This window comes from Aythya ferina (assembly GCF_964211825.1).
Source record: "Aythya ferina genome assembly, chromosome: 19".
In the NCBI taxonomy this organism is placed as follows: Eukaryota; Metazoa; Chordata; class Aves; order Anseriformes; family Anatidae; genus Aythya; species Aythya ferina.
Window position 1 is genome coordinate 9,663,363 of NC_140309.1, and position 235,935 is coordinate 9,899,297.

Below are 235,935 nucleotides of genomic sequence, written 5' to 3' on the forward strand. Positions count from 1 at the left end.
CACTCACGTAACAAAATCTATCTACTCAATTAAATGAGGCAGCGGGCAGTCATCAGGTTTTTTTGTTTAAGTCACTCTTTATCCCCCCTGGAATACAGAGCTGATTATAAAATGGGGAGGGAGGCCAAACCATTCAGATTAAGAAAAAAGCTTAAGGTGTTTCAATACAAAGCTCCTCTGAGGCTTTATAAAAAGGGCTGGGGGCTTTCGGGCAGGGTGATCTACACAGGTTTTGCCGGTGCTGGTGCTGCAGGAAGGACCAATGTCCCCCAGCAGCTCCCAGGCACCTCCCAGCAACGGGACCCCGGGGCCTTTCGACGGCCCCCAGTGGCCCCACCAGGCCCCGCGGAGCATGTACACGTCAGTGGCCGTGCTGATGGGTGTCGTGGTGGTCTGCGCGTCAGTTGTGAACGGGCTGGTCATCGTGGTTTCCATCCGGTACAAGAAGCTCCGGTCCCCCCTGAACTACATCCTGGTGAACCTGGCCCTGGCCAACCTGCTGGTGACGCTCTGCGGCAGCTCCGTCAGCCTCTCCAACAACATCAACGGCTTCTTCGTGTTCGGCAGGCGGATGTGTGAGCTGGAGGGCTTCATGGTCTCCCTCACAGGTAAGGGCACATGCCTCGGCCTTGGGCTGGGGACACGGCATTGAGCAAAGCTGCGTCCTGCAGAGCCCCGGGGATGGCAGCAGCTCGCTGGGTCTCCTAAAGGCAACACCTCACATCCTCTCAGCCGCCCTTTCCGTGAGGAAAAAAATCAGGCACAATCCTTCCTCCTGCCCGTAGGCATCGTGGGGCTGTGGTCGCTGGCCATCCTGGCGCTGGAGCGCTACGTTGTGGTCTGCAGGCCCCTGGGAGACTTTCGGTTCCAGCACCGGCACGCCGTGAGCGGCTGCGCCTTCACCTGGAGCTGGTCGCTGCTCTGGACCACCCCACCGCTGCTGGGCTGGAGCAGCTACGTGCCCGAAGGTAGGGGAGGAGGGCTTCGGGGGGTACCCAGTACCTCGTCGTCACCTCCGTGTTCAGCGTTTGCAAGCGTGGGGTGGCTGGAGAGTTCAGGGAGCTTATCTTGAAACCTGAGAGGTGCTTGGGAGAAAAAGAAGGCTCACTCAGGGGAAAGAGAGCTTTTGGAGTCTGTTACCAAAAGGCTTTCCACGTTGTTTGTTCTCGGTTTGTTTCAAACCTCATTTGTTCCAGGGCTGAGGACCTCGTGTGGGCCCAACTGGTACACGGGCGGCAGCAACAACAACAGCTACATCTTGGCCCTGTTCGTCGCCTGCTTCGTGCTGCCCCTCGGCCTCATCCTCTTCTCCTACACCAACCTGCTCGTGACCCTGCGAGCGGTGAGTGCTGCGGGGCCTCTGCACAGCCAGCCAGGGTCCCATGTTCAAGTACTGGGCATGCGGTTCTGTGGGGTTTTGTAGGTTCAGCAGAGGCAATTTGTCACTGACAGGTGAGTTAACGTGTTCCATCCCATCAGGATGAAGAACCCATGGCAGGTTTTATGACCAGGTGCACACCCTTATTTTAAACAAGCACTGAACATGGGGACGGTGCTGCCACCAAACCTCGCTCCAGCTCCTTGGCGTCAGGAGTACAAAACCTTAGTTAAAGCCCTGTTGTCCCCTGATTTCAGTGCTCCCGGGGCTGGATGTGCTGCTGGGAGCAGGCAACAGGCTGGTTCTTCCCAACTCCCCACAGGCTGCGGCCCAGCAGAAGGAAGCCAACACCACGCAGCAGGCGGAGAGGGAGGTGACACGAATGGTGGTCGTGATGGTGATGGCCTTCCTCATCTGCTGGCTGCCCTACACCACGTTTGCCCTGGTGGTGGCAACCAACAAGGACATCACCATCCAGCCGGCTCTCGCCTCCTTGCCCTCCTACTTCTCCAAGACAGCCACCGTATACAACCCCATCATCTATGTCTTCATGAACAAGCAGGTGAGAAGGCCATAAACTAATGAAAACAGCTTCACTGGAGCTTCTGGGTAACAACTTAGTGGCCCTATAAAATGGGGAGGGACCATCCATCCTACCTGGAAGCCTTGGCCCACCTGGCCCAGGAGGTGCTGTACAAGCAGGAAAGGCATTAGAATAAAATGGGAAGGGAGGGAGCAGCCTCCTAGCCCGAACACAAGCTCATTTTCTGCTTCCATAATTTTATGGAGCAAAGCAACTTGGTTTTAGATTGCAAACTGCTCATTCGCATACAGGGCACGCGGAATGCAACTTCTGTAGTCAATAAACTGCCAGCCTCTGCCACGAGTTGGGCTGGCAATAAATCCCGATCTCACCCAAACCACAACGGGCTGCAGGGTGCCCTCCCCATCGCCTCTGCCTGACGCCCCGAGATGGACACCAGCTTCCATCCCCACACGTAACCTTCCTTTTTCCCCTGCCCAGTTTCAGAGCTGCCTGCTGAAAATGCTGTGCTGTGGTTACTGCCCCCGGGGGACGGGAAGAACCACACCAGAGACACCCGGGCCCCACGCAGGCATCGCCATGAACAAGGTGTCGCCGTCGCACCCCGTGTGACCGCTGCCTGCTGCTGCCTGCACAAACGTCAGCGCAGCCTCATCAACACGGGCATCCAGAAAGGCCGGGGAGCAGCAGTTCAAGGGGACCCAGCAGTCCTCACCCTGCTCCCCAGAGCAACCCGCACTGCCTTCTGTTGGATAAGTTCAAGCCTTTACTTCACCCGTCCCTCCCAGACCCTCACCTCGGAGGATATGGAGTTTTTTAAGGACAAAATACGGCAGCAACTCTTCTTTCGTGCAGAAAATCACAAGTTACTCTTCAGCCCTGGAGTTCAGCTGAAGGCTCCCTGGTTTTATCTGGCACCTGCAGAGTGTGCCAGAGGCAGGAGCCGTCTGTTGGCTGTCCCTGCATAGACCGAGTCCTGCCTGCATGACCTGAGCTTGCTGTGAAGTGTTATGTCATGTTGGAAAAATCATGCAGGTATGTTTAGGTGCAGACTGAATTAATAAATGTTGGCAAATGTTTACAACATCAGCTTTGTCTGTTTTACTGGCTGGTAGAGAGTCCCACAGCACAAGACACCATTTGCTGCTCTCCTCCTTCCACCATTTCACACAGCTTCTGCTGTTGCAGCAAAGCCACAAATGGAGCTAGAGGGGAGCAATGTTGACGGCTGCTCACCTCAACAAATTCATTCCCTCACTAGCATGCAGTCCACATCTTGATCAGCAGAAAGACAATTTGGATCCGCACACATTATGATGGTAAAACCTTGGGGACTAAGGTTTTTCCTCACTGAGTCCCAGCCACAAAAATAATTAAAAAAACAAATTCAACAAAACAAATCCAGTGTGATGACAGATACAGGGGATTGGAGGATTTGGCTGCTGCTTAGCAAATGAGCATTTTCTTTTTTCCTTGCATACCTTCACTTGATGTCCTTACTGCATGCAGGGTTCTGTGAGGGTCTTCAAAGAAACAAAATATCTGCAGGCCAGACCAGGGTGGTAGGGGGCCAGGACAGCCATTCTCACCCCATCTCCATCCCTGTTTCTCGCCTTTCCTCTCTCCCCTCACTTTTCTGCATGTGAAACTGCTCACAGGCTAGCGCCTTAGAGAGGAATTAGAACAGCTCAGTATCACTGTTTTAATTTAATTAATTGGCCTCTCATTCTTGGGGAGGCTGAAAGGCAGCATTAGATTGGCCCCCTCTGATCGTTTCTGCTGTCTTTCACTGGTCCTTGTTTAATTCTTCCTGTTAATTACAGCTTTTGTGTCTATGCTTTATGTTATTAGGGTGATTTACATTCACTCTAACCGTAATTCTGGAAAAGTACAAGCAGCTGAACAACTGAGATCTCCAACTGCTGTGTTCTGGCCTCGATAAGGAGAGCAGACAAGCTATGGGCTATGAGAAAGGCTCTCTACCAACAGAAATATTAACTTTCCACATTAAGATTAAAAAGATAGGAAAATGGTTCACAGTCTGCTCACCATTTGGTTTGATAGATAAAATACAGAAAGAAATCCAAGAAGCTAAGATTTCACATGTTGCAAGCCAAAGTGATTTTTAATTATGTGTATGTAAAAATTCACGTGCTTGCTCCACTCCACCACACTGCTGCAGACCAGCACGGTCTAATGACTTTTTTTCTTTAATTCATCAAGGTTCTGACATGGAACAAACCACACAGCCATTGCTTGAAGCGATCACACACAAAACCTGTGGCTTAACTTTTACATGTATGTGTCATTACCATGCGTTCTTTGCAACAAGCTGCGACACAACACTAGTTTTTCCTTAGTCCTTTGCCTATGTAAAACAGGATCTTGTTCCAGCAGCACGTATGAAGAGTATGATGTTCCTCTGCCTGTGGGGAGGATGCAGAACTCACACACATGCAGGAGCCCAGATTAGAAAATCTGGAATTTCTGCCTGGAATTGTGTAATGTGCGAAAGTAAGCCCTTTTTGCCACGCACTGACACAGCTCTTAACCCACGTAATCTCCTTGCTGCTGGTGATTCAGCTCTATACTACCCTGACATAACTAAATGGATGAAAGACTTCTTTATTTTTTCATGATCTCTTCTGAAGAAAGCTCTGAATTGTGCCAGTTTGCAGCATCTGCCCTGGAGCAGTTGTACATCAGTATCTTGTTGTATACCTAACTTGATGATCAGAAGTAACAAATAAAAAACAGAAGAACCAAATGACAGCGCATTAAGCTTAGAAACTTTTATTAGTGTCATTAAACCCAATTAATTAACAGTTACAGATAGGCAGAACAAGGATGGAAAAGCAACACGTGGTACACCCAAGTACATGAAGGCAGCTAAAATTCCGCTGTCTGCTCAACAGGGATAAGGACAACCGTTACACATCCTGCACCTGAACAGTATTAAAAAGTTGCTGTGCCCATCAAAAGCCTGATCCAAAACTCAATTACAGGGATTTTTTTTTTTTTTTTGGATGAGGCCTACCAAAACTGTAGTTTAATTAAACAACATGTAATGCTAACCAGAAATAGCTTTGCATATTCTTGTCTAATACTGACAGGGAACGTATTGGTGCAGTTGCAACCTCTGAAAGAACACTATCTTTTTCTCATTAACTTTCTGCACAGCAATTAATCCCCTTAATCAGTCAAATCAGTTCAACTCTAGATCACAAAAGCACTAAGAGAAAACAAGAAATTACCCTTGTTAAATTTAATGAGCAAGGAAAAACATACACCACATGGGCTGTAGCACAGCACTCTACACTTCAGCATGGAAAAATTAAATGAGAGCCTGAGCAGTGAAAACAGCCCACAGAATCACAATCATTTTGTCTGTAACACTGAAAACTGCATAATACAACAAATTCTTTTGCTTAGGAAAGCATGCATATACAGAGAAAGAGAAGGAAACACATAGCCAGCTTACTAAGTGGTGTTATACTCCAAAAACAGATCAGTTCTGCAGCATTACTGATATAATCTTCATATAAAAACAGTATCAGCTGCATTACAAAGTAGAGCATTAAGATTTTTTTTCAGTACTTGCTGCTGCAGCTAAAGGAAGAGTGAGCATTCAGTCTTTTTGGCCAGAAAGGGTTGCAGTTCATGTGCTGTATATTGTACCAGCTGCAGTAAACATTTGAAATATTGCATTTTTTTCCACTGTCCATTCTAATCATGTAGGACAGCTGCTCTGATCCAAAACAATTATCCTGTAAGGAAAAAAAAAAAAGAGGTAAAAAATAGTTTAAAAGAGTTACACAGTTGTTTGTTTCTTATATCAAGCTGTACAAGTTGAAGAGAATGGAATTTTATATTGCAGCTCTTGCCTCCTGGGCATGGAAGACAAGAAATGTATCTCATGCAGAGAGAGAATACATAAATTTCTGCAAAAAGCCCAATGTAATTCATGGAGATGCTCACCTAAATGGAGAAGGTGAAGACAGCCGTTTCCGTAAGTGGAATTTCTGATCTTCAGGGTGTGTATCTAAACAAAAACAAACAACAAACAAAACAAAAAAGCATTCAGCTCAAAACCAAAAGCATACACAGTCACAACACTTCAAAGAGAATGCTCTGGTTTTGTCAGCATGCTGAATTGAGCGCTACAGATCCCTTTGGCTAGATCCATCAAGTTGCACTTGAAACCAGCCTGAACTCTGTTGCTCTGCTGGGTCTATTACACAGGAACCTCTTTGCGATGAGAAAACATTGTTTTCAAAGCCTGAAGCATGCTCCTACCATCCTAGTAATTTTGGGACGGAAAATAGGGTCATATATGCTAATGCTGTGCAAATAACATTACCACATTACCTCTAGAACTCTGAGTTTAAAAATCACCATCAATATTTCCTAAACTAACAATCTAGGACATTTCAAACTTTGGGTGCCTAACTAGCAAGTGAAATACTGATGATGAAGAACTGATTGCTGTAGATGCCGTAGAAGTGTTAAATGCTCACAACATTGAAGGTTAGTTTCCTTTAAATCATTTTGTGCTACACATTGAAAAAATCACTTCTCTCTGAAAAATCAAAGTCTACTGCCTTTTTCTTCCCAAAAGAAAGGGCAGTTCTTTCACATTTTCTGCAAACCAGTAAGTGCACATTAATGTAAATATGACATCCTCTTCCTTTAACAAGAAACATCTTTAATTGATAAATGCTGAACAATGGTAACGGTAACCTCTTACTTTAGCTGCAGAATACTAGTCAGCTTTCACAGTCCCTAATGAAGATCTGGAGTTAAGTACAAGGAATGCAGGCTTTTTTTTTCTTTTTTTTTTTAAATCAAGTGAAACACAAAAATGTTTTTCTGTTATGTTATTTCTTTTATGTAGTTCTTTGTATTCTAACCAGGAGTCAGCTTACCTTGTTAACCAAAAATTATCTTACATACAAAATGGAAACTTTGGTCCAAAATAGGAGATATTTCTACTCCTTAATGTGATGATGAAAACATAAGCGAACAACTCCTTCACTTCTTGAATTTTAGGCACTAACTCCCTTCCCCTATGTCCTGACCGAAACATTAATATAAAAACACAGCTGTGTCACAGGCAACACAGCTGTGTCACAGGCACCGTAGCAGCATGTTATAGAAGAACTACTTACACGGATCTAAAAAGCTAAGTTCCTTAAACCTGCTTGCAGAAAAACACCTTGGCTGCCAACCTGTGTAAAATCGCTTCATCACTCCAATAGTCCTAGAATAGAGGAAGTGCTTTCATTCCAGTTTGTGCCTTCCTCTCTGCTTCCAGTTTCTACTGGAGGAAAGCCAGGAGAGACTAGACAGACAGATGTTTAAGGGATTTGATGGCATTAGCATACGCATCACAGGTACACACCAAACCATAGTGATAACAACTCCAAGTCCTTACAACAGCGTGAAGCCGTTAGGTGCCTAAGCCAGAGAGGCTGAAGACTAAATGGGACACAGAGGCAACAATACCAGCTTTGGAGAGGTCAGTAAACTGCACTCTCACTACGAGACATACCCTCTGCAACTCCAACAAATAGTCCAGAATGCTGTCAGTCTAAAGCAATAAAAACCCCAAGGGTCTCTGAAAAGTTTAAGAACGGCTTCCTCTCTTCTAAAATCACAGGGTAGAAACAGCATCCAGATCAGGGGAAAATGGAGAGATGCAGAACTCTACTCTGTGCAAGCTCGACAAATCCAGTGCTAAAAACATAATCAATGAGATACTGCCCATCCCAGCATCCAGCAGCTTTACAGATGAAGAGGACCTTCTGAACTCCCTGCACAGCCTTCTGGCTCGCTGCTTCCGGCCTCAGCTCCGCCTTCCTCTACTCCTTTCTTCCTTCCAAAATCTTCTGGATCTTTCAGGCTTGCAGCCCTTAAATGACAGAATTTTATCTTTTTTTTTTTTTTTTTTTTCTTTCAGAGAAGATGAATACAGAATAATAAAATAGAAGTCCCTGGAGATACTAGATGCCTTTTTATTTTCACTCTGACCTGTAATGGGCATATGCCCCACCAACCCCTAAACAATCACTCCCCACCAAGTCTACAGATGTGCTTTACCTTCACATCTATAAGCAGGCTCCAAGGATTCCTTGTGTGTGTTACAAAAAATTAGTTTGACTAGGAGTGTGAATGGGCTTTGGATTGAGCCACTTATGAACACAGCTATATATACACACTGCAGGAGTCAGACTGCCCTATCAGCAAAATCCTCCTGATTATCATGACAGTTTGCCTTCTATATTAAAAAATCCTGATGCTGAGCACAAGACTATCTTGTGTTCCTTAGTAAGATATATGTTAAGAATGACTTATGACTACTCATTGGCATTCACCATGGAGCTGTTCAGAGTTTAAAGCTCTTATCCTTGGTTCTAGGAGGGAAAAAAAAGTTATTTGGGCTACGCATTTTTTTCTTAAAATGATACAGATATGATGCCTGCCATTTTCTTCATTTCTTTCTATGTGGCCAAGCACATTGGCTTTCTCAAACTCTTCTTTACAGATTTATTTTTCTTAAAGATCTTTCACGATTTTATTCTCTTAATATACATTCTTCTCATTACCTCAGAACATCTACTGTTCTGGCAAATTATCTCAAATTTCTGTTAAAATGATGTACTTCCTTGCCTGTTTGAAACATTTACTTTTCAACTACAGGAAACTACCTGATATTCTTTGCCCTCCAATTTAATACCGAAAGTTCTGAATGATGCCTCCAATGCCTCCTCCCCAAAACATTACTGTCTGAAGAATGACCGTGCATTTCCTGAAGTCCCACATAGGTCTGGATACAGAAGATAAACAAGATAAACTTGTGAACAAAATATCAATTATCAGCTAACCCAAGGGCATGTCCCTGAGGTTGTTCTTGGATTTCCTCATCTGCAGGAACAGCATGGAGAATTCTTTCTAAAACGTCGTCAAGAGTGGAGTGAGCCCTGTTGAATAAAAGATTTTAAATGAATGCTGGCAAGTTTAATACTATCCATTCTGAAAGAAAATAGTAGAAATGATCACAGTTCTTAGGAGAGTTGACTTAATGTAAGCATTGAATATTCTAAACGTTTGTAATTCAAAGCTAAATATGCCATTATCATTGTCTTTTTCATACCTTTCTGTTTCCTCTGCTAAATTAAATGCCTCCTTAGTCAATACACTATGATCTCTCTTCTCATTTTGGTCAATTTCTTTTTTTGTGTCTCTGTCTTCCATTTTAATTTGACCAGCAACTATTCACATAAACAGAAAGAATTTAATAGCAAAGTTATGAACAGAAGATACTGAATAAATTGTGGTTTTATTTACTGCACTTGGGAAACTTTCAGTAGTCTACTTTTTAATTTTTCTTTCCTCAGTCATCTGATCTTCTACCAATTAAGTTCGCATTATCTACAGTCATAGGCAGCCAATAGCAAGACCTAGATAAATATTTTACTGTAACACATTTTTAGATTCAGAAGAGTGAACATTTTGCTTCATACTAAAATGAAAAATGCATGTAGAAATTAATCTTTAATCTCTCGCCTTACAATCCAAGATATTGAAGAAAAATCAAAAGAAAACCTGTGGATGTTAGCTTTGTTACCCTACTTAGCAAAATCCAATGATATTCCCCCCCACCCCAAGACTTATCTCACTAAGTTCTCTTCTCTCCAGCATGTGAATATATTCAGCCACCTTCTGCTAAGCTATGATAAGCAGGAAGCAGTAGGCTGTCATAAAAATGGAGTCTGAAATAGCTGTACTTTATGCAAATACAACAAAACCACAGTGATTGAACAGCAAGCAATACAGGCTGCTGCATTCCTTGCCACCTAAAAACAAGATACTCCTATGAATAAAGTCACAGTAGCTTCTATCCTTTGGGTAACAATTTTAAATGGGAAAAGATCTAACAAAGCTGTAGGATAACACAAACAAGTGCCAGTGTTATTCTCAAGTGACTATGCTATTTAGCTTTTTTACAGACTAACTCATATTTTGCCCTTTTAAAAAAAAAAATACAAAAAACTGCTCTTCACTTTCTGACTCATTGGAAACAAATGCAGAGTCTATAAAGATTTATGTTTTCTGCTCCTGACTTTACTTGCTGTACATCTAAAAATGATTCCCACTTACTACTATTTGCAGTTTCAGAAGCACAAAGATTTACCGCTGCTATCTTTGGTACCTTTATAACAGAACAGGAAACTTAACACTGATTACCCCAACAGATGCTATTTTCTGACACCACGAGATCAGAAGCACTATTTCATGATGGTGAATATGAAACATAAGCGGTTCGTGTGTACCGGCTACTTTCAACCGAACCGCCTTTCAGAGTGGAAACTTCAGCTCTATTTTACATCAGCTGCTCACCATCTATACTTCTGTGGGTTTCATCACTTATGACTGAACGCAGCATATGTTACAGTGGTATAATGAAAGTAGGAGATCAATTCTGATGGTTCAAATCTGCAAGCGTTCCATAACGGATCTCTGCAGACTTCAGAGAGGTGAATGCACAGAGAAAGACAGCAAACACTGCTGGAGGAGGTACTGTTTGTGAAAACACTGTGTATCATCTTATCGAGAAAGGGGGAGCCCTCTCAAATTTCTGCTGAATTTTCCAAGATAGCAACCACAAATACAAACAAAAAAAGCTGAAAATTAAGTTTTTCAAAGTATTAACTTTTCAAAGTATTCAAGTAATTTTGCAGAAAAGTTACTTTCCATTTGTAATCTCTATGTTAGGACTATTAACAACTAACCATTTATTTGCACTCCGCAGTCAAATAATCCCTTCTCTTCAAAGTCTTGAGTGATAGAATCTTGCTGCTTTAAGTACTCTGTTAAAAACAACGTATTTCCTTACATCTGTAAAATCTGAAGTACCACTTTCTTTACCCACCAAAAACTTGATGAAAACTCTTACATAATCTATAGTTAGTCTGTATGTTAATCTCACAAATTGTCTCTGGCCATTACTTAATCAGTTGGTGACAGTCCCCACAGCCCTGTTTTGGTGAATAAGGTAATAAAAAGATTAGAATTGCCTATGTGCTTCATTTCTAAAAGAGCACGGGACCTATATATGTTTAATTAAACTTCTGTCTGGTGTTTGTTTAGAAAGCTCACTGCTCAGTAACCCTGAGAAATTTTTCTATAACCCATACTAGTAAAAATAATGAAGGATTTTTACTCTGTGTTCTGGCTCAAGAAGAATGCGACTAAAAAAAATAAATGTGTATCATTGAAACTAAGCTCTACAAAAATACCTGACTAATGGAGCTAATCAGCTGGCATTGCTTTTAATGAAGAACATGCATAGCTCCATGACACCTTTGAAAACTTCAGTCTACACAAAGTTCATCTCAGAGTTAAATTACATCTATACTCAATAAGTTAACTGCTGTCGTCAGCAGTAACTAACCATTATATGAAAGGCAGAAACTTCAAGGACTAACTTAAATAACTGCCCGTTATTCAAGCTGTTGATGCCTAACTTCCTATTCATTGACCTGACTGCAACTAATTTGGAAGCTCTTGTGTATTTTAGTAGTGAATGATTTGGGAGAAATCCTGATTGTGTACTGAAGTACTGTACTGTCCTTGGCTTTAAAACACAGCTGGCAAGTCTCATACCATTTTGGATGAAGTGCCTCTTACCAATTTCATCCAGCAGCTCTTGGGCTGGTGGAGGGAGATCATCAATGAAGTGGTTAGGTGCCTGTGATGGTGCTGAGAGAGAGGAAAAAAAGTCTAGTTAATTAGCAATGATTAATTCTTAATAACTGTGATATAAGCTTAGAGTATGACCGCATCTTGCTGACGTATATCATCTATCAATCTCCATGAGCCTGGCTCATTCACTTTTTATGAAATATCCTTAAGTACCATTGGAATGGAAAAGTCATTTAGAGCTAGACTTGCACATATAGCTCTCAATTTTGCATTGCAAGTTTTAGGCCAGTAATATTTACACGGCAAACGGAGGTTAATTAGAGGTCAGAGATCTTAGCCTGCAAGTGCAAACACAGAATTTGCAACTTAACAATCACTACCAACACAAAATTGTATGCAAAGTTTGTTGTTTTTTTTAATCCCTACAAAGAGATGTCCAGAAAAAAAAAAAAAAAAAAAAAAAGTAAGACTGCAAAACTGCTTTTTAAATCTGTTTATCCATTTTTTATCACTCTAATTGGGCTGGGGAGTGGCTTAAGAGACTTACCAGATGCCTTCCTGGTGCTTCTCAAGGATGAAGCAACTGCTGACAATCCATCCTGTGTAAGAATATACAGAATGAAACACAAAAAAGTAAACTGAAGAACTGCTGTTCTCCAATCCTTGCCTTTAATATACTAAGTCCAAATTGAGGTAAAGTGTTAATTAAAAGTCTTACTTAAATTTTTAAATAAGCTCTTCAACGTACTCAGAATATGAAAGAGGTAGGATCCAGGTAAGCCAGATGTGTCAGAAATTTTGCCTAGGCTGTTTTTCACTCATCTTTTTGCTGGTCATTAAGATATTGTCAGCTACACACTCTTTATTCATTTCAACACTGTGTACAGACAATTGGACAGAAATTCTCTGAAAGGACAGTTCTGACATCTCTCGCTTTCCCACTCTGTTTTGAATCTTTCATTATTAAAGCCAGGCACATCTAGTTACCAGAAGAATCCCCCCAAAAATCAAGGATTTGTAATCAAAGGCAAGTCCTTCAAAAATGGAAATTGGTACTTCAGGTGCTTGATCCTAGAAGAAAGTTTTAGACAAGGAAGTGACACGTTCAGATCTCTCTACAGAGCCAGTCAAGGCAGCACTGTGCTGTTAATGGGTTTAATGAATTTTAACAGTCTGCTATGCAAGCCTAAAGACACAGCTGACCTGATGACACTGAATGCAGTTACTACTGTTCTGGTTGAACAAACTAATTTTATCTTTAAACGACAACCCCAACACTGAATAGGAAAAGCATAAAAGCAACTGTTCTATATGTAAGCTGCCTGGAAAAACAGCTAAGATAACGTTCTGTCTCCAGAACACCTTCAGTTCCAAAAAGATTACCAGAAATCACTGCAACAGCCTTGAAAAATGTCAGCTCCAAAGAAAGACAACAAAGTTGATAACATTATGCCATGTCTGCAGGCAATAAAAAGGACAAACAGCCTCAATAATACAAGGGCTTTCTGAACACTTACTTGCATCCAAACTACTTTTACCTTTTTTCCTCATGGAATTGCTTATTTACACTCATTTATATTCCCCCACTGACTGTGATAACCCTTCAGTTTCACAAGAAAACTTGAATACACACACACACAATTTGTTTTCATTCAAATCACCACTTCCACAAAGTTAAAAACCTAGAGTTCACCAGTTGAGTTGTGAATTCTGAACCATTCAGATAAGCCACCTGCTGTAGACACAGAAGATCAACTCACCAACAAAACTCTTCCAACAAAAACACACCTTTCCTACCCAATCATTTTGCTGATACTTACCACTTTGGTATTGTAAGATTACTGGATCCAGTGCTGAGAAGGCCAGGATAGCGCAGGCAAGGCCATCTTGGTGGTTCTTAACATTTGCACAGGGTTAGGTGCAATGGGAAGCCCAACATTTGTGTAATTTGTGTAATTTCCTTCACTTACAGGCTCATTCAATCCAGATGAGCGAACTTCTACAGGAGTAGAGGTATTTTCAGTGCTCCTTCCTTCTTCATAGGCCGTAGTGAATGTCCTGGACACTGCAGACACCTCTTGACAACTACAAGAGGAAGAATCCAAAGCTACTTCATGGCCATGTTGGTATTTCTTAAAGGCTACTGGATTTTCTTCCTCTAGAATTAAAAAGAAGAAGAGAGAGGGCGAGATAATAGCAAAGCTGGGAAATTATTATATTGGTCACATTTCAATGAAGTAGAAAAAGGTTTTTTGTATTTGAACAGGCACCTGAACTGGAATCTCCAAGATTATTGTCCACAAAATGATCTCTAAGCGGAAGTCCAAACTGTTCGCCCAGGAGCTTCAACTCAGACATTATTTATGCAAAACTTTACCAAATGAGACATTATGACTCCCATAGCAAACCAAATTAATGAAGTACAAAGCAAACAGAAGTGTTGTTTTAAGGGTAACAAACTAAAGCTCGACAAACTTTGAGATCATCTTAACAACAGTCTAAACAGTGTTTTTTATACTGTCTTCAAAATACAAAGTTCTACACATATTACTCCAAATAAAATGATTTCTGATTCACAAAGGCTAACATAAGCATTAACTACCAAGTGATTATTTTTCACAGGCCTTTCAGACAGTAGTTTTGTCAGTCTGTAAACTCTCCTCTAGTTCTAGTGTCTTAAGAGATTGCTTTTGACCAAACAGGCTTAACCGTAAAGTTTTAACTCTGCAGACAAAAACAATGAGATTTCAAACAACAGGTACGGCCTTTCTTATGATTACTTATTCCAAGCGTAACGTTTCTGTGCTGGCACTTAAATGAATGGAGTTTCCATGATTCGCACAAACAGCTTTTATGTTAGCAAGTGTTGGCAGAAAGGTCTGACTTCTGGCATCGAAAGTTTAAGTAATTCATTGGTCCTCCCTTTTTTGTCGCTGCAGTTACCTGAGCTGAGTGGAGTGCTGACACTTGTGGGTGCATGACTCACTCTGGGTGTTTTACAATTTATATTCTTGTAGTAGTTCTCCTCCTCACAGGGAATACTTGACAAATCCTGAATATCTGTCACTGATCTGAAGTATTGAAAGATGTTCTGACAGTTAGAATAGCCACTTATTACACTTGTGAATCACTAATTTCTGCTATTTTTAGGTTCTTCAAACTTTACTTTTGTTCAGTCTTATCTAGTTTTCCAGAGGGAAGCAAGACAATCACTTTGACAACTTATCAAAGAGTTCTTCAAAGGCTAAAGAACAACATCTTCAATGATCTTGCAGAGACAGAAAAGGTTAATTATTAACATTCCTCTGCTTTACAGAATTTCTTCATTTTAGTAACTTTTATAAAAGCAACCACAGGAAACTACCTCCAGAAAGGACAAGAACCTCAAATGTGAACCACTAGGAAGAAGACTGTATCCAAAGCCAAGGGAAAACCTTAAACATTTAACAAAAATTAAAGATCTCTTAAAAATAACATAAGGTCTTAGGAGCCTTTAAAAGAATTACACAAGTAAGCTGAAACTGCTACAGATCTGCACAAAAGTGATGTACGCTCAAGTAGCAAAAAAAATCTGTTGGACTGGAATTATATTAAGCAAAGTAACGCCATTTGCAGGAGATTATGTTATTCTCAGAAGACCATTAAATGATCATAAATTCACTGTTACCAAGTCAGTGATTTCTATGCAAAATTTCCATTATCTGTGAATAAAAGCTAACTTTAATAGTTAAGTCACATACCTCTTGTGCACATTTCTCCTGAGAATATCTATATAGTACTTTTGTAATAACTTATGTAGCTACATACTAACAGTTCACTCTTCAAATTAATTTTATTTCTTCTGTGTAATGCACATGGAAGAGACAAGGAATAGTTAGAATGTTTAATAATAATATTGTTATAAGAACGTTACAGTAACACTGTAAAATGAATAGGCACACCCAAATGACACTGCTTATTACTTACCAATACGTAAAAAATTCAACCTAAGCTAAGGGTAACTGCATGTGATAGCTCTTTTATACCCATCTCCCAGGTTATCACAATAAAAATATACTTTCAACAATCCAAATAGGTTTCCACCTCTCAGCTTTAGTCTGTGGTATCTTCCTGTTTTGTATCAACATAGACCTTTTACAATGGTAATGACCAACTTGCTGCAATTTCAGCATAGAACAGTCTGTGGCTCTTACATATCTTTTTCTTTGGAGTCTTCCTGCGGCTCTCTTGATATCAATTCTTGGGCTGCTTCACCACTAGAGTGAGGGAAAAGGTCATATTCATTGATCTTGTCAGAAAAATTATGAAAATAAATGTATTTTGTTTCTTCTCTCATAGTGTTTAAAGGATGACCTTCTCTCTCAGGTAGACAGCAGGGCATAGAAACTTTTTTGCTTAAAACCTTAGAAATTAGAGTGAGCTAGAAGAAAAGCACCATTTTAAGCACATTATGGGTTTGTATCACAGAATCACAAAGTCATCCAGTAAGAAGAAAACATCTAAACGACATCTCTTTGTACTACTAGAACACAGAATTTACAAAGATATCGGATAGGTAAACCAGGTTTTTGGTGGATGAGACCGCAAGTCCCCAAGCACATGCTAATGTTATCTGCAGGCAACATGCAGTGAGCACGCTTACATTAGATTCTTCTGAGGGAATGTGAAAAAGCATGATCTTCATGCCACTTGAGCTCCAAAACCAAAGCAGAACAAAATTAAACGAGATGACAAAAGCCATAATTTCAATTATCTTTGCTCTGTTATTATCTTTATCTTTAAAACTGATATTCTGTTCAGTGTAAAAGGAATTGCAATATTCATGACTTAGTTTTCATATTTTACTCCCTCATTAAGAAAACAAAAAAAAAATATACTGAACACGGTAAAAAACAAAGCCATGAAAGACCTTTAAGAATTTTTGGCAAGGAGCTATGACATGTAGATGATCATTAAAAAAGCACCACGAGCACCTTATTTGAATATTAGATATATATGCAGAATTAATAGAGAGAACACACTTTATAACCTAATTTATGCTTGAAGTAATGATGAAAATAAGTTTATCTACCTGGCTACAGGCATATGGCTAAGCTGATTCACTCCTAGTGTGTTATTGCCAGAGTTCTGTGCTGCTGTGCCGCAGAATAATATTTTTCCTCCTGAATACAAATAACAAATGTTCCCTGTTATTGGGTTTTGCAAGTACAAAGGAAAGTGACACAATTCATTGAACAGGAAATTGCAACTTTATTAAATTTTTTAGTTCTTTTGACCTTTGTTGTTGTCAAGAGACAAATGTGCTTTAAAGATGCATTTTCATAAACATACCACAGCTGCCAGACAGTCAACCACTAAAGCACCAGGGAATATCACAACATTTACACATTTGAGCTAAGACAGGCAACAGACTAAAGCAAGGATCAAGATTGTTTCTCTACACACACAACTCAGCTCTTACAGTTTAAGCTCAAGACACTTATAGCAATAAGAATATTAACGTGTAAATGCAACTCTAATTCAGTTTCCAGCACCATTGCAAGTCACATGAAAACAAACTTAGCCTTAGGGTATAATTGCTAACAAGTTTGTTTTGTTTTTATCAAATTGAAACAGAGCAAGAACATAATCATCGCATCAATGCTATTTCAGTGACTGCAATGTCCAAATCTCATCTGCTAAAATCCCAAATGTTCTAAGCTCTAACTGTATCAGTGAGAAAAGACCAAGCAAGCCTAAAGAACCTAGCTTCAGCCTTCTGACAGGAATGATGCTCACAAAAATTACATACAAAATTTTGTCTCCCTGACTCCAGAGGGTCTTCAGAAGAAAGAACACATTTACCTGAGACCTGAATACCTGATCCTGCATCTTCAGATTTCCTTCTCTGTAAAAGGCCATCACAATGGTCTTCTAATTTGTCCCCAACATTTGAGGTCTGGAGCAGAGGGGAAAAAGGAAGTAAATTCAAATTTCTCACAGGCAAGTTAAGAAGGGTAGGACAACTCACACAGGAAGATCCCAATCAAAACAGAGATGGTTTTTCAAGAGCTCATCAGCAAACAGTATAGATTGGATTCAACAGTCTGTACAAGTTTCAAATCTTCAAGAAATTAAGATTGTTTTAAGACTGAATACTTGTATTTGATAGAGCTGGGAAGAAAAGGTTAACATGATTGGCTGCCTCAAACTTTTCTCAGCCAAAACCAGAATAATTTTAAGGCTCCATAGATTATGTAATTTCCTAGTAAATAAATCAAGAAAACATGTCCCTCCTGTTTTAGAAGTTTGGGTGTTTTTGGTGTTGTTTTTTTTGTTTGTTTTGCTTTTTTTTTTTTTTTTTTTAAAGGAACGGGGTCAAAATTTTCTTCCATTTAGGTAAATCTTTCTGTAAATACTCAGAAGAAAAAAAAAAAAAACGTTCTCCCATTTTTCTACATTTCTTCAAATCAAATGGGAGCCTGATAAACTCACATGTGATTTAACTTACATCCAACATTCTTGAAACAGAGTTCATTCCTGTCTTGTCTGTGATTTTTACCTCTAGATCTGTATTTCCCTGAGCAGTAGGAGGAAGGAAATAATCTGGAGTCAAGAATTCTTCAGACATGTCAGCAGATGAAGTACGAGAACAAGGTAATTCTCTCGAATGCCCCTGTGAAAGATGTTATCATTTAAGATGCTTTCTTCGCTCTATTGAATATACATTTTAGTCAGTAATGTTAAACAATAATACATCAAACTGAAACAATATATAAATTGATTGTTCTATGTTTCGACCCAGCTCCCGCGCCTCACAATTTACAGAACCATTATACGTAATATGTCAGGAGGACTGCTAGTTGTATCACAGCTGAAACAATCAGCTGTTCTGGTAGTTCAGTGAGCAACATGGAGAGACCAGGCTAAAACGTTTCAGGGAAAACAAGCAGGAACTAGATTTCTTGGAATACTATACATACTCTAGAGAGAATCTCAGCTTGTTGAGGAATGACCGAACTCTTAGGAATAGTTATTCCAGTTCCTGCTTGTTCATATTGTGATGGTGACTGGCAACTTCTCCCTAGGATGTCACAATGAAACACAATCATTAGGCTAAAAGTAACATGAATTTAGTGCTCTGAACACTGATTTAGCATCAATGAGAATGGAGAGTAAAACTACACTGTCTGCCAAAAACATGGAGAAATGACAGGCAGAAGACAGCATTAATCTAAGCAGGTGAAGCTTTTCTTGTTCCTTTATCTGTAACTATTACAAAAACACTGTCTGTACTGTGCTGCTACAGAAAAAGCACCTTTCAACTCCAATTAAAAGAAATAAAGGTGTGAGAGTATAGCCATAGATTTAAAAGCTTTGGGTCTCCCATACTAATATATGTTAATGATGATGAAGGGTCTCCACGCTCACTGGACATTACATCCAGTTATTAAATAACAGAACTGAGTATTACGTTATGTTAGCCAATGCCTTAGCCATTGACCTGCTTTGGACAGGAGACTCTGAAAGAGAAAATGGCCAATTATTTTAACAAAATCACAGGAGATGAAATCTGCTGGGAGATGGAAAGAGACAAAAAGGGAGATGAAATAATCCTTTTTTCAGCCTTACCTCCAGAACTTATGAACATAGACTCCAAATCACTCTCCTCAGATGCAGATCTATCCTCACAACCCACATCCCAAGGCTCAACGTTGTCACCTGCATGCCATCTCTCTCTCTGTTGGTCTCGACTTTTTTGGACCCTAATGGCGACGTGTTGAAAGGCTTCCTCTATACTCTCCGTTTCACTTTCAGATGTACATTCACTGCTTAGATTTGTAGAAATCAGTTCCAGTTGTCCTGAGGCCACTCTTTTGGCCATTTGCTTTACTTCATCTACACAAAAGAACAAAATCTCCAGCTTGCACAACAGGATCTAAACCTTCAAACCCTTTCCCACGTTTCATTGTATCTGCATACTCGGAAATGCTGAAGTTATAAGCCTGTGTATTCCTTTATACAGAGAAGAACTAGATGCTTCCTTCTATTTAAATTTAAAACCTGCATAAATCAATACAGACAAGCCTTCACATGAATAATTTTTGTTAGTTTGCATTCTCTATTATTCGTTCTTTACTGCCACCCACTGGTCATTGCTATACTACCCTTTCTAAATTCATATGCCGTCCCTCCCTTACATCCTCTGAAACAGGGTCAGATATTCCTTGAGCTTTATAGTCAAACCATCTTAGTGTGATTGTGACCATTCCTGGCCTGAATGCACAAGATGCTGGATTCCACTCATTTGGTTTTCCACCAAGAACAGCCTAATAAAGCGATTAAGGCAGACAGACCTTTCTGAACTAATGAAATGTGTTAAGTTTTAATGCACTGCACTGCAGTAAGATTGCTAACGTTAACGCTGATTTACTTACTTCTCCACTCTGGTTGCCTCATCCTTCTCTCCTCACTTATTTTTGTACTGTAAATTTCAGAAGCTGATTTTGGATAGCACCTATGATAAATCATTACAAGACATGAGAAACTGTTAATGCACAAGCGTATTCTGTTAAGTATTCCCAGTCAATAAAACACTAGAAGTTGTCCCACAGCCCCTAACGGAGGGCCTAATCCTACTCCTACGAAACCTAGAGTGTTTCTACTGAGAACCGAATGAGGCTGTGTACAGAGAAAAGAGCCGCCTTACGCTTCACTACTAGATTGCTCTCCTTAGGCACTGGTAGTTTCAGACTACTGACCTCTATCAGAAAAGCATTCGCAATCTGTCTGAATACCACTCTTTAGAGGTAACTGCCCTGTTGCAGTAGTTACCCTGTCAGCTCTGCAGCTGACAATGAGTCACGGTAGGGTCCTAATTGGACAGATGGCTTCTGGCTTACTGTAAAAACATTCAATGCCACCTTTTATCCTGGATGTGTCTACTTTTGACAGTGGCTGTAGCAAGATGAATCTGCTAGAATTAATTCTTTTGTGAACGTGATCAAAACTTACCACCTCTCTTCTTCACTTCCACTTGCTGCAGAATGTGAATCACTCCCTCTCTGACACTGCAAGTTGAACTTATTTTTGCATCTTACAGATACACGTGGGAGTAAATGCTGAAACGAGTCCAACAAGCCATGATTCAGCACGTTGGGCACTCTGTTAATTATCAGTTGAGCTGTCTATGGGACATACTAAGAATCAGACCATGCAAATTTTACTTCCTACATTTTATTTCAGTATCAGTAGTACTTCTCAAGTGAAAGGATCACAACTCCAGGCCTTAACTTATTAAAAGCTCTGCCTGGATCTATAGCAGGTTTCATGTGTATGTAAGCAGACTGTCATGACACCTGTCTCCCGGAGGAAGGAGTAGATCTAATGACCCAAGATCAGTCCCACAGCAGATACAACACACGTTTCTCTCTTTTTCAGCTAAGCATGTCAGCTACTTATAGTTAATAAAGAATTCTAGATCATTAAGGGGCAGCTCAGACCTCCTTAACTAAGTATACTGCCCTACACTCCCAAAAAAAGTAGTAAAAAAATAATCTTTCTCTGCTTGCCATTTTCCCTAACAGTCCCACATCAATTTTAGCACAAGATTTTACTCCCTCCTCAGTTATTAGACGAGTATTTTTCTGAGGAAAAAATAAGATTACTACTGCAACACTGAGTTGACCATTTTGTTTTCTATATATAATGCATATAGCATGCACATGCATTTTAAAAGACGGATTATTCCTTTCTCTTAGATGCCATTCGTAACTTTCTCTTTACCATAAACCCGTTAAAGAACACAGTAGTAACAAACAACTGCTCCACACTTTACCTCACGGTCTAGGCCCTCTTGGTTATCCAGGCTTTTCACCCCACTGAAGCTGAGATCATGCTGGTTGTTTTCATTTTTACTCTTACTCATCTGATGAAAGCTCTTCCACTTTTCATTCTGAGCTGCCTGCATTTCCTTTGCTGCCTTTGAAAAAGCCTGGAAACCATTTCCACCCAAACCTCCTCGTGCCTCACGTGTTACCAGAGGTGGAATATAATCACTTGAGGGTGGACCTATGGCTTTCCATAAAAAAATATTAGCTCCAGAAAAATGGTTATTGCTGTTTTCGTAGATATCATCAGATCTGTTCCAGGGTCTGTCATTAAAAGTTTGCTTAGAAACCTGATACATTCCCATTTCCTGGAGCAGCTTCTTTTGTCTTTCATTGGCAATGAATTTGTCCAGTTTTAACTCTGTTCTGCACAGGGAATCTGCTGCCTGCTGCAACATGCTCTGAATGATCTTTAAGTTAAGGACACATTTACTGATGTGCTGCTCATCTGGGGACGGACCACTCATTCTTCTCCCAGTATCTCCTCTCACCTGTGCCAGCAGGCACAGGTCAGAGACCTCACTTGCTCCTTCCTCCTCTTCTGTAGTATCCTCTGTGACTGAGTCTGAAAAGCTACCTTCCTCAGAAGCTGGCTTTTCCTCACAGTACGCTCCAGGGGACACAAAGAGGTCTCTGAGGGCAGGCTTATCTTTTACCTTTTGCTGCTTTTCTTTATCCTTTAGAGTCTGACCTACTCCAGCTCCTTCTTCCAGGAAGTCTTCTTGAGATTCTGGGTAACTGGCAAAGATTTCATTCATTTCAAAGCTACAGAGGCTGTCATCCACATCACTGACACTGCAGGTTGCCTGGACTTCAGAATCTATGTCACGATTTTTTTCCTGTGCAACTGGCTGTAGATTGCTCGATGCCTCATAGTCTACTAAAGCATTATTCTCCTCAGGAATAAGAGAGTATCTTGGGGCAGGAGAGCTGTCTGCAAAAATTTGATATTAGGTGTTTAGCTACTCCTTCAGATGTCCATCAGACACACTGCTTTTGTACATTTAACAGTCAACACCTTTTAGATATTACATAAGCAGCATTTAACACCTCTGCTGAAAGCAGTGTGCCTGAACTTCAATTATTAACCTGACATACAGTCTTGAGTTTACATTAATAGTTAGGGTGGCAGGTAAAATACAAATCTAATTGCTTTCTGTTTTCAATCTATGTCATCAAATCTGTAAGTGCTCCCATTTCAGTTGTTTACAGTAGATCTTTGTGGACTGAGAAAAATCCTCAGCAAAGGATGCACAACACCTTGATAAAACAAACAAACAAACAAACTTACCAGCCTCTGTTACCTCTTTTTCATGCAGTCCCAGTGTTCTCTTCTGGTAGCTAAAAGTTGACGCCAAGCAGATGTTTATATCTGCGAAAACAGCAGGCCTTTGCACTTTTGACATTTCATCAGTGTGCCCAGTTTGAGACTTAGTCAAGTCCTACAACACAAGAAATACTTTTAAAGGCATCTTTAATTGACCAATCTAGTCTCCACCTTCTATTTTAAGGTGGTTTGTCTCCATGATCCGAGAAGGATACTCACTGTTCAGATTTCACACAAAAAACCTCCCACCTAGATTTAAGGTGAACAACTTGAATCCAAATGAACATAAAACGCTTCCATTTTTAAAACATGAATGGCTACTATCCTGGAAATCACCTTTAAATCATTTTTCAGTATATACTGAATATCCTGAAGGTTCATGGAGCGGTTCTTCTGTTTAGGTTCTAGCCCTGACTTTACTATACCATAATAAGGTATAGGAAGTCTGACATCCGCTTCTAAGTGCTGTCCTGACATTATGAGTTGTTTAATAACTGAGTCTTCAACACCTTTCCAGGGCAGGGTCTCTGCAACGCATAAATACAGATTTTATGTCACAACCTGTATATTAAGGGAGGGGCAGGGGGTACGGAAACGAGAGAGTGATCAAAGGCAAGGAAGCATTTTGTCTGCATGTTCTGTAAGTTGCAACTACTGTCAGAAACCAAACCAGTATTCAACCCAGAATCTAGCCTGGCATCTCCCTATCTCACATCAACAGTGGATGCTTTAAAGGGAGCTGACAGTAATCTCTAGGAGACAGTCACACAGTAACCTACAGTCCGTATCCTTCATTCCCAACCAGCTACCCTGCTAGGTTAAATTTTCAGAGTAATAATTTTTTACCCCATTTCTCTGTCAAAATAGTCCAAGTCAACAAATAATAAAAGTTTACCTGCAAATTTTCATATTCAGGAAAAGGATGAAAGGTGCACAAACTCGTTTTGTATATTGCAAAAAAAAAAAAAATTTAACTGAGTATTTCACTGTCCTTGCACGAAGGAGATTAACAGCAGCAATCCAACACACACAGAATTCTATCTTTGTGTTGCTTACCATTAATCTCATCCCTTAGTTAGGCGATTTCAAGCTTTTCAATTACACTTTACAAGTGTCCCTAACAGTCTTTGCCACTGTCATCAACATTTGTTTTTTGCCTGGTGGGTTCCTCCTCCAGGTTAATTCTGTATGTGCAGTAACAGCAAGGTTTTTATGCAGCCATGTAGGGAAAATAAACAGTCTGCACTGAAAATCTTCATTGGGCTACTCTAGTGACGAAAGAAGCCTAAGCTTATGCACATACCTGTCAAGGCCTCCTGCATCACTGTACAGAAACTGTAAATGTCTGATTTCACTGTGACAGCTTTTTCAAGGATTACTTCAGGTGAGCACCATTTAAACAGCTGGACTGGGACAGGAATACGAGTCAGATCACTGTGTTCTCCACCATCTTTGCTATACAAAAGGAGAAAAAAAAGTTATAAATTGGGATGCATTGCACATTCCTCTAAACAACTGTGTCTTTTGGAATTAAGCACCTGAGTTTGTTGTATCTTCTTCTGGCTTCAATACCTAAAAGATCCAAGCGGACCTGCAAAAAAATATGTTGTATTTTCACACCAACAAATCCTGTATTTTGGCATTGTAGAGCACACAATTTTTCTTGCAGAAGTAAGAACTCCTTTAAAAACTTTACATCAAGCAATAGTCAGAGTTGAAAAGTTCCCCATAGTATTTTTACAACCAATTTTTCAACATTCTGTGCCCACAGCAGACTGCAGACTAAATAGAAAAAGGTGTCTTCTAGACTGTCAATTATTTTGCAACGTCTACATACGTCTAAAAGCTAATTTTTTCCTCACACAAACTGTGATTTATGTGTTTTTTTATTACACAGCAGGCTGCAAGTACCTGTAAATAAAAGAAACAGCGAGGATTTAGTAAAAAATTGAGTTTGCAAGGACATTAGGAAGTATCTTTGCTCATTTCATGACATTTCCATTGTCAAATTTTTGTTTATTATCAATTTTACTCTCTCTCTCTTTACAGTGTAACCGATCTTTTATTCCCTTTCAAATCCAGCTGCACTGCAGGAAAGAGGTTTATACAAGTATATAGTAATTTACCAGATAAAAATGTATTGTGTCCCTTATAAAAGGGACAAAGATGTACTAAAGCTTCTTCTCATCACTGGTGGCACTTAATAACTACTCCCAGATCAATGTAGCGTGTGATCTTTGGACCTTTTAGGCAAGCCTCCATAAGTGCAAATTCAGAACAAGAAGGCGATTAAAGTATTTCCAGCCCAGCAACAGAATTAGTGACTCAAGGAGAAATTTCTTCTCTTCTGTAAAATTACATTCTGTCTCTGACAGTACCTCTAAACTCCAGTGAAGACCTTCTTCTCTGAATAGTTTCAGATACTCCTAACACAGAATCTAAGTCCACCTAAAACTTGCCACATAGCCTGTAGCAAATTTAATATACCTGAGCAGCGATAATTTAGTTCTTCTCTCTTGTAACTCTGCTGCCTAGCTCAGAGGCAGGGGAGTCACCTAGTCATCATGCAGGACACCTGCAAAACCACTTCAGCAGAATTTAGCACTAAATCTGGCTTTGTATTTGTTCCCTCCACAAACAGTGAGGCAATTCTTTACCTCTCTATCATGTATTCCATGTTGCATAGCTTTGCCTCTCCAGAAGAAACGATCTGAATAGCATGGGATGTAATCGAACGATGGATAAACCCCCGGGAGTGTAGAAAACGCAAAGCATCATTAATTTGAAGCAGTACATGCAAAATTGTCTCCATGCGCAGCACTGGAAATTCTGTACGCTGAAAAAAAACAGAAGTTCCCATTTTGTATTGCAGGTCTTTAAAGCCTGAAGTACTGAGAAATCATACACCAGGAGGCAAAGAAAGCAAAAATGAAATGTATTTCATGGTAGTAAAAATCATTTCTTATTTCCTTGTAGTAAAAGTCACAAATTACACTTTCTGAACAACATACACGTTTCTCAGTACCAAACAAACTACTAATACATTAAACAGAAATTAAGGAAAAAGACACTGATGATGCCAAAATTCACCCTGAACTAGAATCAACTCTTAGAATCTCCTGTCTTTATCTGCAACTTATCCATAATTTAGATGTTGTACTTGGACACTTAGAGAAAAAAAAAAAAAAAAAGATTCAATTAACTGTGAAAAAATAAGAGAAAAATATTGAGTGATAATAACAAGATACAAACTGGTTGATTAAAAAAAATGCAACCGATCTCACACCTTCATTGTTATACACAAGCAGCCTGCAGCAAATTGCATGCATATATTAAAGGACAAAAGCTGGTCTCACCACATTTGCGGTGCAATCACATGCAGAAGTTCAATGGAATTTAATAGCAGCCATTTTAAGATCAATAGTAAACAAGAAATCCAATGCAACTGCACCTAAACATCAACTGAAGTATTTGCCAATGGCAAACTTCACCAGCATATACAGAGTATCCAATACTGTGCAATGAAATAGAAACCTTAATACAGACCAGTGATTTTGTATTTTATATGAGTAAAGACTGCAAATATAGTTACTGAACTCCTTTCTCTCAAATAATTACTATTTATTATAGTATTTACAAGTATTCCAATTACCCTTTCATGAAGGATGCTGTACAAAGAGCCAAAGTTTACCCTTTCGTATACTAAACGGATCTTCTCCAAATCACTAGACAGACAAACAGACATCAACTGCAGCAAATGCGGATGACGGAGTTTACTGCAAAGGGAGAGGGGAAAACAGTTATAACAAATCTGAGATTAAAAGACAGAGTACTGGCCCTTTGGGTCTTTTTACAAATACAACATGAATGCTTCTAACTTATTGTTTAAATAGCCAACATTAGAAAAGAACAGTAGATTAGGAAGATTTATTTCTTAAATAATAGGGCTTGCTGTTGCTGCTAGGGCAATCTATAAGCAAGCCATCCAGGAAAATGCAATGAAGCATTCCCACAGACCTATCAGAAGAGAGTATCATCTTCTCCTGTATTATACATAGTGAAGAAAATGGAGTAGGAAGAGAGAGAAGACGACCTGCATTTCTCATTTGGAGAGAAAGCAGAGTCACAGTGCGATTCACCTCAGGAAGACTGTCAGGCCTTCTCCTAGCCTCAGACCCCTGCAGCACCTGTGCCCACTGCACATTCACTTGTTCTTACCTACTGTGCTCCTGCTCTGCAATGAGAAGATCAGCTAAGCGCAGCTTACTGCAGTTCTGATGTGGCTCAAAGCTGAGTTCCTTCACTGTAACTCTGCTGCTTCCCCACATTAAGCTACAAGGAGAAGAGGAGTATCTACAACACGCTTTTTGCAGGTTCATATCCCCACCCCCTTCACCCTCTGGTTACAAGACTACTTCCAAAGACTACTTCCAAAGAATTTTGTGATTCCAAAATGGAATAGTGGATGAATACACACCAGACAAGGAAAGCAACCCAGACTAAGCCCTGTACAGTTTGCTACTGAACAGCAACAGGTACACATGAAGAGGGGGTAAGATCCCTTTGATCTCACTCACTTTGTCATGATCATGCACGGTCCAACATGGTAAGAAAACGTCGGTTCATCATCTGCCTGAACCACTTCTCTTTCCCCAATAATAGGGAGAGATGCCAGGTACCCTAGATGCCTGCTGCCTGCAAGATAGAACTGAAACAGCACCCATACATAAACCGAAAGGAATGTGCAACAGTTCCCAAGACCTGCATTGTATCTGCCACAAACTCACTAAAAACTTTAACCCAATCACTGCAACGTGAACATTAGCCAAAGCATCACAATAAATCCTTAAGGTTATCTATACGAAAAGCTTAACTTTCTAGTGGAGTTGAATAAGGAACACACAAACAGTCACAGGAAATACTTTACTGTTGTGGTTTTTTGTTTGTTTGTTTGTTTTTCCAAACCAGCTTCCTCTGGTAAGGCCTAATGACAATGACTAAAGGTCTGAACATTTGGGGTCCCCACAGCTTTTTTCCACCATTTCAGTAGAAAGAAGAATATGCTAAGAATCAAAAATAATGAAGGCAAGGTAATTACTGCAAAGATCATCTGACCAAAAATCATGAAATCTATACTAATATCATTAGAAAACCATTATCCATAGCATCTTACCTTCCCAAAACCAAAGCTGTAAATGTTCCTGCCTGCATTAGCTCCACCTTTCAGAAATCTACCCAAAGGATTGTCAACATTTCTAAATATCAAAAACATAATAGGAGTAACTAATATGCCAAGGCAGAAGGAAAGTGCAGAAATAACACAACAGCCATGTATATTTCATGTCATAATTGTAATGCATATGCTGAAATTTCAAATTATTGTGCAAGTAAGTAATTGAAGCTTATAAAATACACCATTATGATGTTTCAAGCATGGTGGCCAAATACATATATATATGCACACAGGCACCATGCATCACCTTTGCTTCACAGGTGTGGATTTTTCCTAGCAAATATCTGACATAAAAGCTCATGAAATCATTGTAAACACACCACTGAAAGATTTAGTGACCTTGGAAAGTCAAGAAACAAACTACTTCATGTTACAGCCATTTTAACACTGCTAAATATAGTATTTCTTATCATTGATTTCAAGAGTAAATATTAAGAGACATCTGCAGCTACCAATTTCTATTTGGAACTCCCATAACAAAAATAAAAAGAATGATCACTCCTAATATGCTTTGGTTTCAAATCCAATAGCATCAAAAAGGAACAAAACCATGTTAAGTTCTTTAGATAATATGGAGGTAAGAGTCCAGGAGGGTCAATACATCAGCACATGAGAATATTTTCTTACCCTTGAACGAGACCACCAAACCTAGATGGACTACAAACCAGTGCTTTTGAGGAGCAAACCTTCCTGAGTTGATCACAGGGAAAATTCTGAATGGCAGCCTGCATGTGGAATGTACAGCGCTGTATAAATTCCAGCATCTGGGTGGAGAAGGAGAGGAAGAGAAAAGTGACCTCAGAACTGTTACTCCATTTTGAATTAGTAAATCCTGGCCAACAAAAAATACCCCATTATTTGAAATACTGCAAATAAGTAGGCACTTCAGGAAATTTATATGCAAAAGGTTTTGAAGAAAATTACATGAAAATGTTACAAAAAAATCTCAAACACTGGGTGACTAATTAGACATATCCATTTAAATGCACACATACCTGAGCACTGCTTTCTTTTTCAGCTGACATAGCCCAGCACTGTGGATTTTTTCCATCTTTATCGTGTACTCTCAGATCACCTCCTTCATCCAGTAACTTGCTAAGAATCCACTGATTTCCTGAGAATGCACCTGCATGGACCGGGGTGCTTCCATCATAACAGCGACTGAGGAACATGAAATCAAGATTTCAGCCAACCACTACCAAATTCAACCGCTGAGACTCTGAGAAAGTAAGCAGCGTAAATATAAAGCTTCCATATACCCAAACAGCAACAGATACAATGGAAAAAGCAAAATTAAGCACCTACTTGCATTTCAGGAGCTTTGGCTCAAAAGTGCTGTTAAGCACTTCTTCACAAGATACAGCGAATATTGTGTATTACACTGACCAAACCCACCACAAGATTAAATACCAGTTCCAGTTTAAAATTATAAACTTATTTTCATACTTAACTGATTAGGGTCAGAGCCATAATCCAACAGCACATCCACTATTTTACCAAGACCTAACAACGCAGCAGTGAAGAGAGACGTCTGGCCCATAGAATTCACAGCATCAACAAAGGTGCCTACAAGAAAACAAAAGATTATATAGGTGGGTGTTTTAATTTTTCTCCGCATATGAAAAAAAAAGCAGCGGGTTATTTATACTGAAATGGACGGCTGCATTCCCTCTGAGATCCTGAGAAAATGTAATGTGGTATTAACTGAACGATAATGAAAAATTAGTAGTCATTGCTTGTAACTCTATATGCTATGCCCCTGCTTCTGCACAGTGCTTTCATATATACAAAGGGAAAAAAAAACTATAAATGCAGATGAGTGTGGGTAACACCAGGGCACTCAACTATAAAATGAAGTCCCCTATAGGGTTAATAAGAAGGGTATTGTGGCACCTTGATGGGTTTGACCCAACAAATCCATTTACAATCAGAGTGCAGAGCAGCAGCCTGGCTTTTAGGAAAAACGGATCTGTAACACCCCGAGGCGTCACGCTACCGCTTCCACAACCAAAAATCTGTTTTTTACAAGCAAAATAGGACACAAACCACTCAGCCTGTGCTCTCTCCCTCCCAAGCCCCAGAAAGGAGTCGGGAACGGTCATCGATGGCGGGAGGCTCCTGCACTGCAGCAGCGCCGCCCGCCCGCCTCGCGCTCAGGAGACAGCACGCAGCTCCTCCTCGTGGCTTGTGACGCCGGACACTTTCGATCACACTCCTCTAGTTACCAACTACAGAAATGATCCCTGAAAGTATAGTCCTGGCCTGAAACTGTCGCCCCAGCGGGTCCCACGGCCGCCGACCGGCCCCTAGCTCACGGCAACCCCCCGGTCCCCATGCTAATCCCCTGTTTCCCCCGTTTCCCCGCGCCCCGCCGCGCCCCCGCCGCCGAGCGCGCCCCCGCTGCGGCCCCGCGCCCCCCGGGAGCGCCCCGCGAGTGGGTTCCATGGCCACGCCCCCTCATTTGCAAGTATCGCGCTGCCCGGCCAATCAGGCGCACCGCTCTAAGGTCCCGCCCCCGCGCTGCAGCCGTGTCCCAGCGCAGCGCACAGAGCAGGGCTCGCAGCAGCACCCCCAGCCCCTGGGGGGCCCTGCTCGAAGGGTCGCGGTGCTGCGGACGGAGCCCGAGGCACGCGGTCTCCCGGTGCCTCCTGCTGCTTCTCCCAGCCCCCTGCCGAGCTGTCCCTGTCCCCCAGGACCGCTCCCAACGCACACCACGCCATCTCCCCTCACACAACTCCAGGACACCATCACGTAGCCCCCGCACTGGGGTGCCAACAGACTTCTGAAGTGGTTCTTTCCACCACCCCCAGACCCTCGGGACACCGACACCCAAAGCAGAGCGGCCGCCCCCTCCCCACGCTGGGGCCCGGCCCCTGCTGTCCCTGCTACCGATGGGCACCGAGAGGCTGTGGGACACCAGGCACTGCCCTGGCAAAAAGCAGCTCAAGGACAGCGAGGTCCAGTGAGACACGAAAAGAGATCAGCAGCAATCGTTCCTTCGAACCGCTCATATTAGGTCTGTTTTTTACAAATGAAATAGGACACAAACCACTCAGCCTGTGCTCTCTCCCTCCCAAACCCCACAAAGGAGTCGGGAACGGTCATCGATGGCGGGAGGCTCCTGCACTGCAGCAGCGCCGCCCGCCCGCCTCGCGCTCAGGAGACAGCACGCAGCTCCTCCTCGTGGCTTGTGACGCCGGACACTTTCGATCACACTCCTCTAGTTACCAACTACAGAAATGATCCCTGAAAGTATAGTCCTGACCGAAAACTTTCTCCCCAACGGGTCCCACGGCCGCCGACCGGTCCCTAGCTCACGGCAACCCCCGGTTCCTGCATGGCCCTGCAGCCTTCCCCCTCTCCCCGTTCCCCGCCTCGCCCCCGCCGCCGGGCGCGCCCCCGCTGCGGCCCCGCGCCCCCCGGGAGCGCCCCGCGAGCGGGTTTAACGGGACACGCCCCCTCATTTGCAAGTATCGCGCTGCCCGGCCAATCAGGCGCACCGCTCTCAGGGCCCCGCCCCCGCGCTGCAGCCCCGGAGCGGAGTCGGGGCCGGTGGTCCCCGGGCAGCGCCGAGCCGCCGGCAGGGGCAGGGCAGCAGCAGGAGCCCCGCGCTGTGCGTTGTCACCCGGAGGGGACAGCCGGGTGTCAGGGCAACACGGAGCGGCTTCTCCTGGCCCCACACTGCCTCCGGATCCTGCCTCACGCCGTGTCCCGGCGCAGCGCGCAGAGCAGGGCACCAAGCAGCACCCCATAGCCCCCGGGAAGCCCTGCTCCAGGGGTCACGGTGCTGCGGACGGAGCCCGAGGCACGCGGCCTCCCGGTGCCTCCCGCAGCCCGGCACGCTTCTTCTCCCCAGCCCACTACCGAGCTGTCCCAGTCCCCCAGGACCGCTCCCAGCACCCTCCATGCCGTCTTCCCTCCTACAACAGCCGGCTCCAGAACACCACCACGTAGCCCCCGCACTGGGGTGCCAACAGAGTTCCGAAGCAGTTCTTTCCACCACCCCTAGATCCTCGGGACACCGACACCCAAAGCAGCGTGGCCGCACCCTCCCCACTCTTAGTCCGGCCGCTGCTGTCCCTGCTACCGATGGGCACCGAGTGGCCGGGGGGGCACCAGGAGCTGCGCTGGCAAGAAGCAGCTCAGGGCCGATGTGTGCCAGGGGAATATGAACACATGAGCAGATGAAGTATTTCCATGAAACCGCTCATATTAAGTCTGTTTTTTTACAAGCAAAATAGGACACAAACCACTCAGCCTGTGCTCTCTCCCTCCCAAACCCCACAAAGGAGTCGGGAACGGTCATCGATAGCGGGAGGCTCCTGCACTGCAGCAGCGCCGCCCGCCCGCCTCGCGCTCAGGAGACAGCACGCAGCTCCTCCTCGTGGCTTGTGACGCCGGACACTTTCGATCACACTCCTCTAGTTACCAACTACAGAAATGATCCCTGAAAGTATAGTCCTGACCCGAAATTGTCGCCCCAACGCGTCCCACGGCCGCGGACCGCACCCAAGCTCACGGCAACCCCCGGTTCCCGCACGGCCCCGCAGCCTTCCCCCTCTCCCCGTTCCCCGCCTCGCCCCCGCCGCCGGGCGCGCCCCCGTTGCGGCCCCGCGCCCCCCGGGAGCGCCCCGCGAGCGGGTTTAACGGGACACGCCCCCTCATTTGCATGTAGCGCGCTGCCCGGCCAATCAAGTTCGCCGCTCTCAGGGAGGGAGGAGGGTGGACACCGCTCCCGCTCCTCCACGCAGCGGGGCCGGGGGCGCCCCCTGGAGGCAGCGCAGCGACTGCGCGGGCACGGGGGCGCCGCGGAGTGAGCGCAGCAGCGGCGTTAGCAGCGGTGGCACCGGGAACAGCGGCCGCGTGGGGCCGTAACGGGGCCGCTCCGTGACCGTGCTGAGCGAGGAGCTCCGGTGCCCGTGAGCGACACCGCGGCCACACGGCGCGGCCTCCCGGGGGTGGCGTGCAGGGAGCAGGCGGAGCGAGTCGGCTCTGCCGGCCCCGAGTGCCTGTGGCCACCCAGGGACAGGGATAAGGGGACCTCGCTGCATCCCCGCAGCCTGCTCCAGCCCGGGCAACACTGGGGTGGAGACCCCTGAACGACCCCTGCGCAGACATGGAGCTACCGCAGGCACGGAGCTTTTGGCAGCACCGCAGTCTCTGTGCTAGGGGTTAAGAATTTGCTCTGCTTTTGACACCGTTAAAATAAGGACACAAACCACTCAGCCTGTGCTCTCTCCCTCCCAAACCCCACAAAGGAGTCGGGAACGGTCATCGATGGCGGGAGGCTCCTGCACTGCAGCAGCGCCGCCCGCCCGCCTCGCGCTCAGGAGACAGCACGCAGCTCCTCCTCGTGGCTTGTGACGCCGGACACTTTCGATCACACTCCTCTAGTTACCAACTACAGAAATGATCCCTGAAAGTATAGTCCTGACCCTACAACTCCGCCTCGTCGGGTCCCACGGCCGCCAACCGGCCCCTAGCTCACGGCAACCCCCCGGTCCCCACCCTAGTCCCCTGTTTCCCCCGTTTCCCCGCGCCCCGCCGCGCCCCCGCCGCCGAGCGCGCCCCCGCTGCGGCCCCGCGTTCCCCGGGAGCGCCCCGCGAGTGGGTTCCATGGCCACGCCCCCTCCTTTGCATGTAGCGCGCTGCCCGGCCAATCACACGCGCCCGCCGCCGGCCCCGCCCCGCAGCGCTCCAGGAGTGCCCGCAGGGCTGCAGCGGAGTCGCACCCCCAGGAGCTGCGCCTGCTGCTCACATCCCTAAAAACGGTTTGAAAAAGATGATATTTGATCCCAGAATAATACCCGTACAATCATATTTCTTGCCTCCAGGGACAGAGACCACGCCTCGAGCTCCCTGTTTTGTCCCTGCTGCCTCCTTCTTGCTTTTTGTCCCAGTGCTTCTGTGCTATCAGAGTTCTGCTCTTTGAATCTCCAAGTTGAAAACAAAGCTGCTTGTAATAATGGGGTAGAACTGCATAAATACTACATTTCATTTGCAGTGCTCTTTTCTCCCTGTCATTAAAAATGTGGGTGCTAAAAACGCCAGCATTTAAGCTGTACTTTAAGACCTTTGCAAGCAGAACTAAAATTTAAACCCTATGTACATATTCCTAAAGCAGACTTCCAGAACGTTAGTTTTACAGTATTCAATTACTTCCTTACGATTTTGGTACTGTAACCTTGCAACTAAAACCTTAAGTCTTTCCAGATTACTTCTCTTCATACTTTTTTTTACTTATTGGTGCCGTTTACCAGAAAAGACCCAATATGCTACCTTTTGTAAACACCGTTCAATGACAAAACTGAATTAACAGACGTTATGCTGATTCTACCCGTTTACCACAAACACAAGCATACAGGAGTAAGTAAACCTTTCCTGCAATGACTTCTCTAAACTGAAGCTTTACCTTTTTTCAGAAGCTTCTTCACCTTGACGCAGTTCCCCTGTCTGACACACTCATGCATCTGAGCCTCGGGGGAGTCCCCTCTTGTCGTCCCCAGCTGCACAGGGCAGGGAATTGGAAGCGGGAGCGCGTGCGCCATCCTCTTCCCTCAACACAAATTGGCAGATAGCTGCAAATCACCACAGCAGGACTTATTCCTCGCTTCCGACACACCAGCAAGTGACTCTGAGCAGTGGCCGCTCCTTCCTCGGGGACCCTGAGGAGAGAACGAAGGCGCTGAGCCCGGCGGCTCGCTGAGGAGAGCCTGCCCCAGGCCTTAACACCCCGATGAGGGCAGAGGGGCACAAGGAGGGGCGCCGAGAGCTGACAGCGGGTAAATATGAGCACACCTCTCACACCTGCGGGGCACAGAGGCCTCTCTGACGGGCTGAAGGGAAGACAGAGCCCACACACCCCCCAAGGACCCTCAGCGCCCCCTCAGCACCAACCGCCCTCAACCGCCCCCTAACGGCCGCGGTCACGTGCCGGCTCTCCTCGCGCCTCAGCGGGCGGCGCATGCGCAGTGCTCCACCCCCCTCTCCCCCGGTTGCCAGGCGGGGCCTAGCGCGGCCCGGTGCGGCCTAGCGCGGCCCTGGGGGGGGGACGGCGGCATCATGCAGCGGGCGGTGGGCAGCCTGCCGCTCGGCCCCGCGCTGAGGGCCAGGCTGGCGGCTGCCGGCTTCCAGACCGCGCAGGAGCTGCTGGACACCGGGCCCTGCGGGCTGAGCAGAGGTAGAGGCACGGGGAGGGCTCGGGTCGGCTCCGGGGGGAAGCGGGTGGGGGGCGCGGGGCTGGGCCCGGGGTTGGGGGGGGGTTGGGGGGGGCTCGGTGCTGCCTGAGGAGTCGCTCTGAGGGGACAGGGAAGGGGGGGGGGATGTTTAGGGAGTTCTACACCTCTCCAAGGAAGAAAATGGGCAAAAGTTCCCTCTCGTTTCCAAAATAATAATAATAATAATAAAAACAACACGAAATTCACAAAAAAGTTGAGTGATGAGTGCAAATAGGACGCTAAAAATTCAGAATATTCCCTTTTGCAAAAAAAAATTGAGTGATAAGCACAAATGGGACGCTAAAAATTCAGAATATGCCCTCTCGCTGACTTCCCCCCTTGCACGTTTGAAGCACAGTCAGCCACCGTAAGCAGTTAGGAAGCTGCTTTTGTTTTAAGCATAAGAAAGTAACATGTACAGTTAAGAAGCTTTTTTCCTTTCAAGAATCTACAATGCGATTTGTACAGCCCATGTAAGAAGCGCACCGCGATTTTTATTATTAGAAATTTTGCTATCTATGATGATCCGTTGTAGTGGTAGCCAGATCCTGGCCTCCCTGTGTATAAAGATGTACCCAAGCGTGCTTGTGCTGCCTCACTTCTGTTCCTAGGGCTGTGCTTCACATCTAAAAATAAGGTGTGAAGGTGCTCAGCCCCGGAATACCCTGAGTACTCACGGTACCAGCAGTAGGTGTCACTACCACTTACTAGTCTGCAGCCTGACTTTGTTTTTCAGGGCCTTATTTGCTTCAAATGGTATTAACTTAACAGTGCATTCAGTGTAGACGATGCACATTGCTCTCCCAGATCCTAACCGCATCTGCGAACAGTGCTCTGGGCTTTTTATTTACACAGTGCTTATTGCCACCAGTGCATCATTGGTCTGAGTTGCTTTGAAAATCATCTCTCTTGAAAATAAGGTCTTTAGTTCTGGAGATGTTGGCAAGCTCTGTGCACTATTACATTAAAAGAATTAATAATTTTGAGTTATGCATCAGAATTGGCACATTTTGTTAAAAAGTTGTACTGTCTGTATTTTAAATTGCTGTTTATAAAAATAAGGTAACGTTTCATGATTTTTGTCTCTCCTAGAAATTGGAATCTCCAAAGAAGAGGCACTGGAGGCATTGCAGGTTGTAAGGCAGGAATGTTCTGGCGATGCAGCAAGGACTGCTGGGGGAGCTGGCACCACCAGAAAGTGCACAGCACTGGAGCTTCTGGAAGAAGAGCAGGCACAGGGCTTCATCATCACCTTTTGTTCGGCCCTAGACAATATTCTGGGAGGTGGCGTGCAGCTGACAAAGATCACTGAGGTCTGTGGAGCGCCTGGTGTTGGGAAAACACAGCTATGGTATTTTATTTTTAGATTACTTTTGTGCAACTGAGAATCTTTTCTTTGTTGAATTTAACTACAATGAGAGTCCGGATCAATTCGCAGTTTGATGATGGCTAGGCACCTTCCTCTTCCATGTATTCCTCAGCAGAAATGTAGTGAGTGAGGAGGGAAGATGCTTGTAACAAACGTGTTTATGTTTTTGTCTTTGTTTCCCGTGACAGCATGCAGTTGGCGGTAGATGTACAGATTCCAGAATGCTTCGGGGGTGTCTGTGGAGAAGCGGTGTTCATTGACACCGAAGGAAGTTTTATGGTAGACAGAGTAGCGGATATTGCAGCCGCCTGTGTGCAGCACTGCCAGCTAATTGCTGAAGCTCATCAAGAAGAAGGTAATGATTCTGTGACACGTTTCTTTCTGTCTAGTAGGCTGGGAGCTGAGTGAAACTGGTGTGTCATAGGCTGCTATTTTGCAGTTTGAGAGTTTCAGCAGCAGTGCTGGCTTAAGCAGTTCTTGCTGCCAGCCTTTTACTTCCACCCCTACGTATGATACCGTGAACTGCGTCACTGTGACTGGAGCCATGCTGCAGGCTGAGCTGATCTAGTTTAAGAATAACTCTTTTTTCTGGGTGATGATTCGTTGGTAGTTTTTTGTTTGTTTTAGGGATCTTGGTTTATCTTTTTTAAACATGAATCACTTTAATGATTGAATTTACAGCAAAAGCAAACAGCTCTGCTGGGAAAACTGAAGGATAAGGTGCTGCAGTGCAGGGACAGGAAGAGCAGCTGAGGAAAAAGAGAAAAGGCAGAATTTCTTAAGGCAGCATGGCTGAACGGTGTTTGAACAAAGATAAAAGGACACTTTTAGCCCAAGATAAATGGGCTACTTCCTGTACATTAAACAATGAATGATTAATGCTCACTGTTGTCCTCTAGTGGTGTTCTGGCTTGAAAATGATTTACAGGAAAAGTTCTTTTTCAGAAATTAATTTTTCATTTTTGGCACACTCCCTTGGAGATTCAAGTGTACCCACGTGCAAGTGCTGAGATAGCATCTGCTCGCTACCTTCCTGACTTTCCAGCCAGATGGAAGACATGTTTTCCACACTCTTTACCTTCACTGTTTGTCTTAACAAAGTTTTTGGGGTGTTTGCTGCTGTTGTTGCTGTATGTGGAAGGCATAGTATGGTGGAATGACAATAGTAGCAATGCACTAGTATGGATTTCTGACTCAGTTATTCATCTATTTATTCTCAGATCATCAGAAGGCTTTGGAGACTTTTTCTCTTGAAAGTATCCTTTCTCACATATATTACTTCCGTTGCCGTGACTACATAGAGCTTCTAGCACAGGTCTATCTGCTCCCAGACTTTCTTTCAGAGCATTCAAAGGTAAGAGTTATTGCAGACTTACCTGAAGATAACATTCATTTTTCCACTAAAGATTTTCAGGGATACTCTCCGGTATAATAAGAGTAACATGCTGGTGCCTCATCAGCTTGGCTGGCAGTAATGTACTGTCTGATGCCAGAGTACAAATGTAAAGCTTGTTTGCTTTTCATTCCTGTCCCAATTACTCCTGAAAGTAATTAGCTTTTGCTACCAATGCTGTCACCATTCTGAATCTCGAATTTAAGGTGAGGGTACTGGATTTTTGTTGCCACAAAGGTTATATTTCTATGAGGACTGATTTAGGAATCATCACACAACTGCCTTGCAGGTGTCTGAGCTCAGTGCGTGTGTGATGACCGTTGTGCAGGGGGATCAGAAGGACCTAGTGCCAGTTTTTTCCCCCTGGAAGATCACTGAGGACCAGAAGCATCCTGCACATCTTGGCATCCAGAAAGTGACTGTAACTTCTTTCTAGTACATCTTCTGTTGCTACAAGCAACGAGAGCCTGCAGCTTAACTCTTGGGTGGACTACAGCCAAAAAGTTGCCTACCATCTAGTTCTTAGTGAAATGCTGTTGCAAGGCATATTTTCTCCACCTCCTTTCCAGATTTCTAGGTTCTACACAGCAGATCACTCCCGAGCAGGATTTGGGGAAGGAGATTTGTGCCTCATTGCAACAGAGCACAAATCAGTGTTGTTTGGTTAAATTGTTTTTTGCATATCATTTCCATTTTTGGAAGCTATGATCTTGAAAGCACAGATGGGAGTCTTACTTTTGCATAGTGTAGTCTGGTATTTCCCTTTCTCTGCCAGGTACTAACGGTGCCCTGTTGTGTTTGCTCTTGTGGAAAGAACACGGCTTCATTAGCACAGTTACATTGGGCTGCAGTTCTTTGGTACCATCTGTGCTGATTATTGCTGCTTGGCCTGGAGCCTGAAATACTGAAGGTTGCAGGAAAACCATAAGACCTTCTGGTGGTTCCTTGGACAGGCTATAAGTGGCTCGACAGATTGCTCATTGCAATCTAGCTCTCATTAAAATTAGTTTGATCCTTCTGTGCAGATCTGGAGCTGAGACTGGGGACTGCAGGAAAATCTCCAGGTTTTAGGTTTTGTTAGGAGAGATGCAAAGAAAGACGGGGTGATACAAGTTACTTTAAGATCCTAGTAGTAAGAGAAACAACAATAAAGTATAAAAGACTATCTTAGAAAATATCCTTGTCATAATAAACAATTCATTAAGGTCTTTCAGAGAAAAACTCTGATGTGAAGGGTATGTATTATTAAACTTTTTCAAAGCGAGGCTGTGTTATTTTATAACAAGTGCAGCGGGAAGAAAATAAACTAAATTACATCCTACCTGGGTTTTAATCTGATAGGCAAGTTACATAACTATGTATACATTCCCTTTTAACGTGAGTCATGTTTATACTGTTAAACTGATTGTTCTTACACTCAACAATTATACACAGCAAAGATGAACAGGCTCATAGAAATTAATTTGCAGGAAGGAGAAAAATGATAAGAGAAAAACATCTTATTTTGGTTCCAACTATTTGGTGTTCTTTTCAAATAAAGATTTTTTTTCTTCCAGTTGGAGCCACAGGGCCATTTCACTGTGTTTGCTGCAGGCTTATATGTTCCAGCCACAAAGCTACTTTCTACTAAATGAGTTAAATCAATATACAGAAAATGAGAATTTTCTTGTTTCCACTTTGTTGTCTTGTACGTTAATGCAGATAGCCAAGATTTTAGAGACAGCTTAACGTGAACACCGTAAGGCAATCCATCTCCCTTCTATATTTCAGGCAAATTTGGGTCAACAGAACAGCTACAACAAATTAAGTTAGTATAAATCAAAATCCCAGACTAATGTTTATGTAGTGTCTTGAGGGTGATGAGCCTGCAGCAGCATTGTGCTCAGCTAATGATTGCTACAAAAGCCATAATTCAGCAAAGCAAGCGTCTCCAGGCAGGATAGATACTCAGCTCCATTGCATAGCGTCTGGACTATCTTAAAGCATCTGTTAAAATGAATGCTTCCGAGATAGATGGGACCTTCAGAATGTGATGATATTAACAGTGACTGCAAACAGCATGTCTTCTGGTTTTGGTTTGGCTCTTATTTTTTGAGGGAGAAGGTGAAATAAAGTGTTCGCGGAGAGTTGACTGAAGTATAGTTCTGTGAATAATACAGTACTGCACTTAGCAAGCATTCTAGTGCGTTTGGAGCTTGAGGTTCTTTACCTCGCACTCTTGTGCAATGCTGATTGTCTGCAATAACAATAAGTTTTATTTGATACTCTCGTGGATGCCAGAATAGAAAATTATCACCTTATATAAAGCATCCCGAAGCTGTTACAAAGAGCTGCAAGATCTCTTTTGTTTTTTTCAGTTTGTAGGATAGTAATGACAGTTCTTCCTTTTCTTCTGTGTTGAGGTCCGACTGGTGGTGATTGATGGAATTGCATTTCCATTTCGCCATGACTTTGAGGACCTCTCACTTCGAACAAGGCTTTTGAACGGTCTGGCACAACAGCTGATCATCATAGCGAATGATCATAAATCAGCGGTAAGTCTGGGTAGGCTTAAATCACAAAAGATGCTACTTTGGAATAAATACATTACAAAGAATTAAACCAATGTGATTTGTAGTTGTCTGTAGACAGCAAATTAAAGCTGCAGGAATGTCCTTTCCTATTATGTTTGCCAGTTTGATTGGTAAGTATAGATGAATCACACAGGCAAAACTGTGTAGATGGAAAATTCTTGCACTTGCCAAAGTAAGTAAAATTTGAATAAAAAGCATCCTGTGAATCTTAATTAAATGGTAGTGTGTCTTTTTTTCCTATTGTTTCATATCATCTTCTTCCATGGTTTGGTTGGAAATAGAATGCTTCTTCAGTAACTTCTCCCTACAAAGCACACACGTTAAACGCCATCAGAATATTTAGCAGTTACAACTACCCTTTGTTTAAAAATAAACTACTGTCTCAGTGGAGGCTCTGTCCTTAAGGAGGAAAAACAATTTATCTGCTGCAGTTTGGTTTGCTGTTTTGGCACCCATGGAAACCCACAGCTTCCTTCCTGGGCATTGTTCCTCCATCATTTATGCCAGTATGGAGGCCTGCAAGTGTGCAGCCATGTAACCAGCAGATGGCACTCGGAAGCTGTATCTGTTCCAGAAGTTGTTTTGGCAAGTCTGTTATGGCACAAAAAAGCATTGTTCAGGAATTAGAGCTTACTGGGTCTCAAAATGGTGCTTGCCACTGTATCTGTTTCCAGGTGTCTTGCTTCCTTGTCACCCACAACTCTCTCTCGCAATTGGCTTTGTTCGGAACTGCTAAAAATGAGCCTTCCCTTCTGCTTCCTCTGATAGCTGCAGGAAGGGAAGGAGCACAGCTCTGTGTTCTGCCTGGGTTAGGTGATGGTGCTCGCTGCTGAAAGCGTGCCCCTTTTCCCCCATGACATGAATTATAAATGTTCCTCCTGTTGGTGTGAGCACCAGGGGACATGAGTGTTATGTGACTGTTTCGTTTGCACAGCCTCCAGTTAGAGTGCTTTCACTCATAAATTGGGTACCTGGTGACCTTGAGAGGGAGTGGTTGTCATTGTATCATGTTTTTTTTCGTCAAGGGAAATACACTTTTTTTTTCTATTGAAAAAGTGAGGAGTTCAGTACAAACCCTTGCTAAATAAACACATGATTAAAAAAGAATGATCAGTCACAGAGCCTCAGAAATGGTTTAACTCAGTGACCTTCTCGTTAGTTCTTGAGTTAGACTGTTTGCAAGCTACGTGGAAATAAATTCGGAAATTACTTGACTGGCAGCAGAGCTGGGCAATCTGAATGGTAGCAAGGTAATTCTCTTGAGTTTGTAAAGGTGAACTCAGTGGGTTGTGCTGGGATGTCCAGAGCAGCCCTTCCCCAGTAATGAGGTGGGAAGCCTTTGGGGTGCTGCTGTCATCCATTTGTGATGAGTTTTAGCGTGTGCCCCTTGTGCTCAGTGGAGTTGCTTGCTCTAGTGTGCTTTTCTACCTGTTCAAGTAAGAATCATACAGCATGTCAAACAATGAAAACCCGTAAGGTTTAAGATAGGTACGTTGGTTTTTTATTTTATTTTTCATTTTTAATGAACTTTGCAATTAATATTTCTGGCTCTTTTCTGTCTCACCCACCCCCATTTCTACCAGAGATCTAACCTAGACTGTCTGTGAACCTCCTACGAGTGATTTGTGCTGCGAAAACACTCCCCCGCTCTGTCTGTTCACTTTCATTCTGCTTTGTATTGTACCCTCTTGCGCATTTTTAGACTACAAGGTGCAGAAATTCTGTTAATCACTAGACTTATACACGCTTTGTGCAGCACCATCAAGTTCATTTATGCCACAGTGACTGAACTCTTGTCTCTGTATAGAGGGCTAGTACAAGTCATGTGCATCTAGATACTGATCCAAACAGTATTCAATACAAATGCTGTAGAAGATACAAGCTGTGCAGAATTTGTGTCCCTTGGGAAAGAAGAAATTTATTTATTTATTTATTTATAAGTCTTAAATGATAGATTTAAAGGCCTTTCACGCACACTGAAAATACATTTTGCAGGCTTGTCTTATTTTGTTTTGGCTGTTGAGAAAAGATGAGGCACCTTTATAGTTTCTTCTTGTTAACACACTGCTTCATTTCCGTTGGCAAGAGTTGTGCTTAAGGAATTATTTCATCAATAAAGCTTTTTACAAATCCGTGCCTTCCCTCCCACTAGTATGCTGCTTTTCTGGAAATTTTGTTTGTTTGCTTCTGTTTCCATTTATAGGTAGTTCTGACAAACCAAATGACAACAAGGATTGGACAAAGCCAGTCCACGTTGGTACCTGCTTTAGGTAGGTGTTTAGCTTGTGAGTTGAAACCTGAGTTAATATTTCCATGTATGACTTCTCTTTTGGCATTGTGAGCAAAGGAAATGAAGTTGCCTGCTGAATTTCTGCAGAGTAGCGGAATCCATGGTGAAATTGTTAGTCCCATCTGGAACCACCAGCACTGGGGAACTGCAGTAGGGCTTATATATGTCAGCATTGTAATTATAATTAGCAACTATTAAATTTTATTCTAAATGCAAACATGGCATGGAGGTTAGAGTTACGGTTAGGTATTTGAAAAGGGATTAAAAATGTCAAATGTCATGACATTTGAAAATTGCAGGAACTCAGATTGAGAACATTGGACTTTTTTTTTTATTTTTCAACAATTTTTAGTACTTAACTCTGTATTATTACACCTATCAGTATTCCTGAAGCAGACTGAATCACCCTTTAAGGGGAAGCACATGGTGCTGCTAAGAACAGCCTGAGTATCTAGATTGAGACCTGCATCTAGTGTGATGCAGCCTTCCCCTGAGGATCTTAGGCTGTGGAGGAACCTCTGTTCCAGCTGCAGCTGTGTCAGCTAAGGAGGCCACTACTACTGCTGGAGGTCACTGCCTCATCCTTTATGCTGGCTGAGCTGTTTATGTGACTGTCTCCCAATCCATTTCTGCCAAAAGTGGGCCAGGTAAGCTTCAGCTATTTAAGTAGTAAGTAAGCTGCTGGTAAATCAGGTAATTTAGGTTGAAACTGTCTGGTGAGTGATCATACAAAGAAGGTAGGGATGGAGGAGGGAGCATTAAACCTCTGGCACAAAGGTGGCGATGACCAGGTTAAAGCACCAACAAGAACACATGTCCAGTTTAGTGGTTGCACACCTCAAAATACACTGCAATTTCCTGAATTCCCTGAGAATCATTCACTGCCTCTCCAGATAAGTTTAAATTGTTTGTTTTGCCATTACACTTGAACATGTTTCTATTGCTTATTTGCAAAGGTGTTTCTTACTTGGTGCGTGGCTGGAACTGCCTACCCATTGCTCCCTGCAGCTAGGATGTAGAGGGGAGTTCTTTGTGGGATCCTCAATTACAGCCTGCCCGTAGTGTGTTTAAGTGTTCTTTTTACGGGCTTCCATTTCACCCTGTAATGAGCAGAATAACTCATATAGAGTTTTCTGCTGGTCTGGTCTCCCTAGCCATAGGGGAAAATAGAACAGCTCTTCTGAAGTAGAGGTTTTGACAAATTAAGAGTTAAATTCTGAGCTTTTTCTTCTTGTAGGTCATAACTACACATTATTTTGTGATGCAGTTAAAGGGCACAAATTCTCTGACCACAGCTTCAGTTTCTGTGAACTAAGTAATGAACCCCTTGTCCTGGAGGGGAAGGAGAGAAAGGGGACAGTACAAAGGCAAAGATGTTCTCAGTGTCTGTACAGGCATTGAACCATTAGGCACAGATGTAAGATAAGATGAACAAATACAGATCATCTCCTTGGAGAATGTGGAACTCTGAGCTGTGCATGCAGATAAAGCACCAGCTTTCAGTATCTGACCCTTTTTGTCATTTTTGCCTCTTGCTCTCTGATGTATTAGTTATTTTTGGCAGCCTTTCTGGCTATAGACTGAATTAAAGCTAATAGATTCTGTCCTTTTTAAATAGCCAGCAATGTTTGAGAGCTATTCTGTTTATTAAGTTGCAGGGACAATAAAGAATATGAAAGGATTCAGAGCAGGCTATAATTCATAGGCATCACGTATTGTCTTGCGCATATTTTTACTTTTTACAAACATTTAATTTGACATAACCTCCTATTGACCATAAACTGATTGTGACTCTCACCAGAGCGTGTGTAACCACATGGTGTTGTTGAACTAAATAGTATGTACCCTGCAAAATTGAGGGTTTGTAGCAGCTGGTAAAATATTCAAGCAAGGAGATGTTCTGTTCATTCTAAACAGCAATATCTCAAGTTGAGTATTTCAGAATGATACAAAGCTGTTTTCAATTTGATGTGAATTTATTCCATAGACTCAGTGCAAGTATTGAGCTGGTGGATTACGGTGTGGCTTTTTATGACCCTCTCTGAAAGGATGCTATTTCAACAGCCCCATTGTAAAGGCTAAAGAACCTCATACTCAGCTATGCTTGGTTGTAGCCAAATAAACTATTTAGGAATGGGTCAGGAGCAAAACCCCAAGTGAAGTGAATCCTATTGCCTCCCCTACATATTTTTTCCCCCATTGACTAGTAAGCCTTTGACATTTCTAAGATTGTACAAAGGCATTAATCTCTAAACTCTTACTCATCTTCCTAGCAGAAGGAAAGCTCTTAATTATGAGGAAAAAAAGCACAGATGCTGCAAGGTATTAAGTCAAGAGCTTTATGGAGGGGCAGCTCTCTTTCCCACCAGTGATAGCTAAGCTGGGTATTCCTAGACATTTCTACTTGATATATTTAGAAAGGAGGTCAAATATTAATCTGCAACCAGTTTAACTCAGAAATGTCTCATTTTACAGTAGCATACTTTTCTTATATTTGATAGAGTTGGAAAAATTCTGGTGTGGAATTTGTACCCATTGTAAAATGTGTTTTGATCTCTGACTCGGAACTGTGTCTGGTAGCCAAAATCTCAAATTAAATATCATGGAGCGGGGTCTGGCAAGATGCCTAGAGGGCCTAGGTCTTCAGCCAAATCATGTTTTTTTTCTTTACTATGCTACAATGAGTACCAGAGCCCATGGGGCATGTGGGCCTAGAGACGTGATGGAGATCCAATGAATAAGTGATCCAGAAGTTAGACCTGTGCGCAGGTGAATAGGAGAGGCTTGCAGCACTTAACCCAAATGACTCTTAAAATCTAATCCATCTTCAGACTACTGAACGGATGAACAGAGAAAAACACCAAATAAATCTGTCTGTAAATTGACTGAGCTTGGTAGGGGTGAAAAAACGGTGGGGCCATTTCCCATGAAATACAGTAACATTCCTAACTTGGTTCTCTTTTTATTTTTCTTTTCCCTTCACTTTTGGTTGTGTTCCTTTTGCATTCTTCTGTCAGAAGTGGAAGACTGCTTCAGGGGCCCTTAATACTTTAATAATCATTGACTTTTTCCCAAAGCATGTATCCCAAAGGGAGTGATGTTTGCTTATAATTACGCCTAAGAGACAGAATATCAGAATCTTAGAGTAGGATTTAGACATACCCACTAGACTTCTTAAGTAGTAATTAGAAAAATCTTTTCTTCCTACTGCCTCTGTTTTCAAGATTAGTCTAGTACCCATCCTTTATTAAGTATACATAAAAAATTTCTACAAATACAAAAAGTACTGCATCAAGCTTTCTATAAAATACAGTGGAGTCCATGGGTTATTCGTTGTCTCAGTATATTTGATCCTTGTATGTATGAAAAAGATGTGATTCGTTACTACAAGAAAAGTATATATGGTTTAATCGTGGTGGGTTTTTTGTTTGTTTGTTTGTTTGTTTGAAGACTGGTCTAATTTCACTTCAATTTACTGATGCTGCTGCTTTTATAGGAGATAAATAAAATGGCCTGTCATTTTATGTTACCCAGGAGAAAGCTGGGGACATGCTGCTACTGTGCGTTTAATCTTTCACTGGGACAAAAGTCAGAGGTAAGTGAAAGTGTAGGCCAGTAAGGTACATAGCAATACTGAGAAGTGTGACATTTCAGAGTCTTTTCAAACCAGCTCTAGTTGCCAAGTAGGGTTTTGAATTTGACTTTTGTGCTTGGTCTTCTATGACCCAGGCTATTGAGACTTAAGAACTATCTAGTTCAACCTAAGATGGTGTCACTGAACTGTTCTGCTTCTCCTTTTTACTATGGTCGGCTTGTTGCAGTGCTGTGCCATGTCTGATCAAAATAGCCTAATGGCAGTTCCTTAGGCTCAAGAGTTCAGGATCTGGCAGCTAGGTTTAAAAAAAAAAAAAAAAAAAAGTTACGGCTTGTCTCTGTCACAGACTTGCGAGCTTTCCTGCAAATTCATTCTCACTGTATGTACTTTGCAAGCAGGGAGTAGAATTTCTTTGCTTCCGTCTTTTAGGCCCCGGTCAGTATAAATCTGTTTGATGCCAAAGAAAGCGTTCCACCTGCATATTAAGTCTCACAAAGACAGAACAGAGGCCCCTTAGCCTCAGTGGCAGCTGTTGGACCTTTCCGGTTTTAAATGTGGTAGGATGGTTCTGAAATACTGGACAGCTATGCAAATACTTAGTTACAGTGAGCTGTAGAGGATTGGGAAGAGAGCTGCCTTACAGTACAGAGTGGACCTATGGAAGATCATTTTAGAAGCCCAAAGGAGTGAAGATGACCCTTCTAAAAACAGTATAAACTTCTGTCTGCTGCAGTGAGGTCTGCCTTGTTTCCTGGTTCTTTCTGTATTGCAAGCTCACTTCCATTTCCTGGACAGTTGAATTTGCCTTGCATGTAGTATCGCAGTGCTGCAACTTGAGACTTGAGGAGGCTTGGTTCAATTCCCTAATCGTCTGCAAACAACATACAAAAATGCTACTGGAGTGCTGTAGTGCATAGTTTTTCTTGTTAAACTTGAAAGAGAAATGCTGTGACATTTTCTTACGGAATTTTGTTTTTCAGATTCTGAGTTTGAAGGCAATGCAGAATGATTACAGCTGTCTGTTTAATTTTGAATTAAATTAACACTGATTAGTTAACAGCCTTTATAAGGGAGAAGTTGCATCAACATGACGATTGCGGAATGAACAAAAGTTAATTTTGTATATCAGAATTGAAGAGCTTTTTTTCCTTGTGCAACAGAGTGAGGAAATATGGAGGTATAGGTTCCAGAAAGAAAGCCAAAGAAAGGCGAACATGGTTTATTTACTGTGCTAAATATGCAGCTAACGTGGAGCAGGGCCTGCGGAAGCATAACAATTTAGATTTTAACTGCCTATCTGTAAAAAGCAGAAGTAGCTAGCTTTTGTTGCACGTGTACATAAGTTACCTGTAGCTGATGATCCATAGTGGTTTTGTCGTTCTTGGTTTTATATTAGGTTATTGAGGTGCAAAGATGACCATTAGAGAATCCATTTGCCTTTTTTATTATTATTATTTTACTGTGTTTTGACTAAATGTGATACCTGTCTCTTTCTTTCTCTCTACTACTGGAAATGTGTCAGAGCTTAATTACAAGGGCTCTCAGTACTGTGAGGAAAGATCCTGTTGAGTCAGAGGTATGCAGCAGAGCTCCAGCTGAGCGCTTGTAAAAGCATGGCTTCTACAGCTTCAGATTTAGGCTGTTTTGTAAAGTGTAACCCACCACTTACATGTTCTGAGGAATTCCCTGCGTAGCTAATATGAAGTGGCAGTGTTCCTCAGGCTGTAATTACGTGCTCTCTAATAGAATGGCACCTCAGGGAGGGGAAAAAAAAATAATTAACAAGATCCTTGGTAAGCTGTCCTGGAACAGAGAGAACACTTTCTGAATTGGCTTTGCATAAGTGTAGTTTTGGGCAGGTGGGCTTGGTGCAGACTAGCAGCCATGGAACTGGTTGAAAAATCTCTTGCTGTTGAGGTGTTTTGCAATCTTCAGTCTGTGTTATACAAGCACTTACTGGGCTAGGTGCTGCATAAGCAGAAATCAAGATACATTGCTTAGAATCTAAATGAACAAAATCGAAAAAGTGTTAAAGGAGAAATACAAGAGAAATGATTTACTCAAAGCTATGCTGTATGTCAGTGGCAAGGTCAGGCTTAGAAATAAAACATTTTGTTCTCATTCTTCATCTACTAGGTTATATTGACAGCCTTGTGAAGTACCTAGGAAAAAAACTCCCAGAAAGTTTTTGAATTCTTGAGAGTATCTCCCAACCCTGAGAGGTGAAGCAACAAATGATTGCTTAATGTAGTAGGAAAGAATTATGCTCAAAACCTTTTTTGTTTGCATTTTAAGAAAGTGGCATTTGAAATTAATTCAGAATTAATATTGTTCATAAAAAGTGATGAAATACTGTGATGAAGCAAGGCTAATTAGTCGTTCTTTGTTAGTAGGCCTGTATTGTATTTGAGCTGACAGGTCACACAGGGAGGGGATTTTGGCATCCACAATTTATACAACCTATATGAAAATACACACATAGGAATTGCACTGGTGATCTACTCCATGATTGTGGGAAAATTTGGGTCTGATCATTTGGTTACTTGGAATTTTGTATTATTGTATCGCTGATGATTATTATCTGTTTTTGTTTAACCAGGTTGGCAACGTTGTACAAATCACCGAGCCAGAAGGAGTCAACCATACCATATACCATTACAGTTAGTATTTCTTTTGGGATGGAGATACAGAAATGTTAGATGTAACTTTTCAGATACAGACAAATCTGAGAATGCAGTTTGCTTTCTTAGTGTTGCATTTCAGCTTACTTAGCCAGGAATACTGGGATGTCTCCAGGTTAACGAATATTTTGCTCCTTTTTATAAAAATGTTCCAGCATGTTACTGCTCTTAAGAGTTAAAAGAGTTTGATTTCAAGAACAAATTTACCGGCAACGTGCATCCATCTCTTCTTGTGCTATTGCTGCTTAGTTTATCTGCCCTTGATGTTAACTCTTGGCCTATGTGCGATTCCAGAAGACAGTCTTGCACTCTGAGCCTTCCTTTCGGGAGACCTCAGCAAGCCAGGCTGCTTTCTCTCTTGTCAGACTGTTTGTTTCCCCAGTGGCTCCTCTCTGCATCTGTTGCAGTTTGAATGTATTTTTTTTAGGACAAGAATGAGCATCACATATGGTATTCCAGAGGCCTTAGCAGTGCTTTATGCCATACATATTTCCACATCTCTGCTCTAAGTACTTTGCCTGATATAACACAGGTTGTACTTAGGTCTTTTGTAGCTTTTGTAGTGTCCTACCAGTGACCTTATGACCAGGCAGCACCTACAGATTTTCTTCTTCCATCACTATTAAATGATGAGCCTCCAGCTGGAGTCCTTATTCAGCCCTAGGTAAATTCTATGATTTTCTTTTGTGGAGTGCTTAGGTGCATATTAATGAGAATATATATTGTCTGAAGTGTTTATAGGTTAAAAAGTAAGCACTCAACTTTTATATCTTCAAATGTCAGATACATAGGTACATGCCATAGCTATTTGCTGTGTGTCCTCATGGAAACACGTTGCCATAGCATTTCCTGCAGATTTTAATGCTGCCATAAAATGAGGTCTTCAAACTATTGAGTAGAAATCTGATTCTTTTTCCTCACTTCTAAATATATTCACCTGGATAGATGAAATACCACTTTATATGTTGTTTTTTTTTTTTTTTTTTTTTAGATCTGTAAAGACTGGAAGGGTAAATGGGAACACATTCTAAGGTTGTTTAGATCATGTGGAGTGACTGTGTAGCCCTCTCTCTCCAGCTGCCAAACGCATGGATTTTTTCTTAGTTTAATTGCCTTTTCAGCTTTATACATATTATAAAACAGCTATGCTCTCCTCATCCATGTGAATGCACACTATCTTGAAATACAGTTGAGCATGCATCCTAATCAAAGATTAGTTAAAACTTCAGATTATCCCCGTGTTTTTTTTTCCCCCTTAATCCTGTTGAGCTGCTTCAGCAGACGGTTTCTGTAAGTAAAAAAAAAAAAATGTATTATCCCTGTTTCTTTCATGAAATTTGTGTCTAATTGTAACTGTTTGCTGTTATTATTTCTCATTCCCATCTCAGTGGTTAAACTGGAAGATGTAAATATGTGTTCAGTGCTTCCAAATAATCTAGCACATCTGTGTGTGCATACATCTATAACCAGCATACAAAAAATCATAAATTCAAGAAGCTCAGATCCTGCAAGATGCTTAGGCTTATACGTGCTGTTAATTTCAATGCAAATCAGATAGCCAGTTTGTCAAAAGTACCAAACTGTTCGGTGCCTGTATGCTGATGGAGAAGTATGTAACTTAGTGCCTGAGCTCTAGTTCTTTTCCAAGTGTTGGTCACCAGTCTGAGCAAGCGTGGAAGCTGTGAAACACCTACCAAATTAAATACTACTTTTCACAGGCTGATAAAGATTCATTCTTAAGTGCAGAATAAGAAATGCAAATGGATTTAAGCACAAGGGAGTAAACGGGTGAATCAGATGAGCTAAATGTCCCAGGTAGTATGACCTGATTATTTGATCATGAAAGGCAGAGACCCAGAACCTGTATCCTGGGTAGGAACTGTTGGTATTTCCCTGAAATTTGGAGAGTCTGCCAGACTAACAATGAGAATACCTTTACCTTTCAAGTAATAACACCATCTATCTTTGTCAGTCCTGATGCAGTCTGGACTCCAGGAGACACTGAAGACCAACCCAGAATGACAGTAACAAGTCCAAGCTACATAGGTCCAAGTGGCCCTTTTTAAACCATAGTTCTGTTAGCCATGTTCTCTCCATATAAAGATGATTATCAGGCTTTGGATACGCGTACAAAATTCTTATTTTCTTTTTCACTGGAGAGAGGCTGTGTCTAGTATATACATGCCTTTAACTGAATGCAAAACATCCATACTAAGCAGCCTACTCCATCATGTTCTGGCCTTTATAGCCATTGGAATGCTTTTACCGAGAGTCTAGCATGCTGGATTAAGTGGATTCTTGGCTTTGATCCACCTTTGTGCCTAAGGGAAATGGCAAAGATTAGATGCAAGCAGCAGTGAAACACTAAACTTGAAGATTCCCCATTATGCTATTTAGAATAACACTTGAGTTGCTTAAAATAGAGGGACTGCACAAGTTCTGCCCTTGTGGCGCTCTAGCTGTTTGTTCCCTTAAAAAAAAAATAGCAGACTGAGGCATTTAGAAATAGAAATAGAGAGATGAGAGACTTAAGCAAAACATTTTGTTTGGTTTTGTCTTGGGTTAATCTTGGTGTGGGACACGTTGGCATTTTATATAAAATAAAATGTCACATATTTGATAGTAATTCTAGCTGATTTTTCACACTGCACTAACCTGAAGTGCCAGCCTTCCTGAAATGCTCTCACCTCCCTCCCCTTGTCTCTACCTGGGTGTTTAGGATTCCCAAAACAATTTCTTTTTCTGTTTAACACCTTTTCCTGTCTTAAGTCTGTACTGCAGTGAGAGCCCTTCACCAAGCTGTCAGCAGGGCTCCCTACACAGCATTTGGAGATGGAAAGACAGTTGCAGGCTTCATATAACATCTCAATGTTATGTGATAATTGATGACATTTAACTAACCAAATTTTCCAGATCTTTCATATTTTAATATCTTTTAATATCATCAAACTGTGAGCTAATGCAACAGAAAATACCAGAGTTACTAAGCAAATTAGATCACCTTAAGCTCTCTACTGGGTAGCAGCATCTAGTTTTCAATTCGATGTGTAGTTTTTGGCAGTTAAAGGTTCTCAGCCCATTGTGTCCCATAAATCACTATGCTGGGACAGTCTCTGCAGTCTGGAAAGACTGATTCAGATACCCTGTTCTTAAAATGTCTCATCAGTGTTTTCAGTTCATTAAATAGATGCATGAAGCAAAAATACCCTAGGTCTTAGAGATTTTCAGTTTTGTTTCTGAAAATGGCTGAGGTGATTAATAATCCAGCAGTCATCTTGCTTCCGTGGGAGTTTGACTTGAATATGGGCTGAAGGATTTGACTTTTAATTTAAATAAATAGACAGCATAAGTTAATTTACAGAGAAGCACTGCTTTGCAGTCATAGGGGTTATTAATGGTAAAATGAAAATGCTAGCCTCACTGATGAAGAGAAAGTATCTTTAAAAAGTAAAACCAGGAGAGGCAGTTATTAGTCAGTATGTGTGCTGAGAACCTTTCAGTTCTGAGCTTAGCCTGGTCTATAAACATTCTGCAGCCACTCAGCTAAAATAAACGATAGCATCATGCCTTCCTTATTCTGATCTTCTGGGAACTAGTTACTCATGCTTTATATCCATAGAAGTGATATCACATGATTTTACTTACATATTACAGCCCCATGGCTTCCGAGATGTGCAGCCTCCAGCTGTCACCCAAAACATGGAAAGTACTGAAATGAACCCTCGCAAACGGCCTCGGAGAGAAGAGGAAAAATAACAGCGATTCAAAAGAGAATACAAAAAGGTGTGCTACTGGAGAACAGCTGCATAGAGAACAAGCAACCAGAGGTAGCCTGAGAGACTCTTTAACTTAAATTCCTGCTTCTGGACATTATTTTAATGTTAAAACTACACTATGAAAATTTATGTGGCAGAAAACTCCTTTGTGTATGGCATAATTTTATAATAAAATCTTTTTTATATAATAAAAGGCTTCTGCTTTTTTGAGATGGAGAATACAACTACTTTTACTCCGGGTAAAAAAAAAGAAAAGGCAATGCGAGCATCTAGTGCAGTATGTTTAATGACACAGTTCTTGATCACTCATCTGTTTTTGTGTGCTTCTGAATTTTAACAAGGTTTCATGCAGCAATCTGCTCGCCTGCCTCAAACCAGGGCAAAAAGCTGTGGAGCTGCTGATAGATGCTCTAAGATAAATACATGCTTAAATACTATGCCAGATTGGGACATTAGCCCTTACCTGCTGCAAAGTCCTTGATCAAGGGCAGTCAAAGCGCTGTTTTGAACTTCTCATTTATCTTGTAGTGGTAAGATAGAGACAAAAGACTAGATTTGAAGGACAAAAGCTTTAATCCATATGTTCCTATCTGGGTAAGTGAGAATGTTTACCATTGTTTGAGCCAAACTGCTGCCTAGCCCTTAGCTTCTCCTTTTACCAAAGCATTCAGAATGAAAATTCTGTATTTGGAGTCTGTTTTGTTTGTGGCTTTCATTTAACAAAGAGGAGACCAGGGCTTCTTAGACACCAGCAGTATATTAGCAGCTCCACACTCTAAACCAAATGAATGAGTGTCCACTAAAAATACAGCAGGGATTTGTCCTTTTTTATTAATAGAGAATAAATTGATGAGATTATTGGAGGAGAAGAAAGGTATTACAGTGCAAAATAGTAATTACTTCAATTGTGAGAAGTGTTTATTTGTACACATGCACACATATGACCCCTTTCTGGCACAGTTTGATAATGTTATAGCTGAGGAAACTCAGCCAGCAGACTAAATGGAAAATTCAAGTTGTGGGAGTCACTATCTTTAATTTTTAATTTAGCAACACTAAACTGCCTTTGCCTTAAAACAAAATTCAATGCTGAATCTGAGTCACAAAACCTCTCTATTTAAAAAGCTGCAAGGAAGTGGCAGTGATTTGTAGATCATTATAGTATTTAGATATAATTTACATAATAAAATATTAAAAGGAAAAGTAGTCAGTTGCCATACACCAAACTGGGCTCTATCAAAATTTAAAAACCATGAGTCAGGGAGAAGCTCTCCAGCAAGCATGACAGAGGAAGAAAGACGGCAGGATTTGTGACTCAGACAAACATTTCCATGCAGGAGACACAGGCAAACAAAAGGGTCCTACTGCATGTGATGTCAGCAAGCAAGCACTCCATTTGGGAATAATAGCTTCCTACGTGGCGCGGTGCGGGAGGGGGGAGCTAGCACAGTACACATGCTTACGTAGCCACAAGGAAAACCATCCATTAAGGATGTTGTGGCGATATTTTAAGAAGCACTGCTGGTTACGAGTGATAGCTGCCATCTAGCATGTTTGGTATTTATGGAAAAATCCATTCCTGTCAATGTATTGTCTTCTGATTTAATATCCTCAGCACGTCCTTCCATGTGCGTGGAGAGTAAGGATGTCTCCAATACACTATTAATTTCAGCTGGGTGTTCTGCTTTTTGTTTGTAGTAGTGTACTGTCCAGAAGCCCGAGCTGAGATGCTGATCCTGTATACCAAGATAGATCATTTTGTCTGAGTAAGCGTCAGATCTTCAGTATTCTAGATGTCATTATCAAAAACAAACAAACAAAAGAGTAGTTCCTGGTTAACAGTGGGAGTTACAAAACCTTTAAAAGAAATACTGGAAGCTGTCTATGCTGAGGTTTTATGTGTGTGTATATATATGTATAAAAAAATAAAAATCAGCTCTGCAGACCAGAACTAGAGAGAAGGATCTGTTGGCAGAGACAAAATTAGATTAAATGAGCCAGATTTTGTTCTCATCTGCTGGAGACAAGGAAGCCGTGCTAGGCTTGGAACTGCATATAAAGGAAGAATTGGACCACTGTTTCACCAATAAATTTTCCATGGCAAGTTGATATTTTCTTACATGTACCTAGACTTTTCTTGCATTTCAGAGCATCAGGGCACAACAGTGAGTGGCAGAAAACAATTTTATGACTGCACCAAGAGTACAGTTCTAACTAGCTGCTTCATAGCACTGAATCTGAAATAAAATAGGTTGTTTGGTTTGGTGCTCAAGTTCCACTTTTCTGAAAGGCAACGGCTTTCACCGTCACGCCGAGTTTAATATTATTCAGTTTTGTAGGGCAGACATTTACTTGTGATGTAGGAACCTCCTCTGTCACCACAACAAGAACACAGTATCCACCACAAGGCTTGGCAAGAAGAACACTCTGTGGTTAGGATGGGCTGCTTCTCAAGCCTAGAATCCTGCTTTGAAGCTCCTCAGTTTGGGAAGGGAAAATAATTTATTTCTTCCTGATTTTACGTGTTCTTTTCCATCTGACAAACCAACTAACTTCCAAGTAGAATAAGATTAAGAAAACCCAAGAGGAAATAGCTTAACCGAAGGAAGGAAGGTGTAGCCAAGGTTCAAGTTATGCGGTCAGTCTCATATTAAAGTCAATTACAAACTGGTTGACTAATGTGGAAGGAGGCTCAGCTGCTAACCTGGATGTCAAATGCAGTGGTCAGAAAAAATATTTAAAACATAACATCTATTTTTCTGTTGAATTTCAGTTACTTGGGGGAACAGGACTAAACTTAGATTTCCTCTAAGGCATTTCATGGGTTAATGACAAAGGTGAAATCCTTACTGCCTGCTTTTTTAACTCCATCCTTTTTCTGAACAAGAAGTGTACATGTATGTCAGTTGGAAGGACAAGTCACTACGTTACAGCTTCTCAGAAGTGATTGTCTCATGATCAGGATCATAATGATTTAGAAAGGCACATTAAGCTATATTACACTGTTTTAACATGTATTAATTTTATACTAAATACGTTTAAGTTACAAAATATGGTTTGATGCCTTCTTGTCCTATGACTGAGTACCATGAGGGAAATAAAATAAATAGAGCACATACGTTGCGGTATCACAGACGTTACAACAGAATACATAAGGGAAATAATACTTCTCCGTACAGAACGAGGAGTTAACCCGCGGCTGCCAACCATTCCAAGTGCAGCCACCCTGCTGTAGGGGAACGCGAGCCACCGGCTGCTGAATTTGGCAGTGTCATAGGGCTGCCAAGCAGCCTGCCCAGTCCTCCTCCGCACCAGTCCTCCCCGCGACTGGGAACCAGTGCCAGCTGCTACCTGCTCCTGGGCTTCCCCTCTCCCTGGCTCCCAAAGCTACTCAATGTCTTGTGGCTTCCAGCCATAGAGCGGTTTGGGATGATTAGGGTCAGGAAAGTTGGCTTCCCTTAGCTAGTGGAAGATTTCTGCATTGATGCTCTACACTGAAGAATGAAATCACCAGGAACTGGCCACCTTCCCAGTTCCGAATTTCACCCACAAATGCACCCACTGTTAAACTGTGAGCTGCCACCTCGCTTCCTACCAGCAAGCAGGATCTGTACAGTATGCCCCATCTATTTATTAGAGATACGAAGCTCTACACTGTTGTAACTAAACCTATAGAAATAATAAATGGTATTAAAAGCAATAGTTCAATCACTATATAAGCAGTAAAAAGATTACATGCTGAAAGGGTACATCAAAAAGTATGTATTTTTTACTGAAGTCATTCTTCAAGACTGATAGCTAATACTATTCATTTCTCACAAAAATTTCTTGCCACTGATTTAAATGGAACTAGAGAGGCATCGGGATATATACATATACATAAACAGACTTAATTTTCAAACAATGAAAAGAGAGAATGTTTAAAATATAAAATACCTAGTAATGTATATAGGAATATAAAAAAGAGACTCTATGGATCTTAATAACTGGTTCTAAGTAGATGTCAATGTTTTTTTTCACAGTTTCCAGGCACATTGTTTGAATATTTGCTCAGTTTGGTATCTCACATTACATTATTTTGGATTTCTAAATTTCCAACACATATCCTTCCAATACTCTAATTTATTTAGTGTGAACTACTGCACTTTTAGCAAACATAGTTACAACTACTCTTACTTAATGATTCTTTTTTATTATATAAGTAGATAAAAATGTTTTAGAGCATGAAAATCACCTTCACAAAGTAAGAGATTGTCAACATGAGATTTTAACATAATGTCACACCTTTTTTCACTACAGAGGCTTACTACACATTTGATTACAAGTGTTATTGAAGACATTACATAAATGTTTCTCTTTAAAGTAATTCATTCATTCATTTATTTTGTACAATTAACACAAATTTCTGTGGCTAAAGCACAGAAATTGAGACTGTTCAAAGGAAGTTAGCATCAGCTGCATACGCATTTTAGAGTCTGTGAATCCTACCATTCTATTTTATCTGTTTTATCTATTTTAAATATAATAACCAGTCTGGACACAACAGCAATTGGTTGCTGGTTCTCACGCAAGTGATTAATTTCCCCCTTCTTTATTTAACAGATACTTTTAAGGAGATGACTAAAATTCAAGGTCTTGTGACTGGAGCAGGATATCACAGGAATCTGATCTACGGTAAGATGTCAAACAAGTCATTAAAAGTAAATTGATGGAAGAACAGATATAATTTTTTTTATATATATCCCACTAGACACCTGCCTTAACAAGTCTCACTTAAACTTCGTTTTCACTTTAGGAGGAACTTCACAACCATCCTGAAAGGGCAAAATACACACACGTTAAATCCTTCGGAAAGAGTATAGATGTGATTTAAGCAGTGCACAATCTTTTTATTGCCTCTGCTGAACAAAAGTGAGCTTCAGGTTTAGGAATTCCAGTAGTGCTAGATTCACACAGTATGGTGCTGTTGGATTTCGGCCTCGGATGAAATGTGTTACAAAAATGGAAAGAACAGAGCAATGTCCTGGCACAGCAACACTTCCAGCAAACTCTGCTGCTTACTGATATCAGGTCTTTGCCCCTCAGCTCTGTTTAGCAGTAAAAGGAAAATGATAATGAAGAGTGACTGATAGCTGAAGTGGATCAACCTTAACGAGTTATTGGACTCTGGTGTGCTCCTGCCTGCAGGATGATCTCACGATTTGACAACTTCCAGACCACATTACTAAGTGTTATGTGGTCAGCTGTGTTTTGCTGAGGCAATCCCATGGGCACTAATCTACAGGAACACTTCAATCAGTCAGTCACAGATTTTATGACGTAACAAACTTCGCCTTTGTTAATGGGGAACAAGGCACATTGTGCTAGATCTGCTCTGAGAGTGTTCCAGACCTGTTAAGTCATTTTGAAGGGCTCAGCTTCTCGTTTGCTCTTTTTTTCCACATGCTTTTCTCCAACAGATTTCCAAATCTAACTAACTGGGCATGGACCAATATCCTGTTTCTCACAATTGCTATTCAGAGAAATCCCTTTCCTAAACAGGGGTCTGAATGGAACACTGAAAATGGAACTTTCCTCTGGAATGGGACTGGAAATTTCCGTGACAGCTGGAAGTGGGATTCAGGCCTGAAATCCTGTGTTTTGCAATGAGTGTGGATATTTCAGAATAATCTATAAATATTAAACTTAAAAAGCTGACTTGGCCTCAAAAAACATGAGAGAGAGGGAGGGAGGGAAAGAGACAGTGATTCTTAGGAACATCTTAACAGAGTAATTATTGTGGCAAAGAAGCCTGTGCAACTGTGATGCCAGAAGTTGCTCTGCTTTTTGAAAGTACAGTTGAATAAAGCCTGAACCTTAAGAAAATTAATTGGAACTTGATGCTGCTCGTAAACAAGAGCCATCGCACTTTATTCCTTTAAAATTCTCACTGTCCTTACCCATAACTAATTGAAATTGAGTGAAGTTGAACAATAATTGTATTATTGAGTTCTAAGAGTTATAAGAAGAACACAGACGTATATTCACATTCATAAGGTGACCAATATTGGTGGTATGAATACATACAATTTTAATATATTTCAACAGTACAAGAATCATGTAACATACTGCCCCGTATACAACATTGCATGAAATTCAACAGTAGAATTGCCTACAAAATGAGAACAGCCACAGGCTTGAAAATACATACTTTTCTGGTGGTTTCATCTGGTCAGGAAAACAGAATACAGCTTCAAAAATTACTTCTGCTTTACTGCAAAAGCCCTACATTTTAAAGAGACCGCCTCAGAAAGCATTTTTTTCCCATTAAGTTTTCCTGTTATACTCTTGTATAGTATCAGAACATATAACATAGGTGTATTATTGTCAAATGGTTTTTAGCGTCTCTACATGTCTTCTACTTGTCAGCATACAGGAATTACTTCCAAAGGTTACAAAAAATTAAAAAGCACTTCTTCTTGCACTCCATACTATTCAGGTCACCTCCCCACGGCCTGCTCAAATTCTGCTTATTTCTCATCAGCAAAATGAGAAAGAGGAAGACACATTTTCAAGGCTAAAAAAATCAGATTCCTTTTAACATAGGAGCGTAAAACCTTCCTAAAACAACAACATGATGAAGCCAAAAAGGATAGAAACACCTGCGTTTCCTTCTCAGGTGCAAGTCCTATCCTCCATTTGCCAGTATATTGTAAATCAATGATTTCAGGCTCAGAACTTTATGAATTGTGAACTTCTTCCATTCACCAAACCTCAGCACATAGGAACCATTCATACTGTTCCTACCCAGGAACGGAGAGCGCACTGAGGCAGTCTAAATTTAGCTTCCAGAGTTATCAAACACTAAAAACATTTTATAATAGTCCCAAACGCCCCTCTCATAGATTAGTGCTTACTTGATAATACCTCGCATTTCGAGCTTCCTTTTCTGGACAGCAGCAAGCAGCAGCGTGGCTACTTTCTGCGGTAATTGCCCACCCCGCTGTCTCCACACAGTGAAGCGATAGCAGGTTCCTGGCTGCCTAACTTAGCCATACCACCCACAGCCACCATATGTTCCACATTGCAGGTTAATAAGAATGGTTTTTCACCTTCCCTCCCAGAAACAAATGTCAACATGGCTTAGGGCCATAAGCTCTTTATTTAATATCGAAGCAAAACAATACTAACTTGACCACAGTGCCAAAACTTGACAAAGTATCCTGAGTGCAAAGTTCTACTCTATTTCATTTTAATTAGTGTCCTCTGCAATTAGACAAATGACAAAAAGCACATGGGGACTGCCAAGATGAATCAAGGACATCTGGTAACTTTAACATTTCGACATGAAGCAGAGTAGGTATTACTCTCAGATACTCTCATACACTGTTTGAAACAACTCAGAAATATACAATTAACAAAAAAAAAATTATCTAAATGCTTTTTAAATATTTTCTTGTGCAGCTTAATTGCTTTTTGTCAAACAAGATGAAGCTGATCATACATCTCGTTGAACTGGCTGTTACTTCTAGGAGATTTTGTAATCAGGATTGTTAGAATTGAGACCGTGCTGCACTACAATTATCTAGATTATAGTTTCTCAGGAACTCCAACTACCTGAGTTACTAATAAAAAACAACTAATGAACTTAAAACTGGTTTTTGGATACTTGTAGTGATAGGCATTCTCTCGAGGCTTGTGACTCACAGATGATGCAGTACAGACAAACCTAAAAAAATAATAATAAAAAAAAGCAATGATGTCATCAGCTGCAACTGCTGGCTACCTCTTCACACAGATCTTAAATCCTTTTTACCTCTCACTTTCACCTGGCATTCTGAAGTAAACAGATGCTAGGTTGAAAACCTATAGCTAGTATACTGAAAAAATACACTGGGAGATACTCTTTTTGGGGGAAGCTGTGTGGTTCTCTCTCGCTTTAATAGCTTTTGGCAGCGAAAGGCTAAAACCAACCCTGACAATCGCCGCTTTAACTCTTTTGGCCCTCACACATTCACAGGATCGCAACGCGATCGGGCAGCGCAGTTGCCAGAAATCCTCTAAAATTAGTGGAAATCCTCTAAAATTAGTGGGAATACTCTAAAATTAGTTTGGCTCCACACTAACCCTCCGGTGGGCAGCAGGCAGGTTTTCAGTCAGTAATTAGCCCAGCGAGGGGCACAACAGGTTGCAGAGCTGCTGTCCTTACTCCGGCCCCTTCAGACCCCAGCACTTTTTGCAGGTGAGGCTCGGCCGTTTGGCCAGGCCCGGCGGATATTAAGGACCCCAATTCCTTAATTAAATACGTGACGATTACCAGCAACGACCCTGCTCCTCGCCGGTGTTTTTCGATTTGGGAGCTGTGAAAGCGGCGTTAGCACCGCTTAACGCCTTCCACACGCGAAACGCGACGTATATATATAACGCAAGCCAAAATCCCTTTCCACAAACATCTCTTTATCGGCAGCAGGACGCCAGCTGCCTCCCTCACGTCACTTGCAGGCTGTGACCGTGAGGGGAGCGGGACACGGACACCCCCTGAGGCGGTGACCCCGCACCTCACGGAGGGAGCCCGCCCGCAGGATCCCGTCAGGAGCCCCCGCGTCTGCCCGCCCCCGCCCGCTCCCCTCAGCTCCGGGCGCGCTCCCGCCTCCCCCCCCCCCGCCTTCAACCACCTCAGCGGCGTGCGCGTCCCCGTGTCGGGAGCGCGCGCGCGCGGCGCGCAGGCGGGAGGGAGGGAGGGAGGGAGGCGGGCGGCGGGCAGGGAGCTCTCTGCGGGCGCAGTGCTGATCCGCCGCCGGGCGGCCGGGAATGCGAAGCGATGGCCGCGGGCGGCTCGGGCACTAACAGCGGCGGCGGAGGCGGCGCGGAGGAGAAGAGCTACCGCCGCTTCCTCGAGCTGTTCTTGGGAGAGTTCCGCGGGCCCTTCGGGGCAGAGCCGGCGGCGCCGGTGCCGTCTCCCCCCTCACCGCCTCCCGCTGCCGACGCCGCGGCCGCCGAGGAGCCCGGGGCCGAGGGAGAGGAGGAGGAGGCGGCGGCGGCGGCGGTGGCGGCGAGCGCCGAGGCCGAGGTGGAGGAGGGAGACGCCGGCGACCCTCAGGCGCCCGCCCCGCCGCTGCCGCCTCCCCCGCCGCTGCCCCCGCTGCCCCGGCCGCTCTCGGAGTACATCACGGAGGAGGAGGTGGAGGGCGAGTGCCTGGACCTCTGCCTGCAGCAGCTGTACAAGTAGTGAGTGTGCGAGGGCTGAGGGGGGGCGCGACCCCGTGAGGGGGTGAGGGGGGACAAGGGGGGACCCGGCTCTGTGAGGGGCTTGGCGGGATCCGGCTCCATGAGGGGCTGAGGGGGATAAGGGGGGGTCTGGCTCCGTGTGGGGCTGAGGGGGACCCGGTCCCCTGTGGGGATGAGGAGGGACAGAGGGGACCCGGCTCCGTGAGGGGATGAGGGAAATTCGGCCCCCTGTGGAGCCTGAGGGGTCCCGGGGGGCTCTGAGCCCGTGAGGGGCTGAGGGGGCTCCGGCCCCTGAGGGGGCTGAGGGGGAGGTTGTGTGGTGCTGAGGGGATCCCGGCTGTGTGTGGGGCCGTGGGGCTCCCCTCTTGCTGAGGGGGGGATGAGGGGGCTGCAGGAGCCCGTGCTGAGGGGGGAGCCAGGGCAGGTGCCCCCCGTTTGGGGTTCCCCTCACAGCGCCTCGCCCGGGATGGGGAGCGGGGTCTGGGGGCACCCGTGTGGAGAGCAGCTTGGCTTTTTGGGACACACACACACCACACACACACAGACACGTCTCACGGTGCCCAAGCAGGAGGAGGGTGCCCGTGGTTGATTGTTCCGAGGCTCGACATGGAAATGTGCCCTGCGTGAGGGTGTGTAAATGGGGAAGCCTCTGCCAAGAAAGAAGGAAGGGGAGAACAAGGGAAAGAGAGGCAGTCCCTCCCTTCCTCCCCCCCCAAAAAAAACCCACATCAAGAGAACCACGCCGTGCATTTACGGATCAGGAGAAAGGAGAAGAAAGCCATAGGAGAAAGGTGTCCACGATCCTGGGGCTGTTTCTGCCGTCAGCGGGGGAAAGCCAGCTCGCTCTGTTCTGTGCACAGGCAGTTTCCAGATCTGTGCTTTCTAAAGGCTGGTGCATAAAGAGGAAACAGATGGGAGCTATTCCCAGTGAGAAAAGTCTGTGGACTGAAACCTAAAGATGAGTTACCAGGGCTTTGTATTGTGCTCAGCGTTGGCTTTGAAGGCTGGAAATAGAAATGGTTGTTAGTGGCGTTTCTTTAGGAGCCTTTTTAAACTGATGCCACAGGAGGAGACGAATGAACCTGTGAAAATATGCACAGCACACCGGGGAGCTTTCTGCCATCGAGCTGATAATTGTAATGGGAGGTGTTACTCGGTCACAAGAAATAAATAGAGAAAGAATCGGGTTTTACAACTGCATGGTCTGCTTCTGTTCCATTCTGACCTGCCTCCTGCGTTTGTGGGCGATGGGGACAGCAGCACAATGATAGCTGCGGAGGACAAAGCTCTCCCATCCATCCACACACGCTCACCCCTCCACCTTTGCAAAGTCTTTCTCTTGAATACAGCAGGGAATACACAGGATGTGACAGAGAAAAGAGTGGCGCATCCCTTCCACATATTTAGAATGTGCTTTTTTAAATTTATTTAAACAGACTTCTGATAAAGTTTTAGGTATAGGACAGATTATTTTTGAAGTATTATTTAAGGTACATCTATTAAACGATTTTGAAATTGTGTGTCTGTCTGTGTGTGTGTTGTCCCTCTGTGTCCCCTTTCCCCAGGACATGCAGATTCAGGTTCCCCAGTTTCTGAGGTCCTTGTTCCTGGATGAAATTATTAAGCAAAGACCTTTTGAGAGGATTCCTTGTGTAGGAATAGCTCGTGCCAGTATTTATTTTCCTGCAGCCTTTGTATGAATCTTTTGATGGTTGCTGAATGAAGTATCTTGGCTTTGTTTAAAGTGAAGTCGATGCAGGCTTCCTCCTCTAGGCACCTACATTAGGAAGCAAAAGGCAGCATCAGCCTCAAAATAAAGAGACCAGGGGATCGTTTGGGAAAAGTTGTTTTCCAAAGGCTTAAATAACTTACTTGTTAATGTTTAGAAAATGCATTTCAATAGTAAACTAATGTATTTTAACTGAAGATTGGTAGACATTGATTTGTGTACAGCTGGCCAAGGTAACTGCAAAATGTAATTCTTCAGAGCATTTTAAATATTGCAAGCCACATCTAACGCAGGGAGCTAAGCTGAAGTAGCTGCTTCTTGTGTGGTGATGGAATCTGAGGTAAGTGCAAGCATGCAAAAGTGGTCTCCAGGTGAAGTATTGTATTCTAGTGTCCTCACCAGTTGCCAGTGAAACTTAAAACTGCCAAAAGGTTATTCCACTGGCAGAAGTAAATGACTTCCCTATTTACAGCGAGGGCTTTGAATAGATGATTACAGAGACAAGAAACTTCATGCATATGAGTAAAACTTCTGTGCCCGGTGGTTGTGACAGTGTTAAAAAAAAAAAAAAAAAAAAAAAAAGTGCACATAAACTCATGCAACAGGGAATGTTTTATTGGTGTGTCATTAGCAAGAAGGGCTATATTGTGAAGGCATGCTTTCTGTAACTGTAACTATACATTAGTCAAATGACTGGTTTGCATTATATGTAGAATGAGGATAAATCCTCATTCTGTGAAAAATCCAACAGCTGTTTCTCAGCTATTTTGAGCACTCTACTTTAGTTCTTTTTGAGGGAAGTAAGATCGTTTCAGAAATGGGAACATATTGCCAATCATGAAAAAAAAAGTAATAGTTTCATGCCTCTGTACAGATCAGTATAAGAAGAGTTTCTATTTATGAGATTTTCCCTGCTATTTTCCAAAAGACTCATATCCCCCTTAGAGATTTCCAGTTCCTGGTTTCTTTCTGGAGACAGCATATGCTTGGAAAATTAGATTAATGTAATCTTTGTATCTGTCTAAATGCCACAAAATGTGTGCCGTGTGCTTTCTTAGTGATCCTCAGCAGCAGGAAAATGATTAACAGGAGGTATGTTAGATGCAGAGAATAACCAAAAAGAGAGTAACTCCTGAGGAATTGCATTGGAACATTGCATGATGATAGCTTGAAAGTTTGTGATTTTCTTCTCTAACATCCTAATCAAGAGAAAGCTGTATAATTTAAACAGTTGCAGTGCAGCAGCAAATATAGTAAGCACTTAATCCTACATCTGTTAAATGAGACCCCATGGCTTGCTCCCACCGAGCCAGGAGCAGGCATCGTTTCTGACTTATATTAAAGGAAGAAGGTACTAACTTGAGTACATCATAATCTTTTCTATTCCTCTTCCTACTGATACTTTATTAAAAGTAATGTATTTAAAAGCTGGTTCTTGACAAGACATCTGAAAAAATAATCAATAAAGTTGTGGTTGCTAAGAGAGGACGGGGCTGGGCCGAGTTAAACAGTGCACCCTCAGAAGCTGTGTCACCAGGAGGAACAAAAGTATCTTGCTGTTAGATTTCTTCCTGAACAGATGACTTAATCTGAAAAATCCAGTGGTATATTTTCTGCATGTGTCTTGCTCTTTTTTTCCAGCCTTTTCATTCTCTCTCTCTCTCCCTCTCATTTTTCCTCCCCTACTTTTATCCCCAGGCTTTTCCAGCAATTAATAGAGTTTCTGTCATTTGTAGGTTCAGGTTTGCTTCCAGTGATTTTGGTGCTGCAGTATTTTGCTTTCAAACATTAATTCAAAACCATCTTTCATGAACTTAGAAAGCAGACCTGTTTCTCCAGTGTTCAAATTTGCAAAAGATTGTGTGTTAGAAAAAAAATGTTATTTCAACTTCATTGCTTAACTAAGGTGCTGAAAACCAAGTGCTTATTCTGAGGACTGTAAAAATCTTGCTCTGACTAGGGACAAGAAAAGAAAAACTTGCAAGCATTGATTGCCCTTTTAGAGTTCTTTGTAGAGTACTGCGCAACATGCCCAGAATATCATAGATCCCAGGACTAAAAACTGTAAGGCTTTAAGAGAGATTTTAAAAATTAATCCTCTCTATTTTATTTCAAAGAGAGGAAATGTTTTTAAGTATTCTGTACAGTCTTGCTATGAAAAGTCAAGAAAAGCAATGTAGACTCAGCCTTTTAACATTAGAATGACATAAAATATGGACAGTAAATGAGTGTTTTTCCCCCCTTTAATCTTGCAATTTTAAGTTAAAAAGGAAGATGTTCCATGGTAATTGTATGTGAGCAGAAATCTTTTTCTAAAGCTCTTCAGCTGAAAACACAAGTTCTGTCTGCTGCCTCCATCACTGGTGAGTGAAGAGACCCTATCTTCTCCCTTTAAAAAGCAGACATACGTGCTTTTAACTTGCTTTCTTCACCATGTTGTATGAAAGCTGGCATTGTTGTCGATATCTGTAAACTGAAATTCATATGTTATGCTAGATTGCTTTTTTAACTTCACATTAAATAGGCTGTGATGTTTTACTCTTTTATAATTTGCCTCTTATCACCTGTTCTATTGATTGCAATGTAAAAGCCATTATAGGAAATATAATCACACTACTTGCCGTCTCTAATGTTTATCACAGAGGCCAACAAAGCAGGAACGCCATCCTTTTTAAGATGGTACTTGTTTAATCTTCTTTTGCGCAGTTACAATGAAAATGAAGATGGTGATGTTGGCCGGTGTTCACAATAAATGACTTAAGCAGACTTTGGTTGAGCCTCTTTTGGGGAATTTCAAGGTGTTTGGTGAGGAGGTTTGGCAAAGAGAGACCCACGGATTTCCCACCCGTGGCTGTGCTGGCATTCTGCTTCCATGCCTGAGCTTGCTCCTGGGTGGCAGCAGGACAGCGTGGTGGCCTTGGGCTGGTGGCGTCTGCTGCAGCCCCGCTGAGATCAGGAATCTCCTCCTGAGTGCAGCTGTTGAACCAGGCACCCAGCGTGGAGTTGTGGGGTGGCAGCAGCAAGCTCCCAGCTCTGTCACAAGGGTCTGTGGAGGTGCCCAGCTGGTCCCATATCCCCAGACCAGAGGATGTTCGTCCTAGAGCTCCCCATGCTTCTGTGTGAGAGGTTCTACATAATCTAGTAGAAGTGCACGCAGAAAGTTAAGAGAAATTAGTGTTGTTGCCAATGTCTTAGGGCTCTCTAAAAGATGCTTCTATGAAATTTAATCCATGTGCTGAGTGATGGTGATGTCCTAACATTCAGAGGTGGGTATATTTTATGCACCTGAGACTGGAAATCATGATAATCTACAAGCAGGTGATACTTGGCGATAATCACTTTCAAAACCCAACTAATGGTCTAACCAGCAAGAGATTCTTTAAGTTGCTTTCCAGGCATCTTCAGTTCGTGCTCCCACGCGTTTGGAAATACTGAATCAAATCAGATATTTTGATGTTCCTTCTAAAAAAAGTGTACGAGCTAAAATGAGCTATTTAAATTGCAGATTTACATTTTGTAATGGTTAACATATATGGTGACATTTCAAAACTTCTTACTAATTTGTGATTAAAGGATGCTGAGTTTTACAAGTGCAATGGTGATTATGCTTGGAAGTTGCTTTATATAACCATTAAAAAAACTCATTCTTGGTGAGCAGATTACGGGACTGTATTCATTCCAGTGCTTTTATTTCAATGAAAGTTTCTAATAGTACAACAAACTAAGGGGAGTTAATTTTGCTAGGAGCTTATTCACACTGAGATTTTTATGACCCCAAAGCAATTTGCTTAGATCCTACTGCTCCTAGTGAAGCTGTTCACTTCTGCACAGGTATTGGCTGAGTAATTAGACCTGTGTTAACAAGCCCTTTTTTTTGGACCTTATGTAACCACAGTTGAAACTAGTCTGGCTTATCAAGAAGGAACGTGGGTAATAAATTCTATTTGCAGTATGTCATTTTTCATTTATAGGGTACTCAAAAACCTTTGACTAACTAAAATCTTTTGACCATCTTGTGAAACAACTTCTGCCTGACTTTTGGATGTGATGAGTGTGGTAGGCTTCGTTCCTTTTTGGGTTTGTTTAGTGATTCTGTACAAAGCATGCTGTACAAAGTAGTTTTGCCCTTAAAATTCCTCCCTGTAATTACCTATAGCAATGACAGAGCATTTATCCACCTATACTTTGAAGAAACGATGGTCTACTCAGCTGTGGCTCTTTCCACAGAACATTTAAAAAAAATTTTTCTTGATGTTGAAATTTTACTTGGCTTCCCCCTATGTTAATAGAAGTTTCAGCGTCTTGACTGCTCTGTCACTGGAATATGTGCTCATTCATTTTTAGTTGTCTTGCTAAATTGCTTACATGATCACATTAAGAGCAAAAGCAACAGGGCATGTAGTACACATAATGAGAGTTCTTTTTGTTCCTATATTTGATGTCACTGAAATAATCTCAGGCTGTTCTGCATCGTGTTCTTTCTTGGTGGTGTTTTTGTGCACCATTTTTTTTCTCATGAGCATTCTCACCAACCAGGAAGGATATGTGAGAAACGAGATGAGATGGAATTAACGCTTTAAAACATTAAATGTTCTTTGAACCATGCTGCAAGACTGTCTTATGCAACTCAATGCAACCACGATTACGTAACGCAAATGGTTATAAAAATAAATGAGTCCCGGACAACGTGTGTCCGTGACATGTCAGTAACCTGTGACATGCCACAAGACTGCAAATGGTCACTGCTGTGTGTCGGCAGGTAGTTCCTCGTCTTCGAGTCGGCTGAAATCAACTGCTAACCAAATATTTAAGATTTTTGTTGTTATAATGTATTTAGCGATTAGATGAAATGAATGCAGATTGTAGGCTTGTTTTACAGCAACATTTCTGCTGTGCCTTTGTGCTTCATTAGGGAGAAACAACATCACCCACGTCTAATAAGGCATTTTATAAAGAAGTAATCATGAGTCTCGTAAATTAGAACTGCAAGGGAAATAGATGCCCTTGGGTACTTCAATAATTAATACAGAAGTTAAACGAGTTAACTAGATTGCAGGATTACCTCAGTTTATGTTTATATCGGATGGAAAACAGCTAAAGGCAACTAGTGATTGAGTAACTGAACCAGCATTTTTAAGCTCTAGTACTGCTCACCAGGTCTGGATCCTGCACGCGATCAGTCGAGAAGTTTTATGTTCCTTGTGGTAGAGCAGGATTGGAAATTTGGCTGCTAAGCTTTGATCATGGCTTAAATGTACTTGGATGCAGGCAAGTCTGAATTGCGAAACATTTGCACTTCTTTGTTGCTGGAATTACAATAAAAGGAATATTGGATTAATTGGGTAAAATTGTGGGAAGCTACTTGAAGTTCATTTTCTCAGAGGTTATGATTTTTAAGTTATTTTTTGCTGATTTTTTTTATGATCCTGTAAGGTCTGTTAAGCTTTTTTTGTGAGGGTTTAGTTTCTTTTCTTCTTCGCTTACAATAAAGAATTTGAGTACTTTCTCTCATTTGAGAATATAATTTTTTTATATGCTCTGTACTTTCACCCTGGTGTAACTAAAAATAGAAGCAGTGTATAAAAATAGGACTTGGCATTTTAACTTCTTGGCAATGTTTCTAGGGCTGTTCCTTTCACCTCAGGCTATGACCTTCTTATGGAGGTTCAAAAATCTGAAACGAATGTGGTAAGTTATTTCTCATTAGTGTTACGAAAAAATCCACTCCGTGCATTATATTAATTAGCTTTTAGAATAATTCTTTTACTTTTAATCCTAACTTGAAGTTATAGCGGGCTCAAGCCCACACCCTGTAGTTGAGAATTTAACAAGTAGTTATGCTTTGCTTTTTCTGTTTCTCGACAGGGAATGTATTCTGTAACAAAAATTTCTTTTTCCATGTGTGCCGACTTCACATACAACAAACTTCTGCTCAATTAGCCGCTGCTTGTATTTTTTTATTGTTTTTAAATTTTAATTAGATGATAGTGCTGCTAAATCTCACAGTAGGAATTGTATTTTTAAGCAATGTATTTGGTTTATTAATTTATAATGGGTCACCTGAAAATTGGGGGAAACATTCAGTTCTTTTTGAACCTATGAGCCCAGCTGAGGCAATGTGGCCCAGGGACAAAGTATCTAAAATTAACCACCTGCATGAAAAATAGGATTCTGTACAAAACCAATCATACACACTTAAATATACAGCATGATATATATTTTAAACTAAACTTTACTTGTAGGGAGTGTCATTCTGTTTGTCGTCAAATGGTTGTGTTTGAGGCAAGCATGACTGAACCCAAGTGTTCATATATCAAGGTCCCTATCTCAAAAGATGTTATGCTCTCAGATGTCTTGTTCTTCTTAGCAGCTGTGCAACACCCTGTGTGTGGGTACCAAGCAGTCAAAAGCTGAATGTTGCTCAAGGTTTGGGGGAATTCGGTCATTGAGCGAGCAGATCGGTTTTCTGCTTGCCGAACACAGCTGCCTTGGGCTGTTCTTGGTTCTGCTTTCTCACTGCAGTGGGTATGCTCCACTGAGAATAAGGGCTGTATCGCTTATGAGATGAATTTAATCTCTCCTTTTGACATTCCCCAAAAGTTGACTCAGCTTTTCCAAGGAAACAACTTGATCCTCTCCTTAACATTCAAATGGGAATTGTTGGTGAAAGTGCCCCCAGTAGAAATGAGCACTGATGTAAATGCTGGAATGAACTAAGGTTAGTCCTTAACTTCAGAGAAACATATGTTATAACGGATAACTTAACAGAGATCTTGGATTTAAAAAATTTGACATGTAGAACTGATTACAAAGTGTTGCTTGTACATACAATTCCTCTGTGGTAGCAAATACTACTAATTATTATTAGTTCTGATGCGCCCCAAAAGGATGAGTTTTGAGATACATTCCTGCCTTAGAAAACTAAAGAGAAAGTGGGACATACCACCTATTCACAGCATCTTTCTCTCCTCTGGTCTCTCGGAACAGTCTTGTGCTCTCAGACCAAATACTGCACATTGTTGTTATTATTGTGAGCTCTTCTGGCCTTTAACTTTTTACTTCAGTGGTAGCAACCATGCAAAATTCATGAAAAGAATCACCTTCCAGCTAACCCGGGGGGTTAGACTTATCACCATGTAACACTTGCGCAATTCCCATTGCAGTCAGCAGAGAAGGGAAGATGTGGTTTCCAGGAGGGTTTGGCTGGGGCAGGAAACACAGGCTGCTTGGCTGGAGCGGGGAATTGAGCCTTCGTTAAGTAACGTGAGCATCTTCCCCAGTGCATTGCTCAGTTGAGAATGAATTTTAAGTGCTTTGAACTTTCCTCATTGGCGTTAACCTTTTTCAGTGTGACTGATTATGAATGACCCAAATGATTGGATAGAATACTTAAAATCTTCCTAATTACATTGTACGCTAATTTTAGAATAGCATTTTTGGGTATTAGGTGCCTTTAGTGTAGCATCTCACAAAATGGAGTTGGTGCAATTCACACTCACCTTGTCTTTTTAAGTGCTGCTGATGTTTGTGACATGGAGTCCTTCCTAAACATTTGAGTCAAGCCTCAAAGTTCTAAACCTAGCTCGGGGGACTAAAGAAAATACAGTTTATCCTTTGAAATTATAGAATATCCTAAAACATTTTCCTCCCAAATATTCCAAACTCTCCCTGTGTCTTGGGAGGTGAGAGAAGAAAGGTGCATCAACAGGGAGAAAGAACAGGCATTTTGAATTGTGTGAATAGGTGTATATAGCAGGATACAACAAATCTGAAAAACATTTCTTAATTTCATCCTAACTAATTGAGAATTTAATGCAGAAAGCAGTGGACTTTAAGTAACTTGATTAAATTTGTTTGTAAAAGGTGTTCTATTTGTATTAATTTTATATTACATTTTAAGAAATACAAAACATCATTTATGTATTAATGCAAAATGCGTTTTATTGAAAGCTATTCAGTTCAACTTACTGAAAACTGAAATAATGCAATTTCTGTTTCCATGTATCTTGACCTGTATCTTGACAAAAGAGTAATAAAGATGAAGGTGGTAACAGCCCAAGAAATGTTATGGTGAGGCACAGGTACGTGTGTATATATTTCTTTTCCTTGTTTATTTTTCTGTGCTCACCTAGATACCAAATTTTGATCACTCCATTGATGAACAAAAACTACCTCGCCAAACAAAAGTTTGGAATAAGAAGGGAGTGAAAAGCTGGCTCTTGGTCTTGTCCTCTTTATTATGGAGTGGAACAAAATATTAGATCTGGAAGTAACACCTTGGGGGGGTATTTTCTGTTTTTAATTCTGAGAAAATTGCCATCTGAATTAGAAATAACAAAAAACATCTGTTGAGGAAGTACAGAAAGAAAAAAGAAAGCACTTTGAGGAAGTCTGTTTTATATTTGTAAAGATATGAAAAGCAGCTAGTCGGGTAGGGTGAAATAATAAAACAGAAAGAGGAAGAAAGAATGAAGTAATATCACCACCTGAGCGACCCACCCCCGGGGCTTCCATTCATTTCTTAGAGACTCCTTGTCAAGTGAAATGGACCTGCAAAATAGAGAAACTCATCACAGGTCTATTTTTTCCCTGGTTTGTTGCGGCAGACTCCCTAAAAAGAAACCAAACTCTGAAAGCTGGTTTTGCACTGCTGTGTTTATGCTTGCTTTGACTTCATTGTGAGATATTAGGGCTATGCCACTACCTTAACTTCTAAGTTAGGGAAAGATCTGGTACTTCCTTATGCTCTCGTTCTCCTGCGGGTTTGCTATTAGCCGCCTGTTACCAGTGAAGAGATGCTTTGCAGGGAGCCGGTTCAGGCTTCACTCGAACTTTTTTTGGGCAGGACTGAAAAGGAATTCATCGGCCTCCTTTCGGTGCTGAAAATGGGCCATTCCGTTTTGCCTGTGGCCATCTAGCACATAGGAAAGAAAATGTTCAGAGGTGTTAAATCAGGGGGCGGGAAAAAAATGAAGGGCTGCTGCAGTGTGGGAGTAAAACCCAAAATTCCTGTGGGCTGAAAAAAAAAAATTAGGTTTGTTAAAAGTAACAAGGAAATAATAGCATAAGATCATAAACTATTTTAAATACTATGTGCCAGCAGAATGTTTTCCTCATTTTCCAATATGCTCACTACTGCGAAAAAAATTAAAAATACCATATCTTTATGTTATTCTGGTAGCCTTGTGGTGTGTTCTATAATGGGATCTTGTGGGATTCTGCAGTGATAGGCATCTGAAGGTTGTATCAGTACTTACAGGAGAATAAAGATTCAGAGCATTTGCTAGAAAAAAGGTTGCAGCAAAATAGATCTTGCAAGGGTAGTCAAGAAAACCGGCTAAATTAGCTATTTTTCTAGAAGGAGTACCATAGAATTGTATCTAGCTAAAGTGCCCATCTAGGCTCTTGAAAGACATTCACAATAAGTAAATACAAGAAGGATCTTGTATTTACTTTTCTTAGCTGCTCAGTTTTGGTGACCAAACAATGCTATCCATGGAGCAGTAGGGGCTGCACGTTGCAAGTCTCAGTTAGAGCAAGGTTAAGCGACACGACAAAAGCTGTTACGGTGAGACGTCTGAAATAGCTACCCTTGTAGTAAGTAACACTAGCGGCAGCAGTACACATGGAAAGTTTGAGGAAAGTGCCAAGCTAGACAATACGTATGGAGGTTAATTCTCATTTTCGGCATGTCAACAGCTTCCAAGTTATGCCAAAGGAAGTTTGGGCTAAATAAAAAGGCACAGGATATGACCCTCAAAAAATTGCTACGTTTTAATCCAAGAATAAACTAACACTTCCTGTAGTTCCATCGACTCTTATGTTTCGGAACTGCATCAATTAATTTACCACGTATTTCTTTGGAGAAAGATTTGTTTTACTTTTCCATTCTATGAATAAGGAAGGATAAATACATAAAACAGGACAGGAAGTTGGAAAAAAATATAGTTAAAAAAAGAGCAAATTGGTCTTCATTTTAAAGTAAATGTTTAAAAAAAAATCCTCCCCAAATCCTTTTCCTTCCGAATCTTCTCTCCATACCCTCAGCCCCCTCCAGAAAAGCTTCGTGTCTTTCTATAAACAAGATCTATAGAGAAGAAGCATGCCTCTAAGAGTTAGATTCTGCCATTTATTTGTAGGATAAATATAAACTCCAGTTACTGCCGTATACTAATGATGTGTGAGAAGCAGTGAAGAAATGGAAGAAGGTGGTAGAACGTGAGATTCTGCACAACTCAGAATTCAGGATGATTTCTCCAAAAGGTGAAAAGCGCAGTTTTTGAGTTTAACACCATGATCATTTTGGCTAATGGTTGAAAACCTGGTGATAAAACCTGTAACAGAGGAAATCTAAATGGGGTTGTTTTCCAAACACCCATAGAGGCTGCCAATTAACACTTTAAGAGTAAAGAGACAGATTGAGAGAATCTAATAGACGCTCTGTCAAATGGAAGTAATTAAAAGAGGAGTTGTGAGAGGGATGAGACCACCTGAAACATCAGATCAGCTAAAACACTATTAAAAGAAATTGCTAGCCTGCTCACTTCTTTAGTCAGTTACCTGCTAACTTCATACCTAATGGGCTGTGTTTAAACATCTGAGTAAAGTGTTGATTGAACCTAATAGCCTGATCAGTTCCATTTAAAGTCGGATAGCTGAAATCAATGAAAACTAAAGGACTGGTGTCCCTTTTCCCTCACCAAGGTGAGAAACTGTATATTCTTTTCAATTCCTTGGTGAAAACTGTATGTTCTTAGAGAACCATATGCACTTATTTATCCAATCATTGTCAGAAGTAGCTGTAGTACAACAGCTTTAACACTGTAATAATGGGTTTATAGGACTGTAATTTTTCTGAGGTTTCACAGTCTTTTTCTTTTTTTTTTTTTTTTTTTTTTTTTTTTTTAAATCAGTATTGAATATTTCCTTCATGATGAAGGAAGTCTGGCAAGGTAAATAGACAGTCCAAATGGTTTTGTTTAACTAATGTTTCTGTATTCAAATCAGATATAGATGTTTTTATCCTTCCAGGAACAGTTTGAAAAGATGAATCTATCATTCTCTAATGTTATTTTACTGTTCTGTAAATGGGAAATAAGAACTTATTATTGTCTAGAAGTCTCATAAAAAACAGAAGTACATTGACATAGCAAAGCTGCATAAAAAGCTGGTGTTAATGAACTCTGGTTGCTGCTTGTTAGCTATTGGGAGGTCAATGTACTTGGTTTCAGAAGTCAAAGGCTAACTGACCAACTAGTTCCTGCCACCCAAATACATATATTTGGTTGGAATTGGTAATTAGTAGATTTGTTCTTTCTCATATATAAGAGATCAGGTACTCTGCTAGCAGAATTTGTGTGGAGTGCTATGGTCACTTAGTACCAAAATAAGGAACATGCAGCTGTAATAAATATACTCATGACTCTCCAGGTTCCATGTTCCAGCCTATGTGCTTGGATAACTTGTGAAAGAAAGCTTTCTGCAAGTCAGTGCTCCACAGGTTCATTGTTTTCTCATCCTCCTGGATCCAAATAGAGTTTACACGTTAGTTGTAGGAGGATGAGGTCACTCTCTGTATTTGCTTGCAAAAGTTAATTATTCATTTGTAGTTAATTGTAATCAAAGAAAAACAATATGTGTAAGATAAAGCAATGCATTTCTAAAACAGCACTGGTAGTTAGATACAGGGTGATTGATTTTACTCTGACTTTACTGTTCCTTTCTGCATGTAGTTATAAAACCATTACAGTGCTATCCATGAAAACACCAGAGAGTACTAGTGCTAGTATCAGTAGAAAATATAGGCTGCTATTCTCACTTAGTGCAAGGGTAAGCGACACGATAAAGACATTTTACAGTGAGGTGTCTAAAATCGCTACCCTTATCATAACACTGGTGGGAACAACAAACTAGGAAAGTTTCTGAAAAATGGCACCGTAGACAGAGCCCTTTAGGAAGTGTTACCCTTGATATCATGCTTGAAAATATCTTGTAGATGTTTTTCTCTCTGCAAACTATTGGCCCAGTTGTGGAGTTCAATTAAAAACAAAATAAGAAAACACCAGACACAAATACACAGCCTAGATCCTGTGTAAGGCAGTCAAGATAGTAAACAAGCCTGTCCATGCTCACTGCTAAGATAAAATTAGATTCTTTGGTTAAAGATAACGCGCTTATAAGCAGACTGAAAAATACAGAATCAGTTAATTGATGTGTTAGTGTACAGAATTAGGCAAGCAGGCAAATTCTGATAAAGGACAAAACTTCCCTCTAGGTCACATTTCAGAGAATGCCATGTGAACATAAGTAAACTTCACATGCTCTTGGCTGATTTGTATCACTGGGTATAGAAGAGGGAGTGAAGAGCCAGAGGTGATTTCTCAGTCAGGAGTTAGACCTTAACACCCTCAGGGAATATGCTGCTCACAAGGAGGTCTAGGAGGCACTTTAATGGATGTCTGTTCATATATAAATGTAACTATACAGTGATAATATACAATGCAAAGCTGGTTTGACTACATGTGACTTGAAATCAGTTCCCAGATTTTTTCCCAGGTTTGACTGCGCTCTTAAACTTAGCCAGATTTGCTCCTTTGATAATGCACTGGGCTGCCACATCCCTCTCCCTAAAAAATATCCAAACTTGAAGGAACAAATCTGGATCGTATATAATCCTAAATAGCCACACAGAATACAAATGCTTCCTATCAGTTCTGTCTCTATTTGTATGAGTAAGTTTCATTCAAGCCCTATGGATCGCAATTAAGATTAGAAATTAGAAATTGACTTTCATTAGCTCAAGGCACTGCAGTAGGTGGTACTCGCGTTCTGTTGGCCAACTTGACAATCAGGTTCAGTTAGAATCCAGAAGTGCAGCAGCAGAACTGTATCCCAGTATCTTAATGTGACAGCTAGCAAGGGAATTACTTTTTGAAGCAGAAGAAGGGAAACTGGAAACACTGAGGGGGTGGATGCAGACAGATATGACAAGATTCTAAGAACCTGGGATTCCTGACGGCGTAGGCCTTCAGAGACCACCCACTGAGCTTTGGCAGGTAATAATCTAGGAAATTATAATGCATTTATTTTAAATGAATCTGTTGAGATGTTTGATCTGAGATCTTCATTACACATACAGTAATGCTTTTGCTGCTGGAGCTCTGTTCTTTTACCAAATGATGTTGAAGATAGGAAGAGATTTCAGAATGGATTTGTAATGATGTAGCAACCCGGTTACGTGAGTAAAAGTATGACCAAATTCTACAGAAGCGAGCATCATGATACTCCTATAAAAGAGTTCAGCCAACTCGATCTGCTGTTACTGAGTGGTACTGGCAGGTATCCTCGTGCTCTGCATGTGTGTGCCTACATGGATGATTATCATAAAAATCTGGCGCGCAGAAGAATCATTGGAACTAAAAGATCTAAGACTTAAACTGCCCCCCAACTGCAGTGTTTCTACGGAAACTGCTTTCAGAGGAGTAACTCCATGCAAATGATGGAAATTATTGTTTGTCTGTAAACTCTCAGTGTTTGCACTGTACTGTGCAGCCTCATTCCTTTGTCACAAAGCCACCAGATTTTTGTTTTGCAGCTAACTGGATTAACAATTCTGGCTAGGCCTCCTTGCTATTACAAAAGCATTCCATCTTCTCCCCCTCCCTGCCCCACCGTGCCTGACCTCTTCTTTTGGGTCAGGAATGTGAAGCAGCATGCATGTAGCTGGGGAAGGGCAAGGAATGGATTTGTTGGTGCAAGGGAGTTCAGCCTCTACTGGGGCACATGGCAATGTGCATAGTGAGGGTCAGAGCATAAGATTTAGTAGCCTTGCAAAGGAATTCATGTCAGACTGTAGCTCTGATAGGACTTATCAAAGAGTGCTTGCTACTTATCTGTCTTTGGCAGAGGACTCTAACTCCATTTAACTGTCAGTGCACCTATAATCCTTCCAAGTCTGGAATGGTTGATAGAGTGCCAACTGTCTCGGGTTATGTATTGTCAGAAAGGGTAAGATCTGTGATTGTAGTATCAAAGCAGGCAAATGTAGCTATTTAATCAAATAATGCCAAGCTTTTAATATAGCATAGCATAAGCCCACATTTATTTTATTTTATTTTTTCCATGAACGTGAGTCATTTCAGCACTGTATTGGAGATAAGATTGAGAGATAAAGACTTTTAGGATTACAGCTACCTCTCTACAGGTAGATATCACAGACACAAAATAGCAATTTTGTAGTTATTCTTGCATGATGGAAGCCTTAATATACACGCTACTGAAATGTTCTGGCCTTTTAGTACCTTTGTGGTATGAAAGTGCTATTAAAATACACTGGAGATGGGGCGATGTTACGGCATTTGGCAATGAAAAAGTAACATAAAATAGGACAAAACAACCTAGTGCTGAATGGTGTCATCTGTAAGTAGGCTATCTTAATTCTAACTCTCCATAAATCAACATCTGTCTGCTTGCTGTTTCATTTTTAAAAATATATACACACAGATATGGACCCTTGCTCTGTAAAGGAATACATTTCAATTTAGGGCTGATAGAGACTGTTCTTTCTCTCTTGAAGCTCACGTCCTCTGTTATTTATCAGAACAGTTTATACCAGTTGCGCTACCAGTTTTCCTTATGGCATCTTCCAGTGCAAATAATTCTTGTGGAGAAAGGGGTTAGCGCAGGGGTTCTTTGGGTTTCTGGTCGCTGTTGCCTTGCCATCCCTCATCCCTGGTCAGCACTCATCTCAAAACTGCGTGCTGCTGGCAGTTCTGCTGGTGACTTACATGGTCAGGGCAGGTGTGTACAAAAAAACAGGCCAATGCCACCAACTCGTGTCAGCTCAGTTCCTTGCCGAATGAGTAGGCAGGTGATCATCACTTTCAGCTCTCTGGATACAGCTGCCATTGATTTCTGACAATCTTACTGGGGAGACAGCAATCGACGTCCTTACCTCTCTGTAAGATGAGTGTTAAGAAGAACTTTTAAAGCAGGTGGGTAATTCTTCTCTCTTACCCACAATAAATAAACTTCTGAAATAGTTTTTCTTCACCCATAACGAAGTCCTTGTGCAAATAGTTCCTGCAAGCCTACATTTTTCTTCATTTCCTGTTCAAGTCAAGTATAGTAGAAGTGAAATCTAGTAAAATAAATGTTGATAGATGGAATTTATTCATCAAGCCAAGCTAATGAGGCATCATAAATGTATTTTTGAATGTGTAAAATCCATTGGGGCTAATTGCTACAGTTGGAGAAAAAGATGCCATGTGTTCTCGATTCACTTGTCTTTGAGTCAGGAACTAGCTGAGCGAGTCACTGTTGATTCAGATTCTTTCAACCTGCAATGGTACAAATAGATTCTTTTCCTGAATTCTCTGGAGAAGAAAAGTGACAAAGCAAGCTTTTTGTTTTTTTTTTCTGAGTTTGTCTCCAAAGATGCAACAAAAAGGTGGAATTGGATCCAGAATTTCAAGAAGCAAAATAGATTAGCATTCCGTTTCTTTCAGCTGACAGGCCTTGCTTGCAGGATCTTGGCTGAAAGTACTTTTGTGACTCATCCGTGTCCTTGCTTCATTTACCCATGGTAGCCACAGAACTGAATTCTCTTAAGAAGAAAAAGCAAAAGGTTACTTACCTGTGTGTATTATACAGAATATTGATAATGTGGTCTTGATCAATGCACGATGTGCAAGTCTGCAGGTAGTGATTAGAAAATGTCTGCCAGCGTTTAGCAATGTTTGTCATAACCCAGGGAATTACAAAAGCAGTCGCTAGGCTGGAGTTCCTTTCATGTGGGCTGCTCATTTGCATCTTAACAAGATACTTCCTGATCAGTCCAAGAAATGCAGGTCAAAAAAATGGTCAAAATGTCGTCATTTTGCTTCTGTGTGCTGCTGTTCATATCCAGGATACTTGAGGTTGAGCGAGCGAATATGGACTCTATCAATTATAAATATTATTGTGCAGAGAGAAGCAAATTAACCTTTGTGCGCAAAAACATCTCACAGCAGCGCATATGTATTAAATCAGTGAAAGGTTTGTTACTCATCCCGGTATCTTGCTGTGATTTGCAAAGTTCAAGAGAATAATATTTTAACATTATATTCCTTGGGGTATGATGATCATCTTAGTTAAAACTTCCTGAAAATTGAAATGTTACTTGTAAGGTCATTGTTTTTTCTGCGTAAAAATTGAAAGAAGAACATGATGCGTTTGTAATGGAAAAGAGCATTGCTATGGAAAATGTCAGCATAAATTGTTCCTCTCGTGTATACATAGGTTCTGATGTCAAAGGTAAATGTTCTGGTATTAAGTGCCTTGGAATTTCTTCAGCTACAGCAAATGCTCCCAGACCCAGCTATCGTCTTCTGAGTATCAGCTTGTGTGACTTGGTGCTGAGTTATGAGAATGTGACACTGACATTTATTGTGGGCAGGAGAGCCAGGAGCAAAGCCAGCACAAGTGGCAATGTCCTGACTTGCCAGAGAAAATTGGCAGTGGCTGCCTTTCTTTCTTTGTTCAGGTTTTAAATTGTTGATTTGGGAAAGGTGTGGAGATGCCCTTCTAGCACAGGCATAGTATGCACAACTTGGTGCAATACATGAAAACAAGGTGAAGGTTCTTCAACTGGGTTGTAAGGCAGTGCAGTTGATCATCTTTTGTAAGCAAAGACTCAAAATATATTTCACAACTGTGGATAGTTTTCCTTTGCTGGGGTGGGCTATGCCTATGAAACTGTGATATTTCCTCTGCAGCTGTGCTGAGTTACTGGTGCTGTGACTGCACCGGTTTGGCCTTGCAGCCTAGCAGGCTGCACTCCATACATTGCCCTGACTGGAAGAAGCCTCCAGCATCCCCTTGCAGTGCCGTGGCTCGGTGTGACGAGAGCTGCAGTCGGTAAGCACTGAATCTCAGCTTGAGCTGCCAGCGCAGGACCAGAGGCGCTGCTTTGGTGCAGTTCTGCTCTGCCGGCTCCTGCCACAGCCCACGCGATGGGCAACTAACAGCAACTGTTCTTTCTTTGATTAGTTTTATTACCCTTTTCCGTATCTTTTCTTGCTCTGTGTGTATGTGTCCATTGGGAGGGGGAAGGTGGAAGGAGGGGAACTGGGGCTGAGGCCCAAATCAGACGCAGCATTCCCATTGGTTGCACTCTCAGTGTTTGTAAAGTTTCTGTTTCTGTTGATTACTCTGTTTCTGTTATAAAGTTTCTGTTTCTACTGATTACTACCACTCTATTTGCTTCCTTTCACGTTAGTGAAGAGTAAGCTGGCATTTTCGCAGAACTATTTATTATAACTTAGGAGATGTTTCTTCTGAGTGGTAATAGACAATTCAGAGCCCACTGTTTTGTGTGTGAAGTTAAGATGAATATTTCCCACCCCGTGCATCCTTTTACATTTGTCTAAGTATAAATTTGTCTGTCACTTCATTGTCGTCATCCAGTATCATGACACTGTTGCATCTAACATTATTCTATCCTTAATAAATATTATATTAAGATATGTCATTTAGGAGAAGGTATGTATAGCACTGTTTAACTTTCAAATGCTTAACAGATCAAAATAGCGCAAATAAATTGCTCCTCTGTGAAGCATAGGAGAACGCCCATGAATTTTAACAACTGGCCTCGATTATCCTTCCTGCTGTGGTGCTTTCATTCAGATAAGCCTGCAGCAAGGCTCTTGGCCTAAAGATGTTTCTGTGCTGTGGTCTCTCCATGGAAACAGTCTTAAACCATAGAAAACAATTCAATTTCAAAAAAGCCGAATCTCCTTCCCAGTTGGCTCCTAAAATAACTTACTTCAGCCTCACACGTGCTGATAGCAAGTTAACTAGGCAAGGGCTGCAGGATGGCGTTCGAACCATTTTAAGGAGAAAGCCGGGGACGTCGCTGTGGCTGCCATTTCGCTTGTCCTTCAGCTGCTAGTGCTGTCTTAAAGAATGATCTGTTTGTTCACCACGGCACTTTCATGTTGCAGCCCTTTTGGAAAGCCGAGGATTATGAGCTTTACTAAACTTGCATTGTGGAATCCTGCCACTAATAGTTTTGTTTTTTTTCCTTCCTGTCCCAATTGTAGAAATTATAGTTAAGGTTAATTTTTCAAGCTCTTGGTAGCACTAAGTCTGGTTAATGTGACCCTTGTTTGCATTTCCCTGTTCTCTACAGACAAAAATATTTTTTTTTTCTGAAAGGTATAAGAAAGAGAATCACCAGTTTGTTTTAGTCATGATTATCCTGAATACGAAGCCAAGCAGATAGTTTCAATCACTATTAAAATTAAGTGTGCATTATAAGTTCCTTTGGAACTAAATACTGGTTCATTTTACATCCTTTTTTTCCTTCATAGTTCCCTCAGAGTCAATTTTTTCTTGGAAGATGATCATATGTAAGAAAACCCAATTATTCTGACCATATGTCAGGGCTACTCAACAAATTACATTTTGTAAATACGACAGCTTGATCTGAAAGGTATCAAAGTCATTCCTGGTTTAGTGATTTTTAAGGAGTGATTACAATTGTGAACAAATTAGATATTTTACTGATATGCTGATGTCATACAAAAAAACCCACACTATTCACAGGGCTGGGAGCTGGGACAAAGAGATAAGTCAGGACTTTCCTGAATGAATGCCAGATCCTTTGTGAACAGGCTGAAATGCCGCTAGTGAAATGACTAGATGATGTCGATTCCTTATCACCCAGAGAAATAGCAAACGCTCTACCATTGTTCCAGTCATGTTGCCATGACATGACCTCCTCTGGGCAAATTATGCTCTCCTTTCACAATCAAAATCGCTTTTATCTTAGTTTCCAAGGCTCCGCCTTATTTTCGTCCTGTTTTTCCTTCCCTGTTTATGGCCTGTGTTCCCTCAGCTCCCCGCAGGCTGTTGCCTTCTGCAGCAATCACTCTGTTCACCTTTCAGACCCTCTGTGCCCATAATATTTCCTCTCCTTGTGAATGATACTGTTTTCCTCTCGCCCTTCAGCTCTTTCCTCAAGATTAATGTTTCTATCCTCCTTCTAACGCTGACTCATTCCTGATCTCTTAACTGACTTCTCCCACAAGCTGTAATGTGTCAACCTATGAAAATAATTTACTTGCTAGAGAGGATGACCAAAAAATATACAGATAATTAAAAGAACATCTTACCATTTTCCTTACTGCTCTGTGTCTGTCAGTTGTCCTCCCCACAGAGCTTAAAGATTGACCCTATTTTTGCCTGTATAATTGCATATATCTTGTCATGGGCCTACAGAACTGATGCAGATGCTGAAATTTCTCTTTTTTTAGAGGTGATTGCACTTCAAGAGTTCAGAGGCTGCACAGTTACTTTCCTTCCTCATAATTCTGTGCATTTTTCTAGTGGTTTTTCATCCATGAGTTTTCAAACCCATCATTTGTCTCCCTGACTACCCCTACTCACATACATCAAGTTTCTTCTTGAGTTATTTCTTAGCATGGGAAAAAATGGGATTCCACAACTGATTGATTTACCAAAGAAAGCACATATAAAAGCTAGGCACAAGCCTGGACTCTCTTGATTTCCCATTCCTGCCATAAAAACGTCCTCCTTTGCCAAGCTATGGCATGGCAAATAAAACTTCAGGTTTCCTGGTTTTGGTTACACAATTTTCAGCATTTTGGTATTTCAGGAATATATATATATTCCTGAATATATACTTAGAACCTCTCAGGAATTAAATAATGTTGATTCCTGTTTCTCTTCCTCAACTGCAGTCCTGGTACCCACGCAGGATGCAGGGCTGCAGCTGATGCCGTGTGGACGTTTCTGTGCTCTGAGCAGTGTGCTGTCCATGGGAGCTGCATGGCAGGAAATGGGACTGCAAGATGAGGAACATGATTTATCTTCACGTGCCATTTTTCCTCAGTGGTTAGCAGCTGAGAGGCCAAAAACTTTCTCCTGACCACTACGGTAATAATGGAAGGCAGATGCTAAAATACTTGATCTCTGTCAGTTACTGTGGCTGCTACAGCCGTCTGGAAGGAGAGATTTCAAGTCTGCAGCAGAAGGATAAGCAGGAGACAGCTGCAGCTGCAAGGAGCCTGAGAGAGTGTCTGACTTGAGGCACCCAAACGTCTTGCTGCATCTCTGCACTGGCCTGTGAATAGGCCACTGAGGAGGTAAGAGGCAACCTGTACAGCTGGAGCTGCCCTTTGAATTAGTGTTTCATTTTCCAGGACTGTCAGGCCAGTGCTTTTCACATGCCCTAACATTTAAAACAAAATTGGAAATATTTCAGAACTGTGAGTATACACAGCCTAATCTGTTTAATTGCTGTCTGACAATATGAAATCAGTTCTGAATGTATACCATTCAGTAAAATAATAATTACCATAGCAACACACACTACATCTGAAACATAGCTCATCCCTACAAAAGCCCAGAAACAGAAAGCCTGAACTCTTCACGCAGCTCTAAGAGCAATTAGTGAGGTTTCTTCCCTTTTTTCAAATCACTGTATTTGAAAGAGGCCAACAGATGTCGAAAGGTAAACAACAATCAAATGTTGTTTCTGTGCTTCATCCTTAATTAGGCATAAATCAGTATATTGCATCTCTTATGGCAGAGACTGTAACCGATTTTTGTGCACCAAAGATAAAAGCGCAGCAGAGACAGGAAATCAGCAGGGGTATCGTGTTGGTGCTTCTAAAGTCCTTCTTGCGCTCGACCCAAAGAAAAAGATGTTCTGAGGCTGCTTCCCCAGAGTTCTCTGCTGCAATTCCCCTTCCCCTGGCTCAGAACCAGCAGTAAAGCTCTGCAGGCAGCCACAGGCCTGGTGCAGGGACTTCTGCTGCGCATTAGAATTTTAAAACTTGTTCTTAAAATACAGCGGGTCAAACAGAGATGTCACAATACTTTATAGTGGCACTTCACATCAGTTGGTATACGGGGACCTGGTTTTATGTGTGTGTTGCTTGTGAGTATTGGAAAAGTACGAGGTGGCTGGCTCGGGGTGTGCTCCCAAAACAAGGTGAAATGCTTCATTTTGAAAAATCACCCAAGTTTTCCTCTACCTGGATTTTTTTTCCCCAAAAAGCGGTATTAGATCTTGAGGAGATCCGTGTTTCTACTTCTAAAAAAGTTTCTACTTTCTTCTGTGCAAAGAGCATCAAAGTTATACAGGTATTTGGCACTAAGAGGTATGTGCAAGGGCATGGAGTCAGCACACCAAAGTAAAACCAAGTAACTTAGTACAGCTCAGTCACTTTTTTCCAGCTGCAGTGGTAGCATCTGTATGAACATCACTTGATTTTGTTTACACACGTGCATGTCTATATGCACGAAGGGCTCAGTGTTTTTCTTAAAGAATAACGTTAGTGTCAGCACAGTTCAGATGCCAGAGCTCAGAGTTCTTTGTCACAAAGTGATTTAAAAATCCTGTTTGGAAGGGGACAAATCTGTCTAAGAGAATTAAAAGGTAGCAGTGCTCTTAGATGCTTGGTTTCCGCCCTTCTGTAGTTTAAAATGACAGAAGCAAGGATGAGCAGACCTTGCCCTGCAGGGAGCAAAAAGCTACAGAGCTGCTTGACTGATAGATGACTTACACTGAAAGTGGTTCTTTTTCCAGAATGAATTTAGAAATCACTGGGTCCATAATATGAAGCCTGTGTCCTATTGTCCTTGGTGTTATTTATTTATTTATGTGTTTGTTTATTGCGAGGAGGAGAAACTATTTTCAAAGATGTGCTTATTGACAAAAATGGTTAGTGAACGTGAAGTTGCTTTCCTGCTCATTATTCCATCAGCAGCAGAGCTGTTCAATAAGTGCTGTCAGGTTACTTGACCAAAAATACCTTTTAAAGCTATTGAAGATTCACTTGCAATCTTTCTCTCAAATATTTAGGAGCGATGAAAACCCAGCTATCATAGCCTCTTATTCTTAATTTATATAAACTTTATAATAGAGCTTCAAGTAAAAAATCTCTTTCCTTCTTTCTGGCGTGGTGGAAAGGTGCTTTAAATTAGATTCAAAGATTTTTGCATTTACTGCCCTTCTGTAGAAGAAAGTGACAATTTTCTCTGCTTGTCAGTAAAGGATCCATCATCAGTTCTTTTCTCATTTTCATTGAGAAGTTCCATGGTACGTGACCAATGTAGATTATCCAGGTACATAAGAATGTTCTATCAGTAGCACAACTGATTTTTACCATTTCATTAAAAAACTAAATCCAAATCTGGCTATCAACTGTATATATACAATTATTTACCATTATTTGTTGGTGTAACTTTGGACTGTGTCAGAAAGCATTTAAATTTATTATTATTATTTAATTTGAAGAAAATCTATCAGATAACATCAAATTTTAAATTCTATTCTGCATGGTTAGAATAGCTTCTTTTAAAGTGATCTAACCAACTGTAGTAAGTATTTTATGCTCAGAGAATGGAATTATTTATTTGGCTACCTGCTCAATATGTATGAAATAGAAGTACAAATGTGGGAGATAAAAAAATAAGCATTTTTTATCCAGGTAAATGCAGAATTATGTCCTTTTTCACCAATCTGTTGATTGTTTAAAACAAGTATCTCAAGTTACTGCATTTTCAGCAATCAAGGGTTTTTTTGTGCGTGGAAAATACCAGTTTGATACCTCTGCCTGTTTTTTGTTCCTTGCCCTATTTATTATTTTGTTACGGTGGATTTCCAATTTTTATCTGTGTTTCCGTGGGGAAAAATTTGTAGCTTTCAGTTGCTTAGTTCCACAGCAGCAACAAAATCATCTGGAAGGACTTTTTCCAGGAAGCAAGAACATGTTTATATTTGCAGCTTAAATTGCTTCTTTATTCACTTTTCTTTTTCCTAGCCTTTGTTTTCTGTGTTTCCATAACAACAGAAAAACTCTTTCTTTAGTAACTTAGGATTTTTCAGCAAAATACTTGGTTTGTTTTCCCTCTCTTTGCTCTTTTTTTGGATTGATACCGAAATGGGAATGAATTGGTTGTCTTTTCTCTCCTCATAGAGCATTAGTAAGGTATTTATGGGTCAGGATTGCTTCTGACTTGCTGTAATCAAATCTTTTTTTTTTTTTTTTTCCGGGGAACATGCCTGTGATCTTCACATTTTCCACAGTTTTTTCTTATTATGCTGCAGACATACATCATAGCAACTCAGTCTTCAGCCAGAGAGCACAGAAAAGAGCTCACCAGCACCTCTCTGAGCTTTGGCAGGAGGTCGTGGCTTCGAAAAGCCGTGGTAGGCTTCACAACTCTCTGCACATTAAGCCGTGTTCTTACCAGCCAGATTGGCCCGACCTTGGTTAGCAGTGGCAAGCTTCAGCGAATGCACCTTTTGGCAGTTCTTTCTGATTAAAAGGGCTTCATTTTATTATTTTTAACCACAGTTGTCATTTTGAAAGCACTAATTTAATTTTGTGTGTGTGTGTATCTCTAGGGAGACTGTTAGTGACATGAAGGATAGAACGCAGAGAAATTTCATGGCTTTTCATTGTTGTTTTTTTTTTCTCTCAAAGCTATCATTAAGTGCTATTTCCATTTTAAGTTTATTTGAACCTCAGATTTGGTAAATATTAATTTTTTATAGCAACTTTAATTTCATCTTAAGATGCAACTGTGAACAGAGAGCAATACGATCATGAAGTCACCAGGTTCTGAATTTTTGCTTGGTTTTAGAGATTTACTAAATCACCTGGAAAGCAGTAGGAAAGCGATTGAGTGCTAAATTTGGCGTTACTTTGATCATTAAGAACTGATCCTGTTTATTAAAGGTAATTTTTAGAATTCCAGCACATAGGGAGGGGATCAGTGTCAATCATATTTTGAATGCTAGTAGTTTTTAAATGAGCAGGGTGCCTGCTGAAAAATTCTAGAATGTTTTATGTCACATTGAGCCTTTATTCAAGGTCAATCACTGTTGACAGATACACTGTCTTTACAATGCCCAAACCTCTGATATCAAACACTAGAAAAATAGAATAGCTAATAGTATTTAATTCAGAGTTAATTTTTTTATAATGTTCAAATCAGTATTCATGTTCTATCCCATAGTGTCTGTTTTGTACCACATCTTTAATATGAAAAAGGCAGTTTATAAGCAGAAACATATTGGTCAGAACATCGATTGGGAAGACTGTTGATATGGTAATGTTTTTCCTGATGTTTGTGCATGGCTCTGGCTTTTTATTTTTGAAATATTCCTCATGAAATTACTGAAGTGTTAAAATGAAGGTATTCATAGTAGCTGAAAGAGCTTTGTACCGACAGATTTTTGTGGGTACAAATTCAAATACGTGAACAGATGGTAGCACCTGCAAAGTTACAGATGTATGTATCCCTTTGTGTAAAAATGAAGTCCTGTCGTGTTGCTGGAGATTGGATGTTGAGGCTTTACTTCCAAAACACTGTAATGACCGCAGTAAATATAACTGCTGGGCAGGAAAGGCTAGGCACCTTGGCAGATTACTTGGAAAGATGTATGCTGCATATGAAGGCTACTGCAAAGAAACGCCAATCCATTTGCTGGCCACTTCCTCCTTGTTTTCTGTCAGAGCTGTAAACCACACCGACTGTGAGTATATTGAAGTCTTTTGCTTAACAAAATAAATTGAAAGGTTTCCTTATTTCATGTGGTGTTAAAATATTTCCTTTCTTTCATTTCCACAAATTCAGCATAGTTGTTGTTATTGAAACCTTCTCCACTGGACTTTGGCACTGATCATTATTCCTTACCCCATTTTATTTTCCACTTTCACTAGCTTCATTAAGTATCTCGAGATGAGGATTAAAAAGATGGGTTGGAGGTCACATCATCCTCGCCAACTTGTAATTATGTCCCTATTATCTCTAAAATCAAGACTGATCTTATTAAGTAAGGAGATTTCCCTCCCACTCCCTTGGGTATGCTAACCTGATTAACACAAGGTCATTCTCAAATTCTTTCAGTTGCTTGAACTACTTGTTTTTCGCCTTATCCTAACAAATATGTTGCTTTCCATCCAGTACAAGTAGGTTCCCGATGTGTCACACCTCTAAGTTCTGCATACTTTGCTGTTTACATTGGCCTCATATCATGAAGATCATATCACGAAGCACTGCAATCTCCAGTTTTATTAGTGGCCTTTCAGGTCAGCCTTCAAATGGGTTATGAATCCTGGAGCAGAAGTGTTCTGCTTTGTCTTGCCTGTGTTCCAAGACAGTTTTATTCTCTGTGCTTTTTTATTTCCTTACCTAAAGACTACAAAGACTCTAGGTATATTCATCAGTCTTGCAGATTTTGGAGAGTTATTTAGCTACCAGGGCATCCTGGTAGACATCTCAGTACAATTTCAAGACACTGGGTTTCAACTGGTTCAGATTTCCGCTCTTTTTTTTTTTGTTTGTTTGTTTCGTTCTTTTTCAAGAGTTGTGGAGAAACTACTGCCTTGGGGCATTTGGTCTATACTTTCTGTGCTGCTTCATGCATTATATATTAACCAGCCTGGAAATCACTCTTAAGATCAGTACTGTGTCCAGTTCTCCAGCCTTACAGCTTAAATACAGACTTCAGAAGGTCAGCGTGAAAGGTCACCCTTCAAAGTATGGAATTCCTGTCCAAGTGAAGAAGAGCAACACCAAGAATGTTCTTTGATATTTGCCAGGTAATTGAACACTTCTCCTCTTTTCAGGAAGCTTTCCAATAAATTAAGCATAGAAAGTGTCAAAGGACAAAGACTACCGTCCACGACTGGGCTGTAAGTCTTCCAGACATCCGAGTCATACTCAGTAAGCTTTTTCAGTATGTAATAAGCATCTTAATGTGCTGGGCAATCAGCTGGAAGCAAATTATTAAGAAAAAAATTAAGACTGGTTCTGCCTTTTGTATTGCTCTTGCCTTAAACTGTAGGCGTTTGTGTGAACGTGAAATGTCCTAGGCTAAAGCACTGGCAATTTACCTGTCTCTGCATGACATTAGTAATTATTGATTAGCAGATGCAATACGAACAATTTTGTACTGTTTTAGAAGTAACGTAGGCGTTGGATGCATTTACAGTAATTACGTATTTACAGCTAAAATCAGAACAGAAAGAAAAAAGATACAGGAGGACCCTGCTCACAAAATGTCATGCCCTCCTCTTCTGTGGCTTAAAATAAAGCAAATATTCTTCTTGAAATCTATGTGCAGCAAGCAACATGCAGTTATTGCCTCTCTACTGTGTATGCGTTGCGTGTTTCCAACATCACAGTGGAGCCTCTGATATTTTTTGTTTGTGATTTCAGTTCATAAGTAACAGGTCTTTTCAAAAACAGTGGGATAGATTTTTTCAGGAATCCACATCACCTTCTGTGACTCCTTATTCTCTTAGATTTGCACTGCTGGAGCTTGCCTCTGCCTGAACTAGGTGGGGATGTGGGTTTCACCAGACTCTTCAAAGCCATGCTGGGTATGGCAGAAGTGGTTTATAATACACATTAGGATATAATTCACTCTTTCTCAATCCTCACAGGGAGAGAACAGATCACTTCAGTAATTCACTGCAATGAAGTGATAGTCTAAATTATTTTGCCATAATAATAAATACATTGCTGCATAGTTTGAAAGTGAATTTTTAAAATAATTTTTCTTCTTTAGTTGTCAATTTGTGTGTTGCCTAGTTGTCCGACCTCCATTTTTTGTATGGATGATTATGATCAGAGCTCCTAATTTCCATTCTTACAGATATAACTGATTTTGGGGGCAAAATTGCACGTGGTGTAATTCTGCAGGGGTCTGAGAGAGCTCAGCTGCTGTCACTGAGTTTCACACCTCCCCTGGTAGCAAGCATAGGTGTAGCAAGTACAAATCATCAAACTTTGAAAAGCAGCCTTCCCGGAAGCTTAGTGAGACATGAATCCTAAAAACAAATTCAAGTTTACTACTGTATTGGGTTCTTGGACGTAGATCTTCTTCGCTTTTGTGTAAATTCAATGCATAAAACCCTTGCTCCTCCCGTCACTGTTTTTATTTGCCATGCTTTATTGTATGGGAACCTTGCAGAGAAAGATTAGGATAGTTGGTTGCTGTATTTTACATGTACTTGGTCATCTCAGCTGAATGCTGCTTGTTTCAAGCTGTTGTGCTTTGTTTTACAGAAAATCACAAGTCAGCTTTTTGGTACTCTCCTGTATTGCTAAATTTTAGACAAATTTAGAATATGAAGGTGGTATTGCTGAGATCAAAGATCTCATTTATAAAGGCTTGTTGTGCCCTTGATGTTCCAGTGCCAAGTCTGGGAGGAGGAGGTGTGTTTGTATAGGGAGAATGTGAGAGTCTCATTGCTCTTAGCCAAATTGTTGCTCATTTTGCAGTTTTGCAGTGTAATGTGTGTGGTTTTTTTGTTGTTGTTTTTTTTACCAGAGATATTTCAGCTCCCGAGCCTGCTGGATTCTGACATTTGTCATTATATTAAAAGCTTATTCAAAGGAAGAAAATAAAACACGTTTTCTTATAAGTGAAATTCAGACAGACAAATCCAGCTGTTGCATGTAAAAATAACTACAGATGTCCTAAACAGTAAAAAGGTTTTCACATGTTGTTATAGCAACAGAAATTCAGTAGAACTTTTAAGAATAGATGATGTGTGTTTTTTCTATATTTCTGTTTAAAAAAAAAAAGCCAAATAATTTGCTTTTTTAAAGAAATGCTCGCAGATTTAGTAGAAAGAAATTTAGAAGGACTGTTGAACTCATCTTAGTTGTGTTTCAATATAACAGGCGTTGCAGAAGAAAGCTTGTGCATTTGTATTGTAGTGGTTGGGTGTTTTTCTCTGGAATTTTTTTTATGATGAATAAAGGTAATGTTATCCCTTAGGTCAGGACTTAAAAGCACTTAGGTCAGCCTTGTGCACTGTAGGAACATGCTATGTTGAATCTCCTGGGACAAAATCACAGAATCACAGAATCACAGAATTTTCTAGGTTGGAAGAGACCTCAAGGTCATCGAGTCCAACCTCCAACCTAACGCTAACAGCCCTCCACTAAACCATATCCCTAAGCTCTACATCTAAACGTCTTTTGAAGACTTCCAAGGATGGTGACTCCACCACTTCCCTGGGCAGCCTGTTCCAGTGCCTCACAACCCTTTCAGTGAAGAAGTTCTTCCTAACATCTAGCCTAAAACTCCCCTGGCTCAACTTAAACCCATTCCCCCTCGTCCTGTCACCAGGCACGTGGGAGAACAGGCCAACCCCCACCTCGCTACAGCCTCCCTTGAGGTACCTAAAAAGAGCGATAAGGTCGCCCCTGAGCCTCCTCTTCTCCAGGCTGAACAAGCCCAGCTCCCTCAGCCGCTCCTCGTAGGACTTGTTCTCCAGGCCCCTCACCAGCTTCGTCGCCCTTCTCTGCACCCGCTCAAGCACCTCGATGTCCTTCTTGTAGCGAGGGGCCCAAAACTGAACACAGTACTCGAGGTGCGGCCTCACCAGAGCTGAGTACAGGGGGACGATCACCTCCCTAGCCCTGCTGGTCACGTTGTTCCTGATACAAGCCAGGATGCCGTTGGCCTTCTTGGCCACCTGAGCACACTGCTGGCTCATATTCATAATATTCATATTCATATTCAAAATAGATCCCTGGGGAGCACTGTGATGAACCTATTACAGGCAAATCTGCTCTTTCCAGTCTGGATGGATCAAAAACCATATTAATTGAAGGGGAAGGTCATGTGGCTGTGAGAGGGGACCTCTGAAGACATGAGATAATAGTTGCAAAGGAGTAACATCTGATGTTGGCTCGAGGCAACTGATATGAGAAGGACATCTATGTGATTGGGTATATCTTGTTTAGATAAGCTTTGGTATTTGTAGAAAAACCTCTGCTAAAAGCCAAACATCTATAAATCCCTGAAATCAGCCACCACTTAGATGATAAGCAACTACTGATGTTGTGTTTTTGCATAAGTATCTGTAGGTCTCACGGTTTTGTAATGGTGCAACCGTGTGATGTTTACTTTTATGTAGAAAAGGAAACAAAAAATGAAACATGAAGTCAGGGTCATGGTAATACTGCATCGTCTTTCTGGATTTCAAGAGCTGCTGCTCTGACTGGATGTGGTTAGCTTAATAAATCAGGAAAAGGCAACTTTTTCCAGGAGCAGAAATTGCAACTAGTTTTTCTCTGTGTTTGCAAGCATCTGTTTTAAGTTTTGTAATATAAGACTGGATGAATTAGAAAACTGTTGCATGTGGTCTTCAAGCACCCAGAACTGGCTTTGCAATCAGTCCATTAAGGTAATTCTTTGTAATAGCTTCTGGGCGCTGCAGTTCGATATGTTAACTTTCTCCTTGTGTTACATTCTTCTTGTGGTATTTACCTCTCTAATACTTTAGCCTCAAATAGTTGATGATGTTTTATATATAGAAGTGGCTTAAAATGACAGCTACTTTTCAAATTAGTGTTGATCATACTGTTAAAAAATAAAGCTCCAGGTTTGTTGAGCTATTAGAAAACAAAAAGCTAAAAATAATGGGGAGCATAAAGGAAGGTGATAGAACTGTTTTAATATCTAGCCTTGCAGATAATGTGCAGAAATCATGTTAGGCGTAGTGGAATACATAATACAGCAAAAATACACAAAAGGATCACCTTGAAAAGGCCCAAGCTAAGTACTGAAGTGTAAATACTTAAGTTAGGAAAGAAAACAGCTTTCCAGGAGCCCTGTTCTCAGTTAGCCAAACTGTTATTTCTCCAGATTTTTTCCTGGCTTCTGCCTTGCACAGATTCGTGATCAGCCTGAATTTTTCTTTGTAGACTTTGAAGTCCCAAACCTACTTAATGATTTTCTGTTTCTTAAAGTGTGTATACAAAACCTGATTAAGGACAGAAAACCATGGGGTTTCCATCCCTGTTTAAGATCTGGTTCACATCAGGATAGTCCATCAAAGACATCCTCCTGGCATCTAATAAAACCGTATCCTGTCTGAAAAAGAATCCTATCCTATCTGAAAAAGGGGTCTGGTTGTATAAAATAATTTTATTCTGTAGCTTGGGAAGGATTTTGCCAGATTCCGTTCAGGAATAGAAAATCTTAGTTGTGACCTTTTGTGTTGCTTTTCTCATTCCCTGCTTTTATTAGTAAATAATACTCCAATCTAAAAATATTGGTAAATATTCCCATGGAAGAGTCAATAAGTCGTTATTAAAATCCACTTTTAATTAAACATTAGATGCACTTTCAGTTAATGCTGTCGTGTTCATTCAGTGGGACCTTGCCCAAGTCTTGGTAAACAAATCTAAACAAATGGATGTGAGAGCTTTCAGAGTGAAACTCTTGTGGATTGTCTGCCAGGCTTTCCATTATTCAGAATCAAGATTATTTTTTTAATAAGTTGACCTGTTTAAGGATAAAAATGCCTGTGAGTATAATTAAATTGAATTCTGTGCTTAAAGTGACCCTCTGATTCATGGGCATTTGCAGTAGGAAGAACAAAAATAAAATTAAAGCCTTGTTGAAAGGTACAGTAATTAAGTCTCTCAATTCTGATTATTAGCAGTGGGGATGAGAGCAGTAGATAGGCAAAAGAATATTGCTCAAGCAAAAGACCGGCTGTGTAATGTACCTAAAGATCTGTCAGGGAAACCCATCTGCATGGGAAAAAATACCGTTATTGCAGATTATTATTTTTTTTTTTTTTACAGGCAGATATAGAAGGGTTGTTTCTTCATAGCCCTGTATCTTTTAGCAGCCTTAAATGAGAAACCCCAGCTGAGGGCTGGCCGTGGCGCCGATGTAAATGCCTGGTAGAATTTGCTTTGATAGAGAGTTGGCTTCTCTTTCTTTGGGTGTTAAATGGAAATGTGAGACAGGGAGGCGCTGGACTTGAGAAAAAGATGCATCTTTCAGAGGAAGCCAATATATTATTTGGTGCCTGTTCTGAAAGATTAAAGCAATAGGAAGTACCTAATCTGATTCTAAAAACATGTCTTTCTGCTGCTTTGGACTAAAGGCCTGATTATAATTCTTAATTAGTTACCTAAATACCCATTGATTTTCGAGAGTTAGGACACCAATATCTTTATGATCAAGCTCTAAATTCTGTAGCCAGAAGACACTTTTATGTAGGACAGACGCTGGAGGGGGTACACAACATTGCACAATGTTAGTGCAGGTTACGTTATGAGGTTAATTAATAAGGGCTATGCTCTGGAGATAACACGGCTCTTGAATTACCCTCTTTCCTTCTAAGGAAAAGAGCTAAGGGAAATTTCACCTGTTTTTAATAGAATAGAAAAAACATAGAAAATAGGGCTGAAAAGAAGCTCAGGAGGTCATCTAGTCCATCTTTCTACCTCAAGGTAGAACACGCTAAATCTCAACCCTATCCTGAGAGGTATTTGTCTGCCCTCTTCTCTGAATTTCTGGCAGTGGAGATCAAGCAACATCCTTGTGCAGGCAGTTAATGTTCGTGGTGATTTTAGTTAGAGAGGGAAGGTTTTTCTTGCCACCTAATCTGAATCTCCTGTTATTTTTTTCAGTAATACTTGTCCCATTCTCATTAACACAGAAGATTATATAACGTCTTCATCTGTCTCCTTGTTTCATGTTTCCTATGTCTCATCATTTCAGCATGGGCAGTACTTCCTTAACCTTCGTTCTTTCTCATTGCTCTCTGATTGCTTCCCTCTGATATTTGCATTTTTTAAACCAGGATCTTGCAGCTGAGGTAGCTTGGGTATTGTCTGGTTGGAGGAGAAGCATCCAAAACCAGGCGTTACTCCTGGAACCCGGTAGGCATTAGAGGATGAACGCGTGTCCGTACAGGATGGCTGCAGCTCCAGGGTTCTTGTGGTGAGTAACCACTGCCTTTGCGAGACGTCTCGGCTCCAGCACGGTGGGGTAGGAAGTGACCCCCGCGTGCTGGCAGGAGCACAAGTCTGCAGAGGGGCTCTGCTGGCGTCACTGGCTTGTGAGCGGTACCAGAGGCCCAGAAGTGAACTGAGGCGTGTATTCGCTCTTTGGCCATCTGCTGTTTTCTGCCACCGCGTCCAAATTCCTCGTACTTTGATTTTACGTTTTTCTCTTAAAATCTGAATGTCTTTTTTCCCTAAGGGGAAGGTAAATTGTAACCGGTGGAAGTGCAGTAATGGCTGAAGGGATGTGCCTTGTGAAGGAGCTGTCTCGATGTGAACGCTGCGGTGCACGTTTGAATTTTTCCTGCCAGTTTTTATCTGTCCTTTTGGTAAACTCCTTTCCGCAAGCATTATCACGCATGCTTCTTGCTATTTCTATCCTGGATCTCTTACGCACAGAAATTGATAGCGGAGCACTGGTTTTTATGCCAAAAAGCAAATGGATGATACTTAAAAATCTCTTCCGCATTTGCCAAGCTGTGAATCCTGATATTTTCTGGTGAGTGGCTTAGGCTTCACCTAGATCTTTGGCAGATGAAGTTTATTATAAAAAAGTTACTACTGCTTGAGTGCACTGGCCATAATGAGGAAAAAAGTCATAGGTACTCGTTAGCTATTCTGCTGTCTGATGATACTCTATATAAAGTTGGGTCTAACAAAGCTAGATTTGCATCAAATTAGTATTTTTGTGATATGCGTACTGTAGCCTTTAAGAGAGGGGTATAAATCTGTTTGTCAGAAATGGCATGTAGTCAGATCTAAAGTTTTTAGGACAATGATAGAACGGACTAATGCTTTATTTGTTTAAAAGGAAGGTGAAATCGTAATTTAGAGATCACATATTATGCTTGAATGACCTTGAAGTATTGTGCTCATGGTAAAAAGAAGAGGTCGGTATGATGGCTTTAAGACTGTATTCTGAAGTTAAATTATGCATTTTACCTGAGACTGAGGCAATCTTGCAGTGGATGTTACAGCAGCCTCCAGACAGATCTGTCTGGAAGACTCCACAGGAAGACCCAATCCCAGCTTAGTCAAACAGCTTTTTTCGGTCTCAAATATATGTAAATCTAAGTGTCTCCCTGAGTCCTCCCACTTGCGAAGGGATTCATCATGAAGCAGCATGTCATGAGAAATCTGCATTTCTTCTAAATTGCTTGCTGCTTTAGATTCATTAAAATACAATACTTCAACAGGCACTTGATTTCCAATAGTAAAACTTGAAGGGAAACGTGGTCTGATTATTGGAACATCCTGAAATACTGTCAGGACTTTTTCCCTGAGTTTCCTCTGTTTCCCAACTGCTTCACATTTCTTGTCTTTTTCTGCACCTGCACATCGCAGCAATTACATTTGGAGGAAATAGTTTGTCCTGGAAGGATGTCCAAAGAAAACCTGGGAGGTCTTCTCTGCTCATCATCAGCTCGTCAGGCCCAGGCAGCACAAACCAGAGGTGTGACCAGAGGAGTCAGCTTGCTCTGTGTGTGCCTGGGCTAGGGCGTGGGGTGTGAAAGGGTAATGGGTTATGCGTATGCATACAGAAGATAGAAAGAAGCAAATGTCCAGTTACTTTCTGCCATCTTGGTCCCATATCAAAAGCTGTGGTGGGTGTAGGATGCAGATGGATCTGTGGAGCTGACTTATTACTCACCTTTTGTCTCTCTTATCGATGGTTCTCACCATTTTCCTTTAACAACTTCCAGAAAATAACTACAATGAAAGACAAATACTTTCTAACTTGGAAGTAAAATATATCAGCATGGAAATCTCTCTTATGAATGAAATGCCATAAGTAAGATGTCTTCAATTATTGTAGTAGCAGGTATGCAAATTGATCATTCTATTCACATTTTTTTTTTCTTACATGCTAAGGCATTGGAGATACCTAAACTGAAGAGTTATTCAGACTTGTCCTATCGTACATTGCTGTTCCCTTTCTGTGCAGACCTTCCATAATCACTACTGAACATCGGAGAAGATCTTTGATCAGTGAGGTGTTAAAATCAGTAAGATTCGCTATTGTTTTCACTTGGGATCACAGCAAACTCAGAGTATCTACTAAAAAGGGCACAAGTACTCTCCCTTTTCCAGCATAAATGAAGTTTTCTTATCAGTATTTAGACATTTTCTTTGTTCAAACACTAGATCTATACTTAAGAAGTTGCTATCAATGCTAATATTTGTTTGCAGTTTTCTCATTTTCCTTCATGCCATTTCTTAGAAAGTTTGGACAGTGTACTTTGCAAGAGGAGGTATATTGAGGGAAAATTCCTTTCTCCTTTGAAGCCATCTGTGCAGTAGAGGGAGTGTTGCAGAGATCTGAAGTCCTCCATCAAATGTGGAAACCCCTTTCTCTCCTGTTCATGACTGTGTTTCCTGTGATGCCGCCTACTGAAGACTAACAAAATTTTCATAGTGTTATGTAATAAAAAAAAAAAAAAGATGGGGGTGGGAAGAAATGAGACAGCTGCTTAAAAAACATTAAATGTAGCCCCCTGGATCAGAAACCTTAAGAAAATATGTAATATACCATTCTGTGTTTACTAAATTAAGCTCACTTTTTCCTAATACAATGGTGACTCATAGCTAAAAGGCAGAAGAGCCTCATGAAGAATTGTGCAATACCGCATTGTTCTTGACAAGCCGTGCTAAATATCAAGAATTAATACAGAGCTATAAACAGGGGACCCAGGCAGTTTTCCTTATTGGATTTTTCAGACTTCCTGCCACAGGCTGTCCTTCTGGGTAGGAGAGCACGTTCTGTCTTGGCTCTTAACAGCAGAGCCAGGCAGATTTGCATTCTTGTCTGCATTGTTTTCCTTTTTTTTTTTTTTTTTTTTTTCTGTTCTGTGGTTACTTGAGCTTATGAATCTCTTTTATTGTCCTAAGCATTTTATTTTACCACCATGTAGCCCACATTAAAGTGGATCAGTGCTAAGGCCCCAACCTTGCTGTACTTTATTTGGGAATGAATTGATTTTCTAGCTGTCTTTGGTACTAATAAAAATCTATAATTTAAATGAATGATTTCAGCAAAATCATGGCATGGCTGATGGTTATGTAACCAGCCCTGATCAAAAAGAACAGGCTGAATATTAGAAAATACAGAGTTTTGATACAAGGGTGAGATTTGTCACCAGAGCATTGCTGTTTTGTAACAGAGCTCTAAAATATTCTTGTTTAATTTCCCTGATCCCCAAGGAGTTCATATTGTTGCCTTTGCATTCCTCTGTATTTGATTTTGCTACTGTTTATTAATCTAATTTGAATGAGTTTTTAAGTTTTCAAATAGAAAAGCAAAGGTGAGGACTATATGTCTAGCCTCTATCAGCAGTGTAGGACTGAACATGCCTTTTTGCTACACATAGAAAAATCTACAGTATTTTACATTTACAAAGGTTTGAAGGTTTTCCTTTTTGCTCACACTGAAGGGAAGAACTGAGTTTAATTACCCAAGGTGTTTCGTTTGGATTTCTGGAAGTTTTGAGCATTGTCAGGGCATACAAAACCAAGGCCCTAACTTCTCATTCACAGTAACTTCAGGAAACATTTGGACTTAAGTTACTTTTTCCTACACCCTTAGTTTTTCTATCTGCTTTTTTTTAGTACTTTTTAGATTAAGATTTTAGAATAATATTTTTGACCACATGGATAAAGCAGGATTCTTCCTTTATTTTCTGTATATTTTTGGAGCAAATGCAAAATTGTCTGTGCCACCAGAGCACTGATGTTCCTGGTTTGTGACCGCACCCTCTCATCCTACAACAGTAACCCAAGAGAAAGAAAAGAGGAAGTCCTGGGGCACAGAAATTGAAACAGGAGAGAGAGAGAGAGAGAGAGCGCGAGCGGGAGAGGGAGATGAGGAGCTCACTAAGCAAATACAATTTTGAATGCCTTTTCCAGAAGATGTTATAGAAGAACAGGTGTGAAACACACCTCAGCCTGTTATTTTGCAGAACAGATGATGAAATGTGGTTTTAAACACCTTTGAGTTTTTATACCTAAGCAACACAAGATTCACAGATTTAGTTCTGTAGTAGTGATACTGTTACTCTTAATAAGCAAATTGGTTTGTTGTTTGTTTTGGTTTGTTGTTGTTGTTTTTCCTGTTTGATATGCTGTTTATGTTATCAGGATGCATTTTTTGTCCTTGCTCCTGCAGAAATCCTTTTGTAGGAGGAAAGCACAGATAGGCCTGAATGGTTTGACTTTATTTTTGGTAAGGTGTTTCTCCAGCTCCCTGCAAAGATTGTCCCTGGTCACTACGATATGCCAAGGATCATCCTGCCGCGTTCTTCCTGCTGCTGTTGTGCGTGCTAACCAGAGGTTGATAGTATCTGTGTGTTAGCATAGCCTGTAAGCATGTGTGGGTTTCGCTGTATAAATATAACTAGTTTGGTACTGCTCATAAAACCTGAGGGACCGTGCTGTGTATGGTCCAGAACAGGAATTATGCAATCCTTGTTCTAAGTGTGCACTCAGTTTATTAGGCAGTCTTAATGTGGTAATGTGGTGTCCTTTCCTAGCACCTTCTACCTAAGCATTAAAACACAGTTTCCAGGTATTAATGAATTAAATTTCACGGTACTTCTCCAAAGCTTGAAGGCAATAAACTTATTTGACACCTAGATAGATGGATGCGTAGAGATTAAATGATTTGCTGGAAGAAGTGTCGTTTGTCAGATGCAGAACTGGGAGCAGTGCGTAGTCTCCTATCATGTTACATCTTCCAATTTACCACCGCTGTGTTATTATAACTTAAATCTTGCTTTAACAGTAACTTTTCCTGCGTTATCTCTGAGCTCAGCTGGTGTTCCTAATCTTTCTTTTCTTGGTATATTATTTTCAATCTAACCAATTGCAGTTGGTCACAGTTGCGTCTTTTTATGCTGACTCCATGCATCAGTAAAAAGCTCACTCATGCGGGCGTACCACCTGTATTTTTATTTGAAAACTATCTGCCCTAGGGGCAGTCTTTGTGCAGCCTGACTGTACTTCTGATGGATCACTTGTATGCTATTAGCAGCCTTTTACAGCTAAGTCCAACCAAAACAATTCATTGCTACTTTTCAGTATGGTTTTAGAATACAGATTTTTATTGTATTTTTTGCATTTGGTGCTCTATTGATAGTTAAAAATTCTTATACTCATGGCTTTTTTCATGGTCTGTCTGCACTCTTTCACAGAATTCTCCAGCTAAAAAAAATACTTGAATTTCATCCTTACTTCATTGCTTCCTCCTGACTTTGCTCTTTTGTGCTTATATAATTGTTATTCTAATTTACTGCTATCCTTAGTAGAGAACTGTGCTTTATAGGGGCCTCTTTGTGTTTCTTTACTTTTTAGAGGCCAGTATCTTTGATAGAGTTTGTACTGGCTTCATGTTTTGGGAGCAGAATTGATTGAGTTTCTTTATTTCCAATTACTTGGCACAGTGACTTAATGATGTGGTTCCCGGGTTAGCTACCTGCTTTTGTGTGACTTTTGATCTTTTCTCTGTTTTAGTATTTTTATTTCTTCCTTTTCCCAAGGAATCTGTGGTGATTGTTCATATTTTAAAATACACAGACAGACACACCCATAAACGCGTGTCTATATTTCAGATACAGACACTGAGTGTTTATTTTCAAGTCAGTGTCTCAGTATGATGCCAAAGAGTGATGAGAGGATGATGTGGTTTGCAGGATGAGACATGGAGGTGGACACATAATTCTTACTGTTCACATTTACATGGAAAATCCCATCATGGCTGTAGTAAGTCAAGATGATATTCACGTTATTGTGCTTAAATTTTAGCTCAGAAAACTTAAATTTCCGTAGAGATTTCCTCCTGTTGTTTTGTGGACCATTTTTTTGCTGTTTGTTCAAAACAGTTGTGTAATGTTTCTATCCATCATTAGCAATGTGCTGGTTTTCATCCAAGGTAACTTGCACGTCATGCTGGTAGAAGTGATCGTTTATTTTTAGATGATAAATCATTTGGGTATGTATAAAGCACTGTAGATATAGAAGATAATCATTTGACTCCAAAGGTTCCTTATTTTTTATTAATGTTTTGATTTCATATTCTCTCTGTCTGCATATCACTTACGCCCTGAATATGCATTGTAATTGATAGTGTGACTCCTAAGTAACTCTCTTAACTGCTGATTATAACTGTGACGCTGCTCCGTTTGAAGAAGCTTTGAGCCTACTCATCACCGTGGGTGAGTCAGTCCTCACTAGTGTATTATTTACAGTCCTGGGTCGGGGAGCTTCAAACAAGTTCTGTTGTGTTTGGGGAAGATGTCTTCTGATCTGAGTAAGTTTTTGCTAGATCCTGAATTAACCTCCAGATCAAGTTGCTTGTTTGCATTTGCTTCTCTTCCATAAAAATGAAAATGAAGTTTTACACATATATTAGGTGCTTCCATGTTCTGCTGTGCACAGGACGGACTTGAGTCCAGGCACTAGGCAAAGGCAAGACAGTAACACAGATGTTCACCCCCTTTCCACTTTTCTGCTGCTCAGGGTTGTGTTGTCTACAGGGTGTTGTCTGCTGCCTCCTTTCTTGAGGCATTATGTAACAGTCGTTCTTTACATTTAGAGCTTGTCTGCCTGCTGAAGAGATCACAGGTTTAATAATAAACTTATGGGAAAAGATAAGTCTTCCCTGAGGGGGGCAGAGAGAAAGACGAGGTGTTGGGTTATTTCTACGTGAGCCGCAATAGATGGGGGCAGCATTATCGCCCCTGAGGTGGGCGAAGTAAGTGGGTGAATCCAACATTGCTCGTACAAAATAAAATGCCACAAATAAGTCTTTAAGAAAAGGCTGATTCTTTTGCATAAACAAAGCCCCAGTTTTTGGTGATTGGACAGGTAGATTCCAAGTTGTGTGGAGAAGTTCAAGGTAGAAAACCATTGCCTATAACCTTACAAGATTTACTTTGTAATGCCATAGCTGTAAAAGCTGGCAGCTCTTACTTTCATCTGACCTTATAACAGTGATGGGAATGCGTATACAGATTTGTTTTTAAGTGGTGCTGGAAATAATTTTAGAACATCTTTTCCAGGTTTTAAATAATTCACTGTACCTTTTGGGATGGGGGAGAGGCTAAAGCACTGCAGACTTGTTTGAAATCCTGAGCTTGTTCAGAATGAATTCATATAGCCTTTGTGCGCAAAAGGAGCTATATATAGACGCACACTGCAGGCGAGCTGTGTGCTCTGCAGGCTCAGGACCTGCTTTACCCAAAGCAGAAGCTTTCTTGTTTTGAGCATGGTCACCCCTGTGACGTATGGCATCTTCAACGCAGCAGTCTCGGTAAAATGAGCGTAGATTTTAAATAACTCTGAACGGGGGGAGCTGGGAAGCTCGGCCAAGGAAGGGGGAGCAGGGAACCACCGAGAGCCGTGTCTCTTGAGCCTGCTTGATTGACAGCTTGGATACTAAGGCTCATCCCTGCAATCCAGCACGTGATGGGGCCACTTGCAGATGCCTTAATGCCCTCACATGAGCCCAAAGTGATTTTTTCCCCTTGTTTCTATAGTATTTGGGTAGAGGATGGGTTTTTGTTCTGGCTTATTTCATTTTTTTTTTTTAATTTATTTTTACCTCTCCAGGTTTTCTTTTTTTAATTCATTTTACTCTTTGGAAACACTACAAATTACAGCATTTCCTGCTGTAAATAGATCCATATAGAAAGCGAAGGTGAACTATAAAAGGAAAATTGTTTGGCTTAAGCTTATGGTGCTACAACTACTCCCCCAGTTCTCTCTGCAGCATCTGCGTGTAAATCTCTCCTTGTCATTTGTGGGCACGCTTCTCCATGTGAATCGATCGTGCGTAGAGCATTTCACACTGGTGCAGTCCCCTGTGATGTGCGTACATGGTGAGGAAGCAGGACGTTCCTCCAGGCTTCTACCCAGACGGAGGTCAGCAGAGGTACTCCATCCCATCCGTCACTCCAGACAGATACTTGAATGCATCTTTTAAGCCACAAAGAGCATAACCTCAGCGAGAGCGGCTGACATAATTTGTCAGGTGTAGTTGAGATAATTTCTTTCCCTGTTGTTTTCCCCGTGTCCAGTGTTTCATGATTTTGTCTCTTAAAAACCCTAGGCATGGAGGAAGGGTGAGGCTTGGGATTTCCACATTCCACTCTTCAATGTGAAGTTGGATTTGCCATTGTAAAATGGAGATGATAGCTGTGCTTTTTTGCAGCAGAAGGAAGGAAGGAATATAGGCACAGGAAAAGAGAAACACCGAGCTCAACGTCATGAGGTGCTTCTAGACTGTTAACATACATAACTGTTAGCAAACAGAGCCATGCTAAATGGCATCTAAGTAACCAAGTCCTGTCAAATAATACAAGAGAGTAGTTTGAACATGACCAGTTCAATCAAATTAAAATCCATGGTATTGTACTATATTTGGGCAGATCTCTTACCCGCTCTTTGTGGATGCGATCACTGAAGATGGATGGTGGTAGGTTTGGCTGTTTTCTCTGTAGAAAATCTTTTAAATCGGGATTGGAAGCAGAATGTGTTATAGCACCAGCCTTTGGAAAAACGTCTGAAGGCTGCCATTGTGTCATTCAGGCAAGAACAACTGAAAGGCCCTAATGCATTTTATCTGCTGTTCTGTTCCTCAGCACTATAAATAATTCAGATCTGTTGGCTTAACTACTACTGGCAACTGTTATTTATTAAGAATGATTGAAATAACTATGTGGCTCAGTAGAATAGAATGCATTTGGGACTTTAATGTGAAACAGAGTAGCTAAAACATTTTGATTGTCCTTTGAAGAAAAATAACTAAAACCCTACCATGAATATCCTTTGCAATTCTGCAGAGGGTAAGTGACAGGGGGAATTAGGTTGTGATCCTTCCCAAGTAAGCAAAAGTTTATTCCTGTAAAAGAGCATGTGCTCAGATCTTAGAGCCATTTACCCCTTTAGTGTCTTGTTCAGTGTACATCAGTGTTGGTAATTTTGAAATTGAAGTTCTGGATAAATCTTTAGTTTTCCCCGGTGTTTAATATTTGAATGTATTTGTAGTTATTTGTTTACCTCTCAAATGATTTTTCAAGATGTATAGACTTTTCGTGTTTCATTTTAATTTGATTTTCTGGCATATCAGAAATGTAGGCAAAAGAGCAGCAATATTTTCTGGCGATCAGTGCAAGTGAATTGCAGATCTCCTGTTCCTTCCCTGATTTGGGATTAATTACTAATACCCACTCCTCCTTGGCAGTACTCACCACTAGAGTTGGAACTGCTTTCCAAAGGTCACTGTCATTATCCCTACCCTACAGACAAAAAATGAAGCCATTGGAAGGGCTAAGTTCAGGCAGGGTATTGCTACAGCAGAAATAGAATATGTTGCTATGGAGTGGCAGATATTTGGCTGTACATCATAAGATGTATTACTGTATAACACCAGAATGCTTTTGCAAGTCAACTGATTATAAATGGTGCATTTGGAATAAATTCTGTATCACAAAAGAGTTGACATCCAGGACTCAGATGACTAATTATCTAATCCTACATCTGGCGTAAACACCCAAGCCATTTGTACGATGAACTGTGTCTCACCAGAGAGAGAAGGGAGAGAGAATGTTCTCTGCTGACTCAGTGGTCGTAAATCTTCCGGGCTGTGTTTTGCCTTATATTTGATATTTGTCCAAGGGTTTGAAAGAAGTTAAGTGATCAAATGTCATTTGAAAAGCCTGGCCTGCAACTTTTATTTTTCTCATTTACATGAAGACAAATATTTCAATAAATACAGGCACAATTATTTGGGGAATAGCTTTGTGTGGTGTAAGCAGTTTATTTGAATGGGTACTGTAGATTCATTGTCCTCTTTCTCTTTTTTTTTCTTGAGAAGTCATTTTACTTTTATTTGCCTTAATAATGATCTGCAGTAGAGATATAGATGAAGAGAGCAGTATGTACTGCTATAGAGCATTTTGTTTCATTTGTTTGAAATCAAGCAAACTACTACACAGTTGAATACATTTTTCTTTTTGGCTAGTAATCAGAGAACTTTGGCATGTTAATCTGATCTGAGATAAAATAGATATTCTACACTGAGGGATTCTTATTTAACTTTTGTTTCTGGACATGTTGACTGTATACAGCATATCTCTTCAAGTTAAGGGAAATATCAATGAAATTGTATTTTTAGCAGGGAGAAAAAATAGGAGATGAAGTAGTGGTAAGTAAATGGTATGTCTGAACTTTTCAGGCAAAGCATGCCTGCTGTACCAACATTGTCTGCAAGATGAACTGCTCTGGCTAGTAGGTCATTAATACAATGTAGTAAGGAGAGATCATCAAAACTCCAGCTAGGACATAAAGTACCTGAAATAAAAAGAATATGTGTAAATATCTTCAGGACGAGTTCAGACGCTGTCATTGATTTTAGTCAGCGTCTCATTCTAGCTTGACAAAATACAGAATTTGTAAATTAAATTTTATGTATACTATGTATGGTCTTATGCTGATGTTGGCACGCTTTCAGATGTAAAATTAAATTACTTTTTCCAATAAGGCAGCGCAGATTGAAGCATGGATTCCTTTCTTTGCTAATGGAACTAGTAGAAAGATATTGAATTATGCTGACTTTCAAATTGACTGAGAGCCAAAGAGAGAGAAATCAATGACATTTTTAATGTCCTGTAGAGCTTTGTAACAGGCCCCAGCCTGGCAGAGAAACTCCCTGTGAGATAATAGTTGTTGACGTTGGTTTCCCAGTTAAGAAATGTGTTCCTCCAGGTAGGCGTGCATCTTGCATAGATGCAGACTCCGTTGCCACTCCAAGCATGGGGACGCTAAGTAGGCAGTGACGGGGACTTGGAGGGGCAGCCAGAAGCCTTTGGTGACGAGGTATGTGTGTCACTCCGATGGTGAGCAGTTGTTTGAGCAGAGAAAGCACCCTGGAAATATTCAAGCTAATCCCTGTAAAACAATAACAACAGCAACAACAAATACTTTGTTTCAGTGTAAATTCCTGAAAGTCACATGTGACTCAGGTGTTTGGGTGATGCCAATAATCTTTATTTTGATTAATTAACGATAGGGTGAATATAGATATTTGACTATGTAGTTGTACTTACATAGCTGAGCCCTAGATATCTAAGCATTATAACAAATGCCTATCAAATAAGTGACCTGATGGTATTTTTTAAAAAATTGTTATATTTTTTTTTCAATTTTCTAAAGTATGCTTTATAGCAGTAAGTAAAATTGAAAAAAAAACTGTCCAACCCCTCAGAATCCTACTGCTCAGACAGGAAAGGACTAATTTAGACAGGGAGAGACTAATACATAGAGGCAGCTTCAGCTGCTCAGAGTTGTGATTGGATTCTGGTCCATTTCTGTAGTGAAATAGTTTCTCTGCCTTCCTTCGAAGTTTAGGTTTACCTTTCTTATGATAGCAGGGGAGTGTAATGCACCTCTGAAGTACTCTAGTCCGGGAATGTGATTTGAAGAGCAAACTTTATATCTTCAGCACTTTGATGTAATGAAGAAAACTATCATAGCGTCTCTTCTGGGAATTCAGTTTTTTGCAGTAATTTTCCTTTCAGCTCCTTGAACATTTTTTAAGGGTTTTTCATGTTATTATAAACTTCTGTCATTTTAAAAGCAGGCTTTAATGCAGGTGGCATCAGCTCTGCAGAGCCTGATACTGAAGTAACCTCAAAACTGCCGTGTTGTGAGAATGAGCTAGAGAAATCGTAGTTAGGTTTCAAAGACAATATACAGATAATGTCTTCAGCAAAACAGCTCTGTAGGAGCTGCTTTATGTAGTTTGGATTTTCACAGGTCATCCCTTCCACGTCAATCATTTCTTGGCGTCAGTCACAAAATCACAAATATTTGGGTGGACGCTTTGTCGGTAGCATTTGTTTTTTAAACATACACTAGCCTATGTGACATTGTACCTTGTCACAGAGACAGAATTGACTTTTTATTTTGTCTTGCTTGTATCTCCTTAGCTTTCTGCACTGTCATGTGCACGTAGGCCTCAGAGGAAGGAAGGAGAGACTTGCTGCACAGCACAACATGGATTAGACTGAGTCTAATTCACACACTGAAGAGCATAAGCTAAAAGTCAAGGGTTTCCTCTCATGACCTGTATCAGAGGATGAAATTCTAGTGACACCATTCCAAAGTTAATTTCAGAAGTCTGGCTTGTAAGGGAACAAGGCTTTTACAGCTGTGCATCTGTCTGCCCACCAGGGTCCTCCCACCAATCCGCTCACCCTTGCAGGCCAGGTTTAATAAAATTTGAAAGCGGGGTTGAAGTCTGAATGACAACTAAATACCAGACATTTTCTGAAACCTGGTGGCAGGGGAGGTGAGAACGGCCCCTGCCAGGTACGGATGGGGTTGGTCTGGCAGCACTGGAGGGCCAGACCCAGCTCCTGGGTGAGCAGCTCGCGGTGCAATCGTGGGAATGATGCGGAGCTGGGGGCACAGTGCCTGTCCAGGGCAGTGCCCCCCTCTCTTGCCCCTGATTAACTCCTCAAGCAGCGTGCTAGGAAGCCTGCATAGTGTCCTGAAACAGAGAGAGGCTGGGGGTGTAGCTGGAAAGGCCCCCGATCTTGGGTTTGGCACCCACAGACAAACCCAGAGCCAGCTGCCTCAGGACCTCCAGGGCTGGCAGTAGGAGCAGCTGTGTCCCTGCAGAGCTCGGCTGGAGGCAGGGCTCAGGGAGCCCTGTGCAGCTCTCCCAGCTGCTCAGGTGATGGGGTAGATAAACCATGGCTTTGCAAACACGCTTTCATGAGCAATTTTTTTCAGCATTGTGCCAATATTTTAATTTTGTTTCCTCTCCTGATTTTTTTTTTTATTAGATGGTTTGCTGTGCCATGCAGCACACTGCTTTCTTTACTTCTTTATTTATAATATCCTAGCAAAAAAACATGACAGATGAGTGCAGCACCTGAGCCCTTTAGTGGGATCAGTGCCAACACGCACTAATTGAGTTGTGTGTTCCTGCAAATTTCCCATCTGATCGCCAAACGTAATTTCCCAGAGTTTCCCATTCATATCTATTTCACATATACTTTACTAGAGAGAGCAGTTTATTGACTCTTCCTATCTCTAAAAAAAAGAAAACAAGGACAGAATTTGAATGTTTTCCCAGGTTAGGGTAATTTATCTTAGTTTGTGAGCAAGTGAAAACCAATCTCTTTGAATGTCTTCATAGTGCTTAACAAGTGACAGTAAACGGCTTGTTTCAAGGGATTTTTTATTTTATTTTTTTTTAAGGTGGTTATTTAAAAGAGAGACTATAAAGTATCTCTAAGTAATAGCTGTCAAATAAGAGCTTAATGTAAGGTTTTATTCTGTTTTATGAGATAGACCTTCAGTGGCTGCAAGTCAATTGAGAACTTGTATTATTCACCGTTAGCAAAAACGTCCTAGAAAGAGCCTAAAAAGAATTTGCAAAGGGAAAATATTGTTCTTACAAAAGGAATTTTATTCTCATTAGCTATATTTATCTGTGAAGCCTTTAGGACATTTCTGAGATCATAGCTACCGTAAATGCTTTGACAACTAAGATACGGCTACTACAAAATGACTACAGCAATAAATGCTGGAGTCTGAGGGGCGCTCTGGTGCATCTCAATCCAGCTGCTGGAGATGTTACCTGATGAGCAGTGCACCTCTCTTTTTTTTATATCTAGTTAAGATAGACTTATCTGTAGGAAAACATCGATATAAACTTGATCATGCTCCAGAATGTGGCAGTGAGTGCAAGGCAAAAGGTTAAATATTTACTAATATAAATGTTTATTTACCCCTGCAGTGGCTGTGTAGAATACAGGCATGGTGAACATATCAGAAGCAGTGTGTTTTTGTAACGGTGGTGTATTATATTTCTGCTGCTCACAACTGTCACCACAAGGACAGAATCATTTTGAATGTGGCCAGGCAGCTGTCTCGGGGAAGCCTATAGATAGCAGCTTCCTTGTGTAGAACATTTTCAGCTCCTTCAGACAGATTTATCAAGCATCTTTACTGTCTCAACACTGCCAGCTCAAATGACTTCTCAAGGAGCTTTGGTTATGCAATCTTTTGAGAGGTGCATTGTTGGTTTTGTTTTTCTTCTCTTTTTGTTTGCTTGCTTGCTTGTTTTAGTAACTCACTGCAGCTAAAATCTAGTGCAGGGTTTCGCTACGTTTTAGGAAAAAAATGTAGCCCATTTGTCCATTGTGACAAGGCTTTGAATAAGCTTCAAAAGTTTCACCTGCTGTGCAGAGCAGCAGAACAGCCCAGGTTGGAGCAGAGCGGTGAGCTCGCAGGGGAAGGCGATGCTTTGTGAGTAAGGAGAGGAGAACCTGCAGAGCCAGGAGCTGGAAATAGCATCTGGCTGGCGTAATTAGAGCATACACCCGTAATCGGTGTGGGGTCTAATGACTGCTTAACAGAATATTCCTCTCTGAGGCTGTCTGACGTAAGGAAGTTGGGAGACAACCAGAAAATCCTCAGCTCGTACCTTGTCTTTCTGGTTGGCTGCTGGAACGAGGGGTGGCTGAACAGAGGGCTGGGGAAAAAGCCAAAGGACCTTCCCAAAGAATTTCTCTGCTCGTTACTGCTGCAGCTCTCAGCATGGGAACTTTCAATAATAAAGACTTTAAAGGCTTCTTCAAAGAGCTTCCAGGCTGCATCGGCAGCTCCATCTGGAAAAAGTCTCATGAGGCTTTGGAGTGTTTTGTAAATACAGGCGGGGGACAAATGAGGGCTTTCTTAAATTGAATTCTTGCAGGACTTGCTTTCTAACAAGAACTTGCAGCAGGCCACATTAACACAGGAGTGTTTACCAAACTGCATCCCCAGTGTAATGTATTTGGAAAGGGTGCCGTTAGCTTGTCATCCCTGTAAAGCCTTTTACTAACACAGTAAATTATAGGCCTTATGGGAATGTGCTGTACTTGGTTCTTTTCAGGTCATGTTCTTGGTCTTGGATTGCTGTGTGAAACTAGATACGATGTTTTACCCCGTGTGCCTGTGGATTTGTTTTGTGTTTCAGCAGATTGAATAGCATTTCTATTTAAATCATGTTTCATTCTACCTAAAACAATTGGTGTTCTGTAGTGTCACGGGTTTCTTGAGGTAATAGGAACGCTGTATGTTTTGTGATTTACTGGCCATTTTGGCCGTTGAAAGGCACCAGTACATTTCAGTCCATTTTTCTTGCTTTATTTGAGTTAGTGATGCCTCATCAGTTACACCAGACCATGACAGCCTAAGCATTCTCAGCTCTGGTGGCACTCAATCATGTATTTTGGTCAGGGGCAGTAATGTGCCTGTAGCATCGTTTTTCCATCAGCGGTGCTAATGCTCCAGAAACATCAGCATTACCAAGTTTTAAGAACTTGATGTATTTCTTTCATGGTTTTCTCATTTTTGAGATGCTTCAAAATGTGTTTACTTTGTGCAGTTGTTTATGACCGTGTTAGCTGCCTGCGTGAGATGAAACCTGCCTGTCCAGAGCTCCCACTTGCCTGGGTATTCCTTTTAGCACTTCTGGCAGCAGATGAGAACAGAGAATACGGAGCACAAAAAGCTGTGAGAGCTCCATAAATCTTGTGTAGGTTGAAAATATCATCTTGATATTTTCCCTTCACTTGTGCACCTATCTAGAAATCTCAGAGTATTTCATGAACATTGAATTAAGCCTCCTACAGCCTTCCTTCCTCTCCTTCTCTCCCTCAGGAAGTGCCCTTATCATCCCCTGTTTGTAGGTGAGGAATTGAAGGTCTGGGTGGTGAAGTGACACGTCCAAGGTCAGCTCCTGATTTAGTGGCATGGCTATGAATAGTCGTAGGTATTCTAGCTCGTAGCTCTCTGCTAAACGAGATTGTGCCCTCCTGCTTTCAGTTTGCCACAACTTCATGACTAAGAACATTTGAATGTCTGGAACGGGGCGGAAGAATTGCTTTTCAGCCAGCCAGCAGGTGAGCCTTGGTTGCACCAGCAGCTGGGCACGAAGCACCTCCCGTGTCCCCGTGGATCCTGTCTGCAGCCACTTGTTCTGGGTGACGGAAGAGGTGAGGACAGCTGAGGACTACTAGAGGGAGTTATCTTTGGAGTGTGGGTCTGTGGTGGTTTGGGGGATGCGGTAGGTACTTGTCTGAGTGTTCGCTTTCACTCTAAAACCAAAGATACCAGACCTGGTTCTTCATTTGTCTCAGTGTAGCAATAATGAAGTGTCCTGCTAGCACTTTGACTTCAAGATGTAATCTATTTTAAAAGCAGTCAAAAGCTCCAGTTCAGTCTGCTGTTCCTCGAAGGGGAGAAGTAATTCAACTAAAGCCCTCTCAGAAGCGAAGTAAGAGAAGTGAATTTGGTGTCGTGCTAATCAGGAAGAGGAAATCATCTGTCTGCATCTGGTCACTTTGCTGCTTACATGGCACAGCCCTATAAAGGCTACATAAGAAGCTTTGTGATGAACAAATGTCAAGGGCAATTAATTCTTTGGCAGGCAGCTGTTATTATTAGGACAAAGAGTGGCCAGACATAGAAGGAAAGCCTTCAGCCGATTTATTTTCTCTACCTTTTCTATCAAAATTGATAAGTCACTCAAACCTCAGTGGTGACCTTTCCTGCAATGAGAATTTTAAATTTGCCATCTCTCTTTTTTCAGTAGGAGACCTTGGATTAGATTTAGAGCACAGAGGAATAGCTCAGAGAAAATGTTTGGAAAATCTTTGCCACTTTAACGCTATCAGCAAGGAGAAGAGTTGTGTGTTAAACTGGTAACATAATAATCTGTGGGCTGAGTCAAACCCACTTCAGACTGTTTTTCTCAAACTTAATTGATGGAAACTGCCCACTTTTAGGTTTGATTTATTACCTTAGCAGAGTTATTCCAGGATTGCTGCAATGCAACTGTGGGTGTTCTAAACATGCCCACACTGCCAGAGAATCAGGAAGGATGTACTTAAAAACCTCTAATTTATCTAATAACATCTTTAGTGGCTTTTTGTGTAGGTTTAGTATTGTAATGGAAATGCATTCTTTGGCTAGATAAAGAGCTCCTGGGTGCAACTGCTGCAGGGACACGTAAATAGCATTTGGAGCTGAGGGGGGAAGCACTCTGTCCAGCTGCACAGGCTGTAAATGCACCTTTTGGTTTTGCAATCTGTCCCTATACATGAAACAGTGTCTGAAGTGCCAGCTACGAGTGCCCATGGCTGTGTGTCTTTGGAGACGTGGCCTCCCCCCTTCCCAGCCCCATCGGATGCAGCAGAGGGGCTCGTGGCTGGAGGTCCTTCTCTTCTTTTTTCGAGGTCCCAAGTGTCCCTTTTAGCATCCGTTGTCTCCGTTCTTGAAAGGCATGGAACAAGTTTGGTTCTCCCCAAAAGTTTCTGCGCTGAGCTGTTGAGGGTGAGCCTTGGGCAGGGAACGAGCGCGGGCTCCTGCTGGTCCCAGTACGGGGGTGCCTAAAGCAAGCGCCGTCTGAGGGAGGCTGCTGTTTGTAAATGCTTTCGGCGTGGATTCTTCTGCTGAGCTTTATTTAGGTTGTGCCATAATAAATAATCTCGCTCTGGATTTTTTTTTTTTTAGAACACTGCTCTGGTGGTGTTGCTAACCGCTGACATAATTATGCTGTCCCAGGCATCGCAATCTCTCGCTTTTGTTGTAACATGGAAATTGCATGCAACACGAACAGCAACCGGTACTGCGGCTCTGGGGAATGGGAGCTAATAATAGAAGTGAAAAACCTGTTCTTTGTGAGCTAAATAAAGGCAGACAAGACTAGATAGAAAATCAGCTTCTACATGCGCCAGAAGTGAAGGAGGTCCCGGTGTGTTTTCCTCTCGCTGATTACTCTTAGCACCAGGCGTTGCCGTATGTAAATAGGATCAGAGTTCCTGCGTGGTGCTGGGCAGAGCCAGCCCGAGGCAGCTGATTTCCTCAAGCAGTCGCGCTTCATTAGCGCACACGTTGAGGCTCGGCCGTGCTGCGTGAGCGGAATGCTCAGCTGCTAATTCGAGGAAATGCTCTTACTGCTCTTACTGGCGGCGCAGCAACGCGGCGCGAGCGGCTCTCTGCATAACTTCGAGGGCCGGAGCTCGGCTGGTGACAGTGCATCACTCGGGAAAGAGAGATTTATTGCTCATCTGCTATTTAAATAATTGATGGACGCGTCGAATAGCGAATAACACGGGTCAGAGGACTCCGTTTGTGTACGTTTCCTGAATGTGTTACATAACCCTGCTGTTTGTAGCAACAGTTGGTATGAAGGATCTGGAAAACACGAGGGTGCAACGGCCTCTCGGAAAAGCCCCGAGTGCAACCATCTGCCCTGGGCACCAAACCATGAGGGAACGCAAGCAGCGGCCATTCTGTGCTCTGCAGGCCCCCCAGCAAGGCCTGACCGGTCCGTGCTTCAATTGTGGAGGTTTGTCCACTCCAGACCTGGCTGGACGGATGCTTCTAGGCTGGCACCTCTGCTCTGCTCGTGGTGCAAGCATCCACACAGACTTACTGGGTCCAAGCAGAGGAATAGGCTCAGCGAGTGCATTTGCTCATGGCTGGCCTGCTCCTTGGGCTAGCTGATGTAGGATTCTGTTGCAGATGGGCTGTTTCTGAGACTAGAGCTAGCTCTTGTCTCTGCGTGGTCCTGCAGGGGTGGACACATCTCAGCAGGGCCTTGTTCCCCCTGATGATAACTGGAAGCTGGAGGTTTCAGGCTGCCTCAGCAAGAGACGCCTGGAAAAGTTAAGGCAGACCAATGGGTAATACACAGGTATGCATAAATGAAGGGCTATTAAACTCCTCTTCGATGAGAAAATGTACATTGAAGTGGCCTCGGTTTGCTATAGATTAATTAACCTTGGAATTTATCAGGTTTAATTAAGCTACAGTGAGTTAAAGCCACTTTTCTCTTGATGGAGAACATTCGCAAGGGAGCTTAATTCCCTTTTAACCTTATGCAAGTCAACTTCAGACTTCCTATGGGCCTTAACTTGACTCAGTGTTGCTTGGTAAGGTTTTGGAAACTGAAAACTGAAGACTTCTCTTATCCCTTGGAATCCTGACTCCATTTCTTAGGAGGAGCTGGACAGAAGGGGCTTTAGATAAGAGTGTGTAATGCACACGTAGAAAGTGTGCACTAAGCAAGGATTGAAGGCAAACTCTGCAGGGGGGAGACAAGTCTAGATTTGGAAAGCAAATAAAGACTAAGAAATGGAACATTAAAACGTAAGGAATGTAAGAATGATGCGATGCTACTAAAATCTTTGTGGTGAGCTTGAGAAGCTCCTGCTGCAGGGTTGCAGTGCTGTTTGACAAAGAAGACTCAGAATTTTTACAAGGCTTGGACAAGGTCCACATTCCAGTTTGTCTATAGAAAAGCATTGTTATGTATCAGCCTGACTGCAAGTTACCGTGCTAAATATATGTGTATTTCTGTTCTTTTTCAGTAACTGCCCTTCGTTTCTGGCCGCTGCTTTAGCTAGAGCAACTTCAGATGAAGTCCTTCAGAGTGATCTTTCAGCACACTACTTACCAAAGCATGTGGACAACGCCGATGGGATCATACGTAAGTACATCTGTGCATGCTAAAGTACAATTCTATGTGGTTTGGATCTTTCATCTATATAGGGTACCAGACTGTCTTGCAGATAACTCATAGGTTTTAAAGTCATCAGTGTCTTTAGTGATCCATCTAGTCTACCACGTGATTGGTACTAGATTTTCCCTAAATTAGCTCCTGCTACCAGCTAGCTGAACGAGATTGGACTAACTTCACTTGTAAAGTAATACCCTGTTGTGATATAAAAAGATGAATGGAGAATTCACCACCTCTCCTGATAGCACTAGTGGCTGGTTTCTTAGTCAGAGGTTTCTCATTTTTGAATATTAACCTGTGTAATTTCAACTTTTACCATTACATTTTCTCTCTCTACTTATCTGTTCCTTTCTCTGGCTGTACTTGTGTCTTTTATTAATTTTTGCTCCGTAAGACCAGGTGTAAGTCAATCCTTTATTTTAAGTGCATCTCCATATTATTTTAAGTGCATCTCCATAAAGCGTAGGACTGTATCTGGTGGCCCTGAATTTCTTTACAAGCACTTGTGATTATGTGCTCCTGCTGCTTGCTTGCAAGCATGAGTTGTTCTCCTTCATTCTTAGAGGAAAGTCAAAGATATGTAGGAGGAGAGAAATTAATTCTGAATTATTTGTCAGTGTAGTTTTTACTATGGCATTTATTTTTTTTTATAGTTTCAGCACAGGGTAGTATAAACATGTTTCATCCCTAAGAGGAAAATTTCCTTTTCTCCATTTATCTTTGTTAGCTGTCAAGATTTTTGCAGCATCCAGTTCAAGGCCAAGTACCTTCCATGCATTAAAATGTTTCAGAATTCTGCTGACTAAACAAACAGCCTTGAAAAAATTTCTGGGATGCTTATTACAATAAAAACCAGTGTTCCTCACATGTATTGAAAGGAATTCTGTTATTCCATCTGGAAATTACTGTCACCAAGCCACTTTCTCCATTCCCTTCGTTCCCAATTAAAACAAACAAACAAAAGATTCTGGGGTTAAGTATGAGATACAAATCTGGCTACTTGAGGAGGAAGATTCTCATGTATTTTTCAGAGGCCTTTGCAAACCTGAGGAAAAAAAAAAGTGATGGGTTCCCTTTTGTAGGCACTGCTGCCTCCTCCTGCTGAGCAGGTAAATGGAATAGATTTGTCATTGTTCTGGCTGAGCAGCCTTCATTAATTTCAAATTGAGATCTCTGAGACTTGCATAAATATTTGACAGTCTCCAAGGAAATGTTGACTAAGCCTCCACACTGAATATCTAAAGAGTTCAACAAAAAGAAAAAAAAAAAAAAGGAAAAAAACCTCACACCTACAGAAATTTCCATTTAAATATATTTAAATCAGTAAATCTGTAATACACAGATGCAAACAGAGATTGGTATGTGTACGGGCTGTAGCAGGCACTAAAAGTATGAGACTTCAGACATAGTACATTGGGGTGAATTGTCATAATGAAGGTACTTGAAGATAAAATATGCCCTTACAGACGCAGCGTAAGGCATTACAGTATGAAAATAAAGGGGTAGAGAAAGACAGAGAACATCTTCTGGACCACAGTGAAGCAGCGATTTCATATGAACACTGCAATTTCACAGAAATGATAATTTTCAAAACAGAGCATTAGCTTAAATAGTACAAGGTTTGGCTAATAAAAACATAACGAAATTAGGGGTATTCATGCAGGACTGCAGGAGATTTAATAGCAAAAGATCAGTAACTCCATTCTCGCCAGCTTTCTTAGTAGGAGTCATCTGAGAAACCCAGGCTAGTTACTTAGAGAGCTGGAATCGATGAGTGCCCTTAACTGATATCATAGAGGGGACTTTAATGCTTTGAAAGAAAACAAAGGGAGCTGTAGCAGGTGATGGAAATGGGATTTCTACATCTTCATTTTTTGTGCTCAGGGTTCACTGTTCATCCTAATGATGTCTTGACTTCTGCAGAATGTGAAACCAAGCTGAATTTAGCTCTCTACCTTTGATGTCCAATTCTGTGTCAGCTTTTCTTACAAGCCCAGAAAGATTTTTATTCTGTATAATACAAGAAGACATCTACCTGATTTGCTTCAAGTTTGAATTTGCTAGAAGAAAAAAAAAATCCAAATTTTCTTAGTGGCACATTTCATTCTGAGTAGAGCAAAGTCAGAAATCATTGCATGCTTAGGACTGGTAAAAGAAACTACTGTTGTGCTGCTGGAAAGGAGCTAGAAGCCTCATGAAAGAAGACTGCTAATCTGAAGAGAAAGAAAACTGTTCAGAGCCCACAAATGCAGGAATGTAAAAATACAGGCTTGAAGTATTCAGGGTGACCATGTGTCTTTGGATACCAAGAATAGAATCTTAGAGTCATAGGCCATGGCTGGTTCTTCTCTTTCAGTTGAACCGGAGAGGAACAAGGGAGCTTCAATGAGAATTGAATGACATTTGTTTTCCTTTGAAAGGTCAGGTTAAGAGCTAAGAACATCTGGTTTTCTTGATCTGGGGAGGAAGGTTTTCTTCTGGAGCTTTGGCACTGTTAAAGAGCCACCAAGGGAGTCCGTGGACTGTGTTACAAGGTGGAGGTATCAAAAATACCCAGCAGACTGCACAATGCAAATTGCAAAGTCCCATTACCCAGTCTTTCCAGATGCTAGGAGATGGGGTTACTCTAACCAAGACAGAAGGAGGTCATTGGCTAGTCAGAAACCAGAGTTCTTAAATTAAGGAAAACCTTGGTCAGTGACACGTCTACAAACCTGAGTTCTGATCCCTGTTGTCACACTGCCCAAATTTTCAGGAGAGGCCTTAAAATTTAAGTACTAAGAAACTGAATCTTATTACTGCCATTCTCTGTACTCTGATTTTCCACTAAAAATCATAATGATGCCTGAGTTGGGTTTCCCACTAGCTGTGGTAGAATTAAGTACTACTTCCATCACTGGGGACTTTGGAGCAGCAGGAGGGAAATGAAATTCTCCATGACACAACCACAATGACAGCTGAGTCAGCCCTGGCTCAGTGCTGCAGCATTAACGAGTGATGAGTAATTTACAGCTGTGAGGGGGTGGTTTGACTGTTGTGGGCCTTTCTCCTGTTTTAACCTCAGGAGCAATTATTGATGATGCTGACAGTACGAATACTCCCTGCTGGGGAAGGGTATTTAGTGTTTCAGCACAGCAAATTGGTTTACTCCGTTCCTCCCTCGGAGTGATGCTCTGAATTATAACAGCTATGTGACACCAAAATGTACACCCTTCCCCTTCATATATGCCCACTAGAAAAAAAAATAAAAATAAAAAAGGAAGAGTAAGTCTGTGGGGGTTTCCTTCTGGAAAATTTAATTTGGACATTTCAGGCTGTATGTGTTCCCTCTTTAAAAACAGCACAGAGATTCCTGGTGACCCTGGTGCGAGCAGGATAGGTGTAGTGGGAGAACTGATACTCATTCCTGTGGTGGCACTGGGTGACCCAATTGTATGATTTCCAGAAGTCAGGACTCCTTCCTTCGATTATACGTATAGCTTACTTCCATCTTAATGGCTGCTTTTGAAGATCAAGCTTGAACCAACTCGTAAGCAGCGGAACTGGGATGATACTTGCTGCTAGGGATCTTGGCTTCCAGATCATTATAGCCCACATCTTGTGCAGACCTAGTACTGAAAGCAGCAAATGTTGCTTTGTAGGTTCTTCACAGGGTTTCTGTGAGGGAAGGGCCACAGCATCTCTCAGTTCTACTCTTGCATTTGAGCTATTCCTCTGTGAGATGTGATTGACGTGTAGGGATTGTTGTTTAGCTTTGAAGATCTCTGGCATTGGTGAATGACCAAGATAAAGGAGATTTTGGTATGTTTGACTCTGATACTTACTTCCTGTTTCCCTTCCCTGAACTTCAGAATGACTGACAGTGCCTGAGTTTTCACATTTTAAAATACTTTTCAAGAGTGACAGTTCAGCATTTTCTTAAATTTAAGACCTTTATAGTTTTTTTTTCACTTGCTCGTGCAGATTTCTTTGACGTGCTGCCTATTTGGGAATCTCACAGTAATCTTATGCAACTAAGAAGGTACCCGAATTTGTACACTGCCGGAGCATCTTAAAAGGATGCTATTATTTTCTGCAGTTTATTTACCGTATTGCCTCAGTTCTGCAGTAAGGTGTTGTTGTGAATCGGTGGTTTGGTCTGAAACAATACATCACTGTAATGGGTTGTGTTTTTCGTGTGCGATGCTGTATGCCTTGAAGAATTCCCTATCAGGGCTCTGTGGCACAGCTACACCACCCTGTGCAGAGCTACACGGGGGATCAAATGCTGAGGGAAACATACTTGCTTTTCATTTTTCCTGATGCTGCAAATGAGTTCCCCAAAGGCACGGAGGAATGTTTAGACTAAAAAGACAAACAATGAGCTTTGCACTGATGAATGCTGATTATGGTGAGTTTGGCTTCCTCTTTTTATGTATCAGCAGCCAGAATTTCCCTGCTGACATCCATCTCAACTGCTTGGCTAAAATGGTTTTGTTTCATCTTTGTAATGTATGCAAAAGAAAAAAATCTCAATAACACTCTTAGCCTTTTATTTGTGGTGTTTGCTTCCCCCAGAGATTGAGACAGTGAAGCTAGCCCGTTTAGTTTTTAGCAAACTCCATGAGATCTGCAGCAACTGGGTGAAAGACTTCCCACTCCAGCCGAAGCCCCACCGCTACTACGAGACATCCATCCATGCCATCAAGAACATGCGCAGGAAAATGGAAGACAAGCACGTCTGCATTCCAGACTTCAACATGCTCTTCAACCTTGAGGTAAAATGAGATTCTGTGGAAGGTAGCTACATGTGCTGAATACAGTTTACATTGCTGGGGGAACTAGGCAGTCTTTTACTGTGAAGACAAAAGCCATACATGTGATGGAACTGAGAAGGATGGAACGTCAGGAAGCAAACATGCTCCTAAGTGAGCTCAGTTGATTCTGTGATTACAGCAGCTGTATGGCAGTTTCTGTGTAGTGTATATAAAATAAAAGAGCAACTTTCCTAGACTTCTGGTGAAATACTATCTAAACAAAGTTTGTTTCTGCCCCATCTTATGTAGCCACTCATGCAGTGGCCGAAGAAGTGACCTGCCATATGCAGAAGGCAGCCCTATGTTTGTGAGAGGCAGCTGATGCATTGTATTACCTGCAGGATTGAGGTGTTTTGCCTATCTTTTGGTAGGAAGAAGTCAAAAGCAAGAGCAAAGAAAGAAAGTTTAAACAAACAAACACAAAATTTACAGAACAAAGTGCAGTTCACACAAGAATCTAGCAACATGAGTAATTTATTGGAACTTGGACCAGACTTCCCTCTGTTAATTTCTGTATTTGGCTACCAGTCAAATGCTCGTGCTTGCTCTTCCTTGAGATATAAAACTGGACACAGAGAAATGGCAAGAAAAAGAAAATGGCAAGAATTTTACCATTGGGATCAGGTTGCTGTGCAATTGATTCTTTATTACATTCTGTCACTTTAATAACCATTTTCTATGCCCTATCCAAATTCTTGCCTTTAAATGATATTAATGCAAACAGAGGCAGATGTTTCCTTTGCCTGTCAATTGTCAGCTTTCTTATTCCAATTTGTGTTGGAGCCCATTACTTAAAAATTACAATGTACAAATATTCTAGTCACTGAGATGGCTGTCAAGGTTGAATTGGCACTGACAGCGGGTTGGTGTGTTATATGTCTGAATAGGCACAGGAGTTGATGTCTCTGGGTACAGAGCTTTGTTTCTCTGTTTGAACAGATAAGGAGAAGCTGAGAAAACTGACTTGAAGATGAGTGATTTTGCTGTACTTGATGTGTGAATACAATCACGTTTAATTATCTGATGAGAGAGTACATACGGGTATTTTAAAAACAGGCACCTAAGGTGATATGGATTAGATTTAAAAAAGGAGGCAGGGGGAAGATGAAAGCAGAGGCTAGCTGGCTTCACATTTTAACCGTACAGGCATTTATCCCTGGTGGATTCCAGTATCAATGTAGACTTCACGCAAACTGTATTGTTTCCCATTGATGAAAGTGCAGATAGTCTGAGTAGCTTGTTTTTCTGGTGGAGTCTGGCTCTAAGTGCAGTTTAATGCTGGTGAACGCCCACAGAGGACATCACAAATCTCAGGCTCAAAAGTTTGAGAGACAATCCAATTAACTGTTTCCATTGCTTTCTCTTTTAGTTGTTTTCTCAATTTGTTTTCACTGACAGGACCAAGAAGAGCAAGCTTACTTTGCAGTGTTCGATGGTCACGGGGGAGTGGATGCTGCCATCTATGCCTCCATCCATCTCCATGTGAACATGGTCCATCAGGAGATGTTTCAGCATGACCCGGCAGAGGCGCTGTGCCGAGCCTTCCGTGTGACCGATGAGCGTTTTGTGCAGAAGGCAGCCAGAGAGGTGATTGAGAAACGTGGGAGAGAAGGGCTAGATTCTGAAAGTATTAACTGACAAATTCTGTGTATGAAACAAACAAACAAAAACAAAACAAAACAAAACAAAAAGTTGGCTGAATATCATACCACTGAGACAGACAGAACAAGTTTCCAGCACATCAGGCTATCAGAACAGGTCTCAGACAGGAACAACCAGAATTTGCATAGATTTGTTAGCTTTCTCAAACACTGCAGGCTTGTGTGGTGCAGCTATGAGTTGACCTGGAGAGTAGGAGTCCTAGTGTTATCCACAAACCTCAGTTTCCAGTGCAGTGGGGCAGCAAACGAGGCAAGATCTGTTTGTGTGCTTGAATGGAAGCTCCTAAGGAGGATCAGGGAACCAAACAGGTGGTGCAAAGCACCCCTTAGTCCCAGAACCATATAGTGAAGATAAAAATGAAAATGACTGAAGAAATGCTGGTATGAGTCATCAATAAATTGACTGTGGTGTGCTGGGCTAACAGAGGTGTGTGGCACACAGCACTGCCCTATTAGCGACCTTCCTGCTGCCTTTGTTAGCAGGGTGCACCAGGCGCTGAGCTGAGCTCAGTGGGGGGGGCAGCAGGGAGCTGTTGGTGCCCAGTCTGTACTGGTCCCAGTGGTGGCCTTCACGTTCTGTGTAAATGTCACCCTCGCGCTTCTGACAACATCCAGTTCATTTAGAAGGATGCTGCTGCAGTTCTGATGTTCGCATGCTAACTAGGTTTAGTCCTTGGGGGGCTGTGTTTTTTTTTTTTTTTTTTTCCTCATCTACAACATAAATCTTTCTTAGCTCCAGAAAGCAAGAATAAATGGATTGCCTCCTAGGCCTCCTAAACTTATGCCAGGGCTAAGTTAAGTGCAGGGAACTTGAGGTGCTTACAAATAAACCTCCCTCCGAGATCATTAACATGCATGCATCTCTATCAGCAGATAGGAAGCAGGCCCGGGAAGTCAGCTAGAACAGCAGCAGATCACTGGCTGAGCCCAGCTTCTGAAATGTGCTTCCAATTCAAGGCGAAATCAATGACTTGCACTGGTGCTGGGGGGCTGTTGCAGAACAGTCACAGCAGTAAGGAAAGCGCTGCCCATTCCCCCTGAGAACAGGCTGCAAGCATCCTAGAAAGCCCGCATGTTCACATGCTTTGAAATGATTTTGGTTTGCTTATTTAAAACTGTAAGCTTTTTTTTTTCTCCATTACAGAGTTTGCGTTGTGGAACCACCGGGGTGGTGACTTTCATCCGAGGAAATATGTTGCATGTGGCTTGGCTTGGAGACTCCCAGGTTATGCTTGTGAGGAGAGGCCAAGCTGTGGAACTGATGAAACCCCACAAACCAGATCGAGAGGTGAGAATGGCCTGTTCTAAACTGACCCACCCATGCTTACCATTGAAGCTGACAGGTATTGGCTTCATATGGCATTCTTGGACACTGAGTGTTGCTTTGACAGTGTCTCTCAGAGTGGCAGACTATGGCCCAGTTACTCTGGTTTGGCTGGAAGGTAGCATGAAAATCTGCAAATCCTTTGTCCTCATCTGGAGGGGGTGTTCAGAGTGCGATGGCGAGTGCTAAGAGCTCTGTTCAAACAACTCCTGTGTTGCCTTGCTGTTTAGGATGAGAAGAAACGCATTGAGGCCCTTGGTGGCTGTGTGGTCTGGTTTGGAGCCTGGAGGGTGAATGGGAGCCTGTCAGTCTCCAGAGCTATTGGTAAGAATGGGCTTTAATTCCTTTTTCAGCCTTGCTTTTCCTTTAATTAAACTTTCATTTTCTAGTGATCAAAACTTGAAATACAGCTGAAGATACAGCTGTGAGCAGTGACCTCTATTTTTACCTCTACAGTCAGAGGGGCTGTTCCAAGTAATCTCTTTAACTTGGCGATGAGAGCCACCGGCTCCATGCTGTGTTAATAAAAGGCCTTCCAGATGCTGTGGCTGCAAACCCACGGCCTCGTGTCTGTGTGTTGTTTTTCCACAGGGGACGCTGAGCACAAGCCATATATCTGTGGGGATGCAGACTCTGCCTCCACTGTACTAGATGGCTCTGAAGACTACCTCATTTTAGCCTGCGACGGCTTCTATGACACAGTCAATCCCGATGAGGCAGTCAAAGTGGTGGCTGACCATCTAAAGGAGAATAATGGTGACAGCAGCATGGTAGCACATAAATTAGTGGCATCTGCTCGCGATGCCGGTTCCAGCGACAACATTACTGTCATTGTGGTATTTCTCAGGGACATGAATGCAGCAGTCAGCGTTAGTGAGGAGTCGGACTGGACAGAGAACTCTTTTCAAGGTGGGCAAGAAGACGGTGGGGAAGATAAGGAAAACCATGACTGCAAACGACCGTGGCCCCAGCACCAATGCTCAGCACCTGCAGACCTAGGGTATGATGGACGAGTGGATTCCTTCACTGATAGAACTAGCTTAAGCATAGGGTCCAGCATTAACCCGTTCGATGATCAAGGCTATTTAGACCTGACAAACACAGAAACTAGTACACCTAAGAGTGCCAAATACCTGCCACCAATTCAAGTGTTTAGTCCTGGTATACCAAAGAATGCGAATTTGATGAATGGTTTAACAGAGAAGAACGAATCACCAGAGAGCGCCGCATCATCAGCTTGTGGACAGAGCGATCCCAGGGAGGCCAGCGCTCCCCTTAGTTTGCATGCTGCAGGGCAGAGCATCTACAGGGGGAAGGGTTTGTCTCCGATCTTCTTTGGGCTGGAAGATGAACTGTTCAGATCCTTGGGAAAGCGAGTTGGGGTCTTTCATTTCCGGTTCTGTAATGGGAAGAGGCGACGAGGAGCCAGGCTCAAACCAAAGTTTCACACGCCCCTCTTGGCTCGAGAGCCTTCCCACAGAGAAGGATCGGGTCTGTCCTTGCCTGTCCAAAGCCGCAGTCACGCCAGGTCGTTGGTAAGACACTCCCCGTGGTGGAGGCTGGCTAGGCATAACGCTTACCCTGAGAGCATGTTTTTGATGCGAAGACAAAGTAATTGTATACCAGATTCGTACCTTCATCAATGCTGTAAAATGTAACCATCCCCCTTGTGTTTCCCCTTCAGACTCTCCCAATAGACATTCCCAAAATAAACTGGCATCATCAGGAAGCAAAAAAAGGTGGGCATTTCAGAACGGTACTACAGTCCCCTGCAAAGCTCAACCCACGTGTAAATAGACCTAGGAATTAACAAATGTAGTTGTTTCAGTCTCAACAAAGTTTGCTGGTGGTGCCACCCTGAGCAATGCCACAGCCACCCCCACCCACAAGTATCCAGCCACATTCACTAGCGAGAGCCGAGCTGCTGGGGCACTGAACAGACACTGGGAGGGAACAGTCCTTGAGCCTGCAGGAAGGTGAACCCGAACCCGCCCGGGAGGTGTCTGGAGCAATACGTCAGGAAGGGTTCTGGTTGAGAACTGCCAAATTTTTTAGAGTGGGGGGGAAGTTTCTGTAGAAGTCCAGGTTGTGTGGGTTATTTTGTGTTCTGCTTTCTGTTTATTTCAGGCTAGCATTAAGATGAATCAGAAAATTACATCCACTTTTGCAGGTAAAAGACTAAAAGCCATACAAGGTTTTACCAGGTAACTTAGGAATGGACAAACTAAGCTCCTGCCGCTCTGTTCTCAGACTCCGATTGAGGTACAGACTCATAATTTACCTATTATTTTTTTTTCCTGTAACATAAAATATGGAATATGAAGAAAACTTTTTTGTAGTTTTTAAAAAATATATTTCCTATGGCTAGAGGTACAGCATAGGGAATTTCGTATCTTTCTGGTGCTTTTAGTGGCATTTTTCTTGTTTGTCAGTTTAGGAAACTGTTCTCAATTAGTTTTAATCAAATATAATTGTGCTTAATGCTTTGAGCCAACCTCTTTCCACCGTAACTTCATCTCAGGTCTTAAAACAAACCCATGTCTGTGGAGACGTTCAGTACGATGCTACTGCCACTCACCCAGTCAAACCAGAGAACTGCTTGCTAGGAATAATGAGCAATTTGATGAGATGTTTGGTTTCAGTAATGATTTCTGGATGGCAAAGACATAAGTGAGTAAAAAGTTGCAGCATGAAGGACGTCAAGATGCTGTGTCTACAAGGACCATCAGTGCTGCAATTTGGTGATTTCCAGAATGCGTCAGAGCGGGTGCCGGGCTGCCGGCGCAATCCGGAGTGAATGCAGATGAGCAGGGGATGTGCTTGGGGTTTAGTGCAGAGGGTGAAATCCGCTGACAATCCAGGGCTCTACTTCGGTTAAACCCAAATTCAGAAGGAAGAGTGAGGAGTGTCAGTTGCCCTTGTGTTAATAAGCAGAGCACTGCTTGTGGAACTCGGAAACAGACAAACAGAGGGTACCCACCTGCTCTGCCCTAGCCCTGAGGTGCTGTTAACCCTTAAGGGAGCATTAAATTAGGACCTAAGTAAGCAGACTGTTCCCATCAGCTCCACTCAATGCACATCCTGTTCCTTTCATTTGTTACATGAAGACATTTGGAGTAGTATGAATAAAGTAAGTCTTCATAAGCATTTATTGTACATCATATCATTTTAGCAGTAACAGTTTAATAACAGTGTTAGTATTTAGCTAGAATTTGCAAAGTATTTTAATATTATAAGTAGTCAGGAGATTATTCAACACGATGAGATGGCGAGGTTTGAATTCTGCCAATTTCCGCTTCTCCGATCTTTGATGCACTATTTTAAAAGCAATTTGATGAATAGCAAAAGGCTTTGTGAGTAACCAGGAGTTGGAGTGTGGCTTTAGATTCCTTTGATCTTATTCAGAGATTTTTTTTCTTTTTTCTTTTTATCTTATGGGATCATTGGCTCTTATCTGTCATCTTATTAAGCCTTAGCTGTTGTCAACATTCTCTTTAGCTGCAGCATATGTTCCAAGTTAGATTTACTAAGGAAATTTGAGAAACAGTAAAATATGCAACTCTGGGGCATCTCTGTGGTGCCTTTGTTTTAAATTATTCGCAGTAATAACGATGCAGTGAGTCCATCTTATAGCGTGCTTCTGAGAGAAAGGTGGTGTAAGTGCAATTGTTTCTATGAGTAATTAGAATGACAAAGTGTTACGAATGATAAACTTCTTCCCAGTCTGCAGGAGCAGTTGAAGAGCACTGGACTGCATGTGTGCTGTTTTGGGAAGGATACAGCTTTTTAGGTGTGGATTCATACATGATAATTCTGCTACTCATACCATTTATCTTGCTAGGAGAAAAATCTACCATCGTAGTTCCAGTGTGGTCAGGTAAAAAACATTGTATAGATAGCAAGTGTTCATTTCTTCACTAAATGCATATTTATAGAGTAGATAGGAACCATTTGTAAGGTAAGTCCTTTAAAGTTCTATAATATTAAAAGTAGTGGTTATTGGTCTGATATATGCTGCTCTTGATTCTACACACTAGACAAAAAAAGCAGTGCTTTGTGAAATGCAGTGTTTTCTCTTAATGCCACTGGTGATAGGAAGTAGTTCTCTTCAGTTCAAAATCCTGTGCCCTTACTTGCTGCTTGCTAACGTAAGCAATAATCCCCCTCTAATGGTATCTAAGTGTTCTGTATCTCGTACTTTGAGTGTCTAGCTGGTGACAATGTAAAAATATTAGGTTAATATAAAAGTATCTAATTGTATTTATTAACTGTTGATACTGAGATTGTCTGTGACCTGTGTTTTGTATTTTTATTGTGCATCTTAGTGGTGGTGAAATTTGTATAACCAATCTTTCCAATAAAGAGCTGAAGTATCCCTTTTCGCGTTAACACAACCCGCATCAGTTTCAGTTTACGTGTTAAGCGTGTTTGCAGAACTAGGAGGTAGGTAGTGAAAACATTTTTTTTTTTTAATTATGTTGGTTTTGAGAAATGGGCTTCAGGCTTTGTCTGAAGCTCCTCAAAACTCACTCGTAAGCTATTCACTGTGAGTACTAGAGGGATTCGCTCAATCCCCACTCTGATAGTTTCCTGTGCACACTTTTTAAATGTGCAACTCTGAGGAATGTCTGCGTTGCAGAGAGCAGTATAGCACCAGACCAGGGAGCTGTTAACCCATTTCGATTTGCACTAAAGGTGGGTGGAAACGCATGTATATAACTTTTTTCTTTTACCTAGAAGTGCCATCGATTGTCCTTGCAAGTTAAAACCATTCAGTATTTGATTTAGATTGCATCGTAACACTGAAGGACAATATCAAAGCAGCCTAACTTACGCCACATTTATGGTGGTACATTGTCATAAAAACTCCACTCTGTTTTTGGAACACTGTGTGTCAGTGAGAAATGCATGTCCTATGGGCAGATAAGATGAGGCATAACGAGTTCCGTGTTTATAGACATGACTGCTGTAGTTCAGGTCCACTATCTCCTCACTAAATCCTCCCTACCCTGGCAATGTTCTGCAGGAAAAAAAAAAAAAAAAAAAGAGAAAGATTGGTCTAAATTAGGGGCTGTTTTAGCACAATTTATTCACTCAGCACTAGTCACATAAACAAAGCCATCGAAGGGGATACCGCAGCTTTGTTCATGCCTGTAATCTAGGGCAATCTTTCTTTAATTCATACCCTCTTTGCAACAGGAACAAAACTTTCTACCCTTGTATCGTGCAATAAGTAAGAATGAAGCACTAACACAACCTCTGACTTAAATGTTCATACTTTTTTCCAGTCCCTGATAAGCAGGCGATCGCACTATACTTGCCAGCACTAAAGCTAAAGAAAAACTAAATCCCACCTCTTAGGGTCTAGTACAACTATTGTATGTCGCAATTGCATCGTGTTAGCGTTTTTTTTTTTTCTTCTCCCTCTCCTTCACTCTGGAAGACATCTTGAACCAAGAACAGGGGAAGTTGGCTGAGATCACCCTGAGTACTTCTACGCCCAAACGCATATTTGTGTAGATAGCCAGGTGTGTTGTCAGTTGCTGCACTGGGTGCTCCTGTTGAGCTATCTGTGTTACCTTGTTCATGAAACTAACATGTTCTTTATAAAGTGAATAAGTTAAAGCTAATCATTTAACAGTGTTGGGACTTTCCATTTGCAATCTTGTTCTACAGTTCACATATGAGTTTATAGTTATAACCATGTATTAGTCATCCATATTTTATTTATGCTGTTTATACAGAAAAACTGTTGAAGTTTTACCAATATCTTAAATAAAACAGTAATTTAAACCACAATTCAGCTAGTCTGTTTCATTAAAAGCTAATGAGGACAGCAACTAACAGTTAAGTGTCTTCAGCGTGGTAAAAGATGACTTCTTTTGTGCAATACCTAAGGAAAAATGCCATTTCACTGCTGGGCTCTAGGGTACCTACACAGGGAAACACCAAGGTGCACTACAGCCCCTGGCTGATCTATTTTACAGCTACAAAGGCAACGTGCTGTCAGGGCACAGTCACTTTCAGGTCCAGCTCACAGTAAGTTACTTAAATCAGGCATCCCAGCCTGTTTCCCTACCTCTTGTTTAAAATCAGCTTTAAGTTCTTTGTGAGGGCAGCAAAGCATGAGGGCACTGTTTTTTACTGCAAACGTTGGACACCAACTCCAGAGCAGATCATGTGGCCAATTAAAATAATTTACTTCAGCTTGGCCCTCTTTGTAAGAGTAAAGCAGCTGTGAGTGTTGAAGAGGCAGAGCTTTGTGATTACTGCTAATTGGGCTGCATATACTAATCAACATGCCACCCTGTACAACAGTAAACACTCACGCTCCGCTATCATAACGTGCAGCTTGTCATAAGGCCACCTTCAGCACTCATCAGCTGGAACAACGCATGCATAAAAGCTGCCCTCACCTTCCTTCAGCTGAGAAACAAATACTGCATAAAGTACAAGTTAGGAACAGAGAAATACTTCCTGCATAAAGAGCAAGTCAGGTAAAAGCCATAGATCCTCCTCGCTTCCTATCTGAATGTGTAAGATTTAAATAGTTGGTCTGGCTTCCCTCAACACAGCTTTAAAATTCCCTGTGGATTTCCTGATTTACTTGGTGAAAGGGGCTTAAAAGAAGCGACAGCTGTACAGCGGAAGAAAGTTCTCCTATATTCAGGCAGGCATGATACCAACTCAGTACTAAAGAGCAAGTCAAGCTTGGTGACAGTGTTCTGCTTATCTTAACAGACAGCCTGTACCCTTTTACATATTTACACATGAACATCTAGAACTTCACACCAGATTTCAACATTCATTTTATTAACAAAGTGCAAACAGTTTTAAACTATGAGTTGTACAGCACTTACACTGCGGAACACTCACATGAAAATGAATGCCAGTAGTCAGCTGAGACAAGGACAACTATCACATAAATTCATGCTTTTTCACTAACCAGTTATTCAGCTTTCATCATAGCTTCACAAGTAGTTTAGCAGCTCAAAATGCAATGCACAGTGGCAAAAAGTTTGGCAATGTGTTCGGTTGGTCCACAGCACAGTCTGCGGAAAACAACTTCTGTGCCAGCTACTTTACCCCAACTCTCGAGCCACTGCAGCAGTGGCAGTCAGTAGTCTCAGTCAGTTCAGACCGTTTAAAACGAGGACATTTGTGCATTGGCTGTTACTCCAATGACACAAGAGGACAGCCTGAAACAGGGCTCCAGCACATTTTGGACATTTTTTCAGAGCATCTGAAGCTGGCAGAGCCAGCAGGAACGCAACCTTTATAATAAGCCTTTAAAGGTCATTTTGCCCCAGTAACAGGTTTAAGATGACTGCAGAAGAACCACACAATGGTATTGACAGAATGGAGTGCACACAAAACCATCAACAGCCTCGGACTAAGCTCCAGTGAATAAATGCACCTCTTCCCAGGAACACGAGCCAGCGAGTCTTCAGGCCCCGAGCCAGTTCTCTATCTGGTTCAAAGAAAGTCAGCTTTCATTGAAAACCCTTGTTCTGGGACAGTTTCAAGGCTTCAACAAATACAACCTGGTAATTCAAAGTTCTGTGCTGGGTACTGAAACCCCATTTATTGGTGATTATGTAAGCATGCAAAAACTCAGGCAGTCCTTCCTTAGCAGTGTAATTTTTAAAGGCTGCCCTAAAAATGCAGATCACTGAACAGCCCTGAGGAGCCAAGTTAGCCACACAGACCAGGAGCTCACCTGTCTGCTCTACCTCTCCTGGGGGCAGGCTGTGGTGCATTAGGCTGCACAAACACCCTTCTGTCTACCTGAAGGAAGATGAACATTTCCTCTAATCTCTGCAGCTCGAGGGGCAGTACAGGAAAGGTGCATCCCCAGGGATCTGGTCACCTCAGGAGCTAGCTAAGGCAAACAGTTAGAATTACCTGGTGTTGTCTTCTCCATTAACAAAGCTGAGATCATCAGGACTGACTTGATCACCCTCTGGGAACGCTGAGCACCGCTCTGAGACTGAAAACAAACAAAAAAAAACTTTACCAGGCAAGCAATCAGAACAGAGAGAGTTAATGTTCCATCACTTGCAAGTGCTGTTCTGTTGTACTTCATCCCTAACATACTGGTACACGATGTGATCGACACTGCTAGGACTGCCATAGGGTTTTAAATTAAAGATAACTTTAGTCAAGCACAGATACGAGCAAAGTTTTTATTATTCCGATGAGTTGCAAAGATTTAATGCCTGCTGCAGACACACAGCAAAGCTGTAAACTAATTACTGGGCTGAGTCGTTAGGCCATCCTGCTAATGCACAGTGAGGTGCTTATTCAGGCCCAAATCAGCTCCAACCAGCATCAGATGTCACCTTACAGGTTTTCATTTGATCAGAAGGTTAAAGCTTTTCAGAAAGATACGAAATGAGTTTTTAAAATTACACTGAAGTGCTCAAAGCACACTCCTGCCAATTAAGATGCAAATCCATGTCTCAGGCAGTGGTTACCTCCCTGAAGGTAGCCTACTTACGGTGCCAGTGCTGGTGCACAGGGAGTTCCAATTCAGAAGAACTGGAGCTATGGGTTTTCCAACACTTCCCCTGGGAGATTCACCTAAACTGACTTCTCAAGGCTAGTGAGAGTTCCCCTCTTCTGTTTTGATCTGCTTTTAATTAGGATCCCAGGAGAGGAGTTCCAAATCTTATTGGCTCTTACTCATGCTTTAATACCTCTACGGCACCATCACCACCCCTGCTTCAGCAGCAGCGCTGAGGCAGACTCACAAGACGCGAACACGACCAGTTCTACCTTCACTGGAGGACTGCACAGAAAAGGCATGGTTAAACCCCTCCGACGTAGAGGTGGCATCCTCCTGCTCTTCGTTTTCTGTGTCACATTCAATGTCACTATCACTGCTCATTCCTGGCAGGAGGTGAAGGACATGCTTCTGACATGCCCCACCTACAAAAAAAATAAACAAACAAAAGCAAAAGTGGTGGCAGTAAGATCTCTGTAGCTACAGCATTAAACTTTCTTCACATGTTAGAGTTATCAATATCAAATACCAAGAGCTGGCAGGAGAACAAGGGCGAAAGAGCATCTTTTGAGCTAATGTATTTACCAAGGCACTAAGGAATTTGACAAAACAGCGGGGACCAGCTTTGAAAACATCCTAATTGTGCAGCGCAGCTTAGCTTGAGAGGAGCAGTTCCAGCAAGCCACCAGCTGAGTGCAGACTCAGGTTCCTTCCTGTTCAGCTGCACTCTCTGCCAGCTGCTCTATCTACCTCTGCAAGTAGGACAGAAAATACAGGTGGATTCTTTAACAGTTAAGGGATAGTGTGACCCTCTACACAGATACATCTACCATATCCTTCAAGCGGCAATACTCTATGTAATCTATTGAAGTCTCGCACACAAAACTATGCCTTTCCTTCAAAAAGGAACCAGAGCTATTGATGATATTCAAGGTGGCTTCTTTTGTTTTGCCACAACTCGGGAGTACACTGGTATCAAAATCCTCCCTTTTATACTGTTCTGTAGCTGACCAAAAGGGTTTGTTCTGCTCTTTTACTTCTCCAGAGTTGATAGTCATTGCTAAGAGAAAGCAAGTAGTTAAGTGAGATGCCAACTCTACTGTAGTTTTTCCTCCAAAAGGAAAAAAAATAGTAATATTTGTTTCCTGGGGTTTTTAACAATGAAGTATTTTAGTTCTTAAAACATTTTCCTATTAGACTCTCTGCTATAATAGGAGAACTGCGGGAGCACATCACGATCACGCTGCAGTGACTAAGAGCAGAAATTCAGTTTTGTCACTGAGAGACCTTCTGTAAATGCCAACTCCTACACAATATTGCACACTGCAGATAGAGATGGATGCTGGCACCTTAATATAGGCTTTGCGCTACAATTCAGTCATTGAAATTCAAATTAGTGCAGGGGTGGAAGGCAGGAGAGTTTTAGCAAGATAAGAAAAAAAACTCTTCTACGTGGACTTTCAAAAAGAAAGGCAATAATATTTTTTTCCAGCATGGAAAGGATGCAGGAAGGGAGGGGGAAAAGTTTCCTCTAAGTCTCTAAGGAAACTGGCTTACGTACCACAACACCCAATACAAACGAAACACTGGAGGGATTCTAGTGTGATGTGGAGGTAGTTACCACTGTGGCTTGTTCCTGAAAGCTTAACTTAACAGTCAAGGTCACTCACTATTAGTTTAATTAGATAAGAAATTATCTACATGGCCACAAAAACAAACAGCAAAGCAAAAGACCCAGAGGCATATCAAGAGGTAGAAAAAAAAACAAGCAGTAGTCCAGAGACATAGGTGGCACCTTGCAACCTCATCTGCTAGCTCTCCACGTTCCTGTTGTACCATAACATCACTATTACTCCACAGAGAGCAGTAGCACGGAGATGTTCCTTCCTCATTTAGATTTATACAACAGCTGCCAAACGTTATAGTGAAGTTCAACACCCACAGACACAGGTGATTTTTTCTTCCCTTCAAGCTATTTCCATTACAGAAATGAACAACCACAGACTGGACGAGGGACAACGCTGCATTTGCCCTGTACAACATCCAATTTACCTTCTTCTGGCCCCGCTGAAGCGCCTTCAGAAAGCACGCCCTGCAGTTCACCAGTTTCAGCGTTGTTTTCCAGACTACCTGACTGTGTTCCCTCAGTGCGATATCCTTTAGAGTTTGACCTTGGCAAAGAATTTAGGAGAAACACAGAAACATACATTAGAAATTCAGCTTTAATCCAGCTACGGAAACAGCTCCTTTTAGTGCATCATCTAGTTTTACTCCTTGTTTCAAGTCATTTCCACTTAAACTTCCAGCTTTAACTAATTTAGAAGTATTTAAAATCTGAAAACCTAAACCCCAAAGTTTGTATTTTCAAAATAATTGTAATCTTTAGTACTTTTAGAAAATGCACTTAACCCTCTGAGATGTGTTACTGAACTATTATGAAACTACTGAAAAACAGAGTCCCAGTGAAGAGTGTTCTCTTAAATGAGGAAACCCAAAGTAGCAACCCTCAGTTAGATGATATTTTGGAACGACTTGTGGGAAAAAAGCCTTTCAAATGAAAGTAGCAGACTACCTTAGCGGACAATTAAGAAAGAAAAGATGACCTATACTCTAGTTATAAAACAAAAAACTGATCTCCATAGGGAACAGCAGCAACCAAGTAAACTTCAAAGTAATTTCACTTCCATGTTCCAAGCACTTGGGATAGTGGATTGGCATTTTTTCTAGATCAGAAAAAGGAAGAAAGAAAGAGACAAGGAAAGGGAGGGGAAAAAAAAAAGTCCTTACCCTAGAGCAATGAGAGCACCAGCTTTTCTGGTCTTCTCTACAGCAGTTAAGCCATTTAAGCCAGAAACTCCCACATCAGAATCTGAAACTTCACAAGGTCTTTCCTCTGCCTTAGGCAGAGCCTCAGCAGCATTACTGCTGGCCAGGGGCCTGGGACAGTGGTGCCGACTGCTTGACTTTGAACTCCCTAGGCCACCTGAGAAAAGAGGGAGAGAAGCTCAAAGCACATCCACTTTTGTTTTAACTGGATGCTTAACTGTATTTCATTTCAATCACGGAAACGCAGCATAAAACCCAGGAGCAGCAACACTCTACAATTCTTCCAGTCACACACATTGGGATTTTTCTTGAATTCCCTTTAAGTCAAATCACAATTTAAGCTTGTTCAGTATTTTGTCATCTATGATTTTCGCTGTAAAGGTAACCCCTGAAAATGTCTTCAGAGGGACCAGAAGCAATATCTAACACATACATCTATGCTCCATCGACAAGTCAGCTGTGTGGCACTGTTCCACAGCTGACCACTTATCTAGGGTCTACACAGGTACAGTAACATTTAAAGGATTTGAGAACAGATCCAGCCAAGTCTCAGGCAAACTTCGGTTGCCAATCAAAGGGACTTTTTGAAAAGCTTTTGCACAACACATGCTAAGATGCAATGCACCACACAAGTTCAGATGACTGCTTACCCTCAGAAGTTTGAATGTCTCCCTTTAGCCGAAGGTTGCTTTCCCCGCAGTCCATAGCTCTTCGTAAAGACAGACTCCCTGCTGCTCCAGAGCGAATAGGCTTGGGGGAGTTACTTTTCTTACTCGCAGCTGCGAACACAGTTTAAGATGTGACAAAGATTCAATCAAACTGCTACAGTATTCTGCATTCCTGCTTGTTTTAAGTGGTTAACAAGCAATGAGACAAATCGAGTTCAACTCCCTAACCCGCACACGACTCCTTCCACGCCCTTCCTGTCAAAGACGTGGTCTAGAACAAAGCTGAAGTAACTAGGGATAAGGCCGAGCATACACCAGAAATGCCTGCTTGCCTTCCAGTGAGAGATCCTTCAGGAAGCGATCACTCAGATGGCTTCAGCCATCGTACTCCAGCATGGAAGTGTAAAGGATACGGACAGCCAAAACCATCTCTCAGCTCTTACGTTTAAAGCCCAAGGTCACTGACGACCTCAAATGCTAGACTGGTGTCAGGTTATGGGACTCGCACCATCCGTAACTTCCCAAATTCCCTGTTCCCTGACCGTGAGTCAGTGTGATTCATGGTACAGAAACTCATCTAGGTATAGGAATGGAGTGGCAACTGGAACAGCAAAACACTAAGTTTTACTGTCACCACATCCCATAGAAGTGAAGAATTTAAGCTTCAATGCAAGTCAGAAGATTGCTCCAGTTTTACAGAACAATGTATGCCCATTCTTCTAGTTCTGCTGCATAGTGAAGGGACTTCCTCCTGCCTTAACAGTCTTTGAAAGGTGAAGCATTTGCTAAGGAAAGAGGTAGCACTAAAAGCCACACAACACACAAATGCTAGCATTTCCAAAGGTGTGGCTTGATTCTTCTGTGGCTTACTAATGGTGCAATTTAAGGCTCCTAACTAAGATGCAATTCTATCCTCAATGAGCACCAGAGAAGAAATTTTCTGCTCTGTGGAAGTGATGAAATGCAGGGTAGAACTTGGCTGGAGCTGCCAAAGCCCTTTTTTGCAGGTCAGTGTTGAAAGGAACAGAGAAGAACAGGACTATTATATCAGCTCTTCAGTCCACTCAGACATTTGTAATAGATTTCTTACTCGCCTTGGCTCCAAAAAGACGAGCAGTAACTTGAATCAAAACTCAGAATGCTGGAAAATCATCTGTCCCAGGCAACAGGGAAGTGAGAGAAGACTGAACCATCTGTGCCTTTATTAAGGTCATCAGCAACTTGCACAGTCTTTGTGCTGGTACTTGAAAAATTCCACACTGGCTTACACCAGTGACACCTACCAGGATTCAGTGACAGTACCTGAAGAGACAGACACAGGCACCTCTTTGAAAGAGGTCACCTTTCAAAAGGCAAAGTCTCTCCACAAGCATCACGAAACATCAATTCATAGATGATCTAGAGCAGCATTCACCAAGAAACGACCTTCAGCTAGAATTAGTTCAATACTGCATTAAACTTCAGAACTTTCTCACTGTAGGTGTACTACTCATTCGGGACTAAAAATTTTAGATTTTAAATTTATGTATTCTTGAGTATGAATAACTACAAAAAGGTCTATTTCCAGGTGCCTGGATACATAAACCACCTATCCAAGTGACATTTACATCCCTCCCTTCTCTGAGCACTTACAATTCCTTATGTAACAACTGGTAACTGAAGACTTGGTCAGTAGTTCCATTCCTATTTCTTGCAGCTTGCTGCAGCTGTCTGTTCCACAGGCAGCTAAAGCACCTTGCTCAATGGAGAAGAAGTTGGGCTGCCCATCGCATGAGCCAGCATTGCTGCTTCTTACTTCTGATAGCTGGTTCTTCACATCAGACATCTTGCTTCGTACTTCAGCCATCTGAGTTTTAAGTCTCTTCAGCATCTTCAGGTCAGGCGGCACACGCCACATCGCCTGGTGTCTCCGCTGATCTCGATCTTTTAGAGAATACGATGATGCTTCACCAAGGGGAAAAGTTAAAGAACACAACAGGTAAGTAAAACAGTTCTCAAATAAAAACAGGTATCTATTTTTTTTTTTTTTAACAGCTACAAGGATTCTACATTCTGCACTACTATAAAACAATGGATACAAACACTTCCTTCTGTACACTATAGCACCACAGTATTTAGGATGCTAGCACTGCATCACTACTGGGACAGCAGATTGCTGTTCTCTCCCTGCCATAGCAGAAGGGCCCAGAACTTGTTCTATGGAGGAATGAAGACCCCGATACTATGACATGAATTCTGACGACAACCCTGTATTGCCAGACAAGCAAGTCTGGTTGCTAGTTAAAACATCAGATTTGTTAAATGTTTTTATAAAATGCGTTAAATACCTGTATAAGATTCTCAAACCACCACCATTTCATGCTAACACACAGAACTCAAATCTGAAACTAGGGAAGGAATTCCCCTCGGTACCTAACATGACAACATCAGGTCAAAGAGCTAACACCTGAGTATGCCTGTGTGCTGCTTAGCTGGAATTAGATCAACTTTAATGTCTGAGTGCTACAGTCTATAGATATTTCATTGCAAATTCAGCTGGTTCAGAGCACTGCACCTTGCACTGCAAAGCCAAGTGGCTCTTGGAAACCTTCATTTTAGGAGGTGAAGTTCAGCAAACTCTACACGTAACAGCAGCTTTCTCCTATTTGGATGACTTGAATAAGCTCTGGGAACAGTCAAACCTTAAGGGTACCTCAGCAGAGCAGGTAATTTCAGCTGTGTAACCAGGAGCTTAAGACCAAGAACCCACTCAATACAGCAGCAGAGCTTAATCTTGCTCAAGTACTACAGCCCAAAACGCAGTGCCTCCTCTTAAGGTCCTTTTGTCTAGGCCTTTTCCAGGCAAAGCAGAGCTCAGACACACAGCCCACACGCTGCCTCCTCTTTCGTACTAGTGGAATTGACCTCCATTTTTGGAGAGATGGATTACCATCAGTAATAACCACAGGTGCCAGAGCTGCCAGGTATCTTGCTTTTGCTGCACATGAACTTAATTGCTGTTTTCAGATGAAGGGTCCCACACAAACTGAAAGCACTCTTATCATAATCTTCAATTATTTAAATAGCATCACATTACTTCCTCCTGACATTCTGATCCATTTTTCTTCCCTAAGTGCTTACGTGGGCTCTTTCTGAGCTGTTGGTTTTTAGTGTTTTCTAGCCAACATTCCTTTGCCCTCTGCTTGTGTTTCCAGCTTTGCTGCTACATACATCTTTCTAGTTCCAAGTGCCTTTTTTTCATATAGAAGTAAATTCCTGGATTTCTTTTCTTGTTAGTACACACTGCGCTCCTGGTACTCTAAACCATCAAATGTACAAATTGTGTGAAGCAAGAGGTGTAACTGCTTTCTGAGCAGATAGCTGTTTTGTGTTATTTTGACTTTCAATGCTAACCTCTTCTACAAAAGGGCCTTTCATTCATCTCCCACAGCAGCTTTCAAAGAAACTGCACGAACTGCATCACTGCTATGTTGCTACACAAACCAGCCAGCCACTTCAGTCCCATCCCCCAAGAACAGACGCGAAGACCCTCCTCGATAGACACTGCTGTTTTCAGTTGAGTCATCTGGCATTCTCAAGCTGAGGTCAACCATTAAGACAAAGAAAACGTCAGAGCAGGCAGTAAGATACAGCATACTGATGAGCACAGAGGAGGATGTGAAAGTCTAGCTATCAGTGAGAACTGCCTGTCATTATTCTTCACCCACTCCTCAAACCTGCTTCTAACTCTGGAACTGCATTCTCAGATATTTCCAGGTTGCAATTAGATTATTTGAGACGTGACGTGCAGTTACCTCTGTTCTGTAGAAGAGAGGCAGGTGGACGTGGCTGAAGGCCCCAGAGGTTTTCCATACCATTTCTGTCTTTTAGATCCAACAAGTGGATTAAAATCAAGGGATCAATATCTAGTAAACTGCTACTGGCTGTTGAGCCTAGGACACCTCCTCCCCGCCTTGAAGGTCTTCCACTTGCACTGGTGTAGCCATGGCTGGTACCTAAGAAAGAGTTATGGACAAAAAGTATTTCATTTCATCTATTTTATGTATACCTCTTAATAGATTGAAAATGTTAATTAACAAATCAATACAAAGATTATTCTGAAGGCATGCACATAAACTTTATAGCTTATTCCCTCTCCCCATTAGCCACTGCAGCATAAATTCCACTTCTGGTGAATGCCACCCCTGATCTGTGGTCATCTCTGCCATAAATACGTATATATTCGACATCTCAGGATCTTGTTAACCTATGGCTCACCTTTCCATTATTACAATTAAAGAACAGAAATAATTAAATAATTATCACAATTAAAATATATTTCTGCTTGACTTGTAAAGATTTTTCACTTCATTCATTCCATGTAGTTTAGGTTTTACAGAGCACTAAAATCCAGGTGAATGTATCACATGTTCAGAGGCCACAGAGACATTAGTTAGAAATTGCTTGGCAATCTAATTTTGATTGAAATGGAAGGGTTTTCAAAGAGGCACAGAGATCTCCCTTCTAACTTACGCACCGTTTTTAAATGAGCACATTCTAAAGATTCCCCCCGCCTTTTTTTTTTTTTTTTTTTTTAACTGAACCAATGAGACGTTTCTGCCACACTGCAATAATCAGTACAAACTACATGATGCAGCATTTCCAAAAATAGAAATGCCCGCAGAACACACAGCTTGGTGTTGCTTCCAAGAAGAGCAGGGGAAGAAACCCAGCAGCGTTTTGCATAAATGGGAATTCTGAAGGCTGTTTTTCATACCTGACGCTCCAGGAGTAGCAGCAGCTGCTGCATCCTCCATGAGATCTCCTTCTTCCAACTCCATATTATTACTGTATTCCACGTCATTTTCTCCAGACCTCAGGTGATGATTGGGGTGGAAAAGGGAGAATGCAATTAATTATTATCTTCTGGCAGCCCCATTTAAACGTTATGGCACATACCACTGAGAAAAACACGAAGCACTGTAAATAGTATCTTCTGCATCCCCAGCCACACAAATTAAATAAGTAAAAGTGTCACAGACATCTAGATTGTAAAATCTCATCCTGCAAACATCTGTATCAGTATGTGTTACAACACGTTTTCGTGTTTTAATGAAGATTTTAGGATTTGGCATCACATCAGCTAAGAAATTTAAATTCTCTAGTTTTAGTTAACTACCTGTCCTTATCATCACTCTCCTACCTCCATGCACACCACGTTCTAATACCAAGCCTCTATCTCATTAGTGTTGATCAGTATAGAAACAGGTTTCTTGGCGTTCTGGGAAAGAACTTTTACAGAGTCAGAGGTAGAAAATGTTACAAAAAATAGAAAGGAGACCAGAAAGAAAAGAACTAGCTGTCTGAAAATTCAATGTGTAAGATTAACTGTACCAGTTCATGTTGTTTCCAGTACAGGAAACATCCCTCAGGTTGCACTGACTCCCACATACACCGTAACAGCAATATATCAAATGAGTCAGTTTCCACTAGAACAGGATGATTACCACTGGGAGACACAGTGATGATCCCAGAGGCACTTTAAGTTACTCACATAGTTTCTTCATCAATATCATTTTCTTCAGTGTTACTAGTTGCAGTCGAACTAGCTGAAGAGCTGCTACCGTCGAGGTGGTTCACCTCATCTTCTCCAGCAAGATCTACATCCAAATCACCATCAGAGAGTTCATGCTAGAAATAACAGAACAAAAAGGAACATTTCACTCACACCTTAATGCATTTACCAAAACACACAAAGAGAAATCCTATCTCCACAGAGGTGTCACACAATCATAGAAAAATTAAGAGGGTTTTGAAAGCAAAACTAAAAGCTGGTAACAAACAGGAAAGTTGGATTTTTCAGCTGCAGCTGGGAAACCTTCTTGTGGTAGGATCATGTAGCTCTGTTCCAGAACACCTGTCATCTCTTACTACCTCTCAAGTTTGTTATCTCCTATTTCCACACAGACACTTATAAATCTAATTTACAACTCAGAAGTTCACTTACGTTTCTACTGCTATCCTAGCATAAAAAGCTACACAGAAAAGCAGGCAGAAGAGAGACAATTCCTACATTAAAGTCTTCATGCTGGATCTTCTCTTCATCCTCCTCCTTGCTGTCTCGTGCTAATCCTGGCGCAGCAACATTCTCAAGTAGTACTTCAGTGCTTTGTCCAGACTTCTTTGATCTTGTTTCTGGACTATCATCGTTCTGGGGACTAAGATGGGTGTCTGGAGGTGAAATGCCTCGTGATTTCTGAGTCCGGGAAAGTTCAATCGCAAGCCTCTTAAATAATAGAAGAATACACAAAAGTGCACATAGAAGACTACAATGGAGCAGCATCATCAAGTTATTTTGTTGACTTGCATATATCATATTTTAATAATGACAATATCAAAGCACCAATAGCTACCCAAGTACACAAAATCATCCAATGTGAACTTTGTAACCTAAACCAGTTCACTGATGGTCAATAAAAGGTGATTTTACAGCAATAAATATCCCACTTACTTCTTTGAGATTATTTATTTGTTGGATATAACTTGTCTGAGCTGCTTCCAACTGAGCAATATACCAGTGTTGATCCCGACACTTTTGGAAAAAGGTTGGTGAGCGCACCTGAAACCTTCAAAACAACATTTGTCAGAAAACTGAAACTCTTCCAAGTCTGAAAAGCCATGCATAAGTCCATCAGGCAAGCTGGAATCTAGTCTGTTCGGTGTATTTCATCACAACATGTACTTCTATACTCAGTATCCTGAATGCACTGACTGGTAACAGGATGCATTTTGTAGCTGAAGCAGTTACAGAAGAGGTAGCTATCTTCACAAGCCAAACAATCAGAATTAACATTATACAAAGCATTTAACAGTAGCAAGAGTAGGACTTTGCAGATGCATCTGAAGTAGGCAAAGCTTCTATATTTGTCACAACATTGCTGTTTCTATTGGCAGCATTAGTTGCCTTACATTACAGGCTTCCTTCATGCCCAAAGTTCTCCCATGCTCACTACACTCCAAGGGAAAGAATATACCTTTTTCTTCTGAGTTACCTACAGATCTCCAACCAAGGCATATTAAAGTCAAGGACAGCTACTTCTCAAATGAATATTTGAACTTTTCTCAACTCCCTTAAGCTTTAAAGGAACAAGTTTGCTAATGACAGTGAAATCTATTCATGACAAAACATGTCACAGTTATTTTAAATTCAACTACTTAATCGTTTCCTACTACAGAAGTATGATACTTTATGAAATAATAGCAGAAAAAACTACACTAAGTTGTCGTTCATACCTTAGGATCACAGTGTCATTCTGTCTGTTCAGATAGCCTTCATTAGCTAGCAAGTCTAGACGAAAGAATCTGTTGTAACCCCAGCATTCTCCAACTTCAAAATCAGAAGCAAACTCTCTAATTATGTTTTTAGTGGGATCATTGGTGGACTGGTGAACCATTTCTACACGGTACTCGTACCTGCACAGAGGAAGATCACAGATTAATAATACCAAAGCAAAGAGACATCAGAATAGCTGAATGTGTCAAGTTTAAGAGAACTGTACTTCCTGGGAAGTTGGCACGTCCAGCTGAAAAGGTGACTCAGTTGTAAAATGTTATTGAAAATTTACATAAACACTACTGGGGAAGGAAGGTAGTAGAAGGGAGCAGTCCGTCAGACCAACTCTAAGTCTGTGACTAAATACCAGGAGACACATACTCCCCTCTGTTGCTTAGCCAGCTTGTTTTCTATCTTAAGTAAGGCACTGAGTAGCATCTTGAAAATACTATCTTCAGGCACGATTCAAAGCTCAGACAACATGAATCTCACTGTCAACACTGACTGCATCAGTCCCTAGCAACACTACAGGACTTCAGGTCATTCTTTTCCAACCTCTCCAGATGCTCTGCCAACAGAAGAAGAAACAAACAAAAAACACAAACCAACCCAACCAACAAAAAATACACCCAACCACAACAGGGCTGTTCTTACTGCTGGTATGCTTACTTGGAAGTCTCTGGCAGTCCAGCTGACAGCTCCAAGAACACAGACAGGTAGTAGCCCCGTACCACTCCATTTCCATCCTTGAAAAATAGAAAATTAGGAGAAGATAAATTGGTTAAAAAAAAGCTAAAGCCAAACAAACCTCACCTGTACACTCCCCACTCTTCAAGGCTCAGAAAACAGTTTCAGAAAACAGCTTCATTCATATTTTCAGCAGTAGGCTACTCTGTATGCTACAGTTCTGCTTTTTTTTCCTTCTGTGACCAAGAGCTCACCCTGCAATCTGAATCAACATAGAGCTTGCATCTAGAAGTGCATACACACTCCAGTATTTGTATCACTGATAAAACTCCAAACAGAGCTTTAGTTACTTTATTAATATTTTACGAGTTCAAATAAGTGGCAGACTGAATAGACAAATATTTGTCAACATACCAAAAAAAAAAAAAAAATATATTAACGTAGCATTGAAAAAGCAGTAAAAAAAGCTCATCAGTTTAGTAGATATCTTGTTTTCCCTCAAGCCCTCAACATGAAAACAGCTCAAGTTAAACATTAGTTCTGAAATGCTTCACGTAAAACTGTATTTCAAAGCCACTTCCTTTTTGAAATGAGAGAATAGTACTTTTTTCTTTAAAAAAAAAAAAAAAAAAACATGCAACATGAGAAGTTAGGTCAGTTAACAGAGGAACCATATTAGAATCACCAGAAATCAAGAAAAATTATGGCAAAATTTCCATCACACTCACCTCAATCAAGGATGAAGAATGGTTCAACTTCAATCCTCTAGGTTGAAGAAATATTTCAACTTACCACTTGAAAATTAATTTTAATGTCTTTTGACAGCACACCTTACGTAGTCAATCCTGAATTTACAGTGCTCTGAAAACTTACACAGGAGTCCACCTCTGCACTGCTAGAATACAGTTCTGTACCTACGTGACCTTAACAGTTCTCTGAAGATGCCACTCAAATGACTGATAAAAAAAAAACACCAACTTGTACTCCACCATCAAACTTACGGAGATATTTCTCCAAACATTTCTGCAGTCAGAACTTCCTGGAAGCACTGACCAGAACAGTGGAGTAAAATAGATTACACCTTACAGGTTAACGCTCCAACACTGACAAAGATTGCTTCACAAGTCTGAACACTCAACCCGCTGAACGGACGACAGTACAATACGTACATTTTAACATCAGCATTTGAGAACAGTGCACACAGAAAAACAGATTCCCCTTCGACTAATACTCTGTCCTCCTCCCAGCTTCACAAGTAAGTATTGTTCATAAACACGAATCTGTAAATTAATCTAGACTTCAGCTTGTTTTTTGTTGTTCTTTTAATTCGAACTAAGAAATATCTACAAGAAACACTCAAAGACAAGAAGAGTAAAACCAACTATTATAGTTCCTATGGCATATGACACATTCTAATTGCTTTTACATTAACCAGATTAACTTTAACAAGAATGTTCATGATGGATATCTGGAAGCAGAGAGGGAACACTTCAATGGCTGATGATTAAAACTCTGCAGCCTTAAGTTTTTTTCCATACAGCTCTTTATATACAATATCTCCTCTCTTGAAGAAGAAACTATCTGATATTTCCCTACAGGAGAAGCAAAAGCACACTGCCTAAGAGTTTTAGGCTGGATAACAATTTTAGTTGAAAATGTAACTCACTGGGTAAACTTTTAACCTCCAACAAAGTCCTGACACTTGAAGAGGTGGACTGTAAACAGGATCTGCTCGCTGACGCAACGTACTATTGAGAAAGGAGAAAAAACATTTGCTATAGGGACAAAGCAAAACCCTCCATGAAATAGTAAGCTGCACATACACTTGCACTCTTAACACTGTAGAGCCATCCTTCATGCTGCACAGAGTGTGCCTGCATGAGGCCCATGCAAAATGTGCAGTGCCCTTAAGAATATGTATTCCTTGCAAAGTTATTCAATATTTTGAAAAAAGAAAACTAAGTAGTTTGTCTTTATCATGAAAAACCTTTTATCTATCTGTTTAGCTACGGTTAATTGCTATTCACCTGGTAAATAACGAGATTTTGACTAAATTCATACAGCTTAGTTCATATCTAACAATATTCAGTAAAGATTATTCAGTGTTTTAAAGAATACTACATGTTAGCAGAAGCAGCTTCCTGATAGTCACAGAAATTTCTTAAGATACAATCTTACCTGAAGTTTTCCAGTACAAAGGTAGTTGAGTCATAGGCTGGGACCAATTCACTGAGAGGAAAAAATACATTAGAACATGATGAATAACATGACATTAAAAAGTCCAACTTCTGGAATTTTCAGAAGCATTTCATATGATTTAGGTCACTAGCACCACTGAGATTCACCAGGACTACGCTGGGTTATTTCAGCACTTTTGAAGAATCCGTTCATAAGCCATTCTCCCCTGCACCTCTCCATGTGATACTGCACATCAAATCAAGTATTTTATGTTACAAAGAAAAAGCAGCTGAAAGTATTTAAAGATAGTTAAGAGGATTTACCCTTTTACCTGTTATGCCTAGTAATCTGTTAATAAGAGTGAATTTTTAACATAAAATTCCCTGATAGCTCTAGAAGGATGAACCTACTGCATGGCCAGAAATACAAAGCTTAAATGGTTCATGTTTCAGAGCCGTACATACCTTACTGCCACTGGAAAATGAATATTCAGCTTTAAACTCTCCTCAGATGGTACTTCATTTTTTTCAGAATACACTTCAAGACAATAGCTTTGAGATTTCATTTAAAAGCAAGCTAAACTGGTATTTGCTAAAGAACACAAGTGGATTTGAGGGGTTCTTTTAAGGTCTCTCATGCTCGCAATTTTATGGAGACAATTTGCAGACAGCTATCCTAAACCCACAGACTTCTTCAGAATCCAGCATTAACAGCACTCTTTTTACAAAGAAGAATTGTGTTAGGAAGTGATTTTAGCTATATATTCTGAATTAAGGTGACCTGCAGAGGCATCTCATGAGAGCCTTGCAATTATATGCTGAACGACCCCAATAATAAGAGAAAAAGGACAAATCGGTAAGCTAAGTGTCAAAGAAAAAAAGTCTAGTCAGCTGGAACCCACTGTTCGGACTCCTCAGTTGAGACCACAGACTTATGAAATAAGCCCTGTTGGAACAGAAAAGCCTTCTTGAGGCATACGCTACTAAAAGAAATTAAACAGCTTGACATTTTGGGCATATAAACCCAGAACCCAGCTCAGTCAGAGATAACAGGTTTAACACTGAGAAAATGACAGAACCCCACTATTGCTGCCACAGCTTACAAGGCAGAGAAGCAAGACACCTCTTCACTAGAGGTGGGTATCTAGGAATCTCTCTAGCGACCTGCCCATCAGTCTCTTATCACCCACTCGTTCAAATCCACACGTTAAAATACAGTGGTAGTGTCCTGTCCTAGTTTTATAGAAGGCTCACTCACATCAACATACATCTACCTCCCAGAGCCACTAGAACATCCTCTTCCATATAAAAAGAGATCTGTCTCATGGGACAATCTTCAGCAATTTGGGAATCCTTTACACAATAAAATGGGAAAGGGATATTCTTTTCTAAATACTTCTTTAACAAGCAAAACAAACAGTTATAAGACAGCTTTCAAGTTCAAGCTACAACAGAGAGGAAAAAACGCTTACCTTGTGAAGTCTGGAGGAACAGGAGTAGTGACAAACGAGGCCATAGGTTTCCGATGAACCTGCTGGAACATCATCAGGATCTCTGAACTTTTGGATATCAACTCACTCTTGCTGCATGATCGTAACTATACAGGGGAAAACAGGAAAAAAAATCCTTACATCATTAAGACAAAACAGATTTTGATTGCTTGTTTTTAAACACATGAACTTCACGTCTGCAACAGCTTCACAAAAGTTTCCCACCATGCAATCTACAATGATGCTTCAAGGGTATTTTGTTGTTGCTTTGTTTATTTCCCTTGAAACTGTCAGCTACTATAGTCATGTGTTTCTCTTAAGTTGTTAAAATGGTATTTTAATTCTGTCTCACTACCAGGCCTGCACAACCCATTTGGGAACTCCTGAATATTGAAGACTGTCAAGATCTACAGTGAAAATTAAAACAATTAGTACGTATTTCACTTAGATTAAAAGAGTATGTATAAAAATGTCTGATTAATACCAAGTCGCACACATTACTGTGCTTATACAACAATAGCAGAGTAAATCAATCTGGAAAAGAAGCTTAATTAGACATTACAATAATTTGCTCAATATATCACGACACAGCAAGACAAGCTCCTGTGACATTAGACAGTTTCTGTGTTTCAATTATTCTTTACTGTCTTACTGCCAAGCACTGTACTTCTTTTCCCAACCACATTTGAACAAGATGAAGCCTTTATTATCTTAAAGAGATGGCAAAAAATAAAAAAGCATTTCAATCCACTTCATTCAAGGTGGCCTACAGGACCAGTCTAATAATGAAAACGTTTTCAAAATCTCAACAAAGCTAATCTTGCATGTTCCCTGAATAGCCACTACTGAATCTTCTAAACCTATTTGCTAAAGGAAGCAAATTACTCTGCTTCTTATTTATGCTTTAAATTCTAGAAGAATACATCTTAGATTTACAGTTCAAACTTTCTGCCAGGCTTAAGTGAGACTGATATGCGCATTTAAAAAGAGCCACATTTTTGCCGTGAGTTCTTCAAATAATCCTATTACTTCCACACACACAGAAAAGTGAAATTCAAAGCCCCTTTTAACAAAAACATATATAATGAATTTAAACTAGCAGTAACCGTTGCCAGATACCTGCATCTTCTCATGGCTCTTTAGCTAGTAAGCTTTTCCTCCTGTTTTGGAGGGAGAAGAGGTTGTATTTCATTAGTGTCAACTTGTTATAATTTGAATGCTTTTTCCACAAAAGAGAAGCTGATCTGCAGATGTGCATACACAGTTTCTCAAAGATTTACAAGGTCTTCATTCGGGTTGCAACATAACTAATTTTTGAACAAGCTATAAACAGAGGGCTCCCAACAAATAGGCAAAAACATGCTGATGCAGGAGTACTCATCCTCCTGGTGTCATCAATTCCTCAACCACAATGTTCCATCATAGGTATGAAATAATTAAATCAAGTGCAAGGAGAACACAGGAATTGCTGATCAGGTTACAAAGCCAGCTTAGCATTCTTACTCAATCAAAAACATGGCAGGAGAACGGAGAATGAATACAGGACAAGGGGCATAATTCACAAAGAAACTTTCCCTACCATCCCCAAAACAAAACATCAAACCCTCCTGAAAGACAATTACTGGATGTGGTAATACTCGAAGGAAAGAGACCCTTCCACTTTCTCATCTCAGAGCAGGTACAAATTGTTCAGGAACAGTACAATCAGGCTCTGCAGAACTTGAGTATTTCATTTACAAAAGCTGAACTTGTGTAGCTAGAAGCAAGGTGAAAAGAGTGATACAAGGTCATGTTGGAGAGAGAAACAGATTTTTCTTTATTCTCCATTTATAGCCACCACGATTCATATGCTGTTGGCAGAGTCAAAGCTAACAGAACCTACCCACATGGCCTAAATGCTGTTACACCTTAAACAAATGCATAATTGTGGATTTTGTAATTGTCAGTAATCCCTGTAGTAGCTTTTCAAACAACAGAAGATAACACATTTCATTATTTCTAGAAGGCACACTTGTTTTTAAAAAGAAAATGTGCAACCTAAGGCCACTGTAATGAAAAGATACCATGAAGATACAGCTCTAGCCATCAATTAATAGTTTAAAAATAGGAAAAAAAGGTCAACTGAGAAATTATCTATGCAACACATTTCAGCTTTTTTTCATAATCACCTGATGTTCTACTTCTTGAAGGAGGGATTCCAGAAGTTCAGTTTCTTGGGTAAGAGATGTCTTTTGACCTGTTTAAAGAAAGGAAGACCTGGTTAAAGACGAGATGACACAGTCGCTAGATTTTCAGAAATTTAGGGGTTTTTTTTCCCACCCTTGTCTGGAAGCAGCCCCAAAACCTAATAAGGTAAAGAATTTCTAAATATACCAAGGTTGATTGAGAAAGCATTTTAAAAGCAAGCCTACGTTTTTAATTAGAGCTGTAGTGATGAACTCACTTGAGGTTAGGACAGTAATGAAACATTTTTGTGTCCCAGAAATTATAGGTTTGTTGTTTTGGAACGCTTCTTCAGACAAAAAAAAAAAAGGCAGGTTTGACTTCACTAGATTTACACTCCTTCAGAAATACGTTTTATATTAGCTGACACTTTTCTCTTAAAGTCCACTGTTTCTCTGGACTTCAATAGTAAGTGTTTTCTTCATAAAAAAATGAACAAACAATGTTTAAACGTGTTTGTAGATTTCAACTGTCATGAAAACCTTGACAAGAAAGAATAAATGCCACATTTGTCTGTTTTCCTATTGTGGGAACCTACTTTGTCACCATGATATATTCGGTGTCTGAAGAGTGGCTGCTAGTCCTTAGAAAAAAAGGTGTTACACACACACAAAATGTTAATCTGTAGATAAAAATAACTAAAACATTCTGCCAAGGTTTTAAGACTGATCTTCAATCACTACACCTTAAAATAAACCTTGCAACTTGTTACTATATTCAATTTAGGCACAGAATACGTACAAATCCTGGATTTAACTTAAAGCAAGCATTTTAAAGAACTGTCATTTTGAAGAGGATCCTAAAATACAGCTAAAGCACATTGATTATGTTTTATTTTTAAATGGAAATGAACTGTAAGAATAAAAGCAAGCATTATCAAAGCTAAAGACATTTTGCAAGCATGAAAAATTTTAGAACAGAACAAAACCAGGGTATGTTTACCAACTTATTGCTGCAACAGATTAACTACAACATTAAATAAGAGATTTGCTGTAGGGAGTTTTCTGTCAGCAGTTTCCTTGCTTAACACCATAAAATGTGTAAGGAGTCATACTCCTGGGTAAGAAAGTTTCTCAATAGATCTATACATTATGAATCTATTGTTCCCATTAGTAATACATCAGGCAAATACTCACCCATTAGTGTTATAAGCTTATTCTTCAGCTGAGTGTCTAACCGGGCAATCATCATCTCTACCGCATTTCTTATTTCCCGAACTCGTTCATCCTTCGCACTGCGCACAGCCTCCACATTCCTCTCCTAAAAGAGGGTTCAGAAAAAAACATGCACAAAAAGGAAGTCGTCACACTTTAGCACATTTCACTCATTTGCACATCAACTCCACTCTTCCAGACCCCAGAGTTATACAAAAAGGCTGTTTAGAGCCCCCTCCATCCCTATTTTTCTAGGAGGAAAACCAAAAATCTTGATCTTACTGGAGTGAAATTTGCATGTTTAATTTGCATGAATAAGAAAATAGGAATGTGTTTTTAGATGAGCTGTACTATAGACTATTCCTGTTGCCAATCTAAGTACTTCATTATTATGTTGTGAATATCCTTTGACTTTTATTGAATATTTAAGTGTGCCCTCTGGTGGGTGACCAAAGGTTAACAACGAACCAGCAATATTTTCCCATTACAGAGATTTATCCTATAGGAAGCGTTTATACCAATATCTGTGAATACAAGTACCTGTTTCTCTTCTGTAACTTGAGCAGCTTAGCAAAGTTACTTTTTTGGAAAAAATAATAATTTGATTTACAAAATCACATTTACTTACTGTGTGGTCCTTGTGAAAATAAAGTAGATGTCACAGCTTTCAGTGGGTCCTTCCTAGAATGCAGAGAACTGCACTGCTTTGTTGGAATTGCCACTGAAACTGCCATGGCTGAACATGTCAGGTGTTTGGATTTCTAGCACACTTATCACTATGTGGAAGAAAAAGTGGGGTACATAAACTTCAGGTCTCTAACTAGTGAGCATACTGCAGGCTCAAATATACTTGTATTTTTTTCTCCCAAAGAAAGGAAAATAAGCTGTACTCAAACAAAGCATTTTTGTACTTGCTTAGCACAGCAGTCTGCACTCTTTGTATATTTGTAAACATTTAACTTTCAAAGAACTGCACAAGTCTAGCTTTTAAATAGCATACATCAAAAATTGCCTGCTAGCTAACTCATATCTTTTTCCGTCTGGCAGCAACAAAAACAACAGGGAGCATGTTTGTCCTTCCCCAGTTTATAAAAAGAAAGTAACTAAAAAGTGGAAGTGTCTGCCTGTGGGATCACCTGATTACGTTCAGAGTACAAGAGCACACAGGTACTGAAAACATCCACGAATATATGAAATGGTACACTACTTCCATTTCCTGCTTCATGGTTATCCTTTGACAACGGCATACTGCTGGAAAACTTAATGTTATCTTGAATCAATTTCTTACCACTTCTTGCACTAAACTGATCAGTTCCATGAGTCTTCTCCTAAGCTTTGCCACTTCTTCGTTTACTTTTGTGACATGTTGTTCGTATATTTCTGCCAGTGGCTTAAAAGTATGTCCTCCATGCTGTAAAAAAATAAATAAATAGATAAATAAATAAATGGCAGGGAATGGGGGAAATAGAACATGCCATTTTAATTTTATTCCAGTCCTATTAAATTACTGAAAGAGAGGGGAAGAAAGCCTCCTGGTGTATCACTCATTTTGGAAAGGTTCCAAAGCAGATTGCATGTAGGAAGTCTGTCTTTCACTTCCCTTCATAAGAAGTCATGAATTTGACTTTCACAACAACAAAGCTTCCTGTCAAGAATTATTTGGAGTCTCAATGGTCCTCCAAAAATAACCTGATTTATTTATTGTATGATATTAACAAATCAAAGATAGAAGAGTTATTACTATTATTATTAAAACACCCTCCCCAAACAAAGGCAGCACACTGTTTAAGCAACATTCGATCACTTATATTCCAATGCATGACAGCAGTTTCCCCTTGAGATATTCAACTGAAGGGATAATAAAGTGTGGTGAATCGTGCTACCAATGAACCTTTGCATATATTACAGATCATAGCCCAGAACATTTAAATTACAGGTTATCTGAGAAAGACTTCCTTTGCCCGTAAAATTTTTCACCACCATCTATGGTTTGTCCAAGACATGTCCATCATGAATTTAGTAACACAGAAGGTAATTTTGATTTTTCAGCAAAAATTAAAACTTACTTCTATTATCAGAAACAGAAGGTACTTCTTTGCAAAACCAATCTTTTTAATAATTATAAATGCATACATAACTATAGTTTTTGCACAGTAATTCAATGCCATACTGCCAGTTTCATAGCTTTTCTGTTTCTTCAAACTGCAGGCACACACAACGCTGGCAGTCTCTTACTATAACATACCATGTGCAACATCTAAGTAAGCTTCTTCTTACCATTCCTCCCCAAAGCGCACACTGATGGCAGATACACTTCTTACAGGTCCAGCAGAATACACTAAGCTTTTCATGATGATTTTCACACCTCAAATAAAAAATAAACATGTAAGCAGCAGCAAACACCTGTTAATTTTCTGCAAACTCAGTTTAATATTTTCTTTTGTTTTGCTACCCAGACACTCAGAGTGAAACACAGAACTCCAGTAGAGCATAAATCATCAGCGTAGTTTTGCAACAAGAATAGTTGGCGAAAATCTTCCATAAAATAGATGTTGTTTTTAGTGTTCTCTCAGGAAGTATTTCATAAAGAGAAAGTACATTAATAAAATCTGATTTATACTCAGCAGGCAGAGGTTATCATCACTGAATCAAGCTCTGAATTCTAGAAGTTAATCCTTCACATTATTAAAATTTCAATCATATGCAACATAAAGTAACCACGGAACAATGGTTTATAAGCTTTTTCAAACTGATCTCTGTCATTTCTTAAAATTTCAGGAATAGCATCAATCAGCAAGCCAAGCACAGACCAGGCAAACCTCCAACACATGCCTCTCCCTTCCTCCTCCACTAAGTTTCAGGAACTTGGGCAAGGAGGAGGTATGGAACACGTAATTAGTCCCTATCCATTTTTCAGTGATTCTCCTCACATTTCTTTCCTCCAAATCTCCGGACTATTATATATATATTTAATATTTATATATGTTTTTATACAAGTATAAATCTTAAACACAAAAGTAGTTTTCTAGACAAATAAAGTTAGGAACCCTTCTCATTGCTATTAATTATGAAAGAAATGAACTCCAACTTTTAGACAATTAGAAACAGCACTGCTTTGTCTGTTAAGCAACAGCACAATTCAGTTTTTAAGTAAGAAAAAATATGTTTGTTCCCCTGACTTTAAAATGAGCTGAAATTAAAAGTCCACTCATGTAAAGTGAAATGCAAAACCCTTCATGTGAAGAATGCTCCATTTACTTGTCTTTTTCATTTTCCTCATGCTTTGTCAGATTACACAGTTGAAGTGTGTCAAGCTGTTGTGTGACCTCTTCTGCCCAACGACAGTTTACAAGCTCTCGTAGCTGCAACGGGGCTCTGCAAGAAGCATTGCAAGAGTTACAGTGAGAATTCAGCTCCAGGAACTAAAAGAGCAGCATCGAAATTAAACCAGTTCATCAATTCTACAGTACTGGAAAAGCCATGGGCAAAATGCTGAAGCTATACTATTTATTTCAGAGGAAAAAAAAAAATAAATTAGAAATGTAACATTTTAAGTTGATTTGTTCATATTGGGGGAAGAAAACCAAACCACCCCATAACTACGTATAGAACAGCTACATGAGGAAATCAAGAACTACGTTAAGATTTGGTAATAGACTCCTGGATAACACTGGGCAAATCATTTCATTTCTCATGCTTCTTCAATCCCTCCCATTATTCAGCCATCCCTAGAGGAGTGCTTCAACTATCCCCCTTGTAAAACGCAGACATACTTACCTCCTTACAGGCACTTAGAACGAATGATAAAATACTTTAAAAGTTGAATATGAAGTTTTTCAGAAACGGTTGGTTGTTTTTATAAATACCTCCCCTCCCTTAGAGGCAAATACATCCTACTTCCCCTTCCTTGGGGCAAAACACACCCCACCTCCCATACTTCAGTTTATCAAGAACGAGAATTGCTAGGTACTCAGGCACCAGAAGCACTAAGGTGTGCCATGGGGCAGGGGTGGGTTGCGTTGCACTGAAAACAAAAACAAAACCTGCACACACTGAGGAGGTACCTCTCCGAGGATTTGCAACACAAAAGGTAAGTCTCACAAATTACAGGTATAAAATAAAAATATGTTTCAGGCCGAACACTGGAATTTCTGGTCTCTTATTCTTGCAAGATGAACATTAAAAGTTCTAAGGGGAACACCACCTAGTTACTCTTACTATATGGCAATGGAAGACTGTAAAGTAACAGGGTAAGAATGAAATCTTGCTTAGCTTATCACACAACTGCACCATACATTAGAATAAGTAATATATCAGGTAAATTTTTATTGCTACAGCCAGCAGGTCTCAAAAACCACACTTAAACAATTTATGCAAACTGCATTGAAAAAAGACCCCTCATAACTAACTGGCTGGCGCACCCAATTCCTGATAATTTATTCCTTGTATTAAAAATACCTTACCTACAATGAGGGCACTGAGCTCTTTGTTCAGTCAGCCAACGCTATGAAGGGAAAAAAAAAATAATTGAAAGAAAGCACCAGAAAAGAACTGCTAACAAGTACATTCTATTGTTATTTAGGAGCTACTCCCCTTTGTTACCTTTTATGCAGTAATACAGCTTTTATTTAGCCTTCCTGCATTTTTCCATTTTTAGAGATTTGCAATTTAACTGTTCAACCACTTAGTTACCGAAGAAGCAGCTATTTGTATCTTAGTAACACCACCACCACCGTTCTTTAGTTGTCAAAACCACTCCAGTTAAAACTAAAAACGGAATTTTGAGGTACCCAATATTCCCTTAGAAACCACGTATCTGGTGCAGATTTCCATAGCTACAGACTAATGAGCATATTGCAAGAAAAGAAAGCAAAAGACACAGCATGGATATTTTTCTGACTCTGAAGTCTTTGAGATAACTTATTACTTCTTCTTGAGCTATTTATACACAAGTTATACACCTGCAGTTCAAATCCGCAAGGAGCCTTTGACTAATTCTCTTCCAGAAAGTTCTACGCAAAGACAAGGAGCTGCGGGAAGAACTTTACATCAGGCCACTACAGCTTACAGATGTAAAGGATCAGCAGCTGAGAGGCTCATCCTTTGGCAGCTCACTGCTACATTTAAAGATTCTCATGAAGAATCTCTCACCACCCAGCAACAGCACGCCACCTAACATCCTTAACGTGCTGCACGAATCCTCCACCGACAGCTCTTGGCAGAGCTTTCAGAGAGAACGATGACTGCCTGTTGTGATTCCTGAAGTACTGGTCGAGGTCTGAGAACCCCAGCTGAACCCTCTCGCACTACGTTAGCACAGCACGATGCCTGGACTCAGAACTGAAGCATCACACGTTAGTAATGTCACCATAATAAATGCATTCAGGTGCTTCGGGTGCTGCTTCAGCCCACTGGATGTTCCATATTGACAGATGCAGTCACTGTTTGATTCCTGTCCCAACTCTGTCTTCCATACAGACGTCACTGACTTTCAAAATACGTTGAAGAAAGGGTCATTGGGTACCTGTTTCTTAAGAGCAACTCTTCCAGACAGTCCCTATAATTAGCACTACTGAATGCAAAGCACAGCTTGCCTAGTTTTTCCTCAGTGTTGTAAGAGATTTTGAAAGGAAAACTAGAGAGCAGGAAAAAGGAATCCTCAGAACCCCACAAAAAGAAGCAAGGAAGAAGGCAGAATGTGTTTGTAAGATCACAGTATTTTCTAAGCTCAAATGTTTGCAAAAGTAAGCCATAATAAGCAAACTCACCCGAATACAACTGAAACAGCACAGCTTGGAGCAATGAGGACACAGTCGTGCATCACGCAATTTCTCCATACAAATAAAACATCGGAATACTTCAGCAATACTCTGGAAAAGGATAGATTATTGCTATTGTTAAGCCACACACTTCTGACATATGAGAGATGCATTTTTCAGGCAGAATGCCGGGTTGAACAGGTGCAATCCCATTCCAAACAGCAACGGGCAGTGCATCTCAAAGCAAGATACTGGGTCAAACACCACGGCTCTCCTCCCCACCTCTTCTTACATCCCACCAGCCCTTAGCACCCATTTTGGGACGCGGTTCCTTAAGGAATACATTTTTTTGTTTGATTTCCCTTTTTCCAAGGGGGAATTTCTGCAGCCAAGAGATATTATTCCTCCTTGTGCTCACACGGCGTTGAACAGTTGCCAGAAACAACTGCACGGTCCCCACGGATTCAAAAACCTAGGAGCTCCAACACACTAACATTAAGCTAATTGAGAAGCACGTTAAGCACATGTATGATACAGAGCGCTGATGCGAAAGCTTGCCTCAGACAGAGCGTTTTATTGACTAATAGGATTCACATCCTTTTAACATCTCCCATTCCCACCACGGTTTCTCTGCCCCCTCCACGTCCCCCCGACCACCCCCGCTCAGCAGGGCTCAATTTAACGCACGGTTTCTCCGCACCCCCGGCGGAGAAGCCATTTGCCCGGCCCCACCTTGCCCGTCCCCAAGCAGCAAGGTTATTCCCGGCACCGAGCAGCTCCCACCCTACACACCAGGCACCGGCCCCCCTCCAGCTTCAACCCTCCAGGATCCCCCCCCAGCCCCCAGGCGCCCCGCAGGAGGCCGGGCCCTCCGCTAACGGCCGCAGGGCCCAGGAGGAGCACGGCAGGGCCAGGCCGTGCATGGCCCTCCCGGGGGGGCCGCTCACCTCCACGCTCTGCTCGTCCATGGCCGCGGCCCCCCCGGCCCCGGCCCGGCCCCGGTGCGCTCCGGTGGCGCCGGGCCGCGGCCGCGGGGAGGGAGGGAGGGGGAAGGTGGGCGGGGCTTAGGCACTGCGCGCGCGCGCGCCCCGAGTGGGCGGGGCTAAGGGCGAATGTTGGCGCGCGCGGGGTGGCGGGGGCGCGCTGCGGGAGGCTCGGTGCGGTTGGGGTCTTAACGGGGTGGTAACAGGGCGGGGGGGGCCCGCTGTCCGGCCCGGCCCAGCCCTGGGGGTGAGCAGCAGCGGCAGCCGCCGGGCTCAGCTCGCTGCCCCCCACGCCCCACGAGTCGGTGGCAGGCAGCGGGAGGCTGCACGGGTGGGTGCCCGCATCTCGCGTGGGGTTTGGGAATGGATCTGGGTAACCGCAGCCCTGAGGACAGGTGGTTTTAGCAGGCGCTGGCCCAGCTGGGCTTGTTTTCCCGCTTACAGGTCACTTGGAGCACGTTGTGCTAGCAGAACTTTAGCACTGCTGAAGGTAGAGGGAGTAAAGAGCAAGCCTAGCAGTTAGGGATCGATAGGATCGTGATGCTTCAAGCAGTTTGTGAAGTGAGAGCAGCTTTGTAGGTAAAACGGCCCTCAACAGCATCCGATCAGGGTATCCCCGGTCCTCTTGCCCAACACAGACCCTGCTCTTCTTCACAACAAGCTCCAAACAGACTGACCAGGGCACCAACAGGTTGAGAAAGGAGCATTCCCCATCCTGTAGGCACCAATTTAAATTTCTCTACTTTGCTGGCTATCATTTCACAAAATCTACAGGACTTTACTAACCTTAGATATCCTCCTTTCCCAAATGCGATTTAAATAAATAAAGAAAGAAAAAAAAAAAACTGTGAGGGTGGTCAAACACTGCAAGATGGTGCCAGAGGTGCTGAAGTTTTCATCCTCAGAGTTTTTCAAACCAGGACTGGCCCCAGCCCTGAGCAACCGGCTGCAGCTGGCCCTGCCTTGATGTGAGCAGGGCGTTGGACCAGAGCATCTCCAGACCTCAGCTATTCTGCGAGGCTGCAGTTTTACTGGACTGTAAAAAGCCAGTTCACATCAAAGGAAAATGAAAGGGGTCAGGGGCCAGGTTCAGGGGTTAGGGCAGGGCTCAGGGTCAGGAGTCATTTAAACAGAAGCGTAATAAATCTATGGCCCCGTCTCCTTGACTTTCATCATTTATTCAGGAATATAAGTACAATTAAGTGGCTTGGGTTATTTGCCTTAAAAACAGGAATGTCAGGAATGTAAACAAGAATATGGAAACGTCACATGGTTAACAACACTGTCCAAAAATGCATCGTCTAAATCCTATAAATACCCGAGATCAAATACCAACCTCAACATTTTTTCATTCTGCCATTTTTAAGTACTAGAAATAGAATTTCTATATGGATACACGAACAACTTTCCAACAGTGTTTTTGTACCTTGGACACCAAAGAAATACTTGCTTGCTAATAATTCAGGAGCTATGACGAAGATGCTTGTGTGTCAAATGAGAACGGACCAAACATTCGTTTATGCAACTAATTTAACATTTCCTTGTCTGTCAAGTTCCACAATACCAAGTTCTTTTAAGATTCGTATTCTTGAGTCAGTGGCTTTCATATTCATCTTGTTCATCTGCAAAACACTCAGCGCGGCACTGTAAGGCAAGAGCGAACTGTTTAGCAAAACAGGGTATCAAACAGCAGGTCTGTCAGAAAACGGCTAAAAAGCCCATACTGTTTAAAGAATGATTTTTAAGAAGTGTTCCATAATTCTCATACTTGTTGAGATTGTCATCAACTTTACTGTGCTGCATTAATCTAAGAACAATCACTTCCTAATCCAGCTTCGGGATTAAAGAGACAGAATTTCCGAGCTTAAAACTTCCTCATTTTTGCCATCACCTTCAAGAGATCTGCAGCACTAATCCCAGGCAGGGGTCAGGGCTTGTGGGAGAGATAAGGGGTGGTGGTGGCGGAGTTCAGGGTCAGCCTTTACCATTAGGATTTTGAAAAAAACAAACAGCCTGTTTCTGAAGAACCTGACATTCGGTATTGTAAATTATCCAATTACAAATGCCACTTTTCTACAAGGAAATTTAGGCTGTTTTGTATGATGGCCTAATGCTTTGGGATATATACCTAACCAGGAAGGCCATCAGGGAGCAAAATCAAATGCAAAGTCAGAGCAACAAATGGTTAACTAGCTGTTTGTTTCATTTGAAAATGGTGAATTTCTTTACAACTTACAAAATTCTTAGTAATGAGTGGCTGTAAGTCTCACCTGTTCTTATTTACAATGAAGTGGTTAAATAGCTCCCTGTACAAGTTGTTCACGTCTGCTAGTTTAACAGAGCTTCTGATACTCCTTGGTACGGACATAAGCATTTCCTCAGTCAACGGTTTGAATTTTGACTCTAAAAAAATGAAAATAGAAGGTATTTTTTTCTTCAGAAATCAGGCCAAAGACAAGACAGTACTTTAACTTCTTTTTAAGAAAACACTGAAATAGGTCTACATGGTCTGACTGAGAGATTTGCCCCTGTTGTACAGTTATCCCTGTGGTAAAGTTATTTGAAGGCATAACTGCCGTTTCAGAAAGTACAACAGCTTAAGTTATTAATTGCTGAATTCTGGGTAATAACTTGATATGTTTAAATAGCAGAGAACTATTAGAGTTCAATATTAGAGATGGAAGTCTTAGGAGAGATTAGTATTAATCCCAAAGGTTACTTACTGGGGCTAGGTGTAGGGGGTGGGGAGAATCAGACTTAAGGGTCAAGCAAAAAAACAGTGGAAAATTCTTCCTGCACTTACCTTCAATTGAGCTGGGAACTACAGATCCTGAACAAAATGGCTAAAAATAAACAAGAGATAATGTTAGGATTTCTTGGAGTTCAGTTTAGAAAGCAGGTTCTGCGCTTTCATTTCTGTATTAGCAATTATATTTTACCATTGGATAACCAAGGGTCTTGCAACCACTGCAGTAAACAGCAGAATCTGAGGCATTAAACAAATCCTGGTTTCAAATAAAATAAGTTTGAAGATAGGAACAAGATTCATATGCAGGTCAGATGAACTTCTTCAGCTTTCTCCTTTGCATTCCAGTACCGATGTAGTTAAAAGCACTGCACAAGCAGCAACGGAAAAAAATGGCTTTCCTATTCTCAGGCAACCTTCAGAGGCTGACAGTCCTGACAAGCAAAAGGTAGCTAAACCCAGCCTTCCTCAGCCAGAGAATAAATACAGCACTGACAAAAAATCCCAGGGCCTTTGTGGCAGCTTTCCATTCCTTCTGCCTTTCAGAGAACTTGTAGAATATCTTCAAAACACACTCACTGACAACATAGGAAACAATACCAATTAAACTGGCCTCAGCAGCAGTAGGATATAGCTACATTTTGCACTGGGGCTGTTTATGCCAGCTATATCTTAAGTGCTTCAGAATAATGGAAAGACAAAAACAGAGCATTTATCAAGACCATTATACTCTATTAACTTTGTTTACTATTTTGCTTTTATTATGAGACACAGACCAAACCTTTGCAGATAACTATACTAAGACTCTGTGCCTCAAGAAGCTCTGGGAGAATATCCAACTTTTTAACAAGTATTCATTTAGATTTATGTTCTATCACATTACAGTTAGAATACACTTAAACTATTGCTGGTCATATTCCAAACTTTATTTAAGATTTCACAGGAAATTAAATCATCAACTTAATCATTACACAGTAAAACTGGAAAGATTTGTGAGGAACTTCAGCTCACTTCTGAAAAACTCCATTCAATTGAGTGATATTAAGGTACAGAAACAGCCCTTCTGACTTGAGTTGAGCTACTCAGGATTAATGGTTTCTGGAATACTGACACTCTGTGGCCTAATTACCTCTTCCGCTAGCGATTCCATTTCTTTAACAGTCTGACAGGTTAACTGCTGTGCTGCAGTCTGTTCTTCTTCTGACAGAGGTGAGCGCTAGAAAATAAAAAGATACCAAGAACTCTGATACTTCCAGTTCCTAGGGTGATGATATTTACAAATGAACTCAGTGTTTCACATGCAAACTAACAGTAAATTCCTACGTTGCTTCAAGTGAAAGCAAGTTGACAAGCTTAGTATTTCTGAAAACCTAATCACAATGTTCCTTTAACACTGTAGTATAAATGGCTCAATGAAAATAAAATGAATTATTCCATATAAAGAAGTATTTCACTTGAAGAGTTAAGTTTCTCCATAACATTTTAATCAATTTTTTTTTTAGGAAATAGTTAAGTACAACATTAGCTAAAAAGTCTAAATGTAACTCTAGAGACACAACAGTCTTCCACTGTAACAAAATCCTATATGTAAATTGTTCTTGGCATCGCATCCTTGGAACACAGAGAGAGAAAATATTTTTTCTTCCTGTGACATAATAATTATTGTCTTTTAAATCATTATATGGTACGTTTTCTCTGTAGAGACTTACCACTACCTTGTCTAGATCTGTTGACAGATTAAACACAATGTCAGGGCACTGTCATCAGAACGCTGATGGGAGAGCTCAGATCCAGGAGAATGCTTTAGTCACACCAACCCTATCTCTGCCTCTACATTATCAATTAACATTTTTCATCTAAATCACCTTATTTGTAGGGGGACAAAAGCAATGCTTTCACAACCTTTTCAAAATTGTAATGCAGCAATGTCTGAAGACCACTTACAAAAATGCTGGGGGGAGTTCAGAGGCATTATCACACTGAGAGGAAACATTTCTTTGTGCTAACTATATTGCCACCCATACATTACAGTGTATTTTTAGCTTACGCATTTTAGACAGTGAAAAAACATTTGTCACTTAAAAGCTTTTCAAAAATTGGTTTCTCTTTCTAATTTCTTTAAGGTAGCTACTTTTAAAAAGAAGTCATTGCAGGACTGGGACACAGCTGTGAAACTATTCAAACGTCATACTATCCACTTACAGCATAACTTTAATTCAGACTAAATACCACTAGTTTAACTGATGAGTGATAAATCAGGTTAGTGATTTACAAAAATAGTTTTGATCTTGCAAACATTTCTTCTGGTAAACTGTTTTCTTATTTTCTACAAGCCTATACATTTAAGAGTTTCCAGTGAAACCACTCACATCTACGCAGAGGTTACACAAACGCATGGGCATTTACAGGCATGAGAGCCGAGTTACTGAAATGAGACTGCTACCTGAAGATCAGCGTGCTGCTGTAGTGTCTGAACCATCTTCATTGTGTTCTCTAGGGCAGCACGGATGCCGTTCATGGATTCCTTCTGCTCTAAGGAAACTTTTTCCAGCTGCATACATAATGTTTTATAACGAGATTTCACCACCGAGAGTTCTTCTAAGAGAGTAACCGGGTTTTCCTATGTGGAAATTAAAGGTACATTTAAACTGTTCAAGAAGAAAAAATTCATGCTGCCACATAAGATTTAAAAGCATAGGAGTCAGAAAAACAAGAATATAACGTGAAACAACCCTTTACAATGAAAAGTGCAGCTGAGAGTATCTTTCACCCATACATTTAGTTTTTCATGTGCACAAACGATAGGTGGTGTTAATAAACCAGTACAACTCTGTGGTTCCATAATAAAAACATTACTGTGTTTGTGAATTTTAATAGCTTTTCTGATTTGGAATAAATTAGGGACTTATACATAAAAAAAAGATTATTTTTCCACTATGTCACAATACACATGGAGGCAAGGACTTATTTATGAAGGCTTCTACATACTGCCATTTATTGTTTTCATCTTTCTCTCATCCATTCCCAGCTCTGTATTTAGTCACTGCTGACTAGCAAGTGTATCTTTGGTCTCCCACTGAGGACGAGTTATAGCCAAGATAGGATACTCTCTGTGAAAATTAGGTGTTAACACTTCTCATTTCTCAGAGTGAAACATGGGAGAACTTCACTATACCAAGAATTTAGGGTTTTCTCACAGTTTCTGCACTAAATTCATATTATGCCAGTTATCCTGGTGTATGATGCAAGAAAGACATTATAGTAAAAAAACATCAAATAAAAGAACTTTCACGTTTCCATATTAAAGAATAAAACCTATTTATTACCAACTTCACGCAGAATGCAATAAAAGTTATTAATTTAATTTGAAAATACTACCTCTGCTGACAGATTATCAGGAAGACTTTTCATTATTTCAAACTCCAGTCTGTGTTGAATATAATCCAGATCAGATTCTGCCTTCTGGAACTAAAATATTTAGGATTAGCCACGTTATATTTAAAAAGAAATGCAGACAAACCCCAACCATTTGCCTTTCCTGTATTTCAGGAAAGCAGAAGACAGATGCCTCCTCTGCTCCTCCAATCTATTCCATTAGAGGATGGTTGCCAATTACTCTGACACTCATCTAGCCTGAAAACTATAAAGCAATAAACTTTGAGACTTCTAATCCTGTAATTTTATAAGTTAAAACCCGTCATCCAAAGAGCTATACAGTATCCAGGTAATAAAAAGCAACGCAGTAGGAAACCACTTTGCAGAATTACTTCGATACCTTACATGTAAGCTCTCAGCCGCAGACATTACCCCATTTGCCATACCCGGTACAAACGTAAGTCTGGACATGAACATTTTCCTCTCGTGTGCCATTTAAGCAAGCGTATACACACACTTCTACTGACTGTAGCCTCTTTATATTTATCTAACCTAAATTAGACCATATTTGCTTTATATCTTTCCGCTACTCCCATGTTCCTACAGCTCCCCAAACGCATGACAGCGTTCCCACCCATTCCAGCATTACGTGCCCTTTCAGTGCCAAACCTCTCAAGTTTGTAAGCAGTACTCCAAAGAGCGAAGTTACAGCAAGACACAAGAACAGTGCATCTTTTCTCAACAGATCTTCACATGTTGCAGAAGATGTTTGATTTTTTCCCCGACATTAATATACATTCCATCAATTTATAAAGCTTTCCCTTGGCTAGTTACTTTTCAAACATTACAAATTCTCCCAGCTAAACCATAATACTCGGCTGTTTATCCAGCAGAAACTATGAATAAGTGTTGAAGAGCAAAGTGTATCAGAGATTTTGTTATTAATTATACGAGGAATGAATTCTCTCAGATTATTATAGCAACCATTACACATTTTATTGTTCCCCAGTAAGCCAGAGAAGATAATAAATAGATAATAGATAATAAAATTGATGACATCACATTTATTTCCTCAGGATAAATAACCCACCAGAGAGTTATCTAATTGCCCTGTAAAACAGTCTGCTGATAGCATTATTACTTAATTAATTTTAGCCTGCGATTTTAATACCTATTAAGGACTTCTCCTCTAAAGAAAGGCAGTTTTCCCAGTTCACAAAAAGAAACCAAGAAAAACTCATTATTTTCTCAATGTAATCATTTGGCAATTTTACAGTCATGGAGGAGACTATGATGAAAGCAAGTTCAGGATGCTTATAACATAGCTCACAGTAGCTTTCACTAATTATGCTGAGCTTAGCAATGAAGTAATCATCATGACTTTTAGGATCAAAATAAGGCTGTTTGTTAACTGCACCCCAAAGTATTAACTAGCAGCGCTTACAGCTAAAGCCACAAACTTCAGTGTGCTTTGGAGGTAGCCTTTAGTAACCACTCATGATAAAACAGGAAGGATAAAGCTTGTTAATACACTACTTTTTTTTTTTTTTTTAAGGAGTTCACGAGAGACTTTTCCTAAGGGATCAACTATTCCTGTGCTCCTCCATTAGCAAACATTTTTTGTTTTTCACTTCTAGGGACAGGCATGCCAGAAAAATCATTTTCTGCTTTTCTCCACCTCTTTCCTCTGACTGCTAACTCTTGGGAATGCAGACAACAAATATGGGTGGCTTTTAAAATTATCCATGAAGCTCTGCTCTTGGAATATTTCAACACTGATAATTTGAGATTTCCAGGATAACAATAAGCCATTAACACTACGCTGCTACTGTGATTCAGGACCAAAAAAAAGCATTATTTTATAACTATTTATTTCTTGCTGTATCTCAGGAAACACACACCTGCAAGAATCTCACCTTAGCGTTATAGGTCAGGACCATTTATATGAATTCTCTACAACAGTCACACAGAAAATGCACTTTATGTGATGTACAGTTGTAATTTACTCATAGGCTTAGTGGAAAGCGTTAGAAACTGTGAGGCAACTCTCAAGCCATTGCTGCATGCTCTGCTTTCAGATGCTTTGACAATACTATTGCACTGCTAGCTGTAAAGTACAGTAGTGCAATAAAGTCAGAGCATTCGTTAGCAGCAAGAATTCGAAACAAGTAATCAATACATTCAAAATACGTATTGGAAAAAATATGTCAGCTGTTTCTGTGGGTCAGACGTTTGGTAAGGCAACATTCACCCAGTCCTAATACAGACATGCAAGAACCTTCACGTTTCTAGACATTATTATTGGTCATAATCACTGTCATTCCACTGACCAGAAAAAAAAAAAAAAAAAAAAAACACCCAACAAAATGCTCAACAGATCCGTCAGAAATTCATTTTTGCACTATTTGGTGCTCTTTTAACTGGCAACTGCATTTCAAAGTTTATGTCTTTTTAGGTTTGTCTCATAGCAAGTGGAAATGGTAAACCTCTATCAGACAGATGCTCTTAAACTGTGTTACAGAGAACATTTTATGGACACACGAGTTTATTCGGTCACTTTAAACTGCACGTGAACACACCCTCATTTCCAAACACCATGGGTATAAATTATCACTGGGGTTACCTTGTGCCTGTTAGAGGACCATGAACTGGGGGTGTACTTCATGCATCTCCATAAAGCTGTTTCTCTTTTTAATAAAACCAGTAACTTCATATACAAAGGCTGGGGACTGGGCGGGTCTGACAGCATTACTGTTCTTAATAAGAAAACGCAAGGAACAGAGGAACGGGGAGGAGAGAGATGGCTGACGGCTGATGCACTCAGAACAACCTGAGCCAACTTAGGACATTACTGTAGAAAACCCTGCAGGCTGTAAGAATCCTACACAGTGTTCCTTCCTCTTTGCAGGGCACTTACTTCTAAGGACACGCACACAGAGTGGATGGGATTTGTCATTAAATACTGTTGCAGGAAGAACGGCCGAAAACACGACAGACACCAGTATGTTCAGATCATGCTCCCCTTTATTGCCCGAATAGCCTGACTTTTATAGCATACTTAACAGGGGCAGATAGTGTCTCACACAAGATTATTGGTCAAAAGCACTCAGACAAACAACTGCAAGAAAACAACCCCACCTGCAAGAAAACAACCCCTTTGTTATTAGCAGTCACGTAAATCCCATCCTTGAAGCCAGCTGCTGGCAACAATATTTTTCTAAATTCCTCAATTGGGTGATGTGGGAACACTGTCACGGGAACTCCTCATAGTCGTCCTGGTAGCTTGGTTTGCTCAGCTACAGCAAGCCATGGGATCTTTGCTGTTTCAAAAATCCCTCAACAAAATACCACTTCACAAATAAAAATAAAAAGTTTACAATCTCACTTTGAAGTTGTTTTTCAAAGCACCTTTGGTCTCAGACATAACAGCGACTTAGGACTCGCGGCTCCTTAACCCGGGGAGTAACGCCGATAGCATTGCTGGCCAATGCCCTTTTAACATTGCACTGCTTTGTGTACGATCACTAGTAGTACAACATAAAAAGGGCACTGGACAGACACCGCTCAGAGAACAGAGGAGGTGCATTGCAACAGAAATTCAGTCACAGGAATTAACTAAGTCGCTCTGACCGAAGCACTCTCACGGCATCTACCCCTTTATCCATTTGGTATCAAGTTTTACTAAAGGAATGTCCACCAAACTCAAGTTTCTTCCACTGCACACCACTAAAGTGCATACTGGAAAGCATTGCTGACGAGCCAGCTTTACAATCTGTCTCCTAATGAAGCTCGTCTTATAGATGTTGTGGGTCATTCAACACTTATTATTATTGTACTTTGAGCACTAGCCTCAGAGAACTGAAGACTACCTGGCATTTTCATTCACATCATTCTTAAGCTCCTACACAAGAGTTTATGCCTGGTTCCATGAGACTAAAATGAAACTTTTCAGGAAATGCATATCAAAACCTCTGGGGGAAATACAAGTGTTGTTTTATCTCACTTCTGGGGAGAGATCCAGCCAGGGACGCCACCTTCTGCAGGAAGGACTTAACAGAAGACTCGGACAGAAAAATGTCAGGCTAAGGGGTACATTTCAAAATCAGTTGGGTTTCAAATGGATTCCCCAGATGGTTTTGGATAACCAGGACAGGGGGAAAGACCAAGCCAGAATCTACAAACCTCTGGAAGTTTGTATGAGCCATCTGTGCAGATAATTGACCCAACTGAGGTCTCCACACGTCAGTGCAAGATGCTTTTGGTGTACTTGTAACATAGATCATCAGACAGTGACACATTGCCATCTCCTTCCACTACCATATATAAACACCCCGTTAACTTTAAGGGCAACTAATCAAAATACCTTTTTAATTATTTACATGTCCTAAAGTGATGAATTAGTAGTCCAACTTAAAAGCATAGCTTTCACTAAAACAGTGAAATAAACCATAACACTCTGAAAAGCAAACAAACGACAAGAACAAAACCAAAACCTACTACAATAACAACAAACACACAGCTAGCCTGGGTGTTTCTAAGCAGAATTACACAGAAAAAAAAAAAAGTTACAAGGAAAAACAAAATTACTCAAACTGGGCTTTAAAACAGCAACAACTAACAAAAGACACGGGGAGCTGAAGCACACGCTGTGGGCAGGGCTGAGGTTTTGAATCTGCCACTGGAACAACTTCAGAGCTCTGACAAGAGTGCAGCATGTCACTGAAATCAAACACTGCACGTGTTATTCTGAGTGTCTGGTATGATTACCACAGGTCTGTAACTACAGGAGAACAAAAACAACCTCGAAAAGTATGGGTACTTCACAATAAAATTGTGGTTTGAAAGTGCAATTAAACTGAGGACTAGGTAAGGGTTTGAATCCTCTGCTGACAATGCTCAGCCCCTTCTTTCTTTTCAGGCCACCCTCACTTAGCTGCTGCTGATGCTTTCGGGGATGTGCTACACTGGTACTGGAGAAAAGTGACTGAAGAACATTAAAAAGTAAACTAAAAGTTTAAAGTGAGCAGTTGGCAGCACACCAGCTCTGTGTATCAGTGAGAGCCTTGCACACAGCAGCTTAAGGGATGGTGCTGATGTGCAATGTTCCCCATCACGTTCTCCTTCTGTTTTCCTAGATTTTTTTTTCTCCCCTTTAATGGTGTGTGTACTGATAAACTCTTTTTTATTTTTTATTTTTAAATTAAAACCAAGGTTGCCAGAAGGCAGGAAAACAAAAACAAAACAAAACAAACAAAAAAACCCCAACCACATAAGTAGAAATTAGACTGTGTCTGTAGCGAATAGCGTCTTTTCCCACATCTCCTGACGAGGCCCTTTCTGGTTTGACAATTACCGCACCTAACAGCCCATTGAAACCACACAACTTTGACATTTTTGGAATTCCAACGATTCCTGGAAGTCCCAAAAAAAAACAACAAAAAAAAACAACAAAAATCACCACAAAGGAGCACCGGGTTTTGGAGAATTACCTCACGCGCGGACTGAGGCCCCGCAATTCAGCAACATCGCGGAGTCCCCCGGGGCTCCAGAGCCGCCAGGGCCCCTCGCAGCCCCCCGGGCAGCCCGGTGCTGAGGGCGGGCGGCCCGGCAATGCCGGTCCCGGCCGGGCGAGGCGCTGCGGGCGGCTCCTTCCCCCCCCCCCGCTCCCTTCCCCCGGTGCCGGTCCCGGTCCCGGCCGGGCCCCGCGGCCTCCCCTCAGCCCCTCAGCGCTGGGCGGGAAACCTCCACTCCCCCCCTCCCCCCCCCCCACGTTATGGAATGGCCCATTCCAACCCGCCCCCCCCCCCCCCCGCGGGGACAATGGGCCAGCCCAGGTGTGAGTCCTGTGTGTTCCCCCCCCCCCCCTCCGTTCCTTTCTCCTTTCCTTCCCCCCCCCGCGCTGTGAGGAATGGACTCGCCCAGCAGCGCGCCGCTCCACGCCCCCCCTCCCTCCGCGCGCGTGGCCGGGGGGGGGGCAGCGGAATGGAACGGTCCAACCCGGCCCGGCCCAACCCGGCCGCTACGAGGACCGCGCCCCCCCCCACCCCCCCCTCCCTTTCCCCACCCTCCCAAACCGAGGCCCGCGGACCCCCTTCTCCCCCTCAGGAGGCAGCTCCGGGGCTCGGCCGCCGCCCCCCGGCCTCGCCGCCGCCCGCCCCGGCCTCACCATGGTCTCGAGCCTGGCGAGCGCCGTCTCCATGTTGAATAGTTGACATTCCTCAGGCGGCGGCGGAGGAGATGCCCGCCCCCCGCGCCGCAGGCCGCGGAGAGACGGGGCTCGCCATTGGGCAGCTGTCAGTCGGAGCCGGCCTCCCATTGGTTGGGCGTTGAGGGAGGGCCGTCGCTATTGGGCGGGAGGGGATGTAAACCCTGGCGGAGGTACGGGGGTGCTGATTGGGCGCCGCGGGGAGCGGCGGGCGGGGATTGGTTCGCGGAGGGAGCGCCGCGAGACGGAGGGGGGGGGTGGAGTGGGGGAGGGCGGGGATTGGCTGGCGTAGGGAGCGCTGAGCTGCTATTGGCGGGGAGCTGTGCTCCTGCCCGCCTCCTTTCCACCCCATTGGCCCGTCCCACCTCCATCCTTCCTCTGATTGGTCAGCCTCAAACCCTTCCACCCAATGACGGCAGCGGAGCAGCGCCAGGCCCGCGATTCCCCCCCTCCCCCGCCCCATCTCCCTTCACCTCACCCGTCGAGCTGAGGGGAGGGAGCCCGCGTCCTCCTAGCGACCAATCAGCGCGCGGCTTACGTGGGGGGAAAGGGAGGGGACGGCTGAGAGCGGCGCTCCCATTGGCTGCGCGCCGCGCGGGGCCCGGTTTGAATCCGTGGCGCCGGCCGTGAGGTGAGCGGCGGCCGGGGGGGGACCGGGACTTGTGAGGGGGGGGGTCCCCCCCCATAGCCCCCGTCGTGTTTGCCCTTCGCTCCTTATATGGCGAGTTTGCCGTCCCCACATCAAATTTCATGTTTTTTTTTTTCCACGTTTTCACCATAATCTCTCCGTTTCTGACAGGAATGGCCAAGTGCAGGCGTCGGCGGAAAGCCAGAGCCAGAGCGAAACGGCGCCTGACAGGGAAAGGAGGTGCCGCCGGGCCCCGCGGCTCGGGCTGTGCTGCGCCGCTGTAAGAAGCTCTGTTTTTGGCTAAATTTGTGGTTTTTTAACTTAATTTCTGCGTCCCGTCTTTGCTTGTGCTGATACACGGAGCTGAGGTAACAGAACGGCGTCCGGAGCCCACTGAGAGCCTGGGCTGCGCGCTGTGGGGCTGCGTCAGCTCGTGTATCCCCTACTGCTCCATCTGTCCTTAGCTTTAACGTGTAGAAGCAGTTAAGATTCGAAATACTTTTTTTTTTTTATGATCTATTTGGTGCTGGAACACTTTTCAGCGTTTTCTAGCCTTTCCTGGCCTCTGTGCTCGTGTTTACTACACTGACCCCTGCTGTTGCTAGCACTTATCCTTTACTCACTGTCATCTTGCTCACTGTTGCCTTTTTCAAAGACTGGAATTAAAAATATTTATAATATAAGTATAATTATGACCTCATTCTGAACTATTCTGTCCCAGGTCAGCAGGTGACCTTCCGCCGGACCCACCCTCTGTCCCAAGCCACCCATCCTTACGCTGGTCATTAGCCTTGCCCAGTGTAAGAAGTGTGGTAAAGCCTCTTACAACAACGGTGTCGTTCTGGTATTGCTGGTGCCAGAACACTGTTGCGCAGGTAAGTTTTCTGCTTTTCTGGGTTTTGACAATGTGTGAGGTCAGCCTTAGAACTCAAATGCAAGATATGTCAAATATGAAAAGTAAGCTGTAAACTTAATTATGTCTATTGAAACATCTAAATATATATCGTGTTTATTGTTGAAGGAGTAACTATGAGAAAATGTCCAAGGTTGCTATAAACATTAAAAACGTATGTGAAATTGGAGTTTGTATATGGCAGCATCAGCAGGATTTGCAGTGTCAGGAGTTGCAGTCTTTCTTTAATAGCAGAGGTGGCTGTGTTCACTTTTCAGCTCCAATGTGAATTAGACCTTAGAATTCCTAGATGAAGTTAAAAGGCTTTTTTTGAGAAAGTTGTTCCTGCCAAGGAACTATTTGGTGAAACTGTATCTTCCTGCAGTGCCTTTCTGTTGACCTCAATGAGAAGACCCTGTGACAGAACTTTCATCAGTAGTTATCTCTGTATCTGGAAATATAACTGAAAATATTTGTTTCTTTTTATGCTCAGAGTTTTAAGATGGTTAAAGAGACAATATTTCCATCACAAATCTACTTAAGGGAGCTAAACACATTCAGAGAGCAGCTGGAAAAGTTGGAGACTGAATTCTCCAGACTACAGGGAATGCTCCAGGTCAGTGTTGATCCCTTTGGGGCAGGGTAATGTTGGCTTGTGTAGGGAGCTGTGGTCAGTGAGGAGAAAATCAAGACCTCCTCACCGGGGAGTGCTTCACCTCTCCTTCACATTCAGCATTACTAAGCTGCAGTTACCTGATGGCTAAAGGGAACTGGTTTTCTGGTGAACATCCTAAGAGGGCATCTGCATCTCTCTGGATCAACTGAAGCCACAAGCTTTACTAAATTCTACCAATTTCTATTAGTGGATTTAATATTCTCTTGCTTATTTGTATTGTTTTCAGATGAATGGAGTTGTGACTTCGTCTTCAGAAAATTCAATTTGTCAAAAGTGCAATAAAACAACACTGGGTGCTCCCGCACAAACGCAGACGGGCCCGCTGTCATCCCTGTGCACGCCTCCTGCAGTACAGCCGCAGCCTGTATCTGCGCCCCCTCCACCACCTCCTCCTCCTCCTCCACCACCACCACCGCTGCCCCCACCAAAACTGCCTCCAGCACCTCTCGTCCTCAAACGGGGCAACGGCTCTAAAGCACTTCTGGTAGGGAGTAAGAAGGTTCTTCTGTTTCTGCATTCGTGGCTGAGTTCTTGGGACCCAGTTCGTTAGGAACAGACGTTATTGTGAAGGATGGGTCACTTGCTGATCCTAACTGCCCTTCCAACCACCTTTTATTTTCAGGCGCCGTCACAAAAAAAGGATGTGCCAATGCAGATCACTCTCAAAGACCTCCTGAACGTAAAACTAAAGAAGACAGAGAGCAGCCTGAGAACAGACAAGGTAAACCAGAGGACGTGTGGATCAATGGTGTGTTGGGGCAGCTCTGCACTGGAATCAGTGTATTTCCTGCAGTGCTTGTCTTAGCACTTCATAGAATTCTTCAATAAATTAATTATTCTCTTGCAAAAATTCAGTGATCAGGTTTAAGGAATCGTTCTAATTCTACATGTGGGCATTTGAAATGAAGAAATCAAGTGACTAATGTCAGATGATGTGCTGGACAGGTCTAATTTTACATTAAGGGCATGTAGCTTTATGTCTGTGTTAGCAGTATATTTGCACCTTCTTTTGCCTATCTAAAATCTTGTTTGCAGTTTTGTTTCTTTAAATAAACCTATCTTTGTCCAAGACGCATCAGAATCTTCAGGATTCAAAAAAGCATAAAAACCCTAAGCATAGAAATCTCTCAGAATATCAATATTAAATAAATCTCATATCAGCGAGGCCTTCTGAAGTCTATCTGTGGTAACATTTCTTTTCTAACTTCAGGCAGGATCACCAGTGAAGACACGCAGGGCATTAATTACAGTCTCAGATTTACAAAGTGTTAGTCTGAGATCTAAATCCAAGCCATCAGCTCACATTACAAACTCCTTAACGTAAGACACTTTCTTCCTTTCTTTGTTCTTAGATTTTTCTGTTCAGAACAGATTTTTCTGTTCAGAACAATGATGAACACTATTTACACAGTGGAAAATGTTTCATTTTAACACTTTTTCCAGTAGTACCCCACCTAAAAATCAGTTAGATCTTCGAAAACATCTGAAGAAGGTCAATATACAAAGGTAAGTCCCATTCTTGTTTTGTTTTTCTAAATAAAATTAGAGAACTAATTTAACTAGACAACTAATTCCCTTTGTTTCCAATCTTTTCAGAAGTCCGGGTGGCACTCCACTAAACAAAGAAAACATTGAGTGTGGGACCGGGTTGACACCAATAATGACACAGGCATTACGGCGCAAATTTCAGGCAAGTTGTGATGTCTGTAACGATGAGCTGGCCTTAAAATCCATACAGTTGCATACTGACTCTTTTCCTATGATGCAGTGCTGTTGGTATACGTTAGGTAATCTCCCCATAATTCTCATCCAAAAGTGCCAAGTACCCACAAATAAGGGTGCTTGTTCTACTGATTCCCATTTTAACAGTAAGGAAACTGCAGGATGGAAATACTCTTGCCCATCCTTGGTTATTTGACCATGCGAAGAAGAAAAGTTGCTTTTTTGATGGCCATTCTCATGCATGCAGTGCTATCTCCAACATCATAGTTCCAATTTCCTGGAGAACAAAATCTGAGGGTTAATAACATCTTGAGGATTGGCTGTGTCTGTTTTCTTTTATGAAATGTCAGTTAAGAATCATGTTATATTTTATCTCAGCAACAATTAGTACTAAGTTTGTTTTCCAAGATCTGACCCTGTTCTTGTTTTACCAGATGGCTCATCCAAAAAGTCCTTCGCCAGCCCGGCTGAGTGCTGCAAGCAGCTTTGATGAACAGAAGTAGGTTCATGGAACAGTGTATTTTTTTGTTTGTGGTCAGGAAGCCACTTGAATTCAATTTTTATGTCACGCAGACAGTGAATCTGTAAGTAAATGCAGTACATTTGAGAAGGGGGCATTTTGAAAACACTATTGGAAATCTGCCTTTTTTTAAAGGCAACATATTTCTAACGTGTTTCAGACTGGTTCCATCTTCTCTGATAATGAAGGAAAAAAAAAATAAATCCTGAGATTTTTGAGACCTGGCTGCTGCTGAAGCCGGGACTGTAATGTTCCTGGCACTGATTCTGCTTGTCATGTAAATGTGTGCTTGTTTATTGAATTTCAATATTGCTTTTACATTTTTTGTAACAAGGACCTTGATGGTAATTATATAAATTCAAAGAAGCAATTAAGCAGTGTTATTAAAGTGAGAGCCTACATGTTCCCACAGACAATTCAATGCTGTGATTAAGAGTGTATCAAGTACTTTTATGTGTCACTCCGGGCTGGTGTCCGATCACCTGTTGTGTTACACGACTACGCTGCTTCAAGGCAGTAAGGGGATGGCTCCTAGAGCGTTGAGATGAGCTTTCCACTAGTGGTGGACACACTGTGCCAGTGCCACAGCTTCCCTCTGCTCAGGACAAGGACTTGCCTTCACCAAACCTTGAGGCTGCTTTCCAGAGAGCCACCACTTTGTGCACGTCCAGCAGCATCCTGGCTTGTGGCAGGAATAGCGTGGTCAGCAGGGCCAGGGAGGTGACTGTCCCCTTGTACTCTGCTCTGGTGAGGCTGCACCTCGAGTGCTGTATTCACTTTTGGGCCCCTCTGTACAAGGAGGACATTGAGACCCTATAAACGTGTCCAGAGAAGGGCTACGAAGCTGGTGAAGGTCCTGGAGCACAAGTCCTCTGAGGAGGAGCTGAGGGAACTGGGGGGGGTTACCGTGGAGAAGAGAAGGCTCAGGGGAGACCTTATGGGACACTGGTGGCCGGGTGATGGTCAGATGCTCCTGCAGGTCTCTTCCACCCTTAAGGCTGCTGTGCCTCTAAGCCCCTGGTTGCGGTATCCCAGCTGCAGCACGGGCTGCCAGCCCTCTGCGGCTGTCCCAAGCCTTTGGGGACAATCAGGAAAGGCGCAAGGAGGCAATTTGGGAACTGCGGCTCCCCCCTGCGTGCTGCCCCGGGGTTGTACCCCCAACCCACCCGGAGGGGCTCACCCCCTGCCCGCATTTCCCCCGCCGCCTCCTTCCGCTTCCCGTTGCGGGGCGCAGGCTCCGCCTCGGCCTGGGCGCAGGCGCGGGGCCGGGCAGGGCAGAGCCGAGCCGAGCCGTGCGGGGCCGTGCCGAGTCGGGCCATGCCGCTGCCGGGGCCGGTGAGCCTGCGGGAGCTGCTGCTGGCGGCCGCGGCCGGCGCCGAGGGGAGCGGAGGGGCGGCGGCGGCGGCGGCTGCGGGGCCGGGGCCGGCCCCTTCGTCCCCCGGCGAGGAGGAGGTGTGCGTGGTCGGCATCTTCGGGAAGACCGCGCTGCAGCTGTGCTCCGAGAAGGCGGCCCTGGTGAGCACCGTGTGCGACCGGCAGGTCTTCCCCCTCTTCGAGCCGGCTTACCCCGAGGAGGCTGGAGATGCTGGCGGGACGGAGAGCGAGCCGGCGGCCAAGGACTACAACGATCTGCAGGCGTATTACAGCCAGGAGAGCAGGGTGCTCTACCTGGTGCTCACTTCCATCTGCGACACGCCGCAGCTGCTGAAGGCCTGCGGGGACCTGGCGGCTGCAGAGAGCAGGGAGAGCGCGGCCGGAGGCCCCGGGCCGCTGCCCCACGCCGAGGCTCATGAGTTCTGGAAGCACCAGGAGAAGCTGCACTGCCTGAGCCTCCTCTACCTCTTCTCCGTCTGCCATATCCTGCTGCTGGTGCACCCCACCTGCTCCTTCGACATCACCTACGACCGCGTCTTCAGGGCGCTGGACGGGCTGCGGCAGAAGGTGCTGCCCTCCCTGAAGGCTGCCATCAAGGACTGCCCGGTCGGCAAGGAGTGGAAGCTGAACTGCAGGCCCTGCCCGCCGCGCCTCCTCTTCCTCTTCCAGCTCAACGGGGCCCTGAAGGTGGATCCCCTCCCGAGCAGGGGCCAGGACCCCTGCGGCCACCTGGAAAAGCCGCCCCCCAAGAAGCACTCCCCCAAGAGGAGGTTGCAGCACGCCTTGGAGGATCAGATCTACCGCATCTTCCGCAAGAGCAGGGTGCTGACCAACCAGAGCATCAACTGCCTCTTCACCGTGCCCGCCAACCAGGCCTTCGTGTACATCGTGGCTGGGGGGGCCCAGGACGGCGAGGATCCCGTGGCCATGCTGCTCGATCAGCTCAGGAGCAACTGCACCATGAGGGAGACGGACTCGCTGCTGGCTCCCACGCTGTCGGGACCCAGGAGGTACCAGATGATGCGCCATGGCAGGCAGCAGCTGTCCTTCTACGCGGAGAGCAGCAGCAGCAGCTCCAGCTCTTCTGGGCAGCTGGTGGACTGCACCCTCAAGGAGTTCTTGTGGCAGCACGTGGAGCTGGTGCTCAGCAAGAAGGGCTTTGACGACAGCGTGGGGAGGAACCCGCAGCCCTCTCACTTTGAGCTCCCGACCTACCAGAAGTGGGTCGCTGCGGCTTTGAAGCTGTACGAAGTGACCATCGAAGGCAAAGACGACGACCCGACTTCTCTCACCGGGGAACTGAGCTCCAAAATCATGGGCAGCATCAAAGTCTTGGAAGGCTATTTAGACATAGACACCAAATTCTCTGAAAATCGTTGCCAGAAAGCCCTCCCCATGGCCCACAGCGCCTATCAGTCCAACCTGCCCCACAACTACACCATGACGGTCCACAAGAACCAGCTGGCGCAGGCCCTGCGCGTGTACAGCCAGCACGCGCGCGGCCCGGCCTTCCACAAGTACGCCATGCAGCTTAACGAGGACTGTTACAAGTTCTGGAGCAACGGGCACCAGCTGTGCGAGGAGCGCAGCCTAACTGACCAGCACTGCGTGCACAAGTTTCATCTGCTCCCAAAAGCAGGTAAAGAAGCTCGGTTAGGATTGATTCTCGTGGTTTAATTTCGTGCCTGTTTTAAAATGTCTCAGGGTGAGAGCACCAGCTCTTGCGTGTTTATGGAAGATGAAAGCATGGGAAGGATGTGGATACTGAAGCTTGGCACCGCTAAAGCTTCATCTTCCTTGAGCGTCATTAATTGCAGCAGAGCTGCTTCGGTGTTGCCCTGCTGAGATGCCCACTCACAGCCAGGAGGGACCATTCTGATTTAGAATGGCGCCACCACCCCACTTATATTGAGCAATGTTTAGGAACAAGTTTGCTGTTAGTAGTAACTGATTCTGTATTGTTGATTGAAGGTGATACACTGGAGTTCTTCTAACGAGATACAGAACTGAAAAAAAATCTCCAGGAAAGTAAAAGTGCCCACCACCTCCTTCTTTCTAATAGTTTGATTGAGTTCAGTCAAGGGATAGAAACTGAAATAGGTATTGCAGGCTGAAGAAGTATTTATGCCTTTTAGGAAGCTTCTAAAAGCAAGGCAGATTCAGTTGAGCAGTAAAATCTACACTGGAACTTAGTATAAAAAGCGGGAAAGAGAGAAGGAGATGCTGATAAATAATTTTATGGACATGTATAGCAAGGAGGAGGCAGTGGATGAAGGGAACCAAAGAATCTCTTGAATTAGTGGCTAATTTGGGGATTGTTTGATTTCCCTTTCAGGTGAGAAGCCAGAAGCAGACAGAAATCCTCCAATCCTGTACCACAACAGCCGGGCTCGTTCCACTGGTGCCTGCAACTGTGGAAGGAAACAAGCTCCTCGGGACGACCCCTTTGATATCAAAGCAGCAAATTATGACTTTTACCAGGTAACTACTGAGCCTCTATTTTTGCTTCAAGCAGTGCTTTTGCTTCATCAGCAAAATCTGTATTCTGAAGTGGCCACAGATAAGTTTCCTCTTAACTTTATCAAGTTGTAAAAGTTGCTTGAGGAAGAGATTCTTGGGAGCAGGAATTCTCTGTGTGTTGGGCTGCGTGGGCAATTTCAGCCTGCACCACTCCGTGCTGACAGGAGCATCTTCGTGTGTAGTGGTTCCCGTGAATTTGAAGCCCATTGTGTGTGGGCTGTACTTCCACTGCCCCTTTGATTCTCACACTCTGCACACCTCTTGAACCCTGCTTGGACCTGCTGCATGCCGTGGCTCCGAACTCACTTGTGCCAGAGACAAATTAGAAAGTTAATTTTCTTTTTCCGCATTTTCTTTTTCATAGCTTCTGGAAGAAAAATGCTGTGGGAAACTGGAGCACATCAATTTTCCTGTGTTTCAGCCAAGTACTCCTGATCCAGCACCTGCTAGGGACGAGTCCTCACCTGCCCCTCCGGAAGGCGAGATCGAGAAACTAAAAGAAAAAGAACCTCAGACTCAGGGAGAAAGCACAGGTCTGAGCTTGGCCCTCAGCCTGGGTCAGTCGACGGGCAGCTTGGGCACGTACCCGCCTGACGCCCAGGCTGGAGGGGACAATGCTGAAAGCCACGGGCAGAGTGGGGACTCCAAAAGTGAGAAAAGGCCGAGCCTGGTAGATCGTCAGGCATCCACTGTCGAGTACCTCCCTGGGATGCTCCATTCCAACTGCCCCAAGGGCCTTTTGCCCAAATTCTCCAGTTGGTCACTGGTGAAGCTGGGGCCTGCTAAGGCTTATAACTTCCACACGGGCCTAGACCAACAAGGCTTTATCCCGGGAACAAACTATTTAATGCCTTGGGACATTGTCATCAGGACGAGAACTGAAGACGAAGGAGATTTAGATACCAACTCTTGGCCTGCACCTAACAAGGCTGTCCCTGCGAAAAGAAGCTCAGTTGTGATGGGAAGAGGGAGACGGAGAGATGACATCGCTCGAGCTTTTGTAGGATTTGAATACGAAGATGCACGTGGCAGGAGGTTCATGTGTTCAGGACCCGATAAGGTCATGAAGGTGATGGGCGGGGGGCCGAAGGAATCCGCCATCAAAGCCCTCAATTCCGACATGCCGCTCTACATCCTGTCGTCGACTCAGGGACGAGGGCTCAAGCCACATTACGCCCAGTTCATGAGACTCTTTGTGGTGGTTCCAGATGCTCCACTGCAAATAACGCTAACGCCTCAGGTAAGAAATGGAAAAGGGAATCTGGTCACTGCAGAGAGAAGCTTGAGCGTTACAGGACTGGAAGGCACAAAGGTGATAGGCAAAGGGTGTCAGCGGGGTGCTACAAGGAGCTCCTTCCAACACCAAAAAAATTCAGTCAAGTTCTCCAAAGTGGTAGTTGGAAAAAGCACCCAACATATCTGGTTTGTAAACAGGTGTTTTTTAAAACTTCAAGATTGGCTTATGCCAGCTTTACACTTCGTATAAAGTAAGTTTTTAAAAATATTTATTTTATCAAGAATGAATTAATAACATTTGCTCAGATTGGGAAAAAATGTAATTTTTTTAAAAAAAGATGACCAGTGAGCAATGACTGTGGAAGAATTAAATTAATGATTTTAAAAGTCATAGAGAAAAGCAGTGATTCATTGCTGATATTTGTTATCATTATTTGTTACCATTTGAATTTAGGAGGTGAAAAAGTGTTTTTTTCCCCTGACTTGGATGTTGTTTTTTTTTCCCAATTTCAAGTGTATATCAAAGAAATGGAGAGAAAACTCCATTTATGCTTTTTTTTTTTTTTTTTTTTTTAAGGCTGTAACATCTGGGCAGGTGTATCATCCTTCAATTACTGCTATATGAAATAGCGTGTACAGAGGTGGTCATTATTTGTTAGAATATGGCAAGAAATCATATTGGTGCTCATTGTATGGTATTGTTACTGAGTACAAGTCAGTACCGAATGCGTTCCATATGAGTGGTGGGAGGGGAAGCAGTTCTGGAACATCTTGCAGCCCTTTGAGCTGTTTGAGAAGTGCTACAAGCTCCTTAATACTGAATCACAAAACAGTGGAATTGGCTTCTTTTATGGCAAACCTTCAACTACTCAGACATGAACCTGTTTCTTCCAGAAGTTAAAGGAAGAATACTGACTGAAATGTGACTCCCAATGCCAAAATTCCACCAGTATTATAAAAACATGCAATTTAGTGCAACAGTTAGTTTTGTTCTTGTCCTCCTGCCTCACTAATCTCTGAGGTTTTGTGTGTGAAAACTGTCAGCCATCTTACTCCCCAGGGAGCGTTTCAATTTATCTTTTTAGAGGAGAGTGGGATGAAGTGGAAGAAAATTAATGCCATTAGCAATCTATCACATTATTGTTTGGAACTGAGGCAAGAATTGAAGGTTTCGTTTATGCTGATCCTTCTTTTTCTGTTCCCAGGTTACATCTATATCACACTTTACGACTCCTAAGGGTGTGTTTTTAGTTGGAAAATCTGTTAGGCTGTGCATTGTAGGTTCCACACATCAGTTGCTCATATGAATAAGGCTTTCTCAATCTTCTGATATGAATTATACATGACCTATATTAGATGTTGCTGAAATCCTTCAGCACATGGGTTTAGGTAACGGTTCAGGCACGTCTGTGCTACAGTACTGGAAATCCCCTGTTAACGCAGTGTTGCATGTGTCGGAGGGGCATGGCTTGTGTTTGTGTTGAGGTTTTACCAATGACAGCCACATCTGCAGCCGTAAATTCAGCATCTTGTCAATGGTAGAAGTGGGATCTTGTGGATGGCTCATGGTAGTGGCACAGTGGTGTCCTGGGATGTGCTGAAGTGGGTAAGATCTTGACTATAGGCGAGACTTAGACACTTAACAGACCTCCTTAGATTCAGTCGGCTCTTAAGTTTTTATTCTAATGATGTTTAATTATCTACCCATTTCCTTTTTGTTTTCAGGTTCAGCCAGGGCCACCACCTTGCCCTGTATTTTACCCTGAGAAACAGGAAATAACCCTTCCAGCTGATGGACTCTGGGTGCTTAGATTTCCTTATGCATACGTGACAGAACGTGGACCCTGCTTTCCTCCAAAAGAAAGCCAACAATTAATGAGTTACAAAGTTCTTCGAGGAATACTGAAAGCGATTACACAGTAAGAATTGTTCTGGCAGAGTGATTTTAGTTTAAAAAGACTCTTCAACCTAAATTATGGTTTTTGATTCGTGTTTGTTACCTAACAGTTATCACTGTGATCTAGTGAACCCCACTGTATTTCACTGGAACACATTTTGGAAATAGATATCAAAGTGGAGAAGGGAATCCAAGAAAAAAAAATGTAAGTCTTCTGTTAATTCAATTTTTGTATGTAAAAAAATAAAAGCTGGTTATCATGCTGAGCCTGTATTATTACGTTCCAATGATGATGCTTTTCCCCATTGTGTCTTTCTATGCAGTTATTTAGGAATACTTAAAAATGACCATTGCCTGAAATCAAGACTTTCCCGTGTTATATTGAGACAACGATAAGCAAAATCTCTTCTCTTTTTCTAAACAAGCTATTTGTCTGCAAAGAATTGATGCTCTTAATGTGTTGATGTGAGAAATTGTTCACTTTTGGTCTTGTTTAAAAAAATAATTACAGTTCTGATTTATATTACTAGCATAGCCAGAAACTGCTTGTTTCTATACTAAGTTGAAATATTTTATGGCATTTGTATTCATAGATCAGATTTTGTTAAAAAGCTGACCTAAATTCATGCTTTGGAATGACAGATCTCTTCGGAAACTAAACCTGCTGGTAAATTTGTGAAAATTAAAGCACTGGGAGTTTGGTCAATATAAGCAACTGCAGCTTAAGTTGTCAGGAGAGCTTGACTCGTGATTAAACAGACTTCGGGTTGCTAAAAGGAAGCTTTTGGCCTCGTGTGAGTCTCAAATTATGGGAGTTCCGGTAATTATGTGACTATCCTAAAGAGGCATGACAAGATGCTTAAATTGGCAGAGCTTTGCAAATCTCTGTGACGAGAAATTAGTCGTGGAAAGTCAACTCCAAACTTTTTGTCGAGGTAAGATGTATTATTGCTAGGCGGCCGTATCCTGAGACCTAATTTAATTTCCAGAATATTTGTCTTTAATGAGACTGCACGCTAAATTTAATTTGCCAGCTTGTAATAATAATTGCACCACCTGACCGGACTCGAGACCTGGTTTCTGCTCCGCTGATGCGCGGAAAACACCTCCCTCTGCCTGCTGAGAAGACAATCCTCCCCCCAACCCTCCTTAACCAATTAAATTGGCTGCTCCAGCACGGAAATAAAATAAAAAGCACTACAGCGAGCCAAACGGGGGCAAAGCGAAAGGGGCGACAGCCGCCAGCGGTTACAAACCGCCCGCGGGGGGCAAAATCACCTCAGGGAAGGGCGGGAAGGGCCCGGGACCCCCGCGCCTGCGCACGGGGCCCGCTGCCGGCCCGGGGGCGGAGGGCGGGCGGTGCGGCTGCGCGGCCGTTCCTCAGCCGTTCCCTCAGCGGCTGCCTCGCCTCAGCCGCTCCCTCAGCGCCTCCGCCTCGTCGCTTTTGCCGGCTGCGGGCAGCGAAGCGGCTTTCCCTGCCGCAGGATGTCGGCCACTCTCTACCTGCTGTCCACGCTGGGGGGTTACGTCCTCACCTCGGCGCTTCTCCTCAAGTGCCCGGGGCTCCTCCACCGGCCCAAGAGGCAGCGGTTCCGCTGCCGGCACATCTCCCACCGCGGCGGTGAGTGAGGGAAAGGGGAGCGGGGCCCCGCCGGGGGGAGGCTGCAGCCGCCGAGGGGTTCCCCTCCCGCTCGGGCTGCCTTTAAACCTCCCTGCGGTAGCCTAATTTTAGGTGCCACCTGCTGACCGGTGCTCGATTTCAAAGCCGAAGTCATCTCCCCCTCAGAACGCGTCGCCCGCAATCAGCTCGTTTTGCGTCGCTCTTCGTGGTTTTCCTCTCAGCCGGGGGTTTGCTTTCCTCCTAGGGATTCTGCGTTAACGATAGCTTTGTTCCTAGCGAGATGCTGCCCGCCGCTTAGCTCAGGTGTGAAACATCTGTGATCCGCCGTCCTGCCTCTGCCCGCCCGTCTGCTTTGCCCTCTGGTGTCAGGAGAAATGCTGCTCTTGCTGCCCTTGCTGCTGGAGACAGCTCCAGCTTCAGTGCTGTGGTAAATCCAAGCCCATTTTGTGAGTCTTGGCCCCTCCGTGTGCCTTCCTCCATGGCCTGGTGGGTAGGCTGGTTGCTTCTATATAAAATAGCCAAAAGGTGCTTCTAAAGTTTTTTCTAGCTTCTTTACGTATTTGGAGGAAAAAATGGAGCAAATTCTATTCTATTCTATGTCCTGTTCCCTGCTGCCCCTTGCAGCTCATGGAAATACTGTCAATCGATTTTCTAGTAAGCATTTTGCTCTAGATTGTGTGGAAGATGTGACGGATGCTCAGTTTAAATGTTGGTTCTAGTGCCAGTTAATGCAGTGTTTGATCACAGGTCTAGTCAGTTGTCCTTAGCTACTATCTCTGCCTTGAATTATTCAAATGCAAAAATTAGAGCTGATCTCCTCAAGCTCTTACTACATGGATTTCTTTTAGTTGGTTTATGAGATAGATTAGCCTTCGTTATAACTCATAGACTTATGTATAGCATAAATGCTCCTTTTGGTTTGGAATATGCATATTAGCTGTTACTTACCAGGGCTTTTCATTCCACAAAGGTTCTTAACTTTGAATGTTACCTGCTTGTTAATTTGCAAGCTGTTTCAAAGTTGCGGATGACTTTGTAGGAACTTGGTGTGACCTTAATCTTCTTTTGTTCTCACTTCTTTGCAATGACCTTAGTTAAGATATACAGCCCTAAGCCTCAAATGCAGGCGTTTAGGCCAGTTGCACTAAGCACCATTAGAACGGTAGAAAAGCCTTACTTAAGGGGAGGATTATTATTCATTAGGCGTTCAGAGACAAAGTCCGAGGTCTTCAAATTGCTCCTGTCTGCAGGTATAGGGAGAAGTACACCCAGGGTAGAAGTACATTCCTTAAACAACTCAGCAGCCTTTTACTCACTGGGTACTATGAGACTGAAGATCACTTACGTTTCACCCTGTGTAGTGTTTATCTTGTAACTTAAATTCCTGTGGGACTTAGGTGCTCATCTGGCTTTAGTCATGCTGTAGCTTCAGATGCAGTGTCAGGTTTCCTATTGCATTACTCCGGTGAAGTTAGGAGCTCGAGGTAACACTTAATTTGTTTGTCTTGGTCCTCCCCAAGATAAACCTCTGCACGTGAAGCTTTGTAAGTCTGCGGGGCTTGGTTTTCCTTCTGTTTTCATGCAGGAATTTTCTTATCTCAGGTTATAGCTCCTCTGTGGAAGTATCCCTGAATTATTTCTTTACTCCTGCATAGTTTTAAAATTGCTCATGTCTGAGAATTATAAAGATTTATTGGTACTCTGTGCTAGAGTCCTATGTCAATTCCAGCTGTGTGGATTGCAGAGCCTTTGACCTGGGGTAGCATTCTCGGACATAAGTGTGTATATTCAGCTTGTCCGAGATTTTTACAGAATTAAAGAATAGTTGAGGTTGGAAGGGACCTTAGGAGATTGTCATGTCTTGACGTCCCTGTTCAGAGCAAGGCTACCTACAGCAGGTCGATCAGGACCCAGTTTTGGGGACATCCAAGGATGGAGACTATAGCCTCTCTGGGCAACCTGTTCCAATGTTCGATCGCTCTTAGAATAAAATTTTTTTTTTCTTCTCATGTTTAACCTGAATTTCCAGGATTTCAGCTTGTTCCCATTGCCTCTCATCCTCTCAGTGTGCAGCACTGAGTAGTCTGGCTCAGTCATCTTTACTCCCTCCCATCAGGTATTTATTTATACGTGGTGATAAGATCTCCCCTGAACTCCTCTAGGCAAAATAATCCAGTGCTCTCCGCCAAGAATCTCTCTGATTCTTGCATGCAAGAATCTCTCATCCCTGAATTTTCACAGCCTTTCTCTGGACTCGCTCCAGTAGATCCATGTCTTTCTTGTACTGTGGAGCCCTGAGCTGAACACCGTGCTCCAGCCATGGTCTCATTCTTCCTAGTGGTGGTCACTGCTTGCACAGCAGGGGACACCCCAGAATTTGTAAGGGTTGTTTTCTTGAGCCAGTGGTTGGCTGATTCCTACGTGTCTCACAGGGGTGCTTTCAAAGCTTGTTTGTTGTAGTTCCCTTTCCTGAATGTGGTTTGTGAAACCCATGTTGCTGATTTGCAGCTCCCGTTTCAGCTCATCTCTAAACTTTTTCCTCATTTCCCCAAAACACAAGTCAGGCTTTTTGTTACCAACTGCTTCGACTCACCACGCCTACCTCCCTAACACTCAACTTGTTACTGCAGTCATTTAAAGTTTTAATTTTGTAAGTTTCTGCCAGAAATGTTAGGATAATGTTTTGATCACTTTTTCCCCCCCCTTTATTGTAGTTCAGGATGTGTGGGCTGTACACACAACCGACAAGTTACCTAAAACTTAAAACTAAAGTTAGCTGCAATAAAAAATAATCATTCAGGTCTTACGCAGGTTTTTCCTGTCTGTTAGGCAATCATCGGAAGTATTTGATGAGATTCTCTTGCTCTCTTTTATCCCTAGGTCATTTCTGCCACTCAGCCTATTCCTAATTCTGCAATCAAACTTCATAAATTGGTGAAGGTCTAATCACAGAAGTTGCTGTGGATTTTACCATCTTGGTTTATGTTAAACCACAGAGGTTTTGTCATTTTGATTCAAAGTCAGTTAAGCCTTTGTAAGCTTACCAATGCAAGCTAACCTGATAAAAACAATATTAAATTGCCAGCTGTGTGTGCACAGAATTGCGTTACTTTAATTAAATAGCTAAACACAGCGTTAGATAAGTGTGTAATGGTGAAGCCTCCTTAATAGGCCAGGCCTTATTGGAGCTTCTGTAATTGTTGTTTACAAAGCCTGGCATTCGTCACTGCAAAGAGCAGTTGGATATCCTCATCGTTCCGTGTATCTTCCTGAAGTTGTTTTGCGTTTCGGTTTAGAGTATTGCATGTTTGCCAAGGCGGGAAGAAGGCACAACCTTTTCCAGTCCCTCACCAGGCTGATTTTTAAAGATTTTTGCGTAGAGAATGATGGCTTCTGAGTTGCAGAGTTTATTCCTGCCTGAGAGAAAAAATAATTTGCTTGTCTTTTAGTAGTTGTGTTTCATTCCTGCTGTATGAGACCTCTCTTTGCTGGCAGCGTCAGTCTCTACTGACAGAGCTGCACCACTTCAGGAGGCCTCCTTGGACTGAAAAAGGTTGTCACCTCTTTGACTGTCAACTGGGTTACTTGTTCAGGGAATAGCAGCTTCAGTCTTCTCCCCGCAGCCCTTGTCACCTTCCCTTTTACTCCTCTCAGTAGCTCTGAAGTAGACCTTACGCATAATGCCCTTACTGTGCCCGCAGAGCATGTTGTCTTAGCCAAATCACAATGCTTTTAAGGAAAAACAGGACACCCAAAAGCTGGTAAAATAAACACTTCAGTTTGCATATTCAAAGTATTATACAAATCAAAGATAACTTTTTTTTTTTTTTAATTGTTTAACCTTGACAAAGTCCTTTCTCTTGGGTCTCTCCAGTGGGTCAGCAGCAGCTGGGATTTCTGGCTTCAGCTTCATACTCATTCCCCCAAATATTTATTCAAAATATGTACATCTTTAATCCATTAATTTTGTATTTATTTCCTCTGGGATTGAGGGAAGGAGAAGGATTTAGTTCGTATTCTATTTTTTGTTATTTTTAGGTGCTGGAGAGAATCTGGAGAACACGATGGCAGCCTTTCACCAGTGAGTACAAACGGAACCAATAACACCTGCTCCTGTGGTGTTGTCATGTTGTTAATGAGTGAAGTAATCACAAAAAGGTCGGGCTTCCATCAGTTGTTTGGGTTACAGTGTCCTATTTCTAAAAGTCATCTCTCCTTTGAATGACTACTATGGATTGCTAAACATTACTCCAATTTAAACATGAAGACATTGGGAAACCACAAACTATGATTTATACATGGTAATGTAGTAGACTGGAGTTTGCAAATAAAACTCTTGAGGCCACCTCCTCCTCTAAGTAATTAAACACAGAACAATATTACTTCCATGTCTAATGGAGGTTGAATCTGCCAATTTGTCATTATAAAGCTATTTTTCTAACTAATATCATAGACTTTTTTTTTTCCTAGATAAATTGATATTTCTCGAGGTATTTCAGATCACGGTCTGTACCAGTGTGCTAATTAGTTTACAAGGCTGGATTTCAGGTGGTAGGATGAACTTGCTGACTGCTGTTACAGCTGTAAGCACCTCTCTTAGATTCTCCACAGATTCCTGGAATTCAGTTCCCTCCTCTTCAAAGGTTAATCACTTGTTTTCAGGGAGTATTGTGACTGAAGTCTTAATGTTAACAAACTTTTAATATACTACCCATTAAGTTATTAAAAATGTTTGTGTTATGTTTTTTTTTTTTAACCTCATACACATACTTTGTTTGAACAATGTGTGAAAGCCTCTTAGGTAGGGCTTTAAAATTGAGTTGGTACTGGAAAGCCTTTTAAGCCTTCAGCATTTAAGAAGCAATAAATTCTATTAGTGTTTCCAAAAACATTTGAAAAAGCAGCATATCTAAAATTCCAGCTGCCAAAGAGTAGTGACCAAATTATGTGGGCTACTCTTTGTTCTTGTTTTTTTGTTTGTGTGTTGTTTCTTTAAAATTTCTTTTGTGTAAGTAGCCTCATCAGTTTGCACACTTCCTTGCAGGCTGAGTAGTGCCAGCTTTCCCGACCAAACAGTGCTATTGAAAGTACTGCGGTATTTTCTATCTCCATGGAAGCTTAGCATAGCTTTCTGTTTCATTCCTGCTGGCCTGCCTCTTTTCAGCTGTCCTACTACACTTTCCAGAAAGTGTTTCTTTTTTAACCGTTTCTGAATTTTGATTTAGTATCGTACCGGCTTTATATGCAGAGGGCTCTTAAGAAGAAAAGTTGTAGCACAACTTATTTTTATTTCATTCTCAGAGGTAGGCTGTAGTACTTACGGTAAGGACTGCACTAGGAGTCAGATTGTTTTGTGATAATTACAGGCGTCTGTCTGTTTCTCTTCTGACCATTTTAATCATTTTACAGCCGTGGTGTAACAAATGCACTGAGGTCCACTTTTTAAACTGATCACAACTGCCAATAGCAAAGTCCAGTTACTTGTTTTGAGATTGTTGTGGCTGAACGATAAAGGCATATTCTGCAGAAAGCAGAGTCAGCAGTTACCTTGCATTAGACAATGGAGAGAGTTCTGGCTTCCCTGCAAAGGGCTGAAGGCTTTGTCCTTCTCACCCTCTCACTGCCATCTCCACTAGTAAGCTAGCAAAAGGATTTGGGTAGAAAACCAGTGATCCACATGATGAAAAATCATCTGGATTGGCTCAGATGGCTGGTATAAACCAATTTGTAACCCATCAGATTTTGTGTGAAGCCAAATAGGGTGTGCCTGAACGAGTTGTTTCTGCAGGTTCTGGCAGGAAGGCATATTTGACCATTGATGTCGTTGAATCCAAAAGAGAATTCTTGTCTGGAATATGTGACCTGTCCCCTTGGTTCCGTAGTAACGAAACTATTGGCAAGCAGGTAGCTTTATGTATGCTATTTGCACTGAAGGGATTGTGGAATATTTAATATTGTTGCATGATGACAAAGAAATGGCTCTAGTATGGAAACAAAGTGTTTGGGGGGGGATGTAGGGGAGAAAACCTTTGTTGGTAACTTCCAGTTCTGTATCAGCGTAACTTAACAAATATTCCTGAAAGCAATTATCAGCTCTTTGTACCAAAACTGGTATTTTTTGTTTGCCTGATAGATAAAACATTCTCCAGATTTCTTGGGTTGTAATCATGTTACGCTACACTTAAATGCTTCTGCAGTGGTTTTAGATTGTAGAATAATTCTTTTTAAACTAAAGGAGCCATCTGTAGAGTCTTAAAGGATTTGGAGATCTGGCATAAAAGATGTTCTCTTATTTTGTTTACAAGTTTAATTGTCCCTAGTGCAAAGGTAGTTTAACATTGTCTTGATGGGAAGCTGCTAAGTAAACTCTCCAGACATTTCTCTTATCTTACTGTATTTACATTTATGATCATACTGGGCTTAAAGAGAGAGGTTTAAACGCTACAGTTACAGCAATAAGTGTATGTTGTTAGCTTAGTATTTATAAACTCTGTACATTTTGCTACTTTAGGCCTTGCCTAAGGCATTATTTTTGGAGGTAAGGCATTTCTTAAATATTTCCTGGTATTTCCTATTGCTTGAAAGCAGTTGGAGTTAAACAAGCAAAGAGCTCTACCATCCTAATTTGCAACTATGAGTCTGCTTGACAACTGGAGTTCTGGTGCAGTTGGATCAGAACACATTTCACTCCAGATGTTCTCCAGACTGAGCCTTCTCTGCAGCACCCTAGGTCTTTTAGATTAGTACAGAACTGCAGAACAAACTGATCTATAGCTGGAAAAACTCAGCACTTTAAGGAAGCTTCTTAACAGCAGGCTAGTGGTAAGAGCCTGGCAAATGCTCAAATTTGTTAACAAGGCAAGTAGTTGTTCTCCTTTATCCATTCAGCATCAGTCATGAACTTTTTAAACAGTAATATTTCTAATAAATGTGGACGGTTAAATGGTAATACATGGTGCTACGTGGGGATGGCCTCTACAAACTTGGCACATCTCCTGCAGTATAGCTGGAGATGCTTTTCATCAGGAGGAAGGGTTGTGCAGAACGGGCTGCCTAATAGGATTTTTATTTTCCTCCTAATTAGTGGCACCGGAAAACAGTTAACAAAGTGCTTTAATTTGACAATCCCCCTCCTGAACATTATCCCAGCTGGACCAGAAATTGTGCTAAATGCTTGTGGGGGGATGTTCTATTTTTTTTTGTTCCTGCACTTGTAAATGTTTATGGCACGCCTGTACTTCAGCAGTCAATAAAGCCTTTTTCTTAAGGAAAAGGCTGTACTCACAGATACTAAAGATTTGCTCAGAAAGAGCAGCCCAGTGTTTTAAAGGAAGTGTTCAAAATTCAGGCTGAGACATTCAGCTATCCGCTAGAGTGATACCTTCCGAGTACCTTTCTAATGAAATGAGCGATTTGCTTCTCATTAGAGGAAAGCTTTTTTTTTTTTTCTCCTAGGAGGTTTATTGTAGTTTTTTTCATCAGTGTTACTACCACTTTCTGCTTTCTTTACCTCTTCTCTTATTAGTTAAGCTTTTATAGGGTAAACTTGGGATTGGATTAGGACTTTACAAAGTGGCTTGGAACATGACTAGCTAATTCAGCAGCATTTGAAAAATATAAGCAGCTGTTTTAATGACTTTTATTATTTTTTCATCGAATTATTTTAAGAATATGTAGTTTTGCTAGCTGAAAAAGCCCAAAATGTGAACGTCCCATTGGTAATGTACTGAGCCTTCCATTCCTGACTAACTTAGAGGAAGTAAAAAAGGTGTTCCTATCCTTGTCATGTTGTTTATGCTTACTACATAATTGTTCTTTTTAACAAGCCCTTGTCTTCTCGGGATAAATGTGCTGATACTGATGAGCATCACACTCAACATTATGAAACAATTAAAAAGAAAAATGAAAATGAAAAAGAAGTAGATTTCTCAGTATTGAGGCGGTAGGCTACAACAGACAGAAGTGTCACTCCATCTCTGTGGAAGGCAGAGCCAAGGCTCCCAAGTCCAAATCCCGTTTCTGATTCATAGTGCTTTGTTTATTCTTGCATCAGCTTTCTGCTGCAACAGAATTATTTGTTTCTTGCTTGGCAGTAAGGTTGTGAGGATGCGTTGCATCATAAAGCATCTAAAGCACTTTCTGTGGGGTTAGTTCAGTTGAATAACACGTACCTGGTACGTTTGGACCTGTAGAAAATACACGTGTGGTTCAAGGCAGACTTCTTTGCTTCCAGTGCAGTTAATATAGGAACAGACATGTTGGAGCTGGATTGTCACCTGACGAAGGATGAGCAAGTGGTTGTGTCCCATGATGAGAACCTGAAGAGATCAACTGGAGTTGATGTCAATATATCTGACCTCAAATACTCTGTAAGTTGAAGAAAAAGTGTTTAGAACTGTGTTCATAGAATGGCTGGGGTGGGCAGGAAGGGGATGTGCGCTTAGTATCCAAAACCTGAGGAAAGGATTCATCTAGTCTGCCAAAAAAACATGAACTAGGCTCTCAATGTAGTCAAGGGATAAAAACAGGCACACTTCTAGAGGCTTATTAACTCTGTCCAACTGCAGTGTGGATGAATAGCTCTCTGGAGGCGGGCCTGTTTTGCCATACCAGTGACAAAGGAAGCTTAGTCAAGAGCTCCTTCTCCTATGACTGGCTTTTTAATGGGCAAAGCTGGTAGAGGAATCCTACCTGCACTGACAGTTTTAAAAGCCTGTTTTGCAGAACTGGCTTTCCATCTGATATGTAAGTGGAATTCTCAGAACTTTGAGATTGGTATCTGGAAACATCTTGCCTTATTCAGCTGCAGGTAATGCCAGTTCAAAAATGCCGAATAGTTCAACTATGAATGAACATTACACTTGCAAAATCACTTTTTAGGCAAGAGATTAAAACAAAAACAAAAACAAAAACAATGAGTTTTGTCTTTACAGTTAAATTGCATCCCTTATGAATGACGTGTTTTTGGACTTTTTCAAGATAAGTCATGATTATATCCTTGCATTTAGTCTTCTTTTCTTTTTTTTTCCTCTTTATTTTTCAGGAACTTCCACCATATCTCTGCAAATTGGATGTCACATTTCAGAAAGGTAAGTTTTTGTCTTTTACTGTTTTAGTGCACAGTTACAGTAACTAATATCCATGTGACAATTTCTTCTTTTGGCAAAGGGAATAGAAAAGTGTGTATTTGCATCTATCAGTATCTGGGTAAGAGAAATGTTAAGTATCTAGAGAAGAGAAGTGACAAAATATATTGTAGCTTTAGAAACTAAAATACATGCTTTTTTTATACTGGTTGACAGTGACTAAATCTAAGATGTAAGATATCTTTTTCCAAGTAAACATCTCAGTTGTTTGCTTGTCTAGGTCTTGCAGCTGCTTTCTAGTTCCCCTGTGACCTCCTCAGAGGGTGGTGATTAAAATTCTGTTGTCCAAAAACAGAGAAAGCAAAGGCAATTTTTTTACAATTCAAATGCCCTTGTGGTGGTTCACTCTGAGCTTGAATATGAGATGTCAGATAAAACAGGTATTTTCAGAGGGAGAATTAAAAGAGTATAGTAGTTACTGTATGTATGACTTAAAGATCAGTATAAATATTGCTGAAAGAGGAAAACCTCAAAAAAGATCAACCTGCTTTCTTCTGAAAACTGTGATTCTTGGGACTGCAATGTAAATAAAGTGTGCAAAAAAGTTTCAAAATTGAAAAATACTTAAAAATGCACCAAGTTGAGCTCCACAATATGTTATTTTCACACATATACATCTTTTGTTTATGTATAGTAATACAGAGAGCCACAAGCAATTTCAAGCACTAACATTTTTGTATTTTGCCACCTGTTCCCTTTACATAGTATGCTTCTCCAGTACATTTTCTTAGAAGGAAAAGTTTTTCTCATTTGGTCTTATTTCATATTAATCTCATTGCATTTGGTGTGTGGTAACTGAGTCCGTGTTGGCTAGTTCAGGATTTTAATAATGCCTGCACTTCTGCTGTTGCAAAATTACAACTGAATTTCACATAGTTTGACCCCAAATGTGAAAATGGCTCCATACGTTTTCATTACGGAAGTGAGCTTGCCATAATTAACTACAGCTATCCAAGTGAAGTTGGTGGATTTTTTGTTTGTTTTTATTTCCAAAATGTGCTAATTCTAGGAATCGTGTTATTTTTTTCTTTTAAGATGACAAATGCTTTGACATCTCAGCTTTTATCTACAGCATATTTATAAAAGGTCACAGCAGTGACAACTGTCTTTTTTCCCCAGAATGTCACTGTGAGGGAAAAGATAACCGTATTCCTCTCCTGGAAGAGGTGTTTGAGGCATTTCCACAAACTCCTGTCAACATTGACATCAAAGTGAACAACAATGTGTTGATCAAAAAGGTACATGAAAAGATGTGCTTAAATGAGACTGAATGTCATGGGATGTTGAAATTCCAAAAGAAAAGAAGTTTTTGGAGTTGATAGCGGTCTGAACCACTCAGGTCTGTGTTCTTGGGGAGCTTTGTCCTTCATGAGTTAGATTTTGCACCACATATGAAGTAATGCAGAACAAAGAGATCTAGTGCAGGATGTTTAGTGAACAGCTCTTTACTGACCTTTTATCTCAGCATAAAACTAATGATGAAATGCCAAACTGCTAGAAACATCTTTGTTGTGTACTTCATATGAAGGGTCTTCTTGTGGACCGTTGCCTACAAATGCAGCATGGAAACATGATGTAATTGTAATGATCAGTGCTTATGATGGAAGAGGAAACCTGCTTTCCATGAGATACTGTTTTGGCATCCAGTTTTTCTTGTAGGCGTAGTGATACTGCCTTTTATCTGTTGTCCTGAACACAAAGCAACATAATCAGTTTAAAATGGGAGATTGTGTAGAAGAATTATCTTTTCTATAATGACTTACACACTCGAAAATTAGCAAGTAGAGATTCAGTTAAGCTATTCCGCACATAATATTCAATGAATACATGTTAGGTTTCTTTTTGTTGTTGTTCTATATTGCAGGTTTCAGAGCTGGTGAGTCAGTATAAACGAGAGCATTTGACGGTATGGGGGAATGTCAATTACGAGGTTGTATCAAAGTGTCTTAAGGAGGTAAGAATGGATACAGCTGAGCTTTGTTCTTGCGTGCTTGTTACTGTGTGATGTGTACAGAAAAGCACCCTGTAAATCAAGATCAAGTGAGTTATGCCAGACTTTTAGTTATGATCAGAAATTTTGCACTTAATTTATTGTAACAGTGTAGTAAGCAGAATGGAGTCAAGCACAATTAACAGTCATATATTCTGCAATAAAACATTTTAAGGAATAAAGCATAATCACATTTTATATTTGTTTTGTAATATATGGGGACTTACATTTCTATGCCAGGACCTCCTAGTGCCAGTATTGCACATCATTAATCTGGTATGAAAGCAATTTTAGAAGGATTGCTTATTATGTATTTCTTTTTATTAAAATAGTGGATGTGGGTATCAGTTGCCACACACCATATATTGGTATGAAGCTGTTTTACAGCTATAAATTCTATTCCTTTTTGTGCTATGAAATTGTACAATTTAGAATTAAATGAAAGCTATGCTTAGTCCAAGGGAGTTATGCAGATGAGTGAAACTGATATAGTTAAGACTACAGATACTGTACTGATTTATCTGTGCTCTGAAACAGGACAACACTTTGCTACCTGCACAACAGTTGCATTTGTTCATTAATGCTTGAATGTTTTGATTCATAAACCAGCTTCTTCTAAAATTTGTTGTGGAGCAAGCTGATGTAATACCAAACCGTAGCAAGCTCTTTATCAAAGCACAGCTTGGTCTTTTTGGTAATATGAGTCAAAGCTAAAATGCTGCGTGGTATTGCGCAGTCTGAATTGTCAGGTCACAGAAGCGGTACTGGAGACTACTGAGACTTCACCTTTTCAGGTTACTGTTCCCCTTCAAATTGTGTAAAAGTTGGATTACGAGTTACCAGAAAGAGTAATTTAATTTCAGTGGCATGCATAACGTAGACACTTGGCTGTTTAATTTTTAGGTGTGAGTGCTAAAATTTAAACAAGTATCATTAACGTATTTAAAATATATTTTAAACAAGATGAGTAAATTCAATTGCAACAAATTCAACAATCTGCCAAGATAAATTAGAAACTTTCTCTCCTGGTTCCTGCAGAATGCTGATATTCCCATCATCTTCTGTTTGCAACGTGTCCTCCTGCTTCTTGGCCTGTTCTACACTGGTCTGCTGCCGTTCATTCCTTTCAAGGAAGAATTCTTGGAAATTCCTATGCCTTCCATCATCCTCAAGTGAGTTAGAGCTGGTTGGTGGGTGCTACACTAAAACGGTAGATAAACTATTGCATGATAGCGCCAACCTGAGCATCAATTGAGTCGCTGACCTCAGGCTGAATAAAGACTGAAATAAAATGTTTCTAAGGGAAATGCACTGCCCAAGTAGATAGGTAGATAATGATCTAGTACTTTCTGAAGGAGCTGTATCAAAATTTATGATAAGGGATTAAAGTTATCTTGGAAGTATTAATTTTTTTGGGGATCTGGAGAAATATGAGTCCCAACCATTAACGTTTTCATTTCATGAAAAAGTTAAGGGGTATTAAGGCCTATTTGAGTAACTGGCTTAAGTTAGGAGTCCATTCTTCTTGGTGATAGTTTGACCGCATCATGTTAAAAGTTTTTTAGTAATGTCTCTCTTTCAGAGCTAGAATTCAGTCAGTCCACTTGTGTCCTTGGTGGAAGGTGGAAGGGTAGATTATAAAGCGTATGCTTATCATTCTTCATGGTTCTTTTTTTCACAGGAAAATCTGAATATTTCAATCTGTGCTCTGGTAATTTTTTTTCTTCTTCAACAGGCTGAAAGAACCACAGAAGATGTCAAGAAGCCAGAAATTTATTATCTGGCTAGCTGACACGTAAGATTTTAATCTTATTAAATTTTTAATCATGTTTTGTTTATACATCGACAATTGGCTTAAGCAACTAAGAGTAATTTATTGCTACAACTACTTGATAAGTTATGATTTTTTCAGTTTCTTTTAGCATTTTTGTCAGTGCAGCATAAATCATGTTCAAATCTTTCATTGATGTTCCTGTACATCTATTTATTTGTACACTGAAATATACTGAGGCATAGTAGCAGTGGGGAATATTCCAGTTTGACCTAAAATAGTTCTTGAATACTCTGTTTAGTTTCTGTTGTGTAGTAGCTTTCATTTCTTCTAGTGGGAAGGATAAATTATTCTGAAAGCAGAGGGATTGATTCATTGGCCATCGTACAAGGGTATCTGTACAAGGAAGGAGGTGCCCACTGAATTTGTTTTTCAGGAGAGTTGATATAAATATCTGTAGCTAATGCAAATTTCTAGATATGTTCGTTAGGCAGTCTTGAGTTGTTTAAACTACATTTCCTGTAGTTTAAATCCCTTTATTGTAGAAAGCATTGAATCTAAATGTTCTGTGGAAAAAATTGTTACAGAAGGTCAACGGATGTTGAGAATTTTCTTGAACAAATATTTTTTTTCTCCTTTTTGCAGACTGCTAATGAGGAAAGCTCTTTTTGACCACCTCACTGCTCGGGGCATTCAGGTATAGTGTGGCAAAACTAAAGGAAATCTCCTTTTGATCTAGTGAGAATTTGAACCAGCTGGGTATGGCCTTAAGATGAGTTCATGTTCTCTGCCAGAATTAATTTGCCTATGTAGTTCATTTAAAACAAATGTATTTCTTAATCTTAATCTTCTGTTATCAAAACACTTGGTAGCATCCAATTAGAATAATCTTTTACAAAAATCTACCTAGCTTTTCACTATTGATGGAATTTGTTAATTTTTAGATTTGTTTACGAAGTGTAGGCAGCATGTATTCGGAAGTACAAGTCTGTTCTGTTACTAGCATTGCAAATTTCTTTTTGGTTCCTAAACAGTAGCTTCTGCTGTTACAGTTGCAGTCCTTTAGTTTCAAAGGAAGAGTTATAGGTTTGGAAAAAGGTTTAAAAAACTTAAATCCCGTTAAGACTTTTTTTCACTTAAAACTTCAGCCTGCAAATTTTTGAAACTGCTTACCTGTTTGGAGCTGCCTTTTTTTTTTTTTTTTTTGTTGTTGTTGTTGTTGTTGTTGTGTGTGTGTGTGTCTGTCTTTGGCATTGCAGTCTAATTGTTTTAAATATATGTGGCATCATCTCTGTCACACATGAAACAATTTAGGTCAACAGTCACTTTTTTTTTTTTTAAGGATTTCCTGTATTAATGTATTTTTTCTCTTCCATACTGCAGGTGTATATTTGGGTACTGAATGAAGAACAAGAATACAAGAGGGCATTTGATCTTGGAGCAACTGGAGTCATGACAGACTATCCAACAAAGCTCAAGGAGTTTTTACACAATTATCCAGCGTAAGGGAAGAAAAACAAGGAAGACCTTGCAGAATAGATTCAGCCAAGGAATGTCATCAAAAAAAATTGAGCAATGTACGCAAATCATTTTGTTTGAAAGATATAGCTGGGTGATCCTTGACCTTGTTGTCAGGTTGCTACGTAATGTAAAGGTTGTCTATTTATTTTAAAACTTTAATTGCATAGTTTACGTTTGTAAATAGATCATTTAGCAAAGGTGCACTTCACTAATAGTTATGGTTAAGAAGAAAGTTGCTGGATAGGATACCTGTAGATAATAAGTGTAATTTTACCTGTCACACTGTCACGAGTGTTCCTAAGCAGATGTAAAGACATGTCAATTACTCCAGTTATATTCTAGTGTGCAGAAACTAAAGAACTCTTGAAAGTGTACCCTTGTGTATATATTGCTTGTGTTGCTTTTAATTTTCAGATAACTTGTAGAGCAAAAATGAAAATGCAGAGGAGAAATAGCAGAATCTGTGGATGGCCAGTTAGTTTAGCCTGTGAAGTGTAGTCAGTAAAGACAGTCACTTGGTCAGTGAAGATTTTCTTAGCTATTCTTACTGATCAGAACACTGAGCATGAGTTGTGGCTGTATTTAGACGCCTTTTTGATGTGACAGTAATACTGTGACTTACTGGTCAAGCTCTAGGTACAGCATTTAAGCCAGCTTCTGGGTTTGATGCTGAGTTCCAGTGCAAAGCTGTAGGTTTGCCCCTGGTTCTGACCTGCCTGTCAGGCTGCCATGGCGTGGCAGTAGCCAGCCTCCCAGAAAGGAGAATTACACTTAATATAGATTACACTTACTTTGAAATAGTCTTTTCATGGAAGAAACCAATGTTTTAGAAGTCTTTTGCACTTTAATAGTTTTAACATCTGTTGGCTTGATAAATGGGAAGTTGTTTTCAGGGTGAGGGACCAAAGAAGACTTTGTTTGGTCAGGAGTTTTAGGAACAACGTAAGGTTCATTTCAAATGAATTCACCCAAATCAGATTCATGTATGTACTTAAAACAGGAGCAGGTGTCATTCTAGGATGTGTGTAAGTTTTAGTCCTTTCTCTCCACAAAAGTACACTCAATATTCCTGAAGTTTATGGGCATGGATGCAGGATTAACTTCAGCAGCAAAAGCCAGGAATCCCTAAGTATTATGGAATGGGGTTGGAAAGGAATGTATTTCTGGAAGCTGAACACTGTTCTGTCACTGTGAACAGATGCTATGTGTGTGTCAGACAGATTTGAGCCTGCAATGCCTGTGTGTTTTGGTGTTATGCTAGTGTTAAGGTTTTTCAGAAAGAATTTAACTATTTTAGCTTAATTAATCACAATGATGTATTCACAAAACTCGGTCGTTTAATCATCAGATACTGCTGGAACAAAACTATTGTTTAGTGATGATATCATCTACTTCTCATTCAATAATGAGAATGAGGATCTCATTCAATAATAAGCCAGAAACAAAAGTATATTAACTGCAAGATATACTCCTTACTATCAAATTTTTAAAGTAATTAACTTTTTGCCCTTGCTTGCTCAGATTTGGAAGGGCTCTTGTCTCACTTCAGGGAGACAAGATGCCATGCCATACCTGTAATCATGGAGCATCTTTGTTATTTCATTATGCCTGTTTGTGTTAGAATGTCAAGTCCATCTGGATGGATAATCACATTTGTGTGATGTCCGTTTAAGGGAAGGGAAATTCCTTCCTATATTTTTTCTACTCAGTTTTTTTGCTATCAAATTTCCAACACACACACCTTCGTAAAGATGCAAATGTAACTCTGGTTTCAGAGAACACTACTAAATACCACTTTGATGTTAAAAGTTCTTTTAGGCTAGGAAAAGCTGAATCTTAGAGTGCTACTCTTGATTTCTGGACTTGATGTCTCAAGGGACACATGATGACTTAGCTTCTCTCTCAAATTTTCCTCATCACTGCCTAAGTAAGCTATTTTGTTTTATATTTTATTGAATGACAAAACACTTATTAAAATATGGACTTAATTTTATTATTTCATTATAGTCTTCTGACAATTTCACTCTAGCAGTGGTGTTGGAAACTTCTGCCGTCAAAGATGCTCAGCACGTTCTTCAACCACTAGTCTTCCTATGTCTGATGTAGCTTTTGACTGTGCTGTTCACATATCACCTCTCTGATAAATCTACTACTTAATATCTGAAATTTGAGTAAGTCAAGCTACGTGGGAGGGAGGGGCTCGGTGCTGGAAAACTGACCAATTTATTCAGTCACCCATTTGAATTCCAGTACAAGAGCTAAAATTTAATCTTATGAGACAGGTAATGTAAGGATGAAGCCATGAGTCTGAGCACCCATGCACAGGGTGTGGGCCGTGATAACTGTTTGTAACAAAACAATATGGAATTGAGGGAATTGTAGAATGTTTATTCTATCAAATCATTATTTTGAATATTCCAGAACATGCTGTGTGATTTTTTTTTTTTTATTAAACCCTTTGTACAGAAAAGCACTTGTTGATCTTGCACAGCTGTCCAGGGGGATGTTCAGTTAATCCCTCTCTCCAAGGAGAGATGTTTTTTTCCTTTGGGTAATTTTAACTCTAAATATTGTTTAACACTTACTGTGTTCTCAATCCTGTTGCAAATACTTTATGTATGAAGGATGATGCATGTATTCCATGCACTTTTAATTTGCAGAAAATGCTGTGGACCTCTCTAGCTCAAAATCTATGAAGTGACTTTTTTCTTTTCTTGTAAAGAAAGATTGATGCTCTTGAAATGTGACATGTTCAAACATCTTTGCTCATAAAAGATCTAAACCTAAATACTACTTTCTTGTGACTTCTTTGCCTGAAAGGATAGTTTCTGAGGTTACTATTTATAGCATTGTAAACTTCAAAGTTTTGATGGTGGTCTTTTATGTGGATAGGGTTGCTCAAAAGATGGGGACATCTTAAATGCTCTGAACTTTCTCGAATTTTTTGGCAATTATGTTGATTTCCTCATAGTAATTATAGCATCTGCAGCTAAACGAAACCTGCAGGGGATTTAAACATGCCTTTGCCATGAGTAAACGAGCTCTTAGCTAAAACTTTTGAAGTCAATTCCTATTTGATTTATCTTTGGTTCATTTTAAGATAGAAAGTAGTCTGTGTATGCAATGCTAGAAAACATTGTAGAGAATTTGCTTGTTCAATACTGCAGTGTGTGCTGTTGCTTCCAAACAAAGGTGTGCCTGCAGAAGAGGCATGGCATGCTTCAAAGAGCACAGCCTGTCTGTGCATCTGCAAATTCAGATAGTCAAAATGTAAGATCAGAGAAGAGCAGGAAAGTGTACACGTTATGTACTAAACTCTTGAAACCGTACTATATGCGTTTCATTTTGAAGCAGACAAGTCTTGTGTAATATTGGTAGAGGAAGCTAAAAGGGTGCTCTCTAGTACCTTAGCTGTAACTGAATGCCAAGACCAGCATGGCAAGAGAGCTGACCCTGTGCGTGTGTTCTTGCCATCAGCATTTCTACATTTAAAGATTCTGCCTGCTTGTCTGGGACTGTAGCACCTTAACTTAAAAATAGGGTCTGTATTTCTGCATGGATGAAAACAGAAAGTTGAAATAAGCCAACAAATGCTTATTTTAAGAATGCTTTGAGATTTATTATATATGCTAGTGGTTCGGGTAGCCATGCTCAATAGCAGCTGTGTAAGTGTGAGAGCGTTGGCCTGTGCTTCGTAATTCAGTGTGAAAGTGGTTGTCAGCAGCAGAGCTGCTTTTTAGATATCATGGTCCTTAATTCCTGAGCACAGCATTGCATGCCTAAATAAATACCAGCTTTTATGGTTGGGAGACAGGTCCTCTTTTTTTTTTTTTTTTTAGACTTAGTGATCAGTGGCCCAGTTCTGGCTGTACTCTAAGATTGTATGCGTGCATTTTTAACACCATATCTGAAATGAACAGGGAAATGCAAAGGGTCAGTTTTCTGTGCATGTAAAATCCAGTACCAGAGCAACTGGGCTGAGGCTGAAGTGAGAGCCTTTATTGTAGAAGGGCTTGATCTACATTTTTTATTTGGTTAAACATCATTTTCTTTGGTCTCTGTTGAAATGTTAAATACCTGGAAAATCAGACTTAATTTTCCAAATGACCTTGCTGTGGCCCTTAAATTGTTCTGAAATCCCCTTTTGTAATGGCTTTGGGATGCTTTTGTTCTAGTAAACTGTGTCCCTCACAGTGAGTCATTTCCATGTTCACTTCTGTAGAAGACTTATGCAAAAAATTGTGATCAACAGATTATGGAGTATAAAAAGCCTTTGACAGGTGACAGATACCTGCTTCTGAATTGGCAGCAGCAAGCTAGCAGTGTTTTGAATAAGTTCATGCTACCAGATAACCATTTGTGGCAAGTCTCTGTGTGGTGTTGTATTGTCCTTTGTTAGGTGATGCTCTGCCATAAATACGGCACTCTGATACCAACGGGCTTTTTCTCACGATCAGCAGGTTAATGTTTCCGCCAGTTCTAGAGGTAAAACTCCAGCTTTCTTTCTGGATTGCCATTAAATTACATTTAATACTAGGTTTTAAGGTCAAGTGTAATTTTAAAGCCTTGAGGCTTTGTATTAGCTAAGAGAGGCGAAGTAGGGTTTTGTATGTAACAGTATTTAGTAACCTTTTGAAGATTTTGGTAGCTGATATTTCCACAATTGATCTAGGCAGTAGTTTATTTATAAGCAAACAGTCTAAACCAGAAGGAAACCAAAACAGGGAACTGGAAAACATTGAACGAGTTTTCACATCCGTCCTGCTACACATGTATGTCTTTCAGCATGGAAAACATCAGTCAGTGATGCCTCCAGACAGTGCAGCCTGTGAGAAGTCTGCAGTACTGGCACTTGGGCCTCCACCAGCATATCCACCAGAGCTCGACCCTGTTCATAACCCAAAAGGACAAAGCTTGAGGTGTGGCTGCTTTGGGGTATTTTTCGGGTTATACTTCACTCCATCGGCGAGCAAGACCATTGCGGTGGCAGCAGAAATCTGAGATCTGCGTTTGCCCCCTCAGTTCCCTGAGTGTGTGGGGAACGGTTGTGGGAAATGCGCTACCAAAAGCGTTTAGAAAGCAGGAAAAATAAATAATTTAAACCCCCACAAAAGCCGCAGGTCCCTGTCAGGCCGCTGGAGGCCGCCGCAGCCCAGCTCTGGGGCTGGCCGGGCTGCGCGGTGCCTTGCTGTGGTCTTGCTGCAAGGTGCAGGAGGATTTTGTGGGCAGCAGGATGAGCCGACAGCAGGCTGGGGGTACTGAGGGCGCTGCAGCTCCGCTGTCAGGTGTCTTGGCGATTTTGGAGGGCAAGAAGGGCTTGAAACACCTGCGGTTTGGTTGTGGGACTGAAAATAGTAATGCTGCAAGCAGGGGAGGAAAATACCGCTGTTGGTAAAGAAACCATCTCTCATCTAAAGTACCTGAAGACGTTTTGTGATATCACCGAAAAAGTTTGACATACCCCTATTTTATAAGTAAAGCAAAGGCAATATCAGGTGAAGTATCTTTATTACAAGGCTAATAACATCGGTAAATAAAACTGGTAAGCACCGAGCAACTGAGATTGTTAATGGATTTTAAGTGCTACTAATTCTATTGCAGCACTAAAAATGTGGAGATACCACGAGTAATTGGATACTTTATCCCCTCAATATTGCAGTGATAGTCAAATAGCAAAAGTCAGCCCCAGTTGGTGATGCTTTGGCTCAGCCCCAGGCAGCTTCTAGTTTAAATTACAATAAAAGCTGAAACTGATGTCAGACCCAGAGCAGGGAAACGCTAGCTGTCTTGTTCAAGTTTCAAAAACAGGATGTTTGCAAATAGGTAAATGAAAAATCCTGCTCAGCTGTTCAGTTGAAACCCGAGCTGTCAAATAGGTTAGATCCAAAATTCAGACTTTTAAAATGAATGAATTTTCCAAAAGCTTAGCCCAGTGGAAGTATTCATGATGCTTATCAGGCTGCACTTCCAGAGCTTGCGACTAAATTCTGTAATGCAGAATCAATTGTGAAAATGTGACTTGCAGCTTCAATGAGAAAATAATTAGCACCTAACTAGCATTGTATTTTTTCAAACAGAAGAAAATGCTGTTAATGAAGTAGTTACCCCTAAAAAGATACCAGATTTTCTAAGGATTTTCATAAAGATTAGCACGTAGTTTTAAAAAGCAATTTTGGCTTTCATATATAGTCTTCTTCTCGTGATTTCAAAGCTGTGTGATTCCCTGGATTTCCATGGCGATACTCAACTTATATCAATGTAATTCCAATTAACCACCAAGCAAGCTTGGTTTTATCTGTACAAAATGTTCTGTTGTAATCAGCTCAATATTCTTGTAAATAACATTTTTATTAACAAACAAAACTTCTGTGCAACTCACCTCCAGGTTTGAAAACAAAACAAAAAAGCTTACATAGCAGCCTCTCTTTCATGTTGTGCGAACTTATTTTGCTGATAGTTTTTATTTTCGGTATCCTTTTGAGGAGTCTTGGTGATGTAAAGTTCAAGCAAATTTTTCACCACTTCCTGCACAGAAGTTTGTCTAGATCTTGTAAATATGGCTTCATCTAGTTCTGCGGGTCTGAAAATCTGGTGTGTTGGCTCTGGTTGCTGGCCTGAAGAGGAAGGAGGTTATCTAAGAAAAGAAGAAGCTTAAAGTAAGCCCACAAAGTAGGCTTTTGTTGCTCTGGTAGCAGACTAAGGATAACATGACAATTTCCTTCTTGAGTCTATTTCATTGCTAGCAACTACCATGGTGCTCAAGCCTTCATTAATAGGATATTTAAATTGTACTTGGCAGTACCACCAGCTTACAGGAACAAATGCCATTTTGTGGTTTAAAATCTGGTTTATACAGTCTCTTAGCTAGCTGGTGTGCGTTTCAGTAATGTGATCTGAGAGGCGTGTTTTGCTTGTGTGGAAGAAAACTACGCTTATAATGCAAGGTAGAAAGTTATCTTTCTATATATGGGATATTTTATTTTATTACAAATAATAGAAATACTGTGTTGTATCACCCATTGCTTAATGCTCTTAGTGTGCATTGGTGTCCATATATTTACTATGTAGAACAGACCATTCCCCTTGTAGTTACCCATATTTTATATGTAGTTACCTATACAATAGAATTGCTTAAAATATTCGTATAAATATTTTAAAAGGCAGTAGAATAGTAGAGCAAGAATAATCCCAGAGAGCAAATGTGTTTCAGTGAGTGTTATATGTAACTTCTGTCCCTGCCTGTGCCAAAAGGACGGATATAAAGCACAGCTTTAATAATGGTTTATACTATGACAAATTGTTGCTAACACTTAGGAAAAGCAGAGGTATGGCACACTATTTATGAACCAGAACTCCAGGGGGGAAAAAAAAAAAAAAAAAAAAAAGGCAGCGAGATGCCATCAGTTTATTTCGGGCTGTGTGCTGCTGGACTCTCAGTTAACGTGCTCTGAGGTAATCACACCTCAAAAAACATTCTGTTTGGGCTGCGTGCAGGTGCGTACGGGCCACATCTGCTTCTACACTCGGCCACACGGGGCCTGGAGGTGCCAAAATGCTGGGGAAGGCCGGGGGGGCGCTCATGGCGGCGCCCTCTCCCCTCAGGGCCGCCCTCCCTCACGGGCCCGGGGGTAGCGGCGCCTTTAAGAGGCAGCGGCCTCTGTTTGTTGTCCCCCCCGCCGCGCTCCACGCCGGCAGCGCCAGCGCCGCTCCCATTGGCTGCCGCCGCCCCAGCTGCTGCCTGCGCGAGGCGGGCGGGGCGGGGGGGGGGGAGCGAGTGGTGAGCTCAGGGAGGGAGGAGGAGGCGGGCTTTTCTCTCCGCCTCCGCCCGCTGATTGGCGGCGGCAAAATGGGCTGCGGCCGGCGGCGCCCAACCGCCGGCTTGTTGCTATGTGCCAGCGGGCGGCGATTGGTCGGTGGCGGTGCCAATCGGCGGGGGGGAGCGCTTATAAAGCGGCGGTGGGAGGGCGCTGCGGGGCTGCCTGGGGCGCGTCGGCGGCCGCGCTCCGACTGCGCTGGGGCCGCGCTGCGGCGAGTGAGTGCGGCGGGGGGGGGACGGGTCGGGGACGCGCGGAGGGGCCACAGCCGCTTCCCCCCCCTCACAGACACGTCCCGGGGGCTGCTCCCTCAGGGGGGGGCCGAACCGGGCCGGGCGGGCGAGCGGCGGCCTTTGTGTGAGGCGGTTTGGGGGGGGCAACATGTCCGGGCAGGGGGCGGCGAGGAGGAGGAGGATGAGGATGAGGAGGAGGGGAGGAAGGCCGGCCTGTGGTGGCCCGGCAGCCGCTGAGCTCGGCGCTGTGGGACCGGCCCCCCCCCCCCCCCCCCCCAACCTAGGCCGGGCCTTGGGGCCCCCCCCCGAGCCGCCCTCAGGTGCGGGGACCCCGGTGGGGGGGGGGGGGGGGGGGCCGGGTCTCGTCCTCCCCTTCAGGGACCTGGTGTGGGGCAGAAAAAACAGAGGGAGCCCGGTGAGGGTGAAGCAGCCCGCTGTGGGGCTGGGGGTGAGGTTTTAAAACTGATTTGTGCTGCCAAGGGAATGGGGATGGGTCCAAAAGCGCAGTTGGAACCACGCAGGGGAGCAGCCGGACCCCCCCCATACCCCCTCCCCACACCCATTGGGGTGAATCGGGGTGAATCCGCTCTGGGCTGCGGCCTCCAGGCACACACAGGGGCCAGGGGCAGGCTGCCGAGCTGAGGCTGGGACCCGGCACCTGCCCGCCTGGCGCTGCCATCCTCAGGGCCTGCTCCGTGCTCCAGGTGAGGATTTTCTGCTGATTCCTTTGCTGGTATCCAAGGTTTGCAGTGGGCAGCACGAGGAGGCCTCTGCCGAGCCAGGCGGTCAGAAACAGGCAGGTACGGGGAGCTGCGGGAGAGGATCCTGCCTGGAGAGGTGGTTGTGACTTCATGCTTCCACAGCGCTCCCGTTTACGTTGTTTAAGACCTCGTCGTGCCGAGCTCCACGCCTCTGCTTGCTTTTAAATGTTTGCTGTGTAATGGTCACGGTTGAACGGAGAACTAAGACGTTGGCCTTTTCTCACCGGATCCCTGTTTCTTGCCTCCTGCTGAAAAGAACAATGAGCTTTTGGTGCTTGGAAGGTAAAATTGGGAATGCTGTAGGAGGGACAAAGATATTTCTTTAATCTAGTGCTTCTTCATTTTATTATTTTTTTTTTTATTTAAAATTTTAAACCTTTCCTTGCAGGTGTCTCTTTTCATGGTGCCAGGGCCTGGGAGTAGGTGGCACAGCTGTGTCAGTCATGGGGCTGCCTTGTGTCCTCTGGATTCACAGGCTTTGAATAAGTGATTTCCTTTCTTTGCTGTTTGGTGTGGGTAGTTGAGTCAGAGTTGCACTGAGGAAGGCAGCATCGCTACCTGTAAATCCACATTCCCTCAAAGGCTCCTTGACTCATGGCTGAATACCTGTTGCTGAGAGAGAATATAATTAAGGAGCTGGTCACTCTGGTGTCGATCCTGGCTGGCAGTTTAGAAGGTGGGAGCTCCTTGATCTAGTGTGCTACTACCATAGGAGCATTGCAGGGATTGCAGAGGAGAAAAAAACATTTACTTCTTGGTCTTGCATCACGGTCTTGCCTTTGACCACGTGCTTAGAAACCTCTTGAAGGTCAATAAAGCCTTTCCCTGGGTTTGGATGGTGAACTGGGAAGTCTTTGTTTGAACTTCAGAGGTCAGCTCTGAAGTGCTAGAGCAGGGGGATTGGGGAGAGATCACCAAGTGGCATTTGGAGAAATGGGGAGTTCTGTTCCCTTAGCTGCTTGGAAGCTAATCGGTGAGGCTCGAGGCAGAATTGCGAAGCTGAGTGCATTTATCGCTTTGAGACCATTGCAAAATACACGGCTTCCTTTCTCTGTGAGTTGGTCCTTCAGTTTGTTCCCTCTTTTCTGGGCTTGTTAACGCCGAGGCCTTGTCCCCCAGATCTAATCACGGTAACGAAAGGCTAAGGATAGATTTCCTTTTCCTTCCAGAAACCAAGACAAATCTATAGACGAGATCGACTTCTATGACTCATGCCAGGATTTTTCATTTCCTTAGAGCACATCTTCCTCTGGTAAATCAGCACGTCTGCTGCCGCTGCGATGCCAATTGAGCAGCCAGACCTCTTTTTCCCCAAACAAAGACTTTTTGTAGGTCTGCCTCTTTGGCGGGGGGGGTGAAATGCAGTTTTTTGGGTGGGCTGCAGGGCCTGAATCTTGCTCCTGGTCGCCCCCATCACTCCTAGCTCTAGTTCTCACTGGAGGAAGCTCAGCATCCTTTCTCTCCCATGCCTTCCTTGCCCCTTTGTTCCGTGCTTGTCTGGGCATGGCCCGCATGGTGGCCTTGCAGTTCAGGAGCCAAATGCTCCTGCCTTCTGTTTTTTCCCCCCTCTGCTCGCCCACCGCATCCTCCAGAGCTGCCCGAGAGCGCTGCCGCTCGCTGGGGCGGGATGTGTGGTGCCCGGAAGCGTCGCCAGACTGGCCAAGCCACTTAAGGCTGCAGGAAATAACGTAATTAATAAGACTTAGCTCCCCCACATCTCGTACCCGACAATCTCCAGTCACTTGACAGTGCTAATTAAAGCTAATCACGCTCCTCTGTTTTCAGTAAATAGCTATTATCCTCACTTCACTCTTGCTTTAACAAATGATAGTGCCGGGCAGCGTGAGTCAGTGGAAGTTGTGGGAATGCAACCCCTAAGAGCCGCCTTCCGGTGCCTCCACGCAGGCTTACAGCAGCCAGAGATCGCTTCTGCACCTGTTCCAGCCTTGTTCCGGCGTGTTACGAGGTGGGATGTTGTGCCGAGGCCCAAAAATACACAGCTTTTCGCCTCTTACCGCAGCTGTGACTTGTACAGAACTGAGAACTGAACTCCCCGGGTCAAGTGAAGGCTATTAAAAGTTGAAAAAGCTGAGGATGCTTTGAATTTGCCCTTCAGAGAAGGTTTTGATCCTCGGAGGGGGAAGGCAGAGCTGCACTCTGGCTTCTCCTGTTTCACGTTGGCAGCCACTTTGTTAGGAGGAGAAAAATGTAGCGTGGTATGACCTAGGGATTGCACAGCTCAGCCACGGGGCTCTGGAAGATTTAAATTTCACTGATGAAGTATTACTAAAGGATGGCTCAAGCAATGTATTATTAAAAACAGATTGTCCAGCCTCGCCAAAAAAAAAAAAAGTTAATAATTAACTATAAAAAAAAATTAATGAGAATCCCAGGAACTCCCAGCTCAAGCATTTGTCAGTAGGCACGGAGCTGCGAGAGGCGAGTCAGCTCGCATGCCTTGGCAGTAACGTGCAGGCTAGTGAGGATATCCAGGAGGAACTAATGACAAAAACTGGTAGGCTAACAGCTGACTTGACCATCTCAGACTCGATTCGGTTATAAAGTATCTGTCATGTGAGCACTAGGGCTGTAAATCTTCACCTGACTTTTCTCCCGTGGCGCTAGGGCTGCTATGCCTTCAATGGAAATGCGAGCTAGAAGCACGACGGCTGAACTGCCACGGAAAGTATGCACCTCGTTAATAAAGTAGCTGTTGGGCAAAAGTGGTTCTGGAGGAGGTTGGTCAGAACTCAGCGCGTTATCCTTGGTGTTGGTCAGAAGAAGAGCTGCGGATATCAGAGCAGAAAATGGTCCTCGGGTCCTTTGGTCAGTCGGGTGGGAAGAGCTCTTCCTTCACGTCTTCAGTTGAGTCTGGTCCTAGGGCAGGGCTGGGAGGGGTGTTGCATTTTGCAGGATGCTGGATGTGCATCGTTCTGGTGGCGTTTCATATCTTTGATCCGTGGCTGCGAGTGCTGTCATCACACTGAGCACGTAGTGCATTGGCAGGAAGGTGGCTACGGGCCGAAGGGCTGCATCTTGCTGTGTGTGAGCCCTTCTCTTATCTCCCTCTGGTGCATGGCCAGTGCAGATGAAGGGCTGGTAGCCCTGCGTGTGGGATGCTGGCATCAACCCTCTTAAAACATAAACGAGGAAACGGAGCCATTGGTGTTTTAAATTAGCTCAGCTTGCAGTTTGTTTATTTGTGGCACAAGTGGGGTTTGCTGGTAGGACCACAAGGGCCTGCTGGCTTGTTTCTAACCTGCTCGGGCCAACCGTGCTGCTTGTCTGCAGGATTCCTCCTGCCCTTCGGTGCATCCCCCTGGCACCTGCTGGGGCTGGAGCCAGCCGTGCCGGAGCGTGGCTGCGAAGCAGAGGTGGGCAGCTTGCAGCCAGAAAGCCTCCGGCACCGCCTGCTCTCACAGCGCAGCCTCTCCTGCATCGCCAGGATGCTGCTGCCAGGCAACTCGCGGGCGAGTGGGACGAGGATTTGGAGCAGAGGTGGCAGTCGTCCTTCTGGCACAGGCTGAGCTCCCCGTGCCGGCGCAGGCAGGCCCAGAAACGGTGACAGATTCTGAAGGCTGAAAGGTGATGTCTGCGCTAGCAGCCCTGCGTCTTTGGAGATGAAATTGTAAAAGGAGGCATTTTCTGGAAGCTTTCCAGAATGGTTTCCCTCCCTTGCCTCCCGTTGCGGTGTCGGTAGCGTGTTGGACGGGGTTGTTTTGAGCAGCGGGCTTTGTTCCGTGCTGCAGGGAGAGATGAGTTAGCATTTCTGACGCTCGATAGGTCTGAATGGCTGAGTTCAGCCCCAGGTCTGTAATAAATTCAGAAAGTTCTTGTGGTCTTCAGGTCCCTGCAGCCCACAGCAAGGAAAGAAGCATCTCTGCAGGGTCTTCAGTGACGTACCCAGCCTGTTCCTGTGATTGCCAGTCGGTTGTGAGCTGTGGCTCAGTACGGGGAAGCTTCTGCTCTGACTGCAGGCAGCCTCTGCGCTTGCTTCTGGTGCCACAGTTGCACCTGGGAGCCTGAAAATGCACTGGTGTGGATGTTGCCTAATTAAAAAAAAAAATCTGTTTAATTTTATTTAATCTCCAAATTGTCAGAAGGTAACTGAACTATGTAAAGAACAATTAAAATATATTTTTTCATAGATTACTTCGTTAATCCATAATTTATTAAAACCAGCATTGATGTCTCCAGTGATGAAGCTGGACTGACTTGGGGAGGGGATTAACCTGAAGCGAGCCTTGAAGCTTTGCTGTTTGTTCCTCCGATCGACACAACGGCAGGGACAGTTTTGGTATCAGCAGCTACCCAGCAGAACAGAAACCGATGTTCCTCCTGACAAGCTGCCTGTGGGATGTGCAGGCACGGCAGGTGCAGCGTGGCTGGCGCCGTGCCTGGCCCTGATTCACTATGGCCAGATAGGCTTTAATTGCTGTTTTCTGCCTCTTTTTGATGCCCTCTAGTGGTTACCTGGCTGTTGTCTGCGTTATGTTCTGGTGTCTTTTTGCAGCCACCCATCCAGATCCTGTTTCCCAGAACCACAAAGTGCCTCCTGCAGCTGGCGGCTGCTGTCTCCAGGGCACGGATGGGAGAGCTGAGGTCTGCAGAAACGGAGTGCCTTGCTAGGAGATGCCCAAAGGAATAAGGGGAATGAAGGATATTTCCAGCTGAAGGTGGTTTAAGTGAGAATCTCGCTCCATGCTGTATCTTTAGTGCAGTTCTGCACATGAATCTGTTGAAAGTAAAAGTAAATGCAGTCATCATTTCTCTGTTTTCCTTTCTCCATGGGCTTGCAAGGCTTGGAGAATGAGCTGAAGGAGCACAGGCAAGGAGTCCTTCCTTAGGGAAGGGCACTCATGGTTCTTGTAGCAATAATGACTTCTGATCATGCTGATACCCCTCACCAAGAGCGTTTCAGATACTGAAGAAGTAGAGGTACGTGGCTTACACCCATCTGCTTCTTCTTTCTTGGCTTTCCCAACGCTCGTCCTTTCAGTCAGGGCTTTTCACAAACACCTTACCCTGCCACCTTCAGATTCGACTTCATCTTTCCAAAGCTGTTGCAGCCCTGTGCCGAGGTGAGACCCTCCCGAAGCGCCGGCATCCTCCCTGCAGCCCCACACCACGTGCGTGCGGAGGCTCCTGGCTGTGCCAGGTGTCCCCGAGGGGTCAGCATCTGGCCTTGGGACACCGGCTCTGATTCCCCAGGGAGGATCAGCAGAGCTGGGTGTTAAACCCAGGCTCCCCTTTTAGCTTGTTGTGTTAGAGACGAGCCTTCCTCTTTCAAACTGCAGTGTGTTAAGCAGCGTGAAGGTGGCTTCCATGTCAAGAAAACCCCGATCGGTGTGCCTGCCTCAAACGTTTTGTTTAAACCGTGCTGAGACCCTGGAGCAACGCTGGCTGCTGAAGTTTGTGACCTTGTGGAAACAAAGAACTCTCCCAGCTTGATTCCCATTGTGGTATAATTAACATAACTACATCTCTGGGTCTTCCCATGGTAATGTGAAGGCACACCGAAGGAGGAAGGTTGGGCTTCCAGATGGTTTTTTTTTTACAGAACTACTCCAGGCAGCTCTCCCTAGCATTTAACAAACTAAAGGCTCTTATCTTAAAAAGTAAATAATCCATAAAGCTAACCCACAAACCTGCTGTTTGCCCTTCCAGAATGAACAGGAACATTTACCTCTGAGCCGCGTTGCGAATGGGTTGGTTGCAGAATTGGGCTTCACGTGTAAGAGTTCTTGTTCTGTGCTCCTGTGGTGCGTGGGCTTGTACAAACAGCAGCCTCATGGAGCTGGCATTCAGCACAGGCTTTGCCTTTCTCCTCTGGTGTTTCATGAATTACTAAAGAACTTAATGTGGAAAGTGGCTGTTGGACAGTTGAAGGGTGAAAACTGAATGAAAAAGCTGTTTGCACAGTAAAATGTTGTGTTTTTTTCTTCCTTGAGGTGTAGCAGGCTTGGCAGGGCAGCAGTGTGTGCAGGCAGTGCGTTCAGCTGATTTTCTCACCGATTGCTGCAGCAGAGGAAGTTGATAAGCTTTTTCCTAGAATCCATTCCTTTTGTCTAAGCCAGCTGTCTGATTTCTTGCAAATTAATTTATCTGTGCAAATTTCCATTGCATTGACTCAATCACCACCATTCTAGAGATAAACTTCTGAATTCTGAAAGAAAAACTCTGGATTCTGTTGCAGTGGCAGATACTCGTCTCTCTTAGGCTGTTAGGCACACAATCATTAAGTAATGGAAACATTTTTGTTATTTATTGTTTTAAAAAAAGGTTAATGGAGTGACTTCACAGCTGCCCACTGTCAGCGAGGCTGAGGAACATGAGCTCACCGGGCTCTGCAGAGCCAGAGGCACGGCCTAAAATCAGCCTCGTGCCTTGGCTCAGCAGCAGAATGAACGTCTGTGAGCTGTTCCGTGTGTTGTAACCCAGGTGTGTTTGCCACTAGGACAGGGAAAAAAATCCAGGTTGGTTTTTTTTTTTTTTTGCGTTGCTGAGAGCCACAGATGTTATTTGATGTATTTTGAGATGGTAATTGAGATGGATGTGGGTCCCTCCAGCCGAGTGGCTGTGTTCAGGATGGAAAAATGCCCTTCCTACTGTTTTTCCCTCCTCTCCACCACTGCGATGAGGGCAGAGCTCTTGGTGTAGATGTGTACGTGAGCAATCTGGCTGTTGTTGGCTAGATGCTGAACATCGGCAGTCTTTTTATAAAGTATGGCTTCCGTACTGGAGTCTATCTGAAGGTATTTTATTTTTTAAGGCAGGTTCTTGCCTACCATCTTAGCTAGGTTTCCCAGCAAGGTCTTAGCTCCCAGATCTTCGTGCTCTCCTCTGCCTTGAGTGAAGAGATGAGTTTGCCCTCTCAGCACGGTACCGAGAACAGCAATTGCACTTCATCATAATCTGTGCTCAGATACTATCTGACTTGAATTTTTGTGTCCTGTTGCAAAAGGTCAGGTGCTTTTACTGATGGTGACTGTGTTGTGAGGCCAAGTAAATGGATGCTCATCAAATGCTTCTGCAGAAAGCTGTGTGCAGCTGGTGTGTGCACGTCTCCGTGTCTCTGAGAGAGCCCAGTCGCAGTATTTCCTCCCTCCCTCCCTGTTCCAGGACACCGATGCCTGGGAAGCCTGGCCAGAGGGGTCAGCAAACACCAAATGGGCATTGCTCCCGTGGTACCTGCCTGGGCATCGTTTGTGTCTCTGGCTTTGGGGCTGCCCGTGGGCTGCTTCCTCAGGCTGCCCTCTTGCCTGAAGAGGAGCAGTTTAGTTCCGAGCGAGCCCTTCTGTGTCAGGATGGACCTTGCGGAGCTCTCCCTGTAAGTTTAATCGGAGGAGGTTAATCAGATTAACGAGTGTTGGCAAAGAGCTTTAAGGATGGGAAGTGCCGTGGAAGTGCTGACGGCTACGATCAGACAGATAAGCGTTATCAGCGCTTTGCAGGATGAGTAAGAATCCTTTTCCCATTTGACTGAGAGGTTTCTGTAGAGGAGAAGAAAAATATTTCAGGGGGAAAAAACCCAACCAAAGCACCCAGCTTTCCTGCTGGCTTAGCAGCCTCTGCCTCCTGGCGAGCGCTGGGCTTGGGACCGCGCTGATGGGGCCAGGGTGAGCCCACGACAGCTCTCCAGCCTGCAGGAGCTCTGCTGGAAAGCTGCAGGCGCTGCTGGCTCTCGAGGGATGTCCAGCTGGCAGGAGGCTTGGCAGGTAACGTGAAGTCCCTCAATCTTGTTACTCGGCAGTGATGAACGGACTCGGGAGAGGCGTTGGAAAGGGGGCTCTGTGCAAGGTGCCCTGGTGCCAAGGGGACGAGTTGGTGGGGTTTTTATCTGCACGTGTCTGACAGTGCTCCCGCATGGGGCTTTCCTGCAGGCAGTAATGGGCTCGCAGCCTGATTTGTGTTGCTCTTGCAGTCTGTCTGGGGCTGCTCTGTCTCGGTGAGGTACTTTTGGCTGCTGCTGGGCCGAAAAGCAGCTCCGCGTGCCGCAGCTCTGCAGGACTGCCTCCTAGCACAGCTCTCCTAGCTCCTGCCTTCAGCTCCCTGATAGATTTCCTGATTTCCACCCTGCTGTTTGACGCCTGTCCCTTTAGCAAGCCCGAGCCACATTTGCTTAGACGAGTCCAAGTCTGTCCGTGCTCTGCTGTGTCCCTGGAGCTCGGCGCATTGCTGGCACCTCGTCTGGGACAGCCCAGCTCAGTGTGCGAGCTGCAAGGAGCTGGGCTCATGGCTTGGTGACCTGGGCTGGCGTTAGCCTTACCTGGAAGATGGTCGGATACACTTCAGGCAAGTTATTCGTACCAGCTAGAGACCAACTGTCAGCTCCTGCACCTTTCTGTTACCTCACCTGAGAAATTCCCGCTGCAGGTCAGGTGCAGGTTGGTTTTCTTTTTTATTTTAGGATAGGGGTGGTTGCAGCATTTGATACACAAAATGCAGACTTGGGAACTGAACAGAATCACATCTTTTATGCGAAGGAAATCCTCCTGGGAGGAGCAGCCAGAGCCCGTGATTAATTTCTAGAGCGTGTGTGCACGCTGGGTGTCAAGTGCTTCCCTCGTTCCACTGCTGACCCCATTCCTGGAGGGAACACCGATACCTGCTGAGGAGAGAGGGGTGATCTGAAACCTGATTTCTGACAGAAAAGAGCCAAGCTTGAGCTACCTAGCAGGCTGTCAGGTAATGCTGGATAGCAAAGAGTTTTTCCAACCTGAAGAGAATTTTGAGCCGTCTGCTGCCGTCAGGGTGGACCTGGAGGCTGCTCCTGGCTGTGAGTGCCCTCAGACGGTCTGAGAGGGAAAACAAAATACTGGAGTGCGGTTTGTAGAGCGGCTGCTGCCCTCGGAGCTTGCTGCAGGTTCAAAAAAGGTGAGCGTGGTGAAGTAATCCTCCGTTTCCCAGGTGGAAACTGGGGCGGCGTGGAGAGAAAAGGGCTCCTGGCTTCCCTCCGGGCTCCGGTCCCGGCTGCCTCCAGCTGACAGAGCCCAGCTCCTCCGAGGGCTGCTGGAGCTGGACGTGTGCTGCTCCCCAGAGGGGTCCGGGAGGCCAGGCGTGATGAAAACGATCTTCTGTAGCATCTTTGTGCCTCTGCAGCTCTTCTAAATCCATTAAGTGTTGGGAGAACGAACGGAGGTGTAGGGGGTTGAGCGGCAGAAGATGGTGGAGAGGAGCGGGGCGATGAGGGCAGCCAGCCCGTCAGCAGCTGAGCTGTGGATACAGCCCTGTCCTCCTGGGTCTGATCTGCAGGCTGTGTCCGTGTCCGTGTCCCCTGGCTGCTCCTGTCCCTTTGGCTTCCTCTGGGCACTCGGTCCCCCCACCGGCCAGGAGGCAGCCGCAGCTCACCGCGTCTCTGCTCTGTTCCCAACGCAGGTCCTGTGCCAGCTCCTCCGTCCCCTCCGGCTGAATCTCTTCCTCTGAAGCTGTCCCCAGCGTGTGGAGCCTGCCCCACACCCGCCACCTGCCAAACCACGGCCTTTACCTGTGTCTTTCGGTGTTTCCCGTGCGACCCCTCCTGCGGCAGCGCCTCCTGGGCCACCCCGGAGTTCACGCAGCGCTCGGTGGCTCCAATGGTGAAGATGACAAGGTCCAAGACTTTCCAGGCGTATCTGCCTTCGTGCCACAGGACCTACAGCTGCATTCACTGCAGGGCTCATCTGGCTAACCACGATGAACTCATTTCCAAGGTACGTGCCTGACCTCACCCCGCGCGCCGGTGGCAGTCGCTGTGCCAGCACCCGGCCTTCGCTGCTGCGGTTTTTGCTTGGAAAATGGGCTCTTAGCCTAGAGGATCTAAGGGTGAGCTGCTGCTTTTGTTAAAAGTCAATTCCAGAACAGCCCCAGAGGACAGGTTTCCTCACGGGTGGTCTGTCTCTTGCCGTGATGCCAGCTGTAAATGCGCACGGACGGATGGCCGGGACTGAGAGTTACCTGCCAGGGCTCTTTGGGTGCTTGCTGCTCAGCACAGCCAGAGGATGCTGTCCTGTCTACGATCCCGTGATCACGAGGGGAAGGGTCTTGAGGCTAAACTGAATGAAAAGCTTTCAGAGCCAATACACAGGGGTCTTTGCAGAGGGAGCAAGCCAGTTAAGCTCTTTCTGAAGCACAGAAACTGCTGCTCTGCTTCCTCACAGCAGCTCTCTGAGCCTGCTGTGCCTGGCTGTGGTCAGGCATCAAGTTTCTAGGTTTGGGCTGCCTTGGCAATCAAGCCTCCATAAAGTTTATTCAGCTCGTAAAACCCGTGCTCAGAAAACCCAGGCACACCATAAGATTTATTAGCTGAGATGAGAGGAAATTGCACTGTGAGCTCTGGGCGTGTGTGCACCTTGAATGAGTTCAGCTTCTGGAGCAGCCTCAAGAGAGGGAGGCCAGGATGGCATGGGACAGAGCTGCCCTGCCTGTTAGGGTGCAGCGCTTCCCCCTTCCTGTTGCACAGAAGAGACAAACGTGTCTCACCTTGCGCCAAGGGCATCGGTTGTGCAGCTGTGAAGGTCCTTCTGGATTCTTCCTGCTGGTGCTCTGACCTGCCTGCTGCTGCTGGAGGCTCTCCTGCCTTCTTCTCCTGGTTGTTGCCTGGCTGGGCTGATCCACACCTCTGTGATGCTGTCTCCATGCCAAACAATTGAATTTAAGCGTTCTGTTATGAATAATGCTGGCTGCAGACTGCCACAGTTCGGGGTTTTGCAGCTTCTCTGTAGACAGGCTTCCTCTTAGGCTATTGCTTCTGAGTCATTGTGGGCCTCTTGGGGGCTCCTCGCTCCGGTACAGCGGCTGCTATGCTCAGCAGAGCTGGCCTTGAGGGCTATAAAGCCTCCAGCTTTTAAAGGGGAGGAGGCTGTACATTTCCTCAGCAGAAGGAGGTTTTGAAATGTAAATGTCCACAGCAGAGCAGACCGGTCTGTGCCCGGGTCTGGGCACCGAACCCATTCAGCCTCTCAGCCCGGCTGCGTGCCTTTAGGTGCCTGCTCCTGTGCTCGGGTCTGTTACCTGTAAAAAGGGGGTGGTCACTGCCCTGGCTCTCCCCTGGGAGAGGTGTTGCAAACTGGGTTTTGTGTTGGGACCCAGGAGGTACTTTATTGCCTAAAGAAGATATTTCACTTTGTCCTCATCATAGATCAGAATCTGAGCTCTGCTCTTTTAACCATGGCTGGTCCCAAAGCAGAGAAAACACGTGGCTGCGCGTGCCCGCTGGTTGCACCTTTGACACATTTTCCCCTCCTTGTGCCACGTCTGTGCCCCCTCTGGTCCTTTGTGCAACCTCTGGTCCTTCGTGCCACGCAGCTTTGCAGGTGAGTAGCTTGCAGCCGGGCAGTGCCAGCACGCCGTGCTGCTCGGAACTGGAGTTCCTGGCCATCGAGGTGTGCAGCGACTGCCCAGGAGTGCTGACTGCTAAAACACGGACGCAGGAGGGAAGATCCAAAGGCACGGACTGAAGCTGTGTGTCTTGAAGTATGGAAGTCAGAACTGCAGTGTGCTGGGGTGCTCGTGTTGATCCTTCGAAGGGTTTGTTGTGGGCTGCGGTGTAAATTTTTGATGGTGCTGGGACCGCTTTGCTGCTGAGCATTAGTGGGTCATGCAGTTTGAGTCCAAAGGGTTTGGGGTTTTAGGTTTTATTTCTCACAGTTATAAACCTTAATAAAAAAATACGTTCTTTGTATAATTGAAAACTTTATAAGAATAATTGTGCAATCACAATTTGTACAACAGGCTATTAAACTGAGAACAGAAGGGCAGTCCCTGCCTCAAGGGGTTTCCAATGTGTGCAGAAACTTTCCCAGGCAAACTGAAATAGTCATCTTTTTATCTGTTTGAGTTAGGATTTAAACATCTCCCCGAGGCCTTCTGCAGCTCTTTCATCACAGGCTTCTATTAGCATCTGAGAACCAGGCAGTGGAATTGCCGCGCTTGTTTTCCATATGGAAATGTAACAGACTGAAGGAAGGAACAGGCACCGTGAGGACTGAGTAGGGAATGGGAGATTATTTCAAACCAGAGCGTTTCTCAGTCTGCAGTGCATCCCATCTTGAACCTGACTATGTCACTTGATTCAAAACAGCCCAAATGACACCATGGTTGGAAACGCTCCCCAGAAAACAGGCTTTTATGTAACAGCAGGGTGTTGGTGTTTTGGCTTGAAGGAATTAATTCCTATATTCATTTTGCCCCAAGTCGTACAGAGACCACATGAGAGCTGTGCTGCTTGGCGTGCCACGAGCTTTTAGCTCCTCGGGACACGCACACATTGCAGCACTGGCTCACGCCGTTGGCCGATGCGCTCTCTGGAGCTGAATCCCAGCATTGTTCCGTGTCAGCCTATACTTTATTTCTTCTTCTCTGCATCTCCCCTCTTAGCCCTTCAGCACCAGCGTTAACTCACTCTGACTTCAGTGTTTTGCCGTGACTGGGTATCAGAAGCTCTTTGACAAATCCGCTTTGGCAGGACAGTTTGACAGTTTTTGCTTTCTTCTCTTCTTTAGGAAAACCTCGTGCATTAACATGGGTGGAAGGGTTCTCAATAAGCCATCGCTATTTAAAGAAAATAATCGATGCCGATGCTTTTAAGAAAAGCTGAAGCTGTTACACGAAGCCGGTTACCAAAATGTTGCCTGCTTTCTTGGCCTTTTATCTTCTGCAGCCGAAGGGAGAGAGCGGTTTAGTGTGTCTGATTTGTAATGAGATCCAAATTGTGGGTTGTGTCGTCTGGCCAAGAAAGGTCTGGCTGACTCAGGAAACAGAAGGTGATCAGATAGATGGGTGGGGTGAGTAACTACTTTTCATTTATATGTTCCTTCGGTGTCTGGGCTAGCGGGAGCGGAGGTTCTTGTTCCCTCGTAGCAAAGTATCACTTAAATGCGTGCCAAATTTAGTACATGCTCTTGTTTCATTGCTTTTTCCAACGCCTAAATGGACTGAGACTCGTGGAACTCAACCCAGCGCTGTAACAGATTCCTGTGCTTTGTTCCCCCCTTTCTCCACCTGGACAGCTGAACTGCTGCTGTTTTCTCCCGTCTGTTTGGGAGATGCAGCTCTGGAGCAGGTACCGTCTGCTTTTATTAATTACTACAGGGTGTCTAATCCCCTTTGGCTGTACCCTGGAAACAAAAGTATCGTGCCAGGCAGCTGTAGTTAAAAAGTATATTTCAGTGCCTTCCCCTTGCCAGAAAAGAAATGAAAGATACTTGTTACATTTCTCTTTCCCAGGCACAGCATCCCATGGTTCTTAGAAGCTTTAAGAAAAACACACATTCCATAATCAATGGTGGCAAAACCTCCCTGGAAAGGAGATGGGGGGCTTCTCTTGAGAAGTGTGCCTGCTGCCTCGCTTTCTAGTGCAGGGCCTGGGGGAACAGCGAGCAAAACAGACATTCAGCAGTGTGAACAGCAGTTCCTCTCTGGCTCGGAGTAGATGTGATGCTGGTTTCTACCTGATCTGGGCTTTTTGCTTTCTTTGTCAGTCTTGGAACGTATGAATTTATATGTACCTCGTGTCCAGTGGGGAAGGATGGGAACGAGCAGAAAGACGCAGGCCAGATGCAGCCACGTTGGTGTCTTGGTTGCTGCCTTTTTTTGCTGCCTTTTTTTGCCATGCGAGAAGTAAATCCAGCAGAAATGTCCCTGATTATGGAAGTATGTAGGGAATGTCTTGTGGGCGTCCTGCAGTTTCTTTTTCCATGAATTACTGTGATCCAAGTGCTAAACATTATGCAGCCATATATCCTCTGAAGTTAGCCTAAGGCTTGCCTAAGAAGTTTAATGTTTTCCTTTGATGTCTGCTCAGGACCCTTACTGAACACGAATGCGAAATCTTTCAACACAAAAGGCTGCAGTTCCTCCAGCCCCGAGAATTTAGAAAAGAAAGAGAACTTGTGTGTGCCTGACTTTCTTGACTGGGGCTGGATTGTTAGCGAGGGATCACTTACAAGCCCTTTTCTGTCTTTTGAGGCAGGAGTCGCAAGGCTTAGAAGCAAACCTCGCTCCCAGCCGTTGAGATTCCTGCACCTTTTGCATCCCTGGCCAGCAGGCTGCTGGAGCCTGAGCTCCTTGGTACGGCAGCCTCCTGGTGATCCTTACGGCGTGCTGAAAGCAGCAAACGTTGCTCCATCTTCCCACTGAAGGATCATAGGAGAATTTGAAACTTCAGTGCCAGCTTTCAGATAAGCTGTGGATGAATTCTGCTGCTTGAGAGCATTACTGCACACCTGACGTAGCAGTTGCTGGGCTTTTCTTTTTTCTTTCCCCCTTTGAGTATTTGAAGAAGTCAGCGCGTGTTCCCACTACCTCGCCTCTCAAGAACCATTCAGCAGTGCTGCCAAGCCCGTGTTTTACGTCAGTTCACCTTGAAGACATGAAGTTACTTGCTGGGGAGGGAAGGGGGGCAGGCACACAAGCTAAAGGACTAACCTAAAATTGGGATGTGGCTGTTTGGAAACTGCTTTAATGGAAAAAGAGGTACTTGGTGCGTGGCCAAGACGAGTCAAGTGAAAATCCTACGTTTCTGTCATAGGGGAAAAACTGAACAGGGGGATAAGGTATTCTCTTCTCAGGGGTGAAGTTCTTACCGTTTTGTGTTTCTTCTTGCTTTTAAAGCAGGTCTTGTTTCTTCCCAAATGTGAATTTAAGCTCCCGGCTTCACACTAATGAACCCCTAAGTCCAGGAGGAGCTATCACGTCTGACCTCTCCTAGAGCATGGGCCAGTGAATTTCGTCAGGCTTGCAGCATGTCTCGCAGAAAAAGCAGTTAGTCTTGGTTTGAAGGCTTCAGGAAGGAAAATTCACTGCTCCCCTCGGTCACTTTTTCCAGTGGTTACTCATCCTTACTACTAAAAATTGGCGACACTGGATTTAGATTTGTCTGGCTTGCGCTTCCAGTTGGTGGTCATTCTTTTTTATTTTTCTAATAGATCTCTGGTCCCTACTATTTCTTGCTGGGGAAGTTAATGGTGTACGGTAACCAAGGGCACTCCTGATCACTTTTCTGATAAGCTAAACGGATTCAGTTTTGTCTGTCACGGTAAGATGTTATTTTTTCCAGTTCTGTATCATTCTTGTGGTTCTTTTCGACATTTCTAGCGTTTCGACATCCTTTTAGGAATGGAAACAGGGCTGGTCTCATTGTTCCAGCCTCAGCAGTATGCAGCAGTAATATCTTCACAGCGTATGCATTTCGTAATTGCATTAGTCTTACTGGCTCAGCACTGCACACTCAGCTTCTGCTCATTTATTTTGCTATTAGCTCCTTAGGCACCGGCTTTATCAATTTTACGCACATCTCTAGCAGCTGTCCAGTGGCTTTTGCATCCTGTTTTTCAGCTCTTGTTCCATAATGAATCGTCTTTCAGATATTATTTGGAGCTTTGTTCTTAGCTGCAAGTATCGCTAGGGTTCAAGGAGGGGTTTTTGGCCTTTTTTAGCTTCCCAATTTTGCTGCTGTGATGAACTTTTAGTAAGGCACCTCATCGTTCTTGATTTCCACGAAGCTTAAAATTAAACTCTAGTTCTCAGTAGAACAATGTGATAGCAGAGATGTTAAATGGGAGCCTTTTCCTTCAGTGTCTGACCCAACAGGGCAGAGATGAGCTCTGGCACCCAAGTTCCTCCCCAGGAGACCATCACGGACAGGTCACAGGCTGCTGGCCTGAGCTGGAGCAGGGCCCCGGGGCTCAGCAGCTCTGGGAAGCCTTTATGGGAAAGACAGAGAAGAAACCGAAGTGCCTTTTGCTGGAAAAAGTTGGAGTATGAAATCTGAGCTGCATAAGGACTATTTGTAGTACCTGTTCCGTAGTGCAGCCACCTGAATGAGATCTTTCTGTCCTGGGTAATTGCCTCCTCTGAGGTTTATCCTACGAGGCACGGTGCTCGCTCAGTTCCTGCCGGCCTTCGTGGGATCTGAGGGCAGCCAGGATCGGGCCTCTTATTTAGTCAGGATGTGGTTGTTTAGCAGAAAGAGCCCAAGGAAATTTGTACCTCCTTGTATAATTGTGTTTATGCAGCAATTAATTGCTATGTGATTTCTAAAATACTTCATTCTGGTCCCAGGAAAAACAAAAAAAGGGAAAAAGGTAATAATTCAAAATGGTTTAGAATTCCCTGTCAGGGAGGATAAAAATGGATTTTCAAATCCATCACTTTATGGAAATAACTCTCCCTCTTCCTCTCCCTTAAAATTGATGACCTGAGCATAAATAAAATATTGTTCCCATTTGTTACCCAGGGAGCTGCCAGGGCCGAAGGACATTGAATCACCAGGGCTTTTGCTGCATCTGCTGCAGATCCTGAACGACTGGAGCACGGAGTTGATCAGGTCTGAGCCTTCCCGGCTTCCTTGGCCGTTTTTGGTTGTCGGCCCTTGGAATTGGAAGAGGAGGAAGTTTTAGCAGGCCCACACAGGTCACAGCTGAGGTGTCCAGGAAGGCCTGGCAGGTCTGAGCTGGGACCCAACCGCACGTGAGTGCAGGGGGTGGATTGATGGGAAGGTAACTCCATCCAGGTGAGCCTTCCCAGCAGTGAGGTGTGCGTCTGCTCATCTGCACAGCAGCAGATCTGGCCTGGGGGAGCAAGGAGCTGCTGCCCTGCGTGTCCCCCTGCAGATGTGGCTCTTGCTGAGAAGCCAGCGTGAGCTCAGCAGCTGCATTAATGGGACGCAGGGATCCACTGAGACAGGGCGGTCGCCGTTACGCTCCTAATTAAGTGTTGCATTAGCAGTTTCCATCTTCCATCCCAGCTCTGTCGTGTGCTTAGCTCTAAAACCCACGCAGTAGCAATAATTAATGTGGGGAAAAAATGGGCATTGCTTCCTCCCTGCTGCTCCTTCTCCAAATGACTTGGTTGTTGGGTGATGGAGCCAGCACCAACCTGCCGCAGGGAGTTACAGCTCCCGCCCTAGCAAGTGTAGATGCTCCAGAATGAAACCATTTTTCATCTTTCTGTATCCAGAAAGAGAAAGCTGGGCTTCGTTTTCATCTTCTGTATTTTTTTTCCCCAGCGAATAATAAAGTTCTGCTCTCCCTGTTGCACTTCCTACGTACCAAAACGTGAAGGGTTGCGTTCGATGGCTGTCGCTGGGGACTGCAGTGCCAGAGCTTTCCCTTTGCAGAGGGGAGCTCGAGAGCAGAGAAGGAGCAATTGCTCCCCGCTCTCATGGGGCTGCGCGTGCTTCTTCTCCCACATCTATAACCCCTGCTCGGGTTGCAGAGAGGGACATCTCTCTCCTGAAGCTGCTCTGGTTCTGTGTGCTCCCCTAAATATAAAAGCAAACACTGTGGGAAAGGAAGCAGAAAGTATTCCCATCGCTTTCCATTCTGAAGTCAAGTTTTGAAGTGCTGCAGCAGCAAGCAGAGGCCATCAAAAACTGCATGAGAACGCACAAAAGGCTAAGTTTTATAGAAGTAATAAATTCAGTGTACTTTTTATTTGCCTTCTGTTGTTTGTGCCTTTAGCATTCACATTTTGAAATTGCACTTTGAAGTCTGTGGGCTAGAAACACATTTAAAAATAAATAAAAGCAGAATCCAGGAGGCACAGAGAGGGCTCACGATACCTCTGGGCCGTAGCAGCTTGTGTCTGAGCTGAGTCAGGGGCTGCAGGGGAGCCTGCCAGGCGTGTTGGAGGCAGGAGGGGACAGAGGAGTTTGCAAATACTTCTCTGAATCTTGAAATGCCTCGCAGAACTTTGTTCAGGCTTTAGCTTAGCAGACTGATGGCTTAAATTGGCGTTGTACTTGAGGAAAAAACTCAAACCTGGCCATTTGTCTTTCCTTAAATCCTGGTTTTCGTTACCGCAAAGCCCCAGAAGGGATCTCTCCTTTCCTCTGCAGCTTCAATGGAAAATTTCCCTTTGAACGAAGTCTCTTGCTCTCCCCCTGGTAATAATGGACGGTCGGGCTGACACATGAATTAATAACTGGGAACGTGCTCCTGAATCCTCACCCACTTAAATCACCTCGCACAGCCTGCCTGGGAGCAAGGCAGCCCCGCTGGAGCACTGCTGTCACCTTCGTGGCGTGCTGACGTGTGTTGGAGAGCTCTTCCCATGGGCAGCACGGTGACGTTTCGTGGCAGAGGGTGTCTGCAGGGTGCTGGGGGGGTTCCAGCTTCTCGAGCAGCTCTGGGGCTGTGGCCGTAGCACTGCAGAGCTGCTCCAAGCCTTCTCCTGCAGTTCTCGGTGCTGCTGGGCGTCTGGTGAGCAGCGCTGGCTTTTCTTAGCTCCATCTCCTAGAAACACGGAAAGATGAGAGAATCACACCCCAAAAAATAGGTTTGCTGCTTAGATTTGCCTGAAGGTGAAGCTGTGCAGAGCATTGTGAGGATGGGGAGGCTGGCGTAGCACGGCTTCAAAGCACAGCGGAGGGCCTGGAGGAGGTCTGACCGAGGCTTCAGCTGGTGGTGATGGCACGGTCCCCTCTTCTTCTGGTTTTCTTCTTCGTGGAGGATCGTTTCTGGAGAAGCAGGCGGTGTGCATGCACTGCTCAGGACCACGTCTGCGCTGGATGCGATCGGCTTCGCAGCACGGAGCGGTTCCTGCGCTGCCGGCGGGTCGAGGCTCTCCTGTGCACGCTGCAGGAATTTCAGAAAGCTGCCACAACAGCAGGGCCGGGGCATGAGGTTCTTCAGTCGCTGGTCAGCGGCTCCAGCACGCTGCCCAGGCTGTGCAGCAGTTTCCTTCTTCCAGCCTGCAGAACCCAGGGCACAGCACGAAGCTGCTGGGACGTGGCTGCTCCTAGGACACGCCACGGTGAGCTCGCCGCTCCGCACTCATCCATCATACCGCGCGGGCTGACGGTGGATAAGGCCGTGCTGAACTAATTGAATTACTTCAGAGATGAGTTGGGTCTGCTAATTCCGTATCGACGTTGGGCTTTCCATAGCATTAAGGACCCGTGTTAGAGCTCAATTAAAGCTTGGAAAGGCAGCTGGAGCAGGGGAAGGGCACGTCTGCGCCCGGGTGGAGCAGTGGAAACAGTTCCCTTGGCGCAGGTCATAGCTGGCATAATCAGAGCAAGATGAGCTCGCTTAAATCTGATCATTGACTGCCCCTTCCCTGGGGACAGCAGGAATTACCGACCCCCGAGGAGCTCTGGAGCCTGCGTGGGTACAGGGACCGACGAATTGAGCTCGTGCTCCTCTGGGAAATACCATCGGGTGTGCTGCTGCTGGGCGTGGTGGTTGCTATAAACACGCTGCAAGACTTTTTTTTTTTAAATCAGAATCATTTTACTTGGGGTAGCAGCTGACAGGAATTGGGATTAAGTGCCGGAGAGAGTGGGAGACATGCGAGGAAGGTTGTCTGCTGGTGGTTTGGGGCACGACATCGCCCTGTGCCCGCTGTGTGGCCGAGCGCTGCAGCAGCCGGTGCCTGCGCCGTGTTCTGCAGCACCCAACATGGTTTAAGACCCAGCTGTGTTGCTTTTTTTTTAATCCTGACAACGTAAACAGGAATTGCCAGGTTTAAAGACCGCAGTTTCCTTGGTGTTGGAGCTTTGCTGAGTTTCCCACCCTTATTTCCTCGTGCTCCGAGAGCCTGTGGTTTGGAGCACGTCTTCGTAGCAGACTCGCCTGCGTTCTGGGTGAGCTGCCGTCGTGCTTTGGGTGTACCCAAAGGTCTCCTCCCCATGTTCAAACTGTGTTTTATGAGAACAGAAATGTCGTGCTCAGAAGTTCAAGGTCTAAAGCAGCAGGACCGAGTCATACACCGAGGTGGGAAGGAAGCGGTAACAGAGCTCTGGATGCATCCTTGCATGGACTGATTGCCCAGACGTCAGGGACTCTGAAGCCCGGGAGCTGGTGATGTTGCTCAGGGGTTGCTGTGCCCCGATGGGGACATCCCGAGCACAGGGATGGCCCTTAACCGAGGGGTTTGGATGGCTGTACCTTTCCTGGTGCTGTTGGCATCGCCCAGGACGTGCCAACTGCTGCTGAGCCCGGGCAGAGCCTCCAGGCTCTCGGTCCCCGTTGGTGTTCTCGCAGCGAGGATTATTTGTAGCTCTCACCAGTGCAGCTCGGAGGGGCACGCTGCGTTCCTTCTTCCCTCTCTGGGACCAGTTGCTGTTTCATTTTTGTTTTATTACCCTGGTAAGAGGCTGCCAGCTGGATGTAGGTAAGCGGCAGCGTTCTGCAGAGGAACATCAGTGCGGAGCCATTTCGTCCTGGCAGCGGCTGCCTGCTTTTCCAGATGATTCCAGCCAGCTCTTTTTGTGTTCGGCCTATTGTCGAATGCCATCACAAAGACTTGGGATATTAATCCTGTCATCTGCTCGCTCCGTGGAACTGCTGAGTGGGCCGCAGGCTGAATGGGGAGCTGCAGGTACTGGGGGAACGGGGACGGCGCGTGGGGCTCAGCCCCCCCTCTGCGTCTCCAGAAGCAGGAACACAAGGCTCAGAGGTGTGCTTTCACAGATCCTGTATGCAACCAGCATGGCTGAGGGGCTCTGAGTAAATAAATTGGGTGGTAGGAGCTTGTTCATCCACAGCAGCCACCAAAGGCACCTTAACGTGCAGCTTCTGCCGTAAGGAGATGCAGCTTGGCAGGGGAGGATCCGCAGCCAAATGGCTGGCTCCAGGCTCGTGGTTCCCACCTGGGTGCTCAGAGCAGTGCTCCTCCAGCCCTGCAGCTCCTCATGGAGGAGCAGGAAGAGGTTTGAGTGCGAGCACTCGGGAGGAGTAAGCTGCTGTGTGTGGCGCATCCCCGAAGCTTGCATTGTGTTTGAGAAGGCTCAGGGAGGATGGGGAGGGAGTCTTGTTGCTGGCATGTACCGCTGTGTTTCCAGCCAGGCATTCAGCACCAGCAGTGCAGAGAAAAATATGTGCTTGGGCTTTCAGCGGGAAACAACAAAAAAATGCTTTCCGTTTCTTTCAGCTGGAAAGTGGTGCCAGGAGCTGCTGCTTCAGAGAGTCTGAAGTCGGTATTTGAATGCGCGCGTGCACCTCTGTGCATCAAAAACAATGCACAAATAAAACACAGGGCACAGGAGGCAGGGCTGCTGCTGGCTGTCACTGCTCAGGGAACACAGAGGTGCTGTGGAAATCTTCCTGTGTGCATCTTTGAGACAAAACCAAAAAAACAACAGCGTAAAAGGACATTTGCTCGTGTAAAAAGGGATCTGTTCCTCCTGGTTTCAAAGCGCCCATTGCAGCATGTGCCGGTTTTTCTGGAGTCCCAGCAGAGAAGGAACACCTCCAGAAAACGCTGAGGGTACACCACCGAGGTACACCCTGCCTGTGCTGTGTTTACCAAGATGCTGTCAGCTGGGGCCTGCGGACAGCAGATGCGTTAGTGAAGCTGAGGTGGCTGCCAGACCTTCCTCGCTTCTTTTTTGTGATTTGCCAAACCCTCAGCTGGCTGCAGGGTGGGTATTGAGGCAGGCAGCAGCTCTGAAAGCTGAGCAGTGGCGTGTTGAGAAGTCCTGCTGGGGCAGCAGATAACCAGTGTGATTTTTTTGTTGTGCTGTGACCGCCCTTAGGTGCCCAAAAGCCCTGGCTTGAGCTGGAGGGAAGGGCACGGATGCTGCTGCCCCCTGGGAGCATCCAGGGAGCCCCAGACACAAAGCTGCTGGGTTTGGTTTTGTTGTTTATTGAAGACAGGCCTTTGTGCAGCAGTAATGGAAAATCCTATTTCTGTACCAAGAAAAGCTTCGCTCCCATGGTTGTTGTTACTGGCAGGCGCAGTCCCTTTGGTGTTTATGGAAAAGGATTTACTGGGGAGGCCTGGATGGCGAGCAGGCTCCATCTGCTTTCATTCTACCCCCGGTGCCTCCCCCCGTGCCCCCCACATCCCCTCCTTCCAGGCTCGGCCCCCTCCTGCAGCGGGCAGTGCCGGTGCCCCCGCTGTTGCCCTGTTTGCTCTGTAGCAGGGCAGGGCCCTGCCTGGTCCCTTTCTCCTGCCCTGGGGGGGCTCAGCCCTGTGCTGTTCCCCCCAGCAGCACAGTCTGGGCACTGCAGGAGGGTTAAAGGGAGCTGCTTTAATGCGTGTAATTACACAGACGTGCTCAAGACGTGTCCTACTGAATTCCTGCCCCAGTGACGAGGTGTTCCTTAGGATGCTGCCTCAGTTGGGGTGGATCCCGATCTCGCAGCGGGGTTCAGTGCACACTCACAGTCTTCCTAAGGGTACCTCGCCTGCCATCGAGCCCCACGGCAGTGCTTCAAACTGAAAACGTGAGCGTGCTGTTGTTTGGAAGAGGGTGAAATTGATATTTGGCAGCGAGGCCGCGCTGGGTAAGGATGAGGCAGGAGTGTGAAATTTGTAAATGGAACTGGAAGGGGGAACGTAGACATTGCTGGCGTGTAAGAGGGCAAAAAGCTTGACTTCTTAACTTGAAAGCACGCAGGGCTTGCACAGCGCTGTAAATGCTGCAGCCGTTCCATTTCCATGCTCAGGGCAAGCCCTCTGCCAGCCGGCTCTCGTTTGGCTCTCGGGGTTCCCATCCTGAAGCCCGTACCGACGTGGGTTTCAGGCCCTGACCGCCTGAGGTCATTAATGCAGCTGCTGAGAGTAGCTCCTGCTTTAGCCTTAGTCCTGGCAGCTGGCTGAATTTTGTTTTCTTGCCTTTCAGTCCTTCCAAGGAAGCCAAGGACGAGCGTACCTCTTCAATTCAGTGTGAGTACCGCTCCATGGGGTCACCTCCGCGTCTCTCGGGGTGGATTTAAGAAAACCCTCGTGAAGACGTACAGAAAACCGTTGTTTTAGGAAACCTCTAAGATTTGGGAGCTTGCTGGAAGTGGTTGGAGAAGGAGGCAAGAAACAGCACTGATTCATGTTTGATTTTATGTTCAAGTTTCAGATAAGCAGCTAGGAAGAGGTGGTTTTTTCATCATCAGATTGAGGAATTAGAGCTAACATGACTCATTCTCTTCTTAGAGAACACAGTTGAGCCGAAGAGCCCAGGTTTTATAAATGCAGAGAGTATGTAATATCTGAATGTGAATTTTAGAGCTAGCATAAAAACTGACTATAATTTTCCCAGTCACTGAAAATCGTTTGGGTACGATCACTGCTGGGATGTCTTTCAGAAGAAGTGCTGATTTCAGTTCCATTTCCCCAAGTTCCATTTGGGAAAGTAAACGTTACAATTTTAGCAATTTGAAAATGAAAATCTTTCTCAAGTGCATCATTAGCTCAATTTACTACTGCGTTATTAATCTTCCTTTCATAACTTTGTAGAATTTTCAGTTGAACAAAAACTCCATTTTACCTTTTCATTCTGATCTGGAGCTGCAAGAGGTCTTTGTTTGGGAGCAGCTGCGGGACTCGGTATTCTCAATTTCCTGCTTACGTTCCCAAATACTGCAGTAAAGTTGCCGTCAGCTTCGTTGTAGTGACGTGCAGTGGAAGATGCACTAACAGAGAGCTTCTCTCCTTTCTTCCAGAGTTAACGTGGGCTGTGGCCCCGCAGAGGAGCGGGTGTTATTAACAGGATTACATGCGGTTGCAGACATTTACTGTGAAAACTGCAAAACCACACTGGGTTGGAAATATGTGAGTATCAGTACGGTTTGGTTTTCCTGGGACTGTCTTCCCTCCAGCCCTTTGTGAAGGTGTGCGTGTGGCATAACGTGTCCTGGGGAACAAACGTTGACTTGGGAACCAGAAATGTGGATCCTGGGCTGCAGCCACATCTTCTTGTCCTTTCCACATTCCCATTTTCACTCCTGTCCTTTGTTTGTTTTCTCCATTTAGAGCATGAGCTCTCTGCAGCTATTGTGTTGCCTTACTAAGAGCAGGAACTGCAGGCTTGGTTTTGGTGGGTGTCCCTTGGTGACACACAACATAAAATTCAGTCAGTTTTGTGGTTCATGTTGTCTTTTTTTCCCAGACCCTCTCAGAATAATGGAGTGATCCATCCAGCGCTGGTCCTGTGTCCTTCCCACTGGAAATGCTATTGAACACGACTTGATCTGTTTGCTGTCTCTTGCTCTCTATAAATTCAATTACCTTCAAATAAAGCCTTGTGCTACGTTCTCATTTCTGCTTCAGGAGGCACGCAGCGTACTTGTTTGTCAAAACATTTTGAGCAGTATCTAAACAAAACATTTATTGTGTCTGTGGTCTCTGGACAGAAATACTCTTTAAAAGCCAGTTAAAAGGCTATAAAAAGTACAGCATCAAAAATTGATGCAGTAGGAATCCGTGCAGAAGCACAGCATGGATCTCACAAATGGAGAAGGACACTAAGTATGTAAATGGAGTTTATTGTGGAACAAAACACGGAATTTCATAAACGGAGCGGTGAGCTCAGGTCTCTCCTGCAGCAGAATCACAGCCTCGCTGATGTGTTCCAGGCACGCAAGCAGCACGCCTGAGCAGAGCTGAACTGCCTTGGAGGGGGCAACTGAAAGGCATCAGTGGAGTCCCGTTGGCTTGTTCCCAATGGTGGTGCCTTTACAGCAGGTTTCATCAGGGGAGCTCAGCATTTCCAACAAGCACTAATAAACCCTCAGCTCACCCTAGAGAGAGGCAGGTTTTAATAGTTGAAGGAGCGGTTGCTGTTAGCCTGCAGAAAGCTACACATTTGCATGGTGCCAGTGCCTTTTTTCAGGCTCTGAAGGTAGCCAGAGTGCAGGTTTAAAATTCTTCCCAAAGGAATTTTCATCAATGCCCCCAGGGGGTCCCGCAGCCTGACCTTCACCCAGTGGACAAGTCTCCCTACCAGGCTAGGATTGCACCAGCATCCTGGGATCTGTAACCGTGACTTTACCTTCCATATCGATCTCTTTCTTTCTCCTTTTTTTAGGAACACGCTTTTGAAAGCAGCCAGAAGTATAAAGAAGGCAAATACATCATTGAACTAGCTCACATGATCAAGGATAACGGCTGGGATTGAATGGGAAGAGCCCAGCCCTACCAGCGTGTAAGAGAATGCCATCCAACCGAACATTATATCCAAGAGTGAGAGAGTGACTGAACGCTTGGTTCCATGCATTTAGAGGCTCTGCAATCTGGGAGCATCTTCACACCCTTCTCCATCTTTATTGGTGACTGGCCTCTAAATTTCTGTCTCTCTGTCTCTTTGCTTTGTATCTGTTTGTGAGTTGACCCTGGCTGCTTCTCTCTCTGTTCTGGCGTTGGCTAAGAGAATGCACCGAATGCCCGACAGCCATTCCATGTTGACGAATGCTTACGTACAAACTGAAGTTGGCTCTGTGGTGGCAGGCTAGCAGCAGGTCTCGGTGCGGGAGGAAGACCTGAGTTTTGGGCAGGAGGAGGTGATAGGGGGTGGGGAGTGGGCCCACAGGGAAGTCATCGGGAGCGAAGCTGTAACTTCTCCTTTAAGTCCTGGTTAACCAAGGCTTGAAACTATCTACTTGTCTAAATGGACAGAAAAATACCTCACGGCTGCGTTCTCTCCGAATCGTAAAACCGCTGCTCCGCCGAGGGAGCTTTGGTCTAAGCCGGCTGAGCACAAGTCCTGAGCAGTTACCCTCTGCAGGCTACTTGTGGATCTGTGTTTTGTTTGCCGTTCATGAACTCGTTGTTGGGGGGAGGAAGGCTGGAGAGGTTCCCCGCCTCTCCTTTTCCTCTCTGTTGCAGAGGAGGTAGGCCAAACATCCCAACCGAGCACGGCTGTGGGAGCACCCTCACAGCTGGAGAAACCAAATCCTGACTCTTGAGCCCTTCAGAGAGGAGGAGAAAACCACTTCAGGCATAGGGAGGCTGGAACTGCAGCTCAGAAAATACAACAGGAAAAAAAAAAAAAAGGTGCATGCTAGGCAAGAAAGAAGAAATTAGGTAGGGGAGGATGGGGACAAACGTAGTAAGGCAGGGTACCCCTTGACTTCTGAGCCTCCGCTGAACCTCCTTGGAGGTCTTTTACCAGTGGTTCACAAATGCAAGCAGGAAAATGCTGCTATGAGTATCTTCTTCTTAAATCCCAGGCCCCAGCCATCGGCTCTGCTCTTGGAGCCTGTCAGAGAAATGATGTGAGAGTGGAGAGAGGAGGGAGCAGAGGACCCTGACAGTTGTAGCAGTATTGCACAGGTGGATATTTCAAGCCATGAGGTATCCCCCCCAAAAACCTTCCCCCCTTTTCCCACTCCCAGAAGCCTGTTGGAGGTACAGGGGAGATGGGAAAGAAAAAAGAACTCAAATATCTGCCCCCTGGAGTTGTCTGTGCGTGGAGTTTAAATGGGAGGGGTGGATGTGGATGTGGTAACTGCAAGGGACAAGCCCTTCTTGTTTTATTTTTTTTTTCCTATTAATCAGTGTGGACCTTCCCGAGGTGGCTGGTGGGGAAGGAGCATCGTGTGCGAGAGGGGAGCTGCGTTAGGCATAAGCCAATGTGAAGTTTGCTCTGCAACAGTCCAGCCAGTATCTGGTGCATAACTCAAGACTATTTAACTGAATTAGTTTTATCTCTCTGAGTGAATTTCCTTTTTGTTTGTGGAATTCTTTCAAGTAGGTTAATCCACTGGGGGGAAATCTTTCTTAATCCAGAAGGAAAGAGTATTGTGTGGGGGTTTGTAACTCCTTACGAAACCCAAGCTCCAGCGCTGTAATCTCCTGTCGCTTGCCCCCACCCCCAGGATCTCTGAGCTGGGGATCAGGGCGGAGGGGCTGGCCACAAAATAACTCGCTGTTAAACAAAGGGGATGTGAACAGAGATGCTGCTTGGGATCGGGATCCAACTTCACACATCAGATCCTTGTGCTGAAGCCCAAACCCAAGGGCCCATTGAAGCAGAGGCTGTTTGTTCCCATGAACCTTGTGGCAGGGCGTTGTTACAGCTCGCCGAGGGAAGGCAGCGGAGGTTGGCTGCAGCTCCTGCAGTGGGTGGAAGTAGCTCGCTTTGTGGGCCTTTGGCCTTTCTGTTGTGGCTGTGTAGCTTCAGCTTTCATTTCTGATCGTCTCTGCTTCCATCATCCATGTTCCCGTAAGTGACAAAAATCTTGGAAAAATCAAAACCTGTGCAGTGCCCACTTGCGTGGTGACACTGGCACTGGCCTGATCCCATTTTGCTGTCCTTTGGTGATTGATCCTGGACAATTTATTGGGTCTGGGCTAGCGAGAAGTAATTTGTATTCTTTGAAGAGCTCTTGGTTCCCCCAGACACACAGCGTTTAAAGGGGTCTGTTTGTACCTGGGAGAAGTAAGAGATAACCCCAAATTGTTAATATGAGGTTGAAAAAAAAAACAACAAAACCATGCCCAAGCTCTTGATTTTATGTTGATAAAAACATAAAAACGAAAACACGTAGGCGATAGTGATCACCTATAGCAAAGATCCCAGCTAGAAATGTTTTTGTCCCTATATTTGGGACAAGAAAGGATGATGTTAAACCAGATCAGGCTGTTTTGAACTGTTCACAGGGGTTACACTTTTAATGGCAACCGGTCTCAGCTTGAATATGGCAAGATCTTAATCTGCTTTTAATTGACTTTGTCTCATCAGCATCCACAGATTTACAGTTGCTGAGAATCTGGCCTCAAGTCCTGATGTGAAAAAACCTGTGTGCCTGTGAGCACATACGGCGCAGAGTTATCTCTAGTCCGACTTTCCAGGGAGATAAGAAAAAACTGGCCTGCGAGGCTCGTTTGAGGCTTGTTCTCTGCTGTGCGTCCACCAGCTGTGAAGTCCTTCCTGGGCTGCTCATCCCCTGCCACGTGCTGAGGTAGACACAAGACGATGCAGGGCACTGGTGAGCAGCGGGACGGTGAGGTCTGTGTGCTGGTGGGTGTCACAGCACGGCCCAAATCGCTGCCTTGTAGAGCTGCGTGTTCAGAGCATAACCAAAGACCCTCGCTGTCTGCATCCCCCTGGCGTGTGAGCCAGCTGTAGCCAGGTCCTTCCCATCTGGGTACATCAGGGTGGGACTTTTGTCTCCGAGCTGGAGATGTGGCCACAGAAATCACCTCTTTGGGCACCGAGCACTGGTGGTGCTGCTCCCTGGGGCTCCGAAAACCCCCGGAGCAGCCACTTCTGCCCCAATCCACGTGGCAGCCCCGTCTCTGGCAAGCTGCGAGCGCCCTCGAGTTTACATCACCCCAGGCTACCCCAAAGCTCAGACTTCAGTCAGTTTTAAATTTCTTGTGCTCTGGTGGATTATCTGGCGTGAAATCCTGGTCCCTGTAATAAATATTCAGATGATAATATATACAAAACAGAAAAAAAAAAAAAAAAAGAAAAAAAAAAAAACACATTATCTTGTGAGATATACTTTTGTAAATAATATTTAATTTTTTTAAAAAAATAATATATTTGGTGCTGTTTTCTCAGAGCCCCTCCCTGAGAGCACTTTGTTTGTTGTTTATAGATGATACTGTTTCCTTCTGTATTTGTTGGAAAACATTGTCGAAAGGGAAACAAAAATCACAGTAGATGTCCTCTTGAGTCGATCCCGTTTCCCCCTGGACGTGGCAGGGCTCAGCTCCTGCTGCCACGGGCAGGATGGGGCCTGGCTCCTGGCACCAGCGTCCGGAGTCGCTCGCGTGCCGAAATCCCTTCCTGTCGGTGTCGCGGATCTCCCCTTGCACCAGTATTGGCTGGAGTGAAGTAGACCCCGAGGCGTTAGAAAACAGGAGTGGATATAAGCTGCAGGCTCCAAATCGCTGCTTCCACTCGCTTGGAGGCGGCAGGGATGGAGGGTGGAGATTTCTGATGAGTCATTGTTTTTAAACTAAAACATGAAGTCTTTGGACACGGATCCTGGTTTTCTTTGGGGTTTTTTGTTTGTGTGTTTGTTTGTTTTTAAACCAGGCTGCTACACAACAAATTAGAGTAAAAAGTTTACCTCTCTGGCAGTAAAGTTCTTTTTTGTTGTTGTTTTCCTTTCTGTCTTTGACCTCCCCCCTGCTCCCCGCTCTTTGTTTTTAATTCATTGGGTCTCTTGTTTATCCTGAAGTGGACCAACAGCACAACCACTGGACTGTGTTTTGCTGAGCAAGGAGCTGTTTTCAGTGCTGAATAACTGTTGCACGCTCTCTGATTCTCTGGTTTTGGTGCACACGATTTAAAAATATACAGAAAAAATCCAACAACCTGCAACTGAAATTTGTTGTTCTTGTGATGATCATGTGAGAATTTTCTCTGTATGCATTTTTCTAACTGGTATGTGAGCGTATTAATCATGCATTTCACTGCACTTCCTTGTTTCGGGAGGAGCATCGTGCTTCGGTGTGAACCAGTTCTGGGTGAGCAGATGACCCCAGGCACCGGGGGGCAAGCAGATGTGCAAGAACCGGAGCTCAGCTCAGTGGGAAGGAGCTCTTCTCACCAGGTGAGAGGCCTCAGAAGTTCAATGCTCAGAAACAATAGCGTTAGGCATAGGTTTGGAAGAATCATGTTCAAAAAGAATAAGCAGAAGAGGGGAATAAAATCATACTGAACTCAAAAAAAAGAAATCAACATATTTAAATGCAAGCAGAATGGCATTGTGTGTGGTAAAATCACAAATAAGCTATTCTCATAGTTACGAACTGTATGTATCCTTTGTTTTGTTTCTCGTAAGGAAATGGGAATGCTTTCCCCACTGACAAAACTAAAGGAGAATATTTCCAATACCAGCCTGTCTATTGATGCTCTTGTGTTTACAGATTGTGTATACTTTTATTTCTTTGATCTTATTTTAATTTTATTTTTGGCATATTTCTTCAGGTCATTTGCTTCAGTAATAAATGCAATTGTTTTCAAATAATTGGTTTTCACCTTTTCATGTATTTGTACATTGTATATAGTTCTTCAGTATTAGAGGGAGGCGTATTGTTTGTCATATTTACAATATGTGTTGGTGCTCATTTGAGAAAATAAAATTTTCAAGTACTAAAATGTTTCTTCCATGTTGCTATCTTATTCTTCTTGGCCATGTGCAAGTTCTTAAAGGCCTGGAGGCGGCAAAATTTGGTTGTTAAGAAACGGTACCTTCAGCTTGCAAACAATTTACACTCCAGCATTGGTAAAGCAGTGGTAACGCTGATGTGTTTGGGCATTTTGCTTTAGCAGGAGAGAGCACAGGGGGAGGGTGATCCCTAAATATTGAAACACAGCAATTCCACTGAGTGATGGAGGGAGCTTGTCCATCGTGTGCGTACCTACGGCACTTCCAGGAGTCATCTCTCTTGCCAGACACAGCTGCACCCTGCTGGAGCTCACCTCACCCAGTGGCACTCACGTAACGCCAGGATCACCTCTCTGCGATGGGTGCTGTGAGCAGACCTGTCTGTGGTGCCTTCGCCTCTAAAATCCATGCTAAGCTCCGGTGAGACTGAGAGCAGTGCTTCAGTTCAGGTGGTTCCGAACGGGCACAAAGAGCTCTGCTGGGCTGCTGGGGAAGCCAAAAGGATCTCCCTGGCTCTCTTGTTTCCAGCCTGTTCCAGATGAGTTCCATTACAAGAGCAGCTCAGCAGGTCCCCGTGCCTGGTGCTGCACACAGGTGCCCGGAAACAGGCAGATGGAGGCAGAAATCCTACGGGCAGCACCCA

The 235,935-nt window shown here is 42.9% G+C and overlaps 10 protein-coding genes and 2 long non-coding RNA genes across 39 annotated transcripts; 8 read left to right on the forward strand and 4 right to left on the reverse strand.

Moving 5' to 3' along the window:
* Positions 1 to 262: 262 nt before the first annotated feature.
* Positions 263 to 2,534, forward strand: LOC311421505 (pinopsin; the record flags this gene model as incomplete). Its single annotated transcript, XM_084493448.1, has 5 exons — positions 263 to 608; positions 786 to 968; positions 1,197 to 1,342; positions 1,701 to 1,940; positions 2,403 to 2,534. 5 exons carry the CDS (start codon positions 263 to 265, stop codon positions 2,532 to 2,534), a joined length of 1,047 nt encoding a protein of 348 aa, XP_084349574.1.
* Positions 2,535 to 4,699: 2,165 nt separating this feature from the next.
* On the reverse strand, positions 4,700 to 34,979 carry TEX14 (testis expressed 14, intercellular bridge forming factor). 19 transcript variants are annotated; one of them, XR_014684889.1, is made up of 32 exons: positions 34,855 to 34,979; positions 34,469 to 34,721; positions 29,508 to 29,622; positions 29,052 to 29,217; positions 28,684 to 28,820; positions 27,997 to 28,078; positions 27,401 to 27,531; positions 27,042 to 27,176; positions 26,476 to 26,599; positions 25,481 to 25,659; positions 24,127 to 24,278; positions 23,160 to 23,350; positions 22,788 to 22,938; positions 21,445 to 22,430; positions 20,622 to 20,794; positions 20,045 to 20,124; positions 19,239 to 19,505; positions 18,590 to 18,690; positions 18,169 to 18,282; positions 17,472 to 17,565; positions 16,699 to 16,789; positions 15,821 to 15,883; positions 14,571 to 14,698; positions 13,598 to 13,785; positions 12,175 to 12,226; positions 11,613 to 11,684; positions 10,715 to 10,792; positions 9,076 to 9,193; positions 8,807 to 8,902; positions 7,686 to 7,833; positions 5,901 to 5,964; positions 4,700 to 5,689 (listed from the first exon to the last, which is right to left on the reverse strand). XR_014684889.1 is itself a non-coding variant. In XM_084493419.1 (32 exons), the coding sequence occupies exons 2-32, from the start codon at positions 34,602 to 34,604 to the stop codon at positions 5,653 to 5,655; spliced, it is 4,524 nt and encodes a 1,507-aa protein (XP_084349545.1). In that variant the 5' UTR covers positions 34,605 to 34,721; positions 34,855 to 34,979; the 3' UTR covers positions 4,700 to 5,652. The 19 variants fall into 19 exon arrangements, 12 of the variants coding, with proteins under 12 accessions (XP_084349545.1, XP_084349542.1, XP_084349543.1 ...); XM_084493419.1 differs by having other exon boundaries at positions 7,724 to 7,833; positions 20,622 to 20,728; positions 27,042 to 27,155; XM_084493416.1 differs by having other exon boundaries at positions 7,724 to 7,833; positions 27,042 to 27,155.
* LOC311421485 lies at positions 9,614 to 14,464 on the forward strand. The gene is made up of 3 exons (XR_014684891.1): positions 9,614 to 10,499; positions 13,600 to 13,749; positions 13,894 to 14,464. It is a non-coding gene; the product is annotated as an uncharacterized lncRNA (long non-coding RNA).
* A 92-nt stretch (positions 34,980 to 35,071) lies between the features above and the next one.
* RAD51C (RAD51 paralog C) lies at positions 35,072 to 57,742 on the forward strand. Of its 6 annotated transcripts, XM_084493429.1 has the most exons (10): positions 35,072 to 35,236; positions 36,366 to 36,624; positions 36,831 to 36,997; positions 37,863 to 37,996; positions 40,438 to 40,569; positions 42,812 to 42,878; positions 46,433 to 46,493; positions 49,093 to 49,153; positions 52,829 to 52,907; positions 57,705 to 57,742. In XM_084493429.1, the coding sequence occupies exons 1-10, from the start codon at positions 35,119 to 35,121 to the stop codon at positions 57,725 to 57,727; spliced, it is 1,101 nt and encodes a 366-aa protein (XP_084349555.1). In that variant the 5' UTR covers positions 35,072 to 35,118; the 3' UTR covers positions 57,728 to 57,742. The 6 variants fall into 6 exon arrangements, 5 of the variants coding, with proteins under 5 accessions (XP_084349555.1, XP_084349556.1, XP_084349557.1 ...); XM_084493428.1 differs by lacking the exon at positions 57,705 to 57,742 and having other exon boundaries at positions 35,074 to 35,236; positions 52,829 to 53,143; XM_084493430.1 differs by lacking the exons at positions 42,812 to 42,878; positions 57,705 to 57,742 and having other exon boundaries at positions 46,395 to 46,493; positions 52,829 to 53,143.
* On the reverse strand, positions 49,137 to 61,579 carry LOC311421489. The gene is made up of 4 exons (XR_014684893.1): positions 61,247 to 61,579; positions 60,599 to 60,658; positions 52,820 to 52,907; positions 49,137 to 50,462 (listed from the first exon to the last, which is right to left on the reverse strand). It is a non-coding gene; the product is annotated as an uncharacterized lncRNA (long non-coding RNA).
* A 96-nt stretch (positions 61,580 to 61,675) lies between these two features.
* On the forward strand, positions 61,676 to 127,485 carry PPM1E (protein phosphatase, Mg2+/Mn2+ dependent 1E). Its single transcript, XM_084493427.1, has 7 exons — positions 61,676 to 62,157; positions 115,162 to 115,280; positions 119,868 to 120,067; positions 121,505 to 121,693; positions 122,912 to 123,055; positions 123,322 to 123,415; positions 123,683 to 127,485. The coding sequence occupies exons 1-7, from the start codon at positions 61,751 to 61,753 to the stop codon at positions 124,747 to 124,749; spliced, it is 2,220 nt and encodes a 739-aa protein (XP_084349553.1). The 5' UTR covers positions 61,676 to 61,750; the 3' UTR covers positions 124,750 to 127,485.
* On the reverse strand, positions 126,841 to 156,939 carry TRIM37 (tripartite motif containing 37). Of its 2 annotated transcripts, none has more exons than XM_084493425.1 (25): positions 156,841 to 156,939; positions 155,903 to 156,004; positions 154,598 to 154,638; positions 153,393 to 153,509; positions 152,412 to 152,499; positions 151,423 to 151,545; positions 150,117 to 150,240; positions 148,926 to 148,993; positions 146,740 to 146,864; positions 145,269 to 145,319; positions 144,757 to 144,838; positions 143,073 to 143,149; positions 142,364 to 142,543; positions 141,582 to 141,696; positions 141,144 to 141,356; positions 140,625 to 140,761; positions 139,848 to 139,945; positions 138,886 to 139,086; positions 136,724 to 137,035; positions 135,074 to 135,202; positions 134,385 to 134,580; positions 133,650 to 133,768; positions 131,870 to 132,022; positions 130,997 to 131,081; positions 126,841 to 128,111 (listed from the first exon to the last, which is right to left on the reverse strand). In XM_084493425.1, the coding sequence occupies exons 1-25, from the start codon at positions 156,859 to 156,861 to the stop codon at positions 128,096 to 128,098; spliced, it is 2,973 nt and encodes a 990-aa protein (XP_084349551.1). In that variant the 5' UTR covers positions 156,862 to 156,939; the 3' UTR covers positions 126,841 to 128,095. The 2 variants fall into 2 exon arrangements, with proteins under 2 accessions (XP_084349551.1, XP_084349552.1); XM_084493426.1 differs by lacking the exon at positions 126,841 to 128,111 and adding an exon at positions 129,877 to 130,562.
* A 1,096-nt stretch (positions 156,940 to 158,035) lies between these two features.
* Positions 158,036 to 169,310, reverse strand: SKA2 (spindle and kinetochore associated complex subunit 2). 2 transcript variants are annotated; one of them, XM_084493434.1, is made up of 7 exons: positions 169,164 to 169,310; positions 163,001 to 163,090; positions 162,066 to 162,242; positions 160,752 to 160,838; positions 159,680 to 159,719; positions 159,147 to 159,279; positions 158,036 to 158,520 (listed from the first exon to the last, which is right to left on the reverse strand). In XM_084493434.1, the coding sequence occupies exons 1-7, from the start codon at positions 169,194 to 169,196 to the stop codon at positions 158,394 to 158,396; spliced, it is 687 nt and encodes a 228-aa protein (XP_084349560.1). In that variant the 5' UTR covers positions 169,197 to 169,310; the 3' UTR covers positions 158,036 to 158,393. The 2 variants fall into 2 exon arrangements, with proteins under 2 accessions (XP_084349560.1, XP_084349561.1); XM_084493435.1 differs by lacking the exon at positions 169,164 to 169,310 and adding an exon at positions 168,487 to 168,604.
* Positions 169,311 to 169,872: 562 nt separating this feature from the next.
* On the forward strand, positions 169,873 to 174,056 carry PRR11 (proline rich 11). Its single transcript, XM_084493436.1, has 10 exons — positions 169,873 to 169,923; positions 170,002 to 170,110; positions 170,552 to 170,705; positions 171,216 to 171,338; positions 171,625 to 171,882; positions 172,021 to 172,119; positions 172,609 to 172,718; positions 172,842 to 172,904; positions 172,995 to 173,088; positions 173,555 to 174,056. Exons 2-10 carry the CDS (start codon positions 170,004 to 170,006, stop codon positions 173,621 to 173,623), a joined length of 1,077 nt encoding a protein of 358 aa, XP_084349562.1. The 5' UTR covers positions 169,873 to 169,923; positions 170,002 to 170,003; the 3' UTR covers positions 173,624 to 174,056.
* An 858-nt stretch (positions 174,057 to 174,914) lies between these two features.
* SMG8 (SMG8 nonsense mediated mRNA decay factor) lies at positions 174,915 to 180,933 on the forward strand. 2 transcript variants are annotated; one of them, XM_084492940.1, is made up of 5 exons: positions 174,915 to 176,653; positions 177,350 to 177,495; positions 177,899 to 178,774; positions 180,496 to 180,689; positions 180,778 to 180,933. In XM_084492940.1, exons 1-5 carry the CDS (start codon positions 174,958 to 174,960, stop codon positions 180,833 to 180,835), a joined length of 2,970 nt encoding a protein of 989 aa, XP_084349066.1. In that variant the 5' UTR covers positions 174,915 to 174,957; the 3' UTR covers positions 180,836 to 180,933. The 2 variants fall into 2 exon arrangements, with proteins under 2 accessions (XP_084349066.1, XP_084349067.1); XM_084492941.1 differs by having other exon boundaries at positions 180,496 to 180,933.
* Positions 180,934 to 182,014: 1,081 nt separating this feature from the next.
* On the forward strand, positions 182,015 to 197,090 carry GDPD1 (glycerophosphodiester phosphodiesterase domain containing 1). The gene is made up of 10 exons (XM_084492979.1): positions 182,015 to 182,288; positions 186,327 to 186,369; positions 190,522 to 190,657; positions 191,332 to 191,377; positions 192,554 to 192,672; positions 193,299 to 193,388; positions 194,463 to 194,596; positions 195,160 to 195,219; positions 195,841 to 195,892; positions 196,579 to 197,090. Exons 1-10 carry the CDS (start codon positions 182,153 to 182,155, stop codon positions 196,699 to 196,701), a joined length of 939 nt encoding a protein of 312 aa, XP_084349105.1. The 5' UTR covers positions 182,015 to 182,152; the 3' UTR covers positions 196,702 to 197,090.
* Positions 197,091 to 204,693: 7,603 nt separating this feature from the next.
* YPEL2 (yippee like 2) lies at positions 204,694 to 235,282 on the forward strand. 2 transcript variants are annotated; one of them, XM_084493466.1, is made up of 5 exons: positions 204,694 to 204,748; positions 214,903 to 215,216; positions 228,077 to 228,120; positions 228,891 to 228,999; positions 230,255 to 235,282. In XM_084493466.1, the coding sequence occupies exons 2-5, from the start codon at positions 215,100 to 215,102 to the stop codon at positions 230,342 to 230,344; spliced, it is 360 nt and encodes a 119-aa protein (XP_084349592.1). In that variant the 5' UTR covers positions 204,694 to 204,748; positions 214,903 to 215,099; the 3' UTR covers positions 230,345 to 235,282. The 2 variants fall into 2 exon arrangements, with proteins under 2 accessions (XP_084349592.1, XP_084349593.1); XM_084493467.1 differs by lacking the exon at positions 204,694 to 204,748 and adding an exon at positions 213,324 to 214,401.
* The last annotated feature ends 653 nt before the right edge of the window (positions 235,283 to 235,935 follow it).

Excerpts from the sequence above, each read along its gene's own strand:
- TEX14 (XM_084493410.1), bottom strand. The coding sequence starts at position 34,604 with ATGGCGCACGCGCTCCCGCTTCCAATTCCCTGCCCTGTGCAGCTGGGG. Across the intron at positions 18,691-19,238 it reads TATGTTCATAAGTTCTGGAG|GGAGAAGTTGCCAGTCACCA; the intron begins GTAAGGCTGAAA and ends GTGACATCCTAG. Across the intron at positions 14,699-15,820 it reads GACTCCAAAGAAAAAGATAT|ATCAGTGACAGATATTCAGG; the intron begins GTAAGAGCCACA and ends TCAATACTTCAG.
- RAD51C (XM_084493429.1), top strand. The coding sequence starts at position 35,119 with ATGCAGCGGGCGGTGGGCAGCCTGCCGCTCGGCCCCGCGCTGAGGGCC. Across the intron at positions 36,625-36,830 it reads GTTGGGAAAACACAGCTATG|CATGCAGTTGGCGGTAGATG; the intron begins GTATTTTATTTT and ends TTCCCGTGACAG. Across the intron at positions 46,494-49,092 it reads CACTGGGACAAAAGTCAGAG|GTTGGCAACGTTGTACAAAT; the intron begins GTAAGTGAAAGT and ends TTGTTTAACCAG.
- PPM1E (XM_084493427.1), top strand. The coding sequence starts at position 61,751 with ATGGCCGCGGGCGGCTCGGGCACTAACAGCGGCGGCGGAGGCGGCGCG. Across the intron at positions 115,281-119,867 it reads CAACGCCGATGGGATCATAC|AGATTGAGACAGTGAAGCTA; the intron begins GTAAGTACATCT and ends TGCTTCCCCCAG. Across the intron at positions 123,056-123,321 it reads CCCACAAACCAGATCGAGAG|GATGAGAAGAAACGCATTGA; the intron begins GTGAGAATGGCC and ends CTTGCTGTTTAG.
- TRIM37 (XM_084493425.1), bottom strand. The coding sequence starts at position 156,861 with ATGGACGAGCAGAGCGTGGAG. Across the intron at positions 151,546-152,411 it reads GTGCGCTTTGGGGAGGAATG|CATGGAGGACATACTTTTAA; the intron begins GTAAGAAGAAGC and ends ATTTTTTTACAG. Across the intron at positions 141,697-142,363 it reads AATGACACTGTGATCCTAAG|GTTTCAGGTGCGCTCACCAA; the intron begins GTATGAACGACA and ends GTTGTTTTGAAG.
- SKA2 (XM_084493434.1), bottom strand. The coding sequence starts at position 169,196 with ATGGAGACGGCGCTCGCCAGGCTCGAGACCATG. Across the intron at positions 160,839-162,065 it reads AGCAGCACGCTGATCTTCAG|CGCTCACCTCTGTCAGAAGA; the intron begins GTAGCAGTCTCA and ends TTTATTTTCTAG. Across the intron at positions 159,280-159,679 it reads AGTTCCCAGCTCAATTGAAG|AGTCAAAATTCAAACCGTTG; the intron begins GTAAGTGCAGGA and ends TCATTTTTTTAG.
- PRR11 (XM_084493436.1), top strand. The coding sequence starts at position 170,004 with ATGGCCAAGTGCAGGCGTCGGCGGAAAGCCAGAGCCAGAGCGAAACGG. Across the intron at positions 171,339-171,624 it reads GACTACAGGGAATGCTCCAG|ATGAATGGAGTTGTGACTTC; the intron begins GTCAGTGTTGAT and ends TATTGTTTTCAG. Across the intron at positions 172,719-172,841 it reads CACATTACAAACTCCTTAAC|TAGTACCCCACCTAAAAATC; the intron begins GTAAGACACTTT and ends CACTTTTTCCAG.
- SMG8 (XM_084492940.1), top strand. The coding sequence starts at position 174,958 with ATGCCGCTGCCGGGGCCGGTGAGCCTGCGGGAGCTGCTGCTGGCGGCC. Across the intron at positions 176,654-177,349 it reads TCATCTGCTCCCAAAAGCAG|GTGAGAAGCCAGAAGCAGAC; the intron begins GTAAAGAAGCTC and ends TTTCCCTTTCAG. Across the intron at positions 177,496-177,898 it reads CAAATTATGACTTTTACCAG|CTTCTGGAAGAAAAATGCTG; the intron begins GTAACTACTGAG and ends TCTTTTTCATAG.
- GDPD1 (XM_084492979.1), top strand. The coding sequence starts at position 182,153 with ATGTCGGCCACTCTCTACCTGCTGTCCACGCTGGGGGGTTACGTCCTC. Across the intron at positions 182,289-186,326 it reads GCACATCTCCCACCGCGGCG|GTGCTGGAGAGAATCTGGAG; the intron begins GTGAGTGAGGGA and ends TGTTATTTTTAG. Across the intron at positions 192,673-193,298 it reads ACAATGTGTTGATCAAAAAG|GTTTCAGAGCTGGTGAGTCA; the intron begins GTACATGAAAAG and ends TCTATATTGCAG.
- YPEL2 (XM_084493466.1), top strand. The coding sequence starts at position 215,100 with ATGGTGAAGATGACAAGGTCCAAGACTTTCCAGGCGTATCTGCCTTCG. Across the intron at positions 215,217-228,076 it reads ACGATGAACTCATTTCCAAG|TCCTTCCAAGGAAGCCAAGG; the intron begins GTACGTGCCTGA and ends CTTGCCTTTCAG. Across the intron at positions 228,121-228,890 it reads GCGTACCTCTTCAATTCAGT|AGTTAACGTGGGCTGTGGCC; the intron begins GTGAGTACCGCT and ends CCTTTCTTCCAG.